Genomic DNA, 288,358 nt, shown 5'->3' with positions numbered 1-288,358 from the left:
CTCTGCTAGGCTTCCCAACCATCATTAGCTAATTACAGCTATGGTGCCTGCCCTCCAAATCCTAGCCTGGAGAAAACTTCTTTCCCTTTAAGAGGAGTTCAGCCAACAGTTGCTTTCTCCAATGCAAATTTCCTACAACAGTCCCTGCAACTTAAAAGGAATCTTTAAACCCCATTAAATAACACAGTTCCTTAGCAGGAATATCTCCTGGGAAGGAATGTCTTCTGTTCAAACGCCGTGTTATGACAAGCATGACAGATTTGATGGGGATCTATTCTGACTCATGACATCGCTTAAATTAGGTTAGGTAGAATGTGGGTAGGCATTCTAAGAAAAGCTCCTGAGGACCCCAGCCCTATTATTTTTGTTAATAGCTCTGAATTATGACCGTCTTTTCCTAAGGATGATAAACCCTGTTTCCACACTAGGTACGTCGTGGGATGTATATAATACATGAAGACTTACCAGCAAAGCCACTTGGCCTGCACACATTAAACCCTGATTTTTTTTTTAAAGATTTTATTTATTTATTTGACAGACAGAGAACACAAGTAGACAGAGGCAGGCAGATAGAGAGGAAGGGAAGCAGGCCTCCTGCTGAGCAGAGAGCCCGATGTGGGACTCGATCCCAGGACCCTGAGATCATGACCTGAGCCAAAGGCAGTGGCTTAACCCACTGAGCCCAAACCCTGATTTATTGTATTTCTTCTCTTGTCTCTCATCTTCCATGAGGCCAGAGTTGGCCTGTCTCACCACTTGAACTTGAATTCCTCACAAATGCGACAAGGCCTTCTCCTGTTTCCAATATAAACTTCATCCCAGGGAAGAGTCCCATGATGTCTTCTAATCCCTACTATATGCCTCAAACTAGATTTACAGTCCACATCGTGGGGCTGGGACAGGGGCAGCAGAGGCTCACCTGGCATGGGATTCTGACTGATAATTGTGAAAGATGTCCAAAATTGGCTTCTCCATCTGACTTAATGCAGCTTTTCATGTTTTAGCTGTAAGGTAAATCTAGCTTTTTATTTTATATGTGAGAAAATTTGAGGTAGGACTCAACTGGTTGCAAGTCATTAGAACTTGCTTTCTCTCTGTTTCCTGATTCTGCTTTCTGCTCAGGCAGCCTTGTAGAGACACCTGGCTGCTAGCTGCTGTTTCCCAGGCTCCCAGCTTCAAGCCGGCAGAAGGCAAGATCCAATTTTCCAAAAAATCCAACAAAAATCCTAGACTTTCCATTGGCTGGAAATCATTATTGGATTCCTGGGACCTGCTCCCAGACTATAATTAAGTAGTCATGTATGAAGCCAAACAACTAGCATTTTTTTTTTAAGATTTTATTTATTTATTTGTAAGAGAGAGAGAGAGTGAGAGCGAGCACAGGCAGACAGAGTGGCAGGCAGAGTCAGAGGGAGAAGCAGGCTCCCTGCGGAGAAAGGAGCCCGATGTGGGACTTGATCCCAGGACGCTGGGATCATGACCTGAGCCGAAGGCAGCTGCTTAACCAACTGAGCCACCCAGGCGTCCCTAGCATTTTTTTTTTAAGTACTTTGATGCCAGTTCCTTTAAGTACTTGTGGTCATCTTGCCTCTAGTTCCTTCATTCAGGATCTATTTACTGAGCCTGTGTTGTACCAGGAATTGTTAACAGTTCCCTCAAGGAGCTTTCATTCCAGGAGAGGAGACAAACAATAAATGCAAAAAATAAGTAAATAATAGTATCATAAAATGTGGTAAGCCACCTTACACCAGTTAGAATGGCCAAAATTAGCAAGACAGGAAACAACATGTGTTGGAGAGGATGTGGAGGAAGGGGAACACTCTTACCCTGTTGGTGGGAATGCAAGTTGGTGCAGCCACTTTGGAGAATAGTGTGGAGATTTCTCAAGAAATTAAAAATAGAACTTCCCTATGACCCTGCAATTGCACTACTGGGTATTTATCCCAAAGATAGAGATGTCATGAAAAGAAGGGCCATCTGTACCCCAGTGTTCATAGCAGCAATGGCCACGGTCACCAAACTGGAAAGAACCAAGATGCCCTTCAACGGACGAAAGGATAAGGAAGATGTGGTCCATATACACTATGGAGTATTATGCCTCCATCAGAAAGCAGGAATACCCAACTTTTGTAGCAACATGGATGGGACTGGAAGAGATTATGCTGAGTGAAATAAGTCAAGCAGAGAGAGTCAATTATCATATGGTTTCAGTTATTTGTGGAGCAACAAATAACAAGGAGGACATGGGGAGATGGAGAGGAGAAGGGAGTTGAGGGAAATTGGAAGGGGAGGTGAACCATGAGAGACTATGGACTCTGAAAAACAATCTGAGAGTTTTGAAATGGCGGGAGGGGGGGTGGGAGGTAGCCAGGTGGTGGGTATTAAGGAGGGCACGTATTGCATGGAGCACTGGATGTGGTGCAAAAACAATGAATACTGTTATGCTGAAAAGAAATTTTTTTCAAAAAATCCAAAAATAAATAAATAAATAAAATAAAATGTGGTAAGCAACAGGAAAAAATCAAATCTAATTGTGGAGATAGTAGAAGGGAAGTCCCAGGAGTGATTTTTTTTTAAGTGTTTTTGTAAATAGAGTACACAAAGTAGGTGACCAGAGTGAGAGACTAATATTTGGGCAGGCACCTGGAGAATTTAGAGAAGTATGCCAGCATGCAACTGAGGGAAGAGCATTTCAGGAGAAGAACAGCCTGGGCACCTGGGTGGCTCAGTGGGTTAAAGCCTCTGCCTTCGGCTCAGGTCATGATCTCAGGGTCCTGGGATGTGCATCCCACATAGGGCTCTCTACTCAGCAGGGAGCCTGCTTCCCCCCACTCCCTGTCCCCGCCTGCTGCTCTGCCTACTTGTGATCTCTGTCTGTCAAATAAATAAATAAAATCTTAGAAAAAAAAAAGGAGAACAGCCAGTGCAAAGGCCCTGAGGTAGGTCTGTGTCTGACTTATTCAAGGAGTACTAAGGAGATGACGTGTCTGAGGCAGAATGAAATGGATGAGGGTCGAGAGTAAATGCAGAGAGGAAGTGATATCACATAGGACCTTGCATAAAATTATAAGGACTTTGTATACTGGGAAGCCCTGAACACGTTTTGAGCAGAAGTGTGACATGATTTGACTCTTATTGATGGGTTTAACGTACTGCATGGGAAGCAAAGAGGGGGGAAAGGGAGACTAGTTAGGAGGTTATTAGAAGCAGTTGCGTGGAACTCACTGATGATATTACAAAGTGGCTTCAGCCCAGTGATCTGGGTAAAAAAGCCTGGGGGAGTAAAAGATTGAATACATTCAGGGTCAAAGTGAAGACCATTAGCATAAACAATTCCTAGAGGAAGTTTGCTAAAGGAGACTCCAGGAGGAAGTAGCCATGGAATGAACGGAGACTGTTGTAAGTTCGGAGCCACCAGTGGTTTCACGCTGCTGGCAACAATCTGGTAGAGAGGGAAGAATTGATGACGTGGGGGGCGGGGCATCTTGCAGGAGTCGGGTATTTGAGCAGGAGAGAGCAGGAAGGTGGGCAGAAGTGAAGGTACTGCCTTTGGAGAGGAGCACAGGTGGTTTACCCGCAGGAACAAGAAGGGAGACAGAGCACATGGAAAAGAAGTGAGTTGACGCGAACACGGGAGTTTGTGGAAGTTCTCTTGTTGTTGTTTAATTTTCTCGAAGAAGGAAAGAACAAGAATGTCAGCTACGAATGCTGAGCAGAAGGAGATAGCATTTTGAGAAGGAGGGTGTCAGGAGGCAGCAGGGGAAGCGAACCTATGTACTAGCCCCCGAAGCATGGCTAAGCAGCAGACTCTGGGTCAGGGTATAAGAAAATGATCAAGTATCTCTTTTCTATGTTGTGTTGTGGCAGAGGAGATAAGACAGCATCTCCAGCACTGGGCATTGTTTTGAGGAATGTGTTCAGGAGAAACCAAGGAACTGAGTCTTGGCAGCCTAAGAAAATGCTGGAGAGGCAGACTCTGGCCGTACTGGGAGGTAGGAGGGACCTGCGGATTATGTTTGGCTGAGCTTTTTGGTGTAAATTGATATCGGCCTTGGGCTAGTTCTTAATCCTCTGGTAAATAAGTTTTCCTTCTCGCCTTCACACTACCAAGGGTTTTTTTTGGTGGGGGTGGGGATGGGTGGAAACTTCGAGAAAGTTTTTTAAAAAGCCCCTGAACCTTTTTTGGAGAACAGCTGTTGTGAATCACCAAGCTGCGTGCTAGCGTGAATTCCAGCAGGGTTGGGGAAAGGTGTCTTTTGAAGTGAGGATACTTGTAATCTAGCGGTCAGTATGCGTTGAATAATAGATAGGTGGCTATCTTTCAGCAAGTAAAATTAGATAGAGATGCATTTTTCCCAAGTCAAAATTTTCCAAAGAGAACTGAACCAGCAGCTTCTCACCATCCTTGTTTAAACAAAGGCCCAACAGGATCAATTAAGCTCATTTGTTGACTCACCCTATTCAAATGCCTCCAGGCCTCGGAAAAAAAGACGAGCCCAAAATGCACTGTACTCAAAGAGAAAATTGATGGATGAAAACAGATCAGCAAACCAAATTGGGTCTGGAAAGCAAGACTAGAGACTGGAAAGGCTTAATTTGAAAGTCATATAAAACTTAGGCTCAAGGGAGCTGACTGTATCTTTCTACGTGTTCACTTACGTGCTTTAAAAAAAAAAAGGTGCTTTTCTTATGTCACGCCTTATAATGTATGTGTTCAAATAAGCAGTTTCCTTCCCTGTAGTTGACTTTGACGCTTCGTATTTATCCTAATGATGTTTGCATGAGCTGCCATCAGAACCTATAGGTCATCCCTTTTGTGCCTGCCATATTAATACATCTTCTGGGGTGATTTGATTTTCGTGAGAAACTCCCAGTTGTTCCCAATCAAAGCGAACAAATAATGTGGCTGATCAGATAGGAGATTGGGATTTTTAAAGAGAAGAGGTCTGATTTCCTAATATAGTATGTAAATTAAATCTACAATTTGCATGCAAAGTTGAGACAGAAAATCGTCACTAGAATATGATTCTAGCCTCCTACCTCTAGATTTTCCCTCATTAGAGAAGTTTTATATTTTTTTTGCCTATTATTTAAAATTTATACAGACAAAAGTAAAGAGCAAGTTTAATCCACTACCAAGAGATACCAGTGATGTACATTTTTGTGTGTGTGTGTATATATATATATATATTTTTAATTTTCCTTGTTTATATAGAATTTGAAATGAGGAATTGTCTTTTATAAACGGAATTATAATGATAATTTATCTCATCACATAAAATGTGTATTGTTCTGCGTCCTTTGTAGAATTAGGCGTCATTTTTAATGGCTTTGCAGCACTGTGCTTTAGGAAGATGACATAATCTATGTAGTTAGCCCCCTCTTCATGGACGTGTGTGTAAGTGGGATCCATTTTTTCAGTATTATGAACAACACTAGTAGGTACATGGCTGCCATTGACAATTCTGTTATTTATAAACAGTCCCGAATGTGTTCTTCCTACTCCCAAATCCTCCCTCATGCTTTCTTTTTGAAAGAATGTATTTTTAAAGGACGTCTAACTTAGGGGGTTTCCAGTGCCATCCGTTTTTGGACCTCAAAGTTCAAATAAAAATGGCTCATTTTATGGCCCACCTTGGTGTGGACACAGGCAAAGCCAGGGAATGGCTCTGATCTCAACATTGTCCCAGTGGCCAGGAGAGGACAAATTTACTAACACCCATTGTCTTGAATCGCAGCTCTAGCTAGCTGTCCCCCATAGGAGGGACACCTCTAAACATTCAATTCCATGTCACTGTGTGGTGCCAAGCTGCTCTGGACTTACAAAGCACAGTGACAGTTCATCTGAGAAGGACTAGAGGAAACAGCTTATCCATGATCTAGTACATTCTCGGCGGTGTTCAGGAAACAAGACGGTCACGTTCCAAGAAGGTGGAGCCATGTGGCCACAGGCCTCAGTGTGTAGCTGCACATCATTGAACTGGAGGCAAGGACTCCTCGCTTCACTGGTCTCTCTGGAACCCTCATTTACTACGTTTAGTGAGCACATTCATTAACTCTCAGCCTCCATTTGGATTCATGGCGTTCAACACCGACCTCATAGGATGGTTTGAAGTTGGTGGCATATAGGGAGTTGTGTGTACAGTTAGTGCCCCCAGTGGTGGGGGAGTGGTAGTAGCAAGAGCAGGTGTGGTGGTTGTCCTAGTTGTTCTCTGTATGGACCTACAGTGGGAAGAACAACTGCTGTGATTGTGTGGTTGCACAACTTTGTGGTGCTGGTGGTAGTTCTTCTAGTTGAGAGATGTGTTGTCCTGTGGTCGGTGGCTGTTGTCACTGTTGTTATAGCAGCAGAATTCAGGGTGCATTGCTCTATTATTTCTTTCATTTTACCTGTCTTGCTCAAGTTCCCAGTTGATTTTGAACCCCAAGTGAAACACAGAGTTCCGACTGAGGTCCATACCCACGTGTGCTTCTAAAAGGCCATTAAGCCTCAGTTTTTCCTTTGTGGGAAGAGGGTACCGAGCCTCGCATACTTGTACGTCAAATTGTAATTGTCAGGTGCCTGAGGGAAACTCAAAAATTTGGTTGAAGCTCTACAAGTGGCCATATGTGAAATGAAAAGAATAAAGTGAAAATGTTGTTTAGGATACTAATCTTTTACATTTCATTTGCCTATTTGCTCTCTTGGCAAACTGAGTTCCTTTTACAAAGTGTATGTGGCTTTTAATTTTTAAAGGGCAGGGGGAATAGAAAAAAAGTGTGTCCATATATAGGCCATCAATTGTAATTCTCATGAATGTAACAAGCAGGTCACACCCAAGAAGTCTTGTACATGGTTTATTCATTGACTCCCCCCACTGACTTAATAGGAATCACACTGATAAATTACAACACATAACATTTTTTTTCTAAATTAAGGGCTAGACGTCTGCTAGGGATGCTCAAAATCAAATTAATATTTTTCTCTTACAACCATACTCAGGTGACCATTCTGAAGGAGAAAGTAATTATCTTATGAGGAGGTTCACAGAACTATCCTTCAACCCTTTCATTCGGCATTTCCTCCAATTCATCTGCAGCAGCACAACTTCCCAAATGGTTTTAAGCAACAGCCCCAATATTTGTTCAATGCTTACGGTGTTTAATGCTTCTACTGTTGCCTTAGTCTGGGATAGTAGCTTTAAGCTGGGTGTGGTTTGGCCCTGCTAAGATAAATGTCTGGTGACATTTGGGGTTCTCACAACTGGATGGTCAGGGATGTTCCTACATGTCCTACCATGCTCAGGACAGCACTTACAAGAAAGAATTATTTGGCCCAAAATGTCAACTCTGAGGTTGAGAGACTCAGGATTAGTATGCCTTTTCATCCAACAGTTCACTCCTTTACTCATTCATCAAATGTTTATTGAGTAGCGACTATGTTCATGCTCTGTACTAGCTGCTGAAGATATCCAGAAAAGTGACCTTACTAGGGCGCCTGGGTGGCTCAGTGGGTTAAAGCCTCTGCCTTCAGCTCAGGTCATGATCCCAGGGTCCTGGGATCGAGCCCCACATTGGGCTCTCTGCTAGGCAGAGAGCCTGTTTCCCCCTCTTTCTCTGCCTGCCTCTCTACCTAATTGTGATCTCTCTCTCTCTCTCTGTCATATAAATAAATAAAATCTTAAAAAAAAAAAAAAAGAAAGAAAGAAAAGTGACCTACTGCCTTCCCAAGAAGACATTTGGAGTTTACTTTACTGTTTTTCAAAAGGTAGCTCAGGTGTAACCTGTGTTCTTGATACCTAGACTTATTCCCAAATGCAGGGTTCTGGAGGGAACCCCCTGCAGATCCTGATCTCTTAGGATGAGATGCAAGAAATTGTACTCATTTCTCCTCCCATTTTAAAATTTAAAAACTTGAGCTATTAAAAATGTAACACATGTATTGCATGCCATATAAACATTTTTACTGATACAATGAATTGTAAATAGTGATATGGCATGTTTGAAAATTCAAAAATACACTAAATACACAAAATAATTCTAATTACTTTCGTTACACTGAGCTTCCTGGATGCTCCCCTTCTCTCTTTGAGCTACCTGTCCGGCCACATCACATCCGTAGACCCCTCCCCAGGCCTAGCCAGCTACCCAGGACGAACAACCCAGAGTCAGGATCCTTATCTGAATAATAGATTTCTAATCCATTTGTTGTAAATAGAGACAAAATAATACTTCTACGTGCTTGTAAGAGGAGAAATTGTTACTTTGTACAATTCTTGCCTATCTTTTTAAGAGGGTATAACCCAAGGAGAGGCTCAGAGCCCCTTCTGAATGTGAGAAGACACCGACGTAGCTGAGAGAGTACCCAGAACTGGACTTGATTTTCCTACACCCAAAGTTGGGAGCTCACTTTTCCTGGAGGAGAGAGAAACGTGTGACCAAGTAAATGGTGGTGTAACCCGCCCAATGTTAAAAGAGGCAGATGAATAAAATGCCTATCTAAATTCTATTTAGCTTTCTCAATTCCTCACATTCTACAAAACATTTTTGGCTGCCTCAGAATGTAGTGATTTCTAAGTAGTTATAAAATATAACTGTTCTCTAATTGTTTCTGAGTATAAGGTTTTTCCTTTTGTATCAGGTAAAACCCTTTTGAGGATCATGGTTTTGTATTTCCAGAGTGACTCATTGGTCTCTACTACTCTACTGACTACACTAGTCACCCAGTATTGTGGGCCAGCGGACTCTTGAATGGAGTAAGTTTTCTGCTTTTGTCAAGGTACAGGGTGGAAGAAATGAAGATAAAATAATTTTATTTTCTAAACACCAACATGAATGATAGGTTGGTGTCTAAAACATGGGTCCACCCGGCCCAATCCTCTCGAGGCAATGAGTCCAATTCTGGGATTTAAGAAGCTTTTGTTTTTGTTTTTTTAAGATTTTATTTTTAAGTAATCTCTACACCCAAGTGGGGATTAAACTCCCCACCCCAAGATGGAAATCAAGAGTCACATGCTTCACTGACTGAGCCAGCCCTGTGCCTAAGAAATCCTTTCATTAGGCTGAATTTTTCTTCTTTTCAGGGTTTGCCAACACAAAAATAGCAGAACCAATCATTAGGTTCTTCAGTGGAAGATTTATTACCATCTGTCAATCTTGTCTTCAAGTCCTAGTGAAGATCCCAGAGCTCAGAGCTCCTTCTCTGGCACTGTCCTCTGATTCAACAGTGAAGTTTTCTGAGCTGCCCCTGAGAAGCAGAGAGCACCTGCCCTCTAGGGGACACTTTCCTGCCTGTGCCTGCCCCAGTAACTCCTGTGTTTCAAGCATAAGTCAAATTTGGAGCTAAGCTTTGTTGTTCAAAATGGCTCTTGAGCCTGCAGAGCTACCTTCCCTCAACCTGCTCCAATGGGTTGTTCTGGGCGGTGGCAATACACCCTCCTCATCACTTTCCTTGAAGTGACCTTAACTACAAAGAGCATTAGAGATTGGCAGGAGCTCAGACTGACTGCAACCCTTGCAAACTTTGCCCACGTGACAATCAATAAAGATACTAAGGAGGTTTGAAGTCCAGGAACAGAGATCATGGGAAACATATTCGTGACATGAAACCCTGTTCCATAATCACTTGGGCTTTATCACATATTATACTGGTTACATGGGCACATAGCATAAGCAGATTGGGGTGAAAACTCACTCCATCCCACGCTTTCAGGATAGCAGTGCCAAGGCTCATGTTTGGATTTGGCCGTGTTCATTATTTTAGCAGACCGCAAAGCCTGTGGCACATAGGGGATAGTGTGGTATCAAAATGATCGTTGGCCATCCTGGAGAAAAATGTTTGCCAAGAAAATACCTTGTGTTAAGCGAGAGTCACGTAGGTCCTTGTGGCCCCTGCCTGTCTGGTTGGAGCTTTGACACAGGAGGGAAAAACAAAACAAAACAAAACAAAAAAACTGAGTTGTTGGGAGTTGCCACGGTGATCTGCACAGATCAATTTCACCTTAATCAATTTCGTTTCTCACACAAACACTTCAAAAGACAGGCAGTGATTCTGTTATCTGATCCATACAGGGTCATGATTCACTCAGTGTAGCCCTAGAATGAATTCTGGCAGGTAGAATGTAAATACCAGTGATATCAGAAGAGGATATGTACATCACAAGAAAAAAAAAACGTTTTGTGACTAGCTATGTTGACAGATGTTAACTTTAATGTTAATCAGACTTACCATTCTGATTGTTTGCAATATATACAAATACCAAATCACTTTGTTGTACATTTGAAACTAGTATAATGCTATAGGTCAATTATACCTCAATCTTTATAAAAAAAAAAAAAAAAAGGACATGTAAGGCATTACTTTAGAATAATAGACTATTTTACAATGTTTTAGTTTCTTACCTACTACACAAGCAACCCTAAATTGACTCTCAAATTGTATTAGAACAACTTTTTCCACCACCATAAAGCAACCCCCCACTCCACTCCACCCCACTCGTGTACCCCACAGTACACGAATATAAGCTTTGAGCGCAAAGTATACACATTCTTTTTGCAAATTAAACAATTGCACATGTGGTACACATGCAAATAATCCAACCAGTTACCGATTTCCATTTTATGAACTGCCTACAGCTCCAGTTCTCAGAATTGATGAGACGTTCAGTCACTAATAAACATTCTCTCGTTGTAATGAGGTAGCCAATGGGAAGTGATCCAAAAGGGAAGCTTTTTTACAAATGTATTTCCGACGATGTGGTCAGGTTTCAGGATATTTTATTAAAAGATTGGCAGTTAGAGTCTAGGATTTGAAGAAGGGCAAGTAATTGTCCAAAATAAATATTTCTCTTCCTCAGCCACCATAGCACTCAAATGCCAGTGATTTGGGTGCTATGGTGGGGGATAGCTGCCAGGATGTGGCTGGTCAATCCAATAGGAACAACAAACAGAAAAATACTCAGTTCAGTATTTTGTTATTGACAGTGAACCACAGAGTCAGATACACAGGTAGTGTTCAGGGACTCCTGGGTGGCTCAGTGGGTTAAAGCCTCTGCCTTCAGCTCAGGTCATGATCCCAAGGTCCTGGGATTGAGCCCCACATTGGGCTCTCCGCTCAGCAGGGAGCCTGCCTCCACGTCTCTCTCTGCCTGCCTCTCTGCCTACTTGTGATCTCTGTCAAATAAATTTTAAAAATATTTTAAAAAGAGTATTTCTTTAGAAGGCTAATGTAAATATTAACTCCTGGGAAACAAGTTAGAAGAGGGCATAGAGCATGACCCATCAAGCAAAGCCAAGGAGAGAAATCAACTAGGACTTTGTCTAGGGTCCCTTAGACATGGTCCCAGAGTAGAGGTTTTGCTAGAAATAAGGCAACACTTTAAAAAAAAATAAATTCGTTTAAGGCAAACTTAGGGTTTTGTCGACAAATGCTTATTTCAATTTCCCGAGCACTGGCCCGATGTCCATGTTGCTATATTAGGTAAAACCTTGCGGGAAACTGTCAGGCAGACATAAATATCTTGAGGTTCCTTCTAGGCCAGTGAGAGCTCAAGCTGACATAATCCAGCAACGGAGAAGGGCTTAGGAGTGGCTTGTGGTCTTCCAAAGCAGCAGGGAGAATTGAACTATTTCTCTCAAGCTTATAAAGTACAATTCCCTTACTTCATCTCTAGCGTCCTGATGTTTCTCACTCTTACCACATTTTCTTATTTGCTGTTTATACTCAGGAGGTCCCAGGCAATCACTGAGTAACTGTCACACGAGAGGAGACGAAGCCGTGCAAATTACCATCCAGGGGCTGAAATATAAAAATGGTCCTTCCGAGCAAACTGTGCAAAACTTTTGTACAAATGGAAGATTACTTTTTATGCATCGACATGTCAAGTGAATCAGGATCGAGTGAGAGGAAATGTCTTTGAAATAACAGTATTTGTGATTTATTCTCCTCTCCTGTATTTCAAGCTAATTATCTTTGAGGTAAAAACCTAAAAAGACTTAATCTGTTTTTGAAGTTCAGCCCCATCAAATTAGTCAGAATATGTGTGTGTGTATGTGTGTGTGTGTGTGTATATACATACACAGGATATATATATGTGTGTGTGTGTGTGTGTGTGTGTGTGTGTGTGTGTGTGTGTGTAGCTCCTGGCTGAGGGAAGTATGATCTAGCAATTACTTAAAAATTAATAGCAACTGCCTTTGTAATACTTTACTTTTTGACAAACTTCACCATTTATGGATTCCTGAGGGACTTATAATTGTTCTCACTCTCTAAGGAACCAGCTTGCATGTCACCAAACGAGTCACCTCGATTCAAGCTCAGGAAAGGAAAATGGATACTCTATCTTAGCAGAGTCATTTTTAGGTAAAATGTGTAATGTACACAAAATGTCTTAAATATATAGGTAATTATTCAGACATTAAATGGTGGTGGCGGGAAAGTTGAGCTCTGGAATAAGTCAGACCTGAAATACAGGAGAAGCTCTGTGCTTGTGTTTCTTACTTGATCAAGTTTCTTCTCCCTGTCAGCCTGCCCGCCGATCAGTAAAATGGGGACAATAAAACCTTTCTCATGGAATCATTGTAGGCAACAATTAAGTGCCTGGCATAGAAGCAGTGAGGTTTTTTAAAATTATTTTTATTAACATATAATGTATTATTTGCCCCAGGGGTACAGGTCTGTGAATCGTCAGGATTACACACCTCCCAGCACTCACCATATAAAAAGCAAGCTTTTATTAGTATCATTGTCTTATGGCAAGAATATATTCCTTCTGATAAAGGAGTTATGGAACACTTTCAGACTAGGTAAGGTACAATATCTCTCTGTTTAGTCCAGATGTACCTGTAAGATAAGGGGTTGTAGCTTACTTTGGAGATGAGAATGATTAAAAGCAAGATTGCCCATGGTCTCACTGCAATTCTGTGGTCAGATTCTGTGATCAGGATTTGAACTACAGTTGCTGGACCCTGAACCACTAGGCTCTCATCCAATATCATGTGCTGATGTGTGTTCAGGGGCTTTTTCAGGAGCGTTGGAAATCAGACAGGGACATGGATTGAGAAAACCAGGGCTCCGGGAGGCTCCTTACCTTTCAAGGGATCTCCCAGGGACCACAGGGAAACTGAGGCCAGCCTTCCCATTCCTGCCTGTGGGGCACCCGAAGTCCTCAGCCCTGTGTTAGTTTGCAATGCTTATCATGCCAGATTGTTCAGATGCTCCTTTTCTACTGATATAAGCCTACACAAGCATTTAATTGTCATCCCTCTAATGAAGAGTAAGTTTTACTCTTTAAAGTAGAAGCCGCGCTTCTCCAAGTGATGCTCTTTCCTATATGAACTCAACATAATGGCTCTCTGCATTTTTAAAAAATGCTTGTCAGAAGTTTGCATCTATGGAAACTGAAATTGCTTCCCTTCAAAGAGCTGTCTCCTTGAAAAGCACTAGAATTTGAGAGGGATTGTCTCAAAAGCCATCCCCGGATCTTCTACCTAGCCATTTCGGAAGCACTTGCTCTTGGTTCTCAAGAGCCTAAGAAAGCAAGCCCCATCCAGAATCCTCTTCATTTATCGCTATTTTACATGTACATTTCTCTGCATCAATATATGGCACAGGTAGGCACAAGACACAGTTTTTATGTTGGGTTGACCTTGGGCAAAAGACAGTGTCAGCTAACCATATCTCCCCATCCTGTTCTCCATTTCTTTATTTCTCCTGGACCCTTTCACGGATAATGAACCATGCTTGAATGTTTGAGATCATGTCCATCATCTGTGATCAGCAAAAATCCCTGTGTTCTCATCGCCTTAATCTGCTGGAAAAACAATACTGTACAATACATGGTCTCTTTTAATGACCAGTGGCTAAATTAAATCTGTTGTGTAGTCACAGGTATTTAGAAAATATCTAGAAAATGACATTTTTTCTATTTGACAGACAGAGATCGGAAGTAGGCAGAGAGAGAGAGGAGGAAGCAGGCCCTCCACAGAGTGGACAGCCCGATGTGGGGCTCGATCCCAGGACCCTGGGATCATGACCTGAGCCGAAGGCAGAGGCTTTAACCCACTGAGCCACCCAGGTGCCCTGAAAATGACATTTTCTTAAGACCAAAGGTGAACTCTTTATTCCATTCCACCTCCTGACTAATGATTACCTTTGACATAAAAAATTAACTTGGTGTTACGAACTTTCAATATAGAAAATTAAAAAAATATATATCTGGTCTATAGTAGATTAGTCCTTAAGCTTACTTGTATATCTTCTCTGTACCCACTACTTAATTTTAACACTATCTTAAACCTTAGTCAGGACTGATTTTTAAAATATTTTAAATCTTTCAAGACTTATTTTTAACTTTCCATTGTTTCGTGACCCCATTCACAGTGTCATGTAAAATCCCTGTTCTATTTCAGAGCTAATTGCTCTTATACCGTAACTAATTCATTTCAAAATATTACATCTATTTGCAAATTTTATGTATATATCTAAATTTAAATATGTATGCATACATAAAATTTACATGCACATATACATGTAATTGTTTTGAGGAAGGATATACGTGTAGGCTACTTTTTGTGTCATTAAATCTTTAAGAACGTCTTACTACTACTGTCTTCAGGGATGAGAAATTATTTTGCCAGAAGTAGATTCCCTGAATTAAATATTTTTCTCAAATGTATGTGATTTGTTTATTTTTCCTGGTTTAGTTTTATAGTCTCTACATACCGCTGGAATTTTGTTCCTTTGTAAGTGACATTTTTCCTGTGTATGTACAAGATGCTTTTTAATTTCATAATATTCAGAAGATGTCACTAGATAAGCCCTAGGCAATTAGCTCTCCCTGTTAATTTTTCTTCAGGCCTTTCTTAAAGACAGAAACTATACCTCTGTACCTTTCTTTGCTACTCATTCTGTTCCAACACTTTCATTGTATTTCAGAGATTCCTTGTATGTATTTTTTTTTTGTTTTCTACCCTTTTCTCCCTATATTTTACCTGCTTATTTTCCCTGAATTCTGGATGTATTTAACAAGACTGTTGGATACTGCAATAATTTATTGCCTAGATCCTTCATCATTTATTCACTGTCTTCTTTACTGTTAACACATTTTTATATAAAATAATTTTTACAAATGCTACCTACTTCAATAAGGATTAATCCAAAAATACAAGAAAAGAAAAAAAACCTCAATATAGTGCACATAGAGATAATTGCTTTTTTGGTGTTTATTTTCCCCAACTCCAAATATTTGAGGAATACTCCTTTTCAGACTGTCTACGTATGTAATCTTCTGTGTAACATTCATCTTCTTTCTTAAGTATGCCCATACTACTTGTTACCTGCTCTTTCAGCTTAACGTAGAGAGGAAAACTTTTCCTGCTTGTGCATGTAGAATTAATTCATCATGGCCAATAGCTTCTTATGAATCGAATTATATGAATGTTCCATAATTTGATTATCCATTATGAATTGAAATTTACCAGTTTGACAGGACTGTACTATTACAGTGTTCCCGTATATGTAATTTTACATATCTTTACAGTTACTTACTGGATCCTTGAGATAAATTTATAGGGATGAAATTTTGAAATGAACTCCACATTGAGAATCATGCTGTCCTTGTCATATGATCTCAAAGGGTGTGACAATTTAAATGTTCCCCAGCCTACCAGTGTGTGAGAGATCCCACCTTTTCCTTCTCCATTCCTGAGCATTATTGTCACCCCAAATCCATTTCCATCTGCTAGGAAAAACAGACTTAGTGCTTAATTTGCATTTCTTTCATTATTGGTGAGCTTAATATGTTTATATAGGTAACTGTATTTCTTTTTTATAACGTTTGGTCTCTACCTTTGTGCATGTTGTTATTGGGAGGCTGTCTTTATCTTGATTATTTACTGTTTTTCATGTTGAAAAATATTAACACATCATGATAATACACTGCAAAAATTCTCTAGGTTTTTGTTTCTCTTTTAATTTTGCTTATTATACCATTTACTATGTTAGAATTTACTTATATACAACAAAAAATCCTTTTCTTTAAAATTTCTGGGTTTATCTCTATGACAAGAAAGGTCTTCCACTGTCAACACTACGAACATATTTTCATGTATTTTCTCCTAGAAATTATTTAATCCTTAATTTTTTAACTCAGGTGGAATTAATGTTTTTCTTTTTCTTTTTAACTTAAAACAACACATTTATTAAACAGTTCTATAGATGAAAAATTGACAAGAGGCTAAACACAAGACATCAGACTAAACTCAAGTTGTTGGCAGGGCTTTATGAGATGATCGACTTTCTTGCTCATTGGGCTTGGTGGCACAGTTCATGTCCTTCCAGTTTTAAGATTGAAGTCCCAGTTTCTTTGCTCAGGATCATTCTTTGCCTGTAGAGTCTAACCACATGTCTTGGCTAGGACTTGTTTCTTCTATCTTCAAAGCCAGCAATGGTAAGTCAGTTCTCTCTTACCCTTCAATCCGCTCCCTATTCTTCCATGGTATGGTTAATTTACATTTATTTTTTCCAAATAGACAGCTCTTCTAAATTTGAAACACTGCATCTGTCGTATACTGAATTATCAAATATATGGCTCTTATAAATTATTTCTTCTGTTTTATTAAGCCTCTTTTTTTGTATTTTTTTTAAATTAACATACAAGTATTATTTGCCCCAGTGGTACAGTTCTGTGAATCTTCAGAATGGGGTCGCAAAACAGGCTTTATTAAACCTCTTTTCTTTACTTGTTACATAATGGATTCATTTATGATGTTTTAATAAATTATTTCCCACGATACTAACATTATGCTATTTAAAGTTTAACTTCTTGTTTAGGTTCACAGAATGATGTTAAGATCCATATGACCATCTCCTGTTGCCCAATAAGCTCCTGTCTTAGTTTTCTTCCCCTTCTCTGCTCGTTCCACTCCAGTCAGGTTGTCCCTGGCTCTCTCTAGTGCTTCTTAGTCACATTCATGCCTTAAAGCATTGGCACTAAGTGATCCATCCCCCCACCCCTCAGCTCCAGGATGTTCCTTCCATCAGAACCCACCATGGCTCACCTGCTCCAGATTTTTGCTTAAATGTGCCTCTTCAAAAAGGTCAAACACACCCAACCCCCTATTTAAAATGGCAACCCACCACTCCCCTGCCTGCTCCTAAATTGTTGACCTCTCTTCCCTTATTATATTCCTTGTCTTCTAATAAATATTACTTAGTAAGTTTTTTGTTTAAGGTTGATCATGCCTGACTAGAGTGTAAATCTCCACAAAGACAGGAACATTTGCCTCTTTTATTCTTTAATAAATCCAAGCACTAAGTGAAGGACTGGAGTCATCATTTGATGAATGAGTAAATACATGAAAAAAATGATTCAAAAACATGCTTTTGTGATTTTATTGGAGACAAAATATTCTTATAAGGGTCAGTGTTTCACTCAGGGAAACTAGATGTATTTCCCTTGACAACTGGCTTCTTCCCATTCTTCAGGAATTTTCAGTAGTTTCTTCTTTATTTAAACATCTGAAAGCTGCAGTCAGTATTTGTTGTTAACAGTGACTTACAGTAGCCATGTTTCCTTTCAGGGGGGCTTATCATAATTTTGCAGGGTGAATCATTTATTTAGAAGAATGACGTTGTTGGGATCTTATGTTAGTTTTTGTGAAGAGGAACACTTCTGATTTTTTTGGTTTATTTATCTTATATCCAACCACATCATTCAAATCTGTGTCTGTTTCAATACTTGTTCAGTTGATGTCTTATATTTTAGAATAGAAAACATTATTGCATAAAAATGATCTTCTCTATTAGGATATTTATCTCTTTTTTACCTTATGCTTTAACAAAGATATCCAGTGTAACTGAATAATAGCAATAATGCCAGGCATCAGTTGCCTTTTTCTGACTTGAAGAGCTGTACTTCTTGTGCTTCCCTATAAAAGATGACTGCTCGGGGCACCTGGATGGCTCAGTGGTTTAAAGCCTCTGCCTTCAGCTCAGGTCATGATCTCAGGGTCCTGGGATTGAGCCACACATCCGGCTCTCTGTTCAGCAGAGAGCCTGGTTCCCCCTTTCTCTGCCTGCTGCTCTGCCTACTTGTGATCTCTCTCTCTCTGTCAAATAAAAAATAAATTTTTTTTTTAAAAAAGATGACTGCTTTCTGATATTCATGTTGATGAAAATGATATTATTCATTGTGCTAAGACTTCGGTTTTTCGTGTTGTATGTTGAATTTCATCATATATCTTTTTAGCATCTAGATTTATTAAACTTTTTTAAAGATTTTAATTTACTTATTTATCAGAGAGAGAGAGGCATATAGAGGGAGAAGCAGTCTTCCACTGAGCAAGGAACCCAATGTGGAACTCGATCCCAGGACCCTGGGATCATGACCTGAGCTGAAGGCAGATGCTTAATCAACTGAGCCACCCAGGCACCCCTATTAAATATTATTTTTCTCCCTTGGCTCAAATGTCAGCAAAATCCACTGCTTATTTTTATAAATAGTTTTATTGGAATGCAACCACACCCATTCATTTATGTACTATCTATGGATGCTTTTGTGCTATATTGGCAGAGTACTTGTAACAGAGACTGATTTTTCCATAAAACCTAAAAGATTTACTGGTCTTACATAAAAAACATTCTCTGTCTCCTATTTTAGCTTATGCATACATATATTAAAATATAAAATTACCAGTATTCAACTATTCTTATATTACTTAAATAAAAATACAACCATGTCATAGTGTTAATTCTTTGAATACTCTGCTAAATTTAGTTGGTAATATTTTCTTTAGGTTTTGAAACATGAAGAAGATTCAGTCTATCAGTTCTTGGTACTATTGTCTGTCAGGTTTGGGAATTAATTTTATGTTACTTTGGTAAAAACAAACTGGGAAGGTTTTCATCTATATTAATAGGCTAAGACTGCCATAACAAATTACCACAGACTGGGAGGCTAAAACAACAGAAATGTTTTTTTCTTTCTTTCTTCCTTTCTTTCTTTCTTTCATCCACCACACTGTCCCCAGAAATTTATTTCTTAAGGTATTAAAGGCCAAGGTCAAGGTAAAGCCTAATTAGGTTTCTGGTAAGAGAGTCTTTTCCTGGCTAGGAAATGGCCACCTTCTTGATGTGTGTTCACATGGCTGGGAGAGAGAGCAAAATAGTTCTCTAGTGTCTAAAGCCATCGGTTCTATCAGACTAGGGACCTACTGACCTCACTTCACACAATTTACCTCCTAAATGCACAATCTCCATGTATAGTCACTTTGGAGATTAGGGCTTCAATTGAAGAATTTGAGGGGGGCTTACAATTCAACCTGTAACACCATGTTTTTCTGTGTTCTGAAAAATATCAAAGAATTTTATAGACTCAACAACAAATTTTTTTCTCCTGCTTTTTTTTTTTGTAAGACAGATCTTGTGTACCCTTTCTAATTTTATTTGTAGATATACTGATTTCTAATCCATTTTGGTAAACATTTCTTTAAATCAGCAACCATTTAACCTAGATTTTTTAAATTAACATATAATGTATTATTTGCTTCACAGGTTACAGGTCTGTGAATTATCAGCAACTCACAGCACTAACCATAGCACATACCCTCTGCAGTGTCTAATACCCAGCCACCCTATCCCTCAGCCCTCATCCCCAGCAACCTTCAGTTTGTTTCCTGAGATTAAGAGTCAGTCGTGGTTTGTCTCCCTCCTCAGTCCCATCTTGCTTCATTTTTTCCTACCTACCCCCACAACCCCTTCCCTGTCTCTCAAATTCCTCATATCAGAGAGATCATATGATAATTGTCCTTCTCTGATTGACTTATTTTGCTTAGCATAATACTTTCTAGTTCCATCCAGGTTGTTGCAAATGGCAAGATTTTGGGGTTCTGATGGCTGCATAGTATTCCATTGTGTATATATAGATAGATAGATAGATAGATAGCACGTCTTCTTTATCCATACATGTATTGATGGACATCTAGGTTCTTTCTATAGTTTGACTATTGTGGAGATTGATGCTATAAACATTCAGGTACACGTGCCCCTTTGGATCACTACATTTGTATCTTTAGGGTAAATACCCAGTAGTGCAGTTGCTAAGTTATATGGCAGTTCTATTTTCAACTTTTTGAGGAACCTCCATACTGTTTTTCAGAGTGGCTGCACCAGCTTGTATTCCCACCAACACTGTAGGGAGGTTCCGCTTTCTCCACATCCTCGCCAACACCTGTAGTTTCCTGACTGGTTAACTGATTGGTGTGTGGTGATATCTCATTGTGGTTTTGATTTGTATTTCCCTGATGTCTAGTGATGTGGATCACTTTTTCATGTGTCCGTTGGCCATTTGGATGTCTTCTTTGCAGAAATGTATGTTCATATCTTCTGCCCATTTCTTGATTGGATTATTTGTTCTTTGGATGTTGAGTTTGAAGAGTTCTTTATAGATTTTTGGATACTAGCCCTTTATCTGATATGTCATTTTCAAATATCTTCTCCCATTTTGTTGGCTGTGTTTGGGTTTTGTTGAATGCTTCCTTTGTTGTGCAAAAAAGCTTTTGATCTTGATGAAGTTCCAATAATTTATTTTTGCCCTTGCTTCCCTTGGCAATGTTTTTAGGAAGAAATTACTGCAGCTGTTATCAAAGAGGTTGCTGCCTGTTTTCTCCTCAAGGATTTTGATGGATTCTTTTCTCACATTGAGATCTTTCATCCATTTATGAGTCTATTTTTATGTGTGCTATAAGGAAATGGTCCAGTTTCATTCTTCTGCATGTGGCTGTCCAATTTTCCCAACACCATTTGTTGAAGAGACTGTCTTTTTCCCATTGGACATTTTTTCCTGCTTTGTCAAAGATTAGTTGACCATAGAGTTGAGGGTCTATTTCTGGGCTCTCTACTCTGTTCCACTGATCTATGTGTCTGTTTTTGTGCCAGTACCATACTGTCTTGATGATGACAGCTTTGCAATAGAACTTGAAGTCTGGAATTGTGATGCCACCAACTTGGCTTTCTTTTTCAACATTCCTCTGGCTATTCAAGGTCTTTTTCTGTTTCCATATAAATTTTAGGATTATTTTTCCATTTCTTTGAAAAGAAATGGATGGTATTTTGATAGGGATTGCATTAAACATGTAGATTGCTTTAGGTAACATAGTCATTTTCACATATTTGTTCTTCCAATCCATGAGCATGGAATGTTTTTCCATTTCTTTGTCTTCCTCACTTTCTTTCATGAGTACTTTATCATTTTCTGAGTACAGATTCTTTGCTTCTTTGGTTAGGTTTATTCCTAGGTATCTTATGGTTTTGGGTGCAATTGTAAATGGTATTAACTCCTTAATTTCTCTTTCTTCTGTCTTGCTGTTGGTGTACAGATATATAACTGATTTCTTGCTGTTGGTGTGTAGAAACATAACTTATTTCTGTGTATTGATTTTATATCCTGACATTTTACTGAATTCCTGTACAAATTCTAGCAGATTTGAAGTGGAGTCTTTTGGGTTTTCCACATTAAGTATCACATCATCTGCAAAGAGTGATAGTTTGACTTCTTCTTTGCTGATTTGGATGCCTTTAATTTCTTTTGGTTGTCTGATTGCTGAGGCTAGGACTTCTAGTACTATGTTGAATAGCAGTGGTGATGATGGATGTCCCTGCTGTGTTCCTGACCTTAGCGGAAAAGCTTTCAGTTTTTCTCCATTGAGAATGATATTCACTGGGTTTTTCATAGATGACTTTGATGATATTGATGTATGTACCTTCTATCCCTACACTCTGAAGAGTTTTGATCAAGAAAGGATGCTGTACTTTGTCAAATGCTTTTTCTGCATCTATTGAGAATATCATATGGCTTTTGTTCTTTCTTTTATTAATGTAGTGTATCACATTGATTTGCAGATGTTGAACCAATCTTGCGGCCCTGGAATAAACCCTACTTGGTCATGGTGAATAATTCTTTTAATGTACTGTTGAATCCTATTGGCTAGTATTTTGGTGAGAATTTTTACATTCATGTTCATCAGGGATATTGGTCTGTAATTCTCCTTTTTGATAGGGTCTTTGTCTGGTTTTGATTTGTAATGCTGGCCTCAAAAAATAAGCTTGGAGGTTTCCCTTCCATTCCTATTTTTTGGAACAGTTTCAGGAGAATGGGTATTATTTCTTCTTTAAATGCTTGGCAGAATTCCCCTGGGAAGCCATCTGGCCCTGGGGTCTTGTTTTTGGGAGATTTTTGATGACTGCTTCAATCTCCTTACCTGTTGTGGGTCTTCTCAGGTTTTCTATTTCTTCCTCTTTCAGCTTTGGTAGTTTCTATGTCTCTAGAAATGCATCCATTTCTTCCAGATTGTCAAATTTACTATGTGTAGTTGCTCATAATATGTTCTTATAATTGTATTTCTTTGGTGTTGGTTGTGATCTCTCCTCTTTCATTCATGATCTTATTAATTTGGGTCCTTTCTCTCTCTCTCTCTCTCTCTCTCTCTCTCTTTTTAGATAATTCTGCCTAGGAGTTTATCTTAGTAAGTCTTTCAAAGCACCAGCTCCTAGTTTCGTTGATTCATTCTACTGTTCTTTAGGTTTCTATTTCATTTATTTCTACTCTGATCTTTATTATTTCTCTTCTCCTGCTTTAGGTTTAGGCTTTCTGTGCTCTTCTTTCTCCAGTTCCTTCAGGTGTACGGTTAGGTTGTATTACTCGAGACCTTTCTTGTTTCTTGAGAAAGGCTTGTATGGTTATATACTTTCCTCTTAGGACCACCTTTGCTGTGTCCCACATATTTTGAACAGTTATGTTTTCATTATTTGTTTCCACGAATTTTTTGAAATTCTTCTTTAATTTCCTGGTTGACCCATTCCTTCTTTAGTAGGATGCTCTTTAGTTTCCATGTATTTGAGTTCTTTCCAACTTTCCTCTTGTGATTGAGTTCCAGCTTCAGAGCATTGTGGTCTGAAAATATGCAGGGACTGATCTCAAACTTTTGGTACCAGTTGAGACCTGATTTGTGACCCAGGATGGGATCTATTCTGGAGAATGTTCCATGTGCACTAGAGAAGAATGTGTACTCTGTTGCTTTGGGATGGAATATTCTGAATATATCTGGTCCAATGTGTGTCCTTTGGTCCAATGGTCCATCTGGTCCAATGTGTGTCCTTTAAAGCCTTTATTTCCTTGTTGATCTTTTGCTTAGATGATCTGTCCATTTCAGTGAGGGGGTGTTAAAGTCCCCTATTACTATTGTATTACTGTCAATGTGTTTCTTTGATTTTGTTAATTGATTTATATAGTTGGCTGTTCCTATGTTAGGGACACAAATATTTAAAATGGTTAGATCTTTTTTGGACAGACCCTTTAAGTATGATATAGTGTCCTTCCTCATCTCTTATTATAGTCTTTAGCTTAAAATCTAATTTATCTGATATAAGGATTGCCACCCCAGCTTTATTTTGATGTCCATTAGCATGGTAAATTGTTTTCCATCCCCTTACTTTGAATCTGGATGTTCCTTTAGGCCTAAAATGAGTTTCTTACAGATAGCATATCAATGGTTGTTATGTTTTTTTTTAAGATTTTATTTATTTATTTGACAGACAGAGATTACAAGTAGGCAGAGAGGCAGGCAGAGAGAGGAGGAAGCAGGCTCCCTGCCGAGCAGAGAGCCCGATGTGGGGCTTGATCCCAGGACACTGGGATCATGACCTGAGCCAAAGGCAGAGGCTTTAACCCACTGAGCCACCCAGGCGCCCTGGATGTTATTTTTTTTAATCCATTCTGATACCCTGTATCTTTTGATTGGGCATTTAGTCCATTTACATTTAGGGTAACTATTGAAAGATATGAATTTGGTGCCATTATATTGCCTATAAGGTGACTGTTACTGTTTATTGTCTCTATTTCTTTCTGGTCTGTTATTTTAAGGCTTTCTCTTTGCTTAGAGGACCCCTTTCAATATTTCCTGTAGGGCTGGGTTAGTATTTACAAATGCTTTTAGTTTTTGTTTGTCCTGAAAGGTTTTTATCTTTCCTTCTATTTTCAATGATAGCCTGGCAGTATATAGTACTCTGGGGTGGATATTTTTCTCCATTAGTGCTCTGAATATATCATGCCAGTCCTTTCTGGCCTGCCAGGTCTCTCTGGATTGGTCTGCTGCCAATCTAATAATTCTACCATTGTATGTTACAGACCTCTTATCCCAAGCTGCTTTCAGGATTTTCTCTTTGTCACTGAGACTTGTAAGTTTTACTATCAGATAATAGGGTGTTGACTTATTTTTATTGATTATGAAGGGCATTCTCTGTTCCTCCTGGATTTTGAAGCTTCTTCCCTTTCCCAAATTAGGGAAAATCTCTGTTATAATTTGCTCCAATATACCTTCTGCCCCTCCCCTTTCTTCTTCTTCTGGGAACCCAATTATTCTAATATTGTTTTATCTTATGGTATCACTTATCTCTTTAATTCTTCCCTTGTGGTCCAGTAGCTGTTAATCTCTCTTTTTCTCAGCCTCTTTATTCTCCCTCATTTGGTCTTCTATATCACTAATTCTTCTGCCTCATTTATCCTAGCAGTAAGAGACTCAATTTTTGATTGTACCTCATTAGTAGCTTTTTTAAAATTTCAACTTGATTAGATTTTAGTTCTTTTATTTCTCTAGAAAGGAATTGTCTAATATTTCCCATGCTTTATTTGAACCCAGATAGTACCTTGATAATCATCATTTTGAACTCTAGGCCTGACATGTTACTAATGTCTGTATTGATTAGGTCCCTAATCATCAGTCCTGCCTCTTGTTCTTTTTTTTTTTTTTTTTTTTTTGAGGTGAGTTTTTCTGCCTTATCATTTTATCCAGATAAGAATAGATGAATGAGAGAATAAAATACTAAAAGGGTAGCAACAACCCCAGAAAAATATACACTAACCAAATTGGAAGAGACCTGACACTAGGGGAGAAGAAAGGAGGGAAAATATATACATACATATACTAGTGAGTAGAACAGAACCACACATTTGATTTTGGTTGTATTTTGGTCTGTTAGAAGAAACAGCCTTCCAAAATTTTAAAGAAAGAAATATGTGTGGTGTGTGTGTGTGTGTGTGTGTATGTGTATATACACACACACAAAAAATAAGTGGAAACATGATGAAGGAATGGCACATGACTATAAAGATGAAAATTTTAAAAGATTCTAAAAAAGGAATTGATAAGAAGTTGGTTGAAAAAAGAAAACACAAGAGGAAAGGATGTGATTAAGCTGGAGAATAGAACAAAACCATGTGCTAGATTTAGGGTATATGTTGATCTGTTAGAAGAAACAGTATCCCAAAATTTTAAAGAAAGAAAAACCTATATGTATATAAAAATATGGTTAAATACCATGAAGGGATAAAATATGACTATAACAATGAAAATTTAAAATGATTTTTTAAAAGGCACTGATAAGGGGCACCTGGGTGGCTCAGTGGGTTAAGCCACTGCCTTCGGCTCAGGTCATGATCTCAGGGTCCTGGAATCGAGTCCCGCGTCGGGCTCTCTGCTCCACAGGGAGCCTGCTTCCTCCTCTCTCTTTCTGCCTGCCTCTCTGCCTGCTTGTGATCTTTCTCTGTCAAATAAAAAAATAAAATCTTTTTTAAAAAAAGGCATTGGTAAGATAAAATAGTTAAAAAACGTTAAAATAGGAAAGAGGCAAAAATTTTTTAAATATTATAAGAAAAAAATTTAAAAATTTGTGTGGCTCAGTGGGTTAAAGGCTCTGCCTTGGGCTCAGGCCATGATCTCAGGGTCCTGGGATCGAGCCCCACATCAGGATCCCTGCTTGGCTGGGAGCCTGCTTCCCCCACCCCCCTGGCCTGTCTCTCTGCCTACTTGTGATCTCTGTCTGTAAAATAAATAAATAAAATCTTTAAAAAAAATTTAACTTTGAAAGGCTAAAGAATCATGGGGGAAAAGCCATGAATTCTATGTGTTGCATTCCCCTAAATCTGGAGTTCCACATTTCTCATTGGTCTGTGAACTTGGTCTTAGCTGAATGTTCTAGCTGATCTTCTGGGGGAGGGGCCTGTGATAGCGATTCTCAAATGTCTTTGCCCGAGGCAGAATTGCACTGCCCTTGCCAGGAGCCAGGCTAAGTAATCTGTGCTAGTTTGCTCTTGTAGCTTTTATTCCCTGAATGCTTTCTGTACATCTTTGGAGGATAAGAATGAAGATGGCGGCCTCCCAATCTCCAACCCTGGAGGAGCTGAGAACTCAGGGCCCTACTCCTCAGTGTACCCTGAGAGAAAAGCAGTTAATCACTCTGGTCTCCCTGGTCTGAGGCTATGTCCTATGCCTACCCAGCCTGTGACCAAGCATTTCTGTCTCTGGTGCACGGCCCTGTTTAGAGTCTCCAAACCCAGCAGATTCCTGCAGCACAGTGTGCTGCTCCTCCCAGAGGAGAAAGATGAGTCTACCTGGATCTGCCACTTGTGGGGTCCCTGCTTGAGGAGTAGTAGCCTGAGTGTGCCTTGAATCACAGTTTAAGATAACCCTGAGTTGAGAGCCCACTACAGATCTCTGTCTCTGAAGCTGGCTTCCCCGCTGTGTTACCTGATAGCTCTGCTGTACTCAGACACTGCTGGTCTTTCTGTGACTCCACTGGTCCGGAGACCACACTGTCCCTGCAAGGGCTCCACCCCCTGCTTAGCCTCAGGAGTGACATCCCTCAGTGGAGCAGACTTCTAACAGTTCCAATTTTGTGCTCCACTGCTCTACTGCTTCCCAGGAGCTTGTCCAACCCCTGTGGTCTATCTGCCTGTATATTGCCTCAGATTCACTTTTCCACACGTCCTGCTTTCCAGAAAGTGGTCACTTGTCTGTTTCTAGAATTGCTGCTCTTCTTCTCTTCAATCTCCTGTTGAGTTTGTAGGTGTTCAGAATGGTTTGATAACTATCTAGTGGACTCCTGGGACCCGATGATATTTAGGTCTCCTACTCCTCTGCCATCTTGCTCCTCCTTAACCTAGATTTTTAAATGGGCAAACTTTATGCACAATTGTTTTGTTGTTTAAAAATTTCCTCCATGTGTAGCTTTTAGCTGTTTCTAATTCCAAAGTTGTCGTTTGTTTGTTTGTTTGTTTGTTTATTTCAAACCAGAGAAAAATTGGTCTATTTTCTTGGTCCTTTACATATCTAGCTCTTAGAGGTCTCGCCCATCTCCTTTTTTGCTTTTAGATTAATTAATTTCTGCTTTATTTTTACTCTTTCAAATTTCTCATTTCAAATTTCTCATTGGTCACTTTATTCTTTTTATATTATTGTACTGACTGTTTATTTGATGCAGGTTTTTTCTGGAACTACTGAAGAGTGAGAATTCTTTGTCTTTCAAGTTTTCCTTATTTGTTGCGTCCTCTACACTTTAATAAATGCAAGTGTCATTGACGGTATTTTCCAAAAGTCTGCAATTTCACTGTTGGTTTCCTCTTTCACCTAAGGACTATTAGAAGGTTGAGTTTCCAATTCATTAAACTTTTACTACATTGTACTTATATGTGCCTTGTAGTGCTTCTACTTTAGGAACATTTTTGAGATTTTTCTGCTGACATTTTTTTTTTCTAATATCCCTCCTTTTTTCTAGGCAGCCTTAAGATACAGATCTGTACAGACCACCAGGACAATGAGTTTGCCCATACCTGAGTCCAAGTGTCTTCTTACAGTGTTGGCTATTAGTAGAATTATGACAGAATAGCTTTATAGCTGCTTAATTTTTTGTCTCAGTTAGTGGCTGAACCGGTGAGGGGAAATAGGTATAGGAAATACCCAGAAATATTTAGACCTATATCTTAATAGAATCTGTCTATAAACTCAAGTTATTTCTTTGTATGCAGTCCTTTAGCCTCCCCAATTCAGTCTAAGGCATGGCATTACATGGGCTCCTCTACCACTGAATACTGGCAATAACAACTGCTGATTCATGCTGATTTTGATTACTTTCCTAGCTAACTTGCCTGAGACATTTCTTTTTAATGTATCACTATCATAAAGTACAGACCCTATCAAGGGCAACAGATTGAAATATGTACTCCAGTCTTTATGGAAATTCTTGCTGTATTTAGTCAAGTTGCAGCTATGGGCCTAACTTCTTCCTTTTTCCCATCATTGAATATATGTGTCAGTTCCCTTGGCACTATCTCCCTGTTTTTCTCTCCTTCTCCATGACCTCTCATCTTTTGGGAATTTGTCACTAATTTCAAATGAAGTTTTTAATTTGGAAATAATTATAGATTCACATGCAGTTGTAAGAAATAATACAGAGTCTCTGTATACACCTTTCCCAGTCTCCCTCAATGGTGACATCTTACCAACTCTTTTTTCCTACGAAAAATTGGCCTTTTCCCAAAAGGACAATAAATGTATGCTTTTGATCAACATTTCACACATAATGCCCTTCAGCTGTTATAAATTTCTCAAATTTTATCTTTTTCTAAAAGTCTGTATTTTTTACATAATTAGGTTTTTATCTCAAAACTAATAAACACAGTATTTTAATTAAAATTTTCATTGAGATAACTGTAGAGTCACATGTGGATAGAAGAATTAATAATCTCATGTGCCCTTAGCCAGTTTCTCCCAATGGTAAAATTTGGCAAAACTATTGTATAATTTCACAACCAGAATATTGACACTGATACAATCTACATTTTTTCAGATTCCCTTACTTTCACATGTGTTTATTTGTGTGTGTGTCTATATATGTGTGTTTAGTTCTATATAATTTTATCAAGTGTGTAGGTTTATACATCTACCACCACGGTCAAAATAATGAACAGTTGGAACATTATGAAATTCACCCATGTAGCCCTTTTATTGACAACAACCATCTCCCTCCCCACCCCCACTTCCCTAACAATAGGGAACCCTAATTCTGTTCTCCAATTCTAAAATTTTGACATTAAAATATATACGTTGATAGAATCATATAGTATTTGACATTTTGGAATTGGCTCTTTTCTTTTGCTCAGCATAACCTGGTCCATTTATTGTGAGTATCAGTAATCTGTCCCTTTTTGTTGTTGATTATATTCTTTTTTTTAATTTATTTTTATTTATTTGTCAGAGAGAGAGAGAGAGAGCACAGGCAGAGTCGCAAGCAGAGGCAGAGGGAGAAGCAGGCTCCCTGCTGAGCATGGAGCCTGATGTGGGACTCGATCCCGGGACACCGGGATCATGACCTGAGCCCAAGGCAGCCGCTTAACCAACTGAGCCACCCAGGCATCCCTGTTGAGTATATTCTATGCTGTTTCTGTACCACACTTTTTATAACCATTCTCTTGTTGAAGGCCATCTGAACTGTTTCTAGTTGGGCAATTGTTTAAAAAAAAAGAAAAGAAAAAAGAAAAAAAAAAACGATGAACATTCATGTACAGGTTTTTGTATGAACCTACATTTTTTAAAAATCTGGGATAAATTTTCAAAAGTGTAGTTACTGAGTCATATGGGAATTGCATGTTGGGTTTTATAAAGAAAAAACTACATAAATATTTCCTAAAGTGTCTGTACCACTTAACAGTCTCATCAGCATATATGAGTGAACCATTTCTCACTGACATTTAGTATAATTCCTATTTTCTTATCGTATCCATTCAGATAGACTGATGATAATAGCTCATTGTGGTTTTAATTTACATTTCCCTGATAGTCAGTGATGTTAAACATCTTTTCATGTGCTTATTTGCTATCTGTAGATCTTCTTGAGGGAAATGTCCCTTTATGATTATTGCCCATTTTCTAATTAATGTGTTCATGCCTCATTATTGACTTCTGAAAAATTTGTTTAAAATATTCTAAAGTCTGGGTCTTTGTTATACTTATGGTTTCCAAATATTTTCTCTCAGGGTCTAGGTTGTCTTTTTATCCTTTTCATGTGGGCTTTTTGACTTATGATAAAGTAAGTTCAATTTATTTTTCCTCTTATAAATTGTTTTTGATGACAAGTTGAAGAGTTTGCATAGCTTTACATTGCAAAGATTTTTCTCCTATGTCTTTTTTAGTTTTGTAGTTTTACATTTTACATTTAAGTCTGTGATCCTTCTGAAGTTAATTTTTGTATAAAACATGAAGTTTAAATTGAGGTTCATTTTTTTGTTAATGGATTCTCAGCTGCTCTAACACTATTTGTTGAAAGGCAACATTCCTCCACTGAATCACTTTTAAACCTGTGTTGAAAACCAGTTGTCTATATTTGTATCAGTCTATTTGGAGATTATCTTTTTTATTCCAATGATCTATGCGTCTAACCCTTTGTGAAACCATATTGTTTTTATTTCTGTCACCATATAGTAGGCTTTAATATCAGAGTGATTCCTCCTACTTCATCTTCTTTTTAAAGAACGTTTTAAAATTCCAGTTTCTTTCTTTTTTAAAAAAGATTTTAATTATTTATTTAACAGAGTGAAAGAGAGAGAGATTATAAGTAGGCAGAGAGACAGTCAGAGAGAGAGGGGGAAGCAGGCTCCCCACTAAGCAGAGAGCCCAATGCTGGGCTCAATCCCAGGACTCTGGGATCATGACCTGAGCTGAAGGCAGAGGCTTTAACACACTGAGCCACCCAGGCGCCCCCTAGTTTCTCTTCCTATGGAAATTGCAGAATTGCATTATCTGATGTGTCTATACAAAATGTTTCTGGGATTTTTACTTAAATTACAGTAACTATATAGATCAGTTGAGGATAGTTGATACTGTTACTATGTTGAGCCTCCCAGTCCATTAACGTGGTATTTCTCTGATTTTATTTATATCTTCTTTATTTCATCAATATTTTTTTATTTTCAATGTACAAATCCTGTACATATTTGGTTAGATTTATATCTAAGTGTATATTTTCTTATTTTACTTCTTTGTTTCTTTTTTTCATTTGTTAGTGGTATTGTATATTTCATTCCTCTTTATGCATATTTATTTTTAGTATTGAAAAATGCAACTGATGTGTGTATGTTCATCTTCTTTACCGTAGCCATTCTGAACCTACAGCTATTAGTTATAGCACTGATTTTTTTGTTGTACGTTACTTGGTTTTCTATACAGACAATCATGTCATCAGCAACAAGGATAATTTTATATGTTCCTTTCCCACATTTATGTCTTTTATTTTTTTTCTTGCCTATTGCAGTGGCTACACTTTCTAGTACTATGTTGAAAGAGTGGTGACAGCAGAAAACTTTGCTTTTTCCTGATATTAGGAGAAAAGTTGGACAGAATTAAGTATGATATTAGTTGTAAATTGTGGGTGTGCTTTATCAATTAAAACAATTTCTTTCTATGCCTAACTTGGTGAGAATAGTTATCACAATGGCTGTTAGGTTTTGTCAAATATTGCTTCTGTACCAGTTGATAAGATTATATGAATTTTCTTCTTTAGCTTTTTGATATGATAGATTATATTGACTTTTTTCCCAATTCCTGAACAATCTTTGCATACCTGAAGTAATTCTAATTTATTCCTGGGGTGTAAATTTTTAAAATATATTTGGGCCAGTGTGTTAATATTAGGGATTTTTGCATCTAAGTTCTTGAGAGATACTGGTATGCATTTTTCTTTATTTGTACCGTTTTTGTCTGGTTTTGGTATCAGGATAATACGTGCCTCATAAAATGAGTTAGGATGTATTCCCTTCTCTTGTATTTTCTGATTATGATGTGTAAAATTTTTAATTTTTTAGAATTTCTGTAAAGGGGCACCTGGGTGGTTCAGTGTGTTGGGCTTCTGCCTTCAGCTCAAGTCGTGATCCCAGGGTCCTGGAATCAAGCCCCACATCGGGCTCTCTGCATGGCAGGGAGCCTGCTTCCCTTCCTCTCTCTCTCTCTGCCTACTTGTGATCCCTGTTTGTCAAATAAATAAATAAATAATCTTTTAAAAAATAAATAAAATAAAATCTCTGGATTTTATTTTATTTTCTCCAGGGAAACAATGTAGGTCCAGAAATTTCATTTTGGGGAGCTTTAAAATTACAAATTCAAGTTGTTTAAGGATTATATAACTTTTCAGTATTTCTCTTCCCTCTAGATTGTTTGGATAGTTTGTGGTTTGTGAGAAATTGGGCCCCTTATGTTGTCAAATTCATGAGACTAAAACTGTTTATAATATCCTTTCATTTTATTTTTAATGACTGCAGGATCTGCAATAAAATCACCTATTTCATATCTGATATTCTTCTTGTGTCTATGATATTCTTCATATTTGTCTTCTTCTCTTTTATTTTTGTCAGTCTTAGTAGAAGCGTATCATTTACAGTGATTTTTTTTCAAAGAGGCGGCATGATTGATTCAGATTGTTTTATATTATTTTTCTATTCTCTCTTCCATTTGACTTCTATATTTACTATTTCCTGCCTTCCACTTGCTTTGAGTTAATTTGGTTCTCTTTTTCTAGTTTTTGAGGCATGTAATTAGATTGCTGATTTGAAACCTTTCTCCATTTCTTGTATACGCCCTTGCTGCTATAAATTTCCCTCTGAGTGCTGCTTTAGTTGTATCCCACGTATTTTGATATGTTATATTTTTATTTTAATTCCATCCTATGTAATTTTTAATTTCTTTTGAGACTTCCTCTTTGGTCTACAGACTATTTAGCAGTGTGTTGATTAATTGCCACATAATTAGGGATCTCTTTGTTGTCTTGCTGTTAATGATTTTCTGGTGTGATCCTATAATCGTCAGAGAACATACTCTCTGTGATTTCAACTTTTTCAAAATTGTAAACGTTTATTTATGGGTCAGGACATAGTTTATCTTGGTGAATGCTCCACACCCCTTGAAAAACTTTGTTTTCTACTGATGTTGGGTCTTCTAGCTAGGTCATTAGATGGCATTGGTTGATTATGTTGTATGAATCCTCCATATTCTTGCTGAGAGGGGAGTGTTCAAGTGTCCAACTTTTGTATGAATTTGTCTTTTTCCCCTTTGGCCCTATTAGTTTTTGTCTCAGGTACTTTGAGGCACTGTACTCTGGTGCATAAACACTTATGATTATTCTGTCATCCTGAAGAATTAATCTTCTTATCATTTCACAATATCTCTCTTTGTCTCTAGTAATTTCTTTAAATTCTACAACTGTCAGATATTAATATGGCCACAAGTATTTTTTGTAAAAACTGGTGTGTTGTGTCTTTTCCTATCCTTTTATTTTCAATCTACCGATATCATTTAATTTGAAGAGAGTTTCTTGTTAATAACATATAATTGAACCATGTAGTTTTGAAATGTACTCTGCCCTTCTCTGTCTTTTCATTGTTCTACTTAGACCATTTACATTTAAGTAATAACTGATATGCTAGCACTTACATGTGCCATTCTATTATTTGTTTCATATTTGTCTCCTCTGGATTTCATTCCTCTGTTTGTCTTTTCCTGCCTTCCTCTGGGTTTTGTGAAAAATTTTTTATATAATTTCATCTTGATTCATTTATAGTATTTTTTAGTATATCTCTTAATGTATTTTTTGTAGTGGTTGAGTATTACAATTTCATTTCATATATTTCATTACACTTAGGTCCCTTTACCTTCCATTTTTAATCATCATTGTTGTATCAGATGGCATTATAATTTTTTTTAATCTTCAAGGCTATGAATGTGGGATGTCTTCCTATTTTTAAGATTTTCTTTATTATTTATTAATTTATTTATTTAGATAGAGGAGGAGGGGCAGAGGGAGAGTGAGAGAGAGAATCTCAAGTAGATCTTGTGCTGAGTGCAGAGCCTGATGTGGGGCTTGATCTCACAATCCTGAGATAATGACCTGTGCCAAAACCAAGAGTCAGACACTTAACCAACTGAACCACCCAGATAACCTCATGATGTCTTTTCATTTATTTATATCTTCTATAATTTTTTCAGTAATGTTTTACAATTTTCAGTTATAATTTTTTGTCCCCTTGGTTAAATATATTCCTAATTATGTGATTCTTTTGTTGATATTGTAAAGGAATTGTTAATATCCTATTTGGACTATTTTTGCTGGTGTGTAGAAATACAGATTTTGTGTGTTGACTATATCTTACAAACGTGCTGGATTTATTTATTAGCTCTAACAGGGTTTGTTGTGGATTCTTTAAAGTTTCTCTTTTAGAAATCATGTCATCTGAAAGCAGAAATTATATTTTTTTCCTTTCTAATTTGGATGACTTTTCTTTTCGTGCTTAATTATTCTGGCTAGAACTTCACACACTATGCTAAATAGAAATGACAAAATCTGGCATCTTTGTCTTGTTCTTAAACTTGGAGAGAAAGCCATGATATTTTATATTAACAGAAATTCGAGTCCCACGTAGTTTCTCTCCTTTTTTTTTTTTTTTGGAGGGTTTTGTTTTTTAAGTTTTTATTTAAATTCCATTTAGTTGGGGCACCTGGGTGGCTTAGTTGGTTAAGTGTCTGCCTTCAGCTCAGGTCAAGATCCCAAGGTCTTGGGATCGAGCCCCGTGTCAGGGCCCGTGCTCAGAGGGGAGCCTGCTTCTCCCTCTTCTGCTGTCTGCTGCTCCCCATGTTTGTGCTGTCAAATAAATAAATAAAATATTTAAAAAGTAATAATAATGAAAATAAATTCCAGTTAGTTGACATACAGTATAATATTAGTTTCAGGTGCACAATAAAGTAATTCAACACTTCCATATATCACCCAGTGCTGAACACAGCAACTGTACTCCTTCATTCCCATCACCTATTTTACCCAGTCCCCTACCCACCTCCCCTCTTGTAACCATCAGTTTGTTCTCTTTAGTTAAGGGTCTGTTTCTTAGTTTGTCTCTCTTTTTTTTCCTTTTGCTTATTTTTTTTCTTAAATTCCATATATGAGTGAAATCATATGGTTTGTCTTTCTCTGATTGATTTGTCTTTCTCTGACTTATTTCTCTTAGCATGATATTCTCTAGCTCCATCCATGTTGTTGCAAATGGCAAGATTCGATTCTATCTTGTGGCTGAATAATATTCCATTTCATATATACACCACATCTTCTTTATCCATTCATCAGTCAACGGATACTTGGGCTGCTTTTATAATTTGGCTATTGTACATAATGCTGCCATAAACATCAGGGTACATGAACCCTTTTGAATTAGTATATTTGTGCTCTTCAGATAAATACCTAGTAGTGCGATTTCTGGATTGTAGGGTAGTTTTATTTTTAAATTTTTGAGGCACCTCTGTACTGTTTACAAGAGTGACTGTACCAGTGTGCCTTCCCACCAACAGTGCAAGAGGGTTCAACTTTCTCCACATCCTCGCCAACACCTGTGGTTTCTTGGTTGAGGTGATATCTCTTTGTAGTTTTGATTTGTCTTAACCTGATGATCTTTGATGTTGAGTATCTTTTCATGTGTCTGTTGGCCATCTGTAAGTCTTCTTTGGAAAAATGCCTGTTTATAACTTCTGCCCAGTTGTAATCGGATTTTCATTTGGGGGGTGTTAATTTCATAAGTTCTTTGTATATTTTGGATACTAACCCTTTATCAGATATGTTATTTGCAAATACTTTCTCTCATTTTGTAGATTGCCTTTCAGTTCTGTCAATAGTTTGTTTTGCTGAACAGAAGTTTTTATTTTCATTAAATCCCAATAGTTTGGTTTTGCTTTTATTTTCCTTGCCTCTGGAGACATACATGGAAAGAAGTTGCTATAGCCAATATCAAAGAAGTTACTACCTGTGTGCTTCTTGAGGATCTTTATGGTTTTACGTCTCACATTTAGATATTTAATCCATTTTCAATTTATTTTTCTGTATGGGGTAAGAGAGTAGTCCAGTTTCATTCTTTTGCCTTTTGCTGTCCCATTTTCCCAACACCATTTGTTGAAGAGACTGTTGCTTTTCCATTGGATATTCTTTCCTTCTTTGTTAAAAAGCTACTGACCATCCAGCTGTGGGTTCCTTTCTAGTTTTATGTTCTGTTGATCTATGTCTCTATTATTGTGCCAATACCATACTTTTTTTTATCACTATGACTTTGTAATATAGCTTGAAGTCCAGAATTGTGAGGCCTCCAGCTTTGCTTTTCTTTTTCAAGGTCGCTCTGTCTATTCAGTGTCTTTTGTGGTCCCATACAAATTTTAGGATTATTTGTTCTAGCTCTGTGGAAAATGCTGTTGGTATTTTAATAGGGATTACATTAAATATGCAACTTGCTTTGGTAGTATAGACATCATAACAATACCTGTTCTTCCAATTCATGAGTAGGTTTTTCCATTTTTTGTGTCATCTTCAATTTTTTTGAATTTTTAATTCAAGTTATTTAACATAGTGTAATATTGGTTTCAGGAATAGAATTTAGTGATTCATCACTTACACATAACGCCCTGTGCTCATCCCAACAAGTGCCCTCCTTAATGCCCATCACCCACCTAGCCCATCCCCCCACCCATCTCCCTCTAGAAATGAGTGAAATAAGTCAATCAGAGAAAGATAAATATCATATGATTTCACTCCTATGTGGAATTTAAGAAACAAAACTGATGAACATAGTGGAGAGGAAGGGGAAATAAGATAAAAACAAAGAGGGAGGGATACCATGAGACTCTTAAATATTGACAACAAACAGAATATATGTCTTTTACCTCTTTGGTTAAGCTTATTCCTAGATATCTTAATCGTTTTTGGTACAATTGTAAATGGAATTGATTCCTTAATTCCTCTTTCTGCTGCTTGATTATTGGTATACAGAAATGCAAGAGATTTTTGTATGTTCATTTTGTGTCATGCAACTTTACTGAATTGTTGTATCACTTCTAGCAGTATTTTGGTGTCTTTTGGGTTTTCTATAGTATCATGTCATCTGCAAAGAGTGAAAGTTTCACTTCTTCACCAATTTGGATGTCTTTTATTTCTTTTAGTTGTCTGACTTCTGTGGCTAGGACTTCCAGTTACTCTGTTAAATGACACTGGTGAGAATAGACATTCCTGTCTTGTTCCTGGGCATGGAGGAAAATTTCCCATTTTTTCCCCATCAAGGATCATATTAGCTGTGGGTTTTTCATATATGGCCTTTACTATGTTGAGATACATTACTTTGGAGGGTGATTGTCTCAAAGTCATCTGGGCCTCTTTCCTTTTTTCTTTTCATATTCTATCAGAATCTTGATTATAATTTTATCTTCAGGACACTCATGTTGAATTTATTCTTCCACGTGTCATGCTGATTTTACTCCTTTTTATAATATTTGCATTTCCTGAGAGACTGTAAGAGAAGACTGTTAATGTTTCCTTGACTTTTAGATAAAACAAATCTTTTATTTTTATGTTTTATTTTTAATTGTAGTTGACATTTATTAGCTTAAGGTGTAGAGCAGTTATTGGACAATTATATACATTATGATATGTTCACCATGATAAGTGTAGTTACTGTCACTATGCAAAGTTATTTAAATCTTATCAACTATATTCTCTGTGCTGTATTTTTCATCAGCATGACTTAATTATTTTAAAAATAGAAGCTTGTACCTCTTAATCACCTTCACCTAGTTCACCAATGGCTGCTACCCCCACCCCACAACTACCAGTTTGTTCTCTGTTTTTATGAGTTTATTTCTGGATTTTGTTATTTGTTTTGGTTTTTAGATTCTACATATAAATAAAATCATATGCTATTTGTCTTTCTTTGTCAGCCTTATTTTACTCAGCATAATACACTCTAGGTCCATTCACGTTGTCACAAATTGTAAGATTTCATTCCTTTGTATGTCTGAGCGTTATTCCATTGCATAGAAATGCCACATCTTTATCATTCTTCCATCAATGAACATTTTGATTGTTTCCCTATCTTGCCTATTGTGAATAATGGTACAGTAAACATAAGAGTGCATATGTTAGTACTTTTGTTTTCCTCAGGTAAATATACAGAAGTGGAATTGCTGGGTTGTACAGTATTTTGAGTTACATTTTTTGAGCAACCTCTAAATTGTTTGCCATAGTGGCTGCACCATTCCCACCAACCACCAGTGGGGCACAAGGGTTTCTCTTCTTTGCTCTGCATCCTCACCAACACTTGTTATTTCTTGTCTTTGTGACACTAGCCATTCTAACTGTTGTGAGGTGATATCTCATTATAGTTTTCATCTGCATTTCCCTGCTGATTAGTGATGTTGAGCTTCTTTTCATGTGTCTCTTGGCCATATGTATTGCTTTTTTGGGAGAATGTCTATCCAGGTCCTCTGCCCACTTTTAATTGGATTATTTGTGGGTTTTCTTATATCGTTATATCTTTTACATATATTTTGGATATTAACCTCTTATCAGATAGATCATTTGCAAATATCTTCTCCAATTCATTCAGTTGACTTTGTGTGTGTGATGGTTTTTTTTCACTGTGCATAAGTTTTTAGTTTGTAGTCCCACACATTTGTTTGTTTCCCTTGCCTGGAAAAACATAATTTCAAAAACATTGCTAAGGCTAAAAAAACATTGCTAAGACTTTATTGCCTATGCATTCTTACAGGAGTTCTATGGTTTCAGGTATTACATTTAGGTATTGGATCACTTTAAGTATATTTGTGTGTATGGTGTAAGAAAGTGGTCTGGTTTCTTTCCTTTACACGTAGCTACCCAGTTTTCTTAGCACCATCTTTTGAAGAAACTCTCTTTTGCCTGTTCTATATTCTTCTCTTCTCTGTCATAGGTCCCTTGACCCATATACCTAAGGATTTATTTCTGGGCTCTATTTTGTTCCATTGACTTCTGTGCCTATTTTTGTGCCAGTACCATACTTTTTTCGTTACTGTAGCTTCCTCATATGGGGTGAAAGATGGAATTGTGATACTACTTCCAGCATTGTGCTTTTTTTCTCCAGAATGTTTTGGTTACTTGGGGTCTTGTAAAAATCCATACAAATTTTAGGATTATTTGTTCTAGTTCTGTTAAAAAAAAAAAAAACACCATTGGTGTTTTGATAGGGATTGCATTGATTATGTAGAGTGTTCGAGCACCTGGGTGGTTCAGTTCTTTAAGCATTCAACGATTGATTTCAGCTCAGGTCATGATCTCAGTGTTGTGGGATCAAGCCTCATGTTAGGTTCTCTGCTCAGTATGAAGTCTGCTTGAGTTTCTCTCCCTATTGGTACTCTCTCTCTCCCTCTCTTTCTCTCTCTCTCCCTCCCTCCTTCAAATAAATCTTTTTTTTAAAAAATAATATGTAGATTGCTTTAAGTAGTACAAACATTTTAACAATATTAACTCAATCGATGAGTGTGGTCTATCTTTTCATTAATTTGTGTCATCTTCAATTTCTTTCAATAGTATTTTATAGTTTTCAGAGTACAGATCTCTTACCTTCTAGGTTAAATTTATTCCTTGATATTTTATTCTTTTTTATGCTATTGTAAATAGAAATGTTTTGTTAATGTCTTTCTCTTACTACTTGATTATTAGTGTATAGAAATATGGCAGATATCTGTATATTGAATTTAAGTCCTGCAACTTTACTAATTTTTTATCTCTAGTAGTTTTGGGGGGTCTTTAGTGTTTTCTATGTAGGTAGTATCATGTTATCTGCAAATTATGACAGTTTTATTTATTCCATACCATTTGGGATGTCTTTTATTTCTTTTCTTTTTTTCCTTTTTCTGATTGCTATGGCTGGGAGTTCAGTACTATGTTGAATAATAGAAGTGAAAGTGGACATCCTTGTTTTGGTCCTGATCTTAGGGGAAAAGCTTTTAGCTTTTCACCTTTGACTATGATGTTAGTTGAGGGTTTGTCATACTTGACCTTTATTGTGTGAGGTGTGTTCCCTCTATACCCACTTGTTCAGAGTTTTCTTCATAAAGGGATATTGAATTTTATCAAATGCTCTCTATGAATCTTTAGAGATTATCACATGATTTTTTTTTTTGAAAGAGAGGGAGAGAAAGAAAGCTCATATGAGCCCCAGGGGGTAAGGTGTAAGGGCAGAAAGAGGGAGAGTTTCTTAAGCAGGCTCCACACCTAGCACAAAGCCCCACATATTGTTTGATCTCACAACACTGAGATCATGACCTGAGTTGAAATCCAAAATCAGACACTTAACCAACTGAGCCACCAAGGTGCCCCAAGATGATCATATGATTTTTAGCCTTCATTTTTTTAATGTGGTGTATCATGTTGATTGATGTTTATATATTGAACCAACCTTGTAACCCTGGAATAAATGTCCACTTATTGTGGTGAATGATACTTCTAATGTATTTTTGAATACAGTTCACTGATATTTAGTTGAGAAATCTTGCATTTTTGTTCATCAAGATATAGGTCTGTAATGTTCTTTGCTTTATAGCGTCTGTCTGATTTTGATGTCAGGCTGATGCTGGCCTCATAGAGTGAACTGGGAAGCATCCCTTTTCTATTTGGGGGGATAGTTAGAAAAAGTTAAGTATTAACTCTTCTTTAAATGTTGGTAGACTTCACCTGTGAAACCATCTGTTCCTGGATTTTTTTAATTGGGTGTTTTAATTACTGATTTAATTTTGTTGTTAATAATCAATCTGTTTAGATTTTCTGTTTCTGCCTGATGTAGCCCTGGAAGATTTTATTTTCTAAGAATGTATCCATTTCTTTACAGTTTTCCTTTTTGTTAGCATCTAATTTTTCATAGCAGTCTCTTACGATCCAAAGCAATGAATGTATTAGTACACTTCCTGCCAACAGGTTCTTCTTACACATAGGTAGAGGAGCTGATCAACTATGTTTAATGGGAATGATTAAGCTTGAACTGTCCAGTATGGTAGCAACTAGCCACATGTGACTATTGAGCATTTGAAATGTGGATAGTCTTTTTTGAAATGTGTTCTAACTGGAATATATATCCCAGATTTAGAAGATTTATTATGGAAAAAAGTAAAATACCTCATTTATAATTTTTATGTTAATTACCTATTTGAAATGACAATATTTTGGCTATATTGGGTTAAATAAAAGTTAAAATATGCCTCACCTATTTTTTAAAAATTGTTTACTAAATGTGATTTCAAGCACATTTAAAATCACTTATGTGATTCATATTTGGTCTCTTATTTCCTTTGGACAGAGCTGATAGAGACTGATTTCCATACTTTTTCACTTACTGCACAGGCAATAATGTTTTTTTATACACAGTAAAGAATTCATCAAGATTATCATTTTTAATATCAATTCAATATTTTATCATTTGAATATTCTAATTTATACTATAAAACCTTCTTTTTCCCTCTTGTGATACTCACTTTTTTTGGTGTGGCACTTGAATTCCACTCTTCTGTCACCTGGCAAACATTTAATGACTATCAGCTCCTTGTTCATTTGTTCTTTGCTTCATGTATTCAATCTTTTTCTTCCTTTATCCTTCTTGTATGCATTTACTTACTGCTGTTTGGGTCCCTAATAGGCAGCATAATGGAATTCAGAGTAACTGCCTCTGGGCCAGACTACATGGGTTCAAATTTAGCCCCCTCACCTAGTAGCTGATTACTTTAGGCAACTGTCTTCTGTGATGTGAGGTTTCTCAATTATAACATGAAGTTTATAGCTGTATCCACCTCATGTACTGTTTGGGGGGTGAAATAGGATATAACTAATATTATAAACCATTTTGAACAATGCTTCACACATAAAATATCATGTAAGTGTAAGTTACCATCATCAATGTCATCAAGTCCAGCAGAGAAGACGGGACTAGACAAGTTAATATAATGATGTTAAGTATCAGGAAAGGACAATCTCTGAGAGTAAACCAATAAATAAGGTGTGCTCACAGCCCTCAAGTAGTTCACAGTCTGTTAGGGGAAAAAGACATTCACATAAATAATCCTAACACCATTAACTAAATGCTAATAGGAGTTACATCCAAAATGCTTCAGTACAGAGTAAGAATAGACCAACTAATGGTTTAGATTTTATTTATTTATTTGAAAAAGAGAGAGAGTGAGTGGTAGGGAGTAGCAGAGGGAGGTAGAGAGGTGAGGGGGGAGGGAAGCAGACCCCCTGCTGAGCAGGAAGCCCAATATGGGGCTCAATCCCAGGGCGTGGGGATCTTGACCTGAGCCAGAGGCAGACACTTCAACAACTGAGCCACCCAAGCCACCCAATCCTGGTGGTTTACAAAGGCAGCATTCTCCGAGCTGAGTCTGAAGGGGTGACTTCTTCTTTTCAATCCCATCATTTGATCCCATGTATAAACCCATAGAAGATATTAACTTCAGTTGGTAAAATAAAACACCTTACATTTTCACAAGTTCGGTAGCAGTTGATTTGGACTCCCTGGTTGAAATCTGGAAAGAAAGCAAGCTCCGAGAGTACTTTCAGTTACTCATGGTTGGAATGGAAGCATGGGGGAAATACTTCAGCAAGCAAGGGACTATCTTTCACAATGGAAGTGTAAGCGGAGTGCAAGTTTAGTGCAGGAATTAATTTCTGGCATTGCATGTGCCTAAATATCAAGCAAAATAACAAATTCAGTAAGAATAAACCATTTCATCAAATGAAATAGAAAACCTTGTCCTCACAATGAAAAAGACGTAGCGACTTCACCTGTTTGCACAAGAGAGCTGTTGACAGAGAATAAATTTAACTTGGATAGAAAATGTCCTTGCTGTTTGGATGGGAAAGAATAGTGTGATACGTCAGTTCGAAAGAGTGACTACTTACTCGGTTAAATCATCCAGTGTAACCATAATGTTGAGGGCACTACGCGTTCCTAATTCTTGTTTTTCGTAGTGATAAGAACAACACTTAAAACAGCTTTATTCAAGCCCTGGATTTGCTAAATTAACAACTAAGCTTTATTAGGTGAGAGCAACCAAATGCTTGTCTTTGTCCAGGAGGACATATATGTGTGAACTGGAAAGGTTCCTGGAAGTCATTTGCCCATCTTTGTCCTCTTTCCTTACCATGACTGTCCAATAAGTTAATGAATATAGCTAGCTCTACAGATAGAAGGACTAGAAACAAATGGAAAGACTGCCTGGTTATAAAAGTCATAAAGATTTTATTAAAAGATTATGACACAGTCTATCTTGAACACTGTTTTGTCATTCAATTAATGCTGATGAGGATTTCACTTACTTTTCTCCACCTTGCCATTGGAAACTCAAGACATTGGCAAACCCAGATTAATGACCACAGTATTTAGATATACCTGCTCGGAAATCTATTTGTGCTAGTGTATTTTGACAGGTGGAATGTATTGTGTTGAACTCCCACTGTACATGTTCTTTCCTTTTCAATTTATAACAATCCCAAAAAGGATGCAGTAAGGGACATGTTTATTCTATAATGTTTTGCATTTTCATTGATATTGTAGACTCATTTCCACTTTAGTTATGCTGCCAGCTTTGCCATGATTTGTAGTTAGACCTTCTTGGGGTTTGAATATATATTTCTATCTGCATGAAAATGCTCTGATTAATGTAGGCTGATGTGTTTCAAACTTAAAATTCTGTGTTCTTTGCAAGTATTTAATACACTAAAGACATTTTTAACATAATAGCTGCTTGGGACAGATAGAACTTTCCTCCAAGGCAATGCTGAGTGATAAAAATACAAGGTACACATATATAATTTGTATTACCAGTGAACCCTGTGTGTATTTGATGTCTCTCTCACCCTCAGGAAATGGAAAGAGAAAAGTCTTGTCTGGTGGTTCTCCACAGTGGGTGATTCTTCCTCAGGGGACATTTCACGATATCTAGAGACACTTGTATCCCAACTAAGGAGTGGGCACTGTTGGTATCCAGTGGGTAGAGAGGCCAGGAATGGCCCTTAGTATTCTACAATGCACGTCAGTCCTGCTCTAACAAAGAATTATTTGGCCCAAATGAATAAAGCCAAGGATGAGAAATCCTGAGTGAGTCTGAAGAATGTAAATCCCTTGGGTATCCTTTAGGTGTGGACATCCATAGCACGTTAGCGGATAGCCATTTTGGCTTCTACCCAAGTGATATCTCACTGACTTATTTGGTGAATGCAAAACTCTCTGGCTTGCTTTGGCTGATATGATTCCATGTGCAGTTTCACTGGTACATGCACATACGTGTGTGCATGCGTACACACACACACTTACGCTGTGAACCCCAATATGAAACCTGTCTCTTGCACCTACGTCTCGGCTTCCTGAAGGTTGCCATAATTATTCTGACTTGCTGACTGCATGTTCCTGCAGTGGTTGGTTCATTGTGGCTTTTTAATGAGCCCATGGAGAGGAGCAATGGGGAATAGGAAAAGCTGAAAGGCACGACTGTGAGTAGGCACTTGCTTTCCAACCTACCGGTGATTCTTGCCAAGCTTAAGCTCTTGTGCCCTGGCTTTGAACACCCTTTTCAATGTGGTTCCCGTGGAGATGAGTGGATGTGCATTCCCTTTCAAGTGATGCTTTTTTCAGCCTGCCATTCCCAATGGCTTGCAGGACAGAGGAAATAATACTTGGCATCACAGATTCAGTAATTGGTGTGTTACAGAGACTAATCCTGCAGATTGTGGCAGACACACACCCCTTCCTTTCCACATACAGCATATGTATGTTTTCCTTTGAAAAGCACCAAGGGAGCTGGTGAGGTGTTACAGTCTGGGTGTTTAGGGAAAAAAAAAAAAATGGCAGTAGAAAGGAAGAGCTGTCATGTGGCTGTCTGTACTTGCTCAAACACCTTAATTTCTGTTCCCAGGTGTCAATCAGTCAACATATAATTACCAAGTATTTACAGCATGCAAAGTATTCGTGTGCAACTGTTAGTTGAGGAGAGAAAAAAAAAACTGAGTTATCTAAATTCCTCAAAAAAATTGGGGGTTAGGTGAAATGATGGCAGACAAGAGTGAACTCAAGGAAGGATTGGATTCATTACCAATTAAGGTAATGACACAGATGCTGAAGGTCCCAAGAGGGACAGTAATACATGAGAATCTTGCCTCCCCTTCCATACTTGAGGCTGGCATAATATGAGTTGTGCCTCTCTTTGTTACTGTAGCCAGATAGGCTCTCAGAACTCTTTTCAATACAGCAATCCAAGTGTCCATAACCACCCAATGGGAAATGGTACCTGAGCTGAGCTCTCTTTGCCATCCCGGGACTGTGGATTCGAAGGAGTCACAGTGGTTTTAGTAGAATAGACTAATGGGGAGATGGGATTTTGATAGCAAGGATATTTCTGGTCCAGCCCTGACACCATGAAAATCATTGTGACAGGAAAACATTTGGAGAAGATTTCCCAAACATGTGAGCAGAAATCTGGGGCCTCATTAAAATAGGTAGAACAGTCAGAGAAACTGCTGGTTTGGGAAAAAGAGAGAAGAATGTCGTTTTAGAATCATGCACCTCTACATCTTTCTTACCCTCTGCCTCCTGGAAGTTTCATCTGCTCCATCTTCTCATTTCTTTCACCTTCCCTTTCCTTGCATTTTTCTTACCCTCTCCTTCTGACATTGCTCATCCCAAACACTGAGAATAATGAAAATAGGAGTCTATGAATAAAGGCAGAAGACTCTCCTTGTCTTCCTGAAATAGTTGGGTAATTTATTACCAGTTTCAGCTTCTGCAAATGTAATTTTTTATTAGCTTGGGTGATTTCGGGTCTCAGTTCATTGATAATAATTACAATGGTGGTAAATATTCATAGCTAACATTTAGTGGGTGCCTCCCATGTGCTGGATAGACACGCATAATTTCATTCCTTCTTCAGAACAACTCTTGGAGGATAGATAGTATTAACCTCCTCCTTTTACAAAAGAGATCTAGTTATGTAACTTGCCCTAGACAGCCCAGCTCGGAGAAACCTTGGAAGCTGTTTGGCTCTCACGTCCACGCTATGAATAATAATGCTATTCACACTAGTTAAGAAAAATTATTAAAATAAATGCTGTATTGGGATGAGAAATACAGATGTATTTAAGAAACAGAAATTGAAGTCTTTGGTGTATGTATATGGGATTGTATGGAAATATTGTGTGAGTGTGTATTACTATTTATGTCATCCTCAGAGTTCTGTAGGTCGGGGGGAGCCATAAATCTACCGGATGAAGGAAACATATGGGTGTCCCTGTCTGGACCAGTGAGGGAAACACATAAGTGACAATTAGGAGATGAACAAACATCAGGGAGAAGGAAGCTTGTTAACTCTACAGTCTATTATTTGTTCGAGTACATTATGGTTTCTGAAAAACTCTGTTCCAGACATGATCCTGGCCACCTATCTTTTCTCTTCCAAAGGCTTTGAAAAGACTCAGTATTCCTCTGTTCTCATATCGTAGTTGTGGCTCATTAAATGCCTCCCACAGGAGACCTACACACACCTCTGTTTCCCTCTGCACAAGAATGAACGTGCAGATAAGGAAGTCATTCAACTCCTTCCCCAGCAATCATGAAGTTGTTAGTAGCTCACACTTGTCAAGCTTCGCTCAGTCACTGCTGGCACACACTCCGTCCCAGCTGGAATGACTCTGAGCCCTTCTGATGTCTGGAAGTAGAACACTTGTCCTGTCAGGGCAGGACAGGGGGGAGGTGGATACTCTCTCAACAGGACAGCTACATTACCAAGTCTAATTACACACTTTTTTTTAAAAAGGAAAATGTCCACATAACATGTTGGAAATAGAAGTTGAAGTATAATGGAAAAGAGAGGATTTTAATTAAATAACATTGGTTACCTTTTACAGTTAGCTCATAGTTTAATTCAAGCTTTCTTGTTGTGAGAACAGTGGGTCAAGAATCCTTCTTCTGGAGTCCCCAGGCTGGACAATCATTCTTGTCCAGCCCAGCCAGATTCTGTTTGGGGGCCATTCCCATTGCTTTAATTAGGGAAAAATTTTGATGGCGTAAATTCATAGCGTGTCACTCTTAATTTCTGTACAATCCATCACACTCTTTGCCTGTGTGTGGCAGCCCTTTTTAATAAAGGATTTTGCAGAGCACCTGCTGTGGCAAAAACATTTTATCATCTTTGCTAGCTCCAGGAGTTCTAGCATTATGTCATGTTTGACTCCAAAAAAAAAAAAAAAATATTATTATAAAGCCTGGAATTAGAAATCCAACAATGGAACTAGCTGATTGCAATTGCCTGTGAAGCTATCACATTTTGAAGACTAAAACTTGGTAAGTTTTCATTTTAATCAAAAACTGTAACAGGACCAGGGGTGCATGTCTGAAACGAATAATTTCCACATTTCTGGATGCTATTGCATAATGGCTCTCTCATCCGTGAATTAATTATAAAACTAGCAATACTCTAAGAATATCAGATTGTATCCCCACTTTCTCTTTTAATGACAACTTTATGTTTCATCAACTCAGAGCTTAAGGGATGGAAGTGAAGAGCATTCAAGAGCCAGTTTTTAAAACCTCTCTCCAACTGTAGTACCTGGGAAGATCTTCAAGGGCTTGCTATGACCCCAGCATCATCCTGGTGTGATTGGCTCATTGAAGAGTCTCAAATTACTAGGATAACTTATAGGGGAAAACTTTTTCCTAATAATAACCTCCAAGAAGCATATGTAAAATCACCCCCACTCTTTCCCAGCTGAGTAACACTGTTGTCAGCATTTCAGCCCAATTCCACAATTTTTAGGTGTTTTTTGTTTGTTTGTTTACTGGTCCAATGGCCTCTTTAGGATTTATACTGAGATTCAGTCCTGGATGTTTTTAAATGTTATTCTGATCTCTTTTCCCTTTTTGCCCCATTGTGTCCAGTTCTGAATCTCACCAACATTAAGAATGTCCTGTCTTCAACTCTCCCCAAACCTTGAGGGGAGCAATTCAGTCACTCACAAGCTTTAGAAATGACTTTCCTGGAGAACTGTTGACTCCAAGGAGAGGAAGGGCCTCTCATCATTGACCTATTGGGAGAGGTAGAAGCAGCAGCTCTTCCACTGTCCTTCTCTTACTCATGCAGGGGCAAGGCTAAGTGGGGGAGGGAGGACTAGTCATTCTGCCAATGGTGTCCTTAAGTGCTATAGGGAAGTAGCTGCCTTCTTTATTCTGACTTTAGAACATAGTCTATTTCCAGACTCTTGTTCAGCTGTGGGCCATAGTCACAGTTCTATAACCACAAGGGCATACTCCTGGATGCCAGTCATCACCCAAGTTCTTTACCCATTCTCTCTTAGCAAATTAATAATAATATTCTCAAATAGATTTGAAAATCTCCATTTTCATCTAATTCTAAAAATTAGAACTCTTCGGTAGATCTAGAAGTCAGATGAAAGTTTGGGATTGACCCTTGAGTGCCTCATTTTCTGTGCACCAGTTCTTGGTCTTCACTCCTACTCTCCAGGTCTCTCCCTTTTCTGAAGTTTTATCACATAAACCATACTACTCCCAAAGATCTTGTTACCTCAAGCCTTTGCTTATGTAGTTCACTGCTTTTAAGAGCTCTTCCCTCCCGCTCCTTCATCCAATTTCCTCCGACGAAATTCCATCATTAAGTTACTTAGCAAAGAATTACTGAAGTAAGTCCTTAAGTACTTACTATCACTCAGGGATAGGCTGGGTTTTGCTGCAGAAACAAACAAACCTGAAATATAAGTTGCTGATAACACAGGTTATTTCATACTCATATAATATGTGTATTATAGGTGACTGAAGGCTGGACTTCATAGTTTCTTCACTTAGAAGCCTAGAGTCTCCAGCATTTACAACAGCTCTGTCCAGCAGATCTTTACATGTTAAAGGACATAGCAAGTATCTGCACTGCTGCAAATGGTACTCATTAGCTACAGGTTGCAATGGAATATTTGAAATATGGTTAATGTAACCAAGAAACTTAATTTTGGCTTTTATTTAATTTCAATTAATTTAAATTTCAATAGCCACATTCGGCCACTGGCTAGAGTCTAGAACATCATGTACTGCTAGGGGAGAGAGAAACTCTGTTTCTCTCCATATGTACCGGTCCTTCAAATCTTCTACCCAGAAGTAGTGATCATCCTGCCCTCTGGTGTTGAATCAGCCAAAGTAAGGCCCATGCTCATGTCTACCTTCCAGGGGTTGCATAGAGATATTCCACCTTGTCCTTGTTGAAAGACAGAAAAAATTATCACTGAGTAGCTCTAATGAATTGCATACCACTGCTGGTTAGCATTCTGTACATCCAGTGCAAAATGTGTCCTTTGCCCTCATAGAGCTTAGAATCTAGTGGGGGTGTGGAGGGGAGTATGGAGATGATCATTAAAAATACACAAATACCCAGTTACATATTCTTCAGACAGAATAACTGGTTGTAAATAAAGACTTGTAATTTAAATAAGGAAGACGGAAGGTCATCCGTGGAAAAGGGACCTGAATGAAGGGTATGAAGTGGTTCAGGGCACAGTAAAGAGTATTTCAGAAAAAGAGTGTGGGTGAAGGCTCTGGATTTGGAAAGGGCTTGGTGGAGTCTTCTGAGAAGTCTTGGGGCCCAGGGAAGAAAATGGCACAGTGAATGTGGACAGAGCAAGGACCACGTCATACACAGTGTTAAAGGCTGAAGTGATTCAGAGTAGATTCTGGTCATGGGGAAAGACAGAGTTTTCTGCAAGGACAGACGTGATCTGCTATATAGTTTTGAAAGGTTGCTTGAGCTGCTCTTTGGACAGTGGGTTTAGAGAGGGACAAGAGAGAAGAAGTGGGAAAAGCCCACTGTGTTGGTTCATTTTATGTGTCAATCTGAATGGGCTAAAAGATGTCCAGGGAGCAGGTGAAACATTATTTCTGGGTAAGTCTGTGAGGGTGTTTCTAGGGCAGATTAGCGTTGAATCAGTTGAATGAGGAAAGATTGTCCTCAGCAGTGTGGGTGGGCGTCCTCCAATCTGTTAAGGACCTGAATAGAATAAAAAAGTGGAGGAAGGGCAGATTGCTTTCTAGCTGAGCTGAGACCTTCCCTTTCTCCTGCCTTGGGACATCAGCACATGTGGCTCTTGGACCTTCAGGCACAGATTTAAATAACACCACTGGTTTCCTGGTTCTCTGGCTTGTAAACAACAGTTCTTTTTCTAGAGAACCCTGACTAATACATCCTTCCTTGAGAAAGGATTCTATATTAGTTATCTGCCGCTATATAGCAAAAAGTTGCAGACATGGGGCTTTAAACAACACTCATTTATGATCTCATTTTCAGTGAGTCAGGAGTCCCTTCATGGCTTAACTGACTGTTCTGCTCAGGACCTAACCAGACTACAAATCCACCTGTTGGTCAAACTGTACATTCTAGAACTTGGAGTCCTTTATCAATTTAGGTGGTTGTCGAAAGAATTCAGTTCTTTCTAATTATAGGACTGAGGTCCCTATTTTCTTAATAGGATGCCAGCTCGGGCTCATTCTGATGCCTACTGTCCTTTGTATGTGGCTCTCCCACAAAGGGCCAGCTTATTCCTTCAATGTGAGCATGAGAATGAATCTCTTCAAAAAGAAACAAGACAAAACAAAACAAAAAAACACTATTTTACCTAATTGAGGCCCACCCGGGATAATGTCCTTTTTGATTAATTCAAACCCCATAGACTTGAAGTCTTAATTACATCTGCAAAATCCCTTTACCTTTGACATACAATCCAATCACAGGTGTGATATTCTGTCCTATTCACAGGTCCTGTTCATACTGAAGGGAGGGGATTGCACAGGGGGTGGACACTAGGGGGCAGAAATCTCTGGATGGGGCGGTGCCATCTTAGAAATCTGCCTACCACAGCTTTTGTGGTTGTCCAAACTCACATAGCGTTTAACCTTCCAGAACCACCTGTATTTAAGGGGAAAATGGGCAAGAAGCAGGCAGCTATCACCCCTAAAGAACCAGTTCATTCACGTGGGTCATAAGAAACCATTGTCTATCATTTGGGGGCAACTTAATTTGGTCACCAATTCAGCTCTGGCAGTCTAATTTAGCTTGCCCAGATTCACAGGAGACTGGTCAGTAAAGCAGAATGACATCACTGTCATTTAACACACGGCGTACCTCCCAAGCAAATCAGAACAGTGTTCTCTGAAGAAAGTGCAGAAAGTATTTAAAGAGAGTTTTGGAATCAGAGAGAGAAGATTCAATATGGTCAAGTTGTTCATCTGCTCTTAGGCTTAGTTTCTTCATCTTCAAAATGGGGACCATTTTAATCACTACGTGGCATCATTTGCAAGGAATAAATGAGATAGCATGTGTCAAATCCTTAACACCAGACCTGGCACCAGAGACGCTTGCAACCACCAGTGGCTGCTATTATCCTCTTATCCTCCTCACCAGACACAGCCAAAGCCAGATAAGTACTTGTTGCTGTAATACAGCTGAAGGCTGGCAGCTTGGGAAGCTGTCCAGGTTTCATCCCAGGAGGGGTTCCAGAGCTGAAGCGAACAAGCTCACTGGTATGTCACTAAGCTACTGTGGGCCATCATTTCCAAGTCTGCTAAACGAAGATAACTTCCCCCTCTGTCTCCTCTCGCTGATGAAGTTTGTGGCAGCAATTCAAGGCTCTCAGGGGGAACAAATGTGCTATGGAATAATCATATCCTGATAAATACCTTGCATTGGGTCTGTTGTTCCCTCCCAGAGTATAAAGGTATTCTTGCAGCTCTGACTAACATGTCTTGGTACCAGAACCTTCCTGAGCAATCTATCATTCCATTACTTTATAGCTGGGATTTGATTATGTATTCCTTTGGACTCTGCTACAGACTGTTTCATGCCGCTGAGCAGCAAGTAATCAATTAGCACTCAATTTTCCTGTTGTCACACCTGTATGTTGGAATGGGTACAATTTCCCTGCCCTGCACCTATGAAACCTTAGGAGTATTCTTGGAGTCTTGAAGTCTCAATACTTGCCAAATATTCTCTAATATAGAGTTTCGTACATTCTCACGTAAATATGATACACCTTGGTTTGCTTTTTTGTAATTTATTTGTAGGGACTTACTCTGAACACAGATGCAACTCATTCAAATCCATGCATATACTGTGTTGTTTCAGATTTATAATATGTCAAATATCGATATTCAAGTTTCTGCTAATGTAGACCTGGCTGGTAAAAAACAAAAACAGAGGAATGTGTTTTCATATCCTTGCTTCCAAACTGAAGACATTATAAAGAAGAAAGAATTTTTTCTTGCAAATAAACTCATTACAAGTTGGTCGATTAGAGTCTCTGTGATATGAGTAAAGTGCATAAAATCAAATTATTCACTGGAATTATGCAGAGGAAATAGCCCAAAAGAATACAGAGAATAATATTGACAAAAGTACCCTGTTAATAAATCACACTGCCAAAACACAATCATCTAGGCCAGGGGTTGGTACACATGGTCCAGCCCACTGACTGTTTCTGTAAATAAAGTTTCACTGGAACAAAGTCACACTCATTAGCTTTATGTTTTCTGTGGCTGTTTTCTCACTTCAAATGAAGAATGGAGTGGTTGTAACTGAGACTGTATGTCCCGTAGAAACCTAAAACAGTATTTGGCTCTTTACTGAAAACATTTTCTGGTTCCTGATCTAAAATATTAGTTATTCAATTACCTTTTCAAAGACAATTATACACAAAATCCTTTGAGAATATTGCTTTACAGTTAAGTCACAAAAGAGTCAATTAAGACAAAGTGGATCAATAAGAGACAGGTGCACCTAACATTAGAGTCCCAAACTATCTAAGCAAAATTTGGCAATATTGAAGGAATAAATAGATCATTCAATAATAATAGTTGGAGACTTACATATCCTACTTTTATAAGTGGATAAAACAAATAAAAAATTAACAAGGAATAACACTATGGAATTCTACTCCACTATGTGGAATAACACCATGAACCAACTAAACTGTAGCTATCCATAGAACACTCTCCCCAACAACAACAGAATACACTGAAAGTGGAAAATGTATATTAAAACTTCTCTAATGTAAATTATATGTTAGACTATACAACAAATCTTAAATGTTAAAAGAATTGAAATCATATAAACCACATTCCCTAACCACAATGGGATGAAATTATAAATCATTAGCCAAAAGAAATTTGGGGAATACATGTGTGGATATTAAACAGTGCACTTCTAAATAATTAAGTAGTCAAAGATGAAATCACAAGAGAAATTAGAAAGTAGTTTGAGATGCATGAAAATGAAAACACAGCATACCAAAACTTACAGGGTACAACCAACACAGTACCTAGAGAAAAACTTACAGCTGTAAACACCTATATTTTAAAAAGTTCTCAAATTAGTTCGCTAACCTTACACTTTAAGGAGGGGGGAAACACTACCTCCAATACAACTAGAGAAAAGGAAATAATAAAGACGAGAGTCAAATTAAATGAATTAGAGAGTAGGGAAAAAACATAGACAAAATCAAAACTAAAAGTTGATTCTTTAGACTCTTTTCCAAAGAAGACATCCAGATGCCTAACAGATATGTTAAAAGATGCTCAACATCTCATCATCAGGGAAATACAAATCCAAACCACAATAAGATTCCACCTCACATCTGTCAGAATGGCTAAAAATAACAATTCAAGGAACAACAAGTGTTGGTAAGGATTTAGAGCTGCAGCCACTCTGGAAAAGCCACCAGCCACACTGGTGCAGCCACTCTGGAAAAGAGTATGGAAGTTCCTCACAAAGTAAAAAATAGAATTATCCTATGACCCAGAAATTGAGCTATTAGGTATTTACCCAAAGTATATAAAAATACAGATTTGAGAAGATATATGTACCTTAATGTTTATAGCAGCATTGTCAATAATAGCTAAATTAGGGAAAGAGCCCAAATGTTCAACTAATGAATGGATGAAGAAGATGTGATATATATATTATTTAGCCATCTGAAAAAAAAAAAGTCATGTTACTTGCACTGACATGGTTGGAATTAAAGCATATTATGCTATGTGAAATCAGAGGAAGAAAAATACCATATGATCTCACTTATATGTGGAACTTAAGAAAGAAAACAGATGAACATATGGGAAGGGAGAAAAAAGAGGAGAGAAGCGAAACAGGCCCTAAGAAACTCTTAATGATAAAGAACAAAGTGAGGGTTGATGGAGGAGTGTGGGTAGGGGATAGGCTTGATGGTTAATGGGTATTAAGGAGGGCACTTGCTATGATGAGCACTGGATGTTGTATATAAGTGATGAATCACTGAATTGCACTCCAGAATCCAATATTGCACTGTATGCTAACTACCTAAAATTTAAATTTAAAAAAAGTTTAATCTTTGGAAAGTCAACAAAATTGGCAAATCTTTAAAGTGACCAAGAACCAAAACACTAAAATTATTAAAATTATGAATAAAAGAAGGAATATTACTATGAACTTTACAGAAATAAAAAGAATTTTAACAGAATGCTATGATCATTATATGCCAATATATTAGATGACCTACATTAAGTAGAAAAATTCCTGGATAGAAACAAGTGGAACTAACTCAAGAAGAAATAAATTACAGACCTGATTAGGCCTATAGGTAAAGTGATTTAGTTAGTACTTAGAATATCTTTCCACAATAAAAAGGAAAGGTGCAAATGGCTTCACTGATGAATACTACAAAATGATTAAAGAACAATTAACACTGAAACTTCTCAAATTCTTCCCAGAAATAGGAAAGGAGGGAATATTTCCCAACTCATTCTATTGTATCAGAATTATCCCACTACCAAAATTAAACAAAAAATATCACAGGAAATTGGAAATACAGATCAAAATCTCTTAAGAATATTGATGGAAAAATACAAAACTTTAGCCAAGCAAATCCAGCAATATGTAAAAATAGTTGCATATCATGCCTGAAAATAATTCCAGGAATGCAAGGTTGGTTTAGTGTATGAGAATTAATGCAATTCACCACATTAATAAAATATAGGACAAAAACACATGATCACCTAACTCTAAATAAAGAAGACTCTTGATAAAGGTTAACATCAACTCGGGATTAAAAATAATAATAATAACACAGTAGAAATAGAAGGAAACTTCCTTAACCTGTTTAAGAGTACACATGAAAAATCCACAGCTAGCATCATACTCAATGTTGAAACTATGGGAGATTTTTCCCTGAGATCAGGGACAAGGTAAACACGGCCACTCTCACCACTTCTATTCAACAGTGTCCTGGAAGTTTTACCTCAGAGTAATTAGGCAAGAAAGTAAACTAAAAAGTGTCCAGATTAAAAAGAAGGAAGTAAAATTATCTCTATTGTCAGATAACATGATTTTGTATAATCAAAATTCTAAAATATACACAAAAAAGGTATTACAGCTAATAAACAAGTTAATAAAGGTTGTAGGATACAAAATCATTATTTAAAACTCCATTGTCTTTCTATACTTCGGTCATGAGAAATAAAAAAAAACTTTAAAAAATTCCGTTTACAATGATATCAAAATGAATACATTCTTTGGAATAAATGTAACAAAAATGTATAAGATTTGTACACTTGAAAACTACACAAAATTGTTGAAAATTTTCCAAAAAGACTTGAATAAGTGAAAAGTTGTCCTATGATCATGGATTAGAAGACTTAATATTGTTAACACATTTCAATGCCCTCTAAACTGATACACTGATCATGTGCATTCTCTATCAAAATCCCAGCTGACTGCTTTACGGAAATCTATAGGCTGATTCAAACTCAAAAGGAAATATAAAAGATCTACAATTATCAAAACAATCTTGAAAAAGAACAGAATTGGAAAACTCACATTTGCAAACTTCAAAATTTAGTATACAACTACAGTAATCAAGACACTGTGGTGCTGCCATAGGACAGACATATAGATGAACGAAACTGAATTGAGAAACCAGGAAAATAAACATATATTGAAGGTCAACTAATTTTCAAAAAATGTGACAACCCATGAACTTTGTGATAAATTGTTAGAAAAGCCACATGAAACTGTTAGGCCAACGTCACATCATATATAAAAATTAGCTCCAAATAGATCAAAGATTAAAATGCAAGAGTCCAAATTATTATTCAACACCTGAAAAAAAATACAGGTGTAAATTTTGGTGACCTTTGATTAGATAGTGGGCTCTGAGATAAGATCTCTAAAGCACAAGGCACAAAAGAAAAAATAAATTTGATCACAATTTAAAATTTTGTGCATGAAAAGATACTGTCAAAAGTATATAAATGCAGCCTACAAAATGGGGGAAATATACTTGCAAATCATTGATCCGATTAGAATCCAATATCCAACTGTTATATTTTAACAATAAAAGGCAATGAAATTTTTAAATTGGCAAAGGATTTGGATAGGTGCATCTCCAAAGAAAATATACAAAAGGCCAACAAGCTCATGAAAAGGAAATCACATCATTAGTCAATAGAGAAATGAAAATAAATAGGGAACTGAAAATAAAACCAGTAGGTGATAACATTTCACACTCATTAGGATGAATGTAATTTTTTTTTAAATAGAAAAGATGAGAATGTAGAGAAATTGGAACCCTCCATATATTCACCAATGGGAATGTAAGAGGAAGCAGCCATTTTGGAAAACACCTGGGAAAACTCTCAAAAAGTTAAAAATGGTTACTATATGACCCAGAAGTTCTATTACTAGATCTATACCAAGAAAACTGTAAACATATCTCCACACAAAAACTTGTAAGCAAATGTTTATGGCAGCATTATTTCCAGTAGTTAAAAAGTAGAAATAATCCAAATGCCCATCAACTGATGACTGAATAAAGAAAATCTGGTATATTCTATTCAATAGAATACCAGTCAGAAGAAAAGAAGAAAGTGTTGATACATACTACAACATGCATAAACCCAAAAATCATGCAAAGTTAGCAAACCCGGACACAAAGGAACACATACTGTATGATTCTATGTATATATGAGATATACAAATGGGCAAATATAGAGATAGTAGTTCAGTAAAGAGCTTTGGGCCAGGAGGAAAGGAATGTGGAGTGACTATTAATTGGTATGGGATTTTATTCTTTTTCTTTCTTTCTTTCTTTTAAATTTATTTTCAGCATAACAGTATTCATTGTTTTTGTACCACACCGAGTGCTCCATGCAATCCTTGCCCTCTATAATACCCGCCACCTGGTACCCCGACCTCCCACCCCCCGCCCCTTCAAAACCCTCAGATTGTTTTTCAGAGTCCATAGTCTCTCATGGTTCACCTCCCCTTCCAATTTCCCCCAACTCTCTTCTCCTCTCTAACTCCCTATGTCCTCCATGCTATTTGTTATGCTTCACAAATAAGTGAAACCATATGATAATTGACTCTCTTTGCTTGACTTACTTCACTCAGCATATCTCTTCCAGTCCTGTCCATGTTGCTACAAAAGTTGGGTATTTGTCCTTTCTGATGGAGGCATAATACTCCATAGTGTATATGGACCACATCTTCCTTATCCATTAGTCTGTTGAAGGGCATCTTGGTTCTTTCCACAGTTTGGTGACCGTGGCCATTGCTGCTATAAACATTGGGGTACAGATGGCCCTTCTTTTCACTACATCTGTATCTTTGGGGTAAATACCCAGTAGTACAATTGCAGGGTCATAGGGAAGTTCTATTTTTAATTTCTTGAGGAATCTCCACACTGTTCTCCAAAGAGGCTGCACCAACTTGCATTCCCACCAACAGTGTAAGAGGGTTCCCCTTTCTCCACATCCTCTCCAACACATGTTGTTTCCTGACTTGCTAATTTTGGACATTCTAACTGGTGTAAGGTGATATCTCAATGTGGTTTTAATTTGAATCTCCCTGATGGCTAGTGATGATGGACATTTTTTCATGTGTCTGATAGCTATTTGTATGTCTTCATTGGAGAAGTGTCTGTTCATATCTTCTGCCCATTTTTCGATATGACTGTCTCTTTTGTGTGTATTGAGTTTGAGGAGTTCTTTATAGTTCCTGGATATCAACCTTTTGTCTGTACTGTCATTTGCAAATATCTTCTCCCATTCCGTGGGTTGCCTCTTTGTTTTCTTGACTGTTTCCTTTGCTGTGCAGAAGCTTTTGATCTTGATGAAGTCCCAAAAAGTTCATTTTCGCTTTTGTTTCCTTTGCCTTTGGAGACATTTCTTGAAAGAAGTTGCTGTGGCTGATATCGAAGAGATTACTGCTTATGTTCTCCTCTAGGATTCTGATGGATTCCTGTCTCACATTGAGGTCTTTTATCCATTTTGAGTTTATCTTTGTGTATGGTGTAAGCGAATGGGCCAGTTTCATTCTTCTACAGATAGCTGCCCAGTTTTCCCAGCACCATTTATTGAAAAGACTATCTTTTTTCCACTGTATATTTTTTCCTGTTTTGTCGAAGATTATTTGCCCATAGAGTTCAGGGTCCATATCTGGGCTCTCTACTCTGTTCTACTGGTTTATGTGTCTGTTTTTATGCCAGTACCATACTGTCTTGGTGATCACAGTTTTTTTTTTTTTTTTTAAGATTTTATTTATTTATTTGACAGACAGAGATCACAAGTAGGCAGAGAGGCAGGCAGAGAGAGAGGAGAAAGGAGGAAGCAGGCTCCTCACTGAGCAGAGAACCCGATGTGGGGCTCGATCCCAGGACCCTGGGATCATGACCTGAGCTGAAGGCAGAGGCTTTAATCCACTGAGCTACCCAGGTGCCCTATGATCACAGCTTTGTATTAAAGCTTGAAATCAGTTAATGTGATGCCCCCCTGTTTTTTGTTTTTCAACATTTCCTTAGTGATTCGGGGTCTCTTCTGATTACATACAAATTTTTGGATTATTTGCTCCAGCTCTTTGAAGAATACTGGTGGAATTTTGATCAGAATAGCATTGAAAGTATAGATTGCTCTAGGCAGTATAGACATTTTAACAATGTTTATTCTTCCAATCCAAGAGCATGGAATGGTCTTCCATCTTTTTGTGTCTTCTTCAATTTCTTTCATGAGTGTTCTGTAGTTCCTCGAGTACAGATCCTTTACCTCTTGGTTAGGTTTATTCCCAGGTATATTATGGTTCTTGGTGCTATAGTAAATGGAATTGATTCTCTAATTTCCCTTTTTGTATTTTCATTATTAGTGTATAAGAAAGCCACTGATTTCTGTACATTGACTTTGTATCCTGTCACGTTACTGAATTGTTGTATGAGTTCTAGTAGTTTGGGGATGGAGTCTTTGGGTTTTCCATATAAAGAATCATGTCATCTGCAAAGAGAGAGAGTTTGACTTCTTCATTACCAATTTGGATACCTTTTATTTCTCTTTGTTGTCTGATTGCTGTTGCTGGGACTTCTAATACTATGTTGAACAAGAGTGGTGAGACTGGGCATCCTTGTCGTGTTCCTGATCTCAATGGGAAGGCTGCAAGCTTTTTCCCATTGAGGATGATATTTGCTGTGGGTCTTTCATAGATAGATTTGATGAAGTTCAGGAATATTCCCTCTATCCCTATACTTTGAAGCGTTTTAATCAGGAAAGGATGCTGGATTTTGTCAAATGCTTTTTCTGTATCAATTGAGAGGACCATGTGGTTCTTCTCTCTTTTCTTATTAATTTGTTCTATCACATTGATTGATTTGTGAGTGTTGAACCATCCTTGTAGCCCAGGGATGAATCCCACCTGGTCATGGTGGATAATCTTTTTAATGTGCTGTTGGATCCTGTTTGCTAGGATCTTGTTGAGAATCTTAGCATCCATATTCATTAGTGATATTGGTCTAAAATTCTCCTTTTTGGTGGGGTCTTTGCCTGGTTTGGGGATCAGGGTAATACTAGCTTCATAGAAAGAGTCTGGAAGTTTTCCTTCTGCTTCAATTTTTTGAAACAGCTTCAGGAGAATAGGTGTTATTTCTTCTTTGAAAGTTTGGTAGAATTCCCCAGGAAATCCATCAGGTCCTGGGCTCTTGTTTTTGGGGAGGTTTTTGATCACTGCTTCAATCTCGTTACTAGATATTGGTCTATTCAGGTTGTCAATTTCTTTCTGGTTCAATTTTGGGAGTTTATAGTTTTCCAGGAATGCATCCATTTCATCTAGGTTGCTTAGCTTATTGGCATATAACTGTTGATAATAACTTCTGATGATTGTTTCCACTTCATTGGTGTTCGTTGTGATCTCTCCCTTTTCATTCATAATTTTATGAATTTGAGCTTTCTCTCTTTCTTTTTGATTAGTGTAGCCAATGGTTTATCAATCTTATTGATTCTTTCAAAAAGACAGCTTCTAGTTTCATTGATACGTTCTACTGTATCTCTGGTTTCTACCTCATTGATCTCTGCTCTAATCTCGATTATTTCCCTTCTCATGTGTGGCATTTGTTTGATTTGTAATTGATTCTCCAGTTCTTTAAGGTGTAGAGACAGCTTCTGTGTTCTGGATTTTTCCATTTTTTTTGAGGGATGCTTGGATGGCTATGTATTTCCCACTTAGGACCGCCTTTGCTGTATCCCATAGGTTTTGGACCGAAGTGTCTTCATTCTCATTGGTTTCCATGAATTGTTTCAGTTCTTCCTTGATCTCCTGGTTGATCCAAGCATTCTTTTTTTTTTTTTTTTTTTTAGATTTTATTTATTTATTTGAAAGACAGAGATCACAAGTAGGCAGAGAGGCAGGCAGAGAGGGGGGGGGGGAAGCAGGCTCCCCACCGAGCAGAGAGCCCGACGTGGGACTCGATCCCAGGACCCTGAGATCATGACCCGAGCCGAAGGCAGCAGCCTAATTCACTGAGCCACCTAGGCGCCCTGATCCAAGCATTCTTAAACAAGGTGGTCTTTAGCTTCCAGGTGTTTGAGTTCCTTCGGAACTTTTCCTTGTGATTGAGCTCCAGTTTCAAAGCATTGTGATCTGAGAATGTGCAGGGAATAATCTCGGTCTTTTGGTATCGGTTGAGTCCTGATTTGTGACCCAGTATGTGGTCTATTCTGGAGAAGGTTCCATGTGCAGTTGAGAAGAATGAGTATTCTGTTGTTTTAGGGTGGAATGTTCTGTATATATCTATGAGGTCCATCTGGTCCAATGTGCCATTCAATGCTCTTGTTTCTTTTTTTTTTTTTTTTTTAAAGATTTTTTATTTATTTATTTGACAGAGAGAGATCACAAGTAGGCAGAGAGGCAGGCAAAGAGAGAGAGAGGAGGAAGCAGGCTCCCTGCTGAGCAGAGAGCCCGATGCGGGACTCGATCCCAGGACCCTGAGATCATGACCTGAGCCGAAGGCAGCGGCTTAACCACTGAGCCACCCAGGCGCCCAATGCTCTTGTTTCTTTATTGATTTTCTGCTTCGATGATCTATTTCTGAGAGAGGCATGTTAAGATCTCCAACGATTAGTGTATTCATATCAGTATGACTCTTTATCTTGATTAACAGTTTTCTTATGTAATTGGCTGCTCCCATATTGGGGGCATAGATATTTAAAATTGTTAGATCATCTTGATGGATAGTCCCTTTAAGAATGATGTAGTGTCCTTCTGTATCTCTGACTACAGTCTTTAGTTTAAAATCTAATTTTTCTGATATGAGAATCGCTACCCCAGCCTTCTTTTGAGGCCCATTGGCATGAAAGATGCTTCTCCATCCTTTCACTTTCAGTCTGGGTGTATCTTTAGGTTCAAAATTGGTCTCTTGTAGACAACATATGGATGGGTCCTGTCGTTTTATCCAATCTGCAACCCTGTGCCATTTTATGGGCACATTTAGGCCATTCACATTGAGGGTGATTATTGATAGATATGTTTTTATTGACATCATGTTACCTTTAAGTCTTTCTTTCTGTAGATTGTCTCTATATTTCTGTTCAATGCTATTCTTGGGCTTTTTCCTCTTTTATAGAACCCCCCTTAATATTTCCTGCAGTGTCGGCTTGGTGGTCGCATACTCTTTTAAGCCTTGCCGGTCTTGGAAACTCTTTATCTCTCCATCCATTTTGAATGTCAGTCTTGCTGGATAAAGTATTCTTGGCCACATGTCCTTCTCATTCAGTGCCCTGAATATATCTTGCCAGCCCTTTCTGGCTTGCCAGGTCTCTGTGGACAGGTCTGACGTTATTCTGATGGGCTTTCCTCTGTACATAAAGATCTTCTTTGTCCTAGCTGCTTTCAAGACGTTCTGCCTACAATTATAATTCTTCATTCTTACTATTAGGAGTCTAGAGGACTTTTGAGAATCTGTAATCTTGGGGGGAAACCTTTCAGCCTCTAGTACATGAACGCTGGTTCCATTCACAAGATTCGGAAAATTTTCATGAAGAACTTGTTCCACTATATCTTCTAGACTTCTTTCTTTCTCCTCCCCTTCAGGGATTTCAATAATTCTGATGTTGGAATGTTTCATGGCATCATTTATTTCCCTGATTCTGTTCCTTGGCTTCTAAGCTGTTTATTCCAGGCTTCCTCCTGATCCTTTCTATCTGTTTGTCCTCCAGATCACTAATTCTATCTTCTGTCTCAGTTACTCTAGCTTCCCACTGGTGTATTCTGCTCCGGCAGAGATCCAGACATGTATAATACTGATCTCAGGCTGATTTCGTGGGTGATCGGAGTTCTTTGGAAGGTAATCAGCTCACTTTAGGGTACAGGTTGAAAGGCGCCTCCTCGTACTTCCCCGCCATCTTGTCTCTCAGGATTTTATTCTTTATAACTTTTTGAATATACTGAAAACCCACTGAATGGTACACTTGAAAGGGGGGCATTTTATGATAGGAGAATTGTATCTCTATAGAAAGGAAAGCGAAACAAAGAGGTGTAATAGTTTATCACTGGACCCAGCACATCACTCTCCATTTATGTCCAAGACAGAACTGTTTGGAAAAATTGCCTTCTTTTCCCCTTTTTCCTGAATACTTTTCTTGTTGGCTAGCCACCAGATTAAAATCCTCTGGGAAACTTCCACCTCTGGGAAGACAGAATATATGTACCTTCCTTGTTTCTCCCACCAAGTATAAATAAACACTTTGGACAGATATAACAGAAGTCAAAAAGGTAGAAACAAGAAGGCAGACTAGCTAGGAAAACTGGGATCCAGGGAACAACATGATAGTGAATCCTTTGGGTTTTCTTTCTGCCTCATTTCTGTGTCCAACTGGGTGCTAAAGAAACCAGTAACCTGGAAACATCAGTGTGCATAGGCAAAAAATTCTCAAAGCCCACACTGTTTTACTAGAGAAGTCGACCTCATGTCTAAGGCAGAATTAACACCAACTCTAAACAGTGTCTCCCAGAAAATCAAAGAGGAGGGAGCATGTCCCAAATCACTCTGTAAAGCTACTATTATTCTAATACCAAACCAGACAAAGGCAGTACAAAAAAAGAAAACTATGCACCATTATCCTGCATGAATATAAATAGAGAAATCATTAACAATCTACTTTCGGATAGAACTGAGTAATAAATAAAAAGAAGTAAACACCATGACCAAGAGAGGTTTATTCCAAGGATATGAGGTTGCTATTCAGATATCAATCAATATAACTCACTGAATTACAGGTTAAAGAAGAAACGGGGCAATATCATATCACTTGATGCATGAAAAAGTATTTGACAACATTCAGCACCTATTTGTGATAAAAACTCTCAGAAAAAAAAAAATAGAAGTGAACTTCAAATTGATAAAAAGCACTTACAAAAACCCTGCAGCTCACATTTTACTTTATGCTAAAAGACTAAATGCTTGTCCCCTAAGATCAAGTACAAAGCAAGGATGATTGCTCTCATCACTCATATTCAGCATGCTACTGGAAGTTTTAGCTAGTACCATAAGGGAAGGGGAAAAGGGAAAAGAAAGAGGAAAGGAAAGGTACATGTGTCAGAAAGGAAGGAATAAAACTGACTCTCTTTGCAGATATGAAAAAATTCCAAAGAATATATAAAAAGAAAACAAAACCTCCTGGAACTTTGAATTTATAAGTGAGTTTAATAAGGTCTCGTGATACGTGATCAACATTCAAAAACGAATTGTATTTCTTTGCAGCAGCAACAAACACATGGAAAATGAAATTTAAAAATAAAACATTAACAATTACTCCAAAAATATGAAATACTTAGTTGCAAACCTATCAAAACCTGTATAGGACTTGTGTGCTAAAAATGACATAGTACCGATGGGGGAGAAAAGAAGATCTAAAAAAGTAAAAAAATATTCCATGTTCATGGATTAGAAGTCTCCAATTAGTAAAGACTGATTCTCCTAAAATAAGAAATTTAATGCAATCATGTTTCTGTATATAAGCAAAACTACTCTAAAGTTGATATGGAAAGCAGTGGGACTAGAATACCTAAAAATAATACTGAAAAATAAGAGTAAAGTCAAGGGGGTGTGCCTGGGTGGCTCAGTGGGTTAAGCCACTGCCTTCGGCTCAGGTCATAATCTCAGGGTCCTGGGATCAAGTCTCGCATCGGGCTCTCTGCTCAGCAGAGAGCCTGCTTCCCTCTCTCTCTCTCTCTGCCTGCCTCTCCATCTACTTGTGATTTCTCTCTGTCAAAAAAATAAATAAAACCTTAAAAAAAAAAATTGGTGAAGTACTGGTGAGGACGTGGAAAGAGAAGGCCACACATATATTGCTAGTGGAATGTAAAATAGTATAGCCATTCCTGAAAAATTTTACTTTTCTAAACAACAACAACAACAACAAAAAATCAAAAAACAAAAATATACGTACATTTATCATAAGACCCAACAGTTGCATTCCTGGGCATTTATCATGGAGAAATGAAAACATAATGTCCACATCAAACACTTGTGCGTAATTGTTCATAGCAACTTTTTTTATTACAGCCAAAAGCTGGAAGCAGTCACATTATGCCTTAGAAAGTAAATGGCTAAAAAAAAAAGAAAAAAAAAAAGTAAATGGCTAAACACATTGTGGTCCATTCATACCCTGGAATACTACTCAACAATAAAAAAAAAAGAACAAGCTATTGGCACATACCAACCAGGATGGACTTCAAGGGCATTGAGCTGCCTTTCTATAGAGATGGAAAATAGATCAGTGGTTGTCAAAGGTTAGCAATGGAAGGTGGTAGAGGTGGTGGCGTGACTTAGAAGGATCATATGAGGGAGATTGTTGTGTAATGAAATAATTTTATATCAAAAATTGCACACACACATATTGTACCAGTGTCAAGTTCCTGGTTTTGATACTATGGGTAATTATGTCAGAGGGAGCAGTGGGTGATCTGAGTGAAAAAGAGACAAGAGATCTGTGTCTCTGTATTATCCCGGCAAGTCCTCTAACTATTTCTAAATAAAAACTTAAAAAAGCAAATCCAAAGGGAACCATTCACCCTCATGGGCCTACATTTTCAACATGCCATTTTGCTAACAACTGTGGCTTATTTAAAGAGTCAAGTTTCCTGAGAATGATCTGCCTACCTTTAAAAACATCTTAGATTCTAATGGGCAAATTAACTACATGTCTCCGTCAGTGTCTTGGGACTGTCTGGACAACGAAATTTCAGATACAGTTGGAGGATGAAAACTGCAGGAAAATTGAAGCTGATGTGCTTCTAGTATCTTAACCTCCCATTAGATGAGCTCTGATTTATTCTGAGCGACTGAATCAATGTATCTCTTGAATACATCTGATGTACAAAGGCATCTCTAGCAATTGATCTGTACCACACCACAGCTATTCCAATGATCAGGGACAAACAAAAAAACAAAAAAAACAAAAACTTTGTTTCTTGAGTCTTCCTCTTTTTTAACTGTGTTAAAAGAGTTACTATTGCTTTTACATGTGTAGTAAAAAGCTAAAGCAGGGCTCAAACACTACACATGATCAAAGGTTTAATTATGTCATCAGGCACTTTTACCAACAAAGGCTTTACTTTGATTCAATAAACCAACATCCACTATGGTCCCTCCATGGGGATGCTATGAAATAGAGCTTGGTTTTATAATTTGCCTATCTACACTTTATTCCAAACGCAGTCATTAGCACTGATTTCACATTGCACATGATAACACAATACTCACTATGTTTCTGACAAGGAGAACTTTTTAGACAGAAACTTAAGATAAAAGGAATTTTCCTTTGTTAGAGAAAGATTGTGACAAAATAGAATAGGGATACTTAGTGAAAAATATATGTGGCTTTAAGTCTCCATTGGAGGTCAAATGAAGATAAGCATCTTTTTTCTCTCAGGCCTGAATTTTGTCCTTGTTTTTCTGGCCTTAAGCAGTGGCCCAGGTTTAAGGGGTACTTTTCTCTGCCCTGAAGAAATCTCAGATGGTCTAAGGTCCTAGGCACCTCCCCCCTTTTTTTTTCCTGAGGGTTTTCTGTTCATCACAAAATTTGTTACACGAATACAGCTGACCAGAAGGTCTAAAAACAGCCCAGATTCTTCCAACCCTGCCCCACTTGTAGACAGAAGTCCATGAGTCATGCTTACTCACAGAAGAACCCTCCTTAGAAGAACTGCCTGCTCCTCGGATGGTTCGGAGTCTTGGAGCCCACAGCGGGAGGAGCCCAACCAGCTTGTGCAGTCAAATCACATGTGGAACTGCAGAGCCAGAAGAGATTTTTACCCCAGGCCTTGCCCACTCCTTTTAGCCATGAAAACAACCTCTTCCTACCCAATAGCATCCTGTGGGCTCCTGTTTTCTGCTGATTCAGCGTCTTGGCAATTGGGATGATGTTCCATTAAACTCCAAGACACGTACTTCCTTATTTTGCCAGTCTTGCTGACTATACTTCATGTAATGTCTTTTTACTAAAATCAATTAGTGTCTTATCAAATTTTTAGTTAAGTAATTCTCATTTAAATTTATTTATTTTCTAAGAACTCAAACTCCCAGTTCTGGAGAGTCTTGTGTAATTATAAAATTAATTATAGCATTAGCTTCCACATCTCTTTTCTTTTGATTTTAATATCACCACCCTGAGATAGCTTTATTTTTATACTGCCTTCTCTGGGGTAGGGGAGGGGGGTGTTGGAAGCCTTGAAAGCCATGAGAATGGCTTGGGGTTTCTAACGTTACTATTTCCCAACATTTACTCTCAAATTATAGTCCTCTGAAAAAGGTGAGGTAGGAACACGACAAGCTCTGATAACATTTGTGAGTATTCGGGATGGCTTTTCATTTTTTTTCTAAAACTGACTCTGTTCTTCTAGAAGATCTTGGGACCATGTTGTGCTTTACTCATAGTTGGTGCTCATTAACATCAGTTCCTTTTCTTTTCCTAGCAACTTCCGTATATCGGAGCCAAAGATTTCTTAGACTTGAATCAAAACCTAGAATGTGGGGGATCAGACAGAAAAGGCAATAGATGAATTCTGATGGCTACACAACAGTCTTTCCAAACATTCTGATACATGGTCATCTCAGAGAATTTTACCACTTAAACAGAATGTCATATCTAGCTATCTGGATTGTCTTCTCTGCCCTGGAATAATAATTCAATTTTATGTTAGAATGACCAGGTAAGCCAAGGGAATATGCAAAGGGAACCCAGGTAGAGATTAAACATATTAGTGAACCTGTCTCAGAGGAAGACAGGGAAGGAGAAAGTTGAAACCCACACATTGTCTTTCCCCTTAGCATTTTATATATGAGATATATGTGTATATTTTAATTGAAAAAGGATTATTTGAGAAAGGTCAATGTCATGTTAATGTTTCTTTAGTAATTCATTGTTCATAGGTCTGATAATATATTTAGTCACCCCTCCTTATAATAATGCTTTATTTTGAAATATTTTAAGACAGAAGAAGTTAAAAAATTAGTAGAGTAGAAGTGTACCTTTTACACCATGTCAAAACCATAAAATTGATGGCGGTATAATGGGTCCTCCTTATTCATGGGTCCTGTATTTGTGAATTTGTCTACTTGCTAAAATTTATTTGTATCCCCAAAATCAATACTCAGAGAGCATTCACAGTCATTTGGACATGCGCCTACTCGGAGCAGTACAACAATCCGGGTTGCCCAATGCAGATGTTCACAGCTGAAGTTGAATACAGGGATTCTTGGCCTTTTTGTTTCAAGTCCTATAGAGTAAATAAGAGTCCTTTCTGCAGTCTCCTTAGCACCACATTTTCTGGCAGTTTGAGCTTTGTGTTGGTGATTGCACTGTTTGAGATAGAATTTAAGCACAGGACTGAAGTGCTTGCTGTGTTTTACCCAGTAGAAAATACATGTGTTAAATAAGCTTTGTTCTAGCATGGGCTACAGGGCTTTTGGCCAGGAGTTCAATGTTAATCAACATTGTTGTGTTAAATAAGGTGTCTTTATCCTTAAAGAATTTTATTTATTTATTTATTTATTTATAGCATGAGTGGGGGGAGGGACAGAGAACAAGGGAGGGAGAGAATCCCAAGCAGACTTGAGTGCTGAGTACAGAGCCCAATGTGGTATTCAGTCTCACAATCCTGAGATCACAACCTGAGCCAAAATCAGGAGTCAGACACTTAATAGACTGAGCCCCCAGGCACCCCCTGAATAAGGTGTCTTTAAACAGAAACATATATAAAATGAGGTCCTATATTGAGTGGTTGATGAAAATGTGACCAGAGGCCCACAGAAACATAGCCCTATAAACCCAAAAGAACAATAATTTAGGATTCATTAATGTAATGTTCGCAGTGACTTTGTAGATCATAACTACCATGAATAACAATAAGCATTTGTACAGTGCTGGGGGGTATGCAGAGTAACTGAATCTCTCACATGGTGGCTGATAGGAATGTAGAACGTTATATAACTTTGAAAAAGTTTAGCAACCTTTCTTACAAAGTTAAACATTCACTTACCATAGAACCCAATAATTGCATATTTATCACAGAGAAATGAAAAATTTGTACATAGACCCTTTTTTTAAAAGATTTTATTTATTTATTTATTTGACAGAGAGAGAGAGACCACAAGTAGGCAGAGAGGCAGGCAGAGACAGAGAGAGGGGTAAGCAGGCTCCCCACTGAGCAGAGAGCCCGAAGTGGGGCTCAATTCCAGGACCCTGAGATCATGACCCAAGGTGACGGCAGAGGCTTAACCCACCATACCACCCAGGCGCCCCTGTACATAGACCTTTGAATTTACAGGTGTATGTCTTCTGACAAATTTGGGAGGTTTTCAGCTGATTTCTTGAGCACCATATTCTTTTTCCTCTCATTATGGGACTCTTAGGGGATGAATCTTTGATCTCTTTTTCTTTTGTTACAGGCCCCTGAGGCTCATTTTATTTTCCTTCAAGCTGCTCCTTCTCTGTGTCTCAGACTGGGTAATTTCTATTGATCTATCTTCAAGTTAACTGATTTTTTTTCCCTATCACATTTCATTTTTGCTATGAAACCCATCCATTGAAGCTCTTTTTAACATATCACTTACTATACTTTTCAGTTCTAAAATTTCAATTTAGTTCTTCTTTATATCTTCTATTGCATTGTTGAGATAGCCTATCTTATTATATATGCTTCAGGAGTGTCAAAATTACCCATTGGACCATTTTTATGCCAGCTGCTTGAAAACCCTTGTCTGAAAATTACAGCATCTCTGCCATCTCAATGTTGACATCTGCTAATGATATTTTCGTAAGTTGAGATTTTCCTGTTCTTGGTATGATGAGTAATTTTGGTCTGTATCCTAGACATTTTGAATAACACATTATTCAACCCTGGGTCCCATTTAAATCTTCTATTTTGACAGCTAGTCAACCTATTAAGTTCAAAATGTATGTCCTGGCTCACTCTTGTGGGTTGTGGTTGAAATGTCAATTTAGCTTATAAAGCCTCTGCAGTGCTATTTTCTTCCACCTTACTTTTGTGTTGGTGACAGGATTCAACACCACAGTATTCTCAGTTGGGGATGGGGAGCTGGAGATATGCCTCATTACCTGTGAGTGAGGACAAAAGACAGGGTTTTATGCATTGAGGCACATGAGGGGGAAGGGGGGGGGGGTCACCTTGTCCCTGCAGAAGGGATGGAATCAAAATTCTGCCACAGGCTATACAGGGCAGGGACCTGTTCATTACTGTTGTAGTGAGCTGGGGGCTGAAGTCAGAGTTCTGCCCACATGGGAAGAGCATTTTCTCATTACACTGTATGAGAGACATGGGATTCAGCGTTCTGCCCACATCCTCTTGAGGAAGGGGGATTGCCTCATTATTGTAGGGGATGCAAAAGACAGGCCTCTGACCAGAGTCTACACGGGAGGGGGCACACTCGCTTGCTCCTGCGAGAGGGTAGTGGAAGTCCAAGTTCATCCACGGGCCCTGCAGCGGAGAGACAGACTCAACATTGCGGAAGAGGGACTGCACTGCGACGGTACCCACTGGGCTACAGGATGGCTGCCCACGTTTTTCCTAGTGTTCATTCAACACTAGGCAGATGGGCTTAAAGATTTCTGCGCAGTGGAATTGCTCTCTTCCCAGGTGTTTGCACAAAAGAAGGTTAGGTTTTTAGGAAGGCTATTTTTGTCTGCAGTCTTTGACCTTTCTGGGTGCTTCTCCAGCGCCTCACCCAGGATACACAGGAATCAAGGAAGGAAGAGGGAGGGAGGCAGGGGGAGCAATGGAGGGCGAAGAGAAAGGAAGGAGGAGAGGAGGGAGAGGAAGAAAAGAAAACCAGGACCTTACTGCTGGGCTGTTATTTGAGTCCCGAGGGGCCTAGCACATCTGCCTCTCCTCCTTTTCTGGGTCCTTGGCCAAGTGATTAATGTCTTTTGGAATTACCAGAAGAAGGAAAATGGAATGTACTTTGCCCAGAACCCAAAGTATAGCCCCTTTTGATGGTTCTTCAGGATTTCTGATTTTTGCTGTTACAAAAAAGTCTATGATTCGTATTCTTGCTTTTGCCACTTGGCCTGGTAATTCCTTAAATTCCCAGAAGTAGACATCTTGAGTCAGGAAGTATGACTTTGCTAAGACTCTTGAGATCCAGTACGTACCGTGTATCACCACGCCCCCGCAACTCTTGTTAAATGTTCTCTTCCTTTTTAATATTGGCCAAACGATCCGTGAAAGACTGTTTTGTCTCTACTCTTCATCAAAAACTGCAAACCATTATCATTTTGGTCTTTCTTCTTTTGTGAATTATCACACTGTTTATTAACTTTGTACTATTGAGGTGTTTGTTATTACTCACTGACTTGTAAAAGCTTTGTACATATGGCAACTCAAATTTTTGGGCCACATGAGCTGCAAATACGATTCCTAGTCTGACCTTTAGTTTGGTTAATGTGGTTTTGCCATGTGCAATGTTTTGCTTTTTACGTAGTCAAATCTATCAATTTTTACAAATATTTTCCTATTGAGTAGATATGGCTTTCAGGCCCTACCTTGAGCCTAAATAAACTTCTGCCCCACTTCTCACCCCCTTTTACATTTGAGATGTCAGGAGGGAAAAGAGAAATAAACATAGAATGGAGAAACACAGGAGGAACAGAGTTGGCACACCTCTTTTGTCTAATCAGAGGTGAAATAAGAGCCTTTCACAAACACCCTTTAATGTCTTTCTGCTTTACTCTCACTGACCACAGCCCAAGTGCCTCCAACACCATTCAGAGCCATCTGTGCTGATTTTCCCACAGGCAATGCCCCTTTCCCTTGAGAATGCCAGACTCAGCATCTTAGAGAGGTCCCCTTCCCTAGTTGCACTCTTGGCCTGTGCTCTACTAGTGAATCAGGAGAGGCAGTGATTGAAATAACATGTGGCAGCATCAAATACCAATTGTTCTGATTTTGACAGTTTTAAGAGTTGTCCCTAACTTTTCCTCAAGCTGAAACTTACTGGTTTTACTCCAGCTTCTTTACTGTGGCATTAAGAATCCGTTTCAGTCCTCTGTGAGATATACAGCACTCATAAATATTTAAATATGCCCAAGTATTGTCCTGATTCCGATCTCCACCCATGCCCCCACTGAGCTGACCTAAGCATTCTGCTCTATTGATTTGTGTGTGAGTGAGAGAAAAATGATGGATTATTTTTTATGTTTTCTTTTCAGTTATTGCCATGCTAAAATTGCAAGGACATGATTTTATTTTCTAGGATGTCTATGAATGGTCTATAAAGCACTGAATGTTGAACTTAATATATGTAACAAAGCAAGGGTGAAGATGCAATTCAAAAAGACGGCAGGAAGTTCAGAGACCCGAGCTGAACTATTGAGAGTAGGATTTCGAATTTGGAAATAGGGAACCAAAGTTCATTTGCTGGCTTCCATTCCTTGATCGTTAATTACAGTTATTCAATTAATAATTCAGTGTCCTGAACTATTTTGATAACTCCTCATTAAGAGGATCAAAGCTGATAATTAAAGGATGGGTCAGAGACCCTATCCACAGAGAGCAAAGGCCCCAATGAGCAACATGAAAGAAGTATCATTTCACATTCCTAACATGTGAGCAGGCCATGAATATTGATGGCACCAAAAGGAGAGAAAAGGACTAACGTATGGGCTTGAAGAGCTCTGCTTTGTTCACAGTCCAAAATCAATATTACAAACACTGCTCAACATGCTTCAGTAACTGTCCATCAATTATTTACAGGTGTCTTTTGTTCAAAGTTTCTGTTTACAAGATTACTTGAAGATGAACTTGAAAGAACGGTGTTTGTGTGTATGGGCGGCGCTGGTCCTCTTGGCTTGCAGATTTAGATCGAGGTAACTGTGTGCTCTATCCTTCCGTCCCATGCTTTAATTTCTATCAGGTTGACATTACAGGTCCAAGACGTTCACTTGTCCCCATTTTCAATATCCTACTTAACTGACAGCCATGGTCAAGAGAAAGCAGTGCCCTTGAGTTGTTTTCCACATTTGTCCTTGTTCTGCTTTCTCAAAGTTCCCACTGCCTTGGAAATAAGGAGAAAACACTTTAAGAACTATTCTTACTTGGTCCTAATTCTCTGTCAGCTGTGTCTGCTTAAACCTTATGCCCAGTTTCGAGGGACAGGTATGCCGTTTGATTCTTTTTGTGTGAGGTCACTACTTAGACTGCAAATTACTCATAAAAGAGGAACAACTTCATCAAGAGCTTACAATATTTGCTAGTCAATGGGCTGAGCATTTTTTGAAACAAAATTCTTTTTAAAATCTCCTGTGAGATGGAGGTATTATTATAACCATTTTATAGATGAAGAAACTGAAACTTACCAAGTAGAAAGCTGTGACAGTTAGTAGCAGAGCTGATCATCAAGCTTGACTTTGCTTGCCTCCAGCACCTGAATTATTTTCCACTATTTTATACTGTTGTAATGAACTCCTAAAAAAAAAAAAAAAGTCCTGGTCTTTCCTCGTGTAGAACAGGAATTAGCAAACTTTGTTGTAAATGTTGAAAGAGCAAACTTCGTAGGCTTTGTGGGCCTTGTGGGGTCTTTCACAATCAACTGACTCTGTTGCTTTAATCAAATAGCAGCAGACATGATACATAAACAGATGCCCAGGCTGTGCTCCAGTAAGTCTTTAGTTACAAAAACATCCAGCCTGGTTTTGACCTAGAGGCTGCAGTTCGCCAGCCCCTACAGTAGGAGAATCCACGTGCTTTGAGTACAACCCTTAATAATGCTTTGCCTATTTATGAGACACGTTAAATGGCAAACTTAGTTAGCATTGGCTTCAGTAAGTCCTTCATAGCCCGTGACAAAGAATTCTGTGCAGAAATGTCTTCAAGTCCTGGAAGATTTATCTGTGAAACAGGCACTTTGGTGAAGTTGTTTCCATGGGCACTTTGAGGAGTCAGGACCCAACTTGTGCACCAACTTCCCCACACACACACACAAATTCCATAGTATGGGCAAAAATTCAAGTGAGGGAAGCAGGCCATGTAGTCATGGGGTTGGACGAGGTAGGGAGTATGTGTCTGTCAAAGGGGCCACTGTCTCCTTTCCATCCAATAGTCTTGAAGTGGAGGAATAGGGGCTCAGTGTTACTGCAACATCTGCAGAGAAGCCCCTGGGAAGCCATGTAACATGCTGGGTGTGCATGTAGCCCTGGTGAAGGCTGCTGTTCTGCCAGGGTACACCGTGGTAGAGAGAAACTTAAGAGTTGCCTACAGTCTAGTTCAACTACGAAGTAGTAGTTGGGAGATTTTCAATTTTTGTTCTGTATTACCTCAGTCCCTTAAATAAATAAAAGAGACTACAGTTACTTTTTAAGTTCCAGTGGAAATTCAGTAGTAAATATTGTACTTTATTTAATCTTTTTAATTAAAGTATCCTTGACATACAATACCCTATTTGTTTCTGGTGGGCACCCCAGTAACTCAGTATTTTTAGACATTCCAAAATGATCCTTACAGGAAGTCTAGTTACCATTTCTCACCATACAAAGTTGTTATAATCTTACTGACTTTATTTCCCAGGCTATACATTACTTCACTGTAACTTACTTTATAACTGGAAGCTCATACTACTTAATCCCTTTCTCCTTTTTTTTTTTTTTTTTTTTTTTTTTGCCAACCCCTGTGGTAACCAACAGCTTATTTCCTATATCTGTGCATCTGTTTCTGTCTTATTTTTTTCATTTGTTTTGTTTTTTAGATTCCACATATAAATAAATCCTATATTTACCTTCCTCTGACTTATTTCACTTAGGCAAATACCTTCTAGATTAATCCATGTTTTCACAGATGGCAAGATTTCATTTTTTAAATGGCTGAGTAATGTTCAATCGTATATTACATACCACATCTTCTTTATCCATTCATCTATCACTGGACAGGTAGGCTACTTCCATATCTCTGCTGTTGTCAATAATGCTGCAATGAACAGTGAGGTCCAGATAGCTTTTCAGACTCTTTTCATTTTCTTTGAATAAATACTCCAAAGTGGAATTGTTGGATCCCATGGGATTTCTATTTTTAATTTTTTGAGAAACTGCCATACTCTTTCCCATAATGGCTGCACCAATTGACATTCCCACCAACAGTGCACAAGGGTTCCCTTTTCTCTACATCTTCACCGACACTTGTTACTTCTGGTCTTTTTGATAAGAGCCATTCTGACTTGTGTGAGGTGCTATGTCCTTGTGGTTTTCATTTGCGTTTCCCTGATTATTCATGTTGAGCTGCTTCTCTTGTGCCTTTTGGTCCTTGGCATGTCATCCTTGGGAAAAAAATTGTCTATTCAGGTCTTCTACTCATTTTTTAATTGGATTATTTGCATTTCTGCTATTACGTTGTCTGAGCTCCTTATCTCTTGTGGATAGTAAACCTTTAACAGATGTGCAGTTTGCAAATACTTTCTCCCATTCTGTAGGTTGTCTTCATTTTGTTGATGGCTTCCTTTGCTCTGTGAAAGCTTTTTAGTTTGATAGAGTCATTTTTATATATTTTAGCTTGTGTTGCCTTTTCCTGAAGACACTGGTCGAAAAAAATATTAGTAAAACTGATGTCAAATAACTTACTGCCTGTGTTTTCTTCTAGGATTTTTCAAGGTATAAAATTATAGTTTCAGGTCTTATAGTCAAGTCTTTAATTTATCTTGAATTTATTTTACTATATAATAGTAGTCTAGTTTCATTCTTTTTTATATAGCTGTCCTATTTTCTCAGCACCACTTATTGAAGAGAATGTCTTTTTTCCATTGTATATTTTGCCTTCTTGTCATTATTGATCACATATGGATGAAATCTTTTGATGGGGAGAGGGGTACTGTGTTCTATCCCATTGGTCTACATGTCCATTTTCATGTCAGTACCATACTCTTTGATTTCTATAGTTAGTAGTTGGTAGTTAAAAATCAGATAACATGGAACCTGTAGCTTACTTCTTTCTCAAAATTGTTTTGCTATTGGGGTCCTTCGTGGTTCCATACAAATCTAAGGATTCTCTGTCCCAAATCTATGAAAAATGTCATTAGTACTTTGATAGGAATTGCACTGAATAATATGGACATTTAGTAATACTAACTTTTCCAATCCATGAGCACAGATTACCATTCCATTTATTTGTGTCATCTTCAATGTATTTCATGCCAGGGTCTTCAAAGTAGTTTCTGAACTTCCTTAATTAAATTTATTTCACCTCCTTGGTTAAATTTATTCCTAGTGTTTTATTCTTTGTGACCCAACTGTAAATGGTATTGTCTTTTAAACTTCTTCATGTTTCAATATTAGTGGATTGAAATACAATCCATTTCTGAATGTTTTGTATCTTGTGACTTTCCTAAACTCATTTATTCTAATAGTTTTTTGGTGAAATCTTTAGGTTTTTCTGCATAAAGTCTCATGTCTTCTGTAAACTTTACTACTTTCTTTCTGATTTGGCTGCCTTTGTTTTTTTCTCTAATTTCTATGGCAAGGACTTCTAATACTAGCAAGAACTTCTTGAATGAAAATAGCAAGAGTGGACATTCTTGTCATGCTCTTGATCCTGGAGAAAAAGCTTCAGCTTTTCACCATTGAGTATGATGTTAGCTGTCAGTTTGCCATATATGGCCTTTATTATTGAGCTAAGGTCCGTCCTTACCTGCTTTGTTGAATTTTGTTAAAGCTTTTCTGATTCTACTGATATGATCATTTGATTGTATCCTTTGTTTTATTAATGTGGCATAGCATGTTAATTGATTTGCAGATACTGAACAATCTTTGTATCCCTGGAATGAATCCCATTTGACAGTGGTGTATGATCTTTCCAGTGTATTTTGAATTGAGTTTGCTAATATTATGTTGAGGATTTTTCCATCCATGTTCATTAGGGATACTGGCCAAAATTAGTTTGAAGCATTCTTTCCTCTAAAATTTTTTGAATAATTTGAGGATAGATAGGAAGTCTTAAGTATTTGCTAGAATTGAGCTGTGAACCTATCTGGTACTGGACTATTGGTTTGCGGAAGTTTTTTAATTACTAATTGAATTTCATTAGTTGTACTCAGTCTATTCAGATTTTTAATTTCTTGTGATTCTGTCTTGAAAGTTTGTTTCAAGAAATTTATTTCTTCTATGTTTTCCAATTTATTGGCAAATAATTGTAGTACTGTCTTAAGAGCCTTTGTTTCTGTGGTGTTAGTTGTAACTTCTCTTTCATTTCTGATTTACTTTGGCCCTCAATTTTTTTCTTATTAGTCTGGCTAAAGGTTTATTGATTCTATTTATCTTTTCAAAGAACCTGTTTGGTCTGCTGATCTTTTCTATTTTTTGTCTTTATTTCATTTATTTTCATTTTGATCATCATTTCTTTTCTTGTACTAACTTTAGCCTTTAATCTTTTTCTAGTTGTTTTAGGTATAAAATTAAATGGTTCATTTGGGATTTTTCTTATTTCTTGAGATACTCCCATAACTCCCATAATGAATTTCCCTTTTAGAATTGCTTTTGTTGTATCCCATAGATTTAAAAAAGCTGTTTCCATTTTTATTTCTGTCAGGGTATTTTTAAATTTCCTCTTTGATTTTTTTCATTGACCCATTGGTTGTTTAGCAACATACTGTTTAGCATCCAGGTGTTTGTGGGGGTTTTTTGCCCCATTTTTCTTCCTGTAATTGTTTTCTAGTTTCATATGATGAAAGATTCATATTAAGATTCATATTAAGAAAGGTTATTTTAATCTTAAAACCACTGAGAGTTGTTTTGCCGTGTAACATGTGATTTGTCCTGGAGAATGTCCCTTGTACACTTGAGTGAAATGTGTCTTCTGCTGTCTGGGGTTGGAATGTTCTTTATATATCTATTAAGTCCATCTGATCTAATACATCATTTAAGGCCAGTATTATCTTCTTGATTCTGTCCAGACAATCTATCCATTAATGTAAGTGGGGTGTTAAAGTCCCCTAATGTATTACTGTTAATTTTTCCCTTTATGTCTGTTAACATTTGCTTTTTATATTTGGATATTCCTATGATGGCTGCATAAACATGTAAAAATCTTATGTCCTCTTCTTGGATTAACCCCTTTATCATTATGTAATGCCCTTCTTCATCTTTTGTCTGTTTTTATTTTCAAGTCTGCTTTGTCGGACAGAAATACTGCTGCGCTAGCTGTCTTTCCATCCCCCTTTGCATGGACTCCTTTTCCATCTTTTCACTTTGAGTCTCTGTGTGTCTTTAGATCTGAAGTGAGTAGGCAGTATATAGCAACATATATGTAAAAGAATTGGTTTATACATTTTGCCACTTTGTACCTTTTTATTGGAGCACTGAGTCCATTTACATGAAAAGTAGTTACTGAAATGTATATTCTTACTGCCATTTTGTTCATTGCTTTCTGGTTGTTTTTGTAGTTCTTTCAATCTCTTCCATGAGATTTGATGGTATGTTTTAGTGTTATATTTGGGTTCCTTTCTCTTTATTGTTTTCTTTTAGTCTATTGTAGGCTTTTGGCTTGTTACCATGAAGATCATATACATTGGCTTACATATGTAGTAGTCTTATTTTAAGCTGATGGTTGCTTAAGTTCAAATGAGTTTTTGTGTCCCACATTTTTACTCCCCACACTATGCTTTGTTTTTGACATCTTATTTTACTTTGTTTTGTTTACCCCTTAACTACTTATTACAAAGTTGGTTTTGCTTATAACTTTTATAGTAACTTTTCAAGTGGCTAATTTACTACTTTCACTATATATTTGGTTTTACCAATGAGATTTTTTTCTTTCATATATTTATAATTTCTAGTTATAGCCTTTTTTATTTAAAGAAGACACTTTAACATTTCTGGTAAGGCCAGTTTAGAGTTATTTATGAGCTATGTTAGCGTATGTTTTTCTAGGAAACTCTTTAGCCCACCGTAAATTCTGAATGATTACCTTGCCAGGTAGAATATTCTCAATTGTAAGTTTGTCTCTTTCAGCACTTTGAATGTAGTACGCCCCTCCATTTGCACTGGCAACATTTTTGCTGACAGATCAACTGGTACTCTTATGAGGTTTCCCTTGTATGCAACTATTTGTTTTTCTCCTGTTTTAAGATTTTAACTTCTGCCATTATTTTTAGTAATATGTCATGGTTTGGATCTCTTTGGATTCTTCCTGTTTGGGACTGTGTTATCTGGACCCAGCTGTCTGCTTCCTTCCCCAAGTTAGCAAACTTTTCACCCATTATTTCTTCAAAAAAGGTTTTTGCCCCATTTATCTTTCTTTCTGCTGGGAGCAATATAATGCGAATGTTAGTATGCTAGATGTTGTGTCCCAGAGGTCTCAAACTATTGTGATTTTTAAATTTTTTTTCTTTTTGGTCTTCTCACTGGGTGATTTCCACTATTCTCTCTACCAGATTACTGACCTGTTTTGTGTCATCTAATCTGTGGGTGATTTCCTCTGGTGTATTTTTCAGTTCAGTTATTATAATCCCCAACTTTGTGACTTCTGTTTGGTACTTTCTTATATTTTCTAACTCTTTGTTGAAGTTTTCACTTTATTCTTCCATTCTTCATTGGAGTTGTATGAGCTTCCTTATGACCATTACTTTGAACTCTTTATCAGGTAAATTACTTACCTCTGTTTCATTAGGGTTTTGGTGGGGGATGTAGTATCTTGTTCTTTTGTTCATCACGTAACTCCTTGGTCTAGTTTTTTGGGTTCTTTGGTTTTTTTAACTGTGTTGTATCTGTGAATTATGGAGAGCACCTACCTCTTCAGTTCCTGAGTCCCCTTGCATTGGAGCATCCCCTTTGGAAACTACATGTGCCTAGTGCTTTGGCTGATCAGCTAGAACTGAATCAGATGCAGCCTGGAGGGTTCCAGGGTGTACTGCACCAGGGCTACCCTACCCCTGGCTGGAGTAGAAATGAACCACAGGGGCACCTGGATGGCTCAGTGGGTTAAGCCTCTGCCTCCGGCTTGGGTCATGATCTCAGGATCCTGGGATCGAGCCCCGCATCAGGCTCTCTGCTCAGCGGAGAGCCTGCTTCCCCCTCTCTTTCTCTGCCTGCCTCTCTGCCTACTTGTGATCTCTGTCTGTCAAATAAATAAATAAAATCTTAGGGAAAAAAGAAAGAAAGAAAGAAATGAACCACAAGGACACAAGATGCTGTGAACCAGATCAGCCTTTAGCAAGATAGCTGAAACTGAAACATTCATGTGCTGGGGTTCTCAGGGCATCTCCCCTACAGGGTTGTCCTGGAGGGATGGCTGGAACTGAAGCAGAAGTGTGCCTTCTTTGCTTCCCACTCTGGAAGGATGGCTGGAGTGGGGCAGGCCTGATGGGGTCCTGAGGTGCTGTGGGCTAGGGCTGTCCTGGCAGGATGACTGGGTTGGGCACAGTTCAGGGGAGACCTGGAGCACATACTGAGACCACCTTGGTAGAACGGTTGGCACTGATGTAGACTTAGAGCCTGGGGCTTGCTGAGTACCTGGACCCTGCTCCTATCTACACTATCAAGGTCAGGGGTTATATAAACAGTGGTGCCTGGTGGCACCTTAGACCCCACAGAGAGTTCAAAGAGTTCCACACTTTTTGGCGGAAACTCTAGAATTAGTAGATGACTTTTCTTCACTTACAGTGCAGTTGCCCTTTAAACGGCTGTTTCTTTGCTGTGTCCTAGGGCAGGCCACCCCTCAGTGATACCCTCCCTAGTGCAAATCATCACATCAGGGTGGTATTCCCATCGATACCAGGTCCCCCTCTGTCCTGTCCTCTGTGTCCTTCCTCTAACATCATTGTGCCAAAGCCACCCAATCAGCACTCCGTTCTTCTTCAGGAAGAATTGCTCTGTATTGAGTTGTAGAGTCTGTGTGTCCATGGGAGGAGGTGAGTTCTGAGATTTCTTAAGCTGAAAGCAGTGAGATTTTTCATCAGTGTATTGGCACATTAAAGATCATGGCAAAGAGTACAGGTGCTGGGCCCAGGTAGGTCAGATGCTAGCCAGATTCTAAGGCTAGCCAATTTCCCTGACACCCTACAACACAGGATTAACATATGTTATCCAAAAAGCTCAAGGAAAAGTAAAGTTATAGTTTCTCATCTTTTTTTCATGATTCTTCATTCTATACTTTCTAGTAGTAACTAACTAGGTGAGTCTGGGCAAGTTTAATTTTATTGGTCCTAAATTCTATAAAATGGGAATATTCATAAAGACCTAACAGGTGGAGAAGAAAAATGGATTTGTGTGTATAAAGGTCGACCATTTGGGGGTCTTCATCCAATGTCTGTTAAACTTAGCGCAGGAGGAGAGTTCCACATGTACATAGGTGAGGTCCATACAGTTTAGAGCAACAAATCTGGATCTGAGGGAAAGCTATGAAATCTAGGAGGTTTCTGGTTCCATTGGAGAGGCCTAGGCTAAGTCCACAGCCCTCACTTGGCAGCATCAGGTTTTTAAGAAAAAAGAAATGAAAGTCTTCTGGTGGTGAGATCTTAAGTGCCACACAATTAGAGACCTTAATACTGACGTGACTAATGTCTTCACAACTCCCTTGGTGTCTTTGTTTTAAATTCTGGAATACACAGAAAACTGTCTTATCTACTTCCCTCCAGGAAAAGTATAGGAATGATAACATTAAAGCGCTTCTGCAGACAAGCTCCATTTTAAGACTTGTGAACTTGATAAAAAGTATACTTTGAAGCAATAATGGATGAAATGGCAGTTGTGATACCCACTATTTTTCCTAATGGACCATTTACTTACTCCCCCAAAGTAGCTTACACCCTAGAAATGTATGTCAAGGTGAAGCAGTGTCATTTTAACTTGATCTTATTTGGTGTGCGAGATCAGATGTATGGGCAAAAGACTGAGACAGTCTTTCAAGTACCATAAAATAGACTTTTTTTTTAACCCTCTCTTCTTACAATGGAGGGTCCTACAGTAAAGGCAGCAGAGTATATGAAGCATCGTGCATGGCCCTCAATTTAAAATCTAGGGAGATTTAATTATCTCTAATGCTACATGTTTAAGTCTTAAGTTTGCCATATGGCTCACATGCCCAAAATTAAATGTAATTTTTTAGTTTCCACGTTTGCTTTTAAAATTTGCAAGCCTGGGATATTAACATGAAGTCTTAAGGCAATAAAATCATCACAAAAACTTAGGTGCCATCAGCAGAATGAATGTTTTTACTTACTAATAAAACAATAATAATCCTGGTAAGCAACCCGTCAAATTCAAACAAAGTTAGCCCACAAATGGATGTGCCCCATTTCCATTCTTTTTGCAAGACTAAAATCAAGTAGATATAATTGTTACTGCTATAAATGTTATAGTAATATTTCCACCCCCCCACAATTGTGAAAGGACAGGGATAATTAACAGTGCAGAAAGGATGTTTTTGGCATTTCTTAATGTATAAAATCCCATATTACAATAGTGTGTGTTTTAATGACATTATGCATGTAAAATCTGGGTCAGTCACTTTTCATCTGTGATATATTTCTGCATGACAGCATCTGAGAATATGTGGACACATGTCTTCTGTAAAAATCATTAAACCCAGAAAAAAATGACTCAGATTTTACTTACATTTAAATAAATAAAATGACTAACAAATGAGAGAAGAGCCAAGAATAAATCATTTACAGCCTAAAAATTCAACATTTCAAGACTTCTAACAAAATAGTTTAATACAGTTGACACGAACTGGATCTCAGAAAACACCCTTGATCTAAACAGAGACGGTTTTATAATTTAAATGATTTACCTTTATGACGACACCTAAGCTATAAAAATCCCAACAGGTTTTATTTCTTTTGTGACTATGTCATGATCAAGCTTTGGTTATAAAATATGGGAGTTGAGATATACCTCCTTAGCACTCAGGAAAATGGTGCCCAGAAGTTAATGTGTTATTTTATTTCTGCTAACCTGACAACAGAACCTAAAATGCAAAAATTTAAATCTTCTAAAGCAAAAAATACAAATACACACACAATAACCCCAATAAGTCTATTTGTCAAGATTTATAAAAGGAATCTTCTTCAGCAGTTAATCAGAGTTCATTAATCTACATCTGCAAATATGTTCTGCCAAAATGTTTTGGTACTGAGATGCCTTTCAAACCACTTTAATGCAAGGACTAAAGGAAAAGTTCAAAAGAGGAACAGAATAAGGACCCTGTGAACCTGTCCACGTTCCTTTGTGAAGGCTGAAAGATGTGGAAGGCCAAGTGGAGATCCATTGTGAAGTCTCTGCTGTGTTCCTCCAGGGTCTGTCGGAGGTATGTTGCCTGGGATCCAGACAGGGTGTGAATTGCATGGCAGCCCATGGCCATAATTCAATGTGATAAATTCATGAAGCGGAGAGGGCTGGGACAGTCAGGGAAATGATACTCCTTATAGCACACATATGCAAATGTGATATTGCAGAAATCCGAGACGATTTCCCCCAAACCCGCCAAGACAGTCATCCAAACAAGAGACCTCTGCATCCTGTCTGTCACTCCTCCAGGAGTAAGCACACCTCTCTTCGCTACCGTGTTACCTAAAACAAATTAAATAAGTGAGTGAGCATTCAGAATCTCATCCCCCACCCCCCAGGACAGTCTCTGCTTTACCAGCCCTGGAAGTCCCGAACGCGTTTAGCAGTTTGTCCCTTTATCTGTAACCAACTTCGCCAAATCAACTGTTCAAATCAAATTCTTCACAGTTCTTGCTTCCAGGTTGAAAAAAAAAAAAAAATGCACAAAGGCTTGCACAACATGGTATTATGCACCTTAGCTTGGTATTTTGTTGTGTTACACAAAACCCATCAGATTCGGTACATTCATGGCCCAGAGAGTTAACGCAGGCCTGCTGAGCAGGCTTTCTTAAAGGCATTGAAATTCTTTTCAAATGAATGCCAATTAAGATCAGTGTATGTCGATATTAAATGTTACCTTTGTTACTTTTTAATGTAGTTAACTTTTATATTTTTTTTTATTTTTTTTAAGATTTTATTTACTTGAGACGGAGACCACGAGCAGGGGCAGCGGGAGAGGGAGGAACAGGCTCCCCACGGAGCAGAGTAGGACCCTGGGATCATGACTGGAGCCAAAGGCAGCCACTTAACTGACTGAGCCACCCAGGCATTGCCCACCCCGCTTTTTAATGTAGTTAAACTTTTTAAAAATAAGTTACTTTGGGGGCACCTGGGTGGCTCAGTTGCTTGAACGTCTGACTACTGAGTTCAGTTGCGGTGGTGATCTCAGGGAGATCGAGCCCCATATCGGGCTTCGCGCTCAGCGGGGAATCTGCTTGAAGTTCTCTTTCCCTCTCCCTCTGACTCTCCCCCAACTCTCTCGTGCATGCATGCTCTCTCAAATAGATAAATCTTTAACAATAACAAAAAATACATTCTTTTGGAAAACTGCCATAATTGCCAGAAACAGACATTAATTAAGTTTACTGTTGTTTCTTTTATTTCTTATTATTTATAAGAAAATAAATTAGCAGTTACTTTTATTTGGTCAGTTAAGGTGCACGGTATTTTACAGGTTAGAGCACCCATATACAACCTGGGGCAGGGGTGCAGGAACCCAAAAGCTTAAGATTTTAACAGGCCCACAACATGAACATGTATTACTTGATGACACAGTCATCACTCCTGGCCTTTGGACCCAATCAAAGTATTTATTCAAACCTCAGATTTGCTGTTAATTGACATATGGCCTTTATTTTATATATTCTACAATACAGTTGCTCTTTTGTTTGTCAGGAGGCTACTCTAGGACACCCAACAACAGCACAGTCCTCATGGAGCTCATAGAACAAGTACGCTAGCCCTAGTCTAGGTAAAGGAACACAGAAATTCGTTCAGCTTTGCAGGCCACAGTCTCTGCCACAACCACTCAATTCAGCCTTTATAGCACAAAAGGAACACAGACAATACAGCATGTCAACTAATGGGGATTGTTTTGTTCCAATAAAACTCTAATTGTAGTCACTGAAATTGGGATTTCATGTTATGAACACTTTTTTCCTATTGATTGCTTCCAAGCCTTTAAAAGCACAGAGCCCATTCTTAGCTCTCGGACCACAAAATAGAGGCCACGGGCTGGGTGTGGCTTGCAAACCATTGCTTGGAGACTCTGACTGTAGAAGAAAGAGTTAGACCAACAGGCAACGGAATGACATGCCAGGAAGAGACAGGTGCTATGGGCAAAAGGATCCTAAGGCCAGAAGGGCAGGGCTCTAGGGCTTTCTAGAGGATTGTCATGTGAGGGGCTGCTGGAAGGAGGCAGGGAAGCCCTGAGTACCTGGGAGGAGAACTCTGGCCTTTTCCTCCACTGAGGCACAAAGACGAGACCAGGGAGGCATGGCCAGAAGGTCAACTTAAAGGGGGGTCACTTTGGTAGAAGTGATGAAAGGTGAGGCCCGCAGGACTTGTGAAAAAGAGGACAAAGGACATGAGAGGAGGAGGAGTCAATGGAGACGGCAATTTTCTGAGATGGGGAGGACTGTCATTGCTTTAGCTTCTTCGACTCCTAAACATTCATTCGAGTAGCACCTGCTCCTTTCGGCTGTAAGGCAGAGTGAGTGTGATGTGAATGGCATGGCCCAGGACTCTGGCGTGTAGCTACACTCAGGAAAGCAAGGCTCTCGGGTGGATCTGCCGTGTGCATCTACATATGTAAGTTAACAGCGTTCCCAGCCAGGTATCAGCCTGTATCTAGGATATAATTCTCAACAGCATCTTATTTAAGGAAGCTTACTTTACATGACCAGCTTGTTTTGGAGTTGATCTCTATTAAAGTTTAATGATAAGATTCTCTAGGATTGGGGCGCCTGGGTGGCTCAGTGGGTTAAAGCCTCTGCCTTCGGCTCAGGTCATGATCCCAGGGTCCTGGGATCGAGCCCCACATTGGGCTCCCTGCTCCTCGGAAAGCCTTCTTTCTCCTCTCTTTCTCTGCCTGCTCGTGATGTCTGTCTGTCAGGTAAATAGATAAAAAAAAATCTTAAAAAAAAAAAAAGATTCTCTAGGATTTTCTTTCCTGTCAACATTTCATTTTGCTACCTGTGTATGGAAGGCTCATTGGCACGTTGGAATCTGGTGGACGGAAGGTTGCTATTGTGCCAAGACCAGCTCCTCTCTCACATGACAGGGGACTGGGAGTTATCTGAGGCTCTAACTCTACAAATCAGGAAAGACAAGACTTCTGGGTAAAGGATCCATCTCAGTTGGACCTTGAAAGACAAGGAGAATTTTAGAAAAGGGACGAGATGAAGAAGGCAGCAGTAGGATGTGGAAATACATGCTCTATGGGGTGAGTCATCTTGATGGCTCATCTCAAGGTGCTTATACTCTTTTCTGTTACCCGGGGGAATCCACTGGTGGTCTCTCACCACGGAGAAACCTGGGCAGGGAAATTACCCGGAAACACAGAAAACAGTATAAAGGCAAGAACAGAGCAGGTCCAGAGCCTGGCTAAACGAGAATCAACGTTAAGAACAACTTCTTGAGAATGGTTCGCTAAACCCCATCTCAGACTTATTAGACCAGAAAATCCTAGGGGTGGGGCCCACAAGGGTGGGTACACGTTCCCATGGTTAAGTTTCCTGCAGTGACAGTTACCATTAAATAATTAGAATACTGGGACACAAGAGAATGAGGATGATCCTTGTGGTATCCTAAGAAACAGGGGGAAAGTTACGAATTAGAGGACATTCTGAGGCAGATACCAGAAAGACTGGGTCATCTTAGATCTTGAGAGTGTTGCAAAGATAACCTGTTGTTTACATCAACTCTTATCTCTAGTTTTCTAATATGCAATATTAGAGACATGTAGATACTAAGTGGAACCTTTGAAGGGCTACATGAAGAGAATCTAATAAGATGCTTGCAAAGAGCTCCCCCTCCAAAAAAAAAAAAAAAAACTCTAAAGCAGATTTTTTTTTTTTTTTAACCTCAAGACTATTTACATTTGGAGCCAGATAATTCGTTGCTATAGGGTGGGGGATCTACTCTGCTTTTTAAGATTTTTAGCACCTGTCTGGCCTCTCCCCCCACGATGCCCATAATAACTCCCATGGCAAGTAAAAACATCCCCTTGATGGAAAAATTACACCGGTTGAAAACTTTTGCTCCTAAGACATAGCTCTTCGCTGTCAGATGTTGGAAAAATAAAAACAGGACAAATCTAAAATTTCTTGACATTCACTATGATTTCCTTCCATTTTCAAACAAAAAAGAGCCCTGACCCACGGTTTACTTTGGCACTAGAACAGTGCCGTACAGTTGCTGAGAGCTTTAATGCAAACACCACCGACATAAAGGGAAACTGAGGCAGGATGACAGGGACAGCTGTAGTTCTGCACAAGAACTAGTAGCGGAATTTCTCTCTGGAAACGCTGAAAACTGTAGAGGCAGGGTGAACTCACACAGCCACCCTCTTACATCTGGAAAAGACAGGATGACTGGCTAGGAAACTGACCTCCTGGTTGTCCTATCTTCATCCAAGTCTGTTAATATCTTGACTTGACTGCTTACTCTTTTCATATTTGCATTTAAATGGAAAATACAATTCTGACCTAAGTGGCTTCCTGCAGAATTTTTTTAAGTGTTTTTATGTTTTGTTGCTGCTGTGCATGAATTATATAAGCAAAATGAAAACTATTTTGTTATATAGCTTATCCCCCTCGAGGGCTGCAATGGTTTTACCTCTGTAGGACCTCTGTCGCACTTGTGGTGTATGGTTGGTGTCTATTTTAAGAAAAAGACACAGCTTCTGAGGGTACTAGGCTCTTCGCAGAAACCAGTGACACCTCCACAACTGAATTTACTTTATGTTCCTAAGATCCATAAAAGACATAAAATGTTTTATGCAGTTCAAGTCACAAGGACTTGGATTAATAAAGGAAACAAAGTTTTACTACTTCAAGATTATTCTCAAGTGGCATATCACAAAAAAAAAAAAAAAAAAAAAAAAGAAAGAAAAAAGAAAAAGAAGAGGAAAGAAAAAACCCAAGTATCATTATGGCTTAGGGAACTGTATTGTGTTTCCACAACTTTTAGAAGTGCCAAATGAAATGTCACTACCGTTGAGGATTTAGCTAGAGCAAACTTATATTCCCAGCACACAGAGCCAAAATGCCCCTAAAGGTTTGCTTCCTGCAAATGCTCTCTAACTGCACATAAATAGAGAGGGAGCCGCTCCAGCAAGAGACCACTTAGACACATTCTTTTCCGGAACACAGTTGGCTTGTACTCATGGTCTTGTTTTATATTTATATAGAAGAATCAATACAAGTATAATCTTACAAACGTCACTTCTTAGTCTATAAGCCATAGGATAAATGGAAATTTTTATCTCTGATGGATGTAAGGCCCCAGCTCATTGGCAGCTCCAAGATTTTTATTCAGGAAGGGGATGGGGAAAAAAAGGGGCAGAAAGGGCCCCGTGGGGAAAGGAGAGTGGAATGAATTACTTTAAGGCAGGGTTTGCTTAGCAAGCACACTTGGGTTTACATAGTTTGGAAGTTAATTTGGAGTAGCTTAGAAATGGGCTTGATAGAAATGATGAGAGTGTTAACCTCCCTCCTCCACCAACAGAGGACTCCATGGACTTCCACAGCTCTGGCTCTAAGAGCATATACAGGCATGCCTCAGAGCTACTGCAGGTTTGGGTCCAGACCACCCCAGTAAAGCAAGTACTGCCATAAAGCAAATATCACAGTAAGGCATGCTAAATTAATTTTTTGGTTTCCCAGTGCCTATAATAGTTTTGTTTACACTGTGCTGTCCTGTTAAGTGTGCAAGAACATTTTGGCTTAAAAAAAAAGTACATGTCTTAATATAAAAATACTTTGTGGGGGGGGGGGGATGCTAACCCTCATCAGAGCTTGCCTCCAGTCATAGTCTTTTTCCCAGAAGAGGGTCTTGCCTCGATGTTGATGGCTGCAGATGAATCAGAGCGGCGGTGGCTGAAGCTTGGGCTGGTGGTGGCCATTTCTTTTCACAAGACCATCTGGCCTGTCGTGCTGACTGACTCTTCCTTTCAGGAATGTTCTCTCTCTCGCAGCCCATACTGTTGCTAGCATTTTACTCACAGAACTTCTTTAAAAATGGGAGCCAGTCCTCTCCAGCCCTGCTGCTGTTCATCAACTAAGTGGAAGTAATAGTCTCAGTCCCTGGTTGTCATGTCAACCATCTTCAGAGCATCTTCACCAGGAGGAGCTGCCATTGCCAGAACCCATTTCTTTGCTTGTCCATAAGAAGCACTTCGTCATCTCTTATGTTTCTCATGAGAGTGCAGCACATTAGTCCCATGTTCTGGCTCCTCTTCTAATTCCAGTTTTCTTGCTATTTCCATCACACCCCCAGTGGCTTCCTCCCCTGAAGTCTTGAACCCCTCAGCGTTGTCCATGAGTGTTAAAATCAACTTCTTCCAAAGGCCTGTTAAGAATGAAGCCTCTAGAATGCCCAGATTCATCTGGGGGAGTTGTAGCCTTATTAAATGTGCTTTTAAAATAATAAGAAATTCAAAATGACGTCCATTCTGCAGCCTGTGGATCAAGGAGTCATGTTAGCAGCCATGAACACATTAATCAATATTCCTCTCCATCAGAGCTCTTGGGTGACAAGGTCCATTGTCCCTGAATGGTAATATTTGGAAAAGAATCTTTTTATAAGCAGTAAGTCTCAATGGTGGGGTTTAAATAATCAGTAAACCAAGCAGTAAACAGATAACACTGACGTTTGAGCTTTGTCCCACTTCTAGAGCACAGAGTAGGCTTAGTCTAATTCTTAATGATTCTAGGATTTTTGAAATGGTAAATGAGCTTGTCTGCAGCCTAAGATCACCAGGTGCATTAGCCCCTGACAAGAGTCTACCAATCCTTCGAAGCTTTGATGCCTGGTATTGACTTCTCCTCTCTAGCTATGAAAGTCATGAATGGCGTCTTCTTCCCATAGGAGGCTGTGTTGTCTGCAATGAAATTCTGTTGTTTGGAGTGGCCACCTTCTTTATTTTAGCTGGAACTTCTGGAGAACTTGCTGCAGCTCCCATATCAGTACCTGGTGCTTCACCTTGCACTTGTATATTATGGACATAGCTGCTTTGTTAAACCTCATGCACCAACTTCAGCTAGCTTCCAACTTTTCCTCTGTACCTTTATAGAATTCAAGAGACCTAGGGCCATACTCTGGCTCAGGCTTTGGTTTAAAGGAATGTTGTGAGACCACTCAAACTTTCTCCATATGGTTAATAAGGCTGTTTCCCTTTCTTTTCATTTGTGTGTTCACTGGAGTACTTTTTAAAATTTCGTTGGTGGGCTTTTCCTTTGCGCTTCCAGCTTGGCTATCTGTTTGGTGAGAGGCCTAGATTTTGGTCTATCTTGACTTTGGACAAGGTTTTCTGACTAAGCTTAATCATTTCTAGCTTCTGACCTAAGGTGAGAAACATGTGATTCTTCCTTTCACTTGAATGCTGAGAGGTCTGTGTAGATTTATTAGCTGGCCTAATTGCAGTATTGTCGTATCTCAGGGAACAAGAGGGCCCAGGAGAGGAAGAGAGATAGGGGAATAGAACATATACATGTGCAGACTAAGTTTTCCATCTCACAGGGCTGTCACCTGAAAATTATAATAGTACCATCAAAGATTGCAGATAATCCTAACAAGTAATGAAAAGATTTGAAATATTCCAAGAATCACCAAAATGTGACACAGAAACACAAATTGAGCCAATGCAAATGATGCTAATAGACTTGTTAGACACAGGGGTGCCACAAACCTTCAGGTTGTAAAAACAAAAACAAAACAGTCTATGCAAATCACAAGAAAATGAGATATGCCTGTATTGTATCATTTAGCCTAGATCATCTTTTTATCAATTATGAGAAGTTTGCAATTAATGTTACATAGTTTTGAGTTTGAAATTATGATTTTAATCAGCTACAGAAATAATCGTCTGATTTACTGTACTACTAACAATTTTGTATTTGATGTCAGCTGAAATTGATATTTACAGCTTTCTGTCAAATGTTACCATTTGCTCTAAATATCATCATTCACTATGGGACTAACAAGATCACTGCAAACATGGGCCCTGACCTCACAGGTCACTTCTAAAAAGAAAGCTCTAGGTGCTAAGCACCTCAGGGCACCCTGCCATGTAAAGCAGAACCATAGTAAATGCTCAGAGATACACAAGACATGAATTCAATCAGTGAACGACTCTGAAGAAATAATGGTAATAATGGTGAAGGAGAAAAGAAAGGCGGGAAGCACGTTCCATGAAAAAACACCTTCCTCAGCAACCTCAAAGGCTCCACGGTAAGAGGCACCAACAGAAGGCTGAAACAACAAAAAATAAATAACCCAGCAAGCCACCTCCCTTCGTTAAGTGCCAGACAGACAAGGCTAGTGGAGCGAGACAGAGAGACTAGCTTAGGAGATCTCCATTTCACAAAATGATGGGAGTCATCGTGTGGTGGTGTGGAGAATGAGGCGACTCAGTCCTCCAGATGAGAGACAGTGGGGACAAGACCACCATTGTAAGGACAGTGACACACACTCAAGGAGGGAGTTGGGAGGTACAGTTCCAAAGACCCATAAGAGTGGACATGGGGACATAAGGCAGAGAGTTGTCTGGCTTAAGAACTGGGTGGACAGCGGCACCCTTCTGAGACAGGGAGGCCTGGTCAGAGGCTCAGTGGAGGAGGCAGCTCTTGACTTATGACACCTCAAGTTCAAGTCTTCGACTCTTAAAACTCCTCCCAGGAAGTGTCCCTACCTCAGCAAGTCATCTGTGTGTGGGACCTTGCCGTGCCATTCTGATCTGCTGGCCTGGCAACTCCAATCCCTTCCCTTTCCATGACACTCTTGAAGGAGCTGCAGTGAATTTCATGGCTCTGCCTAAAATAACAAGCTGATCCCCCAGATCACTGCTCTGTAAAAGCTGACATAAAGGGCAATGCTTGTAAATGGGCTTTTCAAAAGGCTAAAGTAAGAGGGTAGGCCCCTGTCCATGTGGGTTTATCGACATAAAACAAGGTCAAGGTCATGGTGCCAGGAGCAAAGGAAGGGGGGGGTGTCGCATGGTTAATAACCTGAGGAAGCTGTAAAGGAGAATTGTGTGTGTCTATACTTGCCTTTGTTGTTTTGACTTTATTGCCACTGCTACAGGACCAACCTGAGTAATCTGGCAGCACTTTACAGTCCTCTCCTTCCAAGCAAGGATTCATGTGACACCACCATTTCTGAATCACGATGGAAGCTGTAAGACAAAGGCCACAGAGTGTTTGTGATACCATTGCTTCCTCCAGCTACAGACAAAATAGTGCTCATTCAGATCAATATACTGACTTCAAAGATGGTTAATAAGAGCTATTTCACTCTAAGTAAATTTAAAGAATGCCTTCTGCCAAATGCTCTAGAAAAGACTAAGGTGCCAAGCTTTAGCACGTCTAGATTGAACTTGGCTGTGCCTTTTTTTTCCCCCAATGACTTCTGACTTGTTATTTAACTCCTCTTGGCCTCAGTTTTCTCCTATGTAAATTGGGAATAAAAGCAGATCCTCACCACAGATGTCAAGAGGAGAAAGCTAATTCCTATCGAAATCTGAACTAACCAGAGGCCAGGTACTAGGTTCCCAGAAAATGTTAGCTATTGCTGGGGTCATCATTTTGGAGGCTCCATTGGTGAATGCCAACCTGGGCAAGTTCTTACATTTGATGCCCTCTATTGCCAGGGGCAGACACAAAGCAGTCAACGTTTCCGTCACAGAGGCGTTCATCTCCCCATGCCGTTCCAGCAAGTGATGAGTCACCCCATGAAATCAACAACTAGAAACCAGGTGCAGGAGAAGAGCGTGGCACTCCCTCACTTGCCCACAGTCTAGGCTCGGGCGATCACACCTATGACTTCCCTTTCCACATTTTCCCATCATCTCTGCTGCCATCCGCCAGTAAGACGAAAGAGCGGAAAATTCTCTGGGTTGGGAGGCAGATGAAGACACATTAAAGAAACACTATCAACTTGTCTGGGTATTCCCACAGGGTCCAAGGACAAAAGGGATTGTGACTCATCATTTATGGTAAGCCCAAACAGTGGGCTGGTGTAGGTCAGAGATCTGGGGCTGCAGGTAGGGTACATGGGTTAAGGGGAAGAGGTCATTGAGCCCTGTTTTTTTGTTGAAATAACAGCACTTTGGTTAAAATAATAATAATAATAATAATACCCCCCAAGGATTCAACCCCAGCTACCATGGCCTGGAAAGTGAAACTCAATTTCAAGCAAATCTTGAGAATTCCTAATAGCTATTTTTTCTCCAGAGGCAGGCACCCTGCTAAATGTAGTTCCTACATTTGATAGAGGAGAGAAAACTGAGGCCCCTTGACAGAGGCATTTTAACACCAGCGCCCCTTCATCGACCTTTAAATTCACACCCCTCCCTCACACCAGCGATCTGTAGGAGAAACAACCAGAGGTGTAGCAGGCAGTGACGAAGGCAGGGGACAAAGCAAGCTCCTGCCTTAAAGACTCTGCTCCTGTTAGGTCAAGTGGGTAGACATTGTGCTACTCCCCCATGAGACCCCCCCATTCCTGATTCTGGCCGAACACTGTGCTTACTATCTGATTATAGTCCCATCAAAACCAATAACACCTCGATTAGGCAGAATTATGATCTAGAAGGATCATAAGCTATTTAAGGCAAAAGGTGTCAACACTGAGAAAGGAATATAGCTAAATGGGTTACTTATTCTGTCAGGGTGCCACTGCATTTGAGTGGACGGACGGAGACCCAGGGGAGAAGTCTGAGAAAGCTGTGTTCTTTTCAGTCACTGGTATCACAGCAATCCCACCGCAACGCTGGATGGAGCTTTGTTATTTTCAAAGCTTTTTGTTATTTTCCTTTTACATACTGTTCCTCTTTTGATTATCTCAACAACCTTCAGAAGCAGGAAGAGGAGGCAGATGGCCAGAAATAAAAACGAGAGCTTTCCACCAAGTGAGTAAACGGAGGGAGGAGGGACTAGCTTCCAGACTTCTTCCTCTGCCCCTTCAAGTCTTCCTGTTGTACCACAACGGATAAAGATAGTTTAGATTAACATATGCTACATAGAGTTTGACCAGATTCAAAGTGCTGACCAGTCCTTCATTATCTTCTGAATACCTCAGGCCGATCCCAAGTAGATACAAAGATAAATAAGAGATGGTTCCCAACCCTCAATGTGAAATTCCATCTGCAGGACTGCGAAAGTTATATAAATGTTGACAGAGCTTAGTTATATTTACACAGAGTTACAGCTGAATTTAAAATACGTTTTTTTTTTTTAATCTTTAAAACAGTTCCCTCAGGCAGCTTCTCTGCCACTCCGCAGTGGGCACCTACGGACTCCTGACGCGGCCCACGGCAACATGGAGGATTCCACAGAAGCCCAGGGAGCTGAGGGGTCACCTGCCCCAGTGAAGGGGACAGGGAGTGGCTGACGTGGAAGCCAGAAGACCCAGATGAGCAAGGTAGTCTGAGAAGCAACCTTCAGCAGCTCTCAATGCCCATTCCAGGTTAGACTTGGATCCCCAGGCGGTAGGGAGCCATGGAAAGTTTCTGGACAAGGGGGTGCAGTAAGGCAGGGAGAACTGTGTGCCCGGGAGAGCTAGTCTAGCAGGGGCTGGTAAACAGTTTGGGGCAGAAAGGAGTCTGAAAGAGACCACTTGAGGTAGAAGGTGAGAAATCTGGGACTAAATTCCCTACAGAGGACATCATCTGATCCATTCTGTGTCAACATCCCAGCAAGAGAAATGCTAGTACTTTCTTCCTAGCCTCATGGGGTCCCGAGATCATTCTGAATGCTAAATCCAGAAAAGGAGCTTGAGGGGGGAACAGAGAGAGATGCAGGCATTCATCACTGAAAACTATGCCAATTCTTAACTACAGAATAAAAGATCTTTATAGTATTTTGTTTAAGGCTTTCGATTTATTTAAACAAAAGAAGAAAGCATATATGATCAAACTCTCATGAATTTACCAGTTTTCTTTCATTTAACTGGAAAATATGGGGTGATTTTTCTGAAGACAGATTCACAACAGATTCCTTAAAAGAGCAACCTGTCTTGAAATTTAAAATATTTCCATTTGCCAAAAAAACTTCATTTTCATATTTGAGCGAGGAATACATTAAAAGATGGGCCCTCCAAATGTCAGAGACTTACTTAACAGCAAACGTTCTTTCAGAAAAGAAAGTCTTAATGGATATCACCCTTAGTAGCCACAATAAGTTTCAAATTCCTTTATGCGTTAAAGACTGACAAAGAACTCACAGTGAAGGTGAGATGAGGGGTTCACGACCAGTGAATAAGGGGATTAGAAAACCCAGAAGTTCAAGTGTAGAGTGCCTACTGAGCTGGGCTTTGAGCTGAGACAAAGGACCCAGAAGTAGGATTTTATTAAAATAACTCTTGAGAACATCTGCCCACTTAACTGAGCCTTGTCTCCATAGGAAAATAAGTTTGTAGGAGGTATCTATTTTATCCTGTTACAAATACCGTAATATACTCGAGATGAGAAAGTGTCTTGTCACTTCTATTTTTGAAATAAAATTCTTTAGAAAGCCCCATGCCTCCCTGACTTAGGAAAATACAAAACATGCCTATCTTCAAGCTGCCAACCTGTAATGAATTTCTAGTTTTATGCAGAAAGGAAAGAATTTAAAAAAAAGAAAGAAAAAAGCAGAGAAGCTCTGGTTTTATGGTAGTGACTAGTGTTTTCTGTGATGTTGTTTTCTAGGTGAAAACGTAATGGGACCAATTAGCTATCTTGCTTCTGGTGCATTTTCTGTACTTTCTGTTGAATAAAATAGATGAAGATTTTTTTCTATCCCTTGTCCCAATTAAGTATTACTCCATGAAATCAAACACAAGATGTATTCATGTAGCTATTTCTATAAACCTTCACCAAACAGGGCTCAGTTCTCAGGAGTTGGTCTTTCATTTTTTTGACCTCGTTTAGTTGCATTTACAGAGTTAAGGCTTTTCTAAAGAAAAGTGTATTTTTACACTGAAGCTACAGACAGAAAGATGAAAAACACATCTTCCTAGAATATACACTGTCTTAAAAATGGAAACAATCACAAAAATATGCTGAGATTTTCAGATACTTTAGCTTTTTGCTCTTAATGTTGTCCTTAGCAAATTAAGATTAAAGAAAGATTTATTAACTTTAAGCCATTGGTTAACTTTAAAGATAGTCAGGGATTGGGGTGGGAAGAGGAAGACCAATGCATTTTTATTTATTATTTCAAGAAAAGCCATTTTACCCTGACCCAGGTATCATGCAAAAAAGCAGTCCTGAGAATACAAATTTTTTTGTTAAAGAAACCTTTGTAACAAGGTATTGTTATTTCCACAGAGTCCTGAGTGAGGCTATGGATAAACAGGTACAGAACCATCTTCTGGGATCTAGGTTGGTCTCCTCCACAAAGCAAGCTCACACAAGTACAATCCTGCCCAGCCATGACCTACCCATAAGGCACTTAGCACGTTAGAGGCTGGACAATTCTTGATTGTAGGGGTATTGGTATACCTTGTATCCCAAGCCTCTCCCCACTAGATGACTGTAGCACCTTCTCCCCCACCAGTTTAACAACCCAAAGCAACTCCAGACATCATCAACTATCCCTATGCTGGCCCAAATCACCCCTGATTAAGCAACACTAATCTACAGTCATGTCCCCTGGAAGATGTACTCAGCCCCAAAGGAGAGACTGAGCTAGTTGAGCGGACCTCATCATCCCTAATACGTGGCAGACACGATGCCACCCTATCCCTTCTCTTCCCTCTTGGAGCCTCTACTGAGGGCAATCCCACAAAGTGAGAATGTGTACCTCTCCTTACTGGCGTACTCTCCTTCATCCACTCTCCTCGAATACAAAGTCCCGGAATGCAGGAACTACATCCACCACTCTGAGTTGACGGAAAGTCCCGAAGAGCAAAGGCTCCGTTTCCATCTCCAGCCTTCCCTTCCACCACTTCAGAGCTCAAAGAAATACTTCTCATTCCCACGGTTGCCCCTCACTGGCACACCCTTTACCCTGCTGTGCCGCTTAGTTCCCTGGTGCCTGGTAAAACCAGACCCACTGCTTCTCATGGGACACCATCCTGGACCGCTTCTCTGCTGCTTCCCAGGACCTTCATTTCCTCGATTTCATTGGAGAAAGCAAGACCTGAGTCTAATGAACATCCTATCCCCCAGGAGCCAGGCCAGGTGAGTGTCCTTTTACACCCTCCAGTGCTTTGGTGAAGTACACCTTTCTGTCATTCACCTGACTGCCATGGGGACAATCTCAGAAAACCGCTTGGTCCTGCAAGTGGTGCAGAGAACACATCCAGTCACAGAACTTAGTGAAACCCCATTTTGAAGACCGACTCCGTAGCTCAGCACACCGTCCCTAAAAACCACGTCAGTTGTCTGCAGTACGAATGGGAGCTCTAGGCCTTCACTAAGTGATTTCTGACATCTCAGAAAACAAATAGCTTTAAATTCCTCAGCTGCCCCCTATTCCTCAGCTTTTATCAGTCTTTTTTATGCTTCGAAAGCATTCACCCTAACAAAATAAATGAAGCTTCATCTACTACACATTTATCTCGTTTTATCATAAACAAGATTATCTCTGCAGAGTGGTATTTTGATAAATGTGTAGAATACAGTTCCTGTCACTAAACAGCCTTGTATATATTCCAGTCGAAGATCCAAAAGGGAATGTGCTCACCAGCTAGACAGTCGTCTGTTTTAGGACCCAAGTAACCACAGCTTGAATCAAGTCCTTCTCCACCCCTCCTCCCAAATCCCAATTGTGGAGTACAGACACATTTCTACAACACAGAAGGATTTTATAAGTTAATTATAACCCAAAAAATAGAGGGGGGGGAGCTCATTTTTCTCCCTTTTTAACTAACAAAAGCTATGATTTTATGGGAAGGCAATGAAAACACGAGATAAGTGTCTCTGCCGTGGATTAGCAGAAATGCATAAGGACATTCCACTTTCTATGCCAACATTAATTAGTGCCCCGCTCCAACGTCTTCTTGCCTTTGTTTTAATTTAAAATAAATCCAAGCGAATGTTATATTTTAGATCCTCTCCACATTCTTATTGACAAATAAGATAAGAGGAACATATCAGCAGAGACTAGGTCTTTCCACAAGCCAACTGGCAGCATGATACTGCATAATTATTATAGGATAAAGATTATTATGGGATAAAGCTAAAAAGCCCTAATGGAAACATTCGGATAAGGAAGAGATCAAGGGGGATATGAAAACAGACATACATCCTAACTAGGGTCTAAATGACAAGTTCTTACACCTCCTTGGTGACTTTGATTCAATGAACATTTATTGAGCACCAACTGTTGGCCATGCTGTGCTGGGTGCAGGGGATACAAATATTAAGACAGAATCACTGTCCTATCCTTGAGAGTTTGGGTATTCTCTGGCTACAGATGTAGTACTCACTCATAAGTTATATTGGTACATAAAGCTGATCCTCCACCATCCAAGAGAGGAGGTGTTAGTCTTAAATTGCCATTTAAATTTCAATTCATACCAGGCACATCTCGAATGCTCACTAGTCATATATGGATAGTGGTCACCACTCATATCGGACACGTGTGCATCAATACATATAGCTAAGAGACAGATAAAAAGAAAATGTACATCATCACAGAACCTTCCACTGTACAGACTCGGCTGAGACACCAAGTCACTGATCTCTATCACTTACCAATCCTACAAACTAAGGAAATTGTTTAGTTAGCCTATGAGTCCTGTTTTGACATGGACGCAACTAAAATTCCTTCAGTAAAAGAATGGCTAAACAAACTGTAACCTATCAATACAGTGGAATGCTATGGAACAATTGAAAAAAAAACGCAATAGGTTAACGTGTCCTAGCACACAGAGATCTCTACAATTTTTTTTTTTAAGATTTTATTTGTTTATTTGACAGACAGAGATCACAGTAGACAGAGAGGCAGGCAGAAAGAGAGAGGGAAGCAGGCTCCCTGCTGAGGAGAAAGCCTGATGCGGGACTGGATCCCAGGACCCCGAGATCATGACCTGAGCCGAAGGCAGCAGCTTAACCCACTGAGCCACCCAGGCGCCCCAGATCTCTACAATTTATATTGATAACACGCTGGATTAAGAAATATACAATGTAATACCATTTGGGTTAAACACAGTCATACCAAAATGTACCACATATTCTAGAGATCTTAAATACACAAATATACATCAACAACAACAACAATAAAAGTACTGACCTAACAGATATGTAGTTATTCTTACTGTGATGCCCAAAGGAGATCTGGCCCATATAATACATGTATATAAAAATTAAAAAAAGCTACTGGAGGATAAGGTCTTAATATTTCCTTTACTAAGATAGTGAGTTTAATTGGCACACCAACTATACTATCCAGATATGGATAAAAGTGCTCTGAGCTAAAATGTGTAGTTTTTTATATCTAAAGATTCTATGCTGGGGGCGCCTGGATGGTTCAGCACATTAAGCCTCTGCCTTCAGCTCAGGTCATGATCTTAGGGTCCTGGGATCGAGCCCCACATTGGGCTCTCTGCTCAGCCTGCCTCTCTGCCTCCTTGTGAACCCTCTCTCTCTGTCAAATAAATAAATAAAATCTTAAAAAAAATAATAAAGATTCTATGCTGGATAAGAGTTTACAGTTTATGTCATAATTCATAAGTTTTTGAAGTTTAAAACCCATAGAGTAAGCAAACACGGTTATCATGAATTTGAAAACAATCTGTGATTTCTGAAAATGAATCAATTCTCCCCTGTGCTCAAAGTTATTCATGCACCAGCCAATTTGGGGGGTTGGAGGGGGAAGAGCAGGGGCAGGGAATTATAAGAGACTTAGTTCCCATCCTCAAGCAACCTGCAGACTATGGAATGGCCCACACTCAGAAAGATCTTAAAACATAATGGCATACAGGTAATGGACTGGAAGTGCAGAAGGATACAAGAGCATATAGCAGATATGGAAGGGGAGTAGGAATCAAGTAGATAAAATGTGTGTTGTGGGGAAGGAGGCAATGATTCAGGCAAAGGATATAGGTAGGAGTGTGGAGATCAAAAGAAACAAAAATGCCCCCACTTGGACGTGGGTAGTGTAGTTAAAAGAGAGGAGGGAGACTGAGTCAGACTACGCAAGACTTCATCAGCCATGGTAAAGAACTTGGATCTTATTTTAAAGATAGTGGCAAGTCACTGGAGGGCGGTTTTAAATACGGCAGTGACATGATGAGTTCCTGCTTCTGTAGAAGGCTGCGGCACAGAAAATGGGAGACAGGAGGACAAGCTTGGCAGAATATAATGGGAGCTCTCTACTGCGGGTGATGGCAGCACAGACAATCTGAGACAGACTGAGGAGACAAAATTGGTGTGGTTTGGGCTCAATTAATGGAGAAAATAAATATGCTCGACTGTACCAGTTGGAGAGACAGGAACCCAGCAAATTTCTTTGAAATGTCTTTTTTTGGGACCCCTGGGTGGCTCAGTCAGTTAAGAGTCTGCCTTCGGCTCAGGTCACGATCCCCAGAGTCCTAGAATCGATCTCCATCAGGCTCCCTGCTCAGCGGGAAGCCTGCTTCTCTCTCTGCCCCTCCTCCTGCTTGTGTGTGCACAAGTGCACTTTCTTTCTCTCTCTGACAAATAAATAAATAATATCTTTTAAAAAAACAAGCATCTTTTTTTTTTAAGGTTAAAAATCTTCATTTTCTTTTACAGTTCCACAATCCTTTACCTATGATCCCCAAATCCAAAAAGCTCTGAAAACGGACAGAACTTCTGTATAATGGTGGCAAAACCTGATTTGATTTAACATGACCTTCTAATTCTTGCCCTATCCCATTCTGCAAGAATATTCTATGTACTTCATTGTAGAATAGAAATATTAGCATCTGTGACTCACGGGTACAACTGGAAAAGACATTAGGTTTGTGAGGGAACAGATGCTGTCTGTACTGTGCTATCTTTAAAAAATCTGAATTCAGCAATGCATTGGGCCTCCAGGGTTTCTGTGAGAAACTGTAGATGGTAAGTTGGCCATATTCACTTCCCAGTTTTCACAGTGATACACACTACTTTATGACCATACAGACCATAAATCTGTGCCTGTGTTTGGTCAGGGAGGCGGGTATGGGTCAGTCAGCTATTATTCTTGATTGTGTGATTCTCGAGTTACGAATGCATATGTAAATTCCAATGGCTGACTTTTAGACACGCATCAAGTAAGACGGGAAGCATTCGTGTTCGGGGAGTTTTCATGCCACTGAGGAGAAAAGTGCTACAGGCCTTAACCTCATGTATCTCTTCCCCTGGGGACTGATACTTGTTTCTAACAAGATGTGTGCTACAAGAAGCCAGGGGCGTCAAAAGGAATCAATCCCAGGCCTCTACCTACAACCTGTCAACAGTCTTTTTTTTTTTTTTTTAAACCCACTGGCACAGTACTCTGCTAGGGGACTTGGAAACAACAAATAAATGACATGTGATCCCAAACTGTTCTCAGGGAAGTTGCTCCAAAGAAGATGTTTTATGAATGTTTGTTAAAATAGTAAACTAGGGGCACCTGGGTGGCTTAGTCCTCTGCCTTCTGCTCAGGTCATGATCTAAGGGTCCTGGGATCAAGCCCCAATTGAGCGCTCTGCTCAGCAGGGAACCTGCTTCCCCCTCTCTCTCTGCCTGCTTGTGATCTGTCAAATAAATAAATAAAAATCTTTAAAAAAAAAAAAAAAAGGAAACTAGAAATACAGAGAATATTAGTGTGTAGAAAAAATAAAAAGCTAATCACTTTTGAGTTGAGAGCTTGAAATCAGAGAGAAAAGTGTATCTACGGAAGCAAGAGTTTCAGTGGATAAAATCTGGAGAGACAGGAGGGGAAGAAAGAAAAAAAAGATCAAAGCATACCTTCCTGATTGTCTAGTAACAGAACTCCCCATTGGGACCACTTGAGAAATATCATTAATAACTTACCTTATTCACCAAGCAATGTGTGGAGTTGCAATGACATTCACTTTTGGACAAAACTAACCTGCAAGCAGCCTAGTTTTCCTTGCGTTGTGAAGACAGGAAAGCAAGGAGGCTGGTGGTGGTTTTACGTACTTTTGCAAGAGTAGAGAAACTGACCAGAAAGGGCTTACCTTCAACACAAGAAGGCTGAGCCCGAGTTGTACCTGCAACCTGCCCTGGGAAGCAGGAGCACTTGACTGTTTGTGATCGCTCTTCTATGCGGTTCTTGTTACAGCACCTGTGGACAGCGACCACCTCACAGGTCCCTTGCTTGATCTGGTGGTGACCTGATGGATAAAACAGACCCAGTGCCATTAGCAAAAAATGAAGCTACAAAGTATGTGAATGGTACCATGACATTTTCCAGCTTCCTGCCCCATGCTTAAGAATCTTGGTTACTTTTTATTTTGATGTCATTTCAAAAATATATTAAGGTGTTAAGAATAGCGCAAAAACTTTCTAGAAACCTGTGGTGGACAGAAATTCAGCCCCCAGGACCTTCAACCCCTGGTATCAACCCCATTATGTTACATGGCAAAAGAGATTTTGTGGATATAATTTAAATCACTAGCTCAGGGACACCTGGGAAGCTCAGGTCGTGATCTGGTGGGTCTGGGACTGAGCCCCACATCGGGCTCCCTGCTCAGCAGAGAGTCTGCTTCTCCCTTTCTCTCCCTATTCGTGTGCATGCATGCTCTCTCTCTCTCTCTCTCTCTCAAATAAATAAAATCTTAAAAAAAATAAAATAAAAGTAATTACTGACTGGCTGATCTTAAGAGAAGGAAACTGTCCTAGATTGTCCAGGTACACTAACGTGCTCAACCTGAACTCTTAAAAGCAGAGAGGGCAGGAGGGGGAGTCAGATTGAAAACATGAGGAGGATTCAAGCACCACTGCTGGCTTAAAGATCTGGGGGTCAGAAGGCAAGGAAATGGTGACATCAGTCCTACACCCACAAGGAACTGAGTTCGGCCAACAAGCAGATTCTTCCACAGAGCTCTCTTAAAAGAATGCAGGCCTGCTGACACCTTGAGTTTAACCCAGAGGTCAGACTCTGAGCATAAAATCCAGCTATACTGTGCCAGACTTTTGACCTAGAGAAACAGGCCACTAAATTTGTGGTCATTTGTCACAGCAGCAGTGACTAAGATCTTTTATCTGGATTCACTATTGTTAACAAGAGTGACCCTCTTTGTTGTGTCATTCACTCTCCTTCACACATCTTTCCAAGCCATTTGAGAGCAACTTGCAGACAGGACACCCCTGCCCCTTTACTAACAGTGCAGTGGGTATTTCCTAAAAACAAAAACATTCTCTTACATAATTACCAAAATTAGGATATTTGACACTGATATGATGTTATTTACATGATGCTATTTCATGATCTCAGTTTTGCCAGTTGTCCTAATAACGTCTTTCCTAGCTATTATTCCCCTTGTGCAGGATCCAACTCAGGGACCTACATTATATTCGGTTGTCACGTCTCTTTAGCCTTCTTTAATCAGAAAGTATTTTTTGGCATTAATCTTTCCTTTTTTTTTTTTTTTTTTTTTTGGGCCTTAATCTTTCTTAACCTTGACATCTGTCAAGAATACATGGCCGTTATTTTGTAGAATGTCCCTCAGCGGGTCTAACGGCTCTAGTCAAAGTCTTCAAAGACTCCAACCCCAGCCAACAGCTTAACTGCAGTCTGATAATACTGAAGCAGGACCACCCAGCTAAAACACTCCCAGATCTTGGATGCCCACAGACTATGTCAAATTGTATATGTTGATTGTTTTCAGCTTTTACGAATTGGGCTACTTTGTTACACAGCGATAGATAAATAAGAATCATCTGTCTGTAACAGGATTGGAGAGACTATGTAAACTAGGTTGTAGAGACAATGTTTAGAATTTATTAATAAAAGACAACCTCTTCAAGCACCTTCAACTGTCACATACACTATTTACCTATGAATTGTGCCATGAATTACAAGCGATCTCTTCTCCTCATTAAAAGAAGCTTCCCCAGGGACGCCTGGGTGGCTCAGTTGGTTAAGCAGCTGCCTTCGGCTCAGGTCATGATCCCAGGGTCCTGGGATCGAGTCCCACATCGGGCTTCTTGCTCGGCGGGGAGCCTGCTTCTCCCTCTGCCTCTGCCTGCCTCTTTGTCTGCCTGTGCTCGCTCTCTCTCCCTCTGTCTCTGGCAAATAAATAAATAAAGTCTTTAAAAAAAAAAAAAAAAAAAAAAAAAAGAAGCTTCCCCAAAGATTCCCAGGGGCTAACCCTTTGCTTGGTTTCTGTTGTTCAGTGCATGTACTTCAAATCACAAAACTAGTTTAAATATCTGAATTATGGAATATTTGTTATCGATAAAACTAGCCCTTCCACACAACAACCTCTATATTATTCTGAAAAACTTCTAGCCTTTTTTCCTCTGTTAACTGTGGGTGGAAGCAAAATTCAATCACTGGCAAGAATGACTACTAAGGCAAAGTGTCCTTTGTTTTTTGTTGTTGCTGTTGTTGTTTTTAAGATTTTATTTATTTATTTGACAGAGAGCACAAGTAGGCAGAGAGGCAGGTGGGGTGGGGGAGGAACGGGCTCCCTGCCGAGCAAAGAGCCCAACACAGAGCTTGAACCCAGCACCCTGGGATCATGACCTGAGCTGAAGGCAGAGGCTCTAACCTACTGAGCCACCCAGGCACCCCGCAAAGTTTCCTTTGTAAAACACAAAGAAGCAGAAATAGTACCCAGAGACTCAAACCACCATCCTGAGAGAACGTTTTCAATGTACTATAGAAGAAAGCATAAAGTGATTAAAACTAGAAACCTAATTAAATATACACAACAAGAATGCTGATTTCCCACGCATAGTTGGATACATTAGTAAAAAAGTCAATAAAAATTGTAATTACAATGTCAGAAAAGTAGGGTGCACCTTTGGTGCTGAGTAAGCAGAACAGCGAGAACTGGGAAGAGTTCAAGAGGAGACCCTGTCTCTAATTTCCAGTAACAAGTAAGCACCTTTTTTAGGTCAAATGTTCCCTGAATGACTAACTATGTGTGTGTGTGGGGGGGGGGGGGGGGTGGAGTCATTCTCAGTCCTCCAACAGTGCCTTCCCCTCCCTGCTGGCCACTGTCACAGTTTGCTCAGCTGCCACACTGACTAGGTGGCTTAAACAACAAATCAAGGTCCTGGCCAATTCAGTTCCTGGTGAGGGCGTTCTTTGCAGCTTGCAACAACCGGGTGCCCTGTATGTCCTCACGTTGCAGGGACAGAGTGCTCTGCTGTCCCCTCCTTTTCTTCATAAAAACACCAGCTCTTCCAGATTAGGGCCCCTTGCAGATGACCTCATTTAACCTTGAATTCCTCCTCACAGACTTATAGTCTTATCTGGGGATTAGTGCTTTACAATAAGAATTGGGTGGGGGGCAGCAAATACTCAGTCCATATACCAGCCATCCTGCACGACTTAGATTTTCAAAGACCCTGAGGAGTCATGAAGGTGGCACTAAACCCCATTAAGAAAATAAAATAAATGCATTTTAGTAAGAGAATAGTTGAGAAGTGATTGGGACATTCATTAATATTATAGATGGTGTAGGATTTTGCTGCTATATAACAATCCACAAATGCAAACAGATTTTTCCCCTACTCTAATATGTCTGAATAATCAGCTTGTGTGGTCTAGGATTTTCACTTACTTAATACTGACTATGGTACCTCATTGATTTTTAAGACATAATGTTTTTCTCATAACTTCAATATTTCAGGTCTCACAACTGATAGCATCTGGTCATTGTAATTGGCAATGCTTTTCTTTCTTAGAAATACACAAAATAGCTGTGTATCTCACAACTGATGGCATCTTAGGTTTGATGAAATAGGGTAGGTTGCAGGCACTGTTTTAAATCTTTTACAAATACTATTCTGTGTGATCTTATAAAAATGCTACGATGTAGGTACTATTTTTATTCCTTTTGTACATTAAAAAAAAAGTACAAACATTAATTTGGCCTAAGTCACACACCTAGAAACTGAAGAAGACAGATGCACAGAATGCAGGGGAAAGACAGCAGCCAATATTTTACTAAAGGGAGCCAAAATGGCGTCTCCACCACAGCAAACCACAAGATATGGCTCAGTTTCCCATTGAAAACAACTTTCCTACAAGATGAGAGTTTTTGTGGGACTCCATAAAGACACTATTTCTAGTCATTCCTCTACTATTGACACTGGACTGTCGTCTTGGTATGTGCCTCATTTCTTTGTAATCTACAGTTCTCGACGTAGGAGGTAAGTATTCAGAAACAAGTACTTAAAAGTGCTCAAGGAATGACAGCAGAAGACAGGGCTACATTGTGGGCTACTAGGCACAGAAAGCATAGATTACATACTTGACTTGAATAGTTCATCCTCTGCTAGGTTCTCCAAAAAGAAAGAAAGCACATGAAGCAGGTATATACACATAAAGAGATTTATTGTAAGAAACTGCTTCACATGATTTTGGAAGCTGAAAACTCCCAAGACTTGGAGGATGAGTCAGCAAGATGGAGACTCCGGGGAGCCAAAACTTCAGTTCCAGTCTGAGTGCAAAGGTTTGAGACCCAGGAAAGCCAATGTTGTCATACTAGTTGAAAGACTGGCAGGTTCAAGATTCAGAAAAAGATGGTGTTTCAGTTTCCAAAGGCAAGAAAAGACTAATGTCCCAATCCAAAGTCAGGAAGAATTCTCTCTCTCAAGGTCAGTCTTTTTGTTGAACTGAGGCTTTCAGCTGATTGGATGAAGCCTACCCACATTAGGGAAAGCAATCTTCTTTATACAGTCGATCAATTCAAATGCTAAACTCATCCAAAACACCCTCAAGGAAACACACAAAATAATGTTTGATCAAACATCTGGGCACCACAGGGTCCACTCGAGTTGTCACATAAAATCGATCACCATAAACATCATAAAACTATGTAATGTAGTCATAACTGGATGGGGGCACGGAATGAAAGTTTTTAAAAGAGACAAGAAATTAATGGCTTTCGTGGTAAACTTAATTCTCTGGAAAAGTACAAGAGGGAGGCTTGTTCAGTAAGATTACTACCAAAGAGTGGCCACTGCACGTAAATTCACTTATAAACACCTCTCTTTTCAGCAGCAGGAAACATTTTGGTTGGTGATCCAACTTGAAAGCTAACGCTAAACACATGTGAGTATTAAGAGTGAGAGACGGTAGCTCAAACTTCTCATATGGGATTTACCTTACAGGCGTGAATTACAACAGGTAAGACTAAGTTATCCAAAAGTAGAGCTGCTCTCAGAAGCAAAACGGTCTCAACAGAAAAGAAAACACTATCCCCTTGGCGCTATCTCTTCATCTCTGTCAATTGCTGGGCCATTTCCCCTCCAGTTTGCCTGGGCAGGTGGAAGGGAGGATATTTATTTCTATTTAACCAATACTTCAATAGTGTACTATGCACAAGACACTGTTCTCCATGCTCCTGGAGACATATAAGTGGGGAAACTTAAAATTGGTACTTGATTCCTTTCCACACTTTCGACCATGCAATGCGGTTGCATATTTTCTTTTTTTTTTGTTTTTCATGTTTCATTTCATTTTATTTATTTATTTAAATTTTTTATTTATTTTCGGCATAACAGTACTCATTATTTTTTCACCACACCCAGTGCTCCATGCAATCCGTGCCCTCTATAATACCCACCACCTGGTACCCCAATCTCCCACCGGCCCCCACCACTTCAAACCCCTCAGATTGTTTTTCAGAGTCCATAGTCTCTCATAATTCACCTCCCCTTCCAATTTACCCCAGCTCCCTTCTCCTCTCTAATACCCCTTGTCCTCCATGGTATTTGTTATGCCCACAAATAAGTGAAAGCATATGATAGTTGACTCTCTCTACTTGACTTATTTCACTCAGCATAATCTCTTCCAGTCCTGTCCATGTTGCTACAAAAGTTGGTTGCATATTTTCTTTTTAGAAAAGGTGACTTAAAGTATTATCAAGACTATAACACGTTAAGATGGTGAATTCCTCACTCAACTAAAGTTAACATGGACATCATTAAAAACATTATAATTCTTAAAACAATAATTGATTACTTTGGGATTGCTAAAAGAAGACAGAATAACTTTGAAGAGTGCATTGCTTAAATCCTTATCTTTTTTTTATTAACTATGCTTTTAAGAAAAGTTGCCAACAACAAAGGAAATCCCCATTTGTCTCAGTGCAGTCAGGGCCATTCCACTGTTAAAGAGAGAAAATGCAAAACCTCATTTGCAATAGCAGTTCTTCCATTGAAACTACTTGAAAGCTGATAGGGAGTCAGGAGGCATCAAATTAGGGTGACTTACTTCACGCTATTATTTTCCTTGGATCCTTTTCCTTTTGTTCAAATCCCTTTTCCCCTTCCTCCTTCTGTCCAGCTCAAGAATATATACCCTTTAAAGGAAGCCTCACACTCCAGTGATCTTCTTAGAAGGCATTTATTTTATTTGAGTATGGTTTTTCTCTATGGCATTCTCAGCCTTTCTCTCCATGAAAGCACAACAGAGGAAAGAAAGCTGAAAAGAAGAATTCATGAAATGAAAGAAGACAATAGTGGCCAGTTATTGCCTTTGGAAAACATGCCTAGTATATCCTGGTTGTAGTTCTCTTATAATTCTCAACTTTCTCCCCCTATACCTGTCTCACTCAGCTTTCAGTCAAAAAGGCATCTATCACAGTATAAAAGTAAAACTACCGTAGCCATGGGACCACCTGCTGGGCAAGCTTCCTAACTTACTCTTGGAGACAAATATCTTCTGAGCCCCTAGCATGTGCCAGGGCCTCTGCTGGGTGTGAGGGCAGAGCAATAAAGAAGAGACATGGCCTTTGGTCTCAACAAGCAGAGACACCAAACAAAATATCTCACAAAATTCTTGAGGGCACAGTCTTCTCCTTACCTTTGGTAACAACAGAGGTAGCAATGGACTTGGAATCAGAATTGCTGCACTAGAATGTCAGCTTGCAGAGCTGGGCGATTTCATTGAACCTCTTACTTTCATTTTCTCATATATAATAGTTTATTATCTACCTTACATGACGGTTATGAATTTTAAAGTGCTTAATGAACACTGAGGTACTCGAAAAACTACAGATGTTGAATAAATGACTTTGTTTTTTGTCGCCACATTTATTCAATAAATATTTGTTGAGTATTCACTCTATGCCAGTACACGGTAACTATGCTGAACAAGACAGGCCCCCCCAAATCCTTTTCCTCCAGGACGTTTCATCTTTTAGTGATTTAAGAAACGCAAAGCAGGAAAGATACAATTTAAAACAGGGAGGGCCAGAAACTAATATTTGAGTGAAAATTAAAGCAGTAAGAAAACAGGTCCTTCAGACATCAGACGAAAAGAGGCCCTTATAGCTCTAGCTGTATGAGAGAAGGAGAAATTAATAGATGATGCCAGAAAGATAATGGAGGGCAAATGGGCAGATTATAGAGGGCCTCATGGGTCACTGTTGGAGTTTGGGCTTTTACTCACAATGAGATGGGAAGCCCTGGAAATGATGAACTTAGAATGACCTGCTCTGACCTACATTTTAAGAAGATGTATTATGATCGGAACAGACCCAAGAGGAGCAAGGATGGAAGTAGGGACATAACACCTGCCACAATAATCCATGGAGAGGTGATGACAGCTTGGGCCAAGGTCACAGCAGTGGGAATGATAAGAAAATGTTGGGTTCCGGATTTATTTAGAAGGTGGAAGTGACAGGATTTGCTGAGGGGTTAAATTTAAGATGTGAGAGGAAGAGAGGAGTCCACGCTGACCCCAAAGCTGTTGACCTGAACACGGAAAAGGTGGGGTTAAATAAATGAAGAAAAAACTAGGAGCTTGGCTGTTACATTTTAGATGCCAATTGGATTTTAACCGAGGAAGGTCAAATAGGCAATTAGACATTTAAGTCTGGAATTTGAGAGAAGTCTGGTTTTAAGGTGGACAGTTAGTCACCTTTGCAATATGAGACAGTATCTCAAGTCATGACACTGGATAAAATCTCCAAAAGAATAATAGTAACCAGATGATGAAAAAAAAAAAAAAAAGATCACTTACATGTTGAGTTTGGGAAAAGAGAAAAGGTAGCCAGTGGCCTAAATAGAACCAAAAATAAATGTGTGGGGCCAAAGAGTTGGGTTCAAGATGGCAGCACAGCAAGATCCAGAATTCACTTCCTCTCACAAACCCAATAAATTTCCAACTATATATGGACTAACTCCTTCTAAAAGGCACTGGAAAATTTCATGAAGAGAGCCTCCACAACAAAGGATAAAAGGGCAGCGATGAGACAGGAAGAAGCAGAGACATGGACTCACCAGGAAAAAAACATCGCAGTCTTAGTCAATCACAAGTGGCAGGAATTACAAAGGTATGGAACTTTTTCTTGAGAAGCGAGGGATTCAAGCTCCACATCAGGCATCCCAACCCTTAGATCCCACACAGCATAGACAAGCCCCCAAAATACCAGGCTTTGAAAATTGATGGAGATTATGTTCAGAAGAGCCAGAAAACTATGGCGAGTGGAAAAACTGTGTAAAGGGGCTCATGTGCAGAATCACTTGACCTAGAAACCATCTCAAAAACACCAATTTGAAAAGCCCTAGATAAAAGAGTCCATTTACTGATCTTAGAGAGTCTGCTGGAGAGGCAGGACACAGCAAAGACTCTTCACAGAAACCGAGACACTGGTGGGAGCCATTTTTGTGATCTCAATCTATCTTCTTAACACTAGCACTGAATGGTATCATTTTGGAATTCTCCAACTCCTAGCTATTCTCCAATTCTCCAATTGCTAGCACCAATGGGTGTGTCCACTGAAAGCCCCACCCACAAATGCAAAGAAGCAGTTGCTGATATATCCCAACAATGGGTCAGAGGAAAGACCTACCCACCCAACATAAGACCACCCAAGTATTTACAGCAAATATTAACAGAAGTAAGGGGGAAAGCTGAGAGTAATAGGATAATAGTAAGGGACTTGAACATTCCATGTACATCAATGCATTGATTATCCAGACAATGTAAGGAAACATTAGCTTTAAATGACACATTAGACCAGATGGACTCAGTAGATGAATATACACTCCATCCAAAAGCAGCAGAATACACATTCTACTCCAGTGCAAATGGAGCATTCTCCATGGTATATCACATGTTAGACCACAAAACACGTCTCAATAAACTCAAGACAAGTGCCATAATATCAAGCATCTTATTTGACCACAATGGTATGAAAGTACAAATTAGTTACAAAAAGATAACTGAACAACCAGATAGGTCTTTGAACAAAAAAGAAACTTAAAAAAAGAGAAAGGCAAATAAAAACAGAAAAAATGACACACCAAAATCTGTGGAATGCAGCAAAAGTGGGTTCTAGGAGAGAAGTTCATAGCAATGCAGACCTACCTGAAGAAATAAGAAAAATCTCAAATAATAAATTTAACTTTATACCTACAGGGCCTAGACAAAAACAAAAACAAACAAAACAAACAACAAAAAAGCAGCAAAACCCAAAATTAGTAAAAGGAGGGAAATACTAAAAATCAAAGTTAAAATAAATGAAATCAAGACTAAAGATACAATTTAAAAGATCAGTGAAATTAAGCTGATTTATCCATAAAATAAAATTGACAAACATGTAGCCAAACTAAAAAAAACAAACAAACAAACAAAACAAAACTCATTTAAAATCAGAAAAGAAAGAGGCAAAGTTATAACTTCTACCACAGAAATAAAAAAAGTATCAAGACTACAATGAACAATCACCTTCAAACTGGATGACCTAGGAGAAATGGGTAAGTTTCAAAAAACACAATCTTCTATGACTGATTTGGGAAGAAATAGAAAATCTGAATAGATCAATTACTAGTAAGGATATTGAAACACTAATCAAACCTCTCCCAACAAACAAAAGTCCAGGACTAGATATCTTCACGTAAATTCTACCAAACAGTCAAGGAAAAACTAATACCTATCCTTTTTAAACTCTTCCAAAAACTAAAAAGTTATTAAAGCTTCTAAAAACCTTCTATGAGGCCAGCACTACCCTGCTACCAAACCCAAAAAGGATACCACATGCACAAAAAAAATTACAGGCCAACATTCTTGATGAGTATAGATGCAAGAAACCTCAACAAAGTACTAGAATACCTAATTTAACAATACATGAAAAGGATCACACACCACAACCAAGTGGGATTTATTCCAATAATGCAAGGATGGTTCAACATCTGCAAATCAAGCTACATATCATATTAATAAAATGAAAAGTAAAAACTATATTATCATCTCAAAAGATACAGAAAAGCCCTTGACAAAATTCAACATCCATTTACGATAAAAAGTCTCAATCACGTGGGTATAGTGGGGACCTAGATGAACATAATAAAGGTCATATATAACGGTTCTACAGCTAGTATCATATTCAGTGATGAAAAGATGAAAGCCTTTCCTCTAAGATGTAGAAGACAAAGATGCCCACCTTTTCCACTTTTATTTAATGCAATATTATAAGTCCTAACTGAAATATTATGCAAGAAAAAGAAAGGCATCCAAATCAGAAAGGAAAAAAGGTAACTCACCATTTTCAAATGACAGACTACATTTAGAAAACACCAAAAAAGTGTAGGAACTAATAAATGAATTCACTGAATTTATAGGATATAAAATCAATATTCAGAAATTTGGGCATTACTATATACTCAAAACAAACTAGCAGAAAGAAAAATTAACAATACCATTTACAATATATCAAAAAGAATGTAATACCTAGGAATAAATTTGACCAAGGAGCTAAAAAACCTATACACTGGAAACTGTAAGATGGTGATGAAAGAAATTGAAAACAACACAAATAAATGGGAAAATACACTTTGTTCATGGATTGGAAGAATATCGTTAAGTAAGATGTCTGTACTACCCTAAGAAATCTACAGATTAAATGCAATATTTAACCAAAACACCAATGGCATTTCACTGAAGCAGAACAAATAATTCTAAAATTTGTATGGAACCACTAAAGACCCCAAATAGCCAAAGCAGTCTGGAGAAAGGACAAAACTGGAGGTATCAGTCTCCTTGATTTTAAACTACACTACAAAATTATACTGAGCAAAACAGTGTAGTACAGACAATAGAAACATACTGATCAATGGAAAAGAACTGAAAGCTTGTAAATATACAAATGTATATAGTGACAGTCTATATAAGAAGGAGCCAAGAACATCCAAGGGAGAAAGAAGAGTCTGTTTAGTAAATGGTGATGAAACACTGGCACCTACGAAAGAATGAAATTAGACTGCTGTTTATACCATACACAAATTTACTTTAAAATCCATTACACTTGAATGGAAAACCTGAAACCATAAAATTCCTAGAAGAAAAAATGGACAATAAGTTTCTTAACATCAATCTCAGCAACACCTTTGAGACTCCAAAGGCAAGGGAAAAATAAATGAGACTATATCCAATTAACAGCTTCTGTACAGCGAAGGAAACCATCATCAGATGATAAGGCAACCTAATGGAAGGCGCAAAGATATGTGCAAATTCTATACCTGATCAGGTACAAACAGACAAAATATATAAAGAACTCCTACAGCTCAACAATTTAAAAAAATAAATAAATAAGTAAAAACCTTTAAAAAATAGGCAGAGGATCTGAGTTTACATTTTTTCTAAAAGGACATACAAATGGCAAAGACACATGGAAAGATTCTCAGTATCACTAGGTCAATGGAAATTGAAACCAGAATGAGGTAACCCCTCATGCCTGTCGGAGTAGCTCTTATCAAGATCACAAGGAATAACAACGGTAACAAGATGGGCAAGGGTGTAGAAAAAAAACAATCTTCATACATACATTGTTGGTGGCACAGTCCCTGTGGAAAACACTACGCAAATTCCTCAAAAAACTATGAATACAACAAACAAAGGATCAAGCTATTCCATTTCTGGATATTTATCAAAATAATACAGAAAGTCTAGTTCAAATGATATATGCACCCTATGCTCACTGCAGCATTATTTCCAACAGCTAAGATAGGAAAACAAACTTAAGTGTCTATCAGTAAATGAATCAAAATGCATATACACAGACACACCAACAAGTCTGGAATACTACTCAACCATAAAAAAAAAAAAATGAAATCTTGCTATTTGGACAACACAGATGGACTTTTGAGGGTATTAAGCTAAAAGAAGTAAGTCGGGGGGCAACTGGTGGCTCCGTCAGTTGAGCATCCAACCCTTGGTGTCGGTTAAGGTCGTGACCTCATGGGTTGTGGGACTGAGCCCTAACTTGGGCTCCGTGCTCGGTGGGGCATCCACCTGAAAGATTCTCTCCCTCTGCCCCTCCCTAGACACATGTGTGTGCTCTAAAATAAGTAAATTTAAAAAAAAAAAAAAAAAAAGACAAAGACCATGTGATTCTACTTACATGTGGAATCTGAGAAATAAAACAAATGAGCAAACAATTTAGATTTTAAAAGTTTTCAAATAAGAAGTTGGCAGGGTGTCGATGGAAGTAAACTAGCACTGCAAGAAATAACCAGAAAGCACTATAGAGGGATAGCCCCCAGGTGCTTCTGTTTAAGTAGCTGCTCTGCTATCTCTCTACTTCTCTGAGGCTTCAACCATGGCTTCACTTCTCTTTGCCTTGGTGTCGGTATCTGCAAAGTAACAAACTTTCAGAGTCTTGATGTGAGCATAAAGGTAATAGAGAGAGTGTTGCATTGCTACTATTAATACCACCATTCTTATGAACTTTTTAAACAACTATTATACTGGAAAGATCTAGAAAGAAATATAAAAATCTGGGTACAATTCATTAAAAAAAAAAAAAACTATACTTCTCAGAACAAGGAAAAAGGAAGTTGTGTTCTAGAAGCAAAAAGTCAACACTTGCAAAGGTCCCTAACCCAACTGACAGTCATTGAATTTGAGATCTGAGATACTCAGCAATCCTTGTTTTAATTTTTTTCATCCTGGCACATGAATCCCTTTATTTCCCCACAAGTATTCATCAAGTAGTTCCTCAAACCCTGAGTTTTCCCAGCAGAAACCAGCGGATGCCAATTCCAGGCATTTCCAAAGACGTGAGCCATGACTCCCATCCCTACGGCATAGGACTATACTGGACGCTCCAGTTCCTATTTTTCCGGCTTCTGGTTTTACTCCTGGCGAGAGTACTTTTCAAGGTTTCAGACTCAGCAGGACCATTAGGGGACAGGAAATCAAATCAAGTGCCTTCCCACACTCAGTGGGTCAGACCAAGCACCCTTTTTCTGAAAGGGGAACATAATTGCAGAGACACAGAAGAGACTGCAAAAAAGCCTCTCCATTTAGAGGTAACCGATGAAGCAGAGAGCCCACATCACACTTCACTTGAGTCTCCCCTCTGAGCTCCAGTCAGCCACCCCTGCTTTCCTAGCACCAAAAAAAAAAAAAAAAAAAAAAGGAGGGGGGGTGCAGGGAGAAAGCTAAGTGTAAGGTTTATAAAAAAAAAAAAAAAGAACAAGCAAAATTGCTGTGTTCAAAGAACATATTTAAAAAGCTATCCATACAAAATAAAGTTAGAGTAAAAGCAAATGAGAATTACAGATAAAAAATAAAAGTACTTGTTTAGTCCCTGAAAGTCTCTCCCAGTAGATGCATTTATGATTTTAATAACATTTCATACACAGGTGAATAGATTTCTTATTTGTTGTTCTACTAAATTCGTGTTCAGAACCACCTCGGTAGATAAAAATAAATCTATGCACACATAATGTAGAAATTGGTGATGAGCTTCTATTTGTATGTTAAAACATAAAAAGTATATATGTATTTTTAACATTTTCCCTTAGAAAATTTTATTCTATTTTATTTTTTTTTTATTATGTTATGTTAGTCACCATACAGCACATCATTAGTTTTTAATGTAGTGTTCCATGATTCATTGTTTGCATCTAACACCCAGTGTTCAATACAGTACATGCCCTCCTAATACCCATCACGGGGCTATTCTATCCCCTAACTCCCCCTCCTCTGAAACCCTGTTTGTTTCCCAGAGTCTAGAGTCCCCATGGTTCGTCTTCCCCTCTGATTTCCCCATCTTCATTTATCCCTTCCTTCTCCTAATGTCCTCCATACTATTCCTTATGTTCCACAAGCAAGTGAAACCATATGATAATTGTCTTTCTCTGCTTGACTTATTTCACTCAGCATAATCTCCTCCAAAGATACAGATGCAGTAAAACAAAGGAACACATGCACTCCAATGTTCATAGCAGCAATGTCCACAATAGCCCAACTCTGGAAGGAGCCCAGACACCCTTCAACAGACGAATGAATAAAAAGAGGTGGTTCATATTTACAATGGAAATTTCTATTTTACTTCTTTTTTTTTTTTTAAGATTTTATTTATTCATTTGACAGAGATCACAAACAGGCAGAAAGGCAGGCAGAGAGAGAGAGAGGGAAGCAGGCTCCCTGCTGAGCAAAGAGCCCGATGTGGGGCTCAACCCCAGGACCCTGAGATCATGACCTGAGCCGAAGGCAGAGCCTTAACCCACTGAGCCACCCAGGTGTCCCAGTTCTCTTTTACTTCTAACCAAAATGGACTCCAACAAGAAAATGCATCATATTTTTCATCATGCCATAAGCAATATTTTAGGTGTTAAACTCTTTTTTTAAAAGATTTTATTTATTTATTTGAGAGAGAGAGACAGTAAGAGAGAGTATGAGAGGGGAGAAGGTCAAAGGGAAAAGCAGACTCCCCATGGAGCTGGGAATCCGATGTGAGACTCAATCCTGGAGCTCCGGGATTAGGACCTGAGTCAAAGGCAGTTGCTTAACCAACTGAGCCACCCAGGTTCCCTAGGTGTTAAACTCTTACAAACATTATTGTTGTTACCATATCCTACATGTCATTAAATACCTAAGTCCAGAATGAAAATAGAAAATTACCCTGACATGGCATCATCGACATTTCCTTAACAGCACTTAACAATTTTCAATTTTTTAACTCCAGTTAAAGATGCGAGAAAAACACCTTTGTTGATCTCTCTTTCCTAGGATCCCACTAAAACTATACTGAAGGAAGACAACAGATCCAAACTCACAAAAGCAGCTGAGAGACTTTGAATAAGTCTTTTGGGAGACGGAAAGCAGGTATCCAGTAAGTGACAAGCGGAAGTGGATACTGAGGGGATGAGATGGATTCATTTCTAAGCACCTCAATAGGTCCTTCAAAGCATGGCGTTGGAAGCATCCGCATACTCAAAATTAAAGTCCACTCGTCACTAAATCCTCTCCAAATTCAGAGATTTCACCATTTTTTAAGAAGGCACAACTGACCTTTGAACAACAGGTTTGAATAGCATGAGTCCCCTCATACCCGGATTTTTTTTTATAAATATAGTACAATGCTGTAAATGTATTTTCTCTTATGATTTTCTTAGTAAGATATCTTCTCTAGCTTACTTTATTGTAAGGATATGCTAAATAATGCATGTAACATACAAAATACATGGTAATTAGACTGTTGATGTTATCAGTAAGGCTTCTGATCAACAGTAGGCTATTATTAGTAAAGGTTTTGTGGGAGTCCAAAGTTACACACTGCACAGGGCTGGGTGCCCCTAACTCTGGTGATGTTCAAGAGTTAAGTGTACAACATTTGGAGAAATTTTCTAATATGAAGGAGACTAAAATAAACCAAGAGAAAAAATAAAATGAGAGGGCAGAGAATTAATGCAAGGAACAGACAAGGACCTAAGAGTACTAAAAGTAATTGTAAGACTCAAATTTTTTTTAAAAAGGGTGGAAGGAGAGATGATGAACTTTTACTATGTGTCATTATGTGTGTATGTGTGTGTGTGTCTATGTCTGTATACATGCCATTATACATATCCCATTAGTTTTATATGTAATTATAATGTATATGAGATCCATAGTTACGGAGTATATATATGTACACACACGTTCATTAAATCTTACAATAAGTAAAGTAAGGGAATAAGACCATTTCAAAGTCATCCATCAAATATTGAAAAACAAAAACAAAAAACAAAAAAAACCAAAAGACCTCCAAAACAAAACCAGACCACATCTCCAATCCAGGTAATAGCATACCGAAAATCCTATGATAAAAACATCAGCAATAAGAAAACACTCAAGAATTTTTTAATAGCAAAATCAATAATTTTGTCAAAGAAAACCTCCCTTGAAATTTGAAAGATAAAAAGAGATAGAGAAAACTGAAACCAAACAGGAAATACTTAGAGAAATAACATAGATGACTGAAAATCCTATTCTAGAGATAGAGAATGATAGCAAAAAGCAGTGAGAGTATCACAGAAGAAAAAAAAAAACAAAGAAAAAAATAACAAAAACAAAACAAACAAAACCAGAACAGACCAACACCATAACACAACACTATAACACACACTATCATGAAACGTCAAGTTTTAAGGATAACAACAAAAACATGCCAAAAAAAAAAAATGGTTAAGAAATTTGAGAAGCCAGAATAGGAGATATTAACATGCAGAAAAGGAAATGAAATAATTTTATTAGACTTCTCAAAACCAACACTGTATATGCTAAAAACCAGTGGAGTCATGTTTTCAAAATTCTAAAGGAAAATTTATATATCCCAAAAGATTGTCAATAAAATGTGAAACAAAATGTATTTCAGACATTGCTTCAAAACTTTTCTTTTCATGAATCCAATTATTTAAGCATTTACTAGAGAGTATGCTGTACCAAAATAAAGGAATAACGTTAGAAAGAGGGAGACGTAAAAAGACAAGAAATTGGGACGCCTGGGTGGCTCAGTGGGTTAAGCCGCTGCCTTCGGCTCAGGTCATGATCTCAGGGTCCTGGGATCAAGCCCCACATCGGGCTCTCTGCTCAGCAGGGAGCCTGCTTCCCTCTCTCTCTCTCTCTCTCTGCCTGCCTCTCCATCTACTTGTGATTTCGCTCTGTAAAATAAATAAATAAAATCTTTAAAAATAAAATAAAATAAAAAAAAGACAAGAAATTCAATCCAAAAAATCAGTGAAACAAAGCCACGGGGCGAGTGTCTCAGGAAGTCAAATGGAGAAGATCTCTGGAACAGAAGAGAATCTGAGACAACACAGAAGCTCAAAACATTTTATATATGCCAATCAACAGAACAGCTAGAAACAGTAAAACTGTCCAAGAGAAGCAATATAATCTTCACCTATCCTAACAAGGGTTAATAATAAGATCTAAAAATTGGTGAATCAATAAATCATAGCATATGCATATTGTTTAGAAACACGATATTAATAGAAAAATCTAAGGGGCACCTGGGGTGTTCAGTGAGTTAAGCCTCTGCCTTTGGCTCAGGTCATGATCCCAGGGTCTTGGGATCGAGCCCCACATCGGCTTCTCTGCCCAGTGGGGAGCCTGCTTCCTCTTCTCTCTCTCTGCCTGCCTCTCTGCCTACTTGTGATCTTGTCAAAAAAAGAGTTCTGATGTCATGCTGCCTAAGTTTAAATCCCCCTTTCATCCCTTGGTAACTGTGTAAATGTAGGCAAGTTTCTGAACTGCCTTTAAAAAAAAAAAAATCTAAGAAAAAAAATAGTTGCCGCTGGAGAACAGAATTCGGGTACAGAGAGTGGAGGCAGCTGATACTCAATAAGTATACCAATACGAATTTGGTAAATTTCATTATGTACTTTGAAATCCTAACCAGCCAGATGATTCCCAAAGCCATAGCATGTTACATTCCTAGTTGAGTCCTTACTGTGTATGCTTGCACACACACACACACACACACTCTCACTCTCTCTCTCTCATACTCACATACACATATACATACAAACACAAAGGTGTACGCACACAGAAGCGACTCCTTGCAGTTGATAACTATATCTAAATATCTGTAAGTCTGCTATTTTAAGTAAGTCTTTTTCTTATGACACAGATTATTTTTAGGTTAAAAATATCTATTTCTATGCACTGTACTTTTCAGATATATTTAAGTCATGACACCATATATACAGTAATTCCTTACACAAATATTGGTGAAAAACTCTTCTTACAACCTCCAAGACCAGGGTGTCTGGGTGGCTCAGTCACTTAACTATCTGCCTTTAGCTCAGGTCATGATCTCGGGGTCCTGGGATGGAGTCCTGATCAGGCTCCCTGATGGGTGCGGAGTCTGCTTCTCCCTCCCCCTCTGCCACTCCCTCTACCTGTGCTCTGTTGCTCTCTCAAATAAATAAATAAATAAATAAATAAATAAATAAATAAATGAATAAATATAATCTTTAAAACACACACACGCACACAAAAACCCTCCAAGACAGAAGTGGAAATCTCACTGAGTGTTGGGCTTATGATATTTTTTTTTCCATGAGCACCTTCTCTTAGACTATAAGCTTCATGAAGGCAGAGAACATATCCCATTCATGATTGGATCCCCGTAGTAAGTCATCAATAAAGTCTTCTTGAATTCAGCAGTCAATCCTTTTAGACCTTTTTCAATATCTGACCCACACTGATACCAGAAGAAACTCACTCCATTAAAGCCACATCAACACCCTATGAACTGGAGCCAGGAGAACCTTACTATCAGGGAAAAGCCAAGGAAGATTTCCCTGCATGAGACGTCCACTAGGCTAGTCAGGAACTCGGACACATTAAAAAAAAAAAAAAAAAGGACATTCAAATATAATCCTATTCAAATGCCAAAACTTTTATATCTTATCTTTTCAATGGTTCATTTTTACCATTTGTTTTGTTTGCTTTTAATAAAAGTTAAGAAAAGCACTGTCAAAAACGCCTCCCTCCTAAAAACCGGGGGGCTTTAAGAATGATGCCCAAAGAGGGGTAAAAAAAAGAGTCATTTGTATGAGTTACGCAACTTAAATGCTAGAAGGGTAGAAAAGTTTGTGGCCACCCAGGACAAGTTGGTGATGACATGTTTTGAAATGCCAGAAAAAATCTAGAACAATATACCGCTGCTGATAACAGTGATCATCTCTGAGAAATGACACTGAGGAAGACAATTTTTGGAATAAACAAGAATTGATTTTATAATTAAAGAAAATAAGCCCACAATAAAAATGGGTGTAAATAAAGCAGCAGCTCTCTTGCCAATGCTCTGCAACAGCAGTTTTCAAACTAGGGTATGTGAACTTCTACAAAGACTTTTGAAAAAGTACACTCACAATTAAGGTACTCAATCCAGATTATTCTCCATACACTCTTTTCCTTATCTAAACACATAGAATGTGCTATGATGCAAACGCATGTATTCCTGCTCTCCAACAAAAGGAGAGTTTGAAGTTTGGGGGTCACTGAAGGCCTCCCTTCCCAATTTTCATCTCATTAAGACATGAAATTCCAGTAAGATTTTCCTAATGCAAAAGATGTCGACTTAGACACTTCCCAAGAATCTCAGCTCCACACTCTCCTTTTTCAAAGAATCTGAAATTCAGGAGTGAGACAGCAGGCAAGCTTCACAGAAGCAAGACCACAAGGAAACCACAACAGTAGATCCATACTCTATATGGATCTCAATATTACCTCATTGCCTCAATATTACATCAAAGGATTGGTAAATGAGGACACACTTAATAGACATAACGTTCAAATGCAGTGCTTGAGGTAGGTATCATATTTTTACAAAAATAATTCCTTCTCTAAATGACTTTTTCAGTTAACCAGATGAGTAGCTCCTCAATAAGAGACCATCTACTAAAACAAAAAATCAGAGTTAACTTCTCCAGCTCAGTCATGCCTAAAAGAGCACATATTATCCCCGGGTACAGAGAGGGATCCCCTAGAAGATCAGGTGTTCTGTTTCCACCCCAAGAGGGTGTACCACAAAGACCATAATGCAATTCTCACACTACCTGGAGTTAGGGCAGTGTCACAGATTAACGGTTCAATTCTCCGCAAGATGGATCCCACTTCAGAGGCCAAGTCACTTGCATTTCTGACCACCTTGGCTACAAAATCGGGGCTTTCCACAACCCCAACAGCTTTGATGATTCACTAAAACAACGCACAAAACTTAAGAAAGCACAACACTTACATTTTTGTTAAGAAGGGTACACACAGGGTAAGGTCTGGAAGGGTCCAGGATGCTGAGCCCCCTTGCCCTCACCCCTCGGAGTCTGCGCCCTTGCCCCTCATATTAAGTGCATGCCGCCTCCCAGCACATCGATGTGCTGTTCACCCACGTTAAGCTGAACCAAACTGGTGTCCAAAGTTTTTACAGAAATATCATCCCATAGTCATGACTGATTAAATAAATCTCTGGCCATGTGACTATACTCAGTCTCCAGCTCTCCTTGTCTACCCACAGATCAGAAGGCTGTAAGTTCCCACCCTCCAATCACATCTTGGTCTTTCTGTGGCCATCCTGCCTCCTGAAGCCATCCAGAGACCTACCTTGAGTGACCTCATTAGCATAATAAAGACAGTCCTGCTGCTCAGGAAATTTCAAGCCTTTTAAAATTCTGTGTCAGGAAACAGGGACAAAGAAAGACCAGATATGTTCTTTATTATATCTCAATAGGTAAATTAAAATGGTGGGAAGATTTCATAAAATTTTTAATAAAATTTAGGGTTGAGAGAACAGCAAGGGTAGGGCAGCTTAAAAGAGGTAAGAACAAGAAGAAAACAAGGAAACTAAGAACAGTGATGAAAGAACACACAGCAAGCAAAGTAACTAGATCAAGGAGTAAGTGACAGCCTAAGGACATGTGGTCAACATGTTTGAAATAAGAGATTATATTTTCTTTCTTTCTTTTTTTTTTTACATAAAAACAAAGCCCCTGCAGGGAGAATCCAATCAGTAATGGACCTTTCTTTTTCATCTAGGAGACGAATCAGAATGGTCACGTTAGGTCCAGGGGTAGACACTGAAAAGTACAGCGATAAGAATGGGGATCCCCTTGTCAAGTTCCAGTCATAGGACAGGTAGCAATACTTGGAAAGAAGGCAAGCTGAGGACAAAGCACAAGCTGACTGTCAGCAACACCCCCACCCCCACCTACTCCCAGGTGGCACATGGGTGACATTCCTCGGGCACTCCTGGCTGCCCTAAAGCAAAGGGAAGGAAAAACAAAGGGTTAACTTACAGAGATCACAGTCCTGCAAAACAGGAGTCTCCCTCAGTTTACAAAATGTCTTAGTGATTTACCAGAAAAAAAAAAGTGTTCTTATCAATAACCTAATATCCAGCTCAGTCATGCCTAAAAGAGCACATATTATCCCCGGGTACAGAGAGGGATCCCCTAGAAGATCAGGTGTTCTGTTTCCACCCCAAGAGGGTGTACCACAAAGACCATAATGCAATTCTCACACTACCTGGAGTTAGGGCAGTGTCACAGATTAACTATCTTACTGTTAATGCTTTACTAGAGGGAGATACAACCTTAACTTGACAATTGCAAGGCCTCCAATATCTTGTAGGCCCTCTTTATCGCATGCAGAAATTCTTTTGACAACCTCTCTTTCCTTACTCCCAACTCCCAAGTATACAATCAGCCACCCCTCCACACCCCTGGGGCAGCAGCTCTTTCTGCCCTCGGGTCCTGTCCCTGTGCTTTAATGAAACCACCATTTTACATGAAAAACCACCATTTTACACAAAAGATGTCTCAAGAATCCTTTCATGGCCCTTGGCTCTGGACCTCACCCCACTAAACCTCACCTATGTCCCAAAACTATATCTAAAAGGAAGCCTCTGGAAGAAGGAATTTATCCTGAGAAATACCTACTAATCTCAGTCAGTAACACAATACTAGAACTGACACGCTATGCAAAAATTTATGGTATATTGTTAGTTCTACAGAATTCTTTCTTTCTGTCACAAAGATCAGGTAGATGGTAATTAACACATACTTCTGAGGACAATGTGTTTACTATTTACTGTACATTATCTCATTTGAAATGGCTCTTGAACTGGAGGGGAAGAGAGACAGGACCATGAACATGGAGGCATTGCCTGTGGAGAGGCTAACTCTCTCCATGTTCTGCACTCTCAAGCATCAATATCAAAAACTAAACCAAGACAATGTGATTAAACAGTACACAAGTATTAAGCACATAACCTAAATCCTGCACATTAGTAGTACATACCTGAAAAGCAGCATGGTAAAGATTAATTAATCAGCAAATGGTATTTGGTCAACTGAACAACTACTTGGAAAGAAAGAAATATGAATTAATATATAATGCTAAAAACCAATATATACTCCAGGTATATTTAAATGTAAATACAAGAATTGATATAAATACAAAAATAACATGTAAATGCACTAATAAAACTTTTTTTTCATTTTGTAGTGAGAAGTCCTTTCGAATCAAAATTCAGAAAATTCAGAGGTGTAAGAGAAAAAAATTATATATTTGATTGTCTGAGAAGAAAATTATGTGGCAAAAGCATGTAAGAATAGTTAGATACAAGAAGATCTACTTGTGATTAGGATATAGAAAACTGCAAAAGAAAATCATTTCCATAGCAACAAAATCCACATAATTAGAGAATCCAAACTTTTTTTGAGCCTATCAGGTCTCAAAGAATTCAGGTGAACTGAATTCCAAAGGATGGCAGGTCTTTTGAAAATGTGAACTGTTTGACTCTTGTCAGAAAACAGGAGAAAAACGTGGCCTGTTTTCAGAAAACTATGAAAATGTTAACCATATCTTAAAGGACAAATGTGAGCTGGGAGCACCAAGCCCAGAGAGAAGTTGCTCTCAATCTTGTACAAGGTCTTCCACTGGATGCTCAAGAGCAATACTTTTTCTTTATACATAATAAAGAAAAAATGACCTAGAAAATAATGAAGCAATATTTTTAAAGTATTGAAGGGGGGGGGACTACCAACCCAGAAATTAATGTTCAAAAGTGAAAGCAAAATACAACAGGAAAGTTAAAATAGAATTCCAAAAACTATTCAAAATGGCAGGAATGGGAGGATGAAGGGGAAAAGAGAAGCAGCAAATCAATCAATACACAAACAAAAAAACCAGGAGCCTCAACTCCAACCATATAAATAATTATAATAAAGAATAGTGGACTCTAGAATTCAGTAAAAAGGCAGAGATTGTCAGAATGGATAAAATAAAAAGTTCACCCAAATATATGCTAGCTACAGGCTATATACTTTTTGAAACAGAAAGGTGAAAAATAAATGAATGAAAGAAAGATATACTATGCAAATGTAAGCATGAAGACCAAAACTGCCATATTAGGAGTAGACCGAATATATTTCTAAACAAAATGCATTACATGGATAAAGATGAATATTTTATTAGAAAAAAAAAAGGTCAGTTTAACAGAAAGATACAGAAATCATACTAAACACAACAGAGCTTAAAAATACATAAAGCAAAATGATGGACTTAAAAAGAAAAATAAAAGGAGGGCTCAAGATGTTGGCTAGGAAAACCCTGAATTCACTTCCTTCCACGGACACAACATATTTACAGCTTATTGACACCAGGGACCTGTGGGCCAGCACCAGAAAGATATGCCCCCAAAAGGTCTGGCTTTGAAAAAAATCAATGGGGAACAGGACCAAGAAGATCACATAACTACAGATAATGGAGATCTCAGTCTAAAAGGGCTCATGCACAAACCCAGTCACCCTGATATTCAGGACAAAAGTAACAGATCTAAAGTAGCTAGACCACAGGCAATGGAGAACAACATACTAATTTTAAAGCAGCCATTAGGCAAGAACCTACAGAGATGTCATCTAGGAGGCAAGCGTGGGCAAACACAATTTTTGCAAAATAATCCTAACTTGCTGGTGACAGAGAACTGATGGGTGCCATTTTTGGTGCGCTTCCTCTAAACTACTAGTACTATAGGGCATCCTCTCCTGACTCTCACCCTGCACACCATGTGCAACATTAGAGCTGAAAAAGGGCTGGACAAGCCCCCAAGGACTTTCCTACCCTTGTAAATAGTGAGCCACAGTGTGTCAGGCAAACTCCCTGATCTTGCATACCTCGTACAGAACTGGGAAGGGCAAGTACCCAGAGCACCACCCCATCCCACTCAGCAGCAAGCAAGCCAAACCAGACCAGGAAAGTACCCCAGTTCCACCCTCACCAAGCACTGAATGGAGACACAAGTGGACCAGGGAATGTCCTGAGTCCCATTCATTCAACTCTGAGACTGAGCCACGAGACAGCCCTGAGCCCTGCTATCCCAGCACTACAACTAATCAACAACTGGACCCAGCAAGTGTCCTGAGCATAGCCCATCTCACAGAGAGATCAACTCCAACCTAGAAATGCTGAGTACCTTGAACCCCATCCTCCCTGTGCAGCAGCCAATTTTCAACAAGGCCAAGCAAATGTCTGGAGCCCCATCAATCCCACCAGAAAACAAGCAGCAACCAGCAGGCCAAGTGCCCCAAATAATGACCTCCCCGCCAAACAACAGACAGGCCATAATAAGGCTGGACGAGTGCCCCAGTGCTGCCCACACCCTGCAGAGATTGAGCCACAACCAGGATGGGGAAGCCACTCCAACACAACCTCCCCCACTCCATGGCCAATGAGCGATCTATTGGCAATCTAGTACCTAGCGTCCTGCACTCCCCCCACAGAAGCTAAGGCCCAATCACAACACAGCCCACAGGAAAACACCATGGAGTGCCCGGCTCTGATGGAGATGGGAGGTTGCACTTCTGGGCCATAAGGAACAGCTCCTACAGAAGGTGAGTTATACAAGCCTGAGGGATGTACCTGTTTAGCTTAATATATATAGATGAACATAGAGGGATGGGCAAAATCAGGAGACAGAGAAGTATACTATAAACTGAAGAACAAGGCATATCGCCAGAAAAAAGTAGTAAAATTCATTTAAAATAACTAATCAGGGTCGGAGGAGTCAAGATGGCGGAGTAGTAGCAGGCTGAGACTACTTCAGGTAGCAGATCAGCTAGATAGCTAGATAGTTTATCTAAAGATTACAAACTCCTACAATTCTAACGGCGGATCGAAGAGAAGAAGAACAGCAATTCTAGAAACAGAAAATCAACCACTTTCTGAAAGGTAGGACTGGTGGAGAAGTGAATCCAAGGCAAGGGGAAGATAGACCCTGGGGGGAGGGGCCGGCTCCCGGCAAGCGGCGGAGCAATGGAGCACAAAATCGGGACTTTTAAAAGTCTGTTCCGCTGAGGGACATCGCTCCAGAGGCTAAACCGGGGTGAAGCCCATGTGGGGTCAGCGTGGCCTCAGGTCCCGCAGGGTCACAGAAGGATCGGGGGTGTCTGAGTGTCAGAGCTTGCAGGTATTAGAACAGGGAAGCTGGCTACAGAGACAGAGCCAAGGAGTGCGCTCTGAGCTCAGGGTTACCTTGAACCAGTCGCAGTCTTGGTGAGCTTGGAGCACAGCCGGAGGCCACAGAGATGGGAGTAATTGGGCCCTGTTCTCTGAGGGCGCACTAAGAAGTGGGGCCCTGGGCTCTCGGCTCCTCCGGGCCGGAGACCAGGAGGCCGCCATTTGTATTCCCGTCCTCCGGAACTCTACGGAAAGCGCTCAGGGAACAAAAGCTCCCGAAAGCAAACCTGAGCAGATTACTCACCCCAGCCCCTAGTAAGCAGCCTGCAATTCCACCTGGGGCAAAGATACTTGAGAATCACTACAATAGGTCCCTCCCCCAGAAGATCGACAAAAAACCCAGCCAGGACCAAGTTCACCTACCAAGGAGTGCGGTTTCAATACCAACGAGCGCAGCGGAATTCCAGAGGAGGAGAAAGCAAAGCACGGAACTGATAGCTTTCTCCCCATGATTCATTAGTCTTGTAGTTAATTTAATTTTTTTTCCTTTTCAATTTTTTTTTCTCTTCTTCTGCTAAATTTTTTTTTACTTTTACCCTTTTCTTTTTTAACGTTTTTAACTAGTTTATCTAATATATATCTATTTCTTTTTGATACTTTTTCTTTATTCGTTTTCTTTTTTTAATTGCTTCTTTTCTTTCTTTCTTTTTTTTTTTTTTTCGGAACCTCTTTTTATCCCCTTTCTCCCCCCTCACAATTTGGGATCTCTTCTGATTTGCTTAAAGCGTATTTTCCTGGGGTTGTTGCTACCCTTTTAGTATTTTACTTGCTCCTTCATATACTCTTATCTGGACAAAATGACAAGGCAGAAAAATTCACCACAAAAAAAAGAAGAGGCAGTACTGAAGTCTAGGGACCTAATCAATACAGACATTGGTAATATGTCAGAACTAGAGTTCAGAATGACAATTCTCAAGGTTCTAGCCGGGCTCGAAAAAGCATGGAAGATATTAGAAAAACCCTCTCGGGAGATATGAAAGCCCTTTCTGGAGAAATAAAAGAACTAAACTCTAACCAAGTTGAAATTTAAAAAGCTATTAATGAGGTGCAATCAAAAATGGAGGCTCTCACTGCTAGTATAAATGAGGCAGAAGAAAGAATTAGCGATATAGAAGACCAAATGACAGAGAATAAAGAAGCTGAGCAAAAGAGGGACAAACAGCTACTGGACCACAAGGGGAGAATTCCAGAGATAAGTGACACCATAAGATGAAACAACATTAGAATAATTGGGATTCCAGAAGAAAAAGAAAGAGAGAGGGGAGCAGAAGGTATACTGGAGAGAATTATTGGAGAGAATTTCCCCAATATGGCAAAGGGAACAAGCATCAAAATCCAGGAGGTGCACAGAACCCCCCTCAAAATCAATAAGAATAGGTCCACATCCCATCACCTAATAGTAAAATTTACAAGTCTTAGTGACAAAGAGAAAATCCTGAAAGCAGCCCGGGAAAAGAAGTCTGTTAACATACAATGGTAAAAATATTAGATTGGCAGCTGACTTATCCACAGAGACCCGGCAGGCCAGAAAGACCTGGCATGATATATTCAGAGCACTAAACGAGAAGAACATGCAGCCAAGAATACTATATCCACCTAGGGTATCATTGAAAATAGGAGGAGAGATAAAAAGCTTCCAGGACAAACAAAAACTGAAAGAATTTGCAAACACCAAACCAGCTCTCTATAGGAAATATTGAAAGGGGTCCTCTAAGCAAAGAGAGAGCCTAAAAGTTGTAGATCAGAAAGGAACAGAGACAATATACAGGAACAGTCACCTTAGAGGCAATACAATGGCACTAAATTCATATCTCTCAATAGTTACCCTGAATGTTAATGGGCTAAATGCCCCCAATTAAAAGACACAGCATATCAGAATGGATAAAAAAACAAAACCCATCTATATGTTGCCTACAAGAAACTCATTTTAAACCCAAAGACACCTCCAGATTTAAAGTGAGGGAATGGAAACAATTTACCATGCTAATGGACATCAGAAGAAAGCAGGGGTGGCAATCCTTATATCAGATCAATTAGATTTTAAGACAAAGACTATAATAACAGATGAGGAAGGACACTATATCATACTCAAAGGGTCTGTCCAACAAGAAGATCTGATCATTTTAAATATCTATGCCTCCAATGTAGGGGCAGCCAACTATATAAACCAATTAATAACAAAATCAAAGAAACACATCAACAATAATACAATAATAGTAGGGGACTTTAACATACCTCTCACTGAAATGGACAGATCATCCAAGCAAAAGATCAACAAGGAAATAAAGGCCTTAAATGACACACTGGACCAGATGGACATCACAGATATATTCAGAACATTTCATCCCAAAGCAACAGAATACACATTCTTCTCTAGTGCACGTGGAACATTCTCCAGAATAGATCACATCCTCGGTACTAAATCAGGTCTCAACCAATATCAAAAGATTGGGATCATTCCCTGCATATTTTCAGACCACAATGCTCTGAAGCTAGAACTAAATTACAAGAGGAAATTTGGAAAGAACCCAAATACATGGAGAATATACAGCATCCCTCTAAAGAATGAATGCGTCAACCAGGAAATTAAAGAAGAATTGAAAAAATTCATGGAAACAAATGATAATGAAAACACAATGGTTCAAAATCTGTGGGACACAAAAAAGGCAGTTCTGAGAGGAAAATATATAGATGTTCAAGCCTTTCTCAAGAAACAAGAAAGGTCTCAGGTACACAACCTAACCCTACAGCTAAAGGAGCTGGAGAAAGAACAAGAAAGAAACCCTAAACCCAGCAGAAGAAGAGAAATCATAAAAATCAGAGCAGAAATCAATGAAATAGAAACCAAAAAAATAGAACAAATCAACAAAACTAGGAGCTGGTTCTTTGAAAGAATTATTAAGATTGATAAACTCCTGGCCAGACTTATCAAAAAGAAAAGAGAAAGGACCCAAATAAATAAAACCGTGAATGAAAGAGGAAAGATCACAACTAACATCAAAGAAATACAAACAATTATAAGAACATACTATGAGCAACTCTATGCCAACAAATTTGACAATCTGGAAGAAATGGATGCATTCCTAGAGACATATAAACTACCACAACTGAACCAGGAAGAAATAGAAAGCCTGAAAAGACCCATAACCAGTAAGCATATGGAAACAGTCATCAAAAATCTCCAAACAAACAAAAGTCCAGGGCCAGACAGTTTCCCAGGGGAATTCTACTAAACATTTAAAGAAGAACTAATTCCTATTCTCCTGAAACTGTTCCAAAAAATAGAAATGGAAGGAAAACTTCCAAACTCATTTTATGAGGCCAGCATCACCCTGATCCCAAAACCAGACAAGGATCCCATCAAAAAAGAGAACTACAGACCAATATCCTTGAGGAACACAGATGCAAAAATTCTCACCTAAATACTAGCCTATAGGATTCAACAGTACATAAAAAGGATCATTTACCACGACCAAGTGGGATTTATTCCAGGGCTGCAAGGTTGGTTCAACTTGTGCAAATCAATCAATGTGATACAACACATCAATAAAAGAAAGAACAAGAACCATATGATACTCTCAAGAGATGCTGAAAAAGCATTTGACAAAGTACAGCATCCCTTCCTGATCAAAACTCTTCAAAGTGTAGGGATAGAGGGCACATACCTCAATATTATGAAAGCCATTTATGAAAAACCCACCACAAATATCATTCTCAATGGAGAAAAACTGAAAGCTTTACTGCTAAGATCAGGAACACGGCAGGGATGTCCATTATCACCACTGCTATTCAACATAGTACTAGAAGTCCTAGCCTCAGCAATCAGACAACAAAAGAAAATTAAAGGCATCCAAATTGGCAAAGAAGAAGTCAAATTATCACTCTTCGCAGATGATATGATACTATATGTGGAAAACCCAAAAGACTCCACTCCAAAACTGCTAGAACTTGTACAGGAATTCAGAAAAGTGTCAGGATATAAAAGCAATGCACAGAAATCAGTTACATTTCTCTACACCAACAGCAAGACACAAGAAAGAGAAATTAAGGAGTCAATCCAATTTACAATTGCACCCAAAACCATAAGATACTTAGGTATAAACTTAGCCAAAGAGGAAAAGAGCCTATACTCAGAAAACTACAAAGTACTCATGAAAGAAATTGAGGAAGACACAAAGAAATGGAAAAATGTTCCATGCTCCTGGATTGGAAGAATAAATATTGTGAAAATGTCTATGCTACCTAAAGCAATCTACACATTTAATGCAATTCCTATCAAAGTACCATCCATCTTTTTCAAAGAAATGGAACAAATAATCCTAAAATTTATAAGGAACCATAAATAGCCAAAGGAATATTGAAAAAGAAAGCCAAAGTTGGTGGCATCATAATTCTGGACTTCAAGCTCTATTACAAAGCTGTCATCATCAAGACAGCATGGTACTGGCACAAAAACAGACACATAGATCAATGGAACAGAATAGAGAGCACAGAAATAGACCCTCAACTCTATGGTCAACTAATCTTCGACAAAGCAAGAAAGAATGTCCAATGAAAAAAGACAACCTCTTCAATAAATGGTGTTGGGAAAATTGGACAGCCACATGCAGAAAAATGAAATTGGACCATTTCCTTACACCACACACAAAAATAGACTCAAAATGGATGAAGGACCTCCATGTGAGAAAGGAATCCATCAAAATCCTTGAAGAAAACACAGGCAGCAACCTCTTTGACATCAGCCACAGCAACATCTTCCTAGGAACATTGCCAAAGGCAAGGGAAGCAAGGACAAAAATGAACTATTGGGATTTTATCAAGATCAAAGCTTTTGCACAGCAAAGGAAACGATTAACAAAACCAAAAGACAACTAACAGAATGGGAGAAGATATTTGCAAATGACATATCAGATAAAGGGCTAGTATCCAAAATCTATAAATAACTTAGCAGACTCAACTCTCAAAGAACAAATAATCCAATCAAGAAATGGGCAGAGGACACAAACAGACATTTCTGCAAAGAAGACATCCAGATGGCCAACAGACATATGAAAAGGTGCTCTACATCACTCGGCATCAGGGAAATACAAATCAAAACCACAATGAGATATCACCTCACACCAGTCAGAATGGCTAAAATTAACAAGTCAGGAAATGACAGATGCTGGCAAGGATGCGGAGAAAGGGGAACCCTCCTACACTGTTGGTGGGAATGCAAGCTGGTGCAACCACTCTGGAAAACAACATGGAGGTTCCTCAAAATGTTGAAAATAGAACTACCCTATGACCCAGCAATTGCACTACTGGGTATTTACCCTAAAGATACAAACGTAGTGATCCGAAGGGGCACGTGCACCCGAATGTTTATAGCAGCAATGTCTACAACAGCCAAATTATGGAAAGACCCTAGATGTCCATCAACAGATGAATGGATAAAGAAGATGTGGTATATATACACAATGGAATACTATACAGCCATCAAAAGAAACGAAATCTTGCCATTTGCCACAACATGGATGGAACTAGAGGGTGTCATGCTTAGCGAAATAAGTCAAGTGGAGAAAGACAACTATCATATGATCTCCCTGATATGAGGAAGTGGAGATGCAACATGGGGGGTTAAGGGGGTAGGAGAAGAATAAGTGAAACAAGATGGGATTGGGAGGGAGACAAACCATAAGTGACTCTTAATCTCACAAAACAAACTGAGGGTTGCTGGGGGGAGGGGGGTTGGGAAAAGGGGGGTGGGGTTATGGGCATTGGGGAGGGTATGTGCTATAGTGAGTGCTATGAAGTGTTTAAACCTGGTTATTCACAGACCTGTACCCCTGGGGATAAAAATATATTATATGTTTATAAAATATAAAAAATTTAAAAAAATAAAATAAAATAACTAATCAGTACAGAATACATCAAATAAAAAGTAGCAAAATACGTAATCAAAATATAAAAACATAAAGTTATACACACTGTGTTCAAATCTAAGTTATTGTCAACTTAAAAGAAACTATTATATACATAATATGTTTATATAAGTTTAAGAGTAACCACAAAGAAAAAACTTATAGTAATTACAGGCACAAAAGAAATGGAATGCAGAATCTAAACAAAACACCAAAGAAAATAGTCAAATTCCAAGGGAATAAATGAATTAACAATGAACAAAATGGCAGTAAGTACATACCTATTAATTATTACCTCAAACGTAAATGAACTAAATGCTCAGTCAAAAGACACAGAGTGGTTCAATGGATTCGGGGGGGGGGGGGGAGGGAAGCTTCTTCTATATGCTGCCTACAAGAGACTCACTTCAAACCTAAAAATACAGACTGAAATTGAAGTGAGGGGGAAAAAATGTATCATGCCAATAGAAATGAAAAGAAAGCTGGGGAAAAATACTTGTATCAGACAAAATAGACTGTAAAACATACTGTAACAAAAAACAAGGAAGAACATTATAGGGGCTCAGCTGAACAAGAGGATAAAACATTTGCCAATATTTATATACCCAACATAGGAGCACTTAATATATATAAAACATTTTACAAAAATAAAAGAATAAATGGACAATAATACAATAATAGTATAAGACTTTAATATACCATTTACATCAATGCATAGATCGTTCAGACAGAAAATCAATATGGAAACACTGGTCTTAAAGAAAACATCAGACCAGCTGAACTTAATAAATACAGAATATTCCATCCAAAAAGGACAGAATACACATTACGTGCACATGGATCATTCTCCAGGATAGATCACATGTTCAGCCATAAAACAAGTCTCAATAAATTCAAGAAGACTGAAATCTCTCAAAGCATTTTTTCTGCCTACAAAGGGATTAAACTAGGTATTAACCACAGGAAGGAAATTAGGGGGGGGGGGGGGGACCACACACACACACACAAATGGTGACTGAACAACATGCAATTAAATCACCAGTGAGTAATAAATACTTCAAAGAGAAAATTAAAAAAAATTGAGACAAGAAAGAATTGAAACACAAAGTTCCAAAATCTTTGAGAAAGAAACAGTAAAAGAAGTTTTAAGAGAAAAACTCATAGCAATCCAGGTGTACCTCAAGAAACAAAAACCCGGGGCACCTGGGTGGCTCAGTGGGTTAAGCTCTGCCTTCAGCTCGGGTCATGATCTCAGGGTCCTGGGATCAAGCCCTGCATCGGGCTCTCTGCTCAGCAGGGAGACTGCTTCCCCCTCTCTCTCTGTCTGCCTCTCTGCCTACTTATGATCATTCTCTCTCTGTCAAATAAATAAATAAAATATTTTTTAAAAAGAAATAAAAACCTCAGATAAACAATCTATCTTTACATTTAAGGAAAAGAAGAAGAAAGACAAAAATGCCCCAAATTTGGGACGCCTGGGTGGCTCAGTGGGTTGGACCGCTGCCTTCGGCTCGGGTCTCGGGGTCCCGGGATCGAGTCCCGCGTCGGGCTCTCTGCTCAGCGGGGAGCCTGCTTCCTCCTCTCTCTCTCTCTCTGCCTGCCTCTCTCTACTTGTGATCTCTCTCTCTCTGTCAAATAAATAAATAAATAAATAAATAATGCCCCAAATTAGAAAAAAAAAAAAGATATAAAAAGATCAGAGCAGAGATAAATGAAATAGAGACTAAAAAAGACAAGAAAAGGTCAATAACACAAAGAGCTGGTACTCTGAAAAGGTAAACAAAATTGACAAACCTTTAGCCCACCTCATCAAGAAAAAGAGATAGGGAGCCCAAATAAAATCAGAAATGAAAAAGGGGACATTATAATCAGTGCAACGGCATTATAGAGGGTCATAAGAGAATATTAAGAACAATTAGTGTATACAAGAACAATTACCATGCAACAAATTAGACAGCCTAGAAGAAATTGATTCCTTGAAACACACAACCTTACAAGACTGAATCAGAAATAAATGGAAAACCCTACCAGATTACTAGTAATGAAATTAAATCAGTAATTTAAAAAAAAAAAAAAACCCTCCCAACAAAGAAATGTCCAGAGTCAGATAACTTTACAGATGAAGTCTACAAAGTATTTGAAGACTTAATGCCTAGCCTTCTCAAGTTAGTCCCAAAAATTAAAGAGGAAAGAGTAATTCCAAGCTCATTTTATGAGGCCAACAATATCCTGATAATAAAATCAAAGTTGGTTTAAGGGAACATACTCATCATAATAAGGGACATATATGACAAACCCATAGCTAACATCACATTCAAAGTTGAAGAACTGAAAGCTTTTCCTCTAAGATCAGAAACAAAACCATGTTGCCCACTCTAACCACTACTGTCAACATAGCATTGAAAGTGCTAGCCACAGGGGCGCCTGAGAGGCCCAGTGAGTGAAAGACTCTGCCTTCAGCTCAAGTCATGATCCCAGGGTCCTGGGATCCAGCCGCACATTGGGCTCTCTGCTCAGCAGGGAGCCTGCTTCTTCCTCTCTCTCTCTGCCTACTTGTGATCTCTGTCTGTCAAATAAATAAAATCTTCTAAAAAAATGTGCTAGCCTCATAAATAAGGATGGGGGGAAGGCATCCAAACTGGTAAGGAAAAAAATAAATAAAATGGTCTCTATTTGCAGATGGTGTAGAAAACCTAAGGACTCCACCAAAAAAACAAAAACAAAAACAAAAATAAACAAAACAAACAAACAACAACCACTATTAGAACTAGTAAATGAATTCAACTTCAAGTTGCAGGATACAAAATTCATATATGGAAATCTGTGAAGTCGCTGTACACTAATAACAAGGTAACAGAGATATTAAGAAATAAGCCCATTTACAATTGTTAAAAAAGTCATAAAATATTTGGAAATATATTTCACTGAGGAGGCAAAGACCTGTACCCTAAAAGCTATTTCATCTTGATGAAAGAAACTGAAAATAACACAAATAAATAGAAAAATATGCTGTACTTATGGACTAGAAAAATTAATATTGTTAAATGGTCATATTACTCAAAGCAATTTACAGATTGAATGCAATCTCTATGAAAATACCAAAAGCATTTTTACAGAACGGGAATAATCCTAAAATTTGTATGGATCCACAAAAGCCCCTTAACAGCCAGAGCAGTCCTGAGAAATAAAGCTGGAGGTATTGTGCTGCCCGATTTCAAACTACATGACAGTAATCAAGACAGTATGGTACTGGCACAAAAAGAGACACAAAAATCTATGGAACATAATAGAGCACCCAGGAAAAAAACTCATACTCATGTGGTCAATTAATCTATGACAAAGGTGGCAAGAGTAATCAATGGGTAAAAGAATTTCTTCAACATATCATGTTGGGAAAACTGGACAGCCGTACGCAGAGAATGAAACTGGACCACTTTTTTACATCATACACAAAAATACACTCAAAATGGACAAAAGACTTAAATGTAAAATGAAAAACCATAAAACTCCTAGAAGACTACATAGGCAGTAAGTTCTAAATGGTATATATGGAATCTGAAAAGCAAAACAAAGAACGAAACAAAATTCGTAGATGATGGATGCAGAGAAGAGAGTGATGGGTGGCCAGAGGCAAGGGAGGTTGGCAGTGGGTAAAAAGGAAGGAGGGTCGACAAGACATACCAACTTCCAACCATAAAATGAGTGGGTCATCATATAATCAGCAATGTTGTATAGCATGTTATGTAGCTTTATATGGTGCTGGGGGAAACTAAACTTAACGTAGTGATCATTGCAGTGTATACAAATACTGATTCATTTTGTTGTACCCTTGAATCTAATGTCATACTATATGTCAATTACATCTAATAAGGGAGTCAAGATGAATCTTTACACTCCAGATTTAGCAATGGATATTTAAATAACGAATAGGACACTACAAGTGCCAACAAGAAAACAAAATTAGATAAACTGGACTTCATCAGAATTAATAACTTCTACTCAAAAGACACTGTTCAAAAAAAGAAAATTTAAGACACAGTCTGGGAAAAATAATTCGTAAAACTTACTCGATAAAAGACTTATAACCAGAACATAAAGAACCCTTACAACTCAATAAGAAAACAAATTAATGGATATATAGCTCCATCCCAAAAACGTTCAAAAACATCAACAGGTACTATAGGAATGCAACTTAAAGCTTTACTAAGATGCCACTAGGTATCCAATAAAATAACTACAATCATAAAAGTGACAAAGCCAAATGCTGATAAGAATGCAGACAAACAGGATGCCTGGGTGGCTCAGTTGGTTAAGCAGCTGCCTTCAGCTCAGGTCATGATCCCAGCGTCCTTGGATCGAGTCCCACATCGGGCTCCTTGCTCCGCAGGGAGCCTGCTTCTCCCTCTGACTCTGCCTGCCACTCTGTCTGCCTGTGCTCACTCTCTCTCTCTCTCTCTGACAAATAAATAAATAATCTTAAAAAAAAAAAAAAAGAATGCAGACAAACTGGAATTCTCACACATGGAAATGCCAAATGCAAAAAAATTCCCCACTTAGAAAAGCAAATTTGCAGTATATTACAAAAATTAAGCATGTAACTACCATACCCCCTCCCACCCATAATCCAATTCCCAAGGGAAATAAAAACTTACTTCCTCACAAAGACCTGTATGAGAATAGTTTTAGAAGCTTTTTTCTTAAGAGTCAAAAACAGGAAACATCCCAGCATCTATCACTTGGTGAACAGATAAGCAAACTGTGGCGTATCCACAAAACTGAATACTACTTACTCCACAGTAAAAATGAAGAAATTACTGACAGGCAAAACAATATGGGGGATTCTCAAATGCATTATGCTAACTGAAAGAAGCCAATATATTCTATCATTATGTTTATACATCAATCCAGAAAACAGAGAAATCCTGTTTCTGAAAGAAATCAGACCAGTGGTTGCCAGACACTGTTTGCAGAGAGAGAGATGGAATGCAAACATACCCAAGGGAACTTTTAGGAATAATGGAAATTTTCTTTATCTTGATTGTGATCATTACACTTACTGTATATATTTATCAAAACTAATCAAACTTACACACTGAAAAGTGATCATTGTTCTTACTGAAATATAGTTGACATATAGTATTATATTGGTTTCAGGTGTGCAACATAGGGATTTGATAATTAGATACAGTACAAAGCCATCACCGTATTAGCTATAGTTACAATCTGTCACCAAAGTTAATCACAATATTATTGACTATATTCTCTATGCTGTACATTTCATCCTCGTGAGTTTTTATTTTACAACTGGAAATTCTAATCTCTTAGCCCCCCTCCCCCCACAACACACACTTATTTCACCATCCCTCTGGCAGTCACCCATTTCTTCTCTGTACTTATGGGTCTATTTTTGTTTTCTGTTTGTATGTTTTACTTGTTAGATTCCACATACAAGTGAAATCACATGGCATTTGTCTTTATCTGTGTGACTTATTTCACTTAGCATTATCCCTTCTAGGTCCATCCCTGTGTCCTTAATAACAAGATTTCATTCTTCTTTATAGGTGAGTAATATTCCATTGTGTATATATACCACATCTTTATCCATTTATCTGTTGATGGACATTTAGGTTGCATCCATATCTTGGCTACTATTAGCAATGCTGCAATAAATATAGAAGTGCATATATCTTTTTGAATTAGTATTCTGGTTTTCTTTGAGCAAATACCTGAAAGTGGAATTACTGCATTGCATAGTATTTCTATTTTTAATTTTTTGAAGAATTGCCATATCCCGTAATGTCAGCACCAATAATGAATTCCCACCAAGAGAGCATGAAGAGTCCTAATGGGATGATTTTATATATGTAAATTAGGTCTTTAAAAAAGTTTTACTTTTTTTTTTTAATGCAGGCTGAGTAACACAGTAATTGGTCCTAAAACCCAGTAATTACATCCCCAATGACAAATCAAAACAGAGGCATACAGTGACAGAATCAGAGCAGCATAAACAAAAAAGTTCTGTCCAGCTTAGCAACTTCAGGGCGGTGCCCAAAGTCCAAACAGGAGAGGACCATCTACCACCTCCCAGAAGTGATCCCAGATAAACAAACAAACAAAAAAAGGATGTTTGCAAGCATTGAGGATAACCCTTCTAAAAGAAAATGGAAAGGGGCTGGTGAAACAGAAAGTGGATGGATCTATTTCAGAGCTCACCAACTAATTTTCTGGTAACCCAGGTAGCTCCAGAATTTTCAAGATAAAATAAACTTTGAAAAACAATTTTCTCTCTCCTTTTCTCTCACACACAGAAAAAGAGATGGAAAGAACATATACAAAATATAACAAAAGTCATTGTCACTAAATAACAAGACTATGGAGACTTTCATTTCCTTTGTTTTGCTTTTCAGGTTTTTCCATGTTCTTTCTTACAATGATCCTATTTACTCCTGCAATAAAAATGGGGTTTTTTAATGAAAAAAAGGTCAAAACGCAAAAGATAAATTGAAAAAATATTTGCAACAGGACAGATGGAGTTAGGTTCTTCAATATGTAAGAAGTGCTTACAATTAGTAAGATTATTGAGTATCCAAAAAAAATCACAAATAGACATGAAATAAGTACAAATTGCTTGTAATTATATGAAAAGATGTTCACCTTCACTAATAACTAAGGAAGTACAAATTAAACTCACTTGGGCAATTTAAAAAGGTTTATAATTTAAGATATTAGAACAGTTGTGAGATATGGCATAATCTTTTGTATAAATTGTTATGCTGCACAAATACTGAAATGATGTATCAGGGCATGTTTCAAAATACACATCAAAATTATGAATGCACACACCCAATAACTCAGCAATTCTAATTCTAGAAATTTGTGTATTTGCTAGGTACAGAAATATTTGTAATACATACAAAGAATCATCTACCAGGCTCTTCAGTACCATAAAGTATAAACAAAGTAAGTGTCCATCAACAGGGTACTGGTTTAAGTAACCATGCTAAGTCCACACAATACAGGATGGAGATCTGCGGGGACTGCTATCCTACATGTTCAGTTTCTACAATGAAATAAACAAATCAAGTTTCAGGCAGTATGGAGCATTCCTTTCCTGTGTTTAAAAAGAAAAAATAGGGGTACCTGGATAGCTCAGTGGGTTAAGCCTCTGCCTTTGGCTCAGGTCATGATCTCAGGATCCTGGGATTGAGCCCTGAATCGGGCTCTCTGATCAGCAGGAAGCCTGCTTCCCCTTCGCTCTCTGCCTGCCTCTCTGCCTACTTGTGATCTCTCTGCCAAATAAATAAATGAATAATCTTTTAAAAAGAAAAAAAGAAAAAGAAAAAATAGTGCACACAAGTTTGAGCATGCATGGAAAGGGACAGGAAGACACCCAAGAAAATGGTTACCTCTATGTAGGAAAACCTGTATATCCTTTTTACTGTTTCAAATTTTACCACGTACATGTGTTAACTTTTATAACCATTTAACCTTGACTAATAACATACTGTACCCTGGTTTTCTGCTTTGTAAAATGGTAATACTTGTCCAGCTCATCTCAGAAGATAATTGTGAATACTAAATGAGAAAATACAGGTGCGTGAAAGTGATTTGTAACCTTCATAGTATGTTGCATGAATTGCATAGGAGTTATATATTATTGCTGATCATGATTCTTTTTGGCTATAGGTAATCATTTTATGACCCAGGATTTACAGCAGATAGGTCTAAAGAAAATTTAATTTAAGGTGAAAAGATAAACGAGAAATAAATGCTAAGAACATAGCTGTAAAATGTATTACTAGAAGAAGGATTTTTATTCTTTTGGTTTTAAGGTCAGAGTTGGAAAATTAAAAGGGTCAAGGAAAACATATAAATACTCATGCAAAAGCCCTTTTCAAAAATTTCTGTGCTAGATAAACATTTAATCTCTAACATTTTTGAGGTCCTTAAAAATGAGGACAAAAGCATCACATGAAGTTCCACAGGAGCTTCATAATTAAAGGAGAGTCAGTTGAGGCCAAGGTGATCCAAAGAGAAATATGTTCCCTCCATGCTGAGTGAATTTTAAACAGGTGTTTGCAGGTATCAATAAAGCTAATGTTAAGAGGAAATAGAAAAACAACGAGACCTCAGAGTATTCAGCGGAGACCAAAATTGCAACAAACTAACCCCCTACACTCACTATTAAAAGCTCATTAACTCCCAGCTGTTCATCCATTAGGCTGAGAAGAAGAAAAAGCCCATGCCCTAGCTGTCACATATTTATACCAGAGGTTTTCATCTCATAAAAAGGAGAGAGAGGGAAGATAAGGAGAAGATAACAATCATAATTATCTCACCGGGCTGTGGAGAAAGCTGTGGTAAGTACAATAAACCTCTCAGGCAATAAAGTCAGATGAATGTCCAAAGTCTGCCATGTTAAGAAGAAAGACGGGCAGAAGGTAGATGCCCAGTGGCATCATGGTACTCGTCCTTGAGCTACTTACAAATGAGAACCCCATGATTCACCCCAGGAGGTCACATCTAATCTACACAACAAGCAGAAACACCTGCAAATAAAATATTTTTCAACCAAGCTATTCACCATGGTACACAGTCCTTGACTCCATTAAATTAAATGGAAGAGGGCATAAGAGTACAAATCAGATTTAAAGCAATCTGTGCACAGACTATTGTTTTCCTTAAAGAGGAATGGAATAGAGCCGCTTATAGTTGATAGTTCTAGGAACATGCTCAAAATCTGGCAACTTGTAAAATAATTCCAGCACATAGGTGTTATGTTTGGCTCAGGGATCCTCAAAGAATTTAATTTCTTAGTTGTCAGCATTTAGAAGTCAAGATATTTAAACTCAGTGGTCTATCTCCAGCTTGCCTAATAAAATGGAAGACTCCAATGCTAAGACTATATTTGCATATTTCTATTAGAGACAAGTCTTAAGTATTTGAGGGCTTTTACCCTATTAGAGCCCCAGAAGCACAAAAACTGAACAATATAACTTCTTCTATGTAAGTTTCATGCTATGGTATAATAGATGGTTCTTCTTTCCTACTCTTCTAGCCTCTCTGTGATCCCAGCCTCACCTATATGGCTGAATTCCCACATCCCTAACCACCCTTCTGCCTTGCCACCTAGGCACACTGGCCTCCTTGCTCCTCCTCAAACATGCAAGTCATCTTCTGACTCGGGATAACTGTACTTGCTGTTCCCTCACCTGGAACATTCATTCCCCAGAATTCAACAGGGCTGGCTCCTTTACCTGACTCAAGTCTTTACTCCCACATTCCTTTCTCGGAAAAGTCATCCTTGACCACCCAATTTAAAACTCCACCTCTGATCTCGGCTTTAATTCTCCTCATACAACTCATGATATCTGTGATACTCTACTTTATTGTTTTTACTGTCTATTCACCCCCACATATGATGTTAGCCTCAAGAGGACAAGTATTTTTTTTTTTCTTTTGTCTTCTGCTCTATCATCCACTGTCTGATGGATAATAGTGCCTGGCACATAATAGCCATTGGGAAAAAAAAAAAAAAAAAACATAGCCATCAAATGAATTAACTGTTTCTCATTAGAAAACAAAAGAAACGCACACACTCAACACATACCCATACAGAATAATGAAACCATAATGACTTCCCACCTCTAAAATGAGAGTACAATTTATTGTAGGCCTAAAAGACATGCAAAAGTATATTCTTCACACTGAAGGGAAATTTTATCAGAGAGAAATCTTTAATTTTATCAGAAAGGAAGAGCAACGTAAGTGGTGAATAACTAGATACATATAGTCTATATTTCTCCTCTTTCATTTAAAAAATTACATATGACGGTTAAAAGCAAAATTATCACATTTTCTGGTTGGGTTTTTAATGTACATATATGTAACTCATTTGACAACTATAATATAAACAAAGGAGAATAAGATTTATATGATTGCAAGACTTCTATATTTTGCTTGGTGTATCCAAATATTAACTTTAAAGTAGAGGGTGAGAGATTAGATATGGGTATTTTAAGCCCTAGAGCAACCACTAAAAAATAATACAAAGAGAAATAGCCAAAAAGCCAATAGATAACATAAAATATTAAAATTTAGACAAAAGAAGCCAAGAAAGGGGAACAAAGGAGCGAAAAGTGGTGGTGACATAACAAAAACAAAAAAACAAAAGCAAACAAACAAACAAAAAAAATCCAAATAATTAAATGACAGACCCAAGGCTAACTATATCATTACATTAAATGTAAATGACCTAGTCAAGATGGCGGAGGAGTAGCAGACTGAGATGACACAAGGTCGCAGGAGTGCAGCTAGATAGTTATCAAACCATTCCAAACACCTACAAACCCAACATGAGATTGAAGAGTAGAAGAGCAACGATTCTACAAACAGCAAATCGACCACTTTCTAAAAGGTAGAACATGCGGAGAAGTGAATCCAAAGAAACGGGAAGATAGACCACGGGGGCAAGGGGCTGGCTCCCAGCAAGCAGTGGAGCAGCAGAGCACAAATCCAAAGCTTTTAGAAGTCTGCTCCACTGAGGGACATCACTCCAGAGGCTAAATGGGGGTGAAGTCCTCGTGGGGACAGTGTGGTCTCAGGGCCCACAGGGTCACAGAAGGATCCGGGTTCTGAGTGTAGCAGAACTCCCAGATATCAGAGCCAGGAAGTGGACTATAGAGACGGAGCCAAGGTGTGAGCTCTCAGTTTGAGGTGACTTTAAACTGTGCTCCACAGCACAGTCAGGCCACTGCACTTTGAGCAGGGACCCCACAATTGGCAGATCCATGGAGACCTACCTTCCTCTGCCAGAAGAGCAGAGCAGCAAGAACTGGCTGGGTTTGGAGACTCCAAACGGGGTTGTGTGCCAGAGAAAGAAAAGCTTGGTCACAGGCCAGGTGAGCTCGGAGCATGACAAGACACCAGGGAGACAGGAGGGACTGACTGCTTTTCTCTTAGGGTGCACTATGGAGTGGGGCCACAAGCTCTCGGCTCCACTGGGCTGGAGACTGGGAGCCTGCCATCCTCAAAATTATCACATTTTCTGGTTGGGTTCAGTGAAAAAAAGCTCTACCGAAAGGTTCAGGGAAAAAAAGCTCTGGAGAGTGAACAGAGAGCAAACGGAGGAGATTACTTAGTCTGACCCCTGACAAGGGTGGCACAATTCCGATCTGGGCAAAGACATTTGAGAAGCACTACAACAGGCCCCTCCCCCAGAAGATAAGGAAGAACATTCAGCCTAGACCAAGCTCACTAATCAAGGAGAACAGTGGATTTCTAGCAGATGGGAAGGCAAAACGTGGAATTCATGGCTTTCTGCCATGATTCTTTAGTCTTGCAAAGTTAAATATTTTTAATTTCATTTTATTCTTATTCTAATTTTTTAACTTTTCCTCTTTCCTCTTTTAACGTTTATTAACTAGCTTATTGTAACAATACTTCTCTAAAAAAAATCTTTTTAAACCTTCATTATTATAGTCACATTATATCCTTCATTGTATCTAACTTTATTTTTTGTATACATATAGATTTTTTTCGTCTAAAAACTTTTGGTATACAATTTCTTCTAATAGATCAAAATATATCATAAATTGAGCAAAGGGCATTGTTCCAGTCTCCAGCCTAAAAAAATTCTCTCCACTTTATTTTTCATTCTTTTTCCAACCAACATATCTTCTCAATTCCTTTTTTAGAATTTTTAAAATTTTCATTTTTATAGTCATATACCATCCCTTCATCATGCTTACCCTTATTTTTGTGTATATATATATATATATGTATGTTTTGCTTTCTTTAAAATTTTGGAAGGTAGTTTCCTTTAAGAGACCAAAATACACCCAAAATCAACTGCGTGGCTCTGATCTATTCACCAGTCATATATAAAATTTTTTAATTAAAATATTTTTTTCTTAACTTCTTTTTATCCTCTTTTATCACCCAATTGGGATCTCTTCTGATTTGGTTAGCGAGACTTTTTCTGGGGTCTTGGCCACCCTTTTAGTATTTTATTCTCTCGTTCATATATACTTATTGAGAAAAATGACAAGGCGGTAAGCAAGCCACAAAAAAAAAAGAACAAGAGGCAGTACCGAAGGCTAGGGACCTAATCAATATGGACATTGGTAATATGTAAGGTTTATAGTTCAGAATGGTGATTCTCAAGGTGCTAGCTGGACTCCAAAAAGGAAGGAGAATACTAGAGAAGCCCTGTCTGGAGAAATAAAAGTCCTTTCTGGAGAAATAAAAGATCTAAAATCTAACCAAGCTGAAATTAAAAAAAACTATTAATAAGACAATTTTTAAAAATGGAGGCTCTTACTACATGGATAAATGAGGCAGAAGAGAGAATTAGTGAACTAGAAGACCAAATGATGGAGAATAAAGAAGCTGAGCAAAAGAGAGGCAAACAAATACTGGACCATGAGGGAAGAATTTGAGAGATAAGTGAAACTTAACGTAAAACAATATTAGAATAATTGGGATTCTAGAAGAAGAAAGAGAAAGGGGGGCAGTAGAGAATTTCCCTAATATGGCAAAGGGAGCAAACATCAAAATCCAAGAAGCACAGGAAACCCCCCTCAAAATCAATAAAAACAGGTCCATATCCCATCACCTAATAGTAAAACTGAAAAGTCTCAGTGACAAAGAGAAAATCCTGAAAGCAGCCTACTATAAGAAGTCTGTAACATACAATGGTAAAAATATTAGATTGGCAGCAGACTCATCCACAGAGACCTGATAGGCCAGAAAGAACTGGCATGATATATTCAGAGCACTAAATGAGAAAAATATGCAGCCAAGAATACTATATCTAGTGAGGCTGTCATTGAAAATAGAAGGAGAGATTAAAATCTTCCACAACAACAACAAAATAAACGAAAAGAAGTTATAAACACCAAAACCACCCTAGAGGAAATATTGAAAGGGGTCCTCTAAGTAAAGAGAAAGTCTTAAAGTAATGGACCAGAAAGGAACAGAGACAATATATAGTAACAGTCATCATACATGTAATGCAATGGCATTAAATTAATATCTTTCAGTAGTTACCTTGAATGTAAATGGGCTAAATGCCCCAATCAAAAGACACAGGGTATCAGAATGGATAAAAAAACAAGACCCATCAATATGCTGTCTACAAGAAACGCATTTTAGACCAAAAAACACCTCCAGATTTAAAGTGAGGGAATAGGAAACAATTTACCATGCTAATGGACATCAAGAGAAAGCTGGGGTGGCAATCCTTATATCAGATCAATTAGATTTTAAGCCAAAAACTATATTAAGAGATGAGGAAGGACACTATATCAAACTGAAAGGGTCTGTCCAACAAGAAGATCTGATAATTTTAAATATCTATGCCCCTAACATGGGAGCAACCAACTATATAAACCAATTAATACCAAAATCAAAGAAACACATCGACAATAATGCAACAGTAGTAGGGGACTTTAACACTCCCTCACTGAAATGGACAGATCATCCAAGCAAAATATCAACAAGGAACAGAAGTCCTTAAATGACACACTGGACCAGAGGGACACCACAGATATATTCAGAACATTCCATCCCAAAGCAACATTCACAACCTTCTCTAGTGCACATGGAACATTCTCCAGAATAGATCACATCCTGGGTCACAAATCAGGTCTCAACCGGTACCAAAAGTTTGGGATAATTCTCTGCATATTTTCAGACCAAAATGCTCTGAAGCTGGAACTCAATAGGCAAGAGGAAAATCGTTAAGAACTCAAATACATGGAGGATAAAGAGCATCCTACTAAAGAATGAATGGGTCAACCAGGAAATTAAAGAGGAATTGAAAAATTCATGGCAACAAATGACAGTGAAAACACAACTGTTCAAAATCTGTGGAACACAGCAAAGGCAGATCTGAGAGGAAAGTACATAGTGATACAAGCCTTTCTCAAGAAACAAGAAAGGTCTCAAGTATACAACCTAACCCTACACCTAAAGGAGCTGGAGAAAGAACAGCAAAGAAAGTCTAACCTCAACAGGAGAAGAGAAATAATAAAGCTCAGAGCAGAAATCAATGAAATACAAACCAAAAAAAACGCAGAACAAATCAATAAAACAAGGAGCTGGTTCTTTGAAAGAATTAATAAGATTTATAAACCCCTGGCCAGATTTATCAAAAAGAAAAGAGAAAGGACCCCAATAAATCATAAATGAAAGAGGAGAGATCACAATCAACACCAAAGAAATACAAACGATTATAAGAACATATGAACAACTATATGCCAGCAAATTTGACAATCTGGAAGACATGGATGCATTCCTAGAGACGTATAAATTACCAAAACTGAACTAAGAAGAAATAGAAAACCTGAGCAGACCCAAAACCAGTAAGGACATTGAGGCAGTCATCTAAAATCTCCCAAGCACCAAGGGCTCAGGGACAGATGGCTTCCCAGGGGAATTCTACTAAACATTTAAAGAAAAATTAATTCCTATTCTTCTGAAACTTTTCCAAAAAACAGAAATGGAAGGAAAACTTCCAAAACTCATTTTATGAGGCCAGCATTATCTTGATCCTAAAACCAGACAAAGACCCCATCAAAAAAGAGAATTATAGACCAATATCCTTGATGAACACAGATGCGAAAATTCTCACAAAAATACTAGCGAACAGGATCCAACAGTACATTAAAAGGATTATTCACCACGACCAAGTGGGATTTATACAGGGGCTGCAAGGCTGTTTCAACATCTGCAAATCAATCAATGTGATACAATACATTAATAAAAGAAAGAACAAGAACCACATGATACCCTCAATAGATGCTTAAAAAGCATTTGATAAAGTACAGCATCCTTTCTTGATCAAAACTCTTCAAAGTGTAGGAATAGAGGGTACATACCTCAGTATCATCAGAGCTATCTATGAAAAACCTACAGCAAATATCATGGAGAAAAACCGAGAGCTTTTCCCCTAAGGTCAGGAACGTGGCAGGGATGTCCATTATCACCACTGCTACTCAACATATTACTAGAAGTCCTAGCCTCAGCAATCAGACAACAAAAAGAAATTAAAGGCATCCAAATTGGCAAAGAAGAAGTCAAACTATAACTCTCTGCAGATGATATGATACTTTATGTGGGAAACCCAAAGGACTCCACTCCAAATCTGCTAGAACTTGTACAAGAATTCAGTAAAGTGTCAGGATATAAACGCAATGCACAGAAATCAGTTGCATTTCTTTACACCAACAACAATACAGAAGAAAGAGGAATTAAGGGGTCAATCCCATTTACAACTGCACCCAAAACCATAAGATACCTAGGAATAACCTAACCAAAGGGGCAAAAAATCTAGACTCAGGAAACTATAAAGTACTCATGAAAGAAATTGAGGAAGACACAAAGAAATGGAAAAATGTTCCATGCTCGTGGATTGGAAGAACAAATATTATGAAAATGTCTATGCTACCTAAAGCAATCTACATGTTTAATGCAATCCCTATCAAAATACCATCCATTTTTTTCAAAGAAATGAAACAAATAATCCTAAAATTTATATGGAACCAGTAAAGATCTCTAGTAGCCAGAGGAATGTTGAAAAGGAAAGCCAAAGTTGGTGGCATCACAATTCTGGACTTCAAGCTCTATTACAAAGCTGTCATCATCAAGACAGGATTGTACTAGCACAAAAATGGACACATAGATTAATAGAACAGAATAGAGAGCCCAGAAATAGACCCTCAACTCTATGGCCAACTAATCTTTGACAAAGCAGGAAAGAATGTCCAATGGAAAAGAGTCTCTTCAACAAATGGTGTTGGGAAAATTGGACAGCCACATGCAGAAAAATGAAACTGGACCATTTTCTTATATGACACATGAAAATACACTCCAAATGAATGAAAGACCTCAATGTGAGAAAGGAATCCAGCAAAATCCTTGATGAGAACACAGGCAGCAACTTCTTTGACCTCAGCCTCGGCAAGTTCTTCCTAGAAGCATCATCAAAGGCAAAGGAAGGGAAAAAATGAACTATTGGGAGTTCATCAAGATCAAAAGTTTTTGCACAGCAAAGGAAACAGTTAACAAAACCAAAAGACAACTGACAAAATGGGAGAAGATATTTGCAAATAACATATCAGATAAAAGGCTAGTATCCAAAATCTATAAAGAACTTATCAAACTCAGCACCTAAAGAACAAATAATCCAATCAAAAAATGGGCAGAAGTCATGAACAGACATTTCTGCAAAGATGACATCCAGATGGCCAACGGACACATGAAAAAGTGCTCCACATCCTCGGCATTAGAGAAATACATATCGAAACTACAATGAGAAACCACCTCACACCAGTCAGAATGGTTACAAAATGACAGATGTTGGCAAGGATGCAGAGAAAGGGGAACCCCTCTACTATTGATGGGAATGCAAGCTGGTGTAGCCACTCTGGAAAACAGCGTGGAGGTTCCTCAAAAAGTTGAAAATAGAGCTACCCTATAACCCAGAAATCACACTACTGGGAATTTACCCTAAAGATACAAATGTAGAAATCCGAAGGGGCACGTGCACCCAAATGTTTATAGCGGTAACGTCCACAACAGCCAAACTATGGAAAGAACCTAGATGTCCATCAACAGATGAATGGATAAAGAAGAGGTGGTATACACACACACACACACACACACACACACACACACACTGGAATACTATGCAGCCATCAGAAAAAATGAAATCTTGACATTTGCAACAACGTGGATGAAACTAGAGGGTAATATGCTGAGCGAAATAAGTCAATCAGAGAAAGACAATTACCATATGATCTCCCTGATATGAGAAATTTGAAAGGCAAAGTGGAGAGTTTGGGGGGTAGGGAAGGAAAAAATGAAACAAGTGGAAATCGGGAGGGAGACAAACCATAAGTGACTTTTTTTTTAAGATTTTATTTATTTGACAGAGAGAAAGATCACAAGTAGGCAGAGAGGTAGGCAAAGAGAGAGGGGGAAGCAGGCTCCCCGCCGAGCAGACAGCCCAATATGGGGCTCAATTCCAGGACCCTGAGATCATGACCTGAGCCAAAGGCAGAGGCTTAACCCACTGAGCCACCCAGGTGCCCCAAGAGACTCTTAATCTCACAAAACAAACAGGATTTCAGGGAGGAGGGGGGTATGGAGAGGGTGGTGGGGTTATGGACATTGGGGAGGGTATGTGCTATGGTGAGTACTGTGAAGTGTGTAAGCCTGACGATTCACAGACCTGTACCCCTGGGGCAAATAATACATTATATGTTAATTTTTTTTAATTAAAGATAAAAGAGAGAGAAGTCCAGTAGAGCCAAATCCATAGAGCCAGAAAACAGTGGTAACCTATGACTGGGAATGTTGAGGGGAAATGAGGAGAGATTGCAAATGATTTTGATTTCTTTTTAAGGTGATGAAAATGTTCCAAGTTTGTGGTGATTGGTCACACAACAGTGATGGCTGAGAATACACTAAAACCACAAAATTGTACTTTAAGTGGAGGAATCATAAGGTGTGTGAATTATAACTTTGAAAAAGATCTATAAAGAACTCCTCAAACTCACACAAAACAGATAATCGTGTCAAAAAATGGACAGAAGACATGAACAGACACTTCTACAAAGAAGACATTCATATGGCTAACATACACATGAAAAACTGTTCATCATCATTAGGCATTAGGGAGATTCAAATCAAAACACACTGAGATACCACCTTATACCGGTTAGAATGGCCAAAATTAACAAGACAGTAAACAACAAGTGTTGGAGAAGGTGTGGAGAAAGTGGAACCTTCTTACACTGTTGGTGGGAATGCAAATTAGTGCAGCCACTTCGGAATACAGTGTGAGGAGATTCCTTAAGAAATTAAAAATAGAGGGGTGTCTGAGAGGCTCAGTGGGTTAAAGCCTCTGCCTTTGGCTCAGGTCATGATCCTGGGGTCCTGGGATCGAGCCCTGCATCAGGCTCTCTGCTCTGCGGGGAGTCTGCTTCCTCCTCTCTCTCTCTCTGCCTGCCTCTCTGCCTACTTGTGATTTCTCTCTCTCTGTCAAATAAATAAAATCTTAAAAAAAAATTAAAAATTTTTAAAAAGAAATTAAAAATAGAGATACCTTATGATCTTGCAATTGCACCACTGGGTATTTACCCCAAAGATACAGATGTAGTGAAAAGAAGGGCCATCTGTACCCAATGTTCATAGCAGCAATGACCACGGGTCGCCAAACTGTAGAAAGAGCCAAGATGCCCTTCAACGGACGAATGGATAAAGATATGGTCCATATACACTAAGGAGTATTATGCCTCTATCAGAAAGGAGGAATACCCAACTTTTGTAGCAACATGGATGGGACTGGAAGAGATTATGCTGAGTGAAATAAGTCAAGCAGAGAGAGTTAATTATCATATGGTTTCACTTATTTGTGGAGCATAACAAATAACATGGAGGACATGGAGAGATGAAGAGGAGAAGAGAGTTGAGGGAAATTGGAAGGGGAGGTGAACCATGAGAGACTATGGACTCTGAAAAATAATCTGAGGGTTTTGAAGGGGCGGGGGGTGGGAGGTTGGGGGAACCAGGTGGTGGGTATTAGAGAGGGCACGGATTGCATGGAGCACTGGGTGTGGTGCAAAAACAATGAATACTGTTACGCTGAAAAGAAATTAAAAAAAAAAAAAAAAAAGGAAAGGAAAGAAAAGAAAAAAGATATGGTTCGTATATAGAATGGAGTATTATGCCTCCATCAGAAAGGATGAACCCAAATTTTGCATCAACATGGACAGGAATGGAAGAGATTATGCTGAGTGAAGTAAATCAAGCAGAGAGAGTTAATTATCATATGGTTTCACTTATTTGTGGAGCATAACAAATAACATGGAGGACATGGAGAGATGAAGAGGAGAAGAGAGTTGAGGGAAATTGGAAGGGGAGGTGAACCATGAGAGACTATGGACTCTGAAAAATAATCTGAGGGTTTTGAAGGGGCGGGGGGTGGGAGGTTGGGGGAACCAGGTGGTGGGTATTAGAGAGGGCACGGATTGCATGGAGCACTGGGTGTGGTGCAAAAACAATGAATACTGTTACGCTGAAAAGAAATTAAAAAAAAAAAAAAAAAAGGAAAGGAAAGAAAAGAAAAAAGATATGGTTCGTATATAGAATGGAGTATTATGCCTCCATCAGAAAGGATGAACCCAAATTTTGCATCAACATGGACAGGAATGGAAGAGATTATGCTGAGTGAAGTAAATCAAGCAGAGAGAGTTAATTATCATATGGTTTCACTTATTTGTGGAACATAAGGAATAACACAGAGGACACTGGGAAATGGAGAGAAGTGAGCTGGGAGAAATCAGAGGGGGAGACAAACCATGAGAGACTGTGGACTCTGAGAAACAAACTTGAGGGTTTTGGAGGGAAGGGGAGTAGAGGGTTGGGTTAGCCTGGTGGTGCCTATTATGGAGGTCATGCATTGCATGGAGCACTGGGTATGGTGCATAAACAATGAATTTTGGAACATTGAAAATAAAATAAATTGGGGGAAAAAAAGAGGGAAAAAGAAAAAAAAAATGTAAATGACCACACTAAAAAATCAAAGACAGAGATTATCAGAGTGGATAAAATGAAATTACTCATACTTTAACAAAATAAGAACCCTTTCTGTGTTGAGGGGAAAGACCTGCTTAGTCAGGTGACTTGCATTATACAGTCAATTCTCGGGCAGAATTTCAGTGTCCCATTCATATGGAGATGGGAATACCCTGAATTAATCATGTAAATGACCTTTAATTAGACATGAGTCCAGAAGTACTACAACCAGGGAACAAATTTACAATGCCATAGAAATAAAGCAAAATGGCCACAACCATTGGATCTGCAAACTTGGGGCAAAGTGGTGGAGAATATATGCCTGAAGCAGCAAAAATTTTTAAAAAGCTCTCCCACCTTTTGCACCACCTTAGCATTAACAAAGGGAGCAAGCAAGACTCAGGAATCCTACTTTGGCAAATTTTGGCTCTGGCATCCATCAAGCCCACTGATTTACTTTTCACGTATTTTGGGACACCCACCCCCCAACGTGTGTAGTAGTTTAGTAGGAGGACAAGGCAGGTATGTAACAGATGGAGACTCTTAAGAGAGGCATGTGACCCCAAGAGGAAGGAACATGGCAAAACAAGGTTACCATGGCTGGAAGCATCTCACTCCACCTTAAGGACCTGACTACACACAGCCCAAGAGCTACTGGTCACAGTGGTCTTGTTCTCTGCTCCATGTAGTGTTGTAGGTTGAACTGTATCCCCCCAAAATATACTAAAGTCAGTACCTATGAATGTGATCTTGTTTCGAGATAATACCTTCACAACTGTAATCAAGTTAAAATGAAGTCTAATCTAAGTGACCTGTGCCCTTGCAATCAGAAGAAATGACCAAGTGAAGACAGACAACCAGAGAGTGACAGTGGAAGCAGAGACCGCGGTGCTGAGTCGCCAAGGAACACTTGGGGCTATCCGAAGGTGGAAGAGGTAAGAAAAGATCCTCCCCTAGAGCATTCAGAGGAAGTATGGCCCCATCAGTATGCTGATTTTGGACTTCTAGCCTCTGCAACTGTGAGAGAAAAAATTTGTTGTTGGAAGCCATCCAGTTCATGGTACTTCGTTAGGGCAGTCCTGGGAAACTAACACAAGAAAGGACAATATTTTTTCTTTGGAGTCTATCATTTGAGGAAGGAACAGAAGAAAAGATAAGGCTTTGTTTCCATCAGAAGAACCCAGTACCCAAGAAATAAACCACTCCCTGCCTCACACCCAGGTCTAATGCAGGGATCTCAAGCTTATATGACTACAAAGTAAATGAAAAGAGCAGCCATAAAACCTAAAGAGGCACAGAAACAAATGAAAGTCTCTGTGATTATCGCAGCAGAGTCTCAGTTCTGGATACACAGAACTTTTGTTAGAATCGAGAAATTAAGATTTTGATGTGTGTATTTTCAGACAGTGAAACACTGGGCAGATGAACACAGCACCTATTTGGGCCAGACACGGCCCACAAGCTATCAGTATGCAATCCCTCCCGTCAATCACACCCTATACCCTAAGGCAGAGATTGAGAATCTAACAAAACTCTGGAACTGGTTTAAAAAAAAAAAAAGAGTCACAGTACTTTTAATACTTAACAGCCTACCATTGGATTTCACCAGTTGTCTGGATTTCTCAAGTTACTCAACAATCTTAATTTTTCTTAGAAACATGCCATTAATATCCATCTTTACAACCTCATTTCACTTATAAAAGGAAATGCTGGAGTGATACCACATTATTAAATAGTACTTATCAAGGCTAAGAGGTTAATGGACAAAAAAACCTTAACTCATCATCGTTAGTGGAAGGAAATAATCAATTATTAATCTTATTTTTAGTTTTTGGCTGAGAACATTAGCTACGATTACATATACGGACTCACCCATTGACCATCCTTTTTTCCATCAATGTGTAAAGGGAATTTTTTTAAGAGACAGAACTGAGAGTTCCAGGATCGAGTCCCACATTGGGCTCCCAGCTCCATGGGGAGTCTGCTTCTCCCTCTGACCTTCTCCCCTCTCATGCTCTCTCTCTCTCTCTCTCAAATAAATAAATAAATCTTTTAAAAAAAGAGAGAGAGAGAGAGAGAACTGAAATTTCAAAGTTGATGGCACATATCCCAATGTCATGATCCCGGACATAGCCTGGGCACCAGCATTTTAAAAGCTCCCCTGGTGATCCCAGCATGCAGCAGAGTTTGCAAACTTGTACAACAGACAATAGAATAGAGGACTTTTTCTAACATTTGGGTAGTATTTTTTTAATCTCAACTCAAAATATAATGTACTTATACCTCAAAGGTAATCCCCTCAAAGCTTTCAAATTTTCAGAAAAACAATCAGATTGATTCCTGCTATCTCTTATCCTGTTTAAGTTGATGAAAATCTTCTGGGTTACTAAATTGATCTAAAGTTGTCCATGTCATCTTGTAATTATTCTTCTTCGCACGGGCAGTAATTTTCAACTTTGGTGTTTTCAAATTAGCTAGATTAAAAGAATGCCACTTAACTATACACAAAATGTGTTCTGAGGATAGATACAACTTTGCTTCTCTTCCTAATGAAACTCAGCCCTTTCATCTTAATTTCAAGCAGAATCTCAAACACCAAAATGAAATGAGTTTGATATTTTTCTATTTCTATTAAATTGATGGCCATCTACACACAGGTAAAAAGCCTCACTCATTCTCTTCATTATCCCAGTACAGCTGCACGACTGCTTCTGTGAGATCAGTGGGTTTTATTGTCTCTTAATAGTGGGATTACATTTTTCCTATATTTCTGCTGTTATTATTTCTTGACTTCGCAAAGCATCTCAACTTTGGCAGGCAAATACTGGCAGTTAATCGCTCTCTGATTTCAGGGAAGTAGAAACCGACTTACCCCAATCCTACACTGGGAGATAGATGTTTGAATGAGATTGTCTGATTCAATTCAGAAAAAAGAAGCTGGTCCATTGGCCTGACCCCGACATTTACTACATAAAAGAAGAATGGACTATTGTTTTTAAATTCCGCTGAACAGATTGCATAATTAAGGGAATAGAGAGCCAATAATGACATTTAGGTGAACACTAGTCTACTGAAAAATGCCCCCTGTTTTAATTGCTTGCTTGTAATTTGTTTCAGGGTTTCGTTTTGCAGCAAACTGTTTCTGGTAAGAAATCTTATTGGTGGTTCACAGCCATGCAGCCCAATTCGGAAATGCAACTCCACTTAGGCAATGATTAGTCATAAAGCTAAATGGCAAAAATGGCATTTTAATTTTGAGCTTATATTTGAGCAAGAGCATATTAAAAACATTCAGCATAAACCGATGCACTCCCCTGCAGCAGTCTGCTGAACTTCATGGACAGAACAACTACAATCTTGTACAAAAGGAATCAGACTTTGAGCCAGTTCTTTAAAAAAGGGAGCTGCCATTTTTATTGCTGTGCTTGAGTTACGGATTTTAAAAACGGCATCATGCACGCAAGTTTAATTCACTCTGTAACGATGAATCAAATACAGGCACATAAAGAGGGATTCCAAATCAGATAAAGTGAAATTCAGAAAATGCCATCTCTTTACCTGCCGATCTATAAAATAACTCCAGATGCAGCCTTACTGTGTTTAATGGCATAATCAAAAAATGTGTCAAGACACTGGGATTGCGAAGCTGCTTCACTTTACACCCTGTCCCCAATGACTCATTTAAAAGTGGGCAGGTTGTCAGAATCAATGGGACATAAGCACCTTTCATTCCCTGAGGAGCTGCTAGGATCCTGACCTGTGCAACCCCCTATTTTTTTCAAACTCCTCTCTTTGGAATGCAAGGTTTTTCTTAAAAATTCCAGTATCTTTTACCAAGCCTCAGTAGGCCTATGATGACTTATTTTCCATTGACGAGCATACAGAACTCATGTTATAAGGATTCGCTGTCCGTGAATACAGGCTAAGGAAAGATGACACCAAGCCATTTGCATCATTTTTCCCTACTTACCCCTTCCTGGAAAACTGATCATTAACAGAAGTGCTGTGTTTTCTACCCTGGCTCTCTGCCTGTCTTTCCTTAAAATTTTAGAAAGCCATAGGTATTTAAGACGGCTGTATTTTGCTAATGTTAAATATATGTTGTATTACTACAAAGCAACCGAAAAGAACTTTACAGACTCATACTCCCAGTTAACTGAAAGTAACAGGGGAAGCTCTGGTCTTGAGATGAACTTCTCTTCCTCCCTTCATCCCCCCCGTTGAGCACAGGTCTGCTCTCCCACTTCGTGAACACTTCCAAATCACTCCTTCCCACTTCCCACGGCTCCCTTCCTCACACTTCTTTCCAAAATTCCACACTATGCGTTGATCTCAAGAGGCTGACCTGCAGGTATTGGCGCCAGCACTTGAAAGCCACTCCCCACTTCAGAAAGCATGATGTAACCCCAGGAATGAATGTGACCCAGCAATTCTGATTCTCTTCATTAATAACAATCATCTACTGACCACCACTCGGGCCAAGAGTAGTAGAAATTGGCTCCATCAAACACAAAGATGATCAACAGTAGTGGCTGAGAACCAAACGCAGACACAGCTGAAAACACATGCGCTCCCAAGAGCTGTGAAGCCTCAACCAAGCCTTTGCTTTTGAATCAAGTTCATGCCTCACGAGCAAAATCACCACTAGAAATCCCATTTCTAGTGCCGTTCACCGCTTTACTAGCATTTAAAACCATGTTTGGGTCTTTATAGCAATTTGGACAAGAATGACAGGTGACAGCGAGCATAAACACACTTCGTTGGCAGAAGGGTTTCCTTGGATGTGGGGGTTACCGAGGAATTACAGCAAGGAGCTGAAGGAAGTGAACTCAGGGTGGAGACTGGTTTTCTGATGTGCTTTTGCCTCTCTTGTTCAGAGAATAAAGACAGGGAGGTCGGTCTACAAACTACAAAATAAACTCCAAAGCCTCCCTTTTCCAGCAAATTGGGATTTGAAGACAACTGTGCATCAGGCATTGCTCTGGCACCAGGGATACAGCCCTGAGCAACAAAGACCTGGTCCCCATCCCCACGGAGCATACGCTCTTCTCTAGTCCATTTCCTCGATGAACCCAAGAGCAGCAAGGACATCACCGCACTGTACAGCGTCAGTAGACTTACATGCCGTTTTAACCTATGAGCATACACACTTCAAGGCCTGAGGCTAAATAGTGATGTCTCAACAGACAAGACCAGCAAATCCAACATGGCAGAAGGAGCCAGGGTGTGCAGCTTTTCTTTTTCAGGGGGTACTTTCTGAAACAGGGAAGTCTGGGGCAAGGTTTATTTGGAAGGAAACGAACATGGAACACTGTTCTGTGTGTGGCACGTTGGTGCTATGACTTACTCAGATTCGGTCTGGTGGCGAACTTGGGAAAAGAGTAATTTTACTCCACTGGATGACAATGAAGTTGCCCAAGGTGTTAGGCAATAGTGTCTTGGACTTCAGGACGCTCTCTGCCTACATACACATGCACACCAAGTTCACCCACCGCGCTTCACTCTTCCTCCTCACCTCCCACAGTCAGCTGGCCACCAGCAGTCCCAAGAATACAATTTCCTGGCTACAACCTAAATCCATCATAAAGGCTGGGACAGCGGGCCACAGATTTCTCCCCTCCTTTTATCAGTCCCTTGCAATGGGACTTTCTAGCTTCTCCCAGCAAAAGGGGCTATCTGATCTACCTGATTCAAGGATGGTCATCTATGACTTACTTTGACTAGTGGGACATGAACAAACCTTTGAGAGGCACTTGTACATTGGGACTTGCTTCTGGCTGTTGACTTGACAATAAGCCTGTGGACAACTTCAGCCGCCTTATCATTCAGCCAAAGCCAGCTAACCTGAGAGGTATAAGTGGATCCATCCTGACCATGCAGCCCCTAGATGACCTGCTAAATGACCACGGACACATCAGCAAGCGACCCACAAGCAAGCCCAGTCAAACTCTGTTGAGCCTGGCACAAACCAAGAGAACTGCCAAGAATTTCAAGCTAAACAAACAACGGTTGTTTTAAACTGCGTGTTTGAGGAAAAGCTTCTACATCAACTTACTCGTCTCCATCTTCTGCCATCATAATTTCTCACCTGCAATATTACAACAACTTCCGTCTTGTCCTCCCCCGTCCACTCTCCACAGTGCAGCTGGAACAATCTTTCAAATTATGTCTATCAAAGTGTATTATATAAAACATATGTATGGGGGCATCTGACTGGCTCAGTCAGTGGAGCATGGGACTCTTGATCTCAGGGTTGAGTTCAAGTCCCACATTGGGTGTAGAGATTGCTTAAAAATAAAATCTTTGGGGTGCCTGGGTGTTTCAGTCAGTTAAGTGTCCAACTCTTGTTTTCAGTTCAGGTCATATTCTCTGGGTCATGAGATCCAGCCACCCCCGCCCCCGCCATCAGGCTCCATGCTCAGCCCAGAGCCTGCTTGAGAGTCTCTCTCCTTTTCCTTCTGCCCCTCTTGCTTGTGCATTCTCTCTCTCTCTCTCAAATCAATAAATCAATCTTTAAAAATGCAAACATTAAAAAATAGAATCTTAAAAATATGTATATAAATATGTATGTTATATATGTACACATATTATATGTATACATTTGATGAACAGACTCAATGGTGTGTTGAAATGTTTAACAACCATTTCAGAAGCAAGAAGAGTGATTTGTGGCATTTGCCCATTTCCATGGTGTAAAGAGTTCTGCATGGTGGGTTTTAAGCTAACAATGCTTTACCAACTTGCTTACCAAAGTCCTACACACAGAACCATCAGCTTTTGTGAGTCAATCTACAGTGCAATCTAGCACAACACTCACTCTTCCCTCCATAAAACTCTTCATGGATAAAATCCAGAATCCACAGATTACAATTCTAAGCTCCCTGAACAGATTCACGTGTCCCAGAAGTCACAAAATAGACACAGAAACACTTCACAGCCAGAATTTTATATTGCCCAGACAATTAAATTTTAACCAGGTGTCAATTTTTTTTTAACTTTTTCCAGTATGAAATGAGAAACTCTTGAAAAATCAGACAACCTAACATCCTGGATTGGAGCCCAGAGGACAAAGCCACTTGAAATGGGCTTGAGGGCTCTGATTCAGAGTCCCTGATACATGTCTCATACCAATCCTGGCTCACTTCTTTTGATTAGCCATCCTCTTAGACATAGAAGTTTGAGACTCTGGTGTGTAAAAGTTATTGAGCCTTAGGGCACGTGGGTGTCTCAGTCAGTTAAGCTCTTGATTTTGGCTCAGGTCATGATCTCAGAGATGTGAGATGGAGCCATGGCTCGGACTCTGGACTGAGTGTGGATCCTGCTTAGTATTCTCTCCCTCTGCCTTCTGCCCTTCCCCTCCCGCACTCAGTCCCCACCCCACTTATGCACTCACGCTCTAAAGGAAGAAAAAAAAGTTTCTGGGCCTCTCTACTTCCTTCAATCAGCTTATTCTAAACTCTCCTGACCTGTATCAAGGTTATTTCACAATTCACGTTAAATAACACTTCTGCACAGAAGACCTCTCCAAATCCCCTCACTGTTCCTGTTCAACTCACCCATTGCCTCTCTAGTGGTAACAGTCATCATGCCTACAGTTACCTGTGAAATGCCAGTCTTCCATGTACATTACAAGTCCCTTGGAGCAAATGATCGACGTTTCTGTATTCAGCACACAAGGTCCGAGAGGCAAATTTACTCATATGTTTGTGAAATGAAAGAATAGACTACACAGATAATCAGATAAACTGAAGATGACTCAGTTTATCATGTTTATCATCATGAATTCAGTTTATTCAGCAGGAAAGACTCAGAAAAGAGATTTTTAAAAAATTTAACTAGACTTTTAAAGAATAGTTGCAGATACAAATAACAGAGAGGTCAGAAAGCATCCTAGATGGGAACAGCGTCTATAGTGATGAGATTCGGGCTACCCAGTATCCGTTAGCTCAGTGCTAATAACAGTCTGATTTTCCTTTAGTATAAGACCCTTCTTCCTTTCCCATGCTCAACCCAATAGCTCAGAGAAAGTCCTACCTTCCAGCTCCATGTACAAATCCAATGACCCAGATCTAAGATGTCAGTGCCTTGCATTTGCCCCTGGTCACAATAATTGGTGGTTTGCTGATGAGGAGTGCACGACTCAGTCCTACACAAGCAGACCCAGTTAGAGCCAACCAGTTCGTACGCCCACTGATGAGTTTACTGCTCTGTCCCAGAACACTGAAACTCACAAGGGTAGAAGGCTGGAGTTACTAATGCCATCTTGCCACCACGGAGATCCAAAATATAAACATAAAATCCAGAGGAAAGCAAAGGCAAAATATAGACAAAAACTGAATCCTAGAGCTACTGCTGGCAGGTTCTTTAGGTTATAATGAGAGTAAGTTATGTCTTCATAAGAGTCACCATATTCTTTGGCTTGGGACACCTTGGAGAAGTTACTGCCACTTGAAAAGAAACCTAAGTAAGATAAGAACCTATATGACCAATGTTATAAAAGCTGCGGACCCTAAATAAACTATGTGCTTATTGCGGGAGAGGTTGGTTATAGCCATAGGTTAGGGGATGAAACTGAAAAAGTTAAAAAAAGAAAAAAAGAAAAAAAAGGCCAAACTGTAGAAAAACAAAGACCTGATTTTAGGGCTCAGATACCTTACTATTTTCAAAAGGAAAGGTGCTATATAATATTTAATATTATATATCATATATATTATTTATTCTGTATATGTATATTTTATATATATACAATATATATTTTTATATATACAGAATAAAATCATATACTGCCTTTTTCAGAAAAGCAAAACAAGTCATACAAAATAAAACAGGACCAAGGAAAATAATGCAATATGTCAGTATCAGCAACGTTACTGTAATTAAGCTTAAATAGGAGCTGAGCTTCCTTATAATCAGGGCAAAAAGGAAACTGCAATCTCTTTTATTGCAGTCCTTCCTTGTTTGTTTTAAAAGGAAGACAGCTCTTAAATATACTTTATGTTCTGGGTAACAGGGAACCCTTGAAGGGTTTTTGAACAGAGACATGTTAGGAATACTTGGTAGACAAAACAAAATCAATTCCTCCCCCTGACCCATCCCGCAACAAATAGCCACACTGTAATTTCTCACAACTTGTGAATATATTGCCTACCTGGCAAAAGGACTTTGCAGGTGTGAGTAAGTGTCTTAAAATGGGGGGAATAGTCTGGATTATTCTGGTGGGCTCAATAGAGGCAGAGGGTCATTCTAAGAGGGAGGCAAGAGGCCCGAGTTTTGGAGAGAAGGTGATGAGATAAGGGAAGTAGAGGGAGAAGAGCCAAGTGATGAGAGGCCACAGCCAAGAAATGAGGATATCCTTACACGCTGGAAAAGACAAAGATATGGATTTACCCCCAGAGCCTCCAAATAGAACCAGCCCTTCCAACCACCTTGATTTTAGAACTTCTTACCTTTGGAACTGTAAAATGATGATAAAGTTGTGTTGTTCTGAGCAATTCAGTTTGCGGTATAAAGCCAGTTTTCTTTTCATCACAGAATCCAACTTTTCAAAACAGAAGAAACCATGGAGTGAATCTCTCGCGGCCCTACAGTTCCGCTTCTAGGAAAAAATGGAGCCATGGTGGCTAGGCACCTGGCCCAGCCTCAGAAAGAGTAACTTTCCTGCCTCACTGTTCACACTCCCCTCCAACAGGTTTCCCCCACACCTGCTTCTCAGCTCTCCGGGGCCTGGCACCAGAACGGAGAGGCCGCTTTTGAAGAATTTCATTAAGGTGTGTTTGAAAGCTTGTCAAAACTTAAAGAGCAGAAGAAAAGCAAGTTCTTCTGCCAGGTACATATTCCACAAATTTAATGAGAACCAGAGCACATGCAATAGGTGTTGGAACCATTAACGAGACGTGGAATTGAAAATAGGCTAAGGAGAAAGGGCAAAGTTATAAGATCAAAAACATGGGACAACAGCTTTGTCACCAAAGCCATACGTATGTGGCAAGCATCCGAGGGGAAGGGCACAGATGCCTGCCTTTCAACAGGAGCAAAGCTAATTGGACTTTCAAGTGCTGAATGGTCACAGCTCTCCTGGTACAAAAGAGACCACCATTTATTTGTGTGACCACTCCCTTAGGACCTGTTCTGCATTTAGGTTTCAGAAAAGGTCACCCATTATGCCAGGGTCAGTCATTTTATTTTTATGCATATAATACATTAAAATGATACTTACTAAATCTCCTATCATTGGCATGTAGATTTCCAAGTGAAACTCACACTCCTGTCCCTCTTGGCCAAAATATTAAGAAGAATTACTGTTTTGCTGATGCACCCTGTTTTATTGTCTTTATCTAATTGACTATCACTGTGTAGCTATGAATGAGCTCTAGAATCCCTATAAATGTTGCTGCAGCCTTTGGGGGAATTCTGAGTAGGAAACAAATCCAATACCTTTTCTACTGATGGCTGTTCTGTGGCTTACATGAAAAATATATTAAGAAATGGAATATTACTCAGCCATCAAAAATAAAATCTTTGCAACAACACAGATGGAAAAAGAGTGTTTTCTGCTAAGCAAAATCACTCAGAGAAAGACAATTACCATATTCCACTCATATGTGGAATTTAAGAAACAAAACAAAGGAGCATAGGGGAAGGAAGGGAAAAATAAAACAGGATGAAAAGAGAGGGAGACAAATCATAAGATACTCTTAATCACAGGAAACCAAATGAGTGTTGCTGGAGAGAAGGGGTGGGGGGATGGGGTAACTGAGTGATGGGCATTAAGGAGGGCATGTGATATAATGAGTACTAGGTGTTATACAAGACTGATGAATCACTAAACTCTACCTCTGAAACAAATAATACACTATATGTTAATTAACTGAACTGAAAGAAAGAAAGAAAGAGAGAGAGAGAAAAAGAATTTTCTTAGATTCTTAGATTAAGTAGTTTCTTGGTTCCTAAAGCTTCTCCATTCACAGCACAAGCTATGATGGTATTTTGCTTACATCAAGTATCTATTGACAACAACATGAATGTGGCCTTTAAAAACATTTTTTCACTTACCACGTATTTATCACAGCAATTCAATTAGGCAAAGTCTCATTACCATAATCCAGATCAAAAGTTGGCAAACTGGTTCTCAGAGAACCAAAAGGCTTTGAGGGCCAAGCAGCAGAATAAACACTATTATATCAGTACCTAAAAAATCATTTAAAGAGACCATCTGGGGCACCCGGGGGGCTCAGTGGGTTAAAGCCTCTGCCTTCGGCTCAGGTCATGATCCCAGGGTCCTGGGATCGAGCCCCATATCTGGTTCTCTGCTCAGCAGGGAGCCTACTTCCTCCTCTCTTTCTCTCTCTCTGCCTGCCTCTCTGCCTACTTGCGATCTGTCAAATAAATAAATAAAATCTTTTAAAAAAATAAAAAAATAAATAAAGTGACCATTTAAGAATTTAAATATGTGTAGCTCATGGGCCCCACAAAAGTGTAGTGGGCAGTGCCCAAATTTGGCCCAATTTTTTTAAAAAGATTTTATTTATTTAACTGATAGAGAGAGACATCGCAAGAGAGGGAACACAAGCAGGGATAGTGGGAGAGGGAGAAACAGGCCTCCCGCTGAGCAGGGAACCCAATGCAGGGCTAGATCCTGGGACCATGACCTGAGCTAAAGGCAGATACTTAATGACTGAGTGACCCAGGTGCCCCAGTTTGGCCCAATTTTGGCCCAAGGGCCACACATTGCCAAACTCTGATCCAGATAATTAAGAAATTTCTTAATTAAGAAATTAAAAAAGCGTATTCATAGATAGCAAGAAAAACTCATAATCTGAATTTTGATCTGTTCCCCTAATCATTGAAATTATACAAAATTCCATGCAGTTTTTCCCCAGAGTCCAGAAATCTATGGTCTTTATAGGTACAAGATGCAAAACAACCACTGGGATCTTCAGGGGTTTTTTGCAGGTAAATGCAATTAAGGAATATTGATAGACACATTTGTTCAAGAGGTTTTTCAAAATAACAGGAGTGAGAAAACATTGTGTTCTTACCCTGTTGCAAAGTGATAATAGAGGTATTAAGCAACAGAGAAAACCATTCTAATTGATATCACCAGTTAGCTAACTTTTATATGCAGCTTTTCCCTCTCTAATTGACATTTTATAAATGGTATCTGCTTTGTAAGTGTTCCATTTTGATTTATGCCAATCTGTTGGCATTACACATGAACTAGAAGAAAATATGGAGCCTTCTGCTTCAAGTATCCTAATTTACATGCTAAATCAGAAGGTCAAAATGAATCTTTGTCATGTTTAGAGGCCTGTACGTTGGCCCAGAAATAAAAGGCAGCCTGGTGAATTTTTTTTCCCCCCCTGGCAGGAAGGATAGTTCTTTTCCTAAAAAGGCAGCAAGTAATAACAATGCAAGTTTAGAACAACAAAATCCAGTGCATTAGAAAATAAATACTATGCGAAGTCCTTTGGTGCAGTAAGTATGGCTGTATTTAAGTTGAAAATTGTGATTCACTCTGATAGTAGTTGAGCAGCAGATGGCCTGAAGTTATCATAAATATGTAAGCTCTAGAAGTACTCTGTATTGAAGAGCAGCCAAAACACAACAGTGTTGAACAACACAGAGCATAGAGAGAACGGTCTGACACATCCAGAAGAATGAGAATCTTTTCCCAATAGTCCAATTTCTAAGCACAGTGGAACACCAGAGACATCAGCCAGCTTTCCCGTGCAGCAGTGACCACATGGCAACCTCATTGTTAAAGGTTACATGACCAGGAAGTTAGCCTTTTTCTTCCAATTAAATTACCACATTTTCATAATACAGAACTTGAGCTAGAACTTCAAGTGCTTTCTTTGGTAACTTGCTGTCAAAATCCCAGCTTAATCTTAAGACAAAGAACTGAACAATGCAATGGACAACTCTAATGGGACAGTTTGCTTCAGCTTAAGTGTTACTTTCCCCCTTCTCTAGGTACTATGACTTTTCTCCTTGCTCCTATATACCTTACTACCTGAAATGCTATCCAAAAAGATCATTGGAAATTCTCTTCATTGCTGAATTACAAAGGTAGCTCATTTTCTAGCTACTATAGCTACAGCCATTATATTCTCTACAGGCTTTGATAAATAAATACATGTGAGATCTATCCATCTCCTCGCTAATGTCTATTATGTACTGTACTAGAGAACCACAGATACAGAGTTGAATGACTTAGAGAAAAAACATTCCTTTCCCTATGTTTCTACAGAATTGGGTTTGAAACTGCTGCCTTCTCCCACTCCTCCAAATGGGAGGAGAAATTCATTTGATAGGTGAAATAATGAGAGTCCAACATCCCTGATTCCTAGTTCTGTCCTACACAGGCTGATTTGTTCACAACTGGTGTGCTGATGCGGTCTTCCTGCATTCAAAGGGTATGACAAAGGCCAGGATCTGCCATGTTGGGTTACGTAGATAACGAGGGAACTGTTCAGCCATGGGTGAGTCCCAAGGAGGAGAAATATCAAGAAGTCTATCTGGGGGACGCCTGGGTGGCTCAGTTGGTTAAGCGGCTGCCTTCGGGTCAGGTCATGATCCCAGCGTCCTGGGATCGAGTCCCACATCAGGCTCCTTGCTCGCCGGGGAGCCTGCTTCTCCCTCTGCCTCTGCTGCCACCTGCCTGCCTGTGCGCTCGCTCACTCTCTCTTTCTCTGGCAAATAAATAAATAAAATCTTAAAAAAAAAAAAAAAAAAAAAAAGAAGTCTATCTGGGCTGCAGGTCTGAGCCTCCTTCTCTAATCCTGTTTTACCAAAGGTATTGCTAATAGTTTGGTGTTTCTCTGCCTCATCTCTTTGTTTTCCTTAGGATCAGTAAGGGGTTGAGGAAGGATAGGACTCAGAAAAAAAAGGTGGGGGAGGGGGAATGGATAGGACTCATTGTACCAACAGATAAGATTACTGCCCTCAAGAAGCTCAGAGCCTTCAAGGATCTTTACTTTTTTTTTCCTGAGCATTATTTATATAATTAAACCAAAAGTAGAAAACACGTCTAGTGCACTTCTTCAAGGAACATAAATTCAATGCAACATTTTTTTTAAAAACTACTGATTCGTATTTCAAAGACACCTAAGAATGCAGTCTCTGGATAAGTCAACACATAAATGGCATCAGTTACATATAAAATATATAATCATTAGAAAATAACTCACAGCGAACCAACTGGGTATACAAGATCTTTAATTTGAGTGACCTTAAGCACATGATAACCTTCTGAACCCTGCAGAAAACAGTGTGCCAGTGACTGGGGAAGCATTTCACTTCACAGTTGATGTCCTGGCATTCAAGGTGCCGAGAAAAACAGAAGTCTATGACACTGTATTTTCTTTCCACATAAAGAGAAAAATAGTTTGCCTCCAATTCACTAGCGGGTAGAAGACACTCTTCCACTGATTCCCACACATTACACCTGTCGGCTTTAAAAACTGTCAAAGGCATCAAATAAGAAAAATATTTTACTTCAAGTGACATTTCTAAGAACAAATAAGCCCCAGCCATTTAGTTGGTTACTCTGTCTTGTATACCTAAGCCATGTATTATATAGTCTGTGGTTAAGCTTTTTTTATAAAAAGCTTACCATCCCAGACTTGGCCAACAGGATGTGCAAGATTCACCCGAGAATGCCCATGATCGACAATAACACAAATGTCATTGACAGTCATTCCATCGTAGTTTGAAGAATGCTAACAAGTACCAGAAACTCTTCTAGGAGCCGAGAACAGGAGACTGAAGAAAATCAAGTCCCAATACTCACTGTGCTCCTACTCTAGTGATGGACAGGGAGAGCCGAGCACAACAGCCGTGTCAATCACAACTCCTGCTTACTCATGCTCTCAGCTCACATTCAATTCTCCACGATCTTGTGCCCCCTTTCCTACAACTGACTAGTCTAGTATAGCTAACCCACAGGCTGACTAGTGACTAAGCCCTTTGTTCTGGCATTAATAAAACAGCAAGCTGAGTGCATCTTCTCCCACTCCTTGAATGTGAGCTAAAGACAAGCAAGAGAGAAGGCATTTAGCAATGGCAGCTGAACCTGAGAGTGTATGATGGCTGCTTTCTGTAAGGAGGACAGGGAAGTGTTGTTGAAGGCAAATGCTGGCTGATGTTATAAGCCAGCAGAAACAGTGAATGAGCAGAAGCAATGGTGAAAAGCAGCAATAATTCCCAGCTCGGAGCCAGCCTGCCCTTCGGTAGACACTTTGGAAATATATGGGGCATTTCAGGATGTCTCAGGAATTGGGTGGACAATGAGGCTTGATATCTTGCTTTACTCTTGAAGTCGTGCACAGAGAAGAATTGTCCTGCGATCTATAGAAGTCTGAATACCCCACAGGACATTCATGTAGGTGAAAATCTGTAACCATCAGGACTTAAAAGCTGAGTCTACTTTACACATAAAGGTGGAGCACACTTACATGTCAGTCTAGGAAGGACTGCTTTGTTCAGAGCTTTAGCAAGAGATGCTCACCATCTCAGACCTACTGTTTTGTGTCAAGTTCTCCAACCTGCCATACCTTTGCTGATCTGCAATCCGAAGCTGTTGTATTCAGAGACTCTACATAAAGAAACTGAAAACATCATGTCACCTGGTGTTAGCTTGCCTGAGAATTTACATATTGAACCATAGAGCTTTCTACTCCTTTTTGTTTCTCTTTTATAACAGAGCAAGACATTGGAGGGTTTTTCTTTAATCATGTGCAGACGTAGAGAGTATTACTTGTGAATTTTGGCTTAAAACAGTAAAGGAGGTGCTAAAAAATATTTGTTAGGAAAAAAGAGAATTGGGCGCCTGGGTGGCTCAGTAGGTTAAGCCTCTGCCTTCGGCTCAGGACATGATCCCAGGGTGCTGAGATCGAGGCCCGCATCGGACTCTCTGCTCAGCAGGGAGCCTGCTTCCTCCTCTCTCTCTCTCTCTGCCTGCCTCTCTGCCTACTTGTGATCTCTATCAAATAAATAAATAAAACCTTTAAAAAAAAGAAAAAAGAAAAGAAAAAAGGAGCATTGGATCTGATGAAAGCAGCCAGAATGGAGGAGGAGCATACAGAAGAAGGAGAGTACTTCTAACATAGAACCGTTCACATCCAAGAGGAAGCCTCTAAAAATGGCTTTTGCAACAACAGTTTCCAGGTGGTCCTGGGCTTTCAACTCTCCCACCTCAGTCAGACCATGGTAAACATCTCTTGTTCCCTGTTCCATGACCTGTGTGTCTCTTCAGCTATCAGGACAATCATCCTAAAATGATCTTTATTATTGTCTTTGTCTTACTCAAAAGGTTTCCAAAGTCCCAAGTTGCCTTCAAGAATTCATAATCTAGATCCAGTCTATTTTCCCAAAAGAAATTTTCTGCCTACCCAAGCCCTCTGAATGAGCCACCCTACTCTCTACTTTTCCCTAAATAGGTTACAAGCCATCCCAAATCTTGTCTTCATACCTTTGACTTCTGGTTTCCCCAGAAGCAAAGCCCGTTCTCACCTCTGATCCTAGTCCCTTTATTTTTCCCTTAGGATTCAACATAAATTCCGTATACAGAAGTCCTAACGGATCATTTCTTCCTCTAAAAAACCTAGAGGGAGCCATTAAGTATGACACGGTAGTCCAAATAGGGTCTATTACACTACAATAACAAGCAGCCCCCAAATCTCAGGGGCTTACAACAAAGGCTATACTTCTCACTTATGTCAGATGTTCCATCCAAACCAACACTGCTTCTGGGTCCTTGTCATCTTCATTCTAGGACGCAAGTCAAGGGAGTGCCTTCATCTTGAACACTGCTGCCCATCATGACAGCAAGATAAGAGAACAGGGGGATTTCCTGATTTAAGGAAGCTTTTGCTCAGAAGGGCCGTGTGTCACTTCCACACAGATCTCATTGGCTACAGCAAACCATATGACCAAACGTGATGCCAATGAGGCAAGGAGAGATGAGACAACAACTGTATTAAATCTTTAATAAATGAGTCAGCTTGCATAGTGAACACTTCCTAGCAATACCCTTAAACCTCTTGAGTACAGGTTTCAGGGTCAGCAACAAGCCATTTATTGGTATTCGGTTCTAATATGATGATAGCAGTGGATTTGAATATTCTCAACTCTAAAGTCCAAACCCAGAAAGAATGGTTGGTTGTTCAGTATACATCAGAACCCATAATGTCTCTTGGACTGTCAGTTCATGAATTTCGTTTACCAATGCAATTAAATTCTAGTACAATAAAGCTGGACATGAATTTAAAGCGTGCTCTAACAATATGGGGATTGTAGTTATTGGTCTAGAAATAGGTTTTGTTACTAATAGACTTTGGCTGGGTTTGTTGTGCAGTTTTGAGAGCCACAAATTTATTTTTTTTTTAAAGATTTCTTTGACAGACAGAGATCACAAGTAGGCAGAGAGGCAGGCAGAGAGAGGTGGGGGGAAGCAGCTCCCTGCTTAGCAGAGGGCCTGATGCGGGGCTCAATCCCAGGACCCTGAGATCATGACCTGAGCCGAAGGCAGCGGCTTTAACCCACTGAGCCACCCAGGTGCCCTGACAGCCACAAATTTAAAATCATGAAATATAAGGTATGAAAATCTTACTACACGCTGGAGATCAGGAGCAATGTAAACCTTCCAGAATTCAGCAAAACGTGCAGAACTTCATTTCAAAGTCAGTGCGCTGCGGAAAACTACGAACTGCTCGCACTGCACCCCAGGAAGGTGCAAATGCAGCTCATCTGCAGACGCGCACTAACTCTGTTAGTACCGTGGGACCCGACACCACACATTGTGTTGCTCACTATTGTGCTGCTTTCACAGGCGATACTAACAAATTCACATTATTTTTAATTCCATAATAATGTCACCCAACATTCAGTGGTGCCAAAAAACACCGCCAAAAATCAATGGCTTTTGAACCACTGCCAAACTACATACCACGCTCTTCTTTCAGGTACAAACAGAGCTACTCGAGATAACATGGAGGAAAGAAACACAGCATCAAGGCACCAATAAGATGGGATGGCCGTAGATTCATGAGCCGTGAAGTCAACCTTGTTTGATTTTTTTCCCCCCCGGGAGAAAACAAGTATTGGAAGATGTGCGTTATGAATTAACGTGATTCTTTGTGTATTAGCCCAACGATAAACCCCACAGCCACCCTGAATGTTAAATCTTTCCACCACGAGGAAGGTCATGAGGGTACATTCCCTATAACTACATTTCATTCAGGTGCTTTGCCCCTATACTGCTTTTTATCCAAAAGAAAAATGAGAAAATATCGACATGTTTAAACCATGATAAGTACCTAACAGCGCTCAGGCTTCTATTTAAAGACATGGCTGTCAAATCCTTCACTTACAGAAATATTTGGAAGTGTTCCTCCAGTAAATCTGCGATGAAAACTGCCTGTGGAAAACCTCTACTGGTATTAATTTTTGCAATCCTATTGAGCCTCATGTTAGCAAACTAAAAGATGTATTATGCTTGCTCTACGTCTAGGGAAGGGGTGGGAAGCTCTAAAAAACTACTTGTTTACTCGTGGCTGCCACAGTGGCCTTTCCCAATTTTCCGGTCAAAACAAATACTGACTTTTGAAAAAAAAAGTAATCCCAAGGGTGAGGAGGATGTAAAATATTAAGTCAAGCCAATATCACAAACATCTGCACGCCTACTACGTGCTCAGTAATGCGCCAGATTTATGCCTAAAATCCTCACCCTGGGAGCTACTGGATAGGCAATCTAATAAGCAACTCCAATGAACTCCAACTGAAGCTCATTTGTGTGTACCTCTCAGTGACAAGTCAACACGATTCGCTGGACCGTCAGACTCCTTCTAGGTCAAGAAAACGTTGCTAGCTGCTGCTCTTTACCCAAAATGACCTCTGAGAGGCAACCGCACTGAAATTCCTGCATCCCTTTTCATTCCTACTGTTGTGTTAGAATGCTTTGCTAATGTGGAATTAATTTCACACACACCTCCGTAACACTACCGTAATACCGACGCCTTACCAGCTCTTCTCTCCTGCTAAGTTTGTTTTACAGATGTGTCAACCCACAAGGCCCACATCAGCTCAGCTGGGTTTGCCCGACTAGCTTTGGCCTTTTGCAAATGAAGCAGAGCAGTCATTACCTCGTCCTCTCAGACCAATCACCCCTTCAACCCCAAAGAATTCACAGAAGATATTCACGGACTAAGAATTTACAGAAGATATTCACTGACTCTTATTAAGTGTCAAGGTCTTGGGGTTTCAGCACACTTCCTGTTGTCTTTTCCTAATGCCCCCCCTGTCAGGGATTCACACCTGAATTACACAGAGAGGCCCATAGTCAGAACAGGTAGGAGGTGGGGGGTGGGAAACAGGGTAAGTGAACTTGAGTGGGGACAAGTCACATCTTTATTCCACTAACCTCACACTGAATCGAGCAGCAACTCCAGTGATGAAAACGGTCAGTGGAACGCAATGCCATTAGCTGTGCCTACAATTTTTGTCACCGAAAGAAATCATGGGTATTTTCATCTCACATTTCAGTTGTGCCAGATATGCTAAGACATCATTTATGTGCATTCCTACTTCAAAGTTACAATAGTTATTACGCATGCCACAAGATCTTTTTAAATGTGTTACTGAAGTTCAAGTATCACCTTAACTCACATTTTAAAATATACCGGATAACTGAATTTCAATATATTCTAATATAACAGGTTTTCTTTGTTATAGTACTGATTTTATTTTATGAATTAAAAACATAATGGGTTTCCTGGGGACACCTGGCTGGCTCAGTCAGTAGGACATGCAACTCTTGATCTTACGGTCATGAGTTCAAGCCCCACACCGAGCCTACAGCTTATTTTAAAAGTAATAATAAATTCAGAATGGGGGGGGAGTGGTCAAGATGGTAAATGTTACATTTTTTTTTCATATAGGTTCCCTTTGTTGTGGTACTGATTTTATTTTGTGAATTAAAAACATAATCCATATGGAATACCCTGCCAAAGGAGTCCATGGCTCCGAGAAACGATGCCGGGGGTGTGGTACACGGACAGTGCCCAGGACCCAGAAAGAAAATGAAGCCGGGAGAGGCTCCGTGGCTGCTCTTTCTAAGGGCCTATTCAGCCAGAGCGGCCCCACCCGGCTCTTGTTGAACAGCCATTTTGTTGTTTATGCAGTAAAACTTAAACTCACCCTGCCTCCCACCCCCCCACACACCCCACCCCGACTGCCCCAAGGGGAACTTACTTAAAAGCAAGTCCGGGAAACCAGGCCCAGGTAACAAAGCCCAAATACAGGGGTGGGTCAGGTCAGGTGGAGACAACAGCCCGAATGCAGGGATGAGTCGGGTCAGGTGCAGACATCCAATCAGTAGAGCGCGCATACTGTCTCCCTAGCTACCAAGGAGTGTGGGCCCCGCCTTTTGGGCGCCAATTCTGAAAAAGGTGATAGGCTAGTTCAAATGTCTACTATAGGGTAAACTGTAATTCAATTGGTCACTTATGTGTGACCTAGCATGACTGTTCAGCTTTCTCCGTGTGTTGCAATCTCATTGGCCACCTGTGTGTGGCCAGGCCCAACCACATGACCTTTGCTCTATAAGAGTTAGTCTGTGAGACAGGGAGGGGTCGCCCTCTCTGTAAGGGGCGGCCCCGACTGGTTTGATGGTCGGTTTGATTCTTGATGCTTGGCGCAAAATAAAGCTTTGCTTGACCTTCGCTTTGTATCAGTCTTGCTCCTTTGACCATGGACCCATTATTGGGGGACCCAACACTCTTAAGTTATTCAAAAAATAGGAACAATAGCTACCACACAGATCATTTTTAAATACCTACTGTATTTGTTTCCTATTATTGCCATAACAAACGACTTCAAATCTGACAATTTAAAACAACACAAACATAACTTCATTACTCTGTATGTCAGAAGTCCAAAATGGGTCTAGGTGGGTTACAATCAGCGCTCACAGGGTCACAGTCTTTCCAGAGGCTCCAGAGAGAAGCCATTTCCTTGCCTATTCCAGCTGCCGTGAGATGCCCTCGTTGCTTGGTTCACCGCCCGCCAAGCTCCACATCACTCTACTTCAGACATCACATCTCCTTCCGACTCTCTCGCCTCCCCCTTTCACTCCTAAAGACGCTTGTGATGATACGGTGCCCATCCCACTCATCCAGGACAATCACCCTGCCTCACAATCCTTAATTTAATCACACCTGCCATGTCCCCTTCAGCCAAGTAAAGTAACCCTCAGTTTCCAGGGACTCAGATGTGGGGCTCTTTGGGAAACCTCATTCTGCCTACCATACTAGTGCAATTTCCAACTATGCTTTACCTGGCAAAACAAGCCAATGAGTATGAAAATATCTGCAGCATATAAAAACAGAGAGGCCGGGGGCGCCTGTGTGGCTCAGTGGGTTAAGCCTCTGCCTTCCACTCAGGCCATGATCTCCGGGTCCTGGGATCTGAGCCCCGCATCAGGCTCTCTGCTCAGCGGGAAGCCTACTCCCTCCTCCTCCCCATGCCTGCCTCTCTGCCTACTTGTGATCTCTGTCTGTCAAATAAATAAATAATCTTCTAAAATAAATAAATAAATAACAGCCAACCATGAGAGACTCTTAACTATAGGGAACAAATGGAGGGTTGCTGGAGGGGACTTGGGTGTGTGTGGGGGGGTGCTTAATGGGTGACAGGTATTAAGGAAGACACTTGCTGGGATGACCATGGGGTGTTTTACGAAGTGATGAGTCACTAAATTCTACTCCTGAAACCAATACTACACTATATTGAATTTCAATAAAAACTTGTTAGGGGAAAAAAAAATTATCTTCAGAATTGAGAGTTTTGAGGTTTTAAGTTCAGAGTTCAAGGTCACAAAGCCAGCAGGGGACAGAAACAGCATTCGGTCCTCTAACAAAAGCTGCTTTGGGATGCCTGCTGTGTGGGAGCTGCTTTACAGGCTCAGTATTCCCCTATCCTTTATCCTCCAGACTTGCTGTCCTACATTCTCCAGACCTGCCCTCACTTAGCCTTGAATCCAGAGTTTAAAAGTTTCTCTTGCAGCTTTTGGGAGCCTTCACTGCCAAGTCCCCAGAATTTTATTTTTATTTACCCAGTATTAACCTTACCTTAATGGACATACTTCAGAGGAGGGGGAAGCAAAAAGGAAAGGCTCACTCAGCGGCATCTTCACGACTCCCCACAACTCCCATGAATGAAAACCCAACTTCAAAGGGAATGCCTGTCGTTATCTGTGAGCCCTTCTCCAGGGTATCTCAGGCGCATGCAGTGACCAGCTCTGCCCTTCTGCGGCAGGCTTTCTTTCAGATTCTACTGGGATCGTGGGGAAGGGCCCTCCGGATTCTCAACAGTTCACAGCCTAAGCGCCACAAGCAAGGGTACGCAGAAATCGATCAGTATAAACCTGATCATCAGACAGGGAGGGACACGGCCCGTGGCCCAGGCTGGTGGTCAACACCGTGAAGAAGCTCTTAATAAGAAATCAAACTAAAAGGATCTTCAGAACAAGCAGGAGCTCTGCAGAATGAAGAGGGCTTTGAAGGGTGAGAGCGCGCTGCCGGGCAGGAACAGAACACGGGGGCTAGAAATCACCGCATGGCTCAGGGAAGCGACGTGTGTGGGCTACAGAGAAGCGGGGAGATAAGAACAGAACGCTGGACCTGGGAACAGAAAGCCTCCTTTGGAGGAGCCAGCTCCGCTGCTATCTGAGTAAACTACAGTTACTTCATTATCCTAAGCTTTCTCGTCCATAAAAAATGGATAATACGAAGGTTAGCCCACAGTGGGGTTATGCAAAATAAATAACATGATGTCAGCGCATCTGCCGAGGTGTTCATCTGCATTTGAGGAAACTATCAGGGCAGAGAAGCGTTACAGGGGCAGAAAGGGGAAGAGAAGACATAGCATGATGGCCCCCCACTCACAACGGTTCTACTTACAATTCTGTGACTTGGAGGTGGTGCAACAGCAGTCCGCATTCAGGAGAAAGTATATTGAATGATTGAATCTGGATCTTTTCCCAGGCTAGCACTATGTGGTAGGATGCTCACTAGTGAGGTGGGGAAGTGGCAGTGCCGGCTCGCCGGCAGCCACGCATCCACCAGGCTCAACAACCACTACACTTTCAACCATTCGGTACCCACAGTCATTCTGTTTTTCACTTTCAGAGCAGTACTCAATAAATTACATGAGATATCTGATATTTTATTATAAAATAGGCTTGGTGTTACATGAGTTAGCTCAACTGTAGGCTAATCTAAGTGTTCTGAGCCCGTTTAAGGTAGACGAGTCTAAGCTGAGTCAGAAGACGAGGTGTATTAAGTACGTTTTCGGCTTATGATATTTTCAATTTATTATGGGTTTATCAGGACATAACCCCATTGTATGTCAAGGAAGATCTGTACAGTATTATCAACAGTCTGAAGAGGCTCAAGAGTAATGAAAACACACCTTTCTTCTGAAGATTCAATCCTTTTCTACTCAAACCTTTTGTACCCAGTAACGTTATGAGAACAACCAGATGTAAGTAAGATAAAATAACAGGTCATGTATTATTTCAGAAGACTTCCATTTAAAGGAAGTTACCTAGTGCTCCAAAGACTTGGGAATAATAGCAAATTCAGCATATGTACCGGAAACAGAGTCTAGAATTTTCCATGACTGAAACCTAACTCTGTATGAAATATACCACCCAAGATTATATAGCAGCATGTCTGTCTAAGGAGCCTCAGTAAAAACATCATGTAAAGATTATTTTGATTACTTGGAAACAGAAGTGAAAATAAGAAGTTTTCCTTAAAATAAGCCTGGTAGGAATGAATAGTCCACAAACTTCTTAATTAAATAGTGTGTAAATATTTAATTTGGTTGGAAGAGCTATTTTTCTTAATTCCTTTGTCAACTTTGAATAAAAGTTTCCCTTAACTGAGATCTACTCTTCAAACTTCATCAGCAACTACAAAAATCAAACAATGTCCTATTAACGGTCTAAAAAATAATAATGATAACCACTTTCAGCTCTTTACAGAACACAGCAGAGGGATACAAGACTAGCGTCAAATGCACACCGCAGTATTCCTATTCCCAGCTGCAAGATCTTAGGTAAAATGGTATCCTCAAGTGTAAGATGCTTCATCTACAAAACAATGATAAAAACATAAAGAGTATGTGAAACAATGACTGTAAAGCTTCCGACACTCAGACAGGCTGCAGAGACACATCATCTCTCCTTGTAATTCCTTAGCGCTAATGCCCACCCTGGCTTCTCCCCCCAGACTTCAAGAACCCCTCTCTAGAAGAGGAAGGAAGACTTACATAATTGGCTGATTGGCAAATTTAGGGAGAAGGAAGGCCCATCTGTGGTAGGACCCCTTTGAGAACGTGCTTACCTGAACGTACACGCACATTCTGTTCCCCTTGGGTCTGTGCAGTAAGGAACCCACCCCAAGCAGGCCTGGTACATAAGGCTATCTGATTTAAGAGTAGAGTACGGGCAAGTCCACTCTGCCATGAACTCAAGGCCACCATCTCTACTCCTGCCATTATCAGGATTAACATGGAAATTTTAATTCTCTACCTGAATAATTTTTGTTTTCATTTATCACTTGGTTCTGAGTTCAGACACAGGCTGAAGAATGTTCTTTACCATGCTCCTACAACCCAAATAATAGGCACATAATAGTAACTGCTATTACTACCTTCACCATCTAAATCCTCCTCCCGGAGCTTTACCACTTCATATTCAGGTGCTTTCTTGAGAACTTCATGTGAGCAGCTAATAAGCATTTCAACTCAGCATATCCCAAATCGGACTCCTGATACCCCCCTTCCCGCCACACCTACCTATTCTTCCCATATCCTTCCTCACCTCAGAAACAGCAACTGCTTCCTTCTGGGTGATCAAGCCAAAATACACTTACACCATCCTTGATCGCTCTCTTTCTCTTTCAATCCACAGTCCATCTGTCAGCCAGGTTGTGTCGGCTCCATTTCACTGACATTTTCAGGATCTACTCAATTCTTGCCACATCTCTTGGCACCCCTATTTCTTGCTAGGAATTATTTCAACAACCTCCTTAGTGGCCTCCATGCTTCTGTTCTTGCTCTCCCACATGTCAATGCACCACCAGGGTGATTCTTTTCGAATTTAAGTCAGAAAACGTCTCCTGCTCCAAACCCACAAAGATCTTGAACCTCACTCAGGGTGGAAGCCAATGGCGTCACGATGGCCTACAAGGCCTGATTTGGTCCACGTCCCCCACTGCCCGTCACACTCACTCCACATAACTCCCCGACCTTACCACCTAGTCCTTCCCCTCCCCACTCCACAGCCTTTGCATTTGCCATACCCTCCTTGCTCCTGGTCATGCTCTGGGTCTTTGTCTAAATGGCACTTCCCAGTACAGCCTTTCCTGATGACCCCACTGGACACTGCTCCCTCGCCCACACCCACCCTGCTGCCCTAATCCCTCGACTCTGTTCTTTTTCTCCTTAGAACTCGCCAGCATCTGATATTTACTCTTTCTGTTTGTTCATTGTCTATCTCCACTCGCTAGCATCGAAAGCTCCTGGAGGACAAAGACTTTGTCTCCCCAGCATGGGAACACTGTCGGATACACAGTCAGCAACACCCAAATATTGATTAAACAAATAAATGAATGAGATGGAGGCACATGATACAATGTCTTTCTCCCTTGCCTGTCGTTTCTAGAAGGCTTGATAATAATAAATATCTTGAATAAACAAACCCCAACATTGCAAAATTGCAAATTTCTCCATCGAAGGCAAACTTGTGAAGTCAGCGGCTCAAGCACGGCACAGAGAGAAGATTTTTGTAGGAAGTTTTACTACAAAGCCCCGCTGTTGTGTGGCAGTCTTACATGGGTACCAAGTCGGCTTGCAGGTGACATAATTAGGTCACTGGGGGCAGGAATGCTTAGAAATGATAAAGAAATCTGTATGTCCCCTCAAGTCAGGCTCCCTGTCGCTTCCACAGCTGTGTCTTCCTTCTTCCTTCCTCAGGATCCCAAGTCAGACTCTCAGCCATTTAATACCATCTTTACTTTCATAAATTCCTGAAATAACTCAAAGTGGGCAGCCATTTTGTCTTCTTCATGTAGTCCTCTTTAAAATTTGTGATTCTTCAAACACACTTACAAAATCATCCTTCTCTTTGTGTCAGAAGACACCGCTGCAAATTATAATGTGTTTTCTAATAATACACAATACTGTTAGCAAGAAAAAAAATTCCAGCAAGGTCTGCAAATTACATTTTTAAAGTCTTATTAAGTATCCTAAAATAAGCAACTACAGGGGCACCTGGGTGGCTCAGTGGGTTAATCCGCTGCCTTTGGCTCAGGTCATGATCTCAGGGTCCTGGGATCGAGTCCCACATCGGGCTCTCTGCTCAGCAGGAAGCCTGCTTCCCCCTCTCTCTCTCTCTGCCTGCCTCTCCATCTACTTGTGATCTCTCTCTGTCAAATAAATAAATAAAATCTTTAAAAAAAAAAGAAAGAAAGAAAGAAAGAAAGAAACTCTCTAGCTCAACCTACACTGACCCCACACACATTTATCTGTCGAAGTCCTGGTCACGTCCCCCTCCTCAAACTAAAAAAATAAATAAATAAATAAAATAAGCAACTACAGGGAAGAAAGAAGGGTATGTTACCCCCCCCCTCCGTCAAGTCCCTTATCTCTTCTGATTGTTAACCTAAGAATGCACCGTTGACTGTTTTGTAGGAACTCCCCATCACAAGAAGATGGCGTTTTTGTCTGGAATCTCTTGTTGAGGAAATAATCCTGATTCCTGGTAGGTTGGTTCGTCAAAACACAATCCTGAGGAGGAATTGAAGGCTCAATATTCATAGGGGGCGGGGGGTTCGATCTATTGAGACCTTAGGGAACAAAATAGGTCCTTGCAAATGGTACCTATCAAATGTAAATGAAATGCTGTGTGTGAAGCAGCCTGAGAACCAAGAATCTTGAGCACCAAGGAGCCTACGTGTAATAACATCCGGCTTCTAGGACTTACAGTGTATCACAGTTCGAAGTACTTTCCCTTTAAAATCACCTTCTATACAAACACTAACATTAGAAGTGGCAAAGCAGCGATGAACCATTCATTCAACAAATGTCCGCCGAGTACCTACCGCGTTCCAGGTACTCCTCTAGGCAGTGAGGACAGAGAACAGAACAAAAGGATTCCTGGCCTCATGGAGCTTACCTTCTAGTTGTCCTTCAAAAAGAAAGTTCTTTCCAAAGCAAGATTCATTGCTCATGTGAAACCCACTTTGTACAGTAGAGGAAAACACCGAGCTTGGAATCCAGATGTCAGAGTTCGAGTCTAGACTATGCCAACTGGTTGCCTTGCGTCCTTGAGAAAGTTCCCTCATTAACTTTCCAGATCTTTAGTTTTGTGTGTTATACCAGGATGCAAAGGATGAAAGAAAGCACCTAGCAAATTACCTGTCCTATGGAAGGTGCTATTTCTAAAGAACAGTGATAGTAATTGGTATGACTCTCTAACCCAGGACTGGAAAATTATGGCCCGCAGGCCCAATCCAATTAGCTGTCTGGTTTTGTAAATGAAATTGTATTAGGACACAGACACCTCTTCATTTATGTATAATCTGTGGCTGCTTTCATGCTCCAAGAACAGATTTGACTAGTTACAACAGAGACTGTTTGACCCTCAAAGCCTCATACTTTTACTCTCTGACCTTTCAGAGAAAAAAAACTTACCAGCTCCTGCTATAATCCTGGTGTTATGCCAAATGATCCAATAACAGGTGCCAACAGCATCACCCAGCAGTGGGTTTGAAAAGCAAAATCTGGGGCCCCACTCCAGATTGGCTGGCCCCACTCCAGATTGGCTATCTTTTAGCAAGATACCCAAGCATGACTCCTTTGACACAGAAGGCTGGGGAAAAGGGCCATGGAGTGTGGCCATGATGACAGGTGCATTCTTGCTCTAAAATGTTTGGGTCAATATCAACCTTCCCCTTCCTACCATTCCAGCCAATAGCTGGATTCAAAACAATGATTTCATACCTTCGTGAACATCAGAATCACATATATAGCTTGTTAGAAATAGAAACTCCTGGGCGCCTGGGTGGCTCAGTGGGTTAAGCCACTGCCTTCGGCTCAGGTCATGATCTCAGGGTTCTGGGATCGAGTCCCGCATCGGGCTCTCTGCTGGGTGGAGAGCCTGCTTTCCTCTCCCTGTCTCTCTGTCTACTTGTGCTCTCTCTCTGTCAAATAAATAAATAAATAAATAAAAAGAAATAGAAACTCCTCAAATAGAAACAGAAACTTCCCTCTAGTGACTCTGACTTAATGAGTCTGAGGTGGGGGTCAAACAATCCACATTTTTAAAACTCACACCCCCCTGAAGATATTCAGATCCACGTGATTCTGGAACATTACTTGGGAAACACTGAACAGTATGCTTTTTTATCTTGTAGAGTTGGGGCAAAAGTCAAAAGCATCATCTGTGTCCATTACTACTAACTTTTTTTTTTAAGTTTTTTTTCTTTCTTAATTTAACAAACACACAGCAGGGTGGTGGGGGAGGGGGAGAGAGAGAAAACAAGCAGGGAAAGGGGCAGGCAGAGGGAGAGTGAAAAGCAGATTCCCTGTGGAGCAGAGAGTCCAATGTGGGACTCGATACCAGGACCCTAGGATCATGACCTGAGCCGAAGGCAGATACTTAACCAACTGAGCCACCTGGGCATCCCATCATTTTTCTTTTAAATACTGAAAATATCACCAGAACATAGGTCAGCAGTAGTTTATGGCAAAGTAACGGCTCCGTGGCTATCCAGGGTTTAAACGCCATCCCTCTAAGCTACAAAAACTAATTCACTGCCATTACTGTTTTCAGTGACAAGAATCCATTTTCGTATCTTCATGACCTTGTTCAAGGAACTTTACTGAACACCAAAGGTTTGTAAGGCATCATTCTAGGTAGACTGAGTCCAATACTGAGGGACCCACATAACATTCACTCCTAGCACAAAAATCCATCCAGGGCCACAGCCAGGCCCTGCTCCAGGTCAGGGGCTGGCAAAGGTTTTCTCTAAAGGACAAGAGAGGAAATATTTGAGGTTTTGTGGGCCATGCATTATTACTTTATGGTTGTTTTGTTATGTTTTGTTTTTAATCCCTTTAACCTTTTTTTTTTTTTAAGATTTTATTTATTTGACAGAGAAAGAGAGGTCACAAGTAGGCAGAGAGGCAGGCGGGGTTGGGGGAGGGGGAGCAGGCTCCCCACTGAGTAGAGAGCCTGATGTGGGGCTCAATCCCAGGACCCTGAGATCATGACCTGAGCTGAAGGCAGAGGCTTAACCCACTGAGCCACCCAGGCGCCCCTTAACCTTTTAATCATTCTTGGTTCTACAAAATCATTCTTGGTTCTCATGCAGTACAAAAACTAGCTATTGGCCAGATTGGGCCTGTGGTTTTAGTTTGCAGATCCCTCATGTAGAGACATGAGGAACTACAGCAATGACTAAAGAGACAAGATCCCCTGCCCTTTGGGAGATAATCCTCTAGCAAAATGTCACATATAATCAACAAATGAATGGATTAAATTGTAGATACCAAGTCAGTTCTAGGTAGAAAAACAGGGGATAAAAAGTGACAGCGGACTTTTTAAAAAGATCTTATTTATGTATTTGACAGAGAGATCACAAGTAGGCAGAGAGGCAGGCAAAGGGAGAGAGAGAGAGAAGGAAGCAGGCTCCCTGCTGAACAGAGAGCCCAGTGTGGAGCTCGATCCCAAGACCCTAAGACCATGACCTGAGCTGAAGGCAGAGGCGTAACCCACTGAGCTACCCAGGAGCCCCGACAGCAGAAGACTTTTAACAGAGAGGGGTCAAGGAAGGTGGTATTTAAGGAGAAAACTGAATGAAATAGGGAAATGAATGCTCCTCTTGCAGATACAGCATGGCCTGTTCAAGTTAAATTAACATCACAAGCCCATCCATGATGTTGCAAGTGGCAAGATCTCATTCTTTTTTTTTTTTTTTAAAGATTTTATCCATTTATTTGACAGAGAGAAACCACAAGTAGACGGAGAGGCAGGCAGAGAGAGAGAGAGAGAGAAGCAGGCTCCCTGCTGAGCAGAGAGCCCGATGCGGGACTGGATCCCAGGACCCTGAGATCATGACCCGAGCCAAAGGCAGCAGCTTAACCCACTGAGCCACCCAGGCGCCCCAAGATCTCATTCTTTTTTATGGCTGAGTAATATTTCACTGTAGATATAGAATATCCCGTGGTATATATAAATATATATATATATATATATACATACAGTAATATTCCAATGTGTATATATTAGTTTAATATTGTATGTATATACAATATACATATTGTATACAATATAATACATGTATACAATATATACAATATACATATACATATTCCATGGGATATATACAATATCCCATGGTACATACACAACATCCCATGGGATATATACAATATTCCACTATGTACATACATCTTCTTTATCCATTCACCTACCAGTGAGCATCAGTTTGCTACCACATCTTGGCCATTGTATATAACGCTGCAATAAACAAGGGTACATATAGGATACTAACTGAAATAAGTCAGAGAAAGACAAATACCATGATTTCAATCATGTCAAATTTTTTTTAAAGATTTTATTTATTTATTTCACAGACAGAGATCACAAGTAGGCAGAGAGGCAGGCAGAGAGAGAGGAGGGGGGAAGCAGGCTCCCTGCCGAGCAGAGAGCCCGATATGGGGCTCGATCCCAGGACCACTGAGCCACCCAGGTGCCCCAATCATGTCAAATTTAAGAAACAACACAAATGAATAAAGAAAGAAGAAACACCCCTGGGGATAAAAATATATGTTTATAAAAAATAAAAAATTTAAAAAAGAAAGAAAGAAAGAAAGAAGAAACAACAACAACAACAAAAAAACAGATTCTTAGATACAGAGAACAAACTGGTGGTTACCAGAAAGGAGGTGGGTGGGGGATGGGGAAATAGAGAAAGGGTATCAAGAATTTACTTCTCGTGCTGAGCACTGAGATGTATAGAGTTGTCAAATCACTGTATTATATACCTGAAACTAATATAGAGTACTGAATGTTAATTTTGTGAGAATTTAAAAAATAAAAATAGAACACAGGCTTTGAGAAAGGAAAAAAATATATCAGCATGAGGAATAACCATGAACACCACATGAGAACGTAGCAAAACAACATCCAAAACAGAAGTCATTCATAAGAAAAAGGGCTCCAGGCTACAAATATTAGCAGGACAGAAGTGAATGTTTTACTACATGATGTACATGCAGATATTTCAAACGGGTCCTAGAAAAGTCAGCACCAACTCAAGCTTCATTAACACTCAGATGCAATTCACAACCTTTTCATATTGAGAAATGTTCTCCTGCCCCTTAAAAAAAAAAAAATCATTTTAATTCCTTCTTACCCTGACATATGGCCTGTCACTCTGCTTTCCAACCTCACGTTAATCCTTCAGAAGCATTAACTTTGAGATCACCTGATCCTCACTCTATAAGTCTGGTGCAAAGGAGTGTCTGGTCTTTGGAGTTATCGTTAAAGGGGAAAAAATATCTAAAGACACCAACGCTGTAAACTAGCTGCACAGGTCAGAGAGACCATGAGCTGCAGTCACAGAGGCACCGGGCTGAGATGCAAGGGCAGTGGGAGCAACCCCTCAATGAATGGTCCACCATGGGAAAAAAAAAAAAAAAAAATGCTATGCCCACAGACTTGGCAATACTCCAGACAGAAAGCTGGAGGGAGAAACAGCTTTGTTAGACTCTCCAGTTCACCTCCTTTGGTTTCCAGTAGAAGCTGCATTAGGACACCGTCTTTTCTCCAAAGAGATGCCTTGTTCCCTCAGGTTAAAGTCTCAAGAAAAGATAGAGATTGCGAGACAGAAGGATCCCGTGGCCAACAAGGGTTGCATCAGTGAACTATAGCCAGAAATCATTCTCACCACTTACTGGTTTGAGAAAGACCATTCAAGAGCCTAGGTAAGTAGTCGCTCCAAGAAATACTCCAGAGATAGAACACCCGTGGCTTTTCAAAATAAAACTGTTATATTCTGTTTCCTTCAATACCCAAAGACAGGAGCTAAGAAGCCAGAGATGACACAGACTCATAACTCACGTGGTGACGAAGAAGAGGGAAAATCAGAGCTCCATGGTGTTTAGCAGCCAACACTCTCCCTGCATGCGAAGCCTTTCGTGGTCTTTGGAAGCCACCATGCCTGCCAAAGCCCTCCCTGGGCTCACTGCCCCGACCATCGCTAAACTGACCTTAGGTACTACTATTTCTTAAAATACTGGACCAAGTGAAGCGCTTTCTTGTCCTGGAGTTGCCCTGTCTCACATTCCCCACTCCAGCTGTCAAGACAATAACACTGTATTAACTATAAAACTCGGACACTACAGGCTTCCTTTATATGCCCAAACAGAAGGTGATCTTAAAGAATAAAACACACACACACACACACACACCTTTAAATTTGCATGAAGTCTCCGCAGTCCCACAACTGCCTGGCATTGTTTTTGCCTTTCTTCCCTGACAGCACAAGGCCACCAGCCCCTGAGCTAACTCACAAGGCGTGACTATCACTCTACACAATTCACGCACTGTCACCTCCAATGGATCTGCTGGGGGCGGTGGGGAGAAACTAAGCTTCTCAAAAGGCCACTCATTCCCCATTAGGAGATTTGAGCACAATCAGGTACGAAATCACTCGGTCATAAAATCTACATTAATTTCCCAGACACATAACCTGTTTTAGAAACATTTACCACCACAGTGTAAATGTTCAAAGTGTTCAAAGCTCCTGCTTTGAACTTGTCCTCCAGAGGTTAAGTGAAACACACATGGAATTCAGAGATCAAATACTTCCAAGTCCTTAACTTGGAGTCCAGAATTAATGCTAGGGACCTCTCTAGAAAAGTTAGATACTACTGCTGCTAATACCTATCCCTTTTAGAGCACCATGTCTGCTTTATACATAATGACCTATTTCACCTCCACATCTACACGAAAAGGTGGATGTTATTATTGGCCCCATTTTATATGGGCATAACCAGTGGCATAACCACAATTTGAACACAGTCTGGCCCCAGTGCCTATGCCATTAACAGCCACTCGTCACCGCCCTGCAACACCCGGAGATATCTACTGTCTCCACGTGGAAGTGGAACACATACAAAATTAAACTTCCCAGCATTCTCTGAGGTCCTACCCTAATTAGGACTCCAACGCCAGACTTGACATGAGAGAAAATGAATCACACAGTATCCTGGTGGTCTGCTCCTGGTGGTCTTATCAGCAAATAAACATCATGGTCTCCACACATACATTTTAGTCCTTTTGGCATGAGATGTAACTGTAGTCTCCTATGACCTACACTGTGCTTCTTCCCCAGCAAGCAGGGATCTTCCACCAATAAGATAGAACATTCTTGGTCTTTTCATCCTGCTCTTTGGCCTCTCCATGGACGGTGGTGGCACAGATGTGGATTAAAGGTAAAAAATGGGGCACCTGGGTGCCCCAGTCGGTTGAGTATCCAACTGTCAGTTTCAGATCAAGCCATTCAGTCATGGGTTGTGGGCTGTGGCTCCGCAGGGAATCTGCTTAAAGAGTCTCTTCCTTTGCCCCACCCTCTGTGTTCTTGGGCTCTCTCTCTAAAGTAAAGACACCCTGAACAAAAAAATGGGGGGCATTTGGATGGCTCAGTTGGTTGAGCCTCTGACTTGATTTTTGCTCAGGTCGTAGTCTCAGCGTTGTGAGATCGAGCCCCGTGTCATGCTCCACGTGGGGCTCTGCACTCAGTGCTGAGTCTGCTTGTCCCTCTCCCTCAGCTCTTCCACTCTACCCCCCCACCACTGGCACTCTTTCTCTCTCTAATAAAATCTTCCAAAAAAAAAAAAAAAAAGGCCTATTTAACGGTATTACTTCCTCATCCCCCAATGGTCCCTGGGCCCTTTTAACATCTCCCACATCCAGTGCCATGGCTCAGGCAATAATTCCTATTGTCACGTCCAAAGGCAGTGAAGCCTGCACTACACCAGTCACTATTCCAAAGGAGAGGTCCCAGCTCGCATACCACTTCCTCAGGCTGGACTCTTTTAGGGTGAGGGCATGTGCAGTTCATAGTGCATGGAGTGTGGCAGACTGTCTCCTTTCTACTTCATCAGCTCACCTAACAAAAACCAACTTGATTCCCTAGAACAGTTTGCCAAGAAGAATGCCAACATTTTTTAAAAATATTTAAAAAAAAATTTTTTTTTAAGATTTTATTTATTTGACAGAAAGAGAGAAATCACAAGTAGTCAGAGAGGCAGGCAGAGAGAGAGGGTTAAGGAAGCAGGCTCCCTGCAAAGCAGAGAGCCCGATGTGGGGCTCGATCCCAGGACCCTGGGACCATGACCCGAGCCAAAGGCAGAGGCTTTAACTCACTGAGCCACCCAGGCGCCCCTTGAAAATTTTAAAAAATATTTTTTAAAAGGGGGATTGCACTTGGGTGGTTCAGTAGGTTAAAGCCTCTGCCTTCGGCTCAGGTCCTGGGATCGAGCCCCACATTGGGCTCTCTGCTCAGCAGGGAGCCTGCTTCCCCCTCTCTCTCTGCCTGCCTCTCTGCCTACTTGTGATCTCTCTGTCAAATAAATAAATAAAATCTTAAAAAAAAAATACCTAAGGGAAGGAGTCAGACACTCCTCCAGAAGTTGTCCCTTAAATAGATTTCTCACCTCTAGCACTAGCGATCCTTCCAGGGGAAAGGAGCAATAAAAAATGCTGATGAATAAACGGCAATATAGTTTTTCCATTATTTATCTTTATTTAGCCATCCTAGTAAGAGTTTCACTTAAAAATCCATTATTTCCTTCTTCTCAGATTTCCTCATTTCTTTTTGGTCAATCGATTGATCTAAAATGTGATGGTAACTCATTGTGACATATTACAGATAGCCACAAACACTTTGACACTCCTTTGGGACACAGGGATGGAGTCTGTGTCCCCTCCCTTGGGAAAAGAATGTGCCATGTGACCAATACTAGAATATTCAGGAATTACCCTGTGCCAATTGCTGGACCCAGACTTCAAGAGACTTGACAACTTCTACTCCCTCGCTTTGGGAAAGCTTGTTCTTGAGTCCTGAGCCAGTATTACGAAGTACATGGAGAGACCCTGAAACTACACACAAAGAGACACAGCAGAGTTCAGGCTTGCAGCTGCCCACCCAAGTGGGGGAAATGTGAGTGAAGCTACCTTACATCCTCCACCCTAGCCCAGAGGTCGTCTGAATACCACCAAGCAACCCAATCCAGGTGGAGAACCATGCCTAATAAAGTGTGCCTGATTCCATGATCTGCAATCATGACATAATGTGTTAAGTCATTAAGTCTTAGGAGTCATCACATATAAATATTAACAAATCACCAATCCTTCCTCAAAACCCCAACTTTCATTCCTCAACATCTTCTCTCCCAAAGGATCCACTACTGAACAGCTTCTCAGTCATCCCTCAACATGTTCCTCTCTTGCAAGCCCTGGCCCACTTGTCAGTCTTTCCAGAGAGTGTCTGGCTTGCTGGCTGCCATTTCCTATGGCAATGAAAAATTGCCTCCTTCACTGGAAAACCACCAGGATCTACACCCTCCTCTTCGAATTCCAAGAGATCATTAAGGCTCTTCTGCCTTGCAAACAAATGCAGTGCACTTACACGAAACACTTAGGGGAAGGTAAGAGATTGGGTTCTCTAATTTTAAAATTCACTGATATGGTCTATTAGGTATGGCAGATCCAAGGTAGGCAAGACTAGAGGGGAAAGCAAGCTGGGCAGAGATAAATGGGACTACACCCTGGGATGAAATAGCAGCAATGGAGATCGGTTCAAGAGTAAGATTAAGGTCAAACTTCTAGGAAAGGGTTGGGCAAATTTCAGCATGCCTCAGAATGCCCTTCTTAAAAAAACTCAGATTCCTGGGCTCGAACCAAGAGATTCTCAGTACATCTGGAATGGGAGCCCAGGGATGTGTATTCTAATAGCTTCCCAGTAATTCTGATGCAAGCGGCCACAGACCACTCTCAGACTCTACTTGAGGTCTTAGCACACAATGAGTGAGAAACAGGAAAAAAATAATGAATCAACACTGTCTCTTAAGACTGACTAAGGGCGGGACACCTGGGTGGTTCAGTGGGATAAACCTCTGCCTTCGTCTCGGGTCATGATCTCAGGGTCCTGGGATCGAGCCCCACATCATGCTCTCTGCTCAGCGGGAAGCCTGCTTCTCCCTCTCTCTCTGTCTCTGCCTGCCTCTCTGCCTATTGTGATCTCCGTCTGTCAAATAAATAAATAAAATCTTAAAAAAAAAAAAAAAAAAGACTGAGTAAGGGCAAGACAGAGTAGGGAGATTAGAACGGTCTCCTTTACAGGGTGGTAACTGTTTCAAGCTAGGTAATATTAGGAAGAAACAGGCATCTCACTCACTGCACTTGTGAGTTTGGTGGCAGACCCAAAAAGCACATTCTCCAGCCAGGTTTTCCACTGCCCAAGGCAATGTGCTCATTTTCACTTGCCTGACTCTACAGCTCTCTCTCAACAAGGTCAGACCTGAATAGGGGGCCTCCCAAAATTCCAATCACAAGGTTTGAATTGAATGGGCTAAGCTTCAGCTCAGCCTCAAAGTCAATACATACCCATGATCAATTTCTTTGCAGATTCACTAAGTCTGAATCGTAGTCCTTGAAATTCACTAACCATGTTTCCGAACATTATCATACCATCCTCAGGGTAGCATTGTCAACTACCAAAAACAAAGCAAACTAGCAAGACTGAGCCCTCAGCTCCTGTAAGCTCTGGGTGGGGGAAAAACTTCCCTCGTCTCATATTCGTGATCAGACGAGATAATCCTTTTGGATCTAAAAACCCTACGTGTTTCCCCACACTGTTCTGAAATAATTCCTTCTTAATAAACTCTCCTCCTTCAAAGGAAAACTGAGGGTTCTTAAACCAGAAATGTGAAAGTTCAGTTGTGATTCACTTGAATCTTTCACAAGAACATGGTAATAATGTACAAAGCAATGTGATTTCTAAGTAAATTAGACTTTAATTTATAATGTCAAATAGAGAGTTGGAGTGTCACAATGTTTACATATCTATTAGCTTTAATTATTACCTACTGCAGAACCAAGAGGGGGAAAAACCATTTTCCCCTGCTAGTGTTCTAAAAATAAATCTTAAAGTGTTAATAGATAGCAGTCAGTTGTGTGGGTTTTTTCGGTTTGGGGTTTTTTGGTTTTTATTTTTTTTTTTTTTAAGATTTACTTATTTTGGGGGTTCCTGGATGGCTCAGTCAATTAAGTGTCTCCCTTCAGTTCAGGTCATGATCCCAGAGTCCTGGGGTCCAGCTGCCCCACCCTAACCCGCCCCGAGCCAGGCTCCCTGCTCAGCCAGGACTACGCTTCTCCCTCTCCCTCTGCCCCTCCCCCATTATGTGTGCGTGCTCTCTCTCTCAAATAAATAAATAAAATTAATTTTATTTATGAGAGAGAGAGAGAGGAAGACAGAGTGAAAGAGCACATGTGGGTGGAGTGGGAGGCAGAGGGAGAGAGTCCTCAAAGCCCACTCCCCACTGAGCATGGAGCCCAATGAAAGAGCTTGAGCCCAGGACCCTGGGGTCACCACCTGAGCTGAAGGCAGACACTTAACCGACTGAGCCACGCAGGCGCCCCCAACTGTGTTTTTAGTACAAGAAAGTGTGACTCTGTGACATTCATCTTCCTTCTATTAACTTCAAGTTTAAGTAATATTTTAAATGCATGATTTATTATTTATTATTAAATTTCCCTGGAATGCCCACCTTTCCTCCTCTCTAACTACTTGAGGAAATTTGTTCTTAAAATCTGGGCAAGTCCCATCTCTCCTGTGAGGTGAGGCTGGGACATGACCTCTATCTTTCCTGGTTTATTCCCTTTGCTAATTCCTACCCTACTTCTAATTTATGCAATGGAATCAGCACTCCTCTGTATTTTCCCCCAGTCTCTTACCATCTGTTTTCCATGATATGGCCCTTTATTAATTATTCATTTCAATTCAATAAATATTTATGGAATGCCTATTGTTGGCAAAGACAGTACAGCAAGGCAGTTAAAGGATGGAAGAATGCCCAAGTCTGAAGCACTCTGGATCATCTACTTCCTACCTGTATGGCTTTGGCTTATCTGCTCAACTCCTGTGCCTCAGTTTCCCCGGATGTACAAATGGATCTAGTAGTATGACATGCAACAGCGCCTCGAGTGTAACAAGCCTCAATTAATGCTAGCTGTTACTTCTACTACTATTGCTAAGCATACTTCTGGGCTCACAGAATGTGGAAATAAATACAGTATAGTGATGGTTTCATAGTTTAGAACTCACTCACTGACTTAACAACTATTTACTGAGCTCCTACTATGTACACCAAGTGCTATTTGGGGAATCTAACTATGAACACTCCTTCATTGAGAGAAAAAAAACAATAAGCAAAATAAATAAATAAATAAATACTAGGATGTCAGATAATTATGTCTTCCATAAATAATTATAAAGCAGGATAAAGGGTAAGAGAGTAATACTGTGGGACAGGGGCTGCCTGAAGAGGTAGCAATTAAGGCAAGTTCTCAGTGAAATAGGAGAGTGAACGCAAAGAGGGTTCAAGGCAGAGGGAACACAAGCCTGAGATGAGAGTGTTCTTTAAGAGACAGGAAGGACGCCAGAGTGGCTGGAACAAAGGGAGTAAGGAAGACAATGGCCGAGAGGGATGTACTCAGGGCCCAGGTCTGACCGTGCTTTGGAGGTCATGAGAAGAACTGTGGGTTTTATTCTAAGGTCATGGGAAGCCACTAGAGGGTTACAAGCAGGGACGTGACAGGCACGCTGTGTGGACAACACACTAGAACCCTACACACCTTCACTAACCATCAAAACGCTACATATTGTTCAGTTCCTGTGAGCTCCTTGCAGGGAGACACCAAGTCCTGTGAGTCTCGGCATCCCACCCAGCTTACTTGGAGCAAGGAAAAGATACACAACTAACGCCTTAGTGATTGAATGATCTTTGCTTCTCATTTGCCTGAGTTAAAAAAAAAAAATCAAGTATCATCTCTTTTTATATATTTTTTTAAGATTTTATGTATTTATTTGACAGAGAGAAATCACAAGTAGATGGAGAGGCAGGCAGAGAGAGAGAGAGGGAAGCAGGCTCCCTGCTGAGCAGAGAGCCAGATGCAGGACTCGATCCCAGGACCCTGAGATAATGACCTGAGCCGAAGGCAGTGGCTTAACCCACTGAGCCACCCAGGCACCCCAATATCATCTCTTTTTAGAGAGAGAGAGAGAAAGCACACATGCACACACAAGCAATGGGGTGAGGGAGGTGGGGGGAGGGGCAGAGGGGGAGCAAGAATCTCCAACAAGACTCTGCACTGAGCCTGCAGCCTGACATGGGGCTTGATCTTACTTCTCTGAAATCATGCCCTGAGCCGAAATCAAGAGTCCGAAGCTCAAACAAGTGAGCCACTCAGGTGCACCACCGAGTATCTTCTAATACGTCCTCTCTGGTTTTGTTCTTTTGAGGGGTTTTGGTTTGTGTGTTTCCTCTCCTGACCACCTTTCAAAGAAAAGTGAACACAAATTTTACCTCCACAGATGTCCACTTCCCAACAACCTCAAACATCCGGAATACAGCCTCGAAAGACAGAACACGAAACGTCCCACGGAGCTCTGCGAGAACCAGTCATACCTTCGCAACACGGAATCTCTCCATCTGACCTCTAACGATCAGCATACGCACCACATCACTATCATTAACCTACAACCCTGACCCTTGGTCCCAAACCTACGGCAGAATAAAAATCATAATAGGGGCCATAGAATTCTTAGGAGCCAGAATTCAAGGAGCTTTGTCTCTGAGGACAAAACTGGATAGGGTCACATGGGCAAAGAGGACTGGAAGGTCTAAGGCAACTTTATGTTTCCAAATAACATTGCTGTATTATTTCTATCTTATTTAGTCAAAAACAGCATAGAGGGTCATGCTGCGAGTCCGTGGAAACTACTGCACAAAGCAATTAGCCACTATGGTTGCCTTACCCAACATTCCTCTGAAGATCAGTATGTTCCCAAACATACCTAACTGGTCTGACTATTCCCACTCAGAACATTCTCATCAGAGCCCTATGGAAACTTCTCTTGACCTACATTTTCCACCCACTAAGCAGCCTCTTGAGTTAACAGATTTCATAGGCTCCCTATGTAATAGTAACCATCTAACGATTTTTAAATTAACTAGCTATTTTAAATTAAATAGCAAGAATCCTGAGCTGGAAAACAGGTATTGTGGGGCCACTTTTCCTTCTAGGACTCATCAGTTCTGGAAAGGGCACTCAACCCAAGATTTAGTTTTCAGCATTCACACAGATGAATAATACCAGTTAGACCTGAGGTCACCAAATGGGTCTGAGAGCCTCAGTACAAATGTGAGGGGATAACAACACAGACCTCCAGGATCAGGGAGAAAGTCCAGCAGGACATGCATAAGGGAGAAGATGTGGTTCGGTGCCTGTTAATGATGTCGTAATAATCATTTCTATCAACCAAACTCATCATCATGGAAATAGCATTCTTCTTGAATTAAACTTGAATTCCCACAGCGTTCCTATTATCCTCCTCCGTGCACCTGTTCCATGTTCAAAGTGAGGCAATCAACGTCTCTGTCACAGGGGCATTCGGTGATTTCTTCCAATGCATGCAAACTGTCAAACTGTTGCCACTCAGCCACTTCTGAAAACGCGAAGATACGCTGGTGGCACAACCGCTAAATAATACAGTACGTCTGAAAGACAAAGTCCCTCTTAATAAAGGAACGGCACGGCCTGTCAATTTACTCAGCACATCAAGCATCCATGGAGCGTTGCAAAGATGGAAAAACAAAGTCTGTACCCTAAGGTAGGGAAGTGATTTGAAAAGAGGATAAACAGGAAATAGTGTTAGATGTTAGCTAATGAGGACCGGTGGATGTCAACCTTTCAGCGCCCAGATAATGCTTTTAATGGCCGCCAGACTGATTTCAAATTGTTGAAACTGAAAGCAGGTTTTACATACTGTGATTGCTCTGATTTATTGTTACCTAAAAATAAGTTATGCAGAAGGACGCTGCAGAAGTACACAGTACAAATGCATCTAGACTTATTTACGGACACACACACACACGTGCACACGCATACATAATATAGTAAAATGTTCCTAATTTTCCTTGAGTGTTACAGCTCTACAAATACAAAATAACACTTAGTTTTAGCACCCAACACCTCCAGAAGCCAACAGAATTTTTTTTAAAGGGGGAGAAGGGTAGGAACAAGCCAGATTATCAGAAGAAATACTATATATCTATATATATTAAGCTCTGATTCTAGTCAAGAGAAGATGAGAGGAGTGGAGTAGACCGATTTATCTCCCTCTCATTCTACCACTCAGGAATTTAAATCTGATTCCTGATTCTCCATCTGCTTATCAAACACCACAGGCCACCACAAGATGCGGGCTCTGAGGAGAGCGATCCTGCTTTCCCTCCCTCTGTGGACTGTCGGGTCCCGCTCACTCTATCCATCAGCGTGGCATTATCGCTAACTTCTCTCACGGAGCAAGGAAGCCGTCACATAAAGCCATCGGACTCCTAGATGAGGAACAAGGCTCATTCATTCGAGAAAATGCTTCGTGGAAATGCTTGTCGTCCCTCATACAGGTACCATCCCCTCAAGTCTCCGTGCTTACAAGGGTATCAAGAACAGGGTCATGTCCATCAGCTTTCACAATATCCTTTTTGTAATTATGTTATAGTGAAGTTAATAATACTATCAACCTAGTGTACATTTTAAGGAACACCTGTGTGAAGCAAAAATACTACTTTGTGACTTTCTCAGCTGATGGGAAAATGAGAAATTACACTTTTATTTCTCAATTACATTTTTTTCAACCAATTTGTATATAAAAATATGTAATGGGTTAGCATGAAGGGGGCACTATTCTAAGTAGTATGGCTGTGTCTGTCATTAAACATGGACACACCTCCACACAGATGCAAATGGAATCCCCACAGCAACTTCACAAGGTACACACGATTGCTTGATCAGCTGAGGAAACGAATGTTCAGAGAGGTTAAGTAATCTGCTTAAGGTCACACAGCTACTCTGGAAGAAACCAGCTTTTGTTTCCGGGTAATTTGGATCCTGGAGCCCAGACTCAACCAATGTGCTATAAATGACAACAATGCTTAAAATTTGAGAGAAAATCTTCTAGTTATTTTTATCTTTATTCTTGAACATGTCAGCCAGGGCTCACAAATTCAACTGCTTATACGGAAGAGTCAAGGGAGTCAACATAAATGAGGGAAGCAGGTGGCACAGGGAATGAAAACTGCCCCAAAGGCTGGGGACAGCTAATAGTCAGCTACAGCAAACTGTCACAAAGCAGAAATAAAGACTCAGTGTTGCCCCAAATCTGAATTTTTAACGTCAAACCTTGTGATTTTTCAAACAATGCAACTAGTTTAAAAATACTTTTAAACATCATCTGGCCAAACATAACACGTATGTGGACCTAAATGACCAGTGGGCCACCACGTTGAGACCTCAGCTTCAAACCATAACCTACTCAAATTTTGGGTGGGATAGGTCAAATCATTGGCAATAAATACGGATGATATTCACATGTCATCGCCAATACCGGTTTGATTGGGAAACACTTGAATCCCTCCCTCCGCCTGAGACACTTAACCAAACCTGTTTCTTAATTCATGTCTTCTTGCCGCAGTTATCATTTGGTCAGGTAGAAAATGACCTTGCTGGTTCTATTTATTATTTAACAGAACTCCGTCTCAAAATCCCTGTCATAATCCATAATAAAATATAGAGAGCGCAAAGCTTAATCGGCTGTAAATGTACAGTAGTTAGCACTCGCTGCAAAATGCTAATAATATTTCGAGAATGCCATTTCTCTTCCTGGCCTTTGGACCAAATTGGTTAATGGGCTGAGACTCGGGAAATAATGGAAATAATTTAGGCAGAGAACTTCCCAACTCTGCACCAATCTTGAACTGCACTGCCTCCAAGCCAGGAAAGCAGCCCCGAGACGGCAGCCTACCACACCCAGTCAGCAACGAGAGCTCGCCCATCGGGGTGGACACTTGTGACTCTGACAAAAGCACAATCTAATATTTCAGTCCCAAATGGCAAGTGTCTGCTTTTCAGACATTCTTAGCATCGGATTTTCTTAGATTACTACATAATTAAAACTGAATGTCTCACATGCATGTAGAATATTGAAATCCTATGGTTCTAAGGAGTTTTCTAAAAGATAGTTCTAGTCCTGGAGGTCCTTAACCCAGCACGCTAATCACATATGCTCATCACGGGGCTGGGACCCTGAACCTGATCAAGTGAAGCCCCAAAATTACTTTTCCAAAATCTTGGCCTTTACATTCCTCCATCTCAAAACAGACACCTGACCCACAGCTTCTGTGACCACAAAGCAGAACAACCGCTATATGGCCTGACATTTGTTAGTATGCTGTCATGTCACGTACGCACCCCTCGCCCACAACCCAGCAAACCCTTCCAGGCATCCATGGATCCCAGGGAAACTCCCGAACAGGTCCACCCAGGGACGCTTACTTGGATCACCAATGCATTTCCTGTTGTTCTTTATTTTGTTCTTGTTTTGGGGTAGTGGAGAACTGGAGCAACCCTGGTGTCCACCCCTGAGAGACAGAGTTCCAATTTTGGTCTGCTCACTAGTCACTCTCAGGAACCAACTTGGGAAAATCTTTCCCACTTACATTCCGAAGAGCGGAGATGACTGAAATTTCCCAGCCCTGGGAAATTTCACTTTACATGAGAAAATCGCCTATTATATTCAATATTCACTCAGTTACACACACACACACACACACACACACACACACACACACACACAAAACCACCATATTGTTCCAGATTCCCTGTTAATAAAAATAAGACACCTGTGCTTCTCCTTTTGGAACTCCTTGCCTTGTAAGGGAGACAGACACGAATCCTCCTCATCCTCAAGGATGAAGGCTGCAAAGGAAGTGCACACGCAGGGCATGAAATCACGGAAGGTGCTGGGTCCGCCACGGGATGCCGGGAGACAGAAGGCACGCTGCTCCAACTGGCCATGGAAGGGCTGGGCTGACCTCCCCTCGACCCAGCTCTACAGCTTCCATGAGAATGTCATGGTCCTGGAAGTTTTCAGGCATTCCCTGACTTCCCTGTCTACACATGGGCAGAAAGGAACCCAAGGAGTCCCCAGAACACCACCTGCGACCCGTCCCCCTCCCACCTGCTGGAACTGCAGACTGACAATACAGATGCCAGTGACAGAGATTCGATTCCTAGACACTCGAGAGGGGCCTCCACTGATGTCCCCCAAATCAGTCACACACGAGCTCCACCGGCCAAGAGTGCAACACGATGCAGAAGCTCCCACACCTGCCCACTGCCAGCAGGTTTATCCTCAGTGGCCCTTTCCAGCTGGCCCGAACGGAAGCTCGCCTTTGCTGACCCCTGAGTTCGGGGCAGGGCAGCTTCCCACCCAACCATCGCGTTGCTTCCCAAGAGGGAAACGGTTCTCTGATGATGTTACCCGATGCCCGTGTCTGCAGGACCCCTTACCAAGACAGCCAACTCGATACCTCAGGCAGGGAGGCCAAGATGTGGCTGTTAGATACGACAATTCTTCCTCTTTTTTATGTTGTGGTGAAACCTACAAGCTTTCTCTCAATTAAAAAAAAAAAAAAAACACTATAAATGCGTAAGACAAAATTCATAGGATTGCAAAGAAAAATAATCATGTTATAATGCACTTAGTTCCAGTGGGTTAGGCATCTATCTGCCTTTGGCTCAGGTCATGATCCCAGGGTCCTGGGGTCGAATTCTGCATCAGGCTCCCTCTAGCGAGAAGCCTGCTTCTCCCCCTGCCTGCAGCTCCCCCTGCTTGTGCCCTCACTCGCACTCTCTCTCTCTCTCCCCCTCAAATAAATACATATAACATTTAAAAAAAAAATAAGTAAATAAATATGAATAAAATAAAATGTGTTAAGTTCATAATCCAAGCAAGCTTTAAATATTATTTATGACGTGTGCGTACACGCATGTAGTTGTTAGTAAAAATAGGCCAAGAGCAGCATATGAACCACCTGCCCGTCCCGACAGGGATGTGTATTTTTACCCTAGTCACCCCTTCATTTCTGAGGGTTTCCAAACTGGTACCTATTCCAGACTATTCAGACAGCAAGATTCTAACTCTATCTTTCAGAGAAGCCCGAGCTACAAATATATTCTAAGGGTGACATTCCTGACTCTCTCCACTGCGCATGCCACCTTCTGAACCATCGGCAACACGGATCAAGCAGAACAAGAACACGGTCAGGAGCCAGAAGCCAGGGAGCAGAATCCCGGCGTTCGGTCACCTCGGACAGAAACCACCTGAACTGGGATCTCAGAGACACGGAAACCCACTAACCACACCTGCTGACCCGTGTGTGACATCATACCTTCATGACGCCTCAAGGCTTGAAAGAACCTCAGCGGAATATCCTCTAGTTGGGGCTTTCACGTTACTATGACTAAGAATACATTTTACTGGTAAAAATAAAGTTCACAGTCTTCTGAGCAGAGAGTTGTTGCATTGCTGTACCCTGATGACAAAAAATGCACACGCGAAGGGCATCTGGGTGGTTCAGTCGGTTGAGAGTCTGACCTTGGCTCAGGGTTAGGATTGCGGGGTCCTGGGATCGAGCCCGTGTTGTATCAGGCTCCCTGATTGGTGGGGAGTCTGCTTCTCCCTCTCCCTCTGGTGCTTCTCGCCCCGTCCCAACCCATTCGTACTCTCTCTCCCTCTCTCTCTCAAATAAATACAATCTTTTAAAAAACAAGCATCTATGACATGGCATTATTAGGAAGTCCTTAAGTTCTTTTAAGTCCTTAAGGCTTCTTTCCATCAAAATGCTATCAACACACACTTGAAAAATGAGATATATACAGATGAGGGCCATCTATCCAATCCAGTCAATTACTGCTACCGAGATGGATACAAGGACGCATAACGACCTGCCCCTCTCCTAATCAGCAGATCTGCACATTGTCAACTTTTTTTATATTTTTAAAAGATTTTATTTATTTGTTTGGCAGAGAGAGAGAGATCACAAGTAGGCAGAGAGGCAGGCAGAGAGGAGGAAGCAGGCTCCCTGCTGAACAGAGAGCTTAATGCCGCACTTGATCCCAGGACCCTGAGACCATGACCTGAGCCAAAGGCAGAGGCTTAACCCACTGAGCCACCCAGGTGCCCCCACATTGTCCATTTGAAAATCCATCTAACTTCTGTGTTTTACAGCTGTAGAAATGGAGGCCAACAGATTCAACCGTTAGAGTAATTTTTCATCGTCTACACAACTAGTTAATCATCTCAACCTGGAAGAAAGGCTGGTCACCTGGCTTCCAAGTTGTCAACCTCAGTGTTCAGAGCTGCGCAAGTATGATCTGTTAAAAATATTCTGAAAAGTTGTATTGTTTAAATTGTTGCACACCGTTATTTTAACTTACTAATTCAGACTAATTAGTGTGGTAATAGCTTATTAACATGCCTAAGTCATTTAAAAATAAATTTGTGATTTTATTATTTTCAAGCACTCTCAGCAACTTCACCTAGGTAACGAGAGGAGAATTTATAATTAGCAATATTTTTATTTTACCTACTAAAAATGCATTAAGCACATCATATATAAAAATTAACTCACAATAGGGGCGCTTGGGTGGCTCAGTGTGTTAAGCCTCTGCCTTCGGCTCAGGTCATGATCACAGGGTCCTGGGATCAAGCCCCACATAGGTTTCTAAGGTCAGCAGGGAGTCTGCTTGACCCCTTTCCCTCTGCCCCTCCCCCCTCACTCATGCTCCCAAATAAAGAACAACAGAAAAATTTTAAAATATTAAAAATGAACTAGTGATACACATGACAAAAAAAATCTGCACAAAGAAATCAAACAAAAAAAGAATACATACTCTATGGTTCTACTTAAAACTGTAGAAAAAGCAAACATCTACAATGACAAAGAGATCCGCGGTTACCTGGGGATGGTGGGGGGAGGGGCAAGAGGTACTGGTTACTAGGAGGCACAAGCAAACTTTCAGGAGTGACAGGTAGATTCATTATTTTGATATGGAGATGACTTCATGGTGTACGTATGTATGTTAAACAAACTGGGGGCTCCTGGGTGGCTCAGTTGGTAAGCGTCTGCCCTTGGCAGAGGCATCCGGCTCTCTGCTCAGTGGGAAGCCTGTTTCTCCCTCTCTCACACCCCCTGCCTATGTTCCCTCTCTCGCTGTTTCTCTGTCAAATAAAAGATTCTATTTATTTATTTATTTTTAAGATTTTTGTTTATTTATTTGACAGACAGAGATCACAAGCAGGCAGAGAGGCAGGCAGAGAGAAGGGAGGAAGCAGGCTCCCTGCTAAACAGAGAGCCCAATTCGGGACTCAATCCCAGGACCCTAGGATCATGACCTGAGCCGAAGGCAGAGGCTTTAACCCAGTAAGCCACCCAGGAGCCCCAAATAAAATCTTTAAAAAAAAAAAAAAAAAACTTATCGAACTGTACTCTTTTTAAATAAGTTGCATTCACTCTATGTCAAATACACCTCAATAAAGCTGTGAAAAATAAGTAAAATTAAAAGAAATGCCTTATGTTCTAAATGTAGTTTCAAAACTCTATCAACTATTCTATTTTAACCTCACAACAGGGGTGCCTGGGTGGCTCAGTGGGTTAAGCCTCTGTCTTCGGCTCAGGTCATGGTGTCAGGGTCCTGGGATTGAGCCCCACATCAGGCTCCCTTCTGAGCAGAGAGCCCCTGCTCTCTCTACCTACTTACGATCTCCCTCTCTCTCTGTCAAAAATCTTTTAAAAAATAAATAAATAAACCTCACAATAACACTTTGAAATATGAGATGTTATTACACCCATTTCCAGGAAAAAGGAACTGAGGCTCACAGAGAATGAATAACTTTCTTACTCAGTAACTTCCATAGCTAGAACTTTACAAAACAAAGGCAGAAGCATTTTGATTTCATGTTAAATAAACACTTCCAAAGCACTTGACGATTTTTTAAGATAACTTAAATAGCTCCCAAGCAAAGATATATAGATCTTTATCTCTGGCAAATATTTACACTATTTATTTGCTTAGCAAAAGTCTTTTCATGAACAGCACATGGGTAAATGTCAGCCCTATCATTTCAGGAGCATCACCAATTCTAAAATTAATGGGGTTCAAATCAAGGTTTCAGGGACTTAAGAAAAATAATCCAGGTTCTGGTGTGTCACACACCCAAGAGTTGCAAGTGAGACTCACAGGAAAACCAATTCAACATCAGCACAACCCAGGGTAGAAAAGACAGCTTAACAGCCCTCTTGTTCCCACCTAGAGAGATCAAACACCTGAGTTTTTCTTCAGGAGCAGATAGACTTGCAAGTGCATGCACAAACACGTACACATGTACATGTACACACACACACACACACACACACACCCTGGCAACTAAATTGCTCATCTAGCCACTCTGTGGATGTTTTAAATTTCTAGGCCCTAAAAATACACTAACTAGAAAAATCATAAATGTTGATTGCTGCTCTCTCTCTTTACATATGGGCATTATTTCCTATAGGATAGGACTGGCCAGCAACAGCTCAAGCAGGTGTAAGTAATATCGTCACTTGGAATTCTTCTGCTGGTCCACACTTGCTTGGAAGTTTCTAAGAGGAGACCACAGGACATCTGACGAAGGAGCCCTGAAAACGGAACCATGTTCTTTTCCCTGGCTCAAATCTACCCAGGCTTTCAAAGCTCCTCTTGAAAGAAGAGCCTTCCACCATCCCTTGCACATGCTTTCCAAACTACCAAGTCAATGACTACGTTTGGTTTGGAGGAAGAAGACACACACCTCAACTTTGTTCTCCTTCACCCACCACCAAGGTCAGGTTATTCAAGTCTCCCACGCCCCACACTTCAGGTATATATTTCTCGTCCTTTAGCAGGTACCTAGGCAAAAATCAGGGATGAACCACAGAAAAGCTACCTGCTTCTAGCAACACTGATGCTCATCGTATCTTTTTCCTAAAACAAAGTTCTCTATTATTTTTCCTTCTGAATTTGGGACCCCAAAACTCACACCAAACAGGGAAGAAAGAGGACTGCACAACCCAGGAGAAGATGCCACTGCCTTCAGGCTCTCCTCACCCTGTTTAAATTGGCTACAGTTCTCATCTGCTTCCAGACATTCCCAAAAACATAAGCACTGGCGGCACACGGCATTAGAAGTGAAACTGTTTTTTTAGCTCTATACATATACACAGTCTTCTCGTAATCAATTAATCCTTTCTAGCAGTTTTCCGAACATCTCTTCAATAACTATCTCCAGAGCGCTATTCTGAGCCTACCATCTGGGCCACAATATTGCAGGCATTCAAGCCACACCTAGAAAAACACAAAACCTCCTTTTTCTTCGTGCCCCCTTGCCACCCCTCCTGATTCTTTTTACCAGTGATTTCATTTTCCTTATCTGGGATAAAAGATTCTGATTTCCTTAGATACCACTGACATCCAGATGAGATACTGACCCATAGCTTTTAAACCCCAAATTGTAGGCTTTGTTTAAATGAGTTTAAGTGCCTAGCTTGAAAGAACAAAGAGGAACTTTCTTCTCAAGGGTAAGGAATATGTTCTCCTAACTGCCCAGAGAACCCTTCAAAGGTGGCTCTCTCCCTACCCTGCCTCAAAGACTCAGAAAGGGGTAGCAGGAGAATCCTGCTCTGCAGAGTAGGAAGGCTCAAGCTCATTTAAGTAACAGAAATTCTTAACTCTAGGGTCAGGAAACAACCCTTCCTTCCCTCGAAAAAGGATGTGAATCTGGCTCATTTGTCAGATATTTTGCAGAGCTGACCTTGCCAACAGCATTGGGACTTGAACTTCGAGCCCAGGAGATAAGAAGTCGAATATTAATACCTCTTGTCCTCTGTTCCTTTCCCTTCTTCTTAAACGCCAAGATTATGAAAAGCCCAGGAAGACGGCACTGGAGAAAAATAATGTAGTGTTCAAGAGAGGTCAATGGAATCATTAAAGCTAGAGGCTTTTAGCATTCAGGAATGGACAGGCCAATGCAAAATGAATATTTTCACAGTCCTTTCAAGAAGTAGAGATGGAGGGCAACTTTATACGGGGAAAAGAGACCTAGACCTCTCCCAGCCAAACTGTGGCCCACAAACACTAAAAGACTCAATGCCCCTGGATCAAACTATAGTTTGGTAAGAACTAGAATCAAATTTCTTCCCCCCACCCCTTCTGAATCAGTGGTTCTCATCTTTGGACGCAGGCAGCTGTTCAATAACACTGTGGCCTGGGCTCCACCTTGCAAGCAAGATTCAGATGGGACAAAGTTGCAATGAAGGCACTGTGCTTTATTATGTAAAATCTCCCCAGAGAGAGAATTAAGTAGACATCATCATGTAGATGCCCTTTTCAATCACCACCAAAACAGAGGTTTTTTTACCACCCCACGGTCCTGTTTCTTGTTTATAAAATAAAAGATAATCCTAGGGAGTGGCTTTTACAGAGATAGATCTATACAGTTAACAAAGTAACCATTCACCCATTCACTGGGTGTGCAGCAAGAGGAAGACAGACAAGAACAATTATGGAAGGAAATGTATTAAAACTGTATCACTGGATTGCACTCAAGTGGGAAAATGCCCATTATTGGCCAAAATAAGCTGTCCAGGGAGGAACTTCAAGACCTTCAGGTTGGTGCCAACACACACACACACATACACACACACACACACAATTTCAAATTATTTTGACGCTTCTCTCTTCCTAAAAGAGAACGATCTTATAAAGAGCTCTTATAAAGAATGATCACACAGGCAGTGATGAGGAAACGGAACGATCTTCCCCAGTCTTTATGACTTAAGGTTACAAACCCCACTTACGTGGCATTTTCCATAAACCTAGAAGTAGACATTCAGGGGAGGGGGGAAAAGAACTAAATAAAACATAAAAATAAATTAACCGAAATAAAAGGAGATGAAACATTGTGCCCTATGATTGACCCATGAAAACACAAATAACTTCTATTTCTCATCTTTCAGAAAGGACTCATAAGCATGTGCTGTTGATTATAGTCACCTCCAGCCACGTGTGGCCCTTGAGCACTTGAAATGTGGCTAGGGCCATAGGTAGAAATAATATTTGGATGCAGATTACATAAAATGTATTAATACTAAATTAATTTCAATTTTTTTTACGTGATTATAGAACATTACCTATGTGGCTCTCATATCTCTTACTGGACCAGGCTGCATTAGACCAGGCTTGCTTTTTGCTATTGAGCTCTTCTAAGCCTTGCCTGCCCCCTAGTGTCAGAACTCGGGCAATACAAGCAAGTCATTTTTCAAAATCTGTTTTAAGTACAATTCATTTTAGCATGCGAAGTAAGAAATAGCAGCTTACATGCACAGCTTTATTATTTGCAGTGTTCACCAATAACAAATTGCACTTGAGCTTCACCAAAAAAGTCCTGTACTAGAAATTACATTCCCCACTCAACTGTGAACCTTGGAAAGAAAGAGATTTCTCATGAAAAATTAGGCTAAAATAGTCAATCCAATCAAAGGTATCTGCAGGGTACCTATAAAACTTCAGCCATTATAGGGGCCAGAAACATGAGCCCAAACTTGGATGCAACCACTACTCTTCAATTTATCCTAAGTTAAAAATAACACAAGGCACCTGTAGGGGTTACTTTTTCATAAACATTTTGAGTTAAAAGCAATCAAGACCCAGCAGATTCAGGGAAAGCTCTTTACCTCTCCTGACAACTGTCTAAAAAGAGTAGGGGGGGGGGGGTGCCTGGGTGGCTCAGTGAGTTAAAGCCTCTACCTTCAGCTCAGGTCATGATTCCAGGGTCCTGGGATTGAGCCCCACATCAGGCTCTCTGCTCATTGGAGAGCCTGCTTCCTCCTCTGCCTGCTTCTCTGCCTACTTGTGATCTCTGTCTGTCAAATAAATAAATAAAATCTTTTAAGAAAAATAAAAAGAGCTTTGATAGAAGATCTGCCTGAGGAAAAGAGCTATCACCAGAGGTAACTACATTATCATGTGAACTGGGTCTGGTGCACAGGGAGAAGAGCAAAGCCTGTTCCATGAAAGTCCTCTATGTCCCACTATTCCTAAGTGGCCCAGAAAACAGCTGTTTACTGAACATCTACTGTTTCATTTCCTGAAGATTGCATTTTTTTCTTTGAAGACCCAAACCCTTACTCCCTCTCCCTAGTTCACAATGACATATATACCTCACTCTGCCTGTCTTTGTAATTTCCACATTGGTGTGGCTTCCCCATACACAGCCTATTTAGTTCAATTTTTCTCCTGTTTATCTGTCTCATGTCAGTTTAACTCATAGTCCAGCTAGAAGGTCCTTGAGAGAACAGGATATTCTCGCTCCCTAACACACCAAAGCAGCCAATTCCGCCATTCAAATATTCATCATTTATAATATAGAAAACAGGAAACCTAGGTTACCATAAATTTCAACAGTATGGAAATCTACAAAATAGAATACATTCCAAAGGAGAAGGCAAGTTTCAATAAAGATGGCTAACATGTTTTGAGCACTACCTATGTCAACACAATTCTTAGCAGTTTCCAGATATAAACACAGGCACGGCTTGGAGGTAACCTGCAGGGGCAGTTCCAGAGCATGGCAAGGAGGTCAACATCACAATCCAGACAGTGGATTTTGTTTTCCAGTGCATGGAAAAATCATGTGAACAATATACTGTGGTCTATTATGAACTACAGTTATGTCCAAAAAAAACCAACAACAACGATGTCCATACTTTAATTTAAAAATACTTTACCACAAAAAATGCTAACCATCCTCTGAGCTCACAGAGTTCCCATCACTGATTGATCGCAGATCCCATAGCAAATACAGCCATGGCAAAGTTTAAAATGTTTCGAGGACTACCTAAATGGAATTCAGGGACAGGAGGCGAGCCAATGCTATTGCAAAAAAAAATGGCGCCGGTACGCTTGCTGGATGCAAGGTTGCCACAAGCCTTCTGTTTGTTAAAAAACAGACAAACAACAACAACAACAAAACTCCAGTCTTATGGAGCACAATAAATCAAAACACAATCCAACTGGGTGTGCTTATGATGGACAGCTACTTACAACCCTAACACGACTCTCTCTTTCATTGTCCCCACTTTACAGAACAAGAGACTGAGTCCCAACTTGGCTTGATAGCCCGCCCAAGAAGAAAAGGAGAACCAAGCACACATGCAGCTTGTACAACTCATTGTGCCATAAACAATAAAATCCTCTACTTCTGACACGTCCAGTCTCCCACCAGCACCCCGCCAACTGTGACTGGCTAGCTTATTAGCTGGCAAGCAGGGGGAAATCTCAGACCTGTCACAATTCTTGGCACCCGCCCAGCTTCCCGCACCTCCAGGTCACTCGATCCCCAGCTTGGTGAGGCCTTATTTGTTAAATATTCCTTTTCTCCTTCTTGCCTGGGGTTGAGCGGAAACATCAGTCTTCATAAAGCAATGCTCTTCATTACAGTCCGCCTTTTAGAACAATGAAAAACAAGCCTTTGTCTCTTATACGCAATAAAGTTTCAACCTCTCCTGGCATTGATCTATTTCCCTGCACCTACCCACAGCCCTCAACTATTGTCAAAGATGAACATTTCCAGACTCCCTCTCCTTCTGGATGCCTCTAAATATATAAATAGCTACTATTTATGGAATGTTTACCATGCTAATCCACCCGCCTACTTTGTCTTATTCAGTCATCCTAATAACCTCATAAGAGAAACAAGTAGATCATTTCATTTTCACAGACGATGATGCAGGTTCAGAGAGGTTAAGTAGCCTGGACAAAGTCACACAGCCAGATGTGCAGAATCAGGATTCTATTTGACTCCAGAGCCCAAACACTTGATTCCCTTCTTCATTCCCAGATGCGCTCCGATTTTACAGGTTCTTTGTCCACCTGGACAGAGTATACTACATAGGAGGCTTACACCGAAACATATATTAAATAGTAGCTAAGCAGCACAGCATTTTTGTGCAATTTACACATCCCCAACCGGGTCCTACTTAAAGCTCCCTTGGGGAAACAGAACCACTGAAATGAATTTGCAAACCAGCAGCATCGAAGTTCCTGTCTCTCTGTTACATCAGGAGACAAGCTCTGGTTCTGATTTCAGAGGGGAAATTGTTAATTTTTGAAGTGTCCAGTTATTCCTAGGACTAAATCTCAAGTATGTGGGGTGCTTACTGTCCCAAACTCCTCACGCCTACCTACATCAGATGAAATTTCTGCAAAGATCCCCACAGGATTAATTCCACAGGATTCTCGAATTTCTGAAACAGCCTGTGTCTTTCCACCGCGTTACATTTGCTGCCCTCTTGTGGGGAAACGGTGCTGCTTACAGCAAAAAACAAAGCAAACCAAAAAAAAGAACCAAAGGAGAAACTGCTAGCGGAAGAAATAAGAGTTAACTCTGGCTTCCTTTCAAAAGAAACTGACCTATGAACTGTCCCCTTCACCTTTTCTATAGCTTGAGGCTACAAAAACCCACATCGTCTCACACTCAACCATTACCTCAAGTTAAAACACACACACACACACACACGCGCGCGCACACACACAGGTGGTCTTTTGTGTTTTCTATTTCCTTAAAAATACCACTTCTGGACTCTTACAGACGCTTATGAAAGCCATTTTGCCTTAAAGAAAAACTCCCACCACTTATCCTATGAAAATCCGGTGGGGTCTCATTAGGTTTGGTTTTTTAATGCTTGAAATAAAATAAAAACTTCAAGCCACACCTAGTACCTTATTTTCAAAACTGAGGATAAGTCCCACCTTCCTCCCCTTTATCTTGGCGAGCCCTTGTGAAGTCTCTCCTTGTTGATACCCAACCATCGACAAGCCACTATCGTCTAACTAGGGATTCCTGGGGCCACAGTTCCCTTAATTGGTCAGCACAAACCACAAAGCACTTGGGACAGTAACAAGAGGCCTTTTGGACACAGAGTCTTCTGCAGTTAACCCTCAGCAGCTTGCCCTGGAGCTGCGTTGGGTACCCCCACAGTGGAGTAAAACCTGCCCAGTTTCTCAGCATCTCTGTATAGACAGCCTCCCCCACCCTCCATTGATTCCGACCCTGAGTTTTCCATCAGCTGAGCTCCATACTAGGAAGAAAACCACATGGCCACTGCAAGGATACTAGACTTCCTTCCCCTGAAGGTCATTAGTGGACATTTATAGCAGTCCTCAACCCTCTCCCCATCTCTCTCTCTCTTTCACACACAAACACACACACACACACACACACACACACATACACACACACCCCACCCCCAAGCATCACTAGAATGGGAGGGATGCAGGGAAGTGGGACGGAATGAGGAAAGGGATGGTCAAAGCCCTCCAACATCCTCAATCTGCAAAAGCCTTTTGCCCATCATCGAGTAAACAATCAATAGAGCCAACAGAAAAGTGGATTAAAACATGCTTAGGGGCGCCTGGGTGGCTCAGTGGGTTAAAGCCTCTGCCTCTGGCTCAGGTCATGAACTCAGGGTTCTGGGATTGAGCCCTGCATCAGGCTCCCTGCTCAGCAGGGAGCTTGCTTCCCCCTCTCTCTCTCTGTCTGCCTGTGTACTTGTGAACTCTCTGTCAAATAAATAAAATCTTTTTTAAAAATGGGGTTATGGACATTGGGGAGGGTATGTGCTATGGTGAGTGCTGTGAAGTGTGTAAACCTGGCGATTCACAGACCTGTACCCCTGGGGCTAATAATACGTTATATGTTTATTAAAAAATAAAAATAAGAAAAAAAGAAGATATGATCCATAAAAAAATAAATAAATAAAAATAAATACCAAAATAAATAAATAAAATCTTTTAAAGAAAAAGAAAAAAATGCAATAGCTTAAACAAAAACAAACAGCCCACCAGCACATTAAGGGCGTCATCGGTCAGAAAGAGATACAAGGCCATTGAATGGACACGTTTTCATTACTAGATGGGCACAAAAACAAAACTTGCTAGCACCGGGAGTCGAAAAAGGAACAGGGAAATGGGCGTTATCGCACTGTGACTGTGGGTGGAAGTATAAGTAAGTCCAGAAGTCTAGAAGGTCGCTCTGGCACCATTAAACCACGAATGCGCTGCATCGGAAGCTGCCCCAGACGCACCAGAACTGCGGTTCTCCTGGTCCACCTGGGTCCCCGGCTAGGACGTTCTCCCGTTGCCCCGCCCCGAGATGCGCTTATGGGCTTGGGCTCCAGCCAATGGCCGCGCAGCGCACGAGACCCCGCCCACATTTGCGGGGGCTCCTTACACCTGCCAGCTGAACCCTCGGCACATTTCCCCTTGCAGCCTGCTGGAACTTTCCTCTTGCAGCCTGCTGGAACTTCCACCTTGCAGCCTGCTGGAACTTCCACCTTGCAACCTGCTGGAACTTCCACCTTGCAGCCTGCTGGAACGACGGCCTGTCTAGGACAACCTTAGCAGCCACAAATTGAAAATGTTAGCACTTCAACCACCGCGGGTTCTAGAAAGACTGCAATACAGGAGAATCCTCGAGAGGATACATTGGCCCCCGACCGCAAAGACTCAGGAGCAAGAAACAGACCTCCCTTTGCTGAGCCATTTTTGTATTCGGTGTGTTGGTTACAGCAGTCGGGCTACTCTCGCTAAAACATGTGCACGCACTTGAACTCAAGATCTCGCTACTAGGAATTCACCTGGCGTCGGAACATATATATTTGTATAAATACGGTAACAAGTCAAGTGTCCACAAAAATGGGAAGGGACCTAATCATGTATGGCATGTCCTTACCATAGAGGACTATGCGGTGTTACACAGAGTGATAGATCTGTAAGCACTCAAATGAAAAGATTTATAAACTCTGTCGTTGGGACGCCTGGGTGGCTCAGTTGGTTAAGCAGCTGCCTTCAGCTAGGGTCAGGATCCCAGCGTCCTAGGATCGAGTCCCACATCAGGCTCCTTGCTCGGCGGGGAGCCTGCTTCTCCCTCTGCCTCTGCCTGCCATTCTGTCCACCTGTGCTTGCTCTCTCTCCCTCTCTCTCTGATAAATAAATAAAATCTTTAAAAATAAATAAATAAATAAACTCTGTCGTTAAATGGGGGGGAAAAAATCAAAACAGGGGCATAGTGAGAGGTAAGTGCATACACACATACTAGGGGAAGTGTTCCTTTTTCCTGGAAGGACAGCTGTGATGCAGCTTGACTAGGCCATGGGACGCCCAGATATTTGATTGTACATTATTTCTAGGTGTGTCTGTATGGCACAAAAGGGTGGGAGAAAGCTGACTTGGTTCTTTGCCAGACTGCTGAGCTGGGACACCAGTCTTCTGGTGCCTTCACTGTTCCTGGTGCTCAGCCCTGCAGACCTGGACTAGAATACATCCCGGCTCCCTGGTTATCAGACCTTCAAACCACATCACTGACTTCCCCGGGTCTCCAGCTCGCAGACTGCAGATCATGAGATTTCTCAGCCAACACAGCTGTGTGAGCCAATACTTCGTAATAAATCTTTGTATCTCATGCATATCATACACATGCACTCATGTGTGCATGCAGTAAGAAAATGAGAACACTGAGCCCCCTGCAGGGAGGAACCAGTCCTGTCTCCTTTGATGGTTGTTCAGACAAGGGGTGAGAAAGATTTAAATCCCAAAGATGAAAGCAGGAGGAATCCCTTAAAAGCCAAAGGACATGTGCTGGGAATCCAAATAAAACCAGCTAGGAATTCTAGGGCTGAAAATTTCATTCCTTGAGCATGATTTGCCAAGGCTTTGCTCTGACTTCTTGCTGTCCCGAGGGCTATTGAGTCTTGGCTTATAGAGAAGATATTGTCCGTATTTCTTGTGCACATAATTCTAATCTTAATTTAGATTTATCTCTGTCCTTGTGCCTTCTCTAAATTCAAAGAAATGAGGATTGCCGCATGGATAAAAATTGAAGGTTCAGTCCTGTCCCCTGTTTCCTTCAACTCCTAATCCCTTTTCAACACAATCTCTCAAGCTGAGTTCCTGTTAGTCTGGAAATCTGCTCTGATAACCTGCCCCACTGAAATGTTCTGCCTGATTGCTACTCAGACTCTCAGCCTCCACCCAAGAAGAGATATGAATTAAACAGATAAGACTAATGACTTCAAACACTCTATCCTTCAGAACAAGCTCATCAAAAGATACACAGTGCCATGACCAACTAGCTGTAGGCACTTCACAGCAGCCAAATAGTATTGATTTTATGCTGATTCATTAAAATTTCAATTATTTTTCTCGTCTTCTCTGAACTCTCACTGGAGGCGGGAAAAAATGAACCATGAGAGATTTTTTAAAATCATGGTAAGCCTAATATGCTGTCTTAACCTTAAAATATCAGAATAACTGAGTGGAAAGCACAGCCTGGTATACGTCTGAGGGTAAGGATATCTAACAAACTTGATACATTAAACCCGTAAGAGGCAGAATTTAGGATTTTATCTGGTTGAGAGTCTGAGACTCACTTTTTCACTAAGCGGTCCGAGAAAGCCTGGCATTGCCACACTTCAAATTACTAATGCAATGACGGCTAACTAATTATTTGGCAATGAGTCTACAAACAAATAGAAATGGCTCAGGAAAACACATTGCACTGAGGAGTTCCCAAGTCTGTATCATTTTAAATGTAGATGTAACAATGAGAGGGGGAGGGGCAGAAACACACATACACCTGCACCCACACACAGAGAGACTCAAGTGATTATTTTCAACATTTTTAGAAATAAACAAAGTATACACAAGGGTCTCAAGAGAAATTACGAGAATGATTCTCTAAACCTTTAGACACATTTTATTTTAGGTCCCATGCAAAAGCTACCGTCGCTTTTTTTCTTTTCTTTCTTCTTTGTTTTTTTAAATCATTCACCATCTTTTCTCCACCAAGTGGTCTTAGATTATCTGACCGCTTCACTGTAGCCCTGGAAGTGTTTAAGTTTACCAGTAAAGATGTCCTGCCTTCAGAGGAACCTAGAGGAGTAATACATATGCAGAGAAAGGGACGCTCGATTTCCAGGATTCTTGGAGAAAAATCACTCTAAGAATGGAAATGTATTCAGGAAAGGAAAACACCTGGAAACCATCCTTTAAAAGTGTCTAGAACACTCTTTCAGCACCAAACCACTGAACAGCATCGCCCTGATGGAGCTCAGGTTCGCTCGGATTATTTACACACCATCAAAAGCTCTTGTCAATTACCTGTGTCTAAAATGTGGACACTGACGTTGGAAAGGGTTTTATTAATTGATCTCAGTGGTGCATAATGAGCTTAAAGGGCTTACCTGCGTGTCCCCGGAGGTGCTGGCTGGAGGCGGACATCAGCTTACAGCACACCATTAACACGTAGGCCAGAAAGAGCCAGTGTGACAGCAACACTGACTTAGCACAGACTCTCATCCTGGAGAGAAAGCAAGACACAAGTCAGTGAGGGCTCAGGGAGGTGAGGCTCTGGGGCAAACACGCAAGCACGACCTGGGGGAAACTGGAAGAAAACAGCAAGTGAGAGGTGCTCAGCGCCGGACTTCTTTTCCCCCAAGGACACTGAAGGCAAATCAAACCTGATTCCTACTGTGCGTTAACTCAATTTCCAATGAACGCTTCTTATAATTACGAGTTTTCCAAGTTAGCAACATGCTTCAATGAGAAGTCTATTTACGAAGCCCCACTGTGTAGCCTGACTTTTCCTCATAGAAGATGGGGGTAACATACTATTTTATATCATGAAATTAGAAAGCTACACACGAAGAGCTGGATTCAGATAAAATAGACATGGTTTCTGCATCTCAGAGAAATCACAGAAATGGTCACACTCAGCCTGAGACTTTTCTCCTGGTTTCTCTGAGTGCATATTAATAAATGATTTTCAGTCTCAAAGTTTGGTGGGAATATGGCCAAATATAGGCGAATGTAAAATAAATTTAATTTCTTATGGATGTCGACAGATGAACACATAAAGATGTGGTATGTATACACAACGGAATACTATTCAACCATGAGAAAAAAAGGAAATCCTGTTGTTTGCAACAATTCAGATGGACGTTGAGGGCATTACACTAAAGGAAATAAGATGGAGAAAGACAAATACTGTTGTATCCCACTTATATGGGAAATCTGAAAAAAGACAAACTCAGAGAAACCGAGTAGAGCGATAGTTAGCACGGGTTGGGAGGTGAGAAAAATGGGGAGATATTGATCAAAAGGTACAACTTTTCAGTTACAAGATTAACCAGTTTGGGGCGCTAATGTACAGCACAGTGATTATAGCTAATAACTCTTTATATATATACCCGAATGTTGCTAAGAGTCGATCTTAAATGTTCTCACCACAAAAAAGAAATGGTAATTATGGACAGGATGGAGGTGATAGATAATACTATGATCATCATTTTGCAATATATATATCAAATCAGCACATTGTATACCTGAAACATACACAATGTTATGTGTCAATTACATCTCTATACAGCAAAGATAAATAAACTTCACTTCATGCAGATGGAAAGTATCGAAACAGTTGCTTAGACAACTGAATTGTCAAATTCGGTTCACAAATGTGTATATACATATAGTCTACTATTCTCAAACAAACCCAAAAGAAATGAAATAAAAGGAAAATATCAAAAAAGCATTTTCAGGGTGCCTGAGTGTGGCTCGGTCAGTTAAGCATCCAACTCTTAACTTCAGCTCAGGTCATGAACTCAGAGTCGTGAGATCGTGCCCCAAGGGCTCTGTGCTCAGTGAAGAGTCTGTTTTGAGATACTCTCTCTCCTTCTGCCCCTCTCTCTCTCTAATAAATAAATAAAATCTTTTTTAAAAATGCATTCTCCCCTCAATTTTCTTCTTATTGTAATTGAAGGATAGTTGACATCTCCACTAATTTCCTCCTGTTTTTGACATTTTAGGGAAATTAGAATTAGATTAACTTTTGTTTGCTATTTTTTTTTAATTAACTTTTTCAGACAAAGTGGGGCAGAGAGTTTGGTATCTGAAACTCCAGTGACATTAGGCTCTGCCTGGCACAGGTATCGTGATATCTATGATATCATTGACCTCATCGTGTCAAGGGAACCCCGTATATTTATATTTATATTTATATGATTTATATACACACACACATATGCATACATATAATGCCATATATAAACACTGGTTGGAGTCCAGTTTGCCCCACAAGAGGCAGAGTTCCTGAAGTTCTGAAAGGAAGGGTGTCAGAGACCAGCAGCATCCCAACCAGAACCCTAAGACTGTGCCTGAGAGAAAACACAGTCTTAGGGACCTAGCACCCAAATCATACTCCAGAGAACAGGTTCTACCCCCACCCTTCTCTCTTGGCCTCTCGCAATGTAGTCAAATAGATCTTGTTGAAAGGTATCATTCCATTCATTGATGTGAGACTCAGTCTGCCTTTGAAGCAGGCAGGGCAACACAAGGTTCTAAGATCATATCTGAACAACTCCGCATTCAAGGAAACACAAAGTCTTGGCTTCTCTTTGCCCTCGGCCTTGGAAATCCTGAGCATTCCAAACTGACATGGGAACATCAGATCTCTCTGCTTGAAAGGCCCTGCAGGTGCTTTAATTTCTCAAAGCACCACCCTCTGTCTCCCCAACTTCACCTTGCACACGCGAGAGATAGACACCCCAGGAGCAGTTCCAAAAGTGGCAAAGAAAATAGGTGGGTCTACATGAGCTTCAGTACAAGCACAGCTGCCCCTTGAATATCACGTGTGAACTGTGTGGGTCCACTTACATATGGAGTTTCTGCCATACATTGTAGTATTATAAATGTATTTTCATTCTTAGGATTTTTTTTAAAAGACTTATTTATTTAAAGCAGTGGGGCAGAGGGAGAGAGAGTCCCAAGCAGACCCAATGCTGAGCATGGAACCAGACTCGGGCTCAATCCCACAACCCTGCGATCAGGACCCGAGCAAAGCCAAGAGTCAAGTACTTAATCAACTGTGCCACCCGGGCATCCCTCTTAAGATTTTTTAAAATAGCATTTTCTTTTCTCTAGCTTACTTTATTGCAAGAATACAGTAGGTAACACATATAATATATAAAATACGTGTTAACTGACTGTTCATGTTATTGGTAAGACTTCCAGTCAACAGTAGGCTCTGAGTGACTAAGTTTTTGGGAAGCCAACTTCCCCAACCCTTGTGTTGTTCGAGAATCAGCTGTCTTTAATTATATTGTCATTTCAGGGAACTGATTATTAATTTATTACTAATTAGGGAAAGCATGTAGTTTCTGCATTTGCTGACTTTGTGGATGAAGTGCTCTGTCCCACCCATGTCTTTAAAATTCCAGTTGTTAACTCCAATATTAGTTATTGATGAATGGTCACATAATCTCTTCCCAACAGGTCAAAAATTCAAATGCCCACAAGTGAATGAGTAGGCTGGCGGGACCTAAGGCCCTCGTGAATGACAGGGGCTGTGGAGGCCCGCTCTGGAGACCCACCTGGGGGCAGCTGTCACCACCTCAGCCTGTCACTGTAGTGTAGAAATGTGAGCCCAGGGATCCCAGGACTAACTTCTCAAGAGAACCTGGACTCTGGCATACAATCTTCCCAGTTTATATGTTGGCAACTAATTCCGTTTGTTTTATTTTTAAAACAGAGCGCAAAATAGACCAAGTAACACACATTTTCAGGCTGCATAAGGCACCTTGGCTTCCAGTTTGCAGCAAACTTAGTGGCCCCCAAACAAAGCATTTGAAGGAATCAGATAAAGAGGATATTCATTTCTCTTCTGACGTAACAAATAAACTGCCCAACTTAGCAGTTGAAACAATATGGACATGGTTTCCACAGTTTCTAATAATTTCCTTAATTCAGAAGTCTGGCACATAACAGCCAAGTCCTCTGCTCTGGGACACCCAGGACTGGAATCAAAATGTCATCTGGGCGTGTCCTCATCTAGAGGCTCAACTGGGGAAAGAATTGCTCCTAACCACCTGCACGCTACTGGCAAAATCCATTTCCATATGCCCCTATAAGCGAGGTCCTATTCTTACTATCAGCTCTGAGAGGTGGCATCCTCTCAGAGGTCCTATGTTCTTACTATCAGCTCTGAGAGGTGGCATCCTAAACTTGACCACATACATGGACCCTCCTCAGGCTGAATCTCTTCTTCCAGGAAAGGCGGAGTCCTTCACTAGAGCTCACCTGGTCAGGTCAATCCGATCCAGGATAATTTCCCTTTTCATTAATTCAACATCAATATATTTGAGACCTTAATTACATTGACAAAAATCCCTTCATCTTGGTCATATAACCATAACCTAGCCGCAGGAGGGAACCCCCATCATATTCACAAACGTGTCCACACTCAAGGGGAGGAGATAACCCAGGTCGTACACACAAAAGGGTACACGTCCTAGGGGCCATCTTAGAACTCTGTCTACCAAAATTGGGCAGACCACCCAATCACAAAATTTTATCCATACACGTGGTTTACAAACGTCCAAGTAGGTATTCAATCTAATTAGTTTAAATGATTAATCACACAAGTTAACCTCTAGATTTATATCACTGAAAATGGGCTCTGAGGAAACCATTACCCAAAGGGAATGTGCTCTCCCTAACTGCCCTTTTCTTCAGCTGTCACTCCCAGTGCTGCTGGATTGACCTGAGGACAAGCAGACCCCTTGCCCAGTCCATGTATCCACCATCCATTTTCTGAGATGTGAGCTACATTGCTGAGAACTGCAAGTACGCCTTGCTCTCTCTCCTCATGCTAATAAACCTGTCAAACACAAGCTGGTTCTGAATCCCATCTTCTTGTTCTTAATCCAATTTCCAGAGGCCCAGATCCCTATTGTCTTCTTAATTCTTAACCCTCCACTGAGTATCATTAAATACTTTTCTTCTGCTTCATGGGGTGGCTCTCCTGCCTCTAACCATAAAGTCTCACACAATTTAGTCTCCAAATTCAGACTAGGTCTTTCAGGTGGTCTCTAACCTCTCCTATCTCACATACCAGTGAAATTTGGTTTCCCTATTAGTCCCGACATCACCTAAACCTGTCTGGAAGGGTTTTACCAAATTGGGGACTATGTTTGAGATGATCTGAGTCCCAAGGTTGGGGGAATTGGTGAGCAGGAGACTTATCCAGAAACAGTCCTGAGATTTCACCTGTGGAAGGGGAAAGCAGGGAGGGAAGAAGGCAGGACAGAAGGAGGAAGAGGCCCCCGAGAACCCAGTGGAGAGTTCCAAAGCTGAAATGCCCCTTCTCAGCGATTCCAAGCTGGGGGCCAAGGCTTTATCCTTTCATGTTGACCCATCGTTGGATATGAGCTGCCCCTAAAAATATGGTTAATTTTAGGCAAGGGGTCTCTTTGGATTGAGAATAATTCAAGAAAGCTCTAGGTCATCTTTTGCAGTTGGCTGTGTCCTCATTCCTAAAGGGGGAAATAATCCTTTCATTCCAGAAGGGGACTCTGGGTCATGAGGGAATGAATCCTTCTGCATCGCAGAGTCCATCACCATCCATCTTCAAACAGAAGACGCCATGTGCAATATCCGTAATTTACTTTGTAATTTACTTTGCTGTGGAGTCATCCTCAAGAGAAGACCCATCCTCTGGGGTATAACAGACCGTACCATGCCCATTAAAATGTCATAGGAAGAGATTTCATATAGGAAGCCAATCCCCTCCTGGGCCTGTTTTGTCCTCAGATCCATTCTTTTCCCTTCCCCTAGGTCACTCCCATCAGCTGCGTTGTCCAGGTCCCTGAATCAGCTGGATTTAACCAACAGGGGGTAGTAGCTAGAGCCTGGAGGATGGAAGAAAAAGGATGGGGTATTCCTCCCCACCTTCTCCAACTGGAGCAAGATGTATGGAGTGGTCATGTCTCCTCCAAAGTGCCAGTGCCTGCCAGGAGACCGACTCTGGTTCTAGCTCCCACTGAGGGTCCCGTCCCCTAGGTGCTAGCAAACACTACTTCCTTCCTTTGTCCGACCCCGGGGAGGGTGTAGCTTCCTACTGCTCCCTATCTCGGGGCTGCCTCCATATGTTCTGTTTGACTTGTCTGGCTCTCCCTTTATTTAGGTTCCCTGAATTCAATTCTCTCTGTCCCACATTATCAGAATGGTCTGTTTTCCTGATTGGATCCCAACAAAAAAGCCCAAGCCCGAAGTCTTAAGGGCAGCCATTCCAACCTGTGGGGAAGATCCCTGATCCATCTGCGTACACAGACAATTCCATGTACCAGGTTCCCGCGTGAGCTTGCAGTGCCTTAAGCAGGTGTTTCCTGCCATCATTCTTTTTTTTTTTAATTTTATTTATTTATTTGACAGACAGAAATCAGAAGTAGGCAGAGAGGCAGGCAGAGAGAGAGGAGGAATCAGGCTCCCCACGGAGCAGAAAGCCCGATGCGGGGCTCAATCCCAGCACCCCAGGATCACAACCAGAGCCAAAGGCAGAGGCCTTAACCCACTGAGCCACCCAGGTTCCCCCTGCTATCATTCTTTATTGGAGTCAACAATCCAGACACCCAGTCAAGGACTTCTGACCTACCACATCTAACATCATTCTCCCACTTCGATTTCTTCTCCCTAGAATATTTTGTTCAAATGTAAAACAAAATTGGTGTCTCTTTAGATTTTACCTTTCACCCTGTTAAGCAGCCAAAATGCTCCTTTGCAAATGGAAATGGTTTCCAAAATAAGAGAAACTAACTAAAACTTGAGAAACTTGATTCCCAAAATACTCAGAAATTCAATGAAAAAAGACACCTTTTATTAAGGATCATCAACTCTAGGATTCTCCGCTTTGCTAAATTCTCAATGCTTCATAAAGAAACCATCTCTGGTGTCTGTTAAAATCATTTTACCTTGGTGACTTCATAAGATTTGGTTCCAGTCAAGCACAATTATTTCAAGATGGATTTCAGAGCAACTCCAAACTCCCATTTGTAGTGAGGGCCAACAATTTCTGCAGTTCCAACAAATTATCTTAGCTTGGAAAGACCTATATAAGAAACAACAAGGACAGGAAATCATTAGCCTGTTAATGCTGAAATGATACAGATTTCCAGGAGCAAAATAATGGTTCTTTGGTTTGGGGGGTTGGGGGATTTTTTTTTTTTTTTTTTTTTTTTTTTGGCCATGAAACCTGCAGCTTGAGGACGATGGGAGGGAGCCAGATGCAGCCACACTTGTAAAGGTTCTGAATAAAGGAGGGGGGGAAGACACAGAATCCAGCACTCAGTAACTCATTGCAGATTAGGTAACAGAATACAGTTTTTTGGGTTTTTTTTTAAGATTTTATTTATTTGACAGAGAGAGAGAGAACTCACAAGTAGGCAGAGAAGCAGGCAGAGAGAGAGAGGGAGAGCAGGCTCCCTGCTGAGCAGAGAGCCGGATGCAGGTCTCAATCCCAGGACCCTGAGACCATGACCTGAGCCAAGGCAGAGGCCCAACCCACTGAGCCACCTAGGCCCCCCAGAATACAGTTTTTTTTTTTAAAGATTTTTTTTATTTATTTATTTGACAGAGATCACAAGTAGGCAGAGAGGCAGGCAGAGAGAGAGAGAGAGAGAGAGAGAGAGAGGAGGAAGCAGGCTCCCTGCTGAGCAAAGAGCCCGATGCGGGACTCGATCCCAGGACCCTGAGATCATGACCCGAGCCGAAGGCAGCGGCTTAACCCACTGAGCCACCCAGGTGCCCCCAGAATACAGTTTTAAAGTAGAAGTTATCTCAGCAGCAAAGGCATTCCAAACTTGACAGAGAATCCCCAACCTTCATGATGCATAATTTCATTCACCCCATGTCATTAACAAGGGGATGAGAGCAGAAATGGAGATGGTCCCTTCCCAAGAGTTCTGCCCCTTGCCCCAGCGCTATGCAGCGCTGGAAAAACCAGCCTGAAGATCTGAATTCTTAGCTCTGCGGGACATAAACCTGCAGACGTTGCTAACCAATCAGTGAGGCTCCTTTCTGAAAAATGTTAACCAGAAGAAGAGAGGAAACGTCCCTCCAACAGAAAACATCCCACCAACATACAAAGAAAGCTTGTGAATACCATAGTTGACATTCAACACACTCCTTTAATGCACAGACCTGAAAGGACTTTTCTACTAGCAAAAACATCTTTGCAAAAGGGATTTAGATGCTTCCAAACCAAAGACATCTCAAGAAAAAAAAAAAAAATGGACCATGAAACACACCGTTTTTAACTCTGCTAAGTTTAAAACATCCCTCCAGTGGTGGAGTTGGGGGAAAAACAATGATGTGCGTCGATAAATATTAAAGTTGCAAATATGAGATAAAAATGATCTTGCGACACGGTCTAGTTACTTTAGAATCCCGTTGAACCCATCACAAACCTGCCACAAAGCACATCTGAGATTTTTTCTCTTCTTTAGCTATCTTCCCCTGAAGGTAACTATACAAGTCTGCCAGAGAACACTGTAGGTAATGGGCTTGCAGACCCGTCCCTTTGGGACCAGAGGAAAAAGAGTCAGTCTTGAGTGAGTAGCTCAGGAGAGGAGTGGCTTTGAGTAACTGTACAAGTACAAGATATTCGGGGAAAAAATAAAACATTGGCAAATGTTCATCTCCCACTTCCTCCAACTTTATTAAGTATGTTTGTCCTGATGTCCACCCAAGGGCACAATGTGACCTTCTCTTATCGGAAAGAAATACACGGTCTAATTTATCAGAATCCATCATAATGAACTTCCCACATATTGGAAACCAAAATGACCTTTCCTGGCTAATATTTATCTTGTTTTCTTCACACAAAAGGAACCACTGGGGGTTCTTTTTTCAATTCATTAAAAAATGGATCCATCAGTGAAAAGAAATGTGATCTAATAGTTCCTACGCCAGACAAGGAGCCAGGAATTTAATTTTAGGCTGAGCAGTAACTCATTCGGTCAGATTTTCCCAGGGCATACCCCCGGCACCAGCTTAAAGGGATTAACTCTTTCTTGTCACTTCTTGAACTTGAGTGCATTCAAGGCCATAGAAAATTCTGTGCAGAGCAGCAAAAGCATTTGCTTCCGGCCATTTCATTTCTCTCTCTTTTGCTTCCCAGCCATAGCACAGTGATTCCCATCCCATCATTTGTTTATTTAAAAAGTCTCAGATTATTCAGGATGAGAGGCACTGCCTATATCTAGACTTAAGGAAAAAATGTTTTCTGGGGCACCTGGGCGGCTCAGTCGGTTAAACATCTGACTCTCGATTTTGGCTCAGGTGGTGATCTCGGGTTGTGAGATGAAGCCCCACATGGGATCCACACTGGGCGTGGAGCCTGCTTAAGAGTCTCTCTCTCCCTCTCCTTCTGCCCCTCCCCCCACCACCATCCCCAACTCATGCTCTCTCTCTCTCTCTCTTTCAAAAAAAAAAAAAAATTACAAATGTTTTTACGTGCACAATCATTCTCAGAATGAACTTCACTCCACATTTAGATGCCAGGCTATATTTCTCATCTTTCCCCTGGTGTGCTCTTTTCCTGTGCAGAGACAATCACTCTTGTCCAACAGAAAAGCAGAATGCCTATTTATGTTTCTTGGTCCAAGACACTTTGAGGTTCCCAGCCAGAGGAACCTGGTTTGTGATGTTTTATTTATTTCCATTGTACACAGGAAAAAATCCTGCCTACACTTGATTTTTTTTTTTTCTATCAAGGAAACAGTAAGGTTTTACCTCTCTTTTCTCTTGATCTATTTGCCCTCACCATTAGTGGGCTGAATCCCCTATGGGGATTATTCTTTTGGAATACAGTCATTTACCTGTTGTAGATAAGCACTCACAGAATATCTCTGTTGATTTTCCTATACCCACCTCACTGCGCACATGTCAATCAATATAGCATCCAACCCCTCTTCATCTATTTTGTGTAAAAATTTACAATGATGAAATATCACACTTCCCTCTAGAATTGGAAGACACAACGACCTTAAAGCTAGCTCTAATCAGGATGAAAAATCAGACTAACTCAAATTTGAGGGACATTCTAAAACGTAATTGCTTTTGAAAGTGTCAAGGTCGTGAAAGACCCCCCCCCAAAAAAAAAAAAACTAAGGAATGGTTTCAAATAAAGGAGAGACACATGGCAAAGGAATGCATTTGTGACCATATGTGGGATCTTGGGACCAGAAAAAAATACAAATACGCAGACCTTTCCTCAGAATAAACTGCATACGCACACATATACATCCACACAAACAGCCGTATACACATATACAATACACACACGCACAGCTCTAAAGGACAGTATTGGGCCAATTAATAATTTCTCAATATAGTTTGCAGATTAAATTACAGGGTATTAATGTATCAACATTAAGTTTCCTGACTTTGATCATATTGTAGATAAGAAAGAGAATGTCCTTATTACTAAAAAAAAAAAAAAAAAAAATACACCCTAAAATATTTAAGGATAAAGAAACAAATGTCTCCATCTTATTTTCAAATGATTCTGAGGGTAAAAAAAAAAAATAGAGGGGGCGCCTGGGTGGCTCTGTGGGTTAAGCCTCTGCCTTTGTCTTGGGTCATGATCTCAGGGTCCTGGGATCGAGCCCCGCATTGGGCTCTCTGCTCAGCAGGGAGCCTGCTTCCCCCCCCCCTCCCTGCCTCTCTGCCTACTTGTGATCTCTGTATGTCAAATAAATAAAATTCTTTAAAAAAAAAAAAAAGCACTCACGGGGTGCCTGGGTGGCTAAGTCAGTTAAGCAACTGCCTTCGGCTCAGGTCATGATCCCAGGGTCCTAGAATGGAGTCCCACATCGGGTTCCCTGCTCAGCAGAGAGCCTGCTTCTCCCTCTTCCTCTGCCTCTGCCTGCCTCTCTGCCTACTTGTGATCTCTCTCTATATATAGCTCTCTGTCAAGTAAATAAATAAAAATCTTAAAAAAAAAAAACTGTCATTGGAAGCCATTGAGTTTCCATGATTGAAAAAATAAATAAATAAATAAAAATTAAAAGCACTCACATAGCGCCAGGCCCTGTGTCAAGCACTTTAAAATACAAGTTCACTGAACAGTAGGATTTACGTATATCCGGACATACAGATGAGGACTGTAAGGCATAGAGAGAAGAAGGGATTGCCCAAGGTCACTCAGCTAGCAAGCAGCCAGGCCAGGATTCAAATCCAAGCCATCTGACACCAAGGCACCGACTGTTTCAGTTCCTGTAAAATCATTTCCAAAAAGAATTAGTCCCTCTTCATGCTTTAGTAAATAGACTGAAAATAAATCTATCTTTCTTTGGGAATTCAAGACACTGGTCAGCATCCTAAAGTTGAGAATTCTGTTTCTGGAAAAACACGTCCAGGCTGTTGGACTGAACTTGCAAGCAGATCAGAGCTGGGAGCCAAGGCGGGTTTCTATTAACCCCTCACTTAGTTTGCTTCATCAATGAAGGAATTCAGCATCAAAACTAAACAAAACAAAACAAAAGCGGATCTTTGTCCATGCATCCACTCAAACTCATTTCCTGACAAACTTCAATAGGAAAACATTTCTGAAACAATAAAATACAGAACATTCTCACAAAGCAAAAGGTCCCCAAGCTACTAAACAGCACTGCCCTTTCCTGCCTGCCCACTAGCAGAGGGGGAGGGTTGTAGGTTCTACCCTATGTCACCTCCGAGTGAGTAGCCATAACTCGCCAGACTCGCCATCAGTCCAACCGATCTCCCAGAGTAGGATCTACTGGGATGGTCTAGCGACTCCAGTTCTCAGCCTCCCAGGTACCAGGCTGCAAACTGGAATAATTCTTCCAAGTATTGATAGAAGATGTGACACCCTTACGTTTGGACATCGTGATAAATCACTTTGCCACACTAATGTCTATTCAATCAAGACCGAAGAGGACATAAGAAATGTATCCTGAATTAGCAACCCAGGTTTGGGGAGTTCAAAAAAAGAAAGGGGGCAGGAGGGTTTGGAGTGGAAACCAGGTGAAAAGATGATCCCCCAACAGTGATGTCTTGTCTGATAAGCAACGGAAATTTGGAAACAGAAGTTGCCTGCATAAAATAATTCGTCATTTCTCCAGGCAGAAATGAGAAAAGATGTTTCCATTTCCAGGTGCTTAAATAAAAAAATAAAATAAAATAAAAATAAAAAACATTGAATTGTCTTCTGGAAATTTTCAAACAGCTTTTCCGTGAAAATATGTAAAACCACATGTAATCCCTCTCTTGACAAATTTATTCTGAAACCAGTATTAATGAGCTTCTTCCACTGAAGAGTGGGCTGATGAAGGTAAATGTATTTAATAGGTTATTGACGCTTATGTGAATATATTTCAAACACAGATGCATGGCTGAGGTCTCCATTGGGTTATCATTCATAATTATCACATGACGCATGGAATTACTTCAAATTTAGAGTATGTTCACCATCATATGTTAAAGTGGGCCCTTTTTTCTGCCGAAATGTGGTATATGCATGTCATAAATTGCTTTTTTATTGCTTGCTTAAAAACGTCTGGAAGAATTTACCACCGAGCCATTTTACAACATATTAAAGCACGTCGTAAATGAGCCATTAAAGACAATAACTGTGTCTATTAAATATTAAAGAATTTTATAAATGGCATTTTAATTTCAAGTGTTACCAGTACCATCTCATCTGCATTAGGTGGTAGGGAGTTCTTTAAAAAGGCTCTTCCAATTGGAGATGAATTAAATAAATTAAATAGACATGCTGTGTTTTTATAAGGTGCACACACTGTCATTTTTAAGAACTGAGAAATTCCTTAACACCACAGAGCTGCTTTATTTAAGCGCTGTGGCACAATCCTTCCTAGTGGAATTATGGGCAAACGGTGCATTTTGTTAATGAAGAAAAACGCCAGCCTTCCAGTGACCATGAAAAGTACAAAAGCAATCATCGCTAAGTGATAATGGCTCATCGAGAGCCTGGGTACATAAAACAGAGAAAACAGACTGGTAAGTTCCGTGAAATAAGATGGACTCACCGAATTCAGGGACGCCCAGCAGGACTCCACAGCTTGTTGTCCAAGTGAAATCGCCCAGGTCTGGGGCTCAACAAATGTGAACAGTAATGGCAATTTAGCCATAAATCTCTCAAGGCCCAATTATCCTTACTGCAGAGAAGGTTTATTCCTTTTAATTAGCCCAGTGTTTAATTGGAAATTTTCCTCTCATTCTCATTTTTCAAATAATCAAAACAGAGCGTCCAAGGATTTTAACATAATAAATGACCAACAAAAGAATATTTTGAAGGCTGCCCACAAGTCGCCAGACACTTGGAATTTTTATGTAAAAAGTTTTTATGTAATGTGACGAACTGCTACACAAAGAAGATTCGTAAAGTAAGTTGTACATAAATATCAGTAACAGGACTTCTACTCTAATCGTTATGGCCTTAGCTGGGGCACGGGGTTGAGGTCGGGGGCGGGGCGGGGGGGGGGGTGTCAGTCGGCGTCTCTTCATTTAGGTCCAAAATCTCAACCTCTTGACGGGAGGGATGATATCTTATGTCTCCTCTACCCTAAACTCTCACATAATGCCCACATCGTGGGTGTTACATATGCTTGATTAAATAAATGAATAAAATGGAAGTCTTTTGTGTCACTCCCAAATGAATGGTCACTTCATTTCTAGGCCCCTAAATCCCTCACCTGTGAACTAGTAGAGTTCAACTAGAAGACCGCCAAGGTGCCGTCCCACTGTAATAATGACCCACAAGAGCATTTTAGGAAAAACACAGTTTTTTCGATAACATACAGCTCATGGACATATATACACAGCAAATTCAGCTGTGACAAAATTGCATGGCAAGGCAACACCCACTACAGACAATATTGGCCATTTTAATCTATTAGTGGGATAAATGCTTCTTAAGAGCTTAATCTAAACCTTTATTAAATTTCAACCTGAAAATCATCTTTTGTTTGGCAACAGTGCCCTCCAGTGGCCACAAAAGGAAGTCTGTTGACCGTGCTAACGTGAACTGATCTACATTTTTGTTAGAGAATGTTTTAATTTTTTAATAAAGCCACATTTATAAACAGAATATAAGCTATCCTTAAATAAACATAAGATATTGAATAATTTATATAACCATATCACACTAAATGGCATCACAAAAATGGTTAAAACAGACCAACAGCTTCTAAATGAAATGGTAATTCTTTATATGAAATACTACATAGAGTAAACACAAGACCATATTGGGATTTAGTATTTGTTGCTTCTCCCTGTTACTTCTACAACTCAAGTCAATGTTAAAATCTATTATCAAAAGTCCCCAGGCTATTTAAAGATGCTCAAAATACCCAGCCTGAATATACTAAATGCCTCCTAGACTTTACACTAGGACATGCTGGGAGGAAATAAAGAGTAAGACTGATTTCCTGTCCACCCATAAGTGATCGTGTACCTGGAAAGGGCAAACACACTCAGGGCAACCAAGACAGTAGGTCACCATAGTTGGTGTTGTCTTTCAGAATGATAAAAATTAAAACAATGTCAAGAAAAGTAAGATCAGGGAGGGCTTCTGTAATCCAGGAAAACTTTCCAGAAGAGGCAACAATGCAGTCCGAAGAAGGAATAAAGGAATATTTGGAGAAAGGAGTAAAGAGTACTATTTGGAGAAAGGAGTAAATGTTTGGGGATTTTTAAATTTCCGGTTTTGTTTTTTGTTGCTAATGAGGGAAGTTCTGCATGCACATGTGGGTTTGTCTTGCTTTGCTCTGATTTGAGATGGTGGAGGAGGGGAAGGGCCACGGAAGGAAACCACAGAACTCAGGGAAAGGGGGAAAAGAGAGGAGGCAGGTAAGGGAGACTGACCGTATGCGGAAGTCCTACAGAAGAGCTGGAGACAATCTTCTCTGTTGTCTCCACGTTCCTGGGTCACCTCTGCAGGATTCCTTCAAACAAGTAAAGTATTTTTTTTTAATCAACTTCAACTCTCCTGCTCCAGGCCCTATGCTGGGAGCTGAGCACAGAGGACAGATCAAGTCCTGGGTGGCCTGGGGCTTGTGTTCCAGCAAGGGGAGACAGACAGGTAAATGAGCATGAGTAAGAGAACTGTGGGTTAAGAGAAGTGTAACCAAGAAAAGGAAAACGAAAAGGGAAACAGAGACTGGCTGGTCTTGCTGGACGAGAAGCTACCTGGACTGGGTGCTCAGGGAGAGCCTGTCTGAAGCCAAATGAAGCCTGGTCTAGTCGGGAGCAGAGAGACATTCAGAGCGGACGGGGGCTGGCAGCTAGAGGAGTGAGGAACTTGAGATGATGTCAGACAGGTCCCAGGGCAGAGAGCAAGGGAGCCTGCAAATCACAGGACGGAGCTGGAATTCGATTCCACATGTGCGGTGAGAGTTTTAAAAGGACAGAAATTGAAGATGGGCTAGGTTTTCAAAAGGGCCCTCCAGGGTGCCTGGGTGGAGTCAGTCAAGTGTCTGTCTTTGGCTCAGGTCATGATCCCAGGGTCTTGGGATCCCCAGGTTGGGTTCCTTGCTCAACAGGAAGCCTGCTTCCCCTCTCCCTCTGCCTCCTGCTCCCCCTGCTTGTGCGCACTCACGCTCTCTCTGTGTCAAATAAATAAATAACATACTAAAAAAAAAAAAAAAAGGGCACCTGGTGGTTCAGTGGGTTGGGCATCTGCCTTCTGCTTAGGTCATGATCTCAAGGTCCTGAAATGGAGCCCCACATCAGCTCTCTGTTCTGCAGGGAGCCTGCTTCCCACCCCACCCCCTGCCACCTGCCTCTCTGGCTACTTGTGAACTCTCTCGCTGTCTGTCAAATAAATAAATAAAATCTTAAAAAAAAAAAAAAAAAGAAAGAAAGAAAGAAAGCACTCTCCAGCTGCTGGATGGAGAATGCCCTCTGATGGGCTAATGCTGAGAGACTACTGCACCAGTCCAACTGAGACATGGTGATGGCTTGAGGCAGGATGGCAACAAAAGAGCCAGAGAAGAATTCATGTTCCAAAGCCTAAAACAATGCTTGCATATAACAAGTTCCCAGTAAGTGCTGATGAATGAATGAGTGAGTGCCTAAGCCAGCCCATGGTAAAACTCTTTTCCCTTCATTAATCCTCTCTAGGGCTGGCATCTATCTTACCAGTGAGTGCAATAAAATTACTAACTGCCTTATCTACCCCCTCAAGAGTAGTAAAACTTGCAAAACATTTTATCAACTGCTTGTTTGGTGCACATTGAGGTCTCAACCTAGAACTGCATGAGAATGAATTTGGACTTGAAACTAATGTAAAATTGTGTGGCGAGTACACTGCAATTAAGACAGAGAGAGAGAATGAATTTGGTCAGCTAACTTCGAGAATAGAACACTGATGAAGTCTTCTCTTACATACATTACTGAGTTATCTCCAACACCCCGTGTGAAGACAAAACTAATAAACCAACTTACAATGTCCAAGCCTCAGGTCTTGGCACCAAGAATGCTAGTTTTTATGCTTCAGATGTTGCACATCCTAGAGTCAATTATATTTCACCCTTCACTTTAGCTACTAGGAAGCTCAGAGCCAAATTTATTGTCTACCACCCATAACTGAACAGAACTTCTCACCATGTACTTTATATACTAAATTTACACTTAGTTTTTCTATGTTCCCTCTATCTTTCATTCCACTGAATATTGTTAAAGGCTTTCTCTAGTCTGCTTTGATGGGGACAAATACATGAGTATATAAACAAGTTCAATTTATCCTCTCTCTTCATCCACTTCCCTTTTGTCTACCCATTCTACTCACCATCCCAAAACTCAAAATTCCCAGCTTGACACGGCCGCCTAAGGGTAGAAGCATTATTTCTACATAATAAAATGAAAAATGTCACCTACACTACACAGCACAGGAATTAACAGGCAATGAATCACATTAGGATTCATGAATGGGTTTCCTGGTAGGTAATAGGATGGGGGGGAAGGGCCAAAGGACCAGTGCTGTTTACTTTCTGGGAGGAACAAAGTCTATTGCATACAACAGAGGGAAGCAAGCAGCGAGGGGGCCAGGGGGAAGATGAAGCAAAGGGATGTGTTGGAAAGGGACTCCAAGGATACACATCTTACAGCTTGAACAGAGCTCAGTCTTGGTTCACGGTGACTCAAACCAGTCATAGCCTCCGAAAGTAAGACCCTGATATGTTTGATCCTAGAGTCCAGAAAAACATTCATGGACCCTAGAAAACAGTGGAAAGCCATAAAGGTCCCCCAATGATAGGTCCGTGATCAAAGGAGTGAGTCTGAACAAATAAAGCAAAGCTGTATTTCGTACCAACCATCGAGAATCAAACCGACCAGTGGGGGCCGCCTCTTACAGAGAGCATGACCCCTCCCAGCCTCACAGACTAACTTTTATGGAGCAAAGGCCATGTGGTTGGGCCTGGCCACACACAGGTAGCCAATGAGATTGCAACACACAGAGAAAGCTGCACAGTCATGCTAGGTTCCACATGGGTGGCCAATTGAATTACAATTCACCCCTAGTAGCTATTTGAACTAGCCTATCACCTTGGTCAGAATTGGCGCCCAAAAGGCGGGGCCCACACTCCTTGCTAGCTAGGGAGACAGTATGCGCGCTCTACTGATTATATGTCTCCACCTCACCCAACTCATTGGACTCATTCCTGCATTTGGGCTCTGTTATCAGGGTCTGGTCGACCATATTCTATTGGTTTCCAGGACTTGCTTTTAAGTAAGTTCCCCTGGGTGGGGGAAGTGGGGGGAGGGTCAGTTTAAATTTTACTGCATAAACAACAAAATCCCTGTTTAATGGGATGGAATCACTCTGGCTAAATAGGCCCTTACTTTACCTGATTGTTTTAGATCTTAAGTCAAGAGAATAGAATCAAAGAATCTGATAGTGTGGTAACATGTTAACGATAGGTACTCAGGGCCCAACACTGGACCCATCAGTTCATTTCTCTGCTCATCTAATCCTCGAAATAATCTGAGAAGGCAATTCTTTTTAATTCTTTTGTTACCCTTTTTTTTTATAATTTTTTTATTTTTTATAAACATATAATATATTTTTATCCTCCGGGGTACAGGTCTGTGAGTCACCAGGTTTACACACTTCACAGCACTTACCATAGCACATACCCTCCCCAATGTCCATAACCCCACTCTTTATTTTTTTAAAGATTTTATTTATTTATTTGTTAGAAAGGGAGAGGGAGCAGCAAGCAGAGGGAGAGGGAGAAGCAAGCTCCCCACCGAGCAGGAAGCCTGTCGCAGGGCTCCATCCCAGAACCCTGGGATCATGACCTGAGCCAAAGGCAGAGGCTTAACCAACTGAGCCACCCAGGTGCCCCTTTGGTCAACCTCTATTTAACAGAGGAGAAAATAAGCCCTCCTGCTTACTTACACGAAACAAGTAAGAAGTGGACTCAGGATTCCGAACTGGGCTGAGAGATTCCATCCTCTGGGAGGAAAGGGGAGTTTAAAACAGAGGGGGAGGGGCGCCTGGGTGGCTCAGTGGTTGGGCCGCTGCCTTCGGCTCAGGTCATGATCTCGGGGTCCTGGGATCGAGTCCCGCATCGGGCACTCTGCTCAGCAGGGAACCTGCTTCCTCCTCTCTCTCTCTGCCTGCCTCTCTGCCTACTTGTGATTTCTCTCTGTCAAATAAATAAATAAATAAAAATCTTTAAAAAATAAAAAAAATAAAAAAAAATAAATAAAACAGAGGGGGAAAAAAATGGGGTGGGGGCTAGAAATAGTACATGCTCAGTCAAGACTGAAGACTGGGGTTGGTGCAACACAGAATATCCCGCTCAGAACGTCCCACAGTCTGAGGAGGGACTTCTTAGAAGGACAGAGTCTTCCTAACAACTCGCCATCATTGAAGGACAACATCCCATAAATTCCAGCCACATATCTGCTTTTGCATGTGTAAACATTATGAAATACCTATCAAATATTTCCAAGGAAAGCTTGCCATCAGAGTTGAGATGAGCTCTAAGTGTAAAAACCACATCGCATCTGAGAGACTTAGTACAAAAGAAAGAACCACCTCATTAATAAGGTCTTTCCAAATGAAGAAAAAAAGTTTAGATAGAATCTAAAAGAAGAAAAAAAAATCCAGAGTGTCTTATTGTCTGTGGATAACACTTGCGGTTATACCCATGGGCCTGGATTTTGTTTTTCACTTTCAAAAATTTTGTGTAACCCCCCCATCTAAACTTCTGTCATTTCCAAGGGTAATTAATATTTGGAAAGATCTTTTGGTGTTCATAACAAGTTGTGTTAAACTCCTCCTATAATTTGATATCATTGACATCAGTTAAAGGCCTGGGAGGCCATTCCTCTTACTCAAGACCAGAAAACACAAAACAAAACAAAAAATCCAACTTACATTTATAAGGCATTACGACCAGACACTGAATTTTCAGAAATTTCTAAGCCTAGTCCACATTTTCACACAAGAATTCACTAATCATCTTCATTTGGGCATGAGGGAAACATTCTGACAGCAATTATGCCCATATAAGGAAATAAAAGGAAATCATGAGGTCATGATCCCATAATTCCAACACACAAGAGATGCACCACACACTAGGAGACTTCTAAAGCAGAGAAATACAGGAAGCTAGGAAGAATAACCTTTCTTCCTAGTCATAGATTTATGCCCTCAAGGTAAAAAATGCACTATCCATCCCCAGAAGGAAGCAATGCATGTAAAAATTAAGATTATCATAATCTGCTGCATAACATAAAAATACACAAAATGTAGATTCATCTTTGTGAATGGCAGGACCTTTAAACTTTAATTAAAATAACTGATCACTTGAAAACCCATCAATTGTAATCAATTCCAAAGAACCTTTGTAAACAGTGGGGGTCAGAGAGAGCAGAAAAGAGTAAATTCCAAAACAATCCAGTCTTTCATAGCCTTCCTGCCTCAGGGCCTTTGCCCACCTTCTCCACCTAGTTAATTCCTGCTCAATCTTCATCTCTCAGGACACCCACCACCTCCTGGGGGAGGCACTTCCCTAATTACTAAGTAAAATCTCTAAATTTAAGCCTTTTCCTTTTGATTAATCAGAATTGCATTGCCATACTCATGTGGGTCTCTCCTATAAGACCTGAAGCTCCATGAAGGCAAGAATAAGAGTCTTATCTTAGCATTGCATTTCATCTCCAGGCCTTGGTACTGGACCTGACATGGATCAAGCATTCAACACATATTTGTTGTATCAATAAATGAATCTGAAAAACTCAACATAAGTAGGATGTCCAATGCCCTCTGCTTAAATTCAGGTTTTCAATCACCGTATTCATCTTGTGGCAACATTTTTAACTACAGACACCTTTTTAGGTGTGGACCCAACTCAGAGCTATGGCTTTCCCTGAGAACATCCCAGCTCCCAACCAAAGCTCTGGAGAGAACATCCCAGCTCCCAACCAAAGCTCTGGAGAGAACATCCCAGCTCCCAACCAAAACCAACTATGCTTTGCTACGTGGTTCAGCCACCCGGAACTAAAATTCAAGCCACGCCAAGTGAAGTCTCCTCTTCCTGGAACTGAGAATTGAGCCTGAGAGACAGGTAGTCTCCTAGTCATTCCGGAATAAGCTCTTAGAGCAGAGACACAGAAATCTGGGACCTGTGGAGTGGACAGCTCTCACCAGAACACATAGGGGCACAAAAAAAGCCGGTCTGCACAGAGACAAGACTGTCACAGTTGTCCAAAGAGCAGAAATGAGACAGAAGGACATGATGCAGGTCCCAGAATGTTGTTCTATGATTAACCTTTCCTTGGCCTGCCTTCAACCCTCCCCTCGCATTCCGTAAGAACGTCTAAAAGTTATTTTTTAAATAATAATTTTCATCTTTGGCCTAGCTAGAGTGAGTGTTTAGTTTACCCCCATTTCCTAGATGGGTAAATGGAGACCCCCAGAAATTACCTTCCGAAGGTCACAAAGCTCACAGGGTTCATACCCAAGCCTACCCACAGAACAATTCTGTCTGCCCTGTCCAACTGTGAATTAACATCCATGAAAAAAACTTTTTTTTTTTAATTACTATAGCTTTATTTTTAAAATTTTTTATTTTTATCATTATGTTCAACTAGCCAGCATAGATTAGTTTTTGACGTAGCGTTCAGCATTCACTTGTTGCGTGTAACACCCGGTGCTCCTCACCACACGTGCCCTCCTCACCGGCCGCCCCATCCCCCACCCCCCCTAAAACTTTCAACTGAGTTTACCAGGGGCACGAGGCACATTTCCAGGGCTCTGCAGCTCCACGGGGTGAGTGGCATATTAAAGGGCGCAGCTACAGAACCTCTCGCCCCCTGTGGAAAGTTCCACCGGACAGCACTGGCTCCATGAAGGGTCCCCTCCGTTTGAAAACTCTAAAATGAACTGCAGAAACAGGAAACGGCAACTCAGAAAAAATAACCCACACAGGAAGAAAAAAACCCGACAAGAATATCCTTCATCATATCCTCACAGGAGGGTGCCTGGGGGGTGGGGGCGGGCAGTCAGTTGGGTGTCTGGCTCTTAGTTTCGGCTCAGGTCATGATCTCATGAGATTGAGCCCCAAATCAGGCTCTGCTCTTGGTGTGAAGTTTGCCTGGGATTCTCTCTCCTTCTCTGTCTCTCCTGCTCATGCTCTCTCTTTCGCTCACTCTCGCTCTCTCTCAAATAAATAAATCTTTAAAAAAAATAAGATATAATAAAATAAAATAAAATATCCTCAAATGGATAAGAGGGTCTGCAACCAAGAAAAAAATCCAGGGTGTTATTTAAAGAAGAAAAGAGGGGACACCTGCCTGGCTCAGTCGGAAGAGCACAGGACTCTTGTTCTCATGGCTGTGGGTTCAAGTCCCAATTTGGGTGTAGAAATTACTTAAATAAATAATTTTTTTTTTTTTTTAAACAGAGAGAGAGGGTGCATGGGTGACTCTGTCAGTTAAGCATCTGCCTTCAGCTCAGGTCATGACCTGAGGGTCCTGGGATTGAGTCCCCACGTTGGGCTCCCTGCTCAGTGAAGAGCCTGCTTCTCCCTCTCCCTCTGCTGCTCCCCCTGCTTGTGCTCTGTCACTCTCTCTCTGTCAAATAAATACATTTTTTTAAAAAGGAGAGAGAGAGAGAGAAAGGAAATATCCAGGAGACAAACAAGAAAATCAGTAGAGGGACGGTTGAGGAAATTTTCCAAAAAATAAAGCAAAAAGGCAAACAGATGGGAGCTAAGAGAGAAACAAAAGAAACTTTGAGTGTCAGGGAAGGAATTCCAGGACCCGGATATTAAGAGTTCTGCTAAGAAGAGAGACAGAGAAGATGCAAGGGAGAGAATCATCAAAGAAAAAATTTTTATTCCTGGAAAAGAAGGACACACGTTTCCAGATGGAAATGTTTGAGTCCTCAGCATAATAGTTGAAAATAGACACGCACCAGAACACTGGAGACAAACAGAAGACACTTAAAAGTTCCAGGAAGATAAAAACAGGCCAAATGCAAAGGAATTCAGCTCCCAAAGTATTTACTGCTCAAGCATACCTTCTAAGAAAGCAAATGAAGGGGATGATCCACCAAAATCAAGAAATAAGCGAAGAGGGGCACCTGGGTGGCTCAGTTGGTTAAAGGACTGCCTTCGGTTCGGGTGGTGATCCTGGAGTCCCGGGATCGAGTCCCGCATCGGGCTCTCTGCTCAGCAGGGAGTCTGCTTCTCCCTCTAACCCTCCCCTTCTCGTGCTGTCTCTCCCTCTCATTCTCTCTGTCAAATAAATAAATAAAATAAAATAAAATAAAACAAAAAAAACAAAAAAAAAAACCTAAGAAAGTCTTCCTACAATGGGAATACAGGAAACATGATATCCAACTCAGGTGTTCAGGAGAATGCCAGCTGCTTTAACAAAAAGACCCAACAACTCACGGCTCAAACAAAAGTTCATTGCTCACTCCAAAAAAGAAAAAGAAAAGAAAAGAAATTGCAGAAGCTCATTTCAGCCCATACACTAAATACAGTGGAAGACCCCGGAACCTGGGCAGGTCTTGCCAATTCAAAACATGGGTTCTTGTTTCCATTGTGCCCTATCTGTTCAGCAAGCAAATCAATGGACCTCTCTGAACCTCAAGTTCTTCATCTTGAAAATGGATTTTTAAATCGTTGACCTGGGCTACGGTGGAGTTAAATGAGGCATGGTATGGAAAAAGTCTGCGTCAATGATGCCCATTCCAATAGGAGTTGTTGTAATGACCTCCAGAACCCCTATAAATGTCCCGCTCTACCCTGAGGGTTTTCTTTGCATTGAATGCAACTGATCGTCTCCAGATGCTTTGAGGTAGGTGCTTGTCATTATCCCCCTTTACAGAGGAGGAATTTGGATGCAGGAACGTAATTCGACGTGCCTAAGATCAGCTACCAAGTGGCAGAGCTGGGATAGGGGCTCGGGTTCCAGAGTCTACCCTCTCTTCCGCTGGGAAACACAGTCTTCCCAGGATCTAGAAATCAGCGCTCCCCCCTCCTTTCCCCACACCCTACCACTTTTGTCAGCCCATACCAGTACCATTCACTTTCTGGATGCACACACGAGTTAGAATACTGTCTTCGGGCTTTCTCTTCTAACATTTTCACCTTGTGGTCACATATATGTTTGTCTCTGGGTCTGAAACCTTATTGGACCGGAAAACACTCGACGCCAAAACCAAACTCAGCCTTGTTCACGCCACAGCGTTGTGCAAAGCATAATCAGCAAAAGGATCCTGCCTGGAAAAACCTGACAAACCAAGTTAGTAAAATCACGTTCCAAAGTATTTTCTCTCTCTTTTTTTTTTAAGATTTTATTTATTTATTTGACAGAGAACACAAGTAGGCAGAGAGGCAGGCAGAGAGAGAGGGAGAGAGAAGCAGGCTCTGCACTGAGCAGAGAGCCCGATGCGGGGCTCGATCCCAGGACCCTGGGATCATGACCTGGGCTGAAAGCAGAGGCTTTAACCCACTGAGCCACCCAGGCGCCCCCAAAGTATTTTCAATCTAATAAGTAATTTCAGACATCACTGGTTCTCCCAATCAATGGCCATTTCTGTAAGAGACGAAAGGAACCAAGAAAAAGGAGGGGAAAAAAAAAAAAATAGGCAGACACAGGAATCCTGAGCGGTAACATCCCAGGGTGCTCAGTCTCGGATTAACACGGGTCTGACCTACAATAATGGTGGGTACCGCGCTGACAAATCTTTCCTTTGACCGACATTTGCTGATATCTCCTGTGAGGCAGACCCTGGAGCAAACAGGAGCTTTTGCCCAGGACTTAGAGCAACGGCCGATCCTGCGAATGTGGCTTCTGAACATGAGGTCACTGGGTAGAATTCAGGGCTTCATGAACTGGGATGAAGAAAAAAAAGACATCTTTCTTTTTTCACTCACCTTTATTTGAAACCCATCACATCCCTCAAAGATAAAAGTCAGCAACAGGGGGCACCTGGGTGGCTCCGTGGGTTAAGCATCTGCCTTCAGCTCAGGTCATGAGCTCAGGTCATGATCTCAGGGTCCTGGGATCGAGCCCCACATCGGGCTCTCTGCTCAACAAGGAACCTGCTTCCCCTTCTCTCTCTCTCTGCCTGCCTCTCTGCCTACTTGTGATCTCTTTCAAATAAACAAATAAAATCTTAAAAAAAAAAAAAAGAAAAGAAAAGAAAAGTCAGCAACAAATGGCAGGAGTTATGTAGCAATTCCTAGAACAAGGTCATACATAGAAAGTACAGGTATTCTCAAGTCACATTGCAGTTTGTGGTGTAGACCTCAAAATCTGTATCCATGGCCTCTCCGTAATTATATAGCTCATGGATCTGCCCAAAGAACATGCTGTTTAATGCATTAATACCAAAGTGCGTGTTCTCTATCACAAACTGCCTTCATGCTGCAATCACTACAGGACAGTACAGCTGGCTTCCTTTGAAGTCCCATGGATTTTGTTTTATGTGCTTTAAAATGTATTCTGAGACGAAATCCACTGGCTTCACGAAATGTCCAAAAGGACCTATGGCACAGAAGGGGTTAAAGGATCTAGATCCCAGGAGCTAGCAAAACGGATGACCCTATCACAGCTACCTTCTCCCTCTTTCCCCCTCCGCCCTACGTAAGCCGGACCTTGCACCCAATTCTGCCAGTTCTGACACAAAAAGTTGGAGAGCAAACTCGCAGAAGATGTACTGACATCTGTGTAAGGCATAAACCAGTCACAGAACCACCAGGAAAGACTTGCAGAATGATTTTCGCAAGGTTAAAAAAAAAAAAAGAAAGAAAAAACACAATTTGCCCTGTATAGAAAGCACCATCGTTTCAAGTACTTCTTGCAACCACTATTTGTAATAATACGTATTCCAACTTGCAAGTGTAGAAATGGCCTCATTATCCCCACAGAGGTCCTTCAGAAAGTCTATTTCAAAGCAAGCACATTTGAAAGTTAGCCCGCAATCTAAAAGCCAGAGCTATAAATACGCAGGGCCTGGGAAAGCTAGAGCGGGCCGGATTCCATGATTGCATCTTCAAGGAAGAAACCGGCAGAGCTGGAGGCCAGCAGATTGCTCAGCGAACAGCTGTAAGAAAAAGGGAGACGAAGTGTCAAAGATCTTTAGGGTAACAGGTGTCAGAAGTCCAAGGGCAAAGAGACCCCCAACATCCTGAAAGAGATAAAATACACACGCAGGCGAGCATTAACAAAGAGGTGCATGAAAGCTTTCCCGATGGATATTGCAAGCGTCTGTGCAGGCTCTGACAAAGGACAGGCAACAATGAAGTGAAAGTGTCCATATGAATGGGGTCTCGGGATGGGTTCGCCCCCAACCAGAGCCCAAGACAAGGGCATACAGATGCATAAATGAGGTTGCTGCCTCAAACAGTGGCAGCCAGATTCCTTAAGGCCTCTCAAGAAGCAATGAGAATGGTTCCCAGAATCGGCCACCGAAGGACAGCAGGGAGAAGCATTTATGCACTAGATTTCCATCACGGACATCACGTCCCAGGTTTGCATGGGCCGCCTCTGCGACACCACAGAAGACCCTGTGAGGAAGGCAGAAAGACTTGGCAGACACTAGGGATGGAACAGGAGCAGCTCAAGCTGCTTATAGGTGCTGGTACCTCGTGCTCTAGCCCTCAGCTCCCTGGAGACTGACCTCTGAACTTGCAAGGAATGGTCCTTTGCAGCTGCCGAGGGTTATGAGAGAGCAGAGGTACCTACAACCCAGTGCAAAGGAGGAATGCAGGCTTTTCTCCTCTACAGCCACTTTCCTGCACTGAATTTTAAAATCCCTTCACTAGCCAAATAGATCTGAGCCCCAGCTATGCAATCGGTACTGCCTCTGGGTACGGGCACAAGCAATGAGGGGGACAGGCGAGGTCTCTGCCTTGTATTCTGGTTTCAGCCATCTGAAAAATGAGTATTCGACATTGATAAAAAGAGATGACAACAGACAACAGAAAGGAATGAGGAAGGGGGAGAAGACAGAGAGAAGAATTCAGCAAGGGCAGTGGGACATTATTGTTTTGTGCTGGAACCTCAAAGATGACAAGGAGCCAGCTGTGGGACCCATGGAGGAAATGCTTTTAACCAGAGAGAACAGCACATCCAAAGGCCCTGAGGTGCAAAGAAGCGAGCCAGAGCCCTAGTGAGGGAAGAGTCTTCCATAAGGTGGGTGGAAGGGAGCATCTATTATAAGCAAGAATTCTCACTGGTCAGGGAGTGAGCATACGGTGGAAACTCATTTTCAGATAGTGTTGAATTCTGTACCATACACAGAGTCCTCTCTGCAGGCCAATTTCCATCTAAACCAAAGTATTTCTTTTCCTTTTCTTTTTTTTTCCCCCCTCCACATTTTCATCTACAGATCACTGAACTTGGAAGTTCACAGTGTTAACCAGGTTTGAACCCGAAGTAAAAATCCCCAGCTGCCTGGAGTCCAAGGCATTTTGGAAAGGAGGAAACAAAAGTAAACCAGAAAGTCATTTCCCATCTGAGGAAGAGAAGATAAGGAGCCGGCGGGAGTTGGTCCAGGTGAATAACTAACGTTCTGTGCACACAAGCAGGTGAGATAAGGAACAAGATGCAGACTCAGGGCTCCTCAAAGGAGGAAGCGTCCTTCCTCCAAATGGCAAAGCTAGTTCTGCTTCCCCGCTCCTTTCTCATGTCCTGGGAGATGATACATTGATTGGCACAACAGAAAATCGGGTATCGATTTCATATATCCCTCCTTGGACATTAGAATTGAAAATCTTGCCAGCTGACTGCCCTCTAATTCCAATTATTTGGGGCCTCTTAGCCTTGAGAATCTCCGTACGCAAATAATAATCACTGCTATTAGAAAGCTTTTACTTAGCACTAACTAGCGGCCAAAGATGATGCAGAAAACTTGTTACAGGCATTAACTCATCCGTGTCTGGCCACAGCCTTCTGAGACACAGACCTTCTTAGAGAAAATGCAAACGCAGCAAGGTTCATAAATTTGGCCAAGGTCATAAAGCTGGTAAGTTGGGAAGCCAGGATTTGAACCAGCAAGGTCTGACTCCAGAGCCCTTCTCTTAACACAAGCTCTACCGGCTTTGTTAAATCCGTGTTAAACGCCCAGCTGACTTTCGTGGGGACAGCGTTGTGAAGGTTGTAAGACTTCTTGGAGAGAAGTCCCTGCATCTTACACAGAACTCCCTGCCACCTGAAAACCAATGTCCACAGCCTGTCCCATCCATCATGAAAGGGTCCCCATAAAGTGATTTTGGCCAAGAGAGAGGAAAAAAGGCAAGGGAGAGAAGGTTTAGAAAAATTGATCCTCCAGTAATAACCAGAGTAGTCAAAGAAATTAATGCTCATTGTCCAGACAGAAGGTGGAGGCAAAGATACGCACCAACTGCCATTCTCAAGATACCCACTTTCTATTTAGCTGGCTCCTGCAAAGTCATCTGCTTTGGAGAATGCTTCCATCTTCAAATGAAAAATCTTCCAGCTTCCGATATGGGTGTCAAGAGGGCTAAAGGCCAGAATGAGCTGAGCCTAGCAGAAAACGCACAGAACTACAAAAGGGCTATATTTGTTACGCTCAGAGCAAGGAGAACAAGAAGACATAGGTCTCCTGCTTGGTGAGGGTGATGTGATGCTGACGGATGACCGCAGGAGGAATTACTCAACTCCGGTCCGCGTCTGTGTTCCGTCGAGAAGGATGAGACGCTTGCCAAAAGGGTCAAGGGGACACGGGTTAGAGGGGACTGAGGTCCACAATAGGGGTTGTGATCGTCAGAGTGCCTGCCCTCTCTAAATGAGCCCGAGGGTCCCGACCCTGAGGAATTCAACCCCGCAGTACCAATGACATAGGTGTCAGGTAGCAAAAAACGACTGGCAAACTCTGAAAAATCTGGGAGAATAGTCGCTATACCAGCAAATGGAAAGGTATGAAAAGAGCGGTTCTGCCAATCACAGATCAGTAATCATGGGCCAACCTCGTAAGAAATACTTAGAACGCCATTGCCAGGCGCCTGGGTGGCTCAGTTGGTTAAGCAACTGCCTTCGGCTCAGGTTGTGATCCTGGAGTCCCAGGATCGAGTCCCACAGGGGGCTCCCATCTCCACGGGGAGTCTGCTTTTTCCCTCTGACCTTCTGGAACCTCATGCTCTCTCTCACTGTCTCTCTCGCTCTCAAATAAATACATAAAATCTATTAAAAAAAAAAAGAATGTCATTACTAACATGGGTGGCAGGGAGCAGCAACGATTCCTTGGAATCCGTTATGACTGTTACGGTCATAAAATTCAGAGTTCACCAAGATATTCTGAGTTTTTCATAAAACTCCAATGCAAAAATATAAAGAAACAGAGGCCAGGCATAATGAAAATAAGTGGGCTGAGTAACCCATCAGAAGTCTTCCTCTCTGCTGATTCATTACATCTATGCTGATTTAGAATATATTCTCCAGTGGTCTGCCACTGGGCTCTCCCCAGAGCCATGTGTGTTCACTTTCCTATCAATAATTAGGGTACCAACATTGCCTGCATTCCCCTCAACCTTGGGGGGGAACTGAACCTAGGAAGTAACACAACAATTTTGGTCCGTCAAAAGCAAAATGGAAAAAAAAAAAAAAAAACCCAGTAAGGTGGACCAATCCCATTGAAAGTTAATGCAATTAAATTCTCGGGAGGTAAATGCAAATTATGAAGAGTGGGTCCAAGAACAGAACTTGACAGTAGAGGATAGAAGAAACGCTGCTCTCACACAGCACATGGAGAAAAATTGCTCAGAAATGTCTCAAAGGACTTTGAATTTTAAATGAGGCATACAATATGGCTGCTAAAAAGGTTATCTTGATCTTATGTTTTATTAGTAAGGGTTTGTTACTTGAAACTAGAGAAGGGATAAGTCAGTTATACTGTGAATTAGACCAGAATGAAAGACGTTGTGTCATTCAGTTCAGTTTCAGATTCAGCCCTGGCCCATGGCACTTCCGCCATGAGGAACACGTTCCACATCTCCAACGCAATCGTCACCCCCACCTATGACGACTGAGCTTTGGAGATGTGGCTAGTATGACTGAGGAGCAGAATTTTTAGTTGTATTTAATTCTAATCAATTTAAATTTATGTAGCTGCTTATGGCTCATGGCTACCGGGTTGGGCTGTGCGGCTGCAGACAAAGCTACATGCCACATGGTGGAAAAAGCTGGGCAGATAGCAAGCCTGAAAAGAAGACTCCGGGGGACAAAATGGCAACAGTGTTTAATATCTGAAGTGTTGTCTTATGGAAAAGGGTCTAGAAATACTCTTTGGAGACCACTGAGCAGAACTAGAGAAATCATAGTAAAATGTTTAAAAATCATGACTGTGTAGAAATAAGGGTTTAATAATTATAACAATGTCAGGTTTGTTTGTTTTTTTTTTTTTTTTAAGTCTTATTTATTTGAAAGAAAGAGAGAAGAGAGAGAGAGAGAACATGAGCAGGGCAGAGGGAGAGGGACAAGCAGACTCCGGGCTGATCATGGAGCCAGACCCAGAGCTTGATCCCAGGACCCCGGGATCTGGGACCTGAGCCAAAGACAGACGCTTAGCCGACTGAGCCACCCAGGCATCTGGACAAGGTCAGTCTATGAGGCAAGACCAGAACCCATCAACCAGCACAGAGCAGGGCACTGAGGAGACCTTCAAGAAATGCTTCTACTTAGTAAGTAGGTGAATCGGTCCAGCAAGGAAATAGGAATCTGTCCACATGGAATGCAGATGCCTCAAAAGACACTGAATCCCACCCCCCCCAACCCCATCCACTGGGAGTCCCGAAGGACCTAGCCCACCACTGCGGGGAGACAGTGAAAGCTCCAGGCATCCACCAAAAGGCCACAGGATGAGATGGCCCTCCAGGTCCTTCCAGATCGGCTCAGACTCTCCCGTCTGCCATCAGATGGGACTGGGTTCAAATCCTGACACTCACTATTTGTGTGACTGTGTATCTACAGCTGCATAACAATTAACTACATATTTGAGGACTTCACGCCGCACACATTGAGGACGTCACAGTTTCTGCAGACCAGGGATCTGGGCACGGCGTCGTCGAGTGTTATGCCTACAGTCTCATGAAGCTGCGGTCAGGGCTTCTCATGAAGCCCAGCCAGGGTCTCACCTGGAGGCTGGACTGAAGAAGACTCATCTTCCCCACTCAAAGAGTGGATGCCAACACTCTGTCCTTCATCCTCACATTTGCTGGCCCAAGAGCTCCAAGGCTTTCTGCTGGTGCTCTGCTCCTCGAGGACACCTGCCTTTTCTTGCCACATGGGCTTTCCCAACATGCCCACTGACAGTTTCCCTAATGCAACAATCACAGCTATGACATCCCCGCACTTTCACTATTCCATGGGTTAGAAGCACATCAGGTCCTGCCCCCAAAGGTGTGAACACTTGGAGGCGGGGATCACACGGGGCCACCCCAGAATCTGACAGTGACCTTGGCAAGTCAGCACATCCAGTTCTTCCCCGTAGAAATGAGGCACTAATTGCACAACACAGTCATTACAGGCTCATTTAATATACAAACTCACGTTAGCGCGTAACCAGGGTCAGGTTGCGCTCCACGGCACCGCTGAAACGTCACAACAACAACTCTCATAGGGTAGATCTAGGTTAAAGAGGCTTAAGATTAAAAGAGAAGCAAGCCGACCCTTGAAGCCCGAGAAATACTTAAGAATTCTCAGCCCATCATCCACCTATAGAAGTTTGATAGTTATAAGCAGAATTCATTCAACGTTCATTTATTCAACACATTGGAATGCTCAGACTTCTGCATTCCCTTTGTTCCCTCCTAGGGTCTAGCTCAGCAATTCTCAAACTTCAGGGGTAAGAAATCTTTGACAGGGTTATACCCCAAAACATACGGGATTTTTCAGTGAAGAATTCTGACTACATACAATTTTTCTTTAAAACACTTCTTCAGGGGCGCCTGGGTGGCTCAGTGGGTTAAGCCTCTGCCTTTGGCTCAGGTCATAATCCCAGGATCCTGGGATCAAGCCCCGTTTGGGCTCTCTGCTCAGCAGGGAGCCTGCTTCCCCCACCCCCTCTCTGCCTACTTGTCATCTCTGTCAAATAAATAAATAAATAAAATCTTTTAAAAATAAATAAATAAACAAACACTTCTTCAGCACCAAACCCCTTGGGTGGTCAGATTCTACTGTCCCAGCTTTAGAGGTGTGTTATAACAAAACATCATTAAAAGGGTGACACAATGCTCCGTACTTAATCGTTTGATAAATGGCAGCTCGTATCTCTGATTTAATGACCAAGCATGGAAAAAGGATCTGGTGGTAGATTTTGCCTGGAATATTTGCTCATTTTAATGTCACTTTCCCAAAAAGAGGGTCAAACGCTGTATCTTTCCCTTCTCTGTAATTTACAATTCAATAACTGTAGCCCCAAAACATGTTAAGGCGCGGTCACATTCTGAGCGGCCTGCTGCTGAAAGCATACACTGCTGATGTTCGAGAGGAGAGCAATTATGCCAAGCCAATCGATAAAACGAACTGTAAAGATTAATCCTCCAGAATCCATTTTTTTTCCTATGGAGGACGGCACTCGGCGATTTCTCCCCCATGTCTCTATCATCTCAGAAGACAAGGACAAAACATCAGCAATTAAAAGGAGCTTTCCAATGAGAGTTCAACGGTCTTTTCTAAAAGAACTGCACTCCCTGTTAATGTGGATTGAGAGGGTAAAGAGAAAAGAGACACTAAGAGAGGCATTAAGTGTTGGGTACTGTGTCCCCAGGCTCACTCACTTGTATCATAGATCCCCTCCCCACCTAGTCGGTATGATCGACTCTGTTTTACACATGGAGAAACAGAAGGTGTGAGAAAGGTTAAACTGCCCAAAGCCCACAGTACACACATACAAACACACACACACACACACCCCAAATGGACCTGGAAGCTAGACGCTCAGAAAAGGATCCCCTAATACAGAGCATCGCTCCAGCATAACAGGATCCCCAAAGCTAATCAACAAATATTTTGGAAGTGTATGTGCGGAGTACCACCAGCCACCGGATGGCTTATCAATAAGCCAGAGAACCAATTAACAGGAATACACAAAAATACAAGCTCACTTGTAATCCTGGGGTAGCAGGTAGGGGACAGGGAGGGGAGATTGGTTCATTTATATTAGCATGCCAGAAAAGGTTAAACAGAAAAATAAAATGCCACAAAGCCTCCTGGAAATGGTACGTGTATGGGGAGATGCAGGGGTCAGCGGTGGGGCTGTTTTGGCTCGAGACCCTTATTAGTGGTAATATATTTCTTATCTATGCAGAGGGCTCTAGTACCCAGACCATCAGCCCAAGTGGTGTGAAATCATTTCAATTCTCTGCATCTCACCTCCAAGGCACCCCCCTCCCCTAAGCCCCCTTGGATCAATGTTTCATCCACATGTTTCAGCGAATCACTGATCCTTCTCCTTCATTCTTAGAGTCTAGGCTCACAGAATATTTCCCGCACATTGATTCCATTATTTCCATTCTATTATTTTCCCCTTGTCTGTTCCCCACTTCCCAAGACATTACAGGGAAGCCCATCCCTAAAGGGTATATGAGCAATTTCCTTTCCTTCACCTGCCAGCACCCCTTTAATCATGAAACATCAGCAAAGACCTGCAAACCCAAATCTTCCTTCCACTCTTACCAGTCCCATCGAAACTGGGCCTTTTTATTTGCCTGCAAACAGTGCATCAAAAGGAGGGGGGAACGGGGAGACTGCTTGATTAAAAGACTGCCGTAGCTCAAGGACACAACCAAAATGTTAGATGCCTGACTTAACTACCGGCCACTAATTAAATGCAAAACAGTAGCATTAATGCAAAACGGGACGAGCGACACTGTATTGGGCTTTTATTTTTTTCCATACAGTGAACACCCTGGCTTTCCTCATCCGCATCCCGCTGCATTTTGCAAGGGTCGGGGACCAGATGAGCAGGAGAGCCGCACGCCGTTAATCAGTCTTACTCATCTGCACGTGCCACTGCATTCAGAGAGAATTAATAATGCGTGTAGCCGGGGGCACCTGGGTGGCTCAGTCAGTTAAGCGTCTGGCTCATCATCTCAGATCAGGTCTCCATCTGGGGCTGTGAGTTCTAGCCCCACGCTGAAATAATAATAATGGGTATATCTGAAAACCAGGAGGACCAAGGTGCGTTGGCTCCCACGCAAGGGGAACACTCATGATCTTCCCTTAAACCCCAAGAGAAAAAACTTAGTTTTTCTTCCACTATAGCTGGAAAATTGGAAAGCCCTACGAACGCTCTCCCTGGGCTTCAGAAAACCACCGGAGATTAACAAAATGGAAAGAAAAGATGCGGGGCTTTCTGATAGTTTCCTCTGAGTGCATGTTAAACTACTTGAGGATATCACTTTGGGGGTTCAAGGCATTTACCCAGGTTCCTAATGCAGGGAAAGGCATGCTTAAAAGCACTGTGGGAAGGAATCCCACCCCCAGATAGTTCCCCAGCCACGTTATCTTGTTAGAGATCAATGCTTGAGGTTACTAAGGAACAGTCTGTCCTAGGGGAATTAACGTGGGAAGATTTTTTTTTTTAATATTTTATTTATTTGACAGAGAGAAATCACAACTAGGCAGAGAGACACGAGGAAGCAGGCTCCCTGCGGAGCAGAGAGCCCGATTCGGGGCTCGATCCCAGGACCCTGGGATCATGACCTGAGCCGAAGGCAGACGCCCCAACACACTGAGCCACCCAGGCACCCCAACGTGGGAAGATTTTGAGCTGCTCGGTCTTTCACTGAAATGGTCCTAAAGACATGCCTTTTTAAAAACAACAACCAAAATAAATAATAAATACAGCGGCTGCTTGTACCTAGTGAAAACTTCCTGTGTGCCAAACCCTGTGCTGTGCATGTATTTCCCATCCAAAGCACACCTGGCCTTTTCATTTTATACAGATAAGACGCCTGAAAGGATTAACATTATTTGCTCAGGGTTGCACAGTCAGGGCTGCAGCCAAGACTGAAATCCAGGCGAGTGACTCCCGAACCCCATTTTCCTAAAGGCCACCCAGTTCTGCCCCATTTACACCAAGTGACTGGGAGGGTGGGGTTGCAAAATAAAGCTAGCCACCAGGGGGCAGACCAGAGGGAAGAGTGGAGGCAGCAGGGCCCGCTGGCAGAGCAAAGAGCCCAGAAAGAAGGGGGAAGATGTGCTGGAAGGGAAAGGCTGCGGAAGACAAGGCGTGTTTTATTTAGCAGAATAAATTATGAGCGGAGACTCTGAAGCCAGACCCCCTGGGTTCAAATTCCAGCTCAAATCATTAGCTCCCAGCTTTCAATTTATAGTGCTGTTCCTTGCGGCCTCTCTCTTGGGCATGAGGTCCTGCAGAAGGGTAACCGTCTGGACAAATCAATGTTACTAATCTGATCAAGGTTGGACAGACCTCCTCAGAGACAGAGAAAAGTGGAAAGACCGAGAGAGATGGAGAGAAACCCAAGGTCTAAGTTGTTGCGTGACCCTGGCTTCACCATCGTCTTCTCTGGTTTTCCTGTCTGTAGAATAAGGATGATAGAGGCGCCTGGGTGGCTCAGTGGGTTAAAGCCTCTGCCTTCGGCTCAGGTCATGATCCCAAGGTCCTGGGATCCAGCCCCGCGTTGGGATCTCTGCTCGGCAGGGAGCCTGCTTCCCTTCCTCTCTCTCTGCCTGCTTGTGATCTCTGTCAAATAAATAAATAAAATCTTAAAAAAAAATTAAAAAAAAAGAATGAGGACGATAGTCCTACTCACCCTAATTAAATGGGTGAATCTATTCAAAAGATTTGGAATAGTGCTTGCCACATGACGAGCACTATTTAAGTGTTAATTATGTTTTATCTTAACTATTTAACAATTCTGGCAAGAAACCGCCCTGGCTCAAACACTCAGGCTGAAAAAAAACAAAGGTATGCAACAGAAAGGAGTGTGTATGTTCACCAAAACTGCCTATGACAATGTTCGGAACAGGCAAAACCTAGAAAAAAAACAAAAGTTTAACATCAGAATGGGTAAGTAGAGTGGCCTGTTCGTACAATGAACTACTTACTACACAGCAATGAAGAAGGGTTACATGCAAAGCAGATATATTGCTTAACAAACTCGAGGAAGAATACACATTGTGTGCTTCTATTTATATGAAGAGGGAAACCCAAAGCTCTACTAGCAGAGGGAGACTTGTGATCCCACCTGGGGGAAGGGGGCGAGTGTGACAAGAGGCAGGCACAAGGGACACATCAGGTACCGGAAGTTCTGCATTCTGAGCAGTGGTTTCATGGGTGAGCCACGTGTACACGCATATTCACAAGGCTCTCTTGGTTAAGATTTGGGTACTTTATTATAAGTTACACCTCAGTTTTTCAAAATTAACAGAAGCCACTGAGTCAGTATGGGAGGTGTGATTGCATGTACAAAGTTAATTTTTTTCTGTTTTAGTAATTAGGAGTTTCAAAGTTTATTTTAAGAAGTGATGCATTTAGCCTCTCTTGCATTAATCAGATCATCAAACTCATGTCACAGATATTACTGTTGAAGACAAGACTGAATATAAGTCTATTTCAAGAAAAATATGGGAAAACTTGGGGAAGAAAACAGGAAGGCAGTATGTGATGAATGGAATTTAGAAATCACTAGATTCTAGGGCAGCTATGGAGGGGGGGTCAAATGGACATTTATTCCAGTCCAAGGTAGACAAACTACATCCAAGGACCGAATCACCCTGCTTTTACACAACCTATAAACTAGGCATGGTTTTTACATTTTTAAATAGTGGGGAGAGAGGGGGCTAAAAGGACATTGCTTGACATGTGAAGATGATCTAAAATTCAGATTTCCAAGTCCATAAATGGAAAGGTATCAGATCACAGGCACCCTCATTCATTTACATACTGTGTCTGGCCCTTTTCCCAAGACAATGGCAGAGCTGAGTAGTTGTAACAAAGACCATGGGACCGCAAAGCCTAAAATATTTACTACATGGCCATTTGAGAAAAGGTTTGCTGATCTCAGCTCCAAAGGGCAGCTTTCATCTTTGCCACTGATGCCGCCCTGTGAAGTCACATACTCTTCTAATCCCTTCTCACAGAAGCATTCTCCTATAACCACTGTGATTAGCTCTGGCTCCAAATTCTGACTTCATAAAGCCCACAAGACCAGGGCACTGGGGTGGTTCAATCAGTTAAGTGCCTAACTCTTGATTGTGACTCAGGTCATGATCTGGGGGTCCTGGGATTGAGCCCCATGTGTCAGGCTTCATACTCAGTGGAGAGTCTGCTTGAGGAGTCTCTCTCTTTTTCACTTGACCCTTCTCCCTGCTTTCTGTCTCTAAAATTAATAAATCTTTAAAAAGATAAAGCCCAGGGCGCCTGGGTGGCTCAGTGTGTTAAGCCTCTGCCTTCGGCTCAGGTCATGATCTCAGGGTCCTGGGATCGAGCCCTGCATGGATCAGGCTCTCTGCTCAGCAGGGAGCCTGTTTCCCGCTCTCTCTGTCTGCCTGCCTCTCTGCCTGCTTGTGATCTCTATCAAATAAATCATTTACTTACTTTTTTTTTTTTTTAATGATAAAGCCCATAGCCCGTGTGTAAGCTCTGAGATCTGACCCAATGGCAACTAAAGCACAATGAGAGGATGCTTCCCCAAGAAAGTGCAGTCACAAACCATCACGAGGGAACATGATGAGGTTTCTCCGAACACACAGTAAAACTGTCCGTTCTTTTCCTGGAATGTTTACTGTATCCTCAGGTTAGTTCTTGCTTAAAAACCAACCAACTTGAGGGCGCCTGGGTGGCTCAGTGGGTTGGGCCGCTGCCTTCGGCTCGGGTCATGATCTCAGGGTCCTGGGATCGAGTCCCACGTCGGGCTCTCTGCTCAGCAGGGAGCCTGCTTCCTCCTCTCTCTCTCTGCCTGCCTCTCTGCCTACTTGTGATCTCTCTGTGTCGGATGAATAAATAAAATCTTAAAAAATTAAAAAAAAAAAAAAACAACCAACTTGAGAATCCTCTTCTGTTTTCAAGGCACGAATGTATTTTTAAAGTATCAACATTTAAGGCTGTTGTTGGAAATGTACCAACACAAAGTAATTAGGATGCTAATTGACTGATAAGAAAGTTTAACTGTCAAACATGGAAGATGGAAGATGAATTTTCCTACCTCTGAACTTTCAATAGGTTATCTCCCCTACATGGAATATCCTTCCTCTTCTTGTCTTTGTAGCTACCTCTCCTTATCAGATGGAAAAGTCCCCAAATATGAAAATCATATCAGGATCAAGAATCGCACTGCACCCACCATCTTATGCAAAATGGGTGTTTCAGAACTGTAAGGAAGAAGAAAGAAATGGAGAGGGAGTTATAATCCCCAGTCAATAAATATGGTATTGATCAAGACATGCTGACTTTATCTGCTCATTGTCTTAGATTTTAGTGACTATTTCTCTGTCTGCAAAAGCAGTAACTATTTTTGACAGACAAGTTCAAACCCCACTAGTATGAATGTGTACTTTTAGAAATAGGGTAAATACCTTATAGTTGTGAGAAATTGTTTCTTATAGAATGCCGTTCAAGAAAAGGTGTGAGGTTCCTCCGGGCTCTGTCTAATGTTAAACATTTATGATATACTGTGGTTCAGAACTCAGCAATTGGAGTCATTTCAGGCAGTAAATATACATTTCCTGTCAAAACACATCAAATGGGTAAGACTTCAATTTATTTGAGAATGAGTTGTAACTAACTTCAATATTGGCAATTTGGAGAATTCTCTGATGGCTTTTAATAGCCTTGGCAGTTTTCTCCTCACATCTTGCTCCCAAACCACAGAGTATGTCTGTGTGACTCTCCCCAGAAATGGCCCTAGGTATCTCTCTGTGTGGTATGAGTCTGTACAGTTCCAAATCTATAGTGTTGCATTCCTTTTCCCATCACTTAGGTTCTCCAGAACTAAAGATATGTCTACACATAACTTGAAGGAGCATTCTGGATTTACAAACTATAAATCCTTCTACCATGTTATGAACTCATAAAGGGTTGGGTGCTAACCTTCTGCCTACATCATTTCACATCACTGCCTATAACAATGACATAGAAAATAAAGGCTTCAACACAAAATGACTTGCTCTTTTATAAAAATTAAGCCCAGTGATACACAAGCCAAGGCAGGTACTTGAGCACTACACAATCATCAAGCCCTCCCACTGTTGCACCTTCTGTTCTGCCTTCTTCCCACCTGCCTGTCATCCTCAAGGTCACCTCACAGACCAAAATGGCTGCTGGAGAGCCAACTATCACATCACATTCCAGGACTTTAGAGATCCACGAAGGGCTCCACTCTTGATTTTAGGAAGACTCTGCAGAAGTACTACCTGGCATTTCTATATGTATCCCACATGTTCACCCAAGAGCCAGAGAGGCTGCGAAACAGTCAGAATTCTGGACAGCATGTGCCTCACAAGAACTCAGAATGTCAGGAAGGAAGGGGGAGGACGGATGTTCTGTAGACACTTAGCATCTCTTCTGCAACCCTATATTGTATATACACACTCTGTAAAGATGAACGATCAATGTTTGGGTCAATGAAAGAAAGGTAGATTCTCCAACATGGTGCCTTTCAACACCTCAGCGAACCTTTCAGAAGACTCAGTTTGGTCAGTGTTGCACGCTTCCTCAACATGTTAACATAATAACAGATTTCGGATGTAAACGGTACCTCAACTGCACTTATGATGAGACTAAGGGGTTGTATGGTTTGAATTTTCAGGTTTTGTCTTCCATGAAATTTAATTAGAACACCGTGTGTGTTTCAAGCTCATCCAAACCCAAGAGCAAGATCACAGCCTTCCTCACTGTGGAAATGTGGAAAGACGGAAAGCTCAGGGAAGCAACGGCATTCACCGAGGATCAGAGGGAAGGGTAGAAGCCCAAACGCTGAATTCAAAACCTCTGCATTTTCACACCAATGCCCAGCCTTCTGGAAGATCACTACAGCTTGGCAGAAGCAATGTGGCTTTTGGCAGAACTTCAGGAGTAATGACAGTGTGCATTTATACACTAAGCTGCAGTTTTCAAAGCATTTCCACCTGGTCAGCAATTGGAAACACCCACCAATGCTTTATAGGCAGGCAGATTGCTGTTGCTCTGAGTAGGTAAGGAATTTATGCTATTGAGGTAACAGTGAGATTTAAAGAATGAGAAGGAGCCAGCCAAAAAAGAGAAGGAAACAAACAAGATGCACGTTCCGAGGAAAAGAACATCAAGTACAGAGTCACCGAGGAAGGAGCGAGTTTAGGCATTCTAGGAAATGAGAGATGGCCAAGGTGATTCTAGGAGAAAAAGCAAGGGGAAGAGATCTCAGATGACAACAGAAAACCAAGATGCTAGCAACCCTCACCCTTTGGCCCTACTTCTATACAATGCCTATTTTTCCTACAACCAATTCCATTTTCTTTCTTTCTTTTTTTTTTTTTTTAAGTAGGCTCCACCCCCATCGTGGGGTTCAAACTCACCACTCTGAGATCAAGAGTTGCATGTCCTACTGACTGAGCCACCCAGATGCCCCAACCAAATGCATTTTCAGCGTGAGAATCTTACCTACCTTATGTCTGTCTCCACGCTCAGGCAATCTTCTACAACCATCTCCCAAGACAAGAAAAGGAAGGTGTTTTCATAGCAAGGCACGCTATTAATTTTAAAATATATACGAAAGTGGAGAATTATAAAACTCCATTGGCTTTCAGAGCAAATTTTCCACAAACTTCCTCTGACCGGGAGCTTTCTAAATTTTATCTGCATGTGTATTTTTTCAAAGAAGACGTACCTACGAATACACAGGGTCCTATTTCTGATCCATCTAGAGCAAATCTATAAACTAGCCCACTGCAATAACAGAATTCCAAAGCCCCGCCGGAGTATTTACACCTAGTAGGTCCTCAGTTGCACTGGCTCCTTTGGCCAGTCCTTAAAGGGTTCAGTGTTTCCAACAGTTAGAGAGGAAAAAAAAATTTTTTTTAATATCTTTGCATCCATCAACCAGCATTTTCAAGGGCAAGAATCACTCCGGAGCCCAAGGAGCTGTCAGAGGTGCTAGAGGTTAATGGCTGTATTTACATAGCCATCAATTCACTTTACAAAGAACTGCCCCAGCAGAACAATGCGGATCCGGCAGCCCAGCCAGCCCAGGGCAGACCCGAGTCTGAAGGAGGGAAGGAGAATGCCTGATAAATCTTAACGACCTGTCCTGTTTTCAGTAGATTATTTATACCTCTATTTTCAGGGGAAGAGTCTTGAGCCTCTTATCGAGCACAACGGACTACATTTCCGTCTCTTCAGGAGTCACTTGTTAAGACATTTGGGGAGGAAAACAGTCAAACCGTAGCTGTACCTCCTCGCGCGGACTTTACCCTCCACCTGCGCTGTCCAAAATGGCAGCCAATGGCAGACAAGTGCCTGTTTAAATGTAAAGCTAAGTTAATTTATTTTTTTTTAAGATTGTATTTCTTTATTTGAGAGGTGGAGATCACAAGTAGGCAGAGAGGCAGGCAGAGAGAGAGAGAGAGGAGGAAGCAGGCCCCCTGCCGAGCAGAGAGCCCGATGCGGGGCTCAATCCCAGGACCCTGAGATCATGACCTGAGCCGAAGGCAGAAGCTTAACCCACTGAGCCACCCAGGCGCCCCAAAGCTAAGTTAATTTAAAAATAAAATGGAATTTAAAATTCAGTTCCTTGGACACAACAGCCATCTTGCAAGTGCTCGACAGTCCCGTGCGGCTCAGCGGCTTTTGTTAACGAATGACACAGACTTCAGAATTTTCTCCCTCGTGGCAGAAAGTTCTATTGGAACTTGTAAGACTGTTTACCTCTCATGTCCAAAGGCTGACGTGTTCTGGGGTTTTTTACATCTTGATTCAAGAGAAAAGGATAGTGAAAGAGACTTTCTGCAGTCCCCACATTTTCCAGATGCATTCTTAAGCAACACAACACTATAACACACATGCTCTAACCAGGCTCTTCTGGGTGTACTTAAAAAACAAAAACAAAACAAAACAAAACCACTAGCAAATGGCTACAAGGCTACATGTAATTATGAGAGGGCTTTAAACAGCAAACGCTGCATCTCAATAGGAGGTATAAATTTGTTCACAAGCCTTCACACAGGGAAGGGAACCTTCGGGGCGTGGGTGGCTCAGTCAGTCAGATATCCAACTCTTGATTTCAGCTTGGGTTAGGATCCCAGGGCCCAGAGAGATCAAGCTGAGCTGTGCTCCATGCCCAGCATGAAATCTGCTTCTCCTTCTCTCCCTCCTTCGTCCCCCGATCTCGTGCACAAGCTACCTCTCTCTCTGTCCCTTTCTCTCTAAAATAAATAAATAAAATCCTTTTAAAAAGAGGGGGGATCCCTCTTTGGGGATTTTGTTGGTGGGAATGTACATGGGTGCAGCTACTATGGAAAACAGTATGAGCACAATCGGTGAAGTATATTAAAAGGTACAGGGGTGCCTGGGTGGCTAAGTGAGTTAAGCCTCTGCTTTTGGCACCTGTCATGATCTCAAGGTCCTGGGATTGAGCCCCGCATCAGGCTCTCTGCTCAGCCGGGGGCCTGTTTCCCTGCTCTCTCTCTCTGTCTGCTTCTCTGCCTACTGGTGATCTCTGTCTGTCAAATAAATAAAGTCTTTAAAAAAAAAAAAAAAGAAGAAGAAGAAGAAGATTAAAAGGTACAAACTTCTAATTACCAAATAAGTAAGTCCCAGGGATGGAAAGTTCAATACAGGGAATACAACCATTGGATCACTACATTGTACACCTGAAACTAAAAGAACATTGTATGTCAAATATACTTCAGAGAAAAAAAAAAAAGACTGTTCTCATAATAATCCCTGTAACAGAGGAAAAAGGAAAAATCGGAATATCCACCTGTAGAGAACAACTAAATAAAATGTAGTACATTCCTAGTGAAAGTTAGGCAGTTAAAGAAATGGACAAGAGCTATTTTGTATCAACATGATAGGACTCCAAGATAATGGCAACATTGTAAATTATTGAACCTGATGTACAGTAAATTACTTAAGTGCGAAAATTCACACAATACTGCATATTTAGTAAAGACACATGATTTATTTATTTATTTATTTTGAAAAGATTTTATTTATTTATTTGACAGACAGAGATCACAAGTAGGCAGAGACACAGGCAGAGAGGAGGCAGAGAGGAGGAAGCAGGCCCCCTGCCGAGCAGAGAGCCCGATGTGGGGCTCAATCCCAGGACCCTGAGATCATGACCTGAGCCGAAGGCAGAGGTTTAACCCACTGAGCCACCCAGGCGCCCCAACACACATGATTTAAATAACACAAATAGGAAAGTCCAGCATGTTTTGATGTTTCCATGTTATACTTTGAAATAAACGGAAGGTGCCAGATCTGCTTCTGACTTCCGTTGATTGGTGAGCACTGACAAATGAACTTCAAATGGTTAGAGAGGGTCTCTAACACATTGTCAGTCCATTCCCCCTCCTCCTGTCGGGATTTCTTTGAGGCATTATGAATTTTCAATATGTGCAGGATGATATCAGCCTTAATAGTATTTGGAGAGAGAGGTTTAGAAATGGGTTGAAGAGGTCATGAAAGGGGAGGTTTTCTTTTAATCTTACTGCAGTCTTACCTTTATTTTTCTACCGCTTGCATGCTACCGGGGGTCCTCCACAAGGTCACCGGTTGCTGTGATCCTGTCTCATCACTGAAAGCATCACTGTCCAGTGGACACAGTACTTGCTGTCATGACGCTGACCCGCCATTCCCAGCCAGCAGAAAAATACCATGCTTTTTTTTCCCAATAAGTGGCTATTTCTGCTGCTTTGTCTTCCATGTAAACTAGCTTCTGTCGTGCCCTAGTCTGCCGCTCAACCTGGAAGTCTCATCGCCTAACTGTCTGGAGTTGAGAACCGAAGGGGGACACAGGGCACCGGGGCAGGCAGCCAGGGAGGACAGCGATTGCATCTTGACGGTTGGGCAAAGATAACCAAAGTGAAACTTGCCGAAGGGACAGCAGTGACTGATGGGTCCCAAGGAAGTGTTAGTACAGACCTAGTCATACGCAACATGCCACAGCCTTTGCAAGAGCACCATGGTTCTGCAAACCAGCCATGTAATTAAAACACAGCTCTGGAGACAGAAAAGGGTGAGTGACTCTGACCCGGCCCATCCACTCTTCTTGGTGGCTTAGCCAATGCTAACCTTCCTGCCAACACCCACACATTTCTATAAATCAGACTATCTTGAAAAATTCTCACAAAACCACCATTTTTAAATAAATGAATCAAGATCTAAACAATCAAGTTCTTCAGGGTTTGCTTTTTCATTCAGAAGAGACTCCGGTTTGCAAACTTCAAATTCTTGTTAATAGTGCAACACAACGTAAAATCCACCAAAAGCTTTTCATTTAAGCAAACACGGATGATAATTTATTCCTCTAAGTGGTAAGAGAATGTAACAAGCCAGGCATCTGTGCAAAAACTTTCCATACCCCCTCAAGCCCTATCACTCTATCTGGAACTCCATCTTCTAGTCCTAACTAAATCTTCAATTATTCCCAGAACGGATGAAACCTTAAATCCACATCAGCTTTTAACATCTGCTGAGTCTTAACTATACAGGAACCAGAACGAAATTCCTGTGTGTCACCTGCCGGCAGGATTACAATTTAAATCAGACCCACAGTATATGAAAATACAGGTCACACTTTTCCCTTGGTCAATACAGACATTAGCCAGATGACAGAAGGAGATGTTATGCTCCTTCCGTGCTACGTACAGCCAAATTGCCTCAATATCCATTTAAACAACTGTATGATTCTTATTCTAAAAGTTCTTAACTATGGAAAATATATCTTACACTCTAAAAGAAACTTAGGGGCATTATCAAAATCAGTTCCCCTATGTAACACTGATCCAAACAACATCTAATTTGTATTTTGGGCTCAGTGATTTAAATTGATCTTCAGAAGTATACTTTTTAGACAAACTTAACCAGCATATTCCAAAACGAGAAACACACAACCGAACCAAAACAACCTGGTTGTATGAAAATGTCTGTAATAAATTTTTTAACTCCGAAAGACGCACAGTAACAACGGGTGTGACGCACAGACTGGACTGTATCAGTGCTCTGGCGAGCTCATCAAAACTGCAAATTCTCAGGCTCTTGCCTAGATTTACTGAACCAGCAGCTCTGAGGGCGAACCCTGGGAATCTGTGTTTTAACAATACCCTCCAGGTGGTTCTTATGCACTAGTCTCAGTAAAAATATGAAGAAGTGTAGGAGAGAAAGGAACCCCCGCACAATGTTGGTGGGAATGCAAACTGGTACAGCTACTATGGAAAACAGTAGAGAGGTCCTCGAAAAATTAAAAATGCAAATTCCAGGGTGCCTGGGTGGTTCAGTTGGTTGAGCAGCTGACTTTGGCTCAGGTCATGATCCTGGACTTCCAGGACTGAGTCCCACATCAGGCTCCCAGCTCCTTAGGGAGTCTGCTTCTCCCTCTGACCTTCTCCTCTCTCATGTTCTCTCTCACTCATTCTCTCTCAAATAAATAAATAAAATCTTTAAAAAAAAATGCAAATTCTATATAGTCCAGTAATTCCACAACAGAGTATTTACGAAAACACTAATTCAAAAATATATATGAACCCCTATGCTTTATGTTTATTGAAGCTTTGTTTATAATAGCCAAGATATAAAGCAATCCAAGTGCCTATCCATGGATAAATAGATACACACAATGGAATACACACACACACACACAACGGAATATTATTCACACAATGGAATATTACTCAGCCATTTAAAAAAAGGATGCGATCTTGCCATTCGTGACAACATGGATGGACCTAGAGGGTATTATGCTTAGAGAAGGAAATTAAACAAAGATAAAGACCATATGATTTCACTTATATGTGGAATCTGGGAAACAAATGAACATAAAGCAGAAACAGATCCGTAAATACAGAGAACAAACTGATGGTTGTCAGAGGGAAGATGGCTTGGGGGAACTGGCAACATGGGTGCAGGGGAATGGAAGACACAGGCTTCAGTTATGCAGGGAGGAAGTCAGGGGGATAAAAGATACAGCACAGGGAATACAGCCAACGCTACTGTAATAGCCTTGCGTGGTGACAGAAGATGGCTACACTTGTGGTGAGCACAGCGTAAAGTATACACTTGTTGCTATGTTGTACACCTGAAACTGGTATAACATTGTCTGCCAACTACACTTCAATAAAAAGAATCATAATAAAACAGGAATTGGGATACCGGCATACCAGACAAGACTTGATAACATGAAATAGATTTTTTACATCCAGAATGTTCAGAGGACCAAAAAAAATTGCCACCAGCATAAACCCTATATTCATCTCTGCTCATTGCTGACTTCTGAGTCGATGAGGACTTGGAAACTTGTATATGGATGGAGTCAACTGCTTGTACGTTCATGTCTGTTTATGTTATGGTTCAGAAATATTTGCACATCAAACCAGAAACTGAGTTTACACTTGGGATCACGAGTCCTTTGTAAATGTGAAGAGAGTAAATTTGGAATCCAATGTCTTGAAGACACAGAGTTTTCTAGGAATTCTGCCAGTCCTTTTTCTCAGGGTGACTTTAACTTTCAGACTTGAGGAGTATATTTTCCTACTCTGATGAATACTTCCGTACAATGATTAGTGTACTTTGTTCGAGCATATATCAGGACAATCAGGACAAGCTGACTTTTCCCCTGCTCTCAAGAACACTGGAGCTTGCCGCTCCATCCTAACGGGTTACCCAATATGCTAGGCCAGTATCAACAGCCAGGCTTACTGGTACTCTGCTCCCCCTACTCACCTACGAAGGACGTGGGGCTGCTGTGTTCCAAACATCGCCCTTTTCCTTTTAAATAACACAGAAACCTTTCAAGTAAGCTACACACCTCTGACTTAGGATTCCCAGGAGGACACCCTTAGCTACAGGCTTATTTCTAGGCCTTTAGAATCAAATTAGACTACCCCATCAGACACCTATTCGTGCAAACGTTAATTTCAAGTGTATTTAAATGCCTCGTCATCTTGCTTTTGCTCATCACATCAGGCAGAGTGGCTTCCACTGTGCAATCACAATAATGAATAAACATGGGGTGCTTATAAAGGACTCGGGAACCACAAAACTGATCAATTGTTAATTCTACAAAGTGACTAAACGTGCCTTCTTTTGCAATGACTCCATTAAGCTGTGTTTTGTGTGGGAAAGATGCCCGTGTCCTCTGCCTACGGTCTCTGTAAAATAAAAATGCAATCATCCCTCAGATCCTACCTAAGGCTTATCTTGATCTCAATGATTTCCTTGCACTGTCTACACTCACCGCTACCCACCCCACCCCCAACGAGAAGCGAACATTGGCATGGCATTCTAAACACCATGAGCCGCATAGTTGTTAATCGCCAGAGGATTTGAGGCAGCACTAATATTAACAGCCCAAATAACCATCGTGTATGGCTACCAGCCGCTTAGTATTTTGATCAAACACTGATTTCACAGTGAGTGTGGTCCACGGGAGCTCCATATCTCAATCAAATTCCTTAGTGTGGCAGGATGAGGACTTTGAGGTCTTTTCCTTGCCATGAACATATTTGTTATTTATCTCTCATCCCCCACCACACCTGGGCTGTGCACCTGAAACGTTCATACAATCTTTCTTGAACTGGAAGAATGAACGATCGAGTGGGAGCTTTGGCTCTCCCACACCACCTGGGCTCACACTGTGGTTCCTGCCACAAGCCACCTGTGTGGTCCCTATCCAGTGTCCTTCACTTTCCTGGTATACAGAAAGGAGATGATGGCTCTTTCCACCGTCCAAGGGTTGGGGGATGCTTAAATGAGATAGTGCATAAAAATGTTTAGACCAGTAAAGGGATACAGCCTCTATGGAACACTGTACAATGGTTCCTCAAAACATGAAGCATGGAATTACCATATGATCGTACTTCCATTTCTGAGCTCATACCCAGAAGAACCACAAACAGAGGCTCAAGAAGATATCCGGACACCCACGTGCATATTCGCAGTAGCCGAAAGGAAGCAGCCACCCACCTCGAGAGACGAATGGATAAACAAAATGGGATTTACACGTGCAATGGGCTGTTTCCCAGCCTTAAAAGAGAATGGAACTCTGACACACATTGCAACATGGATAAACCTTGAAGACACTATGCAACGTGAAATAAGCTAGTCCCCAAAAGGAAAAATACCGTATGATTCTCCTTCAGCGAGGTACTTGGAGCAGTTACATTCTTAGAGATAGAAAGAGAATTGGCTGCTAGGAGCTGAGAGGAGGGAGTAGGGGAGCTGCTGTTTAATGGGCACAGAGTTTCGGTTTTAGAGGACAAACAAGAGTTCTGGGGATGGAGGATGGGGAAGGCTACACAAAACATGAACACTTAATGCCGCCGGACAACACACTTAAAAAAATGGTGAAGTAGCAGGCACCCCGCAGGCTCAGTCGGTAGAGCACGTGATTCTTGGTCTTGAGGTTGTGAGTTCAAGCCCCATGTTGGGCACAGAGATAACTTAAAAATAAAATCTTAATAAAAATTTTAAAAATAGGGTTACATAAACTTATGATATTTGCAATTTAGTGCAATTTTTTAAAACACTTAGGGTAGAGATGTCTGTGGCTCAGTCAGTTGGGTGTTTGCTTTCAGTTCAAGTCATGAACCCAGGGTCCTGGGATCGAGTCCCACATCAGGCTCCCTGCTCAGGGGGGGAGCCTGCTTCTCCCTCTACCTCTGCCTGCTACTCAACCTACTTGTGCTCTCTCTCTTTCTTGCTCTCTCTGTCAAATAAATTAATTAATTAAAAAAATACTTAGCATAGGACTGTATGGGTGGCACAATCAGTTGAGGGACTGACTCTTGGTTTTGGGTCAGATCCCGATCTCGGTGTCATGAGATCAGGCCCCAGGTCAGGTTCAGTGCTCAGGAGGGAGTCTACTTGAGGATTTTCTCCCCCCTTCTTCCTTTGCCTCTCCCCCATGTGCTTTCTATCTCTCAATTAAATAAATCTTTAAAAAATAAAAAGCAGATAAAATAGCGCAGTACCCAGCAACATTCTTATTCAACAAATGATAGCTACTGTAGCTACGATGATTTTTTTCAAAGGTTAACAAAGCAAATATTTAACAAGGATTCCCTCATGTGAAAATGGTAAATACTTGCAGAAAACTTTAATGAAACAGACATTTGCTATCTAACATCCAATTCCATTTCAATGCCTCCTTGCCCACTGCCGCCCACCCCAACCCCCACTGATACTAAGCAGCCTTATTGGGGATGTTTAAATCTTAACCAGTTCATTCCCCAAAGGCCCCCGGCTGAGGTGAGTGGAAATTCCGCACACAAAAAGAACCGGACATGTACCAGGGCCAGACTCCTAGCCATCCCCCAGCTTGCTTAATGGAGCTCCACGCTCCTAAGGGGATCCAACAGTCTGCAAAGAGCAGGACAGAGTGTGGAGAAGATGCGAGTTTTTTCCTGGGAGGACTGGACCCATGGTAACCAATTTTACGGCTCTTTTGATTCATGTCCGCGGATGTGTGTGTGCGTGTGTGTATGTGCGTGTGTGTGTGCGTGTGTGTGTGTGTGTGTGTGTGTGGTTGAGAACGAATTAATCCAAAAATATAGATGAAGAAAGCTGGGTCTCGGATGTGAAGCCGGGTTGCATAATCACTTCTGAAAGCAGAGAAAAGGTAACAGATGTTTACATTACAATCTGGCTGCTTCTGGAAGAGCTGCCAAATGATTTAAATAGCAACGGAGATTGCAGGCCCCAGTGAATTGTTAGCCCCACTGATATGTGTAGAGAATTCACCCCAATAATACATGTTGCGATGGCCTTAATTAAATGCCCCGCTGTATAAAATATGTCTGGCTTTCAAATTGCTTAAAATCTCAAACCGGACACCAATAATAAAACATCAAACTGAAGGATGTATTCCAGCACTGACATTATGAAACTTGCTGTCTTTGGCAAAAAGCAATGCATTACAAAGAAAACTCAAGGCTGCTTTTTAACTTTGGGTGTTTTTATGACCAGCAGGAAGATGCATTTTTAAATAGAAAAACATACAGCCACGAAAAAGAATGGCCTAGAACTCTCTTCACCCAATTGTCATCCTTCCCAGAATGGCTCCAGAGAGTATCTGAGTCTCACTGGAGTGCAGGTTAATGGCCACACCCCATAGAAAGTCTTCATAATAGGGGGTTTCACCTAATCGCATGGTCAGGGGCTGACCTCAGAGATGCCAGACTCCTTCCCCAGCCATGGGTTCACCAAAGGCCTTCCCATGGCCCTTTGCCCAGTAAACTAAGCAGTACAGATTATATGATCTATGACCCCATTTCTCTAAAATGATTTGGTCTCAACATCTCTCTGTGGATGAAAGGCAGAAGGAGGGAATTGGAAATATATGTACTGAAATATGAAAAAGTATTCTCGCGATGGCAGAACTGGGTACATTTTTTCACTTTCCTTTTTATACTCTTTTACAGGGCTTGACTTTTCTACCCCACATATGCATTTTCTTTATAAATTAAAGAAATCAAATAGAAAAGACATCTTCAAAGATGCCTTTGAAGGAATCTGGGGACGTTGGGTAAGCCATTTCACTGGTCTGGGCCCCAAAAGTCAGCCTGGATCCAAGTTTCTCCACCTCAGCACGAATGACATTTTGCGCCCCAGAATTCTTTGCTGTGGGAGCTGCCTTATGCCTTAGTGTAAGTCTAGCAGCACCCCTGTTCTCTACACCCTAAACCTAATTCCACCCCACGCTGTGACAACCAAAAATGTCTCCAGATGTTGGCAAAGGTCCCCTACACAGCCAAACTGCCCCCAGTTGAAAACCATTGTCCTAGAAGGTCTGTAAGTTTCTTCCTTGTTGGAAACCTTCTATGATTATTTTAAATACTGTGCCTAAAGTCCAAGTTGGAGGCCCAGTGTTCTACTCTGGAAGACCAAAATCTCATCAGTATTTTCAGGATTCACGAGGCAAAAGATGAAATAAAATTGAATAAAATAAAGAAACGAAACTGTGAATTTTCAGAGAAGACTTTGGGACATGTGGCATAGATATGAAACAGAGAGTTTAAGCAGATGCAATAGTCATTTAAAAACTAATAATAACTCGGGTTTTGGACAGTTCCACCTTTAGTTAAGACAAGTGAAATGCTGCAGAAATGTTCAACGGTCTTTCTAGTTTGAAATAAACTCAGGACAGAAAAAATACAACAAATCAAAAAACCCACATAGGTTATTTCTTCTCTGTAATACTGTATTTTTATTTTTAAAAAAAGAAGCCTAGTGTTTTCTCTTTATAAGAAATGCAAGGGCATTTTTCTAAAAGAGATATTCTATTCTCCACTAACAATACTATAAACAGTCTTACGAAAGGAGACAAATTAGCAACATCTTTACTACCTGTCTATCTTTCTAAATATAGTATCTTGTTTTTATTTGTCATTTCATTAACATTTCATTAACAAAAACTCCCTAATATCTGACACTCCCAGACTTTTGAATTAAAATCATCTATGCCCACGTTAATGACTTGCTACTGTAAGATCCTGACATCTTTTGAATTAAAAACAGTGACAAAGAAAGATTCAACACGGTTTTTGATTCATGACTCTTTGGACATCCATAGTTCATTCATAGAGAGAAAGCCATTTATTAACCAGGATGTTTCATCAACGTCAACATTCTATACCTGACACACACTAAGAGCTCAACAAAGGCAGGGCACCATTAGCAGGACTCACAACCAAGCCAGAAAACAGTTTTATTCCAAATTACCAGTTTGGTTTAACAGCAACTGAAAATTACAAGGTATGACAGAGGAGACAGATCACACAATAAATTAATATTCTGAGCTCTCAAACCTTCTATCATGCCTCATCTTCATTTTAACGTTTGTGTCTTTCCGCATGCCCAAATAGGGCCAAACTGAGTCACCCAAACCACCCTCTTCCACTGCCACCGCCCCTAGAAGTGTGTCTTTTGTAATTGCAAATACTAGGACAGCTACTAGGAAGCAGCCCAAGGCTAGCTGATGCATACGGTTGTCAAATCCCTGAGCTGGGTTCAACCGCCTAATATTCTAACTGATCCCTGATAGGAAGAGAGGGGGACACGGTCCTGCTCTGCAGACACAGCTGAAATGAGGGGTCCTTCGAGCATCCGAACACCACTCTGCAGGCCCTTATCAGAAACGTCGGGAAAGGGCACGGGGCTAGAAGTTAGGATCCCAGTTCTTTTTACAAGGTAATGGGCTGAAGTCATAACACCTTCTACCCCTGATCTTTTAGAATACTGAACTCCTGAGGTGCTCTCCAGATTTAAAATTCTGTGAGTCTTTGAGTCTTTAAACCTGATTATGCAATTAAACTTATGTTTAAACACATACACACACACACACACACACACACAGGGGTCCTTTTCACTGACTTTATGGAAGAAAATGATTTAGCTTGACTAACAACTATAAAACACAAAGAGTTAACTTTGTGATAGGGAGCCAAAGTTCATTCTTTTCTTGTGGGGGAGTTGCCAGAGATCACGAACTGTGTGGGCTATTATTACGAAGTATAACTCAAGCTTATTTCTGTAAGTAAGGACTGTTAGGAAGGATGGGAGCTTTTTCTAATAATGTTTTCAAAACAAATAGCTATGACGTGATTAATTGGTCAAGATCCCTCCGCCAATCCCCCTGTGGACGTCTTTTCCTCTCGCTGGTCCCTCACCCTCAATCCTGGATCTCTCTAATGAATTAGGAGGAAGTCAGTCCATTGTAGGATCTACGACTGGCTCTGGGACTTGGAAGTCATTTTGCTAATTTATTTATTTATTTATCCTGCACCTGATGAAACGCCCCCATGTAAACAAATAAATCCATCAACTAGATGTTCCATCTATCTTGAGACCAAAAACAAAACCTCAAAAGACTAGACCATTTACTCTGACATCTCTCCATATTTGTAAAGAAATAGAGCCAAAATGTAGCGTAAAAAACTCCCAAAGCAGAAGGAGGCATAAGGGGGAAACATACTTCTGCAAATTCTAAGGAGATCTATAAACTGCAATCTGAGAATTTTATTAAGCTAAGCTTCTTAGTATAGAAATCCCTAACACTCTCCAACTGGGCAGCTAATTGAGAGTTAGAAAGAGCCAAAATGACTTCCCTCTTTCTCTTATTCATCACAGGCAATATAGAACCCTTGCTCAACATGATAATGTGACTCTTGTCAATGCATGTTCAAATCAGATAGAGGATTGGCTCATGATGATGTCATCCCCGTGGGTTAATCCCCAGTGAATGCAGTTTCAATATCATATGCATCAACATGTCATTTACATAACAAAGTATTATATTAAGTGTAACAATAAATGAGCTGTGCAGATAAAAGCAGCTATTAGAGAAAGGCTATGTGCCACTGAAAAGGAGTCAGGGGGACAAAGACTTTTTTTTAGACTAAATGGAACTAGGTCATCAAACAATACACCTCTCTAAAAAAAAGCAAAAAATGAATATTGAAATACAAGTGACCTAGAACATTCTAGTACTAGAGATATGGAAATGTTGCCTCCAATGAAGTAATTAAGTAGAGATATTTGTAGGGTTTGTATGTGTGTTTGGGAGACAAGTTTAAAAAAAATTAAAGACATTGAAAAATAAGCAAACTAGCAGCGATTGCTTTTCTGGGAATAACAACTTTCTTATCTTTAAGAGGGAAAATTGGCCAAGTCAGATTGTGACTTAAAACCCTGTAATAAATTTTAAAGTGTTAAAGGGTAGTTAAAATGGCACAGAGGGAAGACAGAAAAGTCACGCAAAGCAGAACAATGAGCAGAACTGAGGGAGGAAGCCTTGAAACACAGCTTTATGAGATTATTGATCAAGAAATGTCCACACATACAAAGAGAGCTGCTTGCACAAATGAGCAAAGCCAACTCACACGGTCAGTTTGGGAGGACCTAAGTCATCATTCATTAGTCACGATGATTCTGAAAACTGTTCTCCTGCTGCCTTATTAAGATCTGTATTTCCAGTTCAAAGGAAGTATTAGGCTTGTGCACTGATTTATAACTACAAACTTAGCAGGAACGCTTGTCACTGTTAACCCGCAGCGAAGTGTTGAAGAATTTTTTAAGTCCTACATCTGCTCAAGAATGACCAAGTGGTAAAACACTGATTACATTGTGATTGGGCAGGTGTGGTTGTCTGGGTGTGCAGGTGGGATTTTCAGGTCGGTGCCCGTAATCCTTCTAGCAAGGATATTAGAGAAAGAAGCCCACCAAGGCTTTTAACACGCCCATCCCCGCACACGGGGATCGCCTGTCACATCACATCAACCTTGCCGGCCTTGGAGGGACGGCCATAGAAAAGTTGAAGGGGAAAAGAGTACAAGGATGCAGATGCTTCACCAAAGGGGGTACTTAAATCCCGGCTAGGGATCTGGAGGGATGTGAGCCCATGCGTAGTTCTCAGTGAGTCCATGAACCTGTGAATGTACATCTTCCCGGGGGCTGAATTATAGCTTGGCTAAAGCTCTCAGTGGCGTCCGTGGAACCCCCAGACGTCAAATGATACTGATTCAGGAGAAAAACGCACCAGTGGTACCGCTCTGGCTTTAGCTGCCCCACTAAGTGCAGGACACCAGACTTTCCACCTCCCATCTTTCCCAAGCCATGAGTTCAGGATTAAAGATGCTCTCCTTTCCAGGAGCGGATTGTCAAGGCAAATGAGGCAAGAGAGGGTCTGAAGAAGAAGGGAAGCAACATAGACCCTCCCGCCTGATGGACAAATCCGAGGTGCCTCAAGGGGGAAGAGACGGAACTTCCAGACTGGCTCTAGTTTTCTACGTGGGCGGGAAGCTTAGCGCTTCAACTGAAAAGACGTGCCCCGGGTGCACGCAGCGTCCTTCCAGCAAGAGCTCCGCAACCAGGGCTTCGGGTGTAGGCTAAAGTGGTTCCCCTAAGGGCCAGGGTCAGACCCAAGGGATGAAGCCCCAAGGCCGGCTTCTCCAAAACAACCGCTCACCCCGAGTTCACGCTCCCCGCCCCCATACTGATACGGATCCATTGAGAGGCCCCTCTGGCCGCCAAGGAGCTCCCCGGGGGATCCGTGAGAGGTACATACGAACCCCGAAGTTGGCAGCACCCGCTGCCCGGCGTCAGCCACGCATCCCCACTTAGGAACGCCGCTTCCAACTTCGGGGTGCACGCCAACTACCGCACAGGAGGTCACCCCCGTTCAAGAGCGTCGGGATGAGGGGGCTGCCCGGAGCCAAGTCAGTGGCAGCCACCTGCCACGAGACAGAGACTGAGTACTGGGTCGGCGCCACCCCAACCCCGTCTTCCCAACCCCTCTTCCGCCCTTCCAACCCTTCTGACCTGACTAGAGCCGCGGCCAAGTCGGGCTGGCGCGTCCAGGACGAGGCTCGGATCTCTGCACAGGAGCCGCGGAGGAGGCTCACCGGGCCACCTCCCCGCGGGCGCCCCGAGAGTGGCCCATCACCCCCGCAGGCTCACTGTGAAAGTTCTCAGGTCTCTCCGAAGACACGTCGGCAACTGCCGCAGAAAAGCAGCGGCTGCAGAAGCGCAGGTGCCACTCCACTCCCGGAGTCCGGCTGCAGCCGCACGCGGGGTCGGTGCGCCCCGTCCGGGCCGCGCGCCGCGAGCAGTGCGGGGCCGAGCCCGCGGGCGGGCGCGCCGGCCGGGAGGGGCCGGGCCCACCGCGGGCCGCGCTGATTGGCCGGGCCGCCCGGCCCCTGCCCCCGCCCGGCCCGGTGGTCCACGTGGGCCGGCCCTCTTCCCTCCCCGCACCTGGGGCTCGGTCACCCTCCCCCACCCCCCGCCCCCGCTCGGCTCCCAGCGCCTCTCCCGAGCGCCTCGCTGTGGCCAGCGCTCCGCAGGCAGGTGCCAGGGAAAGGTATTCTTTCCGAATACCGGAGAGCCGCCGGAGCCTTGCAGAAGGGAGTGGAATTTTTGGTTCGGCTCCGGATGAAAAACGATCCGCACGCCGCGTGTCTCCATCCGAAGACCCCAAACAGTTTGCAAACGGGCTTCGTTGGCCGCCCTGAGCGTAACACAGGCATAACTAATCCGGCTTCTTATATAACTTGCTTGTATGGGAGAGGAGGGAAATCCGCACACAGGTCAATGCTGAAATACTTTCTCATTTTAAAAAGTAAGAAAGTACAGCTACGACTTCTTTGATTCGCACTCCGTGCTAAACCCTCTTCCCGTGCCCCTTCTCTGAGTGAAGTAATTCGTGACATTTAAATAGTATTTTTTTACAGAGAATACCTCGTTTGATCTCCTTTTTATAGATAAGAAAACTGAGGCACAAAGACACTAATTTACTGATCAGTAAGCCGAGGTAACTGTGTGTAATTTGAACCCAGCAAGGCCGGTTGCAGAATCCACTTTCTTTAATATTCAGTGCAATCTACAAGGGGCACCACCGGAGACTTTGTTAGAAATGCAGACTTTGAGATCTCACCCTGGAATCAGACACTTCATTTTAACAAGATCCCCGAGTGGTTAGTATATGCATAAAGTTTGAGAAGCATTGCTCTCTATACCACTACACTGTTCACTGTTCATGGTTTGCCTTACAATTTTTTGATCTTTTAACTCTGCATTGATATAAAATAATGCGTCATCCTGCCCCAGCTGCGCTCCAGAGTCTAGTTGCCCTTTTCTGAGCCTATTGCCTGAGCTAACATATGGAAGCCTTCCTGTCTCCCTTCTCAACACCTTTGTTCTATGCACACACATACCCCACACCATATTATTTTGTGTATCACTTAACACTTTGAATTCTTGACTCTTATCATCAAAATTGGGGCTCCGAGCAAAAGACAGTCCTGTTACCAAGTAATCCCCAGTCTCGGAGGGAATTCAAGCATCAGAGACAGGGGCTTGACCTTTGAGATATTTCTTTGGACTGAGATTCTAGGGAGAATGAGAACAATGCAAGGAGAACATGCCAGGAGAAGCCAGACCTCTCTCCAGAGACCATTCATTCATTTACTCAATGAAATAGAGCCTACTCTGTGTCGAGCACTGTAAAAAGATGCTGATATCTACAAAAGTAACAACAACAACAACAAACCCTAGGAAAACACCTGCTCCTATGGAGCTGACGGTCTAGTAAAGGAAAACAGGCAATAAAGTGATAAGTAAAATACGGTTGAATAGAAGGTGTGTGACAGAGAGAAGTGAAGTGTGGAAAGGGAGTTTAGGGTTGGGGTGGGTGTGATTTTAAAGGTAGTGGTCAGGCTAGTTGCCACCTGACCTTTGGAACAAAGACTTGGAAGATCTGAAAGATTAAGTCATTTAGAAGCAGTCCACATTCATTCACCTGCCAAATATTTATTGATTAGGGACTTAGAGTCAAGCATGGTCCTGCCATGGGTCTGTCCAGTTAAGCACTGCTGTTTTTCTAAGTCCAAGTTTCCCTGGACTGAAGTTTACCTATCCTGATGGGGAAAAAACAAATTTAACAATTTTGTGGCTCTATCTAATAACATATTCTCCCATCCTGGGTGTTCAATATTATTAGGGGTTTGTGTCCTCCAAATTCATACCCTGATGTCATAACCCCTAGTCCTTGGAATGTGACCTTACTTGGAGTACCAAAGATGGCAGACATACCACCAGCAGAAGAGAGAGGCATAGGACAAACTCACTCTCTCAGCCCTCAGAAGGAACCAAACTTACCAACGTCTTGATCGGAAGCTGACTGACTGTTGATAATTTCTGTTGATTAGTCCCCTTAATTTGTGATACTTTGCTAGAGCAGCCCGAGCAAACTAATAAAAGTATGATTCTAAGGTAAGATGGCACAGTTAAGCACCATCTACGATTTTCCCATTTCTTTTGTGCAATGGCAAGAAGCCAAAATGATCTGATGAATTGAGATTTACTAATCAAATCAGCACAAGAAAACACAAATTATGTTTTTTAAAAAGAAAAACCAAGGGGTGCCTGGGTGGCTCAGTGGGTTAAAGCCTCTGCCTCTGGCTCAGGTCATGATCCCAGGGTCCTAGGATTAAGCCCCGCTTCCAGCTCTCTGCTCATCCGGGAGCCTGCTTCCTCCTCAATCTCTGCCTGCCTCTCTGCCTCCATGTGATCTCTCTCTGTCAAATAAATAAATAAAATCTTAAAAAAAAAAAAAAAAAGAAAGAAAGAAAAAAAAAGAAAACCCAAATGAAGGGTACCTGGGTGGCTCAGTCTGTTAAGCAACAACTCTTGCTTTCGGCTCAGATCATGATCTCAAGGTCACAATCTCTGGATCTCTGCACTCAGTGCAGAGTTGATTCAGGATTCTCCATCTCCCTCTCCCTCTGCCCCTCCCCCATCTCACTCATTCACTCTCTCTAAATAAATTAAAATAAAGCCAAATAAGCCCCAATTATTCAATTATTTCTTCATCACATATTTATTGAATGTCTGCTACACACCAGGCTCTGGGATACCATGACAAACAAGGCAGATGTGGTCTCTGCTTTCACATGACCTGTGTGTCTTGTTACAGGAAGAGTTGCACAGTGAGCGATTCCGCCAACAAATGAACAAAGCAATTTCAGAACAGAGAAAGGGCTTAAAAGAAAGAAAAGAAGGCTAGAGGATTAAGAGAATGGGGGATGGGTTTAATTTAGATTGGCTGATCAGGGAAGGTACCCATGAGGTAGTGACAGAGGAGCTGAGTGCTCAGTGACAGAAAGCTGTCCAAGCAAAGAGCTGGTAAAAACTGTTCTAGGTGGGGCGCCTGGGTGGCTCAGTGGGTTAAGCCTCTGCCTTGGGTTCAGGTCATCATCCCAGGGTCTTGGAATCGAGCCCCACATCAGGCTCTGTGCTCGGAGGAGAGCCTGTTTCGCCCTCTCTCTCTCTCTCTGCCTGTCTCTCTGCCTACTTGCGATCTGTCAAATAAATACATAAAATCTTTAAAAAAAAATTTTTTTAAAAACTGTTCTAGGCAAAGATAACAATCCGTGTTGTTAAAAAAAAAAGAAAATCCCTGTCATTCATTCAATAACACCCTTCCTTTCTCTATCATCCATTGTGCATCCTTTGAGGCAGTGCAAAATCAATAAAATATCCGCTTCCTAAAAATGGGGTCCAATTATTTTATCGTCTTATGTGAGAACCTGGGAAGGTTGCACTGACAGGGCTTTGCATGCACACACACACACACTCACAAAGCCCTTTTTGACAAACCTCTGTATTTGTAGATGGTGACACCACGTGACTTAGACATTGTTTCTATTTTCCCTATTTGTAGCACCTGCCGGACCATCCTGGTGATTAATCAATCTGCTGATAACTGACGGTGCCCGAGAAGGAACATTCCAACTCCGCGGGGCTTCTTTCATAAAATCCTCTTATTGTCAAATGAATCTTCCATTTTAAAATTTTGCAAAGCTCATGAACTTTAAAAGGGATTTTTACTTAGGAGACTCATAAGAATACTAATTACCATTAATCGGGAGATGGTGTGTGGCTCACTATGCTAACTGTCTCACATGGATTACTATCCTCACAACCCCCAGAACATAACTTCTCTTATATATAACACCCATTTCGCAGATGGGAAAGCTGGGGCTCAAAAAAAGACTAAGTAATATGCCCACCGTTGAAACCACTATTTGATGGCAGACTGAGGTCTTGAGCCAATCCTTTAACTTCGAGGCTTATGCTGAGGCGGGTGAGCAGAAAGCAGAAAGCATTTGTGTATTCCTTTGCATTTGTCTTTGAAATTTTCAAAGCAGTGTTTTCTGACTTTTTTTTTTTTATTTACCCCAGCCCTCTAGCTTTTCAAGTTCACTTTTCTAGGCAGATATTTGCTTTGCTTTCCCTTACTTCAAACTGGGAACTGCAAGAACTTTGACAAAGGAAATGACTGATATATTTTTTGTGTTCAGCCTGTTTTCCAAGCATCCTCTGAGGAAATGTGAGTCAAGCTTCTTGAGCTCAGCCTGCCTTTTTCAGAGATCCCTGTCTCCTCTCCCGACACTCCCCAACACAAAGGGGGTCCATCCCCTCGCTCAAACGCGCCCCCTGCCAAACCAAATGCTGAGCACAATGTGCAATGCCAGCTTTGGCCCTCTTTACACAGATACTAATAGGCTCTCCTCCCTGAGAGTGAACATCTAAAAATGGCTTCAGCCGGTCTTTGTGAATCACTTTCTATTCTAGTGGCTTCCCTACAGTCTTGGTCAGGGAAAAAGCCCGGGAAACTTGCAGTGGTGTAAAGATGTGAGGTATCTCTCACCGGATGCCCCATTCCCCCTGCCTCACTTAGGAAGTGGGCAGCCGTTTTAGCTGCTAAATGACTTCCTGCCTGGGATGGCTTGGTCAGGCTTGCTTTAAACTTCTGGAACCCAGACAAGGCGTCTGGCCATTCGCTTTGGAAGACTCAGGTGGGTTTCACTATCCTTCCCTTCACTGACCACAACCACTTCAATAATTTATGCCCTGGAAAAGAACAGCGCTTCAGGGTAAATCAGCATAAGAAGGATTCATGAAACCACAGTGGGAGGGCATTTTTAGAGATCACACAAGAGCTGTTGCAAGAGCTAGTTCCAAACAGGACTGGCTCCGGGTAGAATCATCAAAGGAATAATGCTCCTTTGGTACTCTCTTTTTCCCCATCCCTTTCACTCACCGTCTCCCAATGTGGTCATATCACCCCCAGCTACCCAGAAGACTGCCACTGTCACTCACTAATTTATTTTTTCCTTGATTCTTTTATGAATTCATTTAAAATGTGTGTTTGTCAAACATGCATATCCATGTTCATTGCAATATTATACCCACAGCCAAAAGCTGGAAGCAACTCAAGTGTCCTTGAATGGATAAACAAAATGTGGTATGCACATACAATATAATATTATCTAGCCTTTAAAAGGAAGGATATTGGGCGCCTGGGTGGCTGAGTGGGTTAAGCTGCTGCCTTCGGCTCAGGTCATGATCCCAGGGTTCTGGGATGGAGTCCCGCATCGGGCTCTCTGCTCAGCAGGGAGCCTGCTTCCTCCTCTCTCTCTCTCTGCCTGTCTCTCTGCCTACTTGTGATCTCTCTCTGTCAAATGAATAATAAAAAATCTTTAAAAAAAAAAAAAAGGAAGGAAGCTACATGCTTCCAGAAGGATGAACATGGAAGACATTAAGCTAAGTGGAATATGCCAGTCAAAAAAGATATCTACTGTATAATTCCTCTTATATGGGGTACCTAGAGTAGTCAATTTGTCCAGACACCAAGTAGAATGGTAGTTGCAGAAGATAGAGCATGGGGAGAATGGGCCATTAGTGCTGAGGATACAGAGTTAGTGGACAGAGTTTCAGCTAGAGGAAAAGAGTTCTGGAGATGGATAGTAGCGATGATTGCACCACAATACGGATATACTTAACACCATTCAGTGGTACCCTTGAAAATGCTTACAGTGGTAAACTTTATGTGTATTTTGCCACAATCTAAAAATGTTTTAAACTAACAGAAATTCTTCTAAATCAACCCAAACTGGTCAAATTTTAAAGCTTAAAATGTGGGGTATAATTCAATTTGTATCAAAACTTACCAGGCCTAGACTAAACATATATTCATATAAACAAAAAAATGTTAGAATTTTGTGTGTGCTAGGCATGGGACTAGGCACATGAGATTCATTTGTATTTTTTTTTTTAAGATTTTATTCATTTATTTGACAGAGGGAGAGATCACAAGTAGGCAGAGAGGCAGGCAGAGGGAGAGGGGGTGCAGGCTTCCTGCCAAGCAGAGAGCCGGATGTGAGGCTCGATCCCAGGACCCTGAGACCATGACCTGAGCCGAAGGCAGAGGCTTAACCACTAAGCCACCCAGGTGCCCCAGGATTCGGCTGTTAAAGACATTTGTAATCCCTGACCCCAAAGAACTTAACAATAGCATGCCAAGGTGACCTAGATGGAATCGTTATTCAGGCTATACTTCCTACCTCCAGCATATAGTGAGTCCCCACTCTGAGCCAGGCTCTCTACTACCTACTAGGATACACTGATGAACAAGCCAGACACTGAGCTCCTCATCTTAGAGCTGTCAGTCATGTAGGGGAGAAAGAAAGTAAGCAAGAAATTATTGTTTCTCTAACCCCTCTGCACCATCAAACTTTACTGGTTCTCACTTTCTAGACTCTAACACGACCTTCTGGGATCTACTAATGATGTCCAGAAATAAAGCTTCTAACTGTGATCGCTTCCATATGTGTAACGTATATGTGCAGTAACCCAAGTAACAGTAATTACTAGGGGGTTTTCCCCTCAAAATGTGGTTTGCCTCTCACAATTTTTTTACAAGATTATTTTGGGTGATACACAGAAGGATTATTTTAATAGTTTTCATTTATTGGAATGGATATTGGGAGGAGCTAAAAGAAAACACCAAACTTGTGATTTCATGGATACAGCTATTTAGAATGAGATTAAATTAAAATGTGACACCAATTAAGAAAAATATAATAGTGATAATAATTTGGTCATATAGTAAATTTGAGTGAGGCCCAACAAAATCAGGAAGGAGGCTGAAATTTTTAAACATAGGAGAGACTCTATTGGCACAGATGCAGAAATGCTTGAACAATGATAGGCTGATGAGAATAATACTCTGAGGAAAAACAGGGTTTGGAGTCACATTTATATCCCATCATTGGTCTAGCTTGGCTCCATTATTAATGTTCTTTCCTTTTTTTTTTTTTTTTTTTTAAGATTTTATCTATTCATTTGACAGAAAGAGAAAGAAAGAGCACAAGCCAGGGGAAATTAGAAGGAGAGGAAGGCTCCCACTGAGCAGGGAGCTCAATGCAGGTCCAATTCCAAGACCCTGGGATCATGACCCAAGTCGCAGGCAGACAGCCAACCAACTGAGCCACCCAGGTGTCCCAACATTCTTCCCTTTATGACTGCGCTCTTAGGAACAGCCACCCTGCATCACCCTGACACGTGCTGAGAATCTCTCCCTCCCCCGTTCACCAATTCAGCTTCCTTTGAAAAGACTCAGTGTAGACAGAGGATGATAATAGCAGAGGGGAATGTCATCAAGTATCTTTGGAACTTGGATTCCAAGAATGCTGAGCGTATACCATGATGTTGATATTATGGCAACTTACAGTGGAAATATTAACATTTCCAGTCCTTACCTGGCCTACTGACTCTCCTAGACTTCTAGAGGAAAGTTTTGGAGAAAACAGAAAAATAAGCACTGGGTTTTATTCCAGCTTTCTTTCCATCTGCTCTATTTTAATACAGGCAACAAAACCCACATGGCATTCAACTTTAATTTTTGGACTTGAATATTTTGCCTCTACCTTGAAACAACATTATTTAGTCAAAGGTCATAAATGTTAAAGGAGGATTTAAGAGGCTTCAGTTGGACATCTGACATTTGAAATATTCTCGATCAGGGACTTACCCACCAGGGAAGCCAAATCTATCAGTGGGCCTCAAATCCTATGGATTTCAAGCAAGTTGCAGTCTTAGACATTTGCCTGCTTGCCAAACATCCCCTTCTGAGAAAGCATCCTAGACAGAATCCTTGATTGTAAGTGACAGAAACTCAACACAAACAGATCTAGGCAAAAAGAGGCGGCTATTTACATAACTGAGATGCTCTAGAAATGTAGCTAGATACTGGTGTTTAAGAAAGAGCATGAGGGGCACCTAGGTGGCTCAGTAGGTTAAAGCCTCTGCCTTCAGCTCAGGTCATGATCTCGGGGTCCTGAAATCGAGCCCCACATCGGGCTCTCTGCTCGGCAGGGAGCCTGCTTCTCCCTCTCTCTCTGCCTGCCTCTCTGCCCACTTGTGGTCTCTCTCTGTCAAATAAATAAAAATCTTTAAAAAGAAAAGAAAAGAAAGAGCATGAATGTGTAAGTGTTTCTTCCCTGTATCTTGACTATGGTCTTTTCTATGGATTGGCCTCATTCTCTCTTTCTAAGAGAAGACTTCTTTCAAAAGGCAAGAAAATTGTCCTTCACCAGGTCCAAGCCCTATCCAGCAATAGGACCCTAAATTCAACAAACTCCTCCAGCTTCAAATTAAAGAAATCCAGACCAACTTGCTTTACAAACTCATCCCTTGCCCAGGCAGGGTATAGGAGACGAATAGCAGCCCCACTATAACCACACAGTTATAAATTCCTCCAAAAGAAGGAGTGTTAGACAATAACAAATTAATGTCCATTCCAGGAGGCTGCCTGATGTAATGCCCTGATTGACCAAACCATATAACAACAGCTAACCAGATTAGTTTGGGCTTCTAAGTCTAGAACTTTCTATCCATCCAGTATTTCTGACTCGTGTGGTCTGGTTAGAAAAATGGCATGAACCAATCACACTTTTCTCCCTGGAATTTGATAATGAGTTTTCCCACCCAAAAAAAGGGGGGGGAGGGGAGCCCAAGAGATTGATCCATTTATTTGGAGCAGATGAACTAAATTACATGACAGATCCTTATAGGCAATACATAACTGAAGCTATGAAGAAGCCAACCTACAGAAACAGAGCTCAGAGCAGAAAGAAACTGACTCCAAGACCATATTACCTCTGAAAGAAAGGTTCAGGGAGTCCCTGACTGAGTTTGTTGGAAATTCCAGTGTCTGGAAATTTTGTGATCTGCGTGGGGCATCCTGGTAAAAAATAACTAACACATCTGATGCCTCTACCCACATTATCTCATTTCTTTATGGAATTAACTCCCTTAGAGATTCTTTATTCTCTCCGCTTTACAGATAATAAACTGAGGTTCAGAGAGCCTTTCTGATGTTTCTTTTCTTTTCTTTTTTTAAAGATTTTATTTATTTATTTGACACATCACACACCACAAGTAGGCAATGAGGCAGGCAGAGAGAGAGAGGGAAGCAGGCTCCCCAATGAGCAGAGAGCCCGATTCGGGGCTTGGTCCCAGGACTCTGGGATCATGACCTGGGCCAAAGGCAGAGGCTTTAACCCACTGAGCCACCCAGATGCTCCTCTCTCTGATGTTTCTTAATGTGATTTTGCAAGCTAGAAAGTCTCTAAGTCAAAAACGTGCTTTCCCTCTACTCCAGCATGCCTCAGAACCTTGAGTAGCATGGAAAGATCTGGGCTGGAGGTACAGATTTGGAAATCAAATATCGACTTAGACTCCTAGAGATATTCACTAAAGCCATGGGAGGGAGGGGGCTGCCAAGTGAAGGATCACAGGGAGGGCACAGCTGTGATAGCCTGATGCCTTTTAGCGTTCACTCTCAGCCAGAGTCCACACATTATGACTCTCTCAGCAAAAGGGAGGTTGAGGTAGAATTTGTGGGCATAACAGTGGTCATGCTTCTAGGTGCCACGGGATGAAAGAAACTTCAAATAGTTTGTTTTGGAGGACGTGGTCATTTTCCTGCCGTGCTTACGCTGCATACCCTCCCAATGCACCCAGCCTGAAAAATTCAAGAGAATCTCCCTTTTACACACGGATTTCTAAATAAATCTTGCAAATTGGCATAGGCATGCAGGGCCGGGCTGAAGAGAATGAGACAGAGAATAGCAAGGAGCCGGTGTCAGGTTGAATGTGGCCAGCCCCAAGGCGACAGTTCCACCCGGTTGTGATAAACAAGGTTCCACAGGGAGCTGATTTTGCCCCTGGTGAATTCAGAACATTCTAACATGTTAATAAGATTTTTAAGAGCCACAGATAAAAACTAAACCATGATTCACCGTGTCAGCACTTTATTTTGTAAGGTTATTAGCACACACTGACATAAATTATAACGAGTAAATACATGCGCAGAGAGGATTTTTAAAATATTCCCTTGTCCTCCTTTTTAGTCCATGACCCTACTTTGTGTTCTCACCCGCAACCGATTCAAGCAGCTAGACAGTATGCTTACAACCCTAGGGAAAAATGTACCAAAGCAAAACTCTGAGAACAAAGACACAGAGCCATGGCTTAGGAGTTTCAAAATAGGCCGCGGAAAGCCATGCTGGAGATATAATAGTTTTGAAAGGGTTTCTGAGACCCAGAAGCCAAGTTTTTGAATATCAAAAAGCCACAGCCTATCTGGAACAATAGACTGGGAAACAATAGCCTCCCCTCTAGTTTTCAGACAAGGCAAGATTCCATAGGGGGATGGAAGAGAAGGGCCGAGGGAAAGAGGAGAAGGAGCCTTAGCTACAGGGACCACCATGGACAGCTCTCCTGAGTTGTGCGAGACCAACAACAAAATTCCGACCTAACGGATGGGCACAGCGCTTCTCAGCCTTGGAGCTATTGATCTCTTGGCCAGCGAATTCTTTGTTGTGGGGGCTGCCCTGGGCATGGTGGTATGTTTAGCAGAATCCCAAGCCTCTATCTACCCACCCAGATTGAGAATCAATAACATGGGAAGAGAGAGGGGGGGAAGAGGAGATTATACACACATATCTTTCTAATAAAAAAAGTTGTATGTTGTTTATACAGAAAACTTTAAGAACACACAAAATCACGCCCCCCCCCAAATCATCCATATTCTACCCAGTCAGAAATAATCATTGTTAATGTTTTATCTACACACAATTTTTCCTGCATATGTATTTTGTTTCCAAAAAGACAAATAGTGGGGCCAGGTAGCCATAGGACATACCATTTCATAACCTGCAATTTTTTTTTACTTCACAGCCTGTTGTGGATTTTCATAGAGGTATGGCATTCCTTGAAAGCGCTAGAATGCTACATAATTAGCCAGTCCCCTGTTGTTGGACATTTAGCTTTACTCCCCATATTTCATCATTATTGGTAATGCTCTGATGGACGTTTTCACATATTCCTTAGATTGTTTTCTTAGCATGATTTCCTAATGAAAGTTCTTAGAGAAAACTGAAATTTGGGAGTTGTGTCTCTAACATTTGCTCTTTCATTGTTTTGAGTCACAGTTTGCTGATTTAAAACAACTTCTATTTCTCTAGTGTTTTTCACATTCTCACAGTGCTCCCCACATTGTCAAGTATGCAGGGAAGCTAATAATTGTCCCTTTTCACTGACAAGAAAAATGGTGCTCCCAACAATTAAATGACTTGTCCATGGCAACACAATTATTTAGCAACAAAGGACTAAAACCCATCTCACCTCAGTCACCTGGACTTTTGGATAACAGTGCTCACATTGGTAGCATATACGCTACCAAAGTGGAAATAATTCAGGACGAGTATGTTCTACGCTCATGGTTGATGTGCAAACTTGTGGGTACCAGAATGTTAGGATAGTTCTTAGTTATGAGTTCTGTCTCTAAGTGCTGTTTTGTGTATATTGCAGAGGTCCCAAAACATAGTCCAAAGCTATGAGACCTTGGATGAGTGAACCTACTGCTTTCCACACAAAATTCCACAACCAATCTCCTATCCAAATGCTGACTTAGAGGGATAATATTTTAAAATGTTAATTCCAACATCTGCTTCCATCTCATCCCTGAAGCCAAATTAAGTTGGTACAGTCTGTTTTTACTTCCAGTTATGCTCTAACACAGATTTATTACCAATTAATTTCTTATCGAGGAAAAACAACCCCATCATAAGTATTTTAGATAATGACATCTAAGTATTTTATATTGCTTTAAGTCGGGAAAGTTAGAACAGAGTGCATCCAATGTTCATTACCTCTTAATGTTTGCATTCTTTTTCATGTTTTGATTCACCAAGAAAAAAATGAAAATGCTACCCGCTGCTTAGCCATTTTTTAGGTTTAATGAGATTAAATAAATTCTGAGGGGGGAAAAGAGTACAGCTTAATAATGTTTTAAGTGGTTTGTAGAAACATTCCCTCTACCATGGGCACAATTTTAAACCAAAGCCAACTTCTGCAGTGCTGCTGAAAGCTAATGAATGCCTTAATATTATGCAGAGGAAAAAAACGATGAGTTGATTAGATGCAGAAATATCCTAGACCTCTGAAATACAGTTAGGAAAACAACTCAATTGTACTCAGAGACAGAACTCATAACAAAGAATTATCTTAACATCCCAGTGATCCATTTCACGATGCATTAATAATAAGTGATCTTCTTGGCAGCCTACGTCGAGGTAATTGACACTCACTGATTTGATGGCTAGACTTCAAAGCTCCAATAAACCTTGGGCCAATTTCTCTTGGTTCTTACAATACCCAAAAAATGAGCACAATTTAGAACATCATAAAACTTTTCTATTTCCTAGAACTTTGTTGATGCTGAGCCATCCTCCAGTTAATTAAAACTCTATTTCAGGTTGGTATTTTTTCTTAATAAAGTATTCGACAGATTCACCTAGAAATTTTATTTTGCTTTTCCTGATTGTCTGTCTAGACTTTGGAACTGTTCTGTATGTGCAGGTCTTTATCTTTGTATGAGATTATTACCTTCAAACATACTTGCTTTCTAAAAGTTGGACATCCAATGGGGTAAATGTAACATCACATAAACCTGAAATATACAGGGTTTAGGGTCTGGCAAATTCCAACATAGTTGTTCCTTGATCCTGGGGCCCCGAGTGAAGGGATATGTTACATGTCACAATGCTTGGGTAAAGGAGGCAAATATCAAATAGCAGGAGATATCGCCACTAACAGTTATTGAAGAACGTGAAGAAGCAGCAGACAGCAAAACACAGGCAGTGCAACAATAAAAAGGAATGAAATGTGGATACTTGCTACAGCGTGGATGAACCCTGAGAACACCATGCTTCATTTCATTATTAAATGAAATAATCCAATCTCAGGAGACTTCATATTGCATGATTACATCTCTCTGAAATGTCCAGAATAGGCAAATCCACAGAGAGGGAAAGCAGACTAAGAACCAGGGGCTGAGGAAGGGGTAACAGGGGTTGACTGCTAACTGGGTGTAAGGTTTCTTTCCAGGGGATGAAAATGTTCTAATAGAAGGCAGTGGAGCTGATGGCACAGCTTTGTCAATAGACTAAAACCCTGAACTGTGCACTTTAAGTAGGTTAATTTTATGGGATGTGAGTTATATCTCCAAAAGGCTTAAAAAAAAAAACAGGCTGAGACAGATAAGATTCAAAAGAAAGGGACCAGGAGTCTGAGGCCCAGGAGGTTTAGTTACTAAAAGAAGCATCTTTCCTCCTTGGTCTAAGTTGATTGATGAAGTTTCTAGGTAAGTTTGATATAAGTAATTGAAAAAAAAAAGATTTTTTTTAAGCAAAGGAAAGTCAACACTAGATCTGTACTCACCTCAACTAAGTAGATTCAGCAAACATCCCCAAACTCCCATGCACTAGCCACCTAAAACACCAAAGGGATTGCTGCCCTTTGGGCATCACGTGCTTTTAACTAGAAAATAAAATATCCTTTAAAGTAAAGGAAGATAGGTGCCTGCCTACCTCCACTGGTAGAACATGAAACTCTTGATCTCAAAGTTTTAAGTTTGAGCCCCAACCAGAGATTACTTAAAATCTTAAAAAAATAATAAAATCAAATAATAAAATAAGAAAGAGAGCAAGAATGTTTAAAATGATTCTTTCCAGGTACAGAATTATGAGTATTTTCTTTTGCCCAATGCCCTAGCCTATAATGACTTTGTATTACAGAAAGGGAAAGGAATTTTAAAAAGAAAAAAAGGAAAGTGTATTGGAGAAAAATACAGGGAGTGTTGTATTCAAGCTCTGGGAACACAGAGGAAGGAGAAAGGAGTTGTGCTTCAGGAACGACACAGAAAGTGGGAACATCGTTTGATATTAGCCCCAAGAGATGGAAGAATGTTCTCCATTCTTCACTCCTGATTTGAAGGATACAATAAAGGCTGAGTCCTTCAGCCTGCTGGAGTGAGTTTTCAGACTCAGCAGCTCCCTACCCCTACCCCAGGCACCCTCTGGGAGAACTGAAGGGTTCCAGCTCTAAGCCTGGGGGAAATACTCCCCCACCCTCTGCCCACCTCCACTCACGAGCAGGACCTGCCTTTGGTTGTACTAAGGGCAGAAATACTGTTAACAGAGAGGAATCCTTAGGAAGGAATTTGCTTCTGGATACGGGCCAGCAGGTGCCACATTAGACTCTTCTGTTGTTGCCAAAGCACGTAACACAGTAAGATAGTTCCTGCAGAAGTAAACACGGAGAGCTTGGCTATTACTGCACACATAGTAAGTGGATTCCGTGCATTCAGTTACTCTGCAGGAGAGATGCTTGCCTTTTCAAAGCGGATGCATGGAGTTCATTTATTATGATGAACTGTGTTCATCGCCACAATTCTGACCCCATCAGCCTTTACCTTGTTCTTGCGGTTATGCATGCCTTCTCTGATGCAACAAAAGAAGATGGCAAAAAGCACACCAGCTTGGCTGTGTGGAGGCTCTATCCAGGCATTTGGAGGGCAACAGGGGGAGGAAGCCTATCACAAGAAAAAGAGCATGGGCTTTGGGTTTGAATTCTAGCTCCACAAACTCATCAGCTAATTGACTTTGGGTAAGTTATTCTGTCTTTCTGGGGTTTCATATCTTCCTCGATCAAGTGGGCTAATATCAGCACTGACTGCTGTCTCACAGGGCGGCTGTGGGGACTGTTTCAAATCAGATACACACCATCACCTGGCACCGTTAAGTACTGACCAAATTCAAGGTCATTTTCATCGGTTCTCTTAATAAAAGGCTCTCTATAGCAGCATTCCTCAAAGTTTAGAGATATTATCTATGCATTCTACTGTCCTCCCCTTTATTTTTTAGCTTATGAAGATACATTTATGTGTGTATACAATATATACAGGTGTGTGTGTATATATATGTGTGTGTGTATCTATATATCTATATCTATGTATATATATAGAGAGAGAGAGAGAAAGAGAGAGAGAGAACCCACTTTATTGGAACTGTCCTGGTTGCAAGTGACAGAAATTCAATTTGACTGGCTTAGAACCCCTCCAAAAAATTAGTTAACATTTATTGATTCATATATATGAAACCCTGGTGGCAGTTTACTTTCAACACAGTTGCATATAGATAACCAAACAATACCATTACAGACTTGTCTCTCTTCCTGTTGTAATCTTTGCTTTTCTGTATGTGGGGGATACACATAAAGCACTGAGAATAGTGTTTATCTCACAGTAAGCACTCACAGCATCTCACAGTAAACACACATATCTGCTACTATTATTTCATTTAATCCTCCCCCCAGCCTATGAAACAAGCACTATATTACCCTACTTTTACAGATAAAGAAACTGAGGCACAGGGAGGTCATATGGCTATTCAATATATATCCCAGCTGGCCAAGCAGTCTGATTCAAAAGGCTCTCCTTGACGGCTTCTCTCAACTATCCCCTCATTGGTCTAGAACAGGAGATTGAGCCCTTGATCGTAAAGGGATTTAGAAAACCTGAAACCTAAAAAGCAGATGCTTCCAAAGTAAAGCCAAGGAGTGTGAAAGGTTGGGTCATTTGCCACATGATGGGGTACTAGCCTTGTAAATCTGTTTTTGTTTGAAGCAGAAAATAAATTCCTAGGGCACCTGGGAGGCTCAGTCAGGTAACCGTCCCAACTCCTGTTTTTGGCTCAGGCCATGATCTCAGGGTCCTGACATCAAGCCCCAGCATTGGGCTCCCTGCTCAGTGTAGAGTCTGCTTAATTTCTCTCCCCCCCACCTGCCCCTTCTGCCCAGCCCCTCCCCTGCTCCCCACTAGCATGGTCTTTCAATAAATAAATAAATCTTTGAAAAAAGAAAGAAAATAACTTCCTCCTTCTATAATCCATGCATAGATCCTATTAATCCTACACAAAGGCAGGGGTTATACCCACCTAAAAAGCCTAGAAGCATGCGATGGTTGGAATATGAGTCCTAATACTGGTTACCCTTTGTTGACAATCCGGTGCCCCATCCTCTTCCTACTCTTGTCTGCCCTGTTCCTTGCTCTGCACCCTACAGGGCTGGCCCACATGAACTGAATCTCTGAACTACTTCTCTTCTGGCTTCTAGCTGGGTTTGGCCATTGGTCATCTTGCCATCATGAAATCAAGCCCAAAAATGGTGGTAATCCGTACTGTGGCTCATCCTGGAGTGGGTCACCACCCCCTCGTTGGTTTATGGTACCCAAACAACCCTTTGCAAAGGGCCCCTTTGCTTCATCCTCTTCAGTTAAACCCTTTGAAGTAGTCATCGGTCTCTAGGTCTATATGATACCTTTGGTGGGCCCTTGGCATTTCTATTTTCATGAATGTCTTCCTCCATAAAAAATTACTAAAAATTATATTTTGTGACTGTATCGGTAAAAAGATGAATGTAAGGCAGGTTGGATGATATCTACTTTTTCTCTTCTGATTTTAAAAGAATGTAGAACATTCCCATGGGTTCCTAGAAGTGTCACGGGCCCCAGGCACTGTGCCTGTCGTGCATAATAGAGAAGTCAGCCCTGCTCCTTTTCTGCCCGGACTCTGACAGATGCTGTCTCTCCTAACTGCATACCTAACAGACAAAAAATAGAAGGTAGAGGGAGGTGGGCTACGATCAAGTTAAGATCATGATCCTGGGGTCAGATTTCCCAAACAGCCCGTTTCCATTACAGCAGACCCGGCATCCTTGTCCTTAAGACAGATCCTGTTTCCAAGTCACAGCTACAATGACAAGGTAATAAAGAAAGAAAAACGGAGTCTCTAGTGTTGAATTAGTGCCCAATTCATTTACGACTCACCACATTCCAGGGGCTGATGGTACAACAATCACATACTTCGTTAATAATCCTCACTCTCCCCTCCATGAAAATCTCACTCCGTCGCCGGAAAGGAGAGAACATTTTCTGTGTGTTCTCGGGTCACAGTTTTGCCCCCAGTACTGGAAAAGAAAGTTGGTGGTTTGGGTCTTGTTTTCAAATGAGAACCAAGAATGTTTTGATGATGAATACTGCCTTTAATTGGCAATTTGTGAACTATTGATGACCTTGAAGGTTATATTCGGGATTTTACTCGCTCAGCCAGCTCTCCGTCTGTGGTCTCAGAGACCAGGCAGAGGGAAGTGGACAGTGTGAAACTGGGCTGGGAGAAAGACAGGCTAGGCAGCAGAAGATTTTTTAAACCGAAAGCAAGCAGTTATTGATTTCCTTTTGGAGTTTCACACTTCGTGCCCTACACAACATGGTTCAGAGGGCCCTTCAGATTCTTTCTTTGCCTTTTTTTTAAATCTTCTGTTGTAATTTCAAGGGAATGCCAAATTTAGATCTCTAAGCCCCTAGATCCCTCTGATCCTCCCCCTGGCCAGCCGTTCTTTGACAGACTGGGGCGGGGGGGGGGGTTCCCTAAAAGGACAGGGGAAGCCGAGAATCTGCCTGTCAGCATCCTGAATATCAACCATTAAACTAATGAACTGTGGCAACGGAATTGTCTAAGTTCATTCCAAATTATGTCTTCGTAAAGTTCATCTTTGTTTCCAATTATCATCCTGGAATCATAAATGTCGAATCTGAGGAACAGCCTCCCAGCTCTGTGAGTCTCATTTGTATCTTTCTTACTGTTAAGCCCGTGGAGGAGATGGCCCGCTTCACTGGAAACCTAGGGCAACGGGTCCTCTCTTAAAAACAACACCAAAACCAAACTTTCTTTTTTGTGTGAAATTAAATCTGAAAAGGTCTCAGGGGGAAAAAAACAAAAAACAAAAAACTGCCCTGATTCAGTGAATCTGAATTCTGACAGGTTGATGAGGACAGTGTTTTTAAGTATATCCCCCTTAAACTATTCATAACCCAGTTATAAATCAAGTTTATTTTACATCTTTTTTTTTTCTTCATCCTCTTATGACCATAAAGCATTTACCCTGACAAGTTTATAAAGAATATTGAGGTTGATACTTGCTGGTCTTAGTAGAAATTAATCAAAATCCATCTGTTCCCTTCTCAGCCTGGACAATTTCATTACCACTAAACCAGGGATTATAGGATTCTTACATCTTCTTTTTTTTCCAACACAGTTCAGTTGATTTAGAAACAATGATTAAAGCTGCTTACTTTAAGGAAGATTGTTTCCAATCTTCCCTTCTTGCAAGGCAGAGAAAGATGAAAGCATCTTGATCCTGAAATATTTATATCTAAGACTGGAAATCTGTATCAGAGGCATGATGAACGATTGCAACCAAAGATTTTTTATTTTAAAGTCATATTTCTTATCTCCACACTTCACTTTCCTCACAAGCTGCAGGAAATAAACATTAAATACACTCACTGCCCCCTACCCTGGGTAGATTTTCTACCTTTATTCAATTGTAAATTCAATGTGGCATAATAAAGAGACTCAAAGATAAAGATTACCTTTCTGACACTGACTATTTATAGGGATAAATATCAGTTATCCTTATGTGGCCTTAGAATGCCTGCTTTCAAAGGAATGCAGAACACAAATTAGAGGGAATGAATTTAAGCCTCCCGCAAGGAGATACCTTGATCTGGGATTCAAGAAATCTAAAGAATTAGAAGTGATTACTAGAGAGTAATTCTGGCGTTAACCAGCCTTAGAAAGGTGCTATAATTAACTGTTCTTACTCCTTAAAAAATTTTTAAAAATCTGGTTTCCATACTTTTCCCCCCTCTAATACCCTTTAAATCGAGGTAAAAATGCTCAGATCTTAAGCATACATACCATTTAGATAAGCTTTGACAAATGCATCTACTCATAGAACCATCACTCCAATCAAGATCTAGAACATTCCATACTCTTTTTTTTTTTTTTTTTTTGGTATGGCTGTTTTTAATAAAATGAAAATCATTACAGCTCTCTGCTACTAGGAATGATCACCCCTCTAAATTCTAAAAGGAGTAAAATAAAACGAAAGACCGTTACCTGGGTTCCCTACAGAGCCAAATGCTGTTTGAAGCCAGTCCATGGCCAGGGCCTTTTAACAACATCACAAAAAAGGGAACTGATCTTGACCATCAGGCAGAGGGGATGGCGTCATGGCCCAAACATCAGATTAGAAACACAATGATTCCCTGGGACTGGACACAAAATCCTGGCAGACGACACAGCCTTTCATCTTCTGAAATGTATAAATTGAATAAAGCACGGCCAATTCTGGGCCAGACTGTTGGACGAGATTCTGTTTTTGTTTTTCTTTTTTTTAAGCTCCTAACTGTTCTACATAGACATTAAAACTTCAATTACAGAGGACCCAGAACCTGTCCTTCTGTCCATGACATTTCCTCCTTCCTCACTTGCCCCCCACCCCCTGCCTCCATGTACCAGGAAAACAGTCATCCGCCCGTAGTCCCAGCCTGTGGAACCCTGCACCTCAGGAGTGTTTCCTTGGAAGGCAAGAATCTTGTTGAATAAAAGGAGAATTACCAACGTTCATCTGTGGAAATCTTGACAGGAATATATCCATAGCGTAAGGAGTGCAAAATGCTCTTCATTTCATTCGGTAATTGCTGCTCAGGGACCTACGTACAAAAATAAAGGATGAATGGACTATATAGCATAATAAAAAAAAGCTCCATTGTGGGGAGTTCCTTCTGTTGATTTCTTTTTTAAACTAGGAGTTCTGTACTGGCAAGTTCTATTGTCCCCATATTGTGGTACCACAGAAGAGTCCAGAAACACGGGAGCCAGACTCTGTGAGTTCAAATCCTGATTGTGTCACATATTTGATACATGACTTTGAACAAACCACTTACTTCTCTGTACTTGCGTCTCACCTCTGTAAAATGGGGACAGTACTAATGCTCACCTTAGGGTCAGCTAACTTTTTCTAAAAGCTAGATATTAAATACTGTAGGCTTTGCAGTCCATGCATTCTGTTACCTCTGCTTCACACCGCTATTGTAGCATGGAAGCAGCCATAGGCAGTATGTAAATTAGAGGGTGTGGCTATGTCCCAATAAAACTTTATTTATGGATGCTGCTGGGATTTGAGTCTCACATACTCTTTAACTAAGACCTTTCTTTTTTAAAAAATAAGACTTTCCTTTTTAAAAGATTTTACTTCTAAGTAGTCTCTTCACGAAAGTGGGATTCAAACACACAGCCCCAAGATCAAGAGTCACAAGGTCTTCTGACTGAGCCAGCCAGGTGCCCCAAGGCTTTTTTTTTTTTTTAAGAGCAGTTTTATTTTAAAAAGAAAATTGAGGGCGCCTGGGTGGCTCAGTGGTTAAGCCGCTGCCTTTGGCTCAGGTCATGATCTCAGGGTCCTGGGATCGGGTCCCGCATCGGGCTCTCTGCTTGGCAGGGAGCCTGCTTCCTCCTCTCTCTCTCTGCCTGCCTCTCTACCTACTTGTGATTTCTCTCTGTCAAATAAATAAATAAAATCTTTAAAAAAAAAAAAAAAAAAAAAAAGAAAATTGAGAGGGAGGCACAGAGATTTCCCATGTACCTCTGCCCCCACTCATCCATACCCTCCCCCATTGCCAACATTGCTTACCAGAATGACACTTTTTTTTTAAACCAAGGATGAACCTACTTCAGAGTCCATAATCATTCAGAGTCCATAATTTACCTTAAGGTGTACTCTTGGTGTTGTACATTCTATGGGTTTGGACAAACATACAATGATATACACCCATCATTATAATATCATAGAGTATCTTTACTGCCCTGAATATCCTGTGCTCTACCTCTTCATCTCCCACAATCGGCAATGACTCATCTTTCTACTGTCTTCATCATTCTACTTTTTCCAGAATGTCATCTAGTTGGGATCATACCATCTGTAGCTTTTCAGCTTGACTTCTTAGAACTATGTATTTAGGTTTTATTTATGTCTTTTCATGGCTTGATGGCCAATTTTTTAGCGCCACATAATATTCCCTTGTCTAGATCTTCCACAGTTTATTTCTCCATTCACCTAATGAAGAACATCTTGGTTGCTTCCAAGTTTTGGCAAGGAACCATAAAGCTGTTCTAAATATCTTTGTGAAGCTTTATGTGCATAGTTTTTCAATTCTTTTGGATAAATACTAAGAGCACACTTGCTGGATCCTATGGTAAGAGTATGGCTAGTTCTATAAGAAACACCCCAAGCATCTTCCAAAGTGACTACACCACTTTGCATTACCCCCAGCAAAGTGTGAGAGTTCTCTTGATCCACACGTTTACCAGCATTTGGTGTTGTTGGTGTTCTAAATTTGGCCATTCTTACATGCGTGTGGTGGGTCTCACTCTTGTCTTAATTTGCCTTTCTCT

The 288,358-nt window shown here is 40.8% G+C and overlaps 1 protein-coding gene across 2 annotated transcripts; it reads right to left on the bottom strand.

Moving 5' to 3' along the window:
- Positions 1–82,195: 82,195 nt before the first annotated feature.
- Positions 82,196–266,927, bottom strand: TAFA4 (TAFA chemokine like family member 4). 2 transcript variants are annotated; one of them, XM_082691333.1, is made up of 6 exons: positions 266,637–266,927; positions 218,593–218,729; positions 212,035–212,150; positions 101,727–101,882; positions 91,699–91,782; positions 82,196–83,069 (listed from the first exon to the last, which is right to left on the bottom strand). In XM_082691333.1, the coding sequence occupies exons 2-6, from the start codon at positions 218,604–218,606 to the stop codon at positions 82,864–82,866; spliced, it is 576 nt and encodes a 191-aa protein (XP_082547459.1). In that variant the 5' UTR covers positions 218,607–218,729; positions 266,637–266,927; the 3' UTR covers positions 82,196–82,863. The 2 variants fall into 2 exon arrangements, with proteins under 2 accessions (XP_082547459.1, XP_082547460.1); XM_082691334.1 differs by lacking the exon at positions 218,593–218,729.
- Positions 266,928–288,358: the final 21,431 nt, after the last annotated feature.

This window comes from Mustela nivalis (assembly GCF_964662115.1).
Source record: "Mustela nivalis genome assembly, chromosome: 1".
In the NCBI taxonomy this organism is placed as follows: Eukaryota; Metazoa; Chordata; class Mammalia; order Carnivora; family Mustelidae; genus Mustela; species Mustela nivalis.
Note: the sequence above shows the minus strand (reverse complement) of the source record. Positions and strands in the feature narration are given on the sequence as shown.

Coding starts and splice junctions, on each gene's coding strand:
- TAFA4 (XM_082691333.1), bottom strand. Junction 101,883..212,034: donor GCACCTCCGGGGACACGCAG/GTAAGCCCTTTA, acceptor TTTATCCATCAG/GTCACCACCAGATCAAGCAA. Junction 83,070..91,698: donor AGTGCTGCCAGATTACTCAG/GTTGGTCCTGTA, acceptor AATTTGTTTTAG/GTAACACGGTAGCGAAGAGA.